Source organism: Lytechinus pictus, chromosome 3 (genome assembly GCF_037042905.1).
Source record: "Lytechinus pictus isolate F3 Inbred chromosome 3, Lp3.0, whole genome shotgun sequence".
Lineage (NCBI taxonomy): Eukaryota > Metazoa > Echinodermata > Echinoidea > Temnopleuroida > Toxopneustidae > Lytechinus > Lytechinus pictus.
In genome coordinates, this window is record NC_087247.1 from 33,686,483 (window position 1) to 33,943,219 (window position 256,737).

Sequence of the window (256,737 nt, forward strand, 5' to 3'; positions counted from 1 at the left end):
TGGTCGAATACCATGTCCTTTTATGATACAAGTGTTGATTTTTTTTTTGGATAATCGTACGTTCGTTATGAAAGCGGCCCCGGATGATAAATGAAAGTGGTACGCAAGTTGTAACCGAAAGCACAATTACATTTCAGTGTAGCCAAATTACACGTCCTTGTAGTAGAACATTCGTGTCAGAATACGTCACAAAAGTTTATTTCATTTTCTTCTGCATGTCAGCATTCAGAGTTTTCGTCTAATTAGTGTCTAGGGATTCGATTCTCACGGTCATTTAAGATATTTGACTGCCTTAGTAAGGGGGGTGGGTACATGTCGTTGGGAGAGAGATTTTGGCTTATAAACATGAATGACCTAAATCATATAAAACGCGGGAAAATTATAAAGATTATCTATATAGTAAGTCAATCTATATAGATTGACTTACGATGTACAATGCTCGTTTGCATCCCATTGACTCTGATTATTCTTCCACCTAAAAATGCATTTCATTTAGCAATAATAATTGAAAACACCCAAATATATCGTTTATGTTGTGAGCTTTTTCAGACTTTAGTAGAGGAATTTTAATTTTGAATAGCCAAGGTAGACTCCCCAATATTACCACCTTTTAAGTCTGGCCTTATGGTGTTCCATATAAGAACAATTCCTCTGTGTATTATTTTCTGAATCTTTAAATAAGCCATTAATCCTTTTGGAATTCTTTCTCACGTAGCAACGAGAGAAATATTTTGTCACGAATATAATCGTTTTCACATTATAATTCTTCGTCCTGAGATGGTTTGGGACTATTTTCATAATTATATCAATTGACCCATGGCAAGTTTGGCAGCATTACAAGTTTCCACGAAAATCAGCAACTGCTATACACACTAAAAAGATAAACAATTTGTTATCAACTCTTCAAATCTTCATATTTTTTTCTTACCCGTCATAACTTTGGCTTGGCTTATTTCCGCATGATGCAGGTAGGTGTTCCCGGTGAGCAAGCAGTGTACCTCGCCGGAAAGAATGGTCAACAAACAAGATGTCACTCCGACGAGTTACCCTGAACATGGGAGGGCTGCTTGAGGGCGGCGACGGTTGCTATGGCTACCAACTTTTGACCAATCACGGTAACAATAGTCATAAGCTGAGGATGCTCGGTGTTACCCGGGTCATGAAAGGTCGATACACCTCTCACCTAATGTGCAACTCACTCTTTCTGTCGAACGCTTACTCTGAAAATGAATTTAAGTTAAAATTAGGTGCAATGTAAAATAATGCAGCTATTCTCATTCATAATCGGAATAATGAATAATAATGTGCAGGTAACATAATGTAATGTACAATGTATTTCATATTCTAAAAAGGGCATGTTCTGATTTCTTTTCATTTCGTTATCAGAATAAGGTATGATTCACTCGTTGATGGAGAGATTTAGTGAGTGAATGAATTAACTCTAATTAGTCAAAATGACTGCTCTTTAGCAGGCTCGTGGAACATGCTTTAAAAAAAATCGCAACTGCAAATTTTAAAAGAAATGAATATGCAGACAATAACATGTATGTCATAACGATCACATTAGCTTCCGTCGCGACTACAATGTATGCATTTCTTAAAACAATGTGAAATCAATAATTCCAGCAGTAGCGCCCACGAAATCATCACGAATAATGCTTAAATGCCCCCAAAACAGACTTGTTCGCTGTAAAGAAAGAAAATAAAAACCTTTTGAGGATCACAGTTTAATCCGAAAACACTTAATTTAACTCATTTCAATGAAAATAATTGTTCTGAAAGTGACAGAAAGAGATATGGAGAGCTATGAATAGATCGAAATATTCGAATTTTATTAAGAACAAATAGTAGGCATATAAGACCTAGATGACTATTTACGGATATGTTATTTTAGTATCAATAGAAACGGTCTCCATACAATACTCTAACTTGGAGAAGCAAGGGACTACATATGACTTAGCGCCCCAAGTCATTCTAATACTGACGATAAATCTTTTATTGATATACATCTTAACCTGCTCCAATTTCAGTCGACTAGACTTACTGAGAATATCAAGGGGCTAAGAAAATGTGAGAAAGAAGGTAGTTTCTTAGACGTGCAGTTTGTTGGAAAGAGCGTCGTTGATACCATGGTAACAAAAGTTTACTTGTTTCTATAAATTCGAGTTTTTCAGAGTAATATTTACGATACGTGTATAGTTTTTATCATGAGAATTACTATGTTGATAATAATATGTTGTATATGAATGATATATAAAATAATGATGCATATTAATACTAATTGAGCGTTATGGCGTGCGTCTGTATTAAATACAAGCCACGCGAGGGATACGAAATTGGTGCTGAGGTTCGAGTCATGTATTTCGGATGGTGATGTTAAAGTTCGGTTCCATGCAGCAAGATGCGAGAGGTAAATTGTGTTTTACCGAATGTGCAGGATTATTTTTATGTAAATGAGTGACAATACTTCAAACATGGCAATGATTATGATCAGAGAAAAAAAATATCCTGTTAATCTCTTTATTACTAGCTGGCACAAGTTGGTTTGCCAACGCCCGTTAGGAGCATCATTGCTTTATTGGAGATTTTAAGATGACGTGATTGATGAATTTGGCCAATAACTCTGAATCAATTGCAAAGTAGTCAAGTAGAGTGATATTGATTTTATGTAAACATACTTTAGAACAAACACCTCATGGTCGATTACGATCCCCTGTCTATTTGGATATTTTTAAATGTATATGCACCATTATTTTCACGTGAGAATAGTAACAATATAGCTATTTGAGAGTATATTGTCATGGTAGACCCGAATTTAGGTGAATTTGGGCCTTTTAAAGAAAAGAAGCACCAATCTTTCCAACGTTATGTTTAAGGTTTACCTAAAACATGATAAGTTCAGTGGTAAATGCCATCAAATATAAATTCAGAATTCCAAACACTTTGTAATTTTCAATCCGATTTTGAGCAATTCTTCACAATTTTTGGTTCTTAATGAAATCATTGAAACCCGTAGAACTTTTTAAATTGTAGAAAACAGAACAATCAAAGAAACCGATCAATGAAATTTTGAGAAAAGTTGAACAAATATTATGAAAGAAACGGGTTGTTCAGGTGCGACATCATACATGTCACACATGTTGTTTGCATTGAGAAAGAGAAGATTTCTTGAATATTTGCGTTCATTCAAAAGATCAAAATTTTCTAATTATATGTCAAATTTCCCTCAATTTTTTTTTATTTATTGTTTTCACGCTAGCCAACTTGTTCAATGTTTTTCACTTCCTTAAATTTGAAATGATTTTGCTGCAGCCAAAATTAAAACACGCAAAAAATAGATTCGAATAGAAAGTGAAGATAAGATGTGTTTTGTGAATGTGTTAATACAGTCCCTATGCTTATCTTGATGTCTCTGAGGAGTTTAGAGATTTTCTTCTGTATAAATTTCATGAAAATCGTGAAAACATGTGGGAGTGCGTGTGTACAGCATTATCGAATGCCCACCCTAGCCACTACCATATCTAAGTCTTCAACGATGATCTTACATCGTACTAATGAGTTGGATGAACTTTTTTACCTACACATCGCTCACGTAAACTAATAAATAATAAAGGGTAACCTTTTTTTAGGTAAGAATGGACATTTAGAGACACCCAACGATGATACTCCAAACATTCCCCGACGTCACACTTTCAAACTTGAACATACTCAATTCTCAGGTCCCTTGCCAACTCTGTAGTTTCCCCCTTTTTATGGTACTCCTACTCAGCCTAAAGCGTCTGGTCGGTTACCATGGAAACTTACAAATCCCCCTTCTCGTGTTTTCTAGGAAAATTACCTGACGCACTCTGGGTGAGATATGAAATATCGCGCTCATTCTCTTTTAATTCCCTTTTGTTGATCATATTCATATCAACATTAAGTTCACATAAACTTTTTGTAAAAATGTTAGGAAACAAAATGATATCATGATTTGAAATGAACTGTGGGTATGATATATGTAGTCCGATGTCCATGTGAACGAAACGAGCTCTTTTTCGCACTGCAAGTACCAAATATAGACATGGTAGAGCACATTTTCTATAGCATTTACCATGGCATTCTTCATTTCAACAAACGTAAATTCAGATTTTTTTTTCAGATTTTCCTTCCACAGGATAGCACTGTTTCAAGAGCGATCGAATGTCGATGAAAAACAAGTATTTCACTACAAATGAATATCAGGGGCTCAAATCTTTAGACATGTCGTAGGCTCCCTTTCCTTTCCTTTCAAATAAAAAGTGAATTACTGACATTTCCAAACCTCATTATGATAGGACAGATTTGTCCTAATTTTACAAAGTTGACCGAGTTCTAAAAATATTTCCTTTAAACGTGAAGCAGACCGGTTCCAGGGGTAGATGTTACTAACGGCTCCACCCAGTATAATGTTTACTGCTTTCAAACTCGGGCATAGACGAGAAAGGTTCTTTTATCTTCTAATATGAAATTGAGTTTTGATATTTAATACTAAATATTATGTACAAGGAAACACACTAAAATAGTATCGAGTAGTACTGATACCTACTTAACATGTTTAAGTCAAAGTGTGGACAGGATAAATGACGATGCGAGCATGGGGACGCATCACAAAATAGGCAGCTCATCTCTATCACATATGCTTGTTTTCCTTGTATAACTTTTTAGACTAACAAAAACATAACTTTAGAATAATAGTCACTATTATCAATTCAAATAACCAGTATCTGAAAGCTATGTACTTCATATTAATTTAATTAACATTTGATGTTTATTTTATAGGGTGTCTGATAGTTCCGATTGCAATAACTGCATAAGAAAGCACACCATGTTCCAATACAAAATACCAGAGTGAAAATCGGCAGTAATTGTATGTATCATCTTATTCACAATCATGAATGCTTCTCTCAATGGGCTCATGCACGTATTCCACATGTTCTATTTTTTTTTCTCATACTAACAACCCCCCCCCCCCCCCCGATTTGAAATGTTCGATTTCGGTCTTACGGGCTGTGAGTTCCTCCATTTACCCCTCTCCCTTACCAAGCATGCACTCTCTCCTAAATCGCCTTTTTTAAGAATGACTGTTATAATCCCATACGGGTAACATATATTGTCATTATGTCATACAAGATAGCCCTATATAACTATTTAAAGAATATATTCACTTTTCTGGAAACAGTTTATCGTATTCATGAAAATTGTTAAGTGACTTAGGTCCCCCGGGATATGGTTGTTCGTATAACATAATTAAAGCATAAACATCGGGCGTGGCAGTATCATGCAAACTCTTATGCCTGACTTGATGAGAGTCAAAATTGTCAACATCCATTAACTGCTGACCTGATTTCTAAAGCAGAACTATCAAAATATGCACGCTCATATGAGCCATTCACACGTGTCAGATATTTCCAAATATTCGTCCCGACTCCATAAGGAACTTCTTGAATGAATGAAAACTGACGTTTGTAATGCTGTTCAGTTTATAGAAGTCTGAAATGATATTTTAAATGATGTCGATTTGACATTCACTGGATCACACAGAGGATATTTGGGGAATCGAAAGGGATATGTCCTACTGTATATTGGTAACATTTTGACAGTTTTTCTAAAAATATTCATCTTGACATTTTACAGATATTTAATGTTGACAATACATTTCAACTACATTAACATCAGGAACATGAAATTATTCATATAAACACATTTAAGTATTCTGTATGGTAAATTTCCACCATTTAATTGAAAATCTAAATTTCCGCTCAAGTTTGCTAAAAACCCATAGGAATACAACTTCATTGAGTCTGTATTCAATCGTTGCAGTAAAACATGTTATTTTACATCAGAGCAAAGAATACCACGTGATTATTCATGCCTAAAGTACATGCTAATGGTATCAAATTATTTTGGGGAAAGAATGGTTTTGGATTATAACAGTTACGTTTTCATGATAAGGAATCTCTTTAAATCGTCAATTTTGTAGTTATGATTTTCTTACCAAGTCAGTATAAAAGCTCTTTAAGATTTACTAATCATTTGCATAGACAAAAAGGAGGAGCCGTGTACAGAGGAAAGATGTATACCGGCTATGAACTGTTTAATTGAAAAACGAACATTGGTCTGACTTGAGCAGAAGTTGAGAACATGGTATCCTTTTCCTTACACAACTCCTTTTTCATCTTCCTTTCCTCTCAGGGAAACTTGTCAGGATCAAGTCAATGTTTATGAAAGAAGTGATCTTCGAAGACTGTTACTTCCCTCTTGTCAATTCATATCATAATCTTTGATTCTCTTAGGGCTATTTAGATGACGAGTATTGTCTGCGGTTTCTCCATCCTAACCTTCCGATCATACTGCAATAATAAACACCCGAATTATCTTATTTATAAACTGATTTATAATTCATACAAGCTCAATATTGTAATGACATAAATTAACCATGACTTACTTACTCTATATCATTGCTTTCTAAAGACACAATGAAGCATGTTAAAAATTTATTTTATTTGTAACATGTAAAAAAATTGTTTCAGTAAAAATTTAAGGCCCCAGAATCTGTATAGAAAGTCAATAATTAGGCTATGATAATTACTGCGATATTCCTATCTCCACTTTATCAATGTACATATTCCTTCCGTTTAAATACCTGACTGAATTTTAATAAGTAACATCGTGATAAGGTAAAGTCGCGTGTAACTTGCAGCCAGTGTACACAGACGTAAAGAAACACGTATAACATTTAGATCCCATCTACTGATATAAGTGACTTTATTCTTTTCAAATGATCATTTTGTGTTGTCAACAAATGGCAATTCCTAGTATCGAGAATTACATTCTTAAAATCAAGAAGTATGATGATATGAAGGCTTGTCACCAATACTTCGGTTCAATTATTGAGGAGTAACAGCCACTTTTCACAAATTTATTCTGCCTCATTGTTTTTAGGAGGAAAATTATGCGAACAAAATAACAAATTACAGTAAACGATTGATTTTAACTCTTATTCCTAGGTTTTTTAACACATATGTAGACCACGGTCGAAATTAAACGAGTCCATTAAGGTAAGGCAGTTAAGTTGTATAATTACTTGGAGCAATTCTATCAAGCGCTATATAAAATATTGATTTATCATCATTATCATTAGTATAATTCCGCTTGTCGTTATCCTTTAAAGTATCTACTGGAATTTGAATTGCCACTGGAATCATCTAGGCTGTAAACACATACTGTTTAAGTATCCATTTAATCGAGCAAAGTCTAGTTTTGACTATTAGAACGTCTGGTTAAATGAACCCTGGATATAAAAAGCTCCACGGGACCTTACTCTTTCGCATCGATAGTGAGGGTGAGGAAAGGGCACGATTCAAATCATTTCAGCTTTCTTGGTGACTTATTTTCACTGATCAGTTCAGCTAATAGCTCCGTGATCAGTTGAATAAATATCTAATGATGTACTGTACTGAGATGATCACACATCTTACCGTATTTTGTCTTTTTAAGTAACAATTCTTCGACGAGGCATCAAGAGCAACAAACCAGAATATGAATATCGTGCGAATATTAAATTTCATATAGGTATTTCAAACAAAAAGTAGTTAGTGTCAATGAATACACCGAAAAACCGAATCCTAAATTCAGATTCGTGAAACACCCTTTAGAAAGATATCATAAAGATTGTTGTATTTTTTTTTATTTTTTTTTTGCTGATGTCGGGTATTACGTCGAGTTGAATAAAACCAAAATTGATTGATGGAAGAGGTCATGTTGATTGTATAAGACATCGAAACACAGAAGAAAACTGCTGTTAACAAAAAAAAAGTTCGTTTTGGGTCATGTATTTTGAGGTAAACATCGGTTTGTTTGCAGAATGATTAAGATTTACTTAAAGGTTATCGAATTATTGTTGAATCAAAACCGACAAGGAAACCCATTTCTTCCATTAGTTCATGATTCCAATCGATTCCCAACGTCCAACTCCACCCCTCCCCACACACACACACACACCTTCAAGATTTACTCAGCACTATTTGGCAGAGTTACATTTTACATTTTGGAGGAGAGTACAATGTCTTGATAATGTGGAAATTGACCACCTTGTTTTTTCTGAAATCTAATTTAAATGTTATCATGTATTATATAGGGATAATGGTATTAAACAAGCAAAACAATGGACATTTTATCAATGTCGGTTGATAAATAACGAAGGGCGAATTTAAGTTTTGCATTAATTCGCCGGATGTTACAATTCTATGTATTGTATGTTTATTATAAGGAACATGTTGTAAGCGAGTTGATGATGCCATCTCTGTTGTCCTTTGTATTTTTTTCATATGAATTCACAATTATTTCAATTTCTTGCTCCCAGATTATGATATGGCAACCTTCTAAAATTGTGTGCAACATAATAGTATTGCTCCAATCTGCTTTGCTATAAAGGTAACAAATTTATACATAGAATCATAAAGTTATGTAACAAGATTTCATTATAAAAATAATAGTGAGTGCGTATACATCATCAACCGGCACATGTGACTAACAACTTTAAAACCGATTTGATGCAAAGGTTTATAATTTGATAACTTCATTATTTTTCATACGATTTTGATGAAATTTTCACTGTTTTTTTTTCTTTATTAATCGTTGTATATTGTTTGGAGTACCCCTTTAATTTTGACAGAGACTTCCTTTGATTGCAATGCTACCAGAGATTTGTATCAGAGCATATACTATGAATTAGCAATGGCGGTTTACCTCAAGGTAAACACTGGCCGATTCCGTCTTAAGCTGCAATGTGACCAGAAATTGTGAGTCAATGTCAACAGTCTACCTGGGATTCCTCGGTAAATAATGAGCTTTCTCATCATGTTTGACTTGGTTTTTAGTTTAAATTAGTGTGACCATGACCTATTGTCCAACAACACTCGGATATTAGAAAGAATGAAAGCAGTACAATGTTGTTCAGAAACTGACCCAGAAAGGGATTGACTTGCTGACTGTGGTTATCAATATCGTATGTTTTGTGTCAGAGGATGAGGTTTTTATACACATATGTCACTTGATATTTACTATGAAAATATACTTAAATCTTAAGCAAGTGTCTGACTCAGGGAAGCATGATCAGCTCAAGTTCTTGAAGGGTGCTTTGTGGCTCAATATGAAATAAGTGACGAAACATTGAATTGTTTTAGTGTTGTTATTCGGATGGGATTTAAACTTGGGGAAAATGTGATCGGTTACGGGGTGCTATCGGAGTTAAGAATATAATTTATGCCGTGGTCCATGACATCTAGCATGCGCGCGCACAGCTCACACCTACATGTATGCCTCACACACATTCGCATTCGCACGGGGGCGTATGTGGATGTGCGCCAGTAAGTGGGGGTACCAGTGCGTGTGATTTACGAGGGTATGTGCCTGGTGTGTGCGTAGGGTGTGTGTGTGTGTGTCAGAGAGAGAGAGAGAGCCAAGTGCGTGTGCATATTTGAGCGGCATGTGTGCTCACTCATTTGTTTTTCATAAATGCAGATTAAGGTGTCAAAATGTCAATTGTACGCATTTTCCCCTCCAGCATGCTTATACTTTAAATAAATAATCAGTACGATGACATGTTCTCAGCTTGAACATGATGTTGATTGACTTCATAAACATACATTTAGCTGTCCCTGATGTTCGCCTCAAACCACAAATAGACCCATTCGGTCTTTAATCATATCAATGTCCAGCATGCATGCAAAGTGTCAGGCGATAATTATCTAGACATATACACATTTTAACTTGAAGCGATCTTCCGGTGTGATTATTTACAAGTAATGAAATTATATTGAACGTCACAATGAGACGAGCCAAAGGACAACGCTCCTGTGTTTGAACATAACATTAATGCTGTTTGTATTCTGACTATCATTAGAAGTGGTCAATCAACTACAAAAGTTCAAAACCATGTCGACTTTTTTAAACCAAATAACTGTTTTGATTAGGGGCAGATGTATTCGTTACGGATAAGCCGCTTGTTCGGAAATTCGTTTAATGACCCAATCAATGTCATGATTGTACTACTCATTGGCATGCACCCTCTCCTAACAACCTCCATCTCCTTCCCCATCCATCCTACACCCCCTTCTTTACCTATTACTATTAAAGTTGGTTTAAATGTTCGATGGGTAAGAACACCTTGTCTGCTCTCGCTTCCCGTTTTCACTTCTCTCCCGTTTGTTATTTCTTTACCCCAGGGAGTATTGACAGGTTGCGATAAACCCTTCTACAAACCCACCTGTAATAAGGTGGGCATCCGCACATCGATAGGTTCGAGGACACACATTGTCTTAAAGATTACCCCCACATCTTAGTAAACATTCAGGGTCATTTCCAATTCCTTGATCATCCCATTATAAAGAATTATTATCCATGAACGAAACCAAAATGACAGATGGAATTTCCACTTCACCATTCTTTGACATTCCAGCACGACTTCTATACAGGAGACAAAATTCGATTTTCAATTTGATAAATATAATATTATGAAATAAAGATAAAAGACAAAACTGGAATAAACCAAGACCAAAGACCAGTTTTCTTTTCTTTAAAAAAAAAACGAGTAGGTAACCATTTTAGTTTTCACTCTCAGTGTCAATTTCTTATCATTTTGGATAATATGAAGGGTATTTGAATTTCGATTTCATTTGCAAGACACTGAAATAAAATTTTAAAAAATCTTGAATTTGTTCCTTGATCACAGAGCAGAGACTACTCAGAGGAGACATTCTTATCACACTACATACTCCTGTAACAAGTAAGTGATTTGATTTGTCCTGTATGAGCTTATTCATTATTGGTTAAGTGACATCTCCAAAACAAATTCAAGGTGTACGAGCATGATTTCAAGGACTTAGTTTGACAAGTTCCTTGATAGAATTTGTCTTTGACTCCCAGGCTCCAATACGTCCCGTTTCACAAAACCTGATATCAACGAGAGATGCTTGAATTATGTGATAGCTTTGTTCGCATCAAATAAAATGTCACCATTCCGGTATTGTGTACTGTCGTAGCCTCGAATTAATGATTAATTACAAGTTTCATGTAACCGACCACGTTTGCTATTTCCCCCAAAGCTGTTCTCAAGGTTATTGATGACTTTACGAACGACTGGAACATATTCTTGTGAAAGCTTTCCTTGGTGTTTTAACAAAATGAGAGTGAAATTTCTAAAAACCTTTACCAAGTTTTGACAAATGTTTCTTTTCAAGGAATATTGTTCGTGACAAAAAGAATTTTAATATACACAGACAAGTATTTCAAATCTATGTTAGGAGAATTGAAATTAGAAACACCATCATCCAAGAACACGTTCAAGTCGTTTATAAAGTCATGCGTAAACTCTCCTCTAATGTTCCATATCTTGCACCTCCCTTCTACCTGAAAGAAACAAATGTAACGAACGTCTCTTCCCGCACGTGGTTAGCTTTCTTTCGAACCACGTTTCAAAATTAGAAACATTTAACCAATATAGGCCTATGAATCTTTTTAAATAGCCATTAAGCCTTCCCCTCATCATCTTAGAGATCGCCAATTATTTTACGCTTCGCCATTTTCTTTGTTTGTAAAATGAAAGTATCTGGCATGTTAGGAGCGTCCTTTAAATGGCGCCTGGCCCGGACAATCACTATCAGGGCATCGATCAAATCAAGGCCATGCTGTGTCATCTTCCTCCGCCATTACCCAAATTGGTTCTCATTTCACCTTGGGAGATCTGCACCTACCCGATAACTTCAACCTCTAAGCACTCGCCAAAAAATACAATTTGTACTAGTCTCATCTAAAGGCTTGTTATTCATGCAGATATATTTATGTCTCTTTAATAGATCTGATGCGTTTAGTAGTAGAGCTGGCGACATTACATTAATATTCCATTAAGTCTGTGGATGTACCATTTTCCAAATACTTTACAATTTCTAATGTAGCTGATGAGCCCCAAAATTTGATGGGGCTCAACATGGCGTCTGCGAAAAAATTCTTAAAAGTCCCGAAAGAGCAAAAATTTTGACTTTTTAAAATGAATTTTGTGATGGATTTGTTTTTCCATAATATTCAGTAAATAATATTATATCTTAACTTCATTTTCATTTCCCTTTCTTTCCTTTCCTCCTTCTGCTTCTATTTTTTTTCATGATGATGGAACTTTGGGAGAGGGGACATGGCCCCCAGCCCCAAATTTGTATGCCAGTGGTCGAAAACACATTATTGTGAGAAAAGAGCGTACCATTATAGCCAGACAGCACAGATGGTTATTACATATAATGCAGTATAAATATAATCAGAGATATGTGTTTGTGCAATTAGCTTTTTCAAATTTAGATAAATGACGAAGAGAGCTTGGAAACAAATCACTAAACACCAAATGTACATGCAATTAAAAGCCATTGCAGTCACTCATGATCCTATTATGACCTGCACTGAAGTCAGACTAATTTGTTCATATTTTGTGAGGGCCCACACGTCTGCGGACAAGACGAAATGTCTAAGAAAGACGAAGCAACGAAGTGAGTAGGCAGTATTCCTCTAGGATTCACAGGGTTAACCAAACCTCTGTCAGAAAGGTAAATATTGGCAGCCAATTGCGATTCCTTTATCATCACTGAACTCCAACAGAGCGTTACTGATTATATTACTTTTTAGAAAATGGAGACAAGTAGTTTAAATTCTTGAAAACAAATAGGAAAAATAAAATTTGAGGAAATATAGCAACTAAATTCATCCCAACATGTAATATAATTCAACTTCATATTCTTATGGTCTATGCTTTTTACCAACCTGTATACACTATCCTGTTCAATGTATTGCTGAGTTGGATGAAATTGAAAGGGCATACGTGGTTCCAAGAAGGGATGGGGGGGCTCATATAACTCAAGTTGCAAACATAAACGTTTGAGTATGTTTGAAGAGAAAATCAGAATCATTTAAATTTCAGGGTAATCAGTTTTTCTTTTTTTATTGGAAATGGGAAGAATATAGGACAACTGCGGGGAAGAGCAAACGCTCTCCTCGAGCCATTTTCAATATTTACTCTCTCGTTGTGCTTTTGTGCTTTTCTTTGACAATTAACAATATAATTAATGTGATTTTATTTCTGACGTTTATCCTCAAAGTTAAGGTTGAAAGGTTAAAACAAAATGGTAACAGGAAACCTAGTATCATTAATTTTTTTGTATTTTAATATATCAATGCATATGGTTCTAACTAGCGGAAGTGGGTCTCTTTCAAAAGTGTATAACCGTCTTTTAAACAAACATAACCAAAACAGTGCCATGGAGGGAAATAACAAGATACTATTTTTGTCCATTAAAAAAGTGAAAATAAACACAAATTTGAATAGCGTGTAAGCTGTACTACTTTATTCAGAAACATATTCAGTAGTACGGATTAATGAATATTGACAAATATCATTCAAACCGCAATTACTAAAATACAAATTACTCTTTAATCGGATAGTGAGGTTGAATACGTGGGCTGTAATTCGATAATAACTGTAACCATTTTCTGGGAGCATATTGCGAAAGTGGGATGTGGTAAATCAGATTATCATATTTCAACCTCATCTCTTTCACCACCTTTTCATCGCTGTCGTGGGTTACCTCATTACCAAATATTGCGATTTGCTTCAATAATCAACGGGGTATTGAACCGGATTCTCCTCATGTTTCTGGGGAAAGACACTAAGCCACGTGACTACATGCACCTTTGCATATTACATAATCACACACAAAAAACAGAAACTTGCATGTGTTAGTAATCGTACTCAAATGTCAAAATAATTTTGACACTATAGCGACATACTTTGATGAGTACTTTCACTCAATGAAGGTACTTTGAAAACTCATCTTGTCGAGTATATTTCATTTGACACTATAGTGACACATCAAGTGAGTAACTTAACCCAGTGTAATGAGTATGTTTAAAGTATATTTACTGACTTTTTGAGTATGTGAGCATATTACACACTTGATTAGTTTTTATGAGGTGTTGGAAAACACCTCATGAAAACTAATCAGTTGAGTTACTGAAACTCACAAAGTCAGTTAACCAAACCGAGAGGCGTGAGCCTCGGATGGATGAGAATGTAGATCAATGCACCCTGTTGTCACCATAAATAGCATTTATGTTTGCCCCATACATGTAGGTCTAAGCTATTATTGTCAAGAAAAGTAATTATAGAAGAAAAGGGGGAAAATAAATAAAAAGACATGTAGAACTTACCAGAAAAGTCTTCATGCTCTGCACATTTGGCCGGTATCACGTGTGCGCGCAAGCAATTAACGCGAGATCCGAGTAAAATTACTTGGATGCATGATCTCAACACCCCAAAACTCACATACAAGAGTCATATACTACTCATTTTCTCAGCGCAGTTAATCGTCAGATTATCGCTTTACCTGGCTGTGAGTTTTTTCACCCGTTCTGCTATCATACCTTACAAACTTGAAGAAAAACTCATTTGTACGGATTGTTTTACATACTTTCACTGACAGGGATACTCAAGAAAAGTAGTTAATAAGTAATGTCCTTGAAAAAAAGATCAGGTGTAACAGAAACCCAGATTCTCGAGTAAAAACACATACGTTACGAATTTTTGCACTTAATTCTTTATGTAAAAAACAATTTTACTCATGGAAAATAGTTCTCGTTTTTTGTGTGCAGTATAGTGTAATAGCTAAAATAAAACTTGAGGGGCAGAGTCTTGGGTAAGTTAACTCTTTCTGTAAAAATCCCTCTGGAGCGAGGGATTCGAGAAAGAAGGATAATGACATTTTGAATAATTGTTATTTAGAATAAATGAATAATAAAGTATTTAGAATATCAAATCTGCAAGTTAATCAAGGAGTTTGACGAAAATTATCAAGTGAAAATAAAATGAGTCAGCATATTTCTTTTATGGGAGGCTTCCAACCCAAAGCATAGTTATACCAGTGTGAATATGTCATTGAAATCCCTTACGTAAAGAGAAACACGGCTTATTCATCCGTCTAATACCATATTCATAGAAAAGTCTGGATAAACTTCAATTTGTAAGCATTCTTTTCATAGATTGGAGCTTTACCTACCAAAGAAAGTGATAAAACTTCACGCAATATTATGAAGCTCTACATTACGATACGGTTGTGTACTTTAGTTTTGAATTCACTTGATTCAAGATTATTCGGAAGGCGATTTCTTTTCTTATATATGCAATGTCCTATATATATATATATATATATTGTATCAGAATAAACAATAAAAGAAAAAATAGCATATTTTTGTTGTAATACTCCCTCCCTCCCCCCCCCCCCCCACCCTCAATATAGCTTTGACGGGGATAATTTCTCTGGAAAACATTTAAACAAATTATCGTTTTCTATATCAGAAAGATACCGTCATTTGGTCCCAAAAATCGATATATCATTTCACTAAGTTCATTGGGTATATTCCATTTTTTGACTCATGCTTAAATCCTCAACTTCACTTTCCCCCTCAAACCTCATGTCGTACTTCTCGTCCAGAAATACGCTAAGAGCCTTAGGAAAGGCGAATTGGGATTAGATAAAACCGCGATAGGCATATGCATTAGCCCAGACTCTTCCGCTGGCTTAAGAGAAGACTTAAATATGCACCGCTCCACGCCCTCATCTTACCCGTAACTCGAGATATACAATCCGCAGACTGTCCGGTTTAAGCAAAATCACCACAGCTCCCTTCCCCCTTCCTCCGACATCCCCCTTTGAAAGGCATTAGAAGATTATCTGAAGTTGCACGAAATTCTTATTTTAAAAAATGAAAAACAAGTACAATAAAGCGACAGTCTTATTATTGAATGGAGTCATAGGAAGCGGGGGACGGGGGGACGCCCCCCCCCTAAGTTTTAGGTGGGGGGACAGTCCCCCCTAAAAAAAGACAAAGAGGAAGAAAAAAGAAAAGAGAGAAAGAAAGGAAGAAAGATAGAAAGAAAGAAAGAAAGAAAGAAAGAAAGAAAGAAAGAAAGAAAGAAAGAAAAAAAGGAGGAAAGGAAAAGGATAAACGATAACAAGTGTAGGCCTTTCGGAGCAGCTGAAACAATGAAAATTGAAACCTATACAGAAAAGCGAAAAATGACAATTTTTACTATGGAAAATAGTACACAAAGTTTATACTCGTTTCTTATACGATTTTGTTCAGAAAAAAATGACAAGCAAAAAGTTGTTTTCGCACCAAAATGAAGGATGGTTAGATCAAATCCCTCCACTGTATAATTCGGGAATTTATGTATTACCATTCATAATGCAATGTTATAAGAAATGTAACGGATAGTAGTAAAAAGACTGGAAACGCAAAAATATTGAAAGAAATAGATTTGCATCTGAAACTGCGCGCAACTTTCCAAGCTTACGCTCCGCGCTAGGCCAAGCTCGCATTTCCTCACCTTTCCTTAGAAACCTCTCGTTTCCCACATTCAAATTTAATTCGGTTTATTGCATACACATTTCTAAGAATATAGAAAAATACATGAAATGAATAGATAGGCCTACTTGCGAATTAATAACATATAATCGAATAAGAACTATCACAATTATTATAATGCACGATTAATAATTGCACTTTAGGTTTATAGAGTACATCATCAGTGATAAATATTTTTTTTCCATTTTTAAATATATCTAAAAGAAACAACAACAACAAATATAGTTATTGGTTGTTGCCTAGTCTTATATCTTTAAACAAAAAAAAATTAATGAGATTAACTTTACAATCTTAGAATATTGATTTCATATAAATATTTTTGTTTACAAAATACAAAATATATCAGAATTCTGAAGCTGCGAGGGGCTTTGCTCCCTGGACCCCACCCGACGCGGGCTTCGCGCTACACGAAGAATACAAAAATGGGGGGAAAACGAAAAAGAGAAAAATTAGAGCAAGATAAACAAAAAAAAAGAAATATGAATGAAATAAGAGGGGAATGATAGAAAAATTGAAAAAAAATCGGGTCCATAAAAATGAAAATTTTGCTCGCGCTTCGCGCTCGCATTCCCTGTACAAGAAAATAATCTGCTCACAATGATAACATGGAGCTTTGAATATCCTATTTTAAAGTCAATATGCATAAATCCTTTTGCTCAGGAATAGAGTTTTCATGCATTCTGTTCTTGTTTACAAAACAAGTGGAGCGCATCTGGCAGTCTCGCCTGCATCACGCGATTCAATATAGCAGCAGTGCTGACTTTGAAAACTACTGTAAAATAATTATTCACAAAAAACACCATTCATATAATGATACAGTACTGCGTTCATTGACAATAAATGACATTTGACCTTGATCATGCGACCTGAGACTTGTCAGTGATACTTGACTACTCCTATATCCACATTTTATAAACTATATCTATAAACTTTGAAAGTTATGACAGCAATCTAATAATTACCTCCAAAATGGCCAAAGTTCAATGACCTTAAATGACCTTTGACTTTGATCATGTGACCTGAAACTTGCATAAAATGTTCAGTGATACTTGATTACTCTTATGTCCAAGTCTTATGAACTGGATCCATACAATTTCAGTGTAATGATGGTTATTCAACAAATATCCCCAACATCGCCAAAGTTCATTGACCTTTGACCTTGGTTATGTGACCTGATGTTTGCACAGGACGTTCAGTGAAACTTGATTACTCTTATGTCCAGGTTTTATGAACTAGACCAATAAACTTTCAAAGTTATGATGGTAATTCAACAAATACCCCCAAATTGGCCAAAGTTCATTGACTTTAAATGACCTTTGACCTTGATCATGTGACCTGAAACTCGCACAGGATGTTCAGTGATACCTGATTACTCTTATGTCCTAGTTTCATGAATCAGATCCATAAACTTTCAAAGCGATAATGGTAATTCAACAGATACCCCCAACTTGGCCAAAGTTCATTGACCCTAAATGACCTTTGACCTCACTCTGCTATGCAGGTGAAACAAAAATTACTGAATATAAAAAATATGTATTCTCTTCATGAATTACAGCAAACAAAAAAATGAATTAAATTTTACCTTTTCAATTCAGTGTATCACTTATTTTCATCTCGCTCCTCAAACTCGCATAAAATGTGTAGTTGGATATCCATCCTTTTCATGATTACTAAAAGTGCTTAGAATCTCTGAATATTAGGTCAGAATATAAAAAAATATCTCGCGCTTCGCGCTCGTATAAAATGTTTAGTTAGATACCCATCCCTTTCATGATTACCAAAAGTCAGAATATGAAGATGTTAAGCTCGCGCTTCGCGCTCGCATAAAATGTTTTGTTAGATATCCATCCTTTTCATGATTACCAAAAGTGCTTAGAATGTCAAAATTTTAGGTCAGAATATAAAAAATTTAGCTCACGCTTCGCGCTCGCATAAAATGTTTAGTTAGATAACCATCATTATTCATGATAACCAATTTGCTTAGAATGTCCAATTTTTAGGTCATAAGATCAAGGTTTTTCATTGTTTTTCAATTGTTTTTCATTGTTTTTCAATTGTTTAGATAGATACCCATTCTAGCTGTTAAGGGTCACAAAAAGTGCTTAGAATCACAAGTTTTGGGTCGGAGCTTCGCGCTCTCGTAAAATGTTTTATAGTTAGATACCCATCTTGTTCATGATTATTAAAGTACTTAGAATGTCCAAATTTTAAGTCAAAATATCAACATTTTTCAGCTCGCGCTTTGCACTCGCATGAATTGTTTTTATACATGTAGATGCCCATCCTGTTCATGGTTACAAAATGTGCTTATAGAATGTCCAGTTTTTGGTATGGAATATCAAAAAAATATTCAGCTCGCGCTACGCGCTCGCATAAAATGTTTATTTAGATACCCGTCTTGCTCATGATCACCAAAAGTGTTCTGGAAATGCTCAAATTTTAGGTCAGAATATCAAAAATTTTCTGCTCGCGCTTCACGCTCGCATCAATATTATAGTTCAGGTAGATGATACCCATCATGTTCATGGTTTAAAAAGACAGCTAAAAATGTCCAGTTTCGTGTCGAGTCGGAATATCAAAAAAATTCAGCTCGCGCTACGCGCTCGCATAAATTGTTTATTTAGAAACCCGTCGTGTTCATGGTTTGTGTTCACGGGGGCGCCATTTTTCTAAAAGTACACAGGGGCACCAAAATCAGGTCGGGCCCCCGGGTGCAGAATCCTGGACACACGCCTGCCATATCAGATATCTGATCTTGTTTGTAAGAAAAAAAAACTAAGACTTAATGTGGGGGCTAACCCCTAAACAAAAATGAAAACAGTTAGGATTCAGCAGCTGACTGGGGAAAATGTGGGTGAAAATATTTTTTCCGTCCCCCCCCCCTAAATTTTGATGCCTCCGCCGCCAATGAATGGAATACGTTTCTTCTTTTGCTTTTAGAAATGAAATAGAAACATATGGGCCCCGTCTTACAAAGAGTTACGATTGATCCAATCAATCGTAACTCTATGGAAATCCATTAGTGTCAAAAAATTTTAACAGGAAATTTGCAAAATATCCTTTGCAAAAAAAGGAGAACACACCAAATTGTCAAGAAGTCGATGAATTTATGAATATACATCATATCTAGAATTTTTTTAACAAACACGCATTTTGTATGTTGACTTTGCTGGCTTTCCATAGTTGTGATTGATAAAATCAATCGCAACTCTTTGTAAGACGGGCCCCTGGTGATAGTACTGAGGACAAGTGTCACTCGATGTTTACAAGTTTAGTTATGAAAATCTAAAGGTTGCTAACTTTAGGAGGAGGAAAATAGATGTGGGATGGACCAGTGTTTATTTGAATTAATCTGCATACTCATCAATATTGAAAACAGTGGTTTCATTAACGCAGAAGTCATAATAACAAGCGTGAGATTTGCGCCTTGCTCAAAGTGCGTATTCGGGACGCGGTTTCGGATTCGGACTTGAAGGTTAATGACTCAGTCTTGAATTCGGGACCTGTTATCCCATGACTCTGCGAGGAATCCGACACCAGGCCGGAGAATTTTGGCGCCAATAATTCATAGGGGATAATCCAGCTTTCGCCAATAGCGGGGTGGTGGACAAATATTTTTATCATCATTTTCCCCGATCGGCCGCTAAAAAGCTGATTTTTGGGGGATTTTTTTTGGGGGGGTTGGCAGGGGGTACTCCCTATAGACCCAACAAGACTGAAGTTTGAAGTAATCTTAGCTTTTTATTTACAAACAAGATAAAGTATCTCATAAGGCCTAAATAAATATTTATCCCATAACTCTGCGACGAATCCGACACGAGATCTGGAATTTCGGGCCTGTAGTATGATGGTGGCCCCAAGTCTGCGGACTTAACAATTTGAGTTAAGATTTATCATAAATTTTTTTTTATTTCACAAAATCTTTCAGTTAATAATGTTCCTTATATTATTCTGAGTAAGTGTACCAATATCTCATAAAAATTTGAAAGAAATATAGGATTTTCTTGGAAAAAACCTCGGGCAGTCATTTTCAGATTGAAAAAAAAAATGGTACCCAATGTCTGCGCACCCATTCACTTTGCACACGATTCGGGGATTTTGATGAGAAAGGCTGCATTATGAGGCCATCACATGAAATGCCCAAAAACATTATTTTTCCAGCATTTTGTGTCGGATATTTTTTATGAATATCTGTCTATGTATTGCATGTGTAAAGTCCGGGTTCGTTGCGTATCTTCTTTTACTAGATTCGCGCAGATACGCGTGTGACAAGGGACAAGGGAAACTGGGCAGACTTGGGGGAACTTGCCATATAGTTCCTATTCTAACGCATCACCACTGCACATCGCCAAAATTTCACATATTTTCTAATATAAGGAAGAGCGCGATGAACTTCAGGGATGTGAAAAATTGGAACAGATTACCACTTCAAATTTGTTGGAATCCTTCAATGCCATTTTACTATCATTTCCATAACACTTGAATATTCATTTCGATAAAGTAAATGTTATGATATTTAAATACAGAACTATACTATCATAGCATTACTCCTGCCATTCGTACCATGAAGACTACTACTGTTACTTCGACTACTACAACAACTACTACTACTACTACTACTACTATTACTGCTGCTACTACTACTTCTACTACTACTACTACTACTACTACTACTACTACTACTACTACTACTACTACTACTACTACAACTACTACTATTACTACTACTACTGACTGCTACTGCTACTACTAAAAAAACCGGTAATTCCTTCTCCCGGTACTACTATCTCTAGTACTACTCCTGCTACTGCTACTGCTGCTGCTGATTGTTCTACGTGATTCTTCTTCAAGTTCTGCTGCGGCTATTCTGATACCACTCCCTTGCTCCTTCTCTTTTTCATTACTTATAACTTATTTGTAATTCGAATGAGTAGTATAAGATATATAAAGAAAGAGATTGATTTATCCAAACAAAACCATAACAAGATGTAAAGTATAGGTATTACTTGGCAATGAAACATTCGAATGTTCTTCATTTTCTAAACTACATATATGGGAAATGCAACACCAAGTGAATCGAGTCACTAATAGCTAATTTCCTGATGCAGACCACATTGAAATCTAGGATTATAATTGTTGTTAAAAGTAGACACAAAAAGTTAACCAGTGTTTCTGCTATCAAATGTAATCACAATATCACTCTAGTTTCATTCAAACCTCTAACATGCAGCGTACAGGTATTTCTTATTTAATATAATTATAGTCTCCTGAATAAAATGTTGGCAAATTTGTTTAGTATAGTATATATGAGATTTTAGTATAGAATCAAATCTTATTAAACTGCAAGCCTCTTTTATGGAACTCAAATGAAATATCTAAGTTTATTATACAGATATGATGATTGTTTGAGTAACCGAAGACGTCTATTATGTCTTAATGATAAATAAATAGAAGGATTGCTACATTCAAATCACGATATTTTGTTTAAAGTGAAAAAGGGATATTGTATGTCCCGTGTTTACTTGGGAAATAAACATAAATGTGAATTTATTCTTGATAAAATACAAATATAATATATTAGAAATGTTAAACAATAATTAGACTTCAGAGATCGTGTGATTAAAAATTAAACCTATTCATGTTATGCCATAAAACTCTCGGTATGTCCAAACAGTCAATTGAGTTTCAAGAAAGACACTTGAAAGTTTTATTTGTTCACGATCCGTAGTACCATCATGCATAACCATGATGACTATCAAATGAAAACAAATCGAATACATGTGCGTGAAGGGAAAAAATCTAAAAAGTCAGAAGAAATGTGAAAATCACTTTTATTACAACGAATTGTCACCTCCTATTCTTAGAAATTCGTCTTCTCCACATTTCAGCATGTCATCCAACAGCTATGGAAGCCTTTTCTGGTCAGTAAGTCTCGGATTGAAAACATCCGATAGCAGTGTAATAAAGAATCCGGATAGGACCCCTGATAAATTAAAATATCCATCATTCTAACGTCTGAAAGCTTGCTTTACGCTTCTGCCTTTCTAACTCCCTCCATTCCTTTCGTCTCATTTGAAAAGTCACTGACTTTAAGAACATCTTGAGGATAGATCTAACTCTTTTCAAATTAACTAAATCGCTTAGTGCTAGAAAGCAAGAACTCACATTAAACCAATGAGCCATTATCGTCTGTTTTATTTTCTTGTTCTAAGGTACTACTTAGGTCATAGAAGCAATCTTGCCATTCTGCTGGTTAACTTTCAACCGCGTCCGTCACATGAGCCAAAGACACTTTCTTTAAACATCGACACTTTCAGGCTATTGACGATTCTTTAAGAACATTCAAATTTATTTTCGAAGTTCCAACCTAATTCATTCTTGCACAAACCCCCATTTGATGTCTTGCAATAACGGGAGTTAAAGAGACAGGTAGTTTTCAGGCATAAGGGCGATGGTTTAATAACCTTCATCGTCTGATGGAGAGCGGATTCAGGGAGGTTTGAACTCTCGATAAATTCGTCTTTTCGTTAGGATAAGGTTTCCGATGGAAATGGCAAAATGATGAAAACTAGGAACGGATATGATAGAATTCATTGATTTGATTGAAAGCGTAGCCTACACTGTCTCTAATGCTTCGGTCATGACCCCAGTACCTCCTTCCATATAAAATCAACATTCATATTCTTATCATGTTTCATCACTACCAACCAATAGTTTTGTTCCAATCAAATATTTTCTATAATCATATACATAGGCAGGTCTTGAGATGATAAGTACAATATCAAAGACTTACAAAGTTACTTGTTCGTTGGTTTTTCATCATTTTATGTAATTGCTTCAAAAGCAATTGTATTATTTAATGTTTCCGTAAGAAAGTTTGTGTATTTGATGAGAAATTGTGGCATTGAAAACCTTGATTTTTTTATCCCCCAAAATTTTGTTATTTACGTTTGTGTATTTTTCGTTTCAATAATAAGTAAGCAAGAATATAACGCTTTTTTTTGCATGGTAGAAATATTATTTGTGATTGTCAAAACTCGTTTCTCGAAAATATTTACCATGTTGAGTTGACGAAGTATTATTCTTTTCCGATTCTCTGTATATGCCTTGTACATTTCATATTGCGTATGTCCATACCTGCTTACCGAATAAATCGCAAACCTTAAAAATGTAAAATGCATGTACATATATATGTGTTAGTTAAAATGACATAATACATGCCATGTAAACTGTACGTGATGTTGTGTGAAAGTCTACTGATGAAAAAACCTTTCCTTTTACCCAACACACAAGCATGCTTCGTCTTTATCGAGTAAGATTGTATTCAACCCTTTTAAAAATGTCCAATGGGTAGTTTAATCCCGGACTTTAATGCGCCTTTAATTTCTTTCATTAACTAAAACATGAACTTCAATATGATTAGCAAGATTCTGAAAGTACTGTGATTCAGGAATCCGTTTAATGTCGTCATTGAGTCGAGGATAAATCGTCACCAAGTCAGGTTTCATTCGATAAAAATCACTCTATAAATCTATCCATCACCATCGAGGCTAGATCCGCACTCTGGTTGGGGTATTGAAATGCGATATAGTAAACTTGTGAACTACATTTCAATTGGCAGAAGTAAATCACGTGGTTTGAAAGTTTGGGGAAAAGGGATACATCTACACTTGTGAGTTTTCAATAATCTACTTTTAAAAAGAGCATAAAAACAGGTATACATATCTATCATGTATGTACTGCCTAAGTTACAGGCTTATATACCACTTCATATTGGGGTTAGTTATAATAAATAATAATAAACTGAATGCGATGTAAATATGTTTACTATGTCATCCTATTTTCTTAATGAACGACTTTCTTATAACAAAATAACGCCTTCGCTGACAATAATATACTTTCATTTCATATGTTGAAAATCAAATACATATATATAAAACCATTACTAACAGTCCCCCCCCCCTCCCTCCACGATATAGGCCTCTGACGTCATTTTAATGCACTATTAACTTAAAACCTCAATGGGGTCAATCCCTGAAAAGGGGATCAACTAAAAGCCTTGTTCTCAGCCATCAGTTTCCCCTCTTTCTCGACTGAAAAAGACTACTCAACAAATTGACTTTCACAAAGTAAACTAGTTGGCACGAAATATCAAAGCAGAAAAAGGGTCACTATGTGAATGAAAATTGACATTTTGATCAAAAGTAAACATCATTAAAAATTGCATTTATATTCTAAATTATCAGAATTTTTACTGGAAAAAAATTACAGTAAAATAAGAAAAACTTTCATTTTAAGAAATAATAATACTATAGTCCTAAATTTCAAGATTAACTTATATAGTGAAGGCCATATACAGATTTTACTGTTTTAAAGGTAACCCCACCCCCCCCCCCAAAAAAAAAAAATAATAATAATAATAATAAGTAAATAAATGAATAATAAATAAACAAATAAGTAAATAAATAAATAAAAATAAACAGACACATAAAATAAATAAACATTCTTCTTCTTTTTCTCGGGTATAATATATAATAAGCGATAACAATAATCATGAAATATTAGAATGGGGGATTGAGACATGTTGGTTATATGTTTTTTGCTCATCATGATGAATAATCCCCAGAAAAGAGACGCAAATTAGTAAACGATCACCTTAGCGTATATACATCGACCCAGGTCAAAAGCAAGTTACATACACGAATTATACGCATTCAAAAGTGCGATGGAATCACATGGAATTTCAGATCTTAATATTCATACAATGCCTATAGGTCTGTATATACTGTAGATAGGAACATTTCTTAAACAGGTAATTTTTCAGTCTTTGGTGACACTGAATTTCTTACATATTGAATTATTTCACTGTTCAAATGACCCGTCTTTTGGGGGACGGAGGGTTGGATAGATTAAGGGCGATTCCATGCTAGAAAAATCAGCAATTTTCACAACATTTTCAACCTACTGTCTAAATAACGAGGAACTAAATTTTTTTGTGGTAATATTAAAGTTCTACTGGGTAGTCATGTAAAAAATGACAACCAACAAATAAAAAGTTGTCCATAGGTGAATCAGAGGTGAAAATGACGCGTGTCGTACGGGAAATTTTCGAGTCCCGTACGACACACAACATTTTCACCATTCATTAACTCATAATCAAACATGTTTTGTTGGTTATCAGTTTTTCACATGACTATCCACTATAACTTTATCATTGACATAAAAGAAAATTATATCGTTCAAGCATTCAGCTAAGAGACTAGAAATTGTCAAAATGTTCCGTACGTCAAGTATGGATCGCCCCAGGATCGCCCTTAATAGTTGTAAATTGGATGGCTTTATTTCATGCAATACCAAAAATATTCCACTCATTAGGGCCAATATTCCACTTATCTGCGATTCTGCGATTCGTGGAATATTTGCCCTTGACTCTTGAAATATTTCTGATATCCCACTCAGAGCCATCTAATATTATACAGATATTGCCTACCTAGAGTTTGAATATAACATTTCCTCTCCCCGACGGAGTTATATTTTTCCCAAGGGATTATATTTTGCCCGAAGCGCGCAGCGCTGAGGGAAAATATTATCCCGAGGGGAAAATATAGCTTCGGAGGGGAGTTGAAATGTTATTTATTAAAACGATAGACCAGGCAATATCTGTTATATTATATAGTCTATGTGGATTCGCCATCAGAAATTGCATTCATCATCTGGCTCAAACCCGAAATTCTTGCTACAGCTCTGATCCATCTACGTCATAATATATATTTTTTTAATACATCAAGCGCGTTCTTCATGCAATCTACGCGTAAACATTAGCGCGTACATTTAATAAACTACCTTTACCGTGTTTACACTTAATCGGCATTTGGTTCTGAACCAAATGCCGATGCAGAATCGGCATTTGGATTGCGTTTACACGTTGTTACAGCTCGCGGTTCAGAACCGCGAGCTGATGCAAAAACCTGAAATGATACGCATACCAACAATATACGTCATAATAAAGACAACGCTGGATCAGTGCGCTTACAATTACGTCACAATGGTAAAGTAATTGAAATGCGCACAAATTGCCGGTGCAGAATCGGCTTTCTGTTTACACGTAGTAAAAAAGCCGATTCTGCATCGGCTCGCGGTTCAGAACCTACTACTTTGGTGGTGCAAATTGCCGGTTCTGAACCGCGAGCCGATTCAAGTTGCTCGCGTTTACACGCTATGAAAAAGCCGATGCTGAATCGGCTCGCGGTTCAGAACCGCGAGCCGATTCAAATGCCGATTAAGTGTAAACACGGTACTTGTTACGCAACTTGTATGCAGCGAGTGACGTCACCTTAGTGAATATAACGCCGCAATTGAAAATACAACGCAGTATATTCCCTGAGGTGACGTCAAAACCTAGAATATAACAAATGCGATCCTCGCAGCTATGGTCACGTGATGGCGTATTGACCTATCACTGATTCGAATCTACATAACCTATGTAATATAATGTAATATAATTATTTTTACTGTTTTACGGGAAGAATGGTGTTTGTTCACCATGGTTTCGAAGGTAGAACTTAATTAGAAAAAGTACAGACCTACTGTTAAATTTTGTAGTCCCGTCGATGACGACAGATCAAACTCATAGTGATGATGGAACGACAAGGCGAAGTGTAATACATACGGGACCAAGGGGGGGGGGGGCTGCACCCCAAAATTGTCAAAAAGCTTTTCTTATTGCAAATTCATTTTAACAGAATGGAACGTAAAGTGAGATACCTTCAATATCAATTTTCTTACGTTTTAATCGGCTCTGTAGCTTTGACACCTCCTCTGATGTGTAAATATTTTTTTTTTTCTTCTTGTCGCCCACTTGGAAATAAAGTCATTTGTTAGCCCATAAATGTAAAATTGATAAATGTTTTTTTGAGAAGTAATTATCATCATTATCAATTATTCATTGAGTAATATGTATAATATGGATAATGTTTTCCATCATATTAAAATAAATTGTTTATCTCGTTGGATAACATGTGCATGATGTGCATTGACCTAAAGGATCATTGATGTGTACTGCATGCACTATATATCCAGGCCTATCAACCACAATCTAAATTGGGGTGGGTGTTTGTAGAGAAGTTGGGGAGGGGGTCAAACAAATCCGATGACAAGATTCTAACGCATTTATATTTTCGTAATTGTATTGTTATTATTATGATGAAAAGAATGATTCTCGTTTCCCCTTGTCGCTTTTACCAGCTATTTTCAACTCGCTCGATGATTTAATCTTCCGGCTCCCTGCGTGAGACCGTCTACATCATCCCCGTCAACGGCACATGTAAACATAATAATCAACAAAATAGTTACTTACAGGTAAGATGACAGAATATATTAGCTTAAAATACTATTCAGTGATGTTTTATTCATGATCTCGTGTTATCGCTTTCTTGTTTTTCGTTTGAGGTTAAATTTCTTAAATCATTTTCCCCCATTACTTACGTCTTATTATATCATTAATAACTTGTAAAATATTTCCATTTCTAAGGCAGACTCTATGAAGGTATGAATTCTGTGTTATTCTTTCTCATATGTTGTGTTCAACCAGTGTATTGTAGATTGTGATAAATATAAACAATATTTATTCATATAGACATATGTATACAAATAGCATGTGGCATAAAGTTCAAACAAGTACATATCTCGTCTGCAGGAGCGAACGAATCTGTTGCCTTAGGGCATACACAGAACGTTTATCCGGTTATTGGCGACTCTTTTCCCTTACGAGGGGAGCGACTAATTAACCGTGAAATTTATTTATTTTCATATTTCTGCCTGAAGTGTTTGCAGGGCGGGGTCATAAGTATCACAGACTTGAATTTTCTAATTTTCTTTTCCCCTTTGGAAGTTATTGAAAAAATATATAAGATATATTAGCTTTCTATATTCATAACATACAGATGCGTGATTATTTTATTTTTGGAGATTTAAATCGGAAATATTCTAGAGTTTATTTGGGTCGATCAATCAATAAGCGATGCATGATGTGATCTCAATAATATTAGGCCTATTCACAAATGAATATAAATATTATTGTTTACAAATAGCTTTGATAAACGCGAATCTGTTTCATCCAGGCTATCAATCATAGTGTTGTTTTTAGATCTGCGTGTTGTTTCATTAAACATGTGCACTTAAATAATGAAAGGACACTGTAATGTCTGCATCGGTCTTTTTCTCCTTCTCCTTCTTCAATGTTCTTCTTCTGTTCTTAATTACTACTTCTTCTGTTTATTTTTATGATCAGTGTTATCTTCATTATCACTTTATTGTATTAACTATTATTATTGTTATCATTATTATGCTTATTGTTGTTATTATTATTATTGTAATTACTATTATTATTATTGTTGTTGTTGTTGTTGTTTTTATTATTATCATCAACAAACAAAAGTAATTCTATCGGGAATGAATTGAAAATTGCATTGTCATCATCAGCAGCAGCAGGCAGCTGCATTATCATTGTAAGTCATTATACTTTTATGAATATTACAATTTATTATTTCTGTTATCACTATACCATTGCCATTGCAATCATAATAATTATTCTTAATACTGATTGCACTTTACTTGTGTACCTTTGACTTTGAGAAAAGGTATGCGACTCACACTCGATTGTCAACATATCAAAATCATTCATAATCATTACGGGCTCCTGAAAAAAGTGGAATGTATTACGTGGAAAAGGGATATCGTACTAAACCATGGTATTGGTGTTTTATTAAATATACTACTTCACTCTTCGTAGAAAAAAGATTATCGTTTGAAACATTATCCGCTTTGTTTAAAAAAACCTCAGAAATACGCAATTCAGAATTCGAACAGATTATGTATAGAAAAAAATACACGTTTCGATTCAAGTATTCCATCAGGTCCCAGCTAAAATTGATTATTGTCATGCTCGTCAACGAAATGAAAATAATCCCTTGTCCTAAATGTCAGCGATTTCCGGAGATATAAGATGCACACATTCCTTTCGAAACATTGAAAAATATCATGGGATTCGTTTTTGGCTCGCAATTATCATAACGAATTTGAGTGCGCTGTGATTGAATCGATTTTCTGTTACATGAATTCGTATTTAGTTACGACGTCGATACTACAGTAAAGGAAAATTTATTCGTAATGTTAAAGTTTTATCATTTTTTTCAGATATCACCTGCAAATTATACAAAATCCTAATAAAAATGAAAGTGGAAGAAAAATAAGTAAATCAAAACAGGAAAACGGTGAATTAATGAGATTAAAAGCTTTCTCGGCATAAACGCCCATATGGAAATGCATCGTCTGATCTAATTACATGAAAATGACTTTCTAAACATCTCCATCATAAATTCAATTAAGATGTACGTTTAACCCTTTCAGAACCGGTCTCAGGGTTTATCATTCTCATTCGTAAGTATCCATGGCAAGGGAAATACTACATGGGTTAATGACTAGTGATTTAGGTGAAGCACAGGGACTTATAAAATGATTTTGATCGCTTTCATTAAGCTATTGAATTCGAGCCATAAAAGTGACTGGCTCTGACGAGAACCCACTCATGACTTTCAAGTTTGATCCTATCTATATTACTTTTTATCCCCAAATTAATGGGAATTTGTCGTGGGTCCAATATTTAGATTGCATCCACCTCGGTAAGAAATCCCGAAGAAGTTTCAATAAAAGAAGAACAGCCTTGACATGCTCGAAGGTAATCATCATGATCATGGTAATGCGAAAAAATCGGCTGCAGTATACAATCTGTGAATGTTATCAATCTGAATGAAAGTTGGATGCGCGCTTCGTTCTTTAACACTAAAACCCCACCCTGGTATATTTGTTATTTTGTGTGGAACAAGATTTCTGAATGATATATATATATATATATTTCAAAATTCTTTTCTCCCGATTTCTCTAAAAACATGCACGTGTAACATTTCCTTAATTCACATCCAAGGATCTCTGTCATCTCTTAAAGAGAAATACATTTCACATTTCTTTCAAGAATTACATCTAGTCAAGCGGCATACAGCACTCTATCATTTTCTGATATATCATCCTCTCTTATCATTTTTCACTTGATCAAGAAATCATGGCATTGATAAATAGCATTAGAATTTGTCGTGCAAATAAGTTATTCACACCTTCGTCCACATAAGAAACAACACATTATGTCTCAGAAGAAAACCTTTTTTTCAATCTCTGAGAAGACACAATTACCATGATACAAAATATTGCTTTACAAATTGGTACCGTTTACACAAATGAAATTATGAACTGGAAATTGATTTGTTTGTCTCATTTCTGAAAGTTGTTATTACAATCCACTTATCCAATTTTTGTATTACCGGCGTTTTGACAAATGAGAGTGGGATTCCACTACAAGGACTGTTGGTTCGGGGTTCTTGAAAGCTATCGTACTAAAGGTTCTGGTAGATTCCCTCAATAACTTATTAGACCCCAGCTACATCTAGAAAATCGGTGGCATGTGTGTGTGGGTGTGTACGTAAAGTTTATATGTGTGTGTTTAATGGCTCTGTTCTTCCTAAAGGTACAGTAGTGAGATGCGTATGTTAATCATATTTACAATGACTAGAAGTGCTTCATGTGTTTAGATGTAATTCTAACAAACTCAGCAAGCGCTTGGCACTCGCATTAGATGACTATGGTGAGATATGTATATTCTTGATGGATTCCTAAAATATAGTCCTTAAAACATGTAAAATGTCCCTGTTTGGGGTCAATATATATAAATATTTCAGCTCGCGCTTCACGCTCACATTGTTTGTTTAGCGATACAGGTACATATCATGATTAAACAAATTTGCTTATAATGTCCCTTTTTAGGTCTGAATATCAAAAACTTTCAGCTCACGCTTCGCGTTCGCATTATTTGATCAGTGAGATACATATCCGTTTAATGGCACTGTCCTTAAAATGTCTCTATTAGGTCAATATACCTGGCAACGAAGCGCGCTCACTTTTTTGCTGGTGCCCCCCCCCCCCCCCTCCCCCCATGCCGTGACCCACGGTACGCCACTGAAGAGGCATGACATACTTATATGTTTGATATCAAATTTGTCATGATAGCACAAATATTTTATAAGATATAGTAATTTTATGATGTTTGGAAAGTGTCAACTTTTCTTTGAATTTCCTGGGTGTATGTAAACTTCTGGCCTCAACTGTATACTGCTTAATTTTTACTCAATGTAATTACGTTCCGTTGAAACTTTCGCATAAACGTACAGTTCACCTAATCTGGGGCAAATCTTGCCTTTTTCCCAAATGCTGGGTAAATTTGTACTCAATCTTTTTAAAGTGATTCGGAAGCGGGTACCTTTTGAGAGTGTGGGTGTTACTTATTCAGTTACACATCCCACATCCCCTTCAGCGGAACAATCATGGAGTACTCTTCAGCGAGGTATCTCGAAGAGGATGGAAGAAGGTAACATAAATCCACATGCCCTTCATAAAGCCATTAGCAATATTAGTGATTCATAAATAGCTCAAGAGGTGGGAAATTAAAGAGGATGCTTCGATGTATTTCATAACATTAAGTTTTCGTTTCTGTTCTTCTTATTAATTTGTTTTATCTTTCTTTTCTTTCGTCTGTTTTCTATAAAGAAAGCAAAGGAGAATTCCCCCTTCACCGAATGACATGTCATCATTCTTCCCGAAAAAAATAATGTGTTTTATTGTGTAAAAAAATTATCTGAATAAACTGTTAAAAAAGGCCGATGCATTTACCCTTGATTATCAATCAAGCCAGTCTTGTTAAAGACAACTAGAAACATGTCAATAATATTAAATTTGGAACCACGCTGCTTTACATTAGATAACCGTTAGCATGCAAGCGTCAAACCGATTATTTTCAATGACATATCCAAGTTTAAATGTGGAACTTTAGTCAAACAACTTTGAAACTCCATTAATTACTTTCTATTTTTTCCAAAATCAATGTCTTTACACTGTACACTTTACACTATTGGCGGAGCAAAAATAAGAGAAGGGGGAAGAAAGAAAAAAAAAGGGAAAGGAGGGGGAAAAGGAAGAGGAAGACGAGTAAATAAAATAAGGTGAGGGGAAAGCCTTGAAAAATAATTTAAAAATCTTTCATGTCACTATACAAAATTTTCTTTCGCGCTCGCATTGCATGTTCGATGAAATACATATCTTGCTCAATAAATAGGATGATTATGGATCTTCAAATATCAAGTTTTGAAGTCAATATACAAAACATATTTCAGCTGGACATCGAGCTTTCATTATTTTGTTTGATTTACAAATTGATTTTCAAAAAGTGCTCTGTGAAATATCCGTTTTATTGATATATCATTTATCAACGTTTACTTCTTGTATTATTTGATTTGTCAAGTACCTATTCTTCTCGTGTATTATAAAGTTCTCAAAATACCCCTTTTCAGGTTTGATTGTCAAAACCTATCAGCTAGCGCTGCGAACTCGCATTTTGATTGGTTAGTAATGTATACCTCTATAGTAATTTTATAAAAAACTACTTTAAATCTCCTTTACATGGCAGTTTATTAAACATTTTGGCTCGCACTAATTGTTGATAATGTATATTAACCCATGCATGCTATTCATGATTACAAAAGTGCAAAATGATTACAAAACGCATGGCTATTGAGATTCCCAGCTTGTTCTTTATTTAACATGTTTAAAACGTGCTTGAATTATCCAGTTTCAGATCAGAATCTAAAAAAAATCTGCTCGCGCTTCGCACTCGCATTATTAATGTAGCAAGATACCCAATAACCAATCCTTTTCATGATTTACAAACAGTCCTTAACAGGTCCCTTTCGAACGTATATCAATAATCTCTACTCGCGCTCGCAGTAAGTATACAATTACATAATACGCATCTTGTTCAGGATAACTCAAACATTGCCCAGAATGTTCAATTTTCAAGACAAAATACATGAAAAGTTTAGCTCGCGCTTGACACTCGCACTATTTAACTAGGGCATATGAGATTTATGCTGTTTTCTATAAAGATAAACTTTGAGCAGACTATCGAGGAAAATATTGGTGAAAAAAAATCGGCCCCCTATCGGCGAACGTTGGATACACTCCTGGGTAAGGTCCCCCCCCCCCCCCCCCAAGTCTGCGCAGTCCTCCTTGTCTGCGCACACGCGTATCTGCGCGATTCTATTAAAAGAAGATCCGCAACGACCACAAATTTTACACATACAATACATAATATGATATTCATTTAAAAAATCCTTCTCACAATACTGACAAAACAATATTGAATTTCAGGCATTTCATGTGACAGCCTCAAAATGCAGCCTTTCTCATCAAAATCCCTAAAACGTGTGTAAAATTAATGAGTGCGCAGATATGGGGCACCATTTTTTTGTTCAATCTGAAAATAATTGGCCGAGGTTTTTTCCAAGAAAATCGTATATTTCTTTCAAATCTTTATGAGATTTTCGGCACTTACTCATAAGAATATAGGGAACATTATAAACTTAATTTGTTGTGAAATGAAAAGAAATTTATGTTAAATCTCAACTTGAGTAAGGTGCACAGAGATGGGGCCCCATTCATACTTTCTGATAAATGAGCTGATCCTACCGCCAACAATAGTTGTAGTTGAAAATGACCTGTTATCCATTGAATATGATGTGTCTGTGCGATCTAGTGAACTGGTCACATGCCTTTAATCGGTTTTTACCAGCTAGATGGAGTTAGATTGCCAACTCCCTGCTTTTACCACTAAAATACATCAGAAAGTTTGCTAAAACAAAATTAGTTAGTGACTTATCAGATCTGTATATTAATGCCTATCATCCCTCGAAAATAAAAGCATGCACTCGCGCACACCTACCCACATACACACACTCATGTACCCTTTCAACCTCGATGCATCATTATTTTCAAATTATTAACTGTATAAAGCAAATTATTTTTTTTTACTTTGATGTTGATACTCTTTTGAAATGTCAACATTGATGTTAATAACATAATTGTACGCAGCATAAATGTCACACTTTCATGAGCCACCAGGTGGTGTCTGTAAATAGAAACGCTACTAAAGCATACAAACAGAAAAGTTATTTTAGGCGCCATTATATCATGTCTAATGAAACCATAAACTCAATGATTGCCTCACAAGGTAATATGAATTTTAAAATTTCAAGTAACAATCGGATGGGATTACGTTAGGACATGAACGTTCATAAATTGAACTGTGACAGGCAATATCATCTTTAGGGGATTTCGCAACACCAGAGAATATTTATTTCATTCATTCAATGGTTTATTCAATAGACATGTATCGCAGTAAAAAAAAATGAATTACACATGTTTTACAGGGTATGCAACATACATGGTTAAAAAAATACAGAGACAATAAAAATTATTCATATACATGCAGAATTTGCATTAAATTATTGATAAAGATGAAAAAATGACAGAAGAATGCATGTGATAAATTTATAAAATCATTCTTGATAAGTTAATGATTATTCAATTATGGTTATTAAATACACTTTATAGATTGTCGTGCTACTATCCCTTGGTCCAACAAAGTGGCACAGACATCTTGCAAACGATAAGTAGATATATGGGACATTTATGACATTCTAGTCCAATTTAGGACGACCTCTCTAATGTTTTAATATAACCATGCAGTTATAACTGAAAGGGCCCAGTTTGAATTACACATGTTTTATTCAAAGTAACCAGTCCATCGGATTGGTCAGTAAAGATTCATATAAGGAAGTCCGTTAATACAAAAAAATATAAAATATTACAATACAAAAGTCGTGGATAAACAAGCTTATCGGAATATTTTTAATTTTCAAAGTAATTCCAAATTTCTCCTTCATTTCGCATGCATTTGTTTCTCCCCTTTCGCTGCATCGCGACATACAAATAAACATGGGCCAAGTCAAAAGATTAATTTGATTGACAGTTAAAACAAAGGTAACAATAAGATAGATAATCATCACTCTTAATGAATCATCGATGTCTCCTTCAAGAGCCAAGTATTCTCAATCAAAGCTCCAATTAGAGTTCTTAGTCATTTGAACATAATTGATTATGACGTAGGAAAAGTGGTAATACATTAAATGAAAGACGTTATTTACAACATTGATATTATAATTCAGCATTAACTGTTTGATATTTTGTATTCGTTACCTTTTTTTATTGGTAGTTGTATTATTATCATTTATATTATTTGCATCTTGTACTTATTTCATTCTAATCTTGTAAATATGTAATTATGTTGATTTTTTTCAATAAAACATACAAAATATATTAATTCAATATGATCACGTTACCAATAGCCCCATCTGCATTATGTACACGTATTTCAGTCCTCACAACACCCGAAATAAATATGTTTCTTTTGAAACAATTAAATTTAAATTTTGTATGTATAGATACATGCACAATGTGATTCGAGTAGGTAACAGAAACTTATTTCAAACTGCATAGTGGAATGTGATTAAAATATTTTGTCTGAAATACCAAAGAACTTCAATTATAAGTGTATAGCTCCCTTTTCTCAAGGGCTAATTCTCAATCAATGAAGACGATTACCCTTCCATAAATATAAAGCCTATTTTAACATGAGCGGCGAGGACAGATGCATCGAGCAATCAAGTTAATCGACCGCGAAAACAAAGTAGAAAAAACAAATAGAAATTCAGTCAAATAAAACAAATCATACAGGACTCTGTAATATTCTGCTCTGTCAACATCTTGAATTATTAGTGCTCACATGACGTGATTTCAAATAGACTAATCTGATTAATGCCCAAGAAGAAAAATATGAGCGTAAATTTGCTTAAATTGGCAAGCATCTTTTCGGGTGTGAGAATAGTATGAAGCTATAGGAAGCAGTGATGATTAAAAGCAGTAAGGAGGGAAATACTAGTTGGTTAGAGTGCTTGTATGCAGGTAATAGGGCTAATGTCTGATATTTCCTCAAGATTTAATTCTTCACCGTTCCATTTCTTCATTCTTTGATGGATTGTGACTGGAGAGTTTTAACTCGATTATGATATACATAATTTAACCTCAGACCCGAGAATGATACTGAAATTAAAGGCTGCTTCATATAGTCATGTAAGACCAAAATATTAAGTTCTCATAAAGTTAATCCATGGAGCTATTAGCACAAGGAGATATGGCTCTCTCAAACGCTTTGCCCCATGCGCGGCACCGCTAATCTGTGTTAATAGCTTTATAGTTAATCAAAAAAATATATGTTTTAGTTTAATTTATTGCAAAGTATATAAACAGCAGATTGCAAGTCGACTTTCTCAATTCTATTTGATTGGTGTATAAAATTTTGTGGTCTATGTCTGAGGGGGGTTATGAAGTAACTCCACTTGGTGAACCTTAGGGTCAGTCTGCTGGCCTCATACCCTCTCGTCCAAAGACCTTTTATCAGAAAACCTGAATAATCATACCAAAATCGGTCTGGTTACAGAAGGATCAAGAAAGGGAACTGTTCTTAGGTGTAGGGCAAGAACTTCAAGCTGGTCTGAGAATGACCTGATCTCAATACATCTACATCTTGATGGGTGGGTTTCTTAGAATCTATGAGACGACCTAAGTCACCCTCAGCCTCCCAAACTGGCCAACCCCTCTGGATTTTGTAGAAAGGAGTGGTTCAGTATACGGTCAGTCATCAGTGGACAGATTCGATCGAAATATTCGGTTCTTGAGTTCTTTGGTGGACTTTACAGCAGAAATATCTTAATCTTAACGCGATCACAGAATCTGGGACAGTTTGTAAACAATACGCCTTTGGTAAGCTTTCAAATCACTCGTGAACCGAGTAACCTATATATTATTAACCATTACCATTACCCTGTCTGAATTGCCATTCATCTGGCTAAACTAACAAAAATATACATTATGATGGTGAAATGAAACATGAAAATACCCTCTATTTGCCACAACACTGGCACTAAAACTTTTTTTACAGAAAAACACATGCACGATAATATTTTTTTTTTAATTCACCCTAAATGGGGACCATCAAGAGTTACATATCTCATATTGGCCATCGATTTGTTTTCAAAAGCGTAACAAAACGGGTTCGTTTTTTCAATCTCTCTACGTGCCATGCTAGAACCCCCCCCCCCAAAAAAAAAAAAAAAAAAAAAAAAAAAAGATTTTATATTGAGGTTAGAAACGAAGTTCAGCGAGATGAGAGGCGAACCTCACCCAGTCTTTATCGGTGAGAGCCTCTTCAATGGATTTCTCCGTAATACAAATGTTTGTAATACATTGATAATTGCCAATGGCCAATCAATATTAATTGTAACATGCAAGAATCCAGCAGGGCGTTGCGTTGTGTCTGGGAGGAAGTTATGAATTGACGAATAGGTTCGAGGTTCGAGCCTCGGTCACGTCTTTCGGTCGGTGGAGGTAAAGGTCAATCCCGGACATAAACAATCATATCTGATTGATATACATCTGTACAAGAGAAATCAACACACACAACCACATACACACAAACATGATTGGAATTGTTCTGTAATATTTGCAGTCCATCGTAAACATTTGTATTCATATCCCCGCCTTGCCATCGGCCAGTGAAATTCCGCCTCCTTGGCTTGTCTCGCCAACATGTCCAAAGAAAGAAAGATTTTATCCAAGCCAAAACTAAACTTAGGTGCCATTGTGCACCCTCTCATTTCCAATGTTTGTCCATCTTCACGTAGGATCTTACAGGGATAATTGCGTCATGCAATACCAACAATGTAGTTATGGTATCGTTTCGGGGAAAAAAATGCAATTCATGACCCACCGCCTTTAAGTCCATATTTTAGTTAAGAACAAACAAACATTGGTACTATCTCTTAAGAATATGATCATGTCTATCTCCTGTACTTGTGTCTACTTCTTGCATTTTCATCTATTCTGTGGTAAGACATAAAGAAAATTAACTTGAATCTTTAACTTCAAAAACTTAGCCTAGTCTTTGTATCAGACACGTCAGATGTGGAACGTATATTAACGATAACCTTGGATTTGACTTAACCCCCTCCCCCCCCCCCCCCCAAAAAAAAGGGGGGAAACAAACGAAAATATATAGACAAAGAAATAGATAAACGAATACTTGAATAAATAAATGGGTAAATAAATTAATTAATAAATAAGCAAATGGATACAATTTTTAAAATATTTCAAAAACCCTCCATTTCCGCCCATGTCCTTATTTACACAAGTACGTGGTAACATTGTACTCTTTTCAAATTGTAAGTGCATATTTATTCCATTTCCCTGAATATACACACTGTTAGAAATGTATCCTTAAAATAAAAGAAGTTCCTGCAGCAGAGTCTCGAGAACACCTGTAATCTTACCATATTGCGTAATCTTACATTATATCATGTAAAATTACAGGAAATTGGTATTTGGTGTATGGAACCTTAAAAATTTCCTTAAATAAAACACCCTTTTCCCCTTTTTAAACAGACCTGTTCTGTTAAATTGCAGAAAAATTCCTGTTTTATGAATTCACAGAATGATTCTGTTATTGCTTTCTGCAAAATCTTCTCTTTTTTTCTGTGAAATCAGGGGTTTTTTAACAGTGCTTGTAAATCTCCACATTTTAGTTTCTTTTGAATGATACTTGCTCTCATTCTTTTTACTGGACCTACTAATCTTTTCAACGGTGGAGCGCTTTAATAATGCGAATAGCATATTGGGATAGCTATTTATTGGAAGAAAAAAATCCGAAATTTTGCTATGATGCTACGGAGTAAACTCTAAATGTAAATTATAATTTATCTCACAATGTGACTGCATTTTCCGAACGAATCCTACCGCTCGTTACACCCAACACGACGCCTGACAGCTTTCATTAAATCACTGGCCGTTTTCGGGTCTTCTTTTAATCAGGAGTGTGTAGGTTAAAACTCAATATTGAGTTTTCCTGTATTACCGTGATTACAGCTGTCAAAACGACAAAGGGTGATGAGGCAAAACCTGGGCGACAGGCTGACTAAATATGAACCATAGGCTTAATCCAAGTGTACCCGACGTTTGAGGAGTTGCTGCAGTTTGCACGCAATTATTTTCATGGAAATAATAGGCGTAATTATATACATGTAACATCAATACCCACTGGTCATGCCGGTTATATCGTTCATGGATATAAAAATAGCAGTATACACACTGCAATATTTTCAATCGAGTTAATATACTACATGTGTTATATTTCAGAAAATGTAAAAAAAAGAATCCATCATTTGGTATTCTTTTGTGTAACATTTCACAAACACAAAATTCATTAAAAATAAGTCGGATAATGCACACTTGAAATACGAGTAAAATAAAATAATAATGATAAAAATAACAATAAAAATTAATAAAATAAAAGACAACTAAGAAGTAAAGCTATCACAATACTAACAATTCTTTCTTTCTGATAGAAGGAATCAAGATAATTCACATTAGGCATTTGTCAGCTTAATCATTCAGTTCGTTTTATTTCATAGCTATATACAAACAACGCGGAAAACCATGAACAATAAACTATGAAGTTATTTCTAGAGTTCTGAAAGGTATATCATGACATCAAGTCATGAAAGTAATGTTGACATCAAAATCATGGCGACTTTTTATTTCACTAAACTTATTAATATGACGGGAACGTAGATCCACTATAGCGAACTATATTCGTAAACCATTTTACAATCTAGTTTAATTTTGAAAGTAAGATATTTACCCTGCACCATTATAAGGGTGATCGAGTAAAGTACGTACAGAAAACTCTTTCTGATGTCACCACACACAGATCTAGATAAAGATCATCTCTCTTCTCGCCTTCTTTTGATAGATAAATTAGGAGCTTTTTTAATATCTCTCACCATGAAACACATTTTGCATAACCACATCATCCACAGTCTCTCTCTCTCTCTTCCCTTCTCCAGTTATCCATCCCATTTCAAAGCATGCATGACGATTGCTCCAGAATTCCAAGAACTACCACCTACGATTGGACACCTTCATGAAGAAATAAATATAGACATTTATCTCTCAACTAAAAAAATGAACGAATTATTTTAAACGGGATTGGTAACGGAAGTCAGTTTTGTAGAATTTGGTAAAGAAAAATAGGCACGGTTCGTAGGCGAAAGTAAATTGAGGTCAAGAAAAAGCACCTCGATGCCATATATGGCGCCATTGCAATAAGATATTGGCATAGTTACTATTACACATTGATATCAACAGTATATTTGATGCATTATTTAAAACTCTCCCTGATTAACCTACTCAACGAGACAAAATACTTACTTTGATTTATCCCTATGTTATCAAAAACATGGAACTATAGGTGTTTGGAGCATTCATCAATTAATAATTCAAAACATTAAATCACAGTAATAATTATAAATTATCAAATCAAATATTGTGAAAATTAAATAACAATTTTGCCCTATGCTAGAAAAATAATGTAACTGCTTTTTAATCATTATTATTTAAGAACGTAAAATGGGTTCGTCTTGTGTTACTGAAGGTGTTTATCATGTTTCATCAGGATTGGTGTTCATAAAGTATCATATTCATGTGTACAAAATGCATATTATCAGAATAACATGTCAGATAAAGAAGAAAACTAGAATATCTCCCTGAGACTTGATACAGTTGACAAACACATGCGTAAAATTGGTTGATGAAGCGTGATGAGTTCCACGCGACAATGTCGTCATGTCACGCTGCTTTTCCCATCCGCGTGGGGTAATTAAGAATTGCGGTTACACGACGTCATAGTAAAAGGTGGAGGAACCTTTTTTTCCGTCAAATCTTTATAAAATCAAGTCTGAGCAATTGTTATTAGGTGCAACTGTGCGGTAATGTGTTAATTAGGACACAGAATTTGTAGAATTAAATATTTGTGTCTTTCGCAAACTTGTTAAAATCGGTTTGACCTGTATTAAGACTCTCCCACACACATACACACGCGCACACCCGCAATTGTGGCCCCCACACAGGCAGACGTGCATTTCTTAAATTCCCAATTGTGCATCTATCTCATACTTACCCTATATACACACAACCATCATTAATTTCTCTCGTATTTTCCTTGGCGTGTTTCATCAGACGCCACATAGATGCCGTCCTTACTTTGATGAGTTTTTAATCCATTCTTTTGTTATATGACTTTGAGACCCACCCAACACCCCACTATTTCCTGAGCTAATTAGGTCATGTAAAACCAACGCCACCGGTGGATTAATAATGCTAAAACATGAGAAGGGCGTGATGTACATGACGTATCAAAATGAACGACCTTTGTATGATTTCCGTGGAAATATTCCGCCAGTTGCCACAAAGATCCATGACTATATATTTTTAGATAGGAGGCGCTCCTAAGCCTATCATAATTAATATGTATTTGACGACACCCGAGGATGTACACACAATGACAATGTAATCATCAATTGGCCTGTATTGTCTCGACGTCAAACATTAAGAAATATGAACTTGAATTGGATCAAATTCAAACCAAGGCGGGTTTGATTAAAAAAACACCCAATGTTCACATGATCTCCTCTCCTTTTCCACTAAACCATCATCATGTATTATGATTATGACGTTTTTAACTGCTTACCCTCAATGGTAAGAGATCTCATAGGCCCTGTTTAAACTGTTAAAGGCAAACATTCAGTGACATACAACCGGAAGTCGTATCCGTGGGAATTTAATACCCGTTTCTTGTACCACAGAAGCCATTCCTCGAGTATATTTGAACCCAAAGGAATAGAAACGTAATGATTTAACGTCATCTTATTTGCCAACTCAATACATCGTATCTTACATTACTAATATTACGGGGGGGGGTGGAGGAATAATATCGCAATACTGAAGTAAATTCTGAAGGCTGAAAGAATGAATCTGTGTGGAGGACTCACGGTACGTATTTTGTGGGCATAAAAATAATGTTTGGTCCTAAAAACGACCACCGAGTATGGCGCGTTTTGTTTTCTGTAAAGGGATACTCCGGGCTGCAAATATTCATATCTAGAGTAAAATTCACAAAGCAAAATGCTGAAAATTTCATCAAAATCTGAGGTTTAGCAATATTTCGTAAAAATAGTTATATGCGCGTCATCATGAATATTCATTAGGTAGGCTGATGATGTCACATCCCCACTTTCCGTTTTCTTATGTTATTACATGAGATCTTTCAAACATGTGTGAGTGATAACGATAAATATGTAAGTTGCAGCACTGAATTTCTAATGCACTAAATCAGTTGTCAATCCATTTTGGGGGGAGGGTCTTGGAAGAAAAAATTTGAATAAACCTAATTTCATATAATAAAAAAGTTGGGACATGACATCTTCAATTCTCTCATTGAATATTCATGAAGACATGCCTACAACTGTTTCACCGGAATAATGCAAATCTTTGAAATGCCATATCTTTGTTATTTCTTGTCCGATTTTTATCAAATTTTTTGTGTTTTATTTGTCTGATTGTCTTTATCTGTTTAAATAATATTATTTCCATCACGAAGTACCCCTTTAATTCTGACGAATAATTAAGCACCTTTTTATCCGAAATCCCCAATGCTTTGTCTTTGTAGTGGTGTTATAAATATTTATCCGGGAAGCAATAATATTGCGGAGTCATATTTGGAGTGTTTACCATTAAAACTGTCATTCCCCTCTTATATGAAATCCTGTATCTGCCACTATGCCTATTGATCACAAGAAACACGCTCAATTGGTATTGGCCAGGTGATTGTAGGAGGAAAGTCATAAAATGTGATATCTAACATCCTGATCAGATTGTTTGGATGATACATAGCTCACCTATATTCCCAACATGTTTGACATGCCCGCGATAAAAAAGAGAATATTCAAAGTTTCTGCATTTTGACGGTTATACATTCGGATTTTTATTTTTCTTACTTTTCTTTCTTGTCAAACGGATAGGCCTACCTGAACTTACCTCTTATCATGCTTATGGAATGAAAACATGAATATGAGTGGCATTAATCGAGGAAAAATTACACTTTCACACGAGAAGATATTTGAAATCATTGACGTACAATATACTTGTTAACTTAAGGCATTAATGTAATCCATTCACAACAGACAGATGTAGGATTAAAATTAATAACTTTTACCTACGATTACAGTATTATTTGCGTCAGCATATTAGGGATGGGGTGTTCTCTCTCACTACACCATGGAATTTAAAGCCATGTATGAATTCAATCATTATAAGATTTGAGTTAATCCTCTGGAGTCTGTCTGTATAGTTAATGCCTGGAAATTGATTTCACATGTCTTTGTCAGCTAACAATCCCCATTTCTGTCTCAACTATACTTCATTTCCATCAATATATTATATGAAAAAATAGTACTCCATCTCCTCCCTCTGTTTCTGGATAGCATATTTATAAAACATAGCACCCCACATACACAGACCCGCACACACACCCCTCTCACACACTTTTTTTTGCAATATATCCATGGTTCATACAAAAGGAAGCATTGAGCATGATCAGGTACATTTATATATTTAGCGGAGGGTGTGGGAAGGGGGGTTGATCGTTAGAAATGAAATAAAGATAATATAGGCCTACTTTCACCAATATTATCATGTTTTGTTGTTATTTAATGGAGGTTTTTAGTTACCAATTCCCCCCTGCGCAAATGCTCCCTTTTATACATCGGGCATACGTATTTTGGGACACCGAAGACTTATTTATTGATTGATTGATGTATTTATTTATTTATTTATTTCAAATATTTAAAAGAAGGGTAGCCAAATCAGCAACAAGCTGGTTAAGGGGGCCCTTCGTAACAAACACCAATATCAAACATAGTGACATATTCAAATATAAACAAAGAATAGAGCATAAATACTAATATTAAAAAATCAAATAATAAAATAATCATAATTAACTATGGAAAATAAGAAAATGAATGAAATATGATACTGTACAAATGCTACCTAAAACTAACGAAAATTGCATATACACATGAAAAGAGATAATATATGTGCAAAATGGGGAAAAATAATAAAATAGATTCCACCATTAGTCCGTATTACATATCAATTTTTTCTTTCCAATTTGCCATTTCCCGTTTAAATTGTTTAATGTCTTCTATGAATCGGATGCGTTTGGGTAATTAATTCCAATGCAATGGGCCTGCGACAAAAAATGATTTCTGGTAGAAGGTTGTACGAGCATATGGCACCCTGATTATTATCTTATTTGTGCTCCTTGTTGTTTGAGCGAGAGGATACTTCTTCTATTATGAATAAACTTATCACAAAGCACCTGTGGAGCAGCTTCGTGCTGCTCTAAAAAATTGAGTATTTTTGCCGGGATAATATTTCAAAAATTTGTTCAGATGGAGTTTCCCAAGAGAAATTAGACATGTATGCTGCCCTCTTATGTAATCTCTCTAACTTACTGTAAATAATTTCAGATCTTCCCGACCAGACGGTGCAGCAATAGCCAATACATTATATGAGGCATTACAAAAGCCCAATACAGCTTATTCAATTGTGCTTTATCAAAATATTGTTTACAGCGACGAATAATTCCTAGTTTTTGTTTCACAATTAAAACTATACTCTCAACATGTTTTTTAAAGTCGAGATTGTTACCTATAATAACTCCTAAACATTTATATTTACTTGCACATTCCAATTGACATCCATTTAACACTTTCGATAGCTGTCTCGTGATCTTAACTTTTGTTTTGATCCTAGTAGCATCGTTTAGGTCTTGTCACTGTTCAAAATCAACTTGCTTTTGTTGATCCAACAGTCCAATTCCCTAAGAGCTTTTGACAGTTTGTGCTCAACCTCTTGCTTCGACCCCCCCCCCCCCCCCCCCGACAGAAATAGTAGTTTCATCAGCATGTGCCATTTGGTATAGCGCAAGGGAGATCATTACTTTCGATTAATTCAAAATTTGTAACGCTGGGGAAAGATGCAGCTTGGGTTTAAAATATTTTAATCCCATGTTGCCACGTATCTTACCTGTCAGGGTATCAATTATGTAACATCTAATCAATAATGATTAAATATTTTCTTGATATTAAGGGTTCACTCACCCTTCCAATATCTAACAGTAACAACTTACATACATGACATGAGAACATAAGTATGATTGAGCACCTAAGGTTAAGAATTTGTAACCAGATTGGAATTTACACGAGTTAGGCAAAGTGGTATGAGTATATAGGGGGATTTCCCCCCTCACGCCCAACATTTAACTACACAATTTAGTGAGGGCCTTGTACTATAAAGTATCAACGAAATTGGCGCTAAAATTGATTGTTCTATGAGTAGAAACGGGGAAGATATCAGAAAAAAGGTGGGGGTGTAGGTGTAATAATAAGGGTAAAAAGGGAAGGTAACAAAGTTTGACCATCACTGCATCACCCATAGTGGTCAAATAAAACAACTCAATGCCAAAATCCAAGCTATATTTAAAACTAGATTCCAGTGATACACTTTTAGCTGATCACATATTGTTTTTATTGTCAGAGAGAGAGAGAGAGAGAAAGAGAAATAGAGATAGCTTCAGGAGCACCGAGTAGACCTTTTTTTCCGAGGGGTGTACCTCCATGCTCTATATGTCAAATAAAAAGAAAAAAACATTCATGGGGCTTCTTACCACAAAGAAACAAACAATCACAAGATAAATCTAATCGATAGATAAGCTTACAAAAGGAGTAAACCGATTTCTTACATCCTTTTTGTAACCAAACCTTGTTAAAAGCAATTCATTATTTGTCCATAACATGATAGCATTACTAATCTCTTTAATATACTTACATGTACATGAAAACCACATGAGTGACAGGAATTGATCAAGCATTTAAAAGAGAATAATAAGTTAAAAAGCGTACTGCTGGAGATAAATGCCATGCCGGGATAATGCTTAAAGCCAATGATCGAGACAAGTTACGGTAATGATACACATACGTCGAAAATGGACCGAGGCCGGCGTCGGAGGCGGCTCGACATACGGTGTATATCACCTTAAGCCGAATCGAACTCTGGATGTGGTTTGAAGCCGGTGTCACGGCGGCTTCAGTCTTGCAATAGGTATGTGTAACACCTCCTCCCCGGTGGACGAATAGCGAACAAACGTTTTCGCTAAGGAACCTGCTATCAGTATGTGTCAACCCCCCCCCCCCCGGACTCAAGCCGGCTTGACCGCTGAACTAGAAATAGCGATTAACAGTTATAGCGAACGAACCGTATATAAGAAAAATACAAATGTTAACATGAAAGTCAGGTGATTCGTGCAAATAAACAACAAATATACATTTTGAGAGATCATTTCCGGCTTCCTTCACCCCCTCCCCCCCCCCCCCCCCATCTGGTATGCACTGGAGGAGGAAGAGAGAGACATAAATTGCATGTATATTCAAAGAGAGAAAGGAGGGATAATAGACATGGAGGATGTGAGGAAAGAAGAAACAATAAGAGGTGTACAAATCAAAGACAGTATGAGAGAAATGGTGTTAAATAAATGGAAATGAAAACATTGAAATAAATGTCAATATCTCTTCCAATATTCCATAAACATCGATCAACAGAGCATTAATGGTTACATAACAAGGTCAATATATTTGTAAAGTGACGTCACAACAACAACCGATTTGTCACGTATGTCTCGCTTGTTGTTGTTTACGATCGGCCTCTTACCATTTTTTTTTTGCGTTGATCTTCGATGCCAGTAAATAAAAGTCGGCCTTGTCGGGGCGACCCTGGTCAGGTTAAGTGCAGTGTTTGGGGAAAAGATTTGTGAAAGCTTATTGGTTTTATCCATTAAAAGTGGATTAAAACCCCAATCTCCCCCCCCCCCCATCCCCGACACACACACACGCACACACGTGTTCTCTTTCTATACTTCCCTAATTTATCTTCCTCTATCTGTCTGTCTGTCTCTCTCTCTCTCTCACACACACTCTCATTTTCTCTCTCTCCCCCTCTCACACTCTCATCCTCTCTCTCACAGATACCCATCGTCTCTCCCCTAAAGAGTTATTGTTTTAAACTCAAAGCGATCAGTAGTGTCTTGCTAAAACACATTCATCATTGTTCCATCCATTCTATATAAAGCTACAAAAAGAAAAACTAATAAATGATCAACACTGATTCTCTACAAAAAAAGCGACTGCATCTACTTCGCTTCATTCTTTTTTTTTCTGTAGCGGCAATGAACCAAAATGAATTCTATTCTAGATATAAAAAAACGTATTCCTCTTACGGTACATTTGCAGACAAAAATCAATTATTTTCTACAATTGAAAAATACAAAATAATGGACAACGGTATTTATGCTAACATGGCAACGGTATCTACTTATCCATTTCAGGCAATTCAGTTTCGGAGAACTTTTATATCCCTCAAGCTCATGAAGAATTAAAGAGAATTACCAAGTGTAGGTTGGTCTAGGGCTGTAAACATAAGACGGGAAAATAATAAACCCCGAAAGACTCACCTTTTTCGAACCCTGCACAAACTTCCGTAAATACATTTTTTGTGTTTTGATGCATTTCCTATTTATACCTTGGAAAGTGAAGGAACAAGACGATTTATTGTCTGGAGTATATAAGATTGTTTGATTCTTTTTCTATCAATTGCCAGTAGCAAATCAAACTGATATCGTCCAAACTTTATACACCTGAGAATTTACTTCAATGAAAGTGCTAGGATTCTTCTGAAATTTATTCCCTTAGCCTTTGCGTTTGGGAGAGAGAAAGGGAGAGGGAGTGTGTTTTAGCGAATATAACTGTGTTAACCCTTAAAAAGGTATATTTGGAGCGGGTTTAAATTGTAGCTGAAACCCTGGGGATAGGATAATAAATATATTAATATCTTTGTTAAAATATCGGCAGAATAACTGTCGAATATTGGGAATTATCTGACTTTGACGGGTGATACTCAACTGCAGAAAGATGTGTTTTTACGAAATAGTTTTCGATATCAGCTTTCTCAATCTTATTACAACATTCAACCAATATTTCTTAATGAACTTCATAGAAAACCCACGTCAGAAGGGAAAATGTACATGCATTAGAGCTTCATCGTCTCTGATTACCCTGCAATTATAATGGACGAGTCCACTGCGTGGTTTCGGCTGTGATCCTATCGACGTACGTTGTGAAGAGTTCGCTATATATTGGAGCTTCCATGTGAGGAGCTGTAGAAGAGGTGTCACCTACCGTCAATCACGCAACTGATCTGCGACAAGGAATCTTGTGATATCAAGCTATTTTCTCAAGGACTCCCGCACACGTTGAACTCAAACTTGTCATTGAGTCTGAGAAGCAGTCAAAGATTCGGCCTGTTATTAGGATTTCTATCATCCCGGTTTTGTTGTAAAAACTCAGTTTCCAGACAGCCGTCATCTTGGAGAGTAGAGCCACGGTCTCACTTGATCTTCCTCATTCCATTCACTTTGGATATTATCCTCGATCTTGGTGGGTGATCAGCGATTGAGCAAGATGCTGCCGGAGCACACCCCTCATCATCCAGCTGCTACTGGAGCAGATATGCTACCTGACGATCGACAAACTTTGCTACAACATATCAGTGATAATGTAATTGGTGGAGAATCGACGTTTACAGGACCGTTTGGAGAAAAACGAGGTAAGGCCTGGAGAGGTTGTGATCCTATGTAGTTATTCATGTGCCAAGAACCCAACTCAAGCTCAAGGTACTTGCTATTTTTGTTCGCTTGCTTCCCTTGGGGTATCACTTACGAAAGTGTTTGGGCAAAGACTCACGAAATTCAGTAGTATAAATGTAAGCCTATTTTTGTAATGTTTTCATCCAATTTTGAATCGTTCAAAAATATATTTGGAAAGAAAAATCATTAAGATTTATTGTCTTATTCAACATTGTTTGGTTCAAGATCCCACACAACCACGCGGATATTTCGAACGCATATAAACTGTCAACAGGTTTTTTCATTTGTGACATCCATCCAAACTTTATTTCAAGATTTTATAGATTGAATTCTTGGGGTGGCACGTTTTACATGGATTACCATGGTTGCAGTCGTCAGAAAAATTTCATACAAATGGTGGGTTAGTAAAGTCATAAGTATGTGGGTCTATATCACGTCTGTTACAATCGATGAGCATATAGTGAAATACTATTCTACACACATTTGCACTTTATTGTCTGAGAAGGTGTATTCTTCTTGTATTTGAAAGTATTTTCTTTCTAATATAAGAGTAAATTGGCAATATGATGTGCTCGTTTTGCATTAAGCGTTGGCTAATCTAACGCTTTGCACATTTCCTAATTAGATAGTGTTTCATTTTTTGTGCTACTGCCAAACGCCGTGAGGTGTCCACTTACTATACACGGCTGTATACAGCTACTGAGAATGACTTGACTTATTCTATCTTGTTTCATGCATTTGTAGTTGAAATTTGTCTTCGAGGTATTATAGGCCTGCTAATCAGATTATGATATTCAACCGAACTCTGTCACTTTGTCAGAGGTGTTGGTGAACGATAACCAATACCTCTGACAAAGTGACAAGAGGTCGGTTGAATTTGTTTCAAATTCATCAAATCCCCTGTTCTCTATTGCGTAATGATTAATATCAGGTTAGAATGATAGTTATTGCACGCTCCATAAAATTTTCCTTCGTTGCAGATGACATTTTGTATTACATATTCTTTTCGATCTCGAGATGACACTCACTTCGTCAGCTCCACCCCCCCCCCCCCTCTCTCTCTCTCTCTCTCTCTCTCTCTCTCCCTCCCGTCCATCCCCCTCTGTTTACTACTATCCCGGAAATCTCTGGGATTTTACCCCTTACAACGGGTATGTTTGATTTTGTTACTGATTTGCGGAGCATGATGATTGATATTAACCTCAACAACTGTTCTTTCATTGTTGCCCAACTTACCATTTTACTTACCACGAATTTAAATACCCCATTACAACATTAATTTCTATTTTCCCTTTTACAACAGATTATCCAATATCTATTTTAACAGACATAAAAATGGGGGGAAAAGATGACTGTATTCGACACAAAAGTGACTGAGAATCATTATTTCACAAAATGATATTCTACAGTTAGAAAAGTTCACTTGAATATTCTACGGTATACATTTTCCTTAGTATAGGCCTAAGTGGTTACATTGTTTGTGTGATAGTAAACCCCCAGAGAAAATTAATAATGTTTTGTCTTGTGTAATACCAATTTGATTATGAATATGTTATCGAATAGCCATCGTCCATATTCCTCAGTTTCAAGACGTAATTACAGTTTTATCAGAGAGAGGGGGTGCAAGCACAAGTGTTCAATTCGATCTGTATGATATTTTCGCTCTTTATTGTGGTAATCTCCTCACAAGAGGTCAAGAACATCACATCTAGTAAACATACCTTGCAAAATCGCATAAATCGCATACATATACCCAACTGAAAATGTGTATTTGCAGTGCGATGGCTTTATTACCAATTTATATAGCCTTATGTCAAAAATATACGTTTCCCCAAGCTTGTCTCGTTTTTAACTTTTAAAGCAAGTTGTCAAACAGAATTCGTCAGCCATGACAATCATAATGCGACACGACGAGTGATTTGATCTTAATACATTTCCAGCGTTTCCACCTACAAATCCAAAGCAACCCTTTTCATGTCATAAGTGAGGGTTATCCTACGTAAATTAACCCATACAACCTTACTTGGGGTGAATACGAAAGGTGCATTCTAAGTTATAAACAAACATATTTTTGCGGCAAAATAATAACATTCTGAATCGTTTTCCATTAGGTTAGGTGCATTTAACAAGCTCTATATAAAGTTAAGAAGATTTTGGTCCCTTGAAGTATCTGTAATCAGTGTATTTTTGGTTTAATACCATGATTTCCATTCATTTGTGAGATCAATGTCTGGTATTATAGCTCTTTTTCTTTGCATTCAGTCTCCATTTATTTCTTTTTAATCCTATGATTCACATCTCCAATTGATTCGGATTAATTTTTATGTTCCATAGTCGGATTTTTTTTAAGGGGCTTCCATTTAAACGGTTGCCAATCAATTTGACCAGAAGACCGACCCCCTCACCATAAAAGCAACCTGCTATCAATACAGTAGCACCTATAATTAGAGTCCCCTCGGGTCATCTATGAAGTTACACTATACACAACATATACTTCCAGACAGTCCTAATAGCTCGGATATTGTCCAACATCAGACAATCATTTTAAAGGAAGCATGAAGCGTATTATTCATTATTTTTTCTTCATCCCTCAACGCCTTAACTTCACTCACACGACATTGATAAGACCTTTGTTGCATGGACCTATAGGTCTACAGAAGAACAGAAACATGTATATAGGTCTTATGTCTTCTTCAAGTTCTAATTTCAATATCGGTTAGGTTGTTTTTCAATTCAATCTTTTTATTGCAACCGTATTGTTAATTGTACAAGGTTGGATAATGTACAGATTAAAAAATGGTTGACAGATATACATTTTTTTATTACAAAGATTGATAATTTATGAATTTAAAATGAATAAGCATCTTATAAAATGAATAAGTATCTTAAAAATATATAAAGTAAGGAATTATAATCATTACACATTTAATCTCTTTCTTTATGCAATAATAAATAATACTTTAGGCCTAAATTATGCAACAATAAACATCACAGTGGAAAGTTTTCAAACCTAGTTTCTACCAAAAGTATGAGACATATTTTGTATTGGATTTATTTCACTCTTAATTATAGCCTACTCACTCCACGAAAAACCTATTTGACGATTTCATGACTTAAATCATGACATGCGGTAATACAGAAGCTGTTGACTTCTCTACCTTTAACCATGGAGAATCCTCACCTTGCCGTCTGGGTGTTATGCAACGAGAAAAGATCATTACGTAATGCGCAGACCTGGTAATGTGTTCGCATCTCGGGTCACGACGATCTGGATTTTTTTTTTACTTATATCTCGGTCACATTTGCTCTACGCCGGTCGTACGGCGAGTCGAAAACAGACGTTTTGTTCATTTTTATTCAAACCACCTGCATGTAGCTGGTACAAACGGCTGTTTTCGACTTGCCTTACGGCCGCAGTAGAGTAAATGTGACCGAGGTATTACAAAAAGAGAGAACGTTTTATTTACTAAAAGGGAGCTATTTAACCTCAATTCAAACGATTCATAGCAAGGAGGAAAATAATGTTGAAGTCGACAATGCTCATTGAAAATAAATTAGGAAATGTAACTCGATGTACCCTAACCATCACTCACCCCCACACCCAATCTTTCTCTCTCTCTCTCTCCTTTTCTCTCTTTACCGATCTCCATTTACCTCCAACTGTCTCGACTGACCTGGGGAACTGTGTAGCTATTGTCACATCTTCTACAACATACATGTAATTCAGACAAATAACGCAAATTGATATTAATTTTGATGCTTTTGCTATTGTCAATGTAAATTGCAACTTTGTAGGTTATAATTGATCAATCTTGTCTTTGTTGGTCAATCAATTACATAAATATCACCCATAGGTCAGTGGTCACTGACTTGTTTAAGGGATTACGTTTGAATTAAAGCGTTACATGCGATGATCGATCCGTAATCGAGTTCTATAATCTGGGATTTGAGTGGTCATCATCATATCTCATCATCTGTGAAATTTTGATTGCCCAATCACTTTTTTGTCACTTAAATCGAAGAAAATACGAGAACAGGAATGTAAGCATGGGAGCTACAAACAGCACAATTTGTCTTCTTTAGACATTCGTGGCTGACCACAATCGGCTTTGGTCTGGTCACAGTATAGGCCTAAAGCCTTACTGATCTCTTAACATGATCAAACACTATGGATGAACAAGCGACATTAACCAATCAAACATGAGAGGACAAACACCCAGGACAAGGTCACTGTACTATACTCTCGATAAGATCCTTGTCTAGACGTTCCAAATGTACAATGGAGATTAGGATCTAGTCTAATATAATAGGATAGACGCGTAACAGAGCCAAGAGCCAGCGTAATTATCTCGTGGTTCATTTGGACTAGATATTTAATTTCATATTTAGGCTGCTCATACGGCATCTATTTACAAATCTACAGAGTCAAAGACCTCTGAATTCTGACATTATTGCAGTTTCAACCCCAATCATTATGACATGTCTGCCGGAACGAACACAGTGTCACACAATGTGTTCACAATGAGTTCACAGTGTATTCACATTGTGAACTATGTGGACTATGAAAAAATGTGTTCCTCACATTGTGTTCCACACTGTAGACACACTGTGGAACACTGATATTTCCAGAAGGGATTGCTTTAAGTGTGACTGGGAGAGGGAGGACATGGGGGAAGTAAAATGAAAATGAGAAAAACCATCCAAGCAGTGCAGAATACGGTTAAAAGCTCGGGTCTAGGACTATAGAGCATATGCTACTCTTTATGGTCATGAAAAATATGGGGGTAAAATCCATATTTCTGCCAATGTTCAGGAGTGAAATCTCTCAAATATATTCTTTTTTTTTTATAAAACCTTTTATCTTTCTCTCATTCTCTCTCCAGTGGTATACTGCGACTACACTGCATCTGGAAAGTAAGTTTATTTTCATTCCTGATTCATATAAATGATAACTGATAAAAGACCTAATAGTAATAAAAGATGATGCTGATTTTTATAATAGTATTACTACTATTTATTCTACTACTGCTGCTTAAAATTTATAATAAAAGTAATGATGTCAGATTTATGATAATACTAACGATAATGATGATAAAAAGTAGCATAAAGAAATCACTCTTGACACGCTCTTGTAGATGAGAAACAAAACGAAATCCTTCATAGAAGTTCTTTAAGGGAGTCTTTTACCTTGGAGGGGGACCGATGTTTTCCTTTCTGCATATGTTTGCATTGCCTATGAACATGGACCTATTATGAACTCCTAATTCACGTTGCTGTTTCAAATACAGACCACTGAGATTCATTGAGAACTTTCTTGCTGATAATGTCTATCCATTCTACGCAAATACCCACACCACTACTACCATCACATCTAAACAGACAACAAGATTCAGGCACGAATCAAGGTGAGTGCTTCGTTCAGAGTTACATCAGTTTTTTTTTAAGTTTTTACAATTCTATAGCCATTTTCATAAAAGCGGATATTGGTTATTGGATAGGCCTACGCCCTGTGAAAATCCATCGAAAATTCTATGGCCTATTTTTTCTGATCCAACCATGCTAGTAAGTCCATGGTCCAACCAAATGTTTCACCATTTTTTTTCACGGCTCGAGAGTGATTTGTTTGAACAAAGAGAGACAAGTATTCACATCCTTGAACCTCGTCATATTCGGCAATGATAAGTAGTAAATCCTTACAAGTGGATTCTTCTCGTCCTATCAATATAGCTATTTTCACTATTATATCTAAAGCAATTATACATTCATAAGTTCTTTTAATTGCCGGACTAGCTGCTTTAAAGGCCACCCAGCACGATATGATTTGTTTTATAATTTGTTTAGGGACTGGGAGTAGCAATATATATGATAGTAGGCGAACAAAATGTGCAAGATAGACCCGGTTGTCCATTTTGATGTTACTTAAACGATTAATACCTTTCCCAACCCAACTATTGCGAGCTGAGCGAGGAAAAAAAATATTGGCAATAATTAGTGTCACTAAGGATGACTACGAAAAAGGTTTTGAAAACATACCCTTGGAGACCTGTCGATGCTCATATGGCTCATGTAGTTGGGATGGGGTAGGGAGATTGATCGGGGGCCAAAACGCCTGGACCAGCCGGGTGGCAGGCAATACCGGGTGTGTTACGGTTTTATGCTGTTGACTCATCCGACAAGTTGAGCTCTTTGTAACCACTATCGACCTAAGGGGACTTACCAGTCAAAAACAGCTGCTTCATCATATCCAAAATTTTCAACGATTAACCAGGTAGTAGAGAAGAAAAGGACGTTTCATGATAACTTTCACTCCATGTCCCCTGCTCTTTATCTTATGAACAAACTATTTATAACACGTGAGGAAAGAGACAGACGAATCGGGTACCGCTTGTTGTTGTAGCAGGTTCAATCTTCAAGCGCGCGCTATTAACCTTGCGCGTCTCAAGGACCTTTGTGTTGTGTCTGTGGTCGAGAGAAAAACAACGTGGAGTTCGATCGAGAGAGAAAGAGGAAGAACGAAAGATTATTGTATTTTTAGACATGAATTTGACATGTGTGTGTGTGTTACAGTTCACCATCTAATGTTGTGTGATTCATATTGAATGGGTCGTTCAATACATCAATGCGAGTTTGCGAATGTATGCATTTTCAATATGTCAAAGCCCCGATGCGTCATTTATTTATTTATTCATTCATTCATGTATGTTCACAATGTTACAATATAAATGCAATGTATAAGAGAACATGGATAACATGTTAAGTATATAAACATGAAAAGTACATAATGAACATAAAAAGGTGGGACAACATAAGCCTATACACGTAGAGCTTGATTGGTTGAATTCGCATTGCGACGAAAAAAAAATCCAAACATGGTCGTTTCACTCCCCTAATTCTTTCTCTCCCCAGTTGATACATTTGAAATGAACAATAACATAAATTAAATGAATTTTAAAGTGCCTTTCTGTATCGTCTTCACAAGGAATTAAATAAGGAGTACCATTTCCTCACTTATTTTACCTGCAGAGAAATCATCAAGCAGTGTACGAATTGTGGTGAAGATGACGCTCTTATCTTCACAGGCAGCGGATCGACTGGTGCCATTCATAAACTCATCAATGTCATGGAAATGCATGGAGAACGAGCAAGAAATACAGTAAGTCCTGATTCCTAACATGTATATTTTGTTTTATTTTCCCATCTGTTAGCATGAACATATTGCAAATAAAATATATGTAATATTACATTGGGATTATCATTATTGGTAGTACAGGTCGTTATCTTATCTTAGCGGTTTACAGAAATGATATTGACCTTTCGATTATCGGATTCCTATAACTAAGTTGAATCTAAAGATCTCAATGAATCCATTTCCTAAGTGGGAAACTTTTCCTGGGTTGATGGTCCATTATCGTGATTTGATTATTATTATGATGACAAATGCAAGGACAAGTTGCTCCAATTCGACAAAAATGGTTCACCAATTCAGGTAGCAGTGACCAATAATAACCGTAGGAGCTGACCGTAATATAGGCCAGAAATATCTATAAAAATGTGTTTATAAGAATGAAATTATCTATTAGTAAATTGTGCATAGTACATTGCTTTGAATGTACATTTGCCAATCTCGGAATCGACTGGGTTAATATTGTTTCCAAGGTCCTCAGTATTGATGAATGTAAGACCTTGGGCTTGTAAAATATAAGTATATATACACGTTATGAACTGCATTTAATTATGTGATTTGATGGTACTCCTCAATATTTGGTACCCGACTCGAAATATCCGTCATGAATAGACATATTTGTTATGTACGTCATTATAAACGACGGAACATGTTCCAAGAAACTACAGAGGACGAGAATGCCTTAAGATGGATTGAAGGAAGGGATACGTTCGTTGTTGAAATGAGCTGTTGACTAACAGATGCTTTCAAACAAAGGTCACGTGTACTAACAGTCGTACTTGAACTTGTTAACGTATGACTACTAGAATCAATCTTTTCGATCACTATTTTCCACCGTCCTCTGTGATAAAGAAATTAATGTTGTATAACCCATCAAAGTCTTCACCGTTTACACTTCATATTATGGAATTGTCAAGTCTCTTTCGAAATGACAAAAAATTGACACAAAGGGCCATGATTCGACAACTGCTTATGCAATGTGAACTATTTGCCTTATTCCACTCATTGCCATTAATTCCATTTGTTTGAACAGGAAAGGAGGGCTTTCCGTCAAACGATTTCGTAGGATCAAGTCCAGATGTATTTTGATATTGAAGTTCAATTTTGTCCGCGCATTATGTGTCGTCCGATACATGGGTTCTTTACTTTCACCTCAGATCTGCTGACTGTCTGCAAACTTTTGACCCTTTCTCGCTATTCAGGCTTTCATGATAAATGAATTGACACAAAAATGTTGACGATTAATATGCATATAGGGGTAATATGAATAATTTTTTAACTTAAGATTAGAATCAAAGTTGATGATAATCTAACTCATGCTGATTTTTATCCCATTTCCATTTTGGAGTTTGAGCCTATTCCTTGTAAGTATATAGCCTAAATGTGTAATACCAAGGTACCTCATGCAATCTTATTTTACGTTCTATGAATACATTATTTTTTTTAATATTCCTTTCAACTTATTGTTTCAAACGAAGTAATGACTGCATTTATAATTCTCAATATTTATTTCATTTTCAGGTAGTACTTGTTGGACCTTTTGAACATCATTCCAATATCTTGCCGTGGAAAGAAATAGGAGCGCAGGTATGAGCATTTTATTATTAATTTATTATTATTATATACATCCTGAATACAGTCTGTTTTGATTTTCACTGGAAGTTTATCGTAATTTGATGGCACCAGACTTCATGTATAGCTGCATACTGGGGATTAGCAATGAAAGTCCCCTTTCCGAATCAACACACATTCCTTCTCTTGATTCTGGAAAAAGCTGGACCTGGAATGGTAAGATATTAACTGAACTGTTACAAGGCGAGAAAAATAATATACACCAAAAATATATAATTTTCAAGTTCAAACAGTCTTAAAAGTGGATTTTCCTCTGGATTGTTATTACCCTTATTGATGGACAAAAATCATTTGAATCACTCTAAAAATAAAATGTTAAATCAATAAATGAAAGGTTGAAGGAGTATCAACCTTTACTAATGTTGCATTTACCATTTTAAATGCTTCGACCAACACGTAGATTGTTGGATTTAGCTTTATGCAAGGTTGGATTATTTCACTCGGAAGGTTGTCACTCTTACAATCTTTCAATATTGTTTATTTAACATTTAATATGTTAGAGTGTATAGGTATCAAATTGACCGTGATAGCTTGCTCTCCACGGTCTTTTTCAATTGTAGAAGATGGGGAAGCGGTAAAAGGAGGTTCCAAAGTTCTTCAGTTCCTTGTAGATGTAGAGCGATGCCAGACAGAAACATTGCTGTTGATAATTAAAACATTGATTAGACTCGAACGTGGGAGGGGTACCAAAGGCAGATATGCGGAGCTGAGTGAAAGGTTGATCAATATCTGTTTTTAAACGGCGGATCCATTCATAATGGCAATGCCATATCATGCTTTAATCATTTTAATGCCTTTCATAATATTATTGCTTTTGATGGAAGCATAAATTCGCGATTTCCTTCTCTTGCCTCGGCTTGCCAAGGAATTTGAATATTTTCTGCCATACATGTGGATGATACATGTTGTATTTCGTATTGATCAGAAATGGAATGAGAGGAGGGAAATCTCGTATTGGATTATTAGGAAATGCCACGCACTAGCTGCTACGTTCAGTACGGAAATGGAAAATTGAAAGGGGGAATTAATTACGCCTCAATTGGCTGTCGGTGTTTAATTTGCTGCAAAATCTAATTAAGATATAAAGCCATCATCTTGTATGCTAGATGAATGGATTACTCTGATACCGTATTCTGTCCATCTAGCAAGCGTTTACTCTTGAGAATTATGTGCTAAAAAACTGCGAAAAAATATTAAACATGTGTATGCATTCTTTTAAAAATAAATCACAATTTCACGTTCGCAATACTGGTATCCTAGACCTATACAGGTTTATGCATTGTTATGAAAAAAAAGATAATGTTTTTTTTCCTCATACAAGGCCATGGGATGTTCGATATTGGTATCGCTTTGACTCTCAAATCTTTGACCTCTTGTTGTACATTTCTCCGCCACTGAGGAAAACGATTCCGAATTTTATTATCAGTTGGCAAACTCTTATCATAGGGCGCTTTATAGTGGTAGATGAAGCATAAGATGAAGGAAAAGGCATCGACACGGAAGTTTTTTTAATCGTTTCAAAATTACCACTGTGCTCTCTATAACATATCTATCTTTCTTTCTCTCTCTCTCTCTCTCTCTAACTCTCTGAAGCTATACATCACACGTGATGTTTTGAACTATGTCCATAGGTTATCTTTCTCACGGCAATCAGTTGACCTTAAAAGGAACAATTGAGTAATGAAGGGATGTGTAGCCATTTTGATTGGATTACACAATCTGTCATGATACATCTCTGAAGTCCAAGGTCTTCATGACCTATTTTCTTTTTAAGTTGGCCATCTTTTGGGTTGATTTGGCTTGTTCGTAATCCACATTCTACTGCATCTTTCATACCGTTAACCAAACACCGTGTTATTGAACAAAAATGCTTTTCTTCTAAAAATTCACAAAGGGTCAATGCAGTTTACTAAATGGCGCAATATAAATGTTGTGGATCATCATCATCAAGTTTTTGCAAGATATCGTAAGGACTGGAGCTACATTACATCTTTCATATACATTTCCCTTTCTGTAATTTTTATTTGGACATACTCTTTGAATGCAACTTCTCCCGTAACAAGAAAAGAGAAAAGGAAATAATACTTATGTAGCATACAATAGCAAATACGTACGCCATTTGCAGTAAATTGGAGTAAATGAATAGGAAATTAATTTGTAAGGATGTGAAGGAGCGCGATTGGCCTTGACAAAGGCAGGGAGCTCGCGTGGCGCCAAGGATAGCAATGTGTACTTGCTGCATCCATTTTCAAAGGCCTGATTTTTACATTCAAGTACAGAATATTTTCAAGTCAGTTAGGCATGCCCATGCAAAGAATGGTTCCCTACGTTAAGTATCAAATACTGTATCAAGTTTTTCGTCAATATCTTATTAATTTGAAGATATTTTCAGAGTTAAATCCTCCATGAAAATGAATGAAAGTTAACTGAAAACAGCGTTACAAATACAGATACCGTGTATCGTTACTCGCACCATTTTTTCACTGTATTGTTTATGCAGCGGTTTAGTATCCACGGCATTCTGTTCACATTTTGATGAATAATATCGTTCGCACAATACATATGACACTGTGTTCTGTAGCAGTTGTCAATAACAGATTCCCTTCTGTTATCTGCGGCTTTGATATTTGTGGTTTACATTTACTTTGAATATAAATTATGAAATAGAATTAGATGAGCGTGTATTAAGCGTCATTAGACTTTGTCTGTGGTTAGAAAGGGCATTTGTGAGGTATAAAGTTCCCAGCTCTCTTTGGCCTAATTTTCTACTTCACCCTCCACAGATCATGTGTGTCCACCCTTACAACAATGACACAAAGGGACTTCAAAATTAGATATCTTGTTGTTAAGAATATGATGACGAATTTAATTGTTCTACCGTATAAATGCGGTCAGATGCAAATAAAGTTGATTTACACACATTTATTTAATCGATTTTCAACATTTTACTAATCGATAAACCGCTCCTGAAAAGAGTTACGTTAAGGTGTCAGAAGTTTCAATCAACTTAAGGTGTACTTGGAATGCTTTTTTTTCACCAATAACAGGGGCATTCATTTTCATCAAAAATCAATTTCACATACAAAACTCACTACTTAGGATGTTAATTAATCAGGAGGAATATGATGTTAATTATATTTTCAGAATTTTTTTTTTTTTTTTGAAAATTCAAAATTCATGGCGTTATTAATTCATTTATTATGTTGTCCATAATGATAGCATGTTGGCTAACGAAATTTTAAACGTTTAATGTTTATCGGAATATATCATGGTCTTGGTTTTGATATATACTAACCCCTTTTAATGACCATGACTATATCAAATCGATTACTTTTATTTTTCTAATCCTCCAAATGCAGAAAAGTAAACCAGTATTCTAACGGGTATATAGCATTATTAATTTACAACACGCAACAAGTCATATTCATAGTTATGTCAGCTCGCTCAAAGTATATGTCCTACATGTTCTGTATACCCTTCCCGTCTTTTTAACATCGTATTTGTCATACTCAATTATCATCACATGCATCACAACTGTTGTTTCTGTTGTTTAAGACTGACAGCTCTATAAACCCTCGAGTTTCTAGGGCAACGGAATATTACGCATCTGCTTCTCCCAGTATGTTCGTTGCCTCAATGCACGAATTATGTTATCTCTTTGTGTCTCATTAACATTTTAACGGGTATTATAAGGGATGTTTCCAGGAGCATACATGATTGTTAAGAGATTAAATCAATCGTACTCGCATAGTATCAGTGTCAAACCACCTTAAGATCTAACAATGACTTAAGGACTATCTATATTGATTGATATACGTATTAAGTATGTTATTAATTCGATTTTTGGTAGGTCGTGAGAGTTCAGCAGACAAGCGAAGGACTAGTCGATCTGGAAGACATCGAGACTAAATTAAAAGTGAGTACCATTATCCAGATATTAACTATGTTACAGAATAATAATCCATGTTTTAGGATACATGAGACATGACGAAAGACGAAATGAGTAACTCTCATTCATATGCAACTTTTCGTGGTACAATGATGCTACTATTATTATCTTGAATGAGATAAATAAAAAAAGAAGATATTCTAAATACTCCTTTTTTTCTAATTTACTCCTTTTTTATGATAATCTGCAATGAAAAACACAATATCAACCAAAAAACTACTTATGATATTAATTGCAAAGTGTCACCATGATGACAGGGGTCGATCCGTGCATGACTTGCATTGGTTGAAGCAGACCAGGATCATGCCGTGTTTCCAGTGAGGTTTTCAAGATAAAACACTGTGCATGTGGATTGAGAGGTCTGGATTGAATTCTGAATGAATGGTGAGGTTGAGTTGAAGAGGAAGACGGGTGTCATCACAGACGGAAAGGGGAGGGAAAATAGAAAGCTAGCACGTGTTAAGAGTGGGATCTGTCAGGTATTATCAAAGCAGATAGGGCTTCAATTGATAAAGATAGGAATTGATTTACGATCTTACATCGCTTTAGGGTCGATGCTGACTCAACAAAATATAGAGGGAATGAGAAATAATCCACCTAACAGCTAGCTGAGTCAGGTTAAAATTTCTTAATCAAAATTATCATCCACAATAATCAAGATTCAAAGGCATTCCATACTTACAGTATGTCTCTGTTGAAATTCTATGGATATTGCTCAGTCTCCAGATTTATTTTTTCGTCATTTCAATTATATAGAATCATACAATTTGTGACGTTTAATCTGCAATTAACTGTGTCACTGAAAAAAATAATAATAGTAGTATGAATAATCGTGGGTTTTTTTTTTTTTTTTGTTCTTTCATAAAATCTGGGGGTGTATATTTACGTTCTTGGTGGTTGGTTCCAAAAGTAAGTGTTTAATTTGTTGTCGGTGATTAAAACGCTTGGCAAATAATGCCAAAATTTGTGCACGTCAAAGTTACATTGGGCATGAAATCACACCGTTTTGTATCCACAGAATGGAGATATTATCTTGGGAATTTTAATCACTTTCAACCCAAATGCGCATTTTCTCTTTCTTCGACAAATACCACATTCAGGATCCAACATAATTAGCATATGTCACCTGATTGTGAACAAAACATGATACAGCAATATTTATTGGTATTGATTACAGCTCGTGCACTTTAAGTGTATAATTTCAAGACATGATATAAAAAATTCCCGAGTTATTAACAATAATTTTGTTTGCGTTGTTCTATTTCTAAATGTGTGGTAATGATGGAAATGTTATTTGTAATTTAGCGAATTCAGATTTCGTTACCTGTAGCAGTATGTGTCATGATGGTTCCTCCAGAAATGTTTATGATGTCACAGAAATATGACGATAATGCAATAATAGATTCATTTTTCACTGTTTTTTTAATTAATTTGTATTATGACCTCAATAAAACTATTTTTGAGGTAATTCAGTTGGGTCACAAGTTGAATAAAAAATATATAAATCACAGATTAATGAAATATAACAGATCGCTTTTTAACCTTAAAATTTTCTTGTTACTTCATGTTTTTCTACAAATATTGCAATATTTGTATTTATACAAAAAAAAACTGAAACCTGCCCTATTCTACTCAACAAAAGTTATATATATATATCTGTATTATTGTATTACCAGATATTCACACAGACTCACCAGCTTGTATTAGGATGTTTTTCAGCTGCTTCCAATGTTACTGGCATCATCACCGATACCAATGCCGTATCTGCTTTACTTCATCGGTATAATGCCCTCTCATTCTGGGACTATGCCACAGCAGGTACGTACTATACCCTACTTTCATATTAAATAATAAATTGGTGAAGGAGCACAGAGTAGGTTGTCGAATTCTTCTGAAAAAAAAGGAGACGCAATTTGTCTCACCAGTAAACTTTGAAGTGAAAATATAAAGTTTCACCGCAAAATGGAGGTTCATGTACAAACATTATTTTGTTGAGTAACGCTCCAGAAGTCGTATATATACGAAACAGTTAAAATAGTTGGTTTGCAAGTCCTTCGGAAATAATCTGCTGGTACTATGTGAGAATGTTTTTGTACATGACTTACAATTTTCTACAAGATGATGTTTCTTTCTAACTTTTAGATTGTTGTGGGCCCCACCCTTCCACTGTTGTGAAACGTTCTTGTAATTATGATTAGGAGCTGTATTAATTTGCATATATGGATGAAAACACTTTAATTGAGGTTAGATTGGTTTATAATTGAATTTGAATACATACAGCTCACTTTAACTAGAAAAAAAAGACATTGTTTATATTTGGTTGGGGAATGAAAAGAGGGGTCATGGACAATATTTGCAATAAAATACAGTAGCTAATTCTTGTCATTTTTTTTTCTATCTTATTGATTTTCAGCACCTTATCTGGATATAGACATGAATCCGGTCGGTTATGAGTAAGTCGAATAACATTTCAATCATTGCACTGGAGACTAATTTTCATTTCTGTATTGTATGATGTAAGAGTGCCATACGCCCCTGCATGAAACAGCTGTATGGTATCGTTCATAAATCTTTATGATCTCACTGTTAGTCACATGTAACTTCTAGCCAAATGTTTTTCCCATAATCAGAGAAAAAATCTTAGTTTTTGATAATTGACTTGAAGGCGGAACACCTACAGTATAGTTCGAGAAATCGTCCCATGAAATCTCATACTTCCATGCAAAGATTATGTAAAGCAAAATTTGTACTGCCGTGTTGAACACATTTCATTTTAATTTGCTTTGATATTATATTTAAAGGTGATAGGTGTACAATAAAAAAAATAAACACCAACCTGATGCGAAATGCTATGGTATTGGTATAAGATGCGTATAGGTATAGATGATCTCGATTTTACTTATAAGTAATGTGCAAATCTTCAAGTGATATGATTTGTTTTGTTGTTGTTTTGGTGTTAACTATTCTATTCCTTATACCATCATGTACATATATCTATTTGTATTAATAGAAAAGGAGTTGATTGTTCCAAAGATGCTGTATTCGTTTCCACGCACAAGTTTGTTGGTGGAGTTGGCACCCCAGGTGAGGATATAAAGGCAGTTTGAAATCACTTTTATCTTCAGAATATATTATCTTTCTAAATATATTATATTTCCCTTTTAAGAAATTCGTACATTCTATGTGATATAATTTCAAATTTGAGGGCTGGCAAATCTGTACTTCACGTACTATTGTGTATTTCCTCACAAAACCATTGATGGATCAAGACTTAATACATTCAAGAAGTGGTCGAAGCAACTAGGTTATATGGATTAGGTGAGGAGCAAGGAAACGAAAAAAAAAAAACATAATCTGGAAAGCACAGAATGCATATTTGAAGAATTGCCAAAACCTCCCCTTTCTGATATTGCATGGTTCATTAATGTCAAATTTTATCATTGTAATGAAAATAATCAAACTGACATATTTAGTTTTAAATATGGTTCAATATCCAGAAGAACACCTTACAAGCAATCAAATCATGTTAATTTATTGAACCTCCAGCAGACATTACTTTTTTTTTATTGCAATCATTCCAATGAAAATTAATATAGTTTTATTACTGTCAGGATGTTTATTTTATGTATTCCATATTCATTCGCTTATCAAGGTATTCTGATCGCGAAGAAGAAGTTGTTTGTTAACACTGTACCTCATGCACTGGGAGGAGGCACTGTCCATTATGTAAGTACACATCTCCACATGTCCAATATTTGAATTTATTAACAGTTGATTATTACGACGTGTTTTAGTGGTCAACAAGACCATTAGTACATATCTTGTACTCGACTCTTATTTACAACGTATAATTAGTAATCTTATTAACTCTACGTCCAGTCAGCAATATTTTAATAATTCTACATTATTCCTCTTTATTTTACATCTTGCTTGATGAATAAAGATTTACATATTTTACTGTTTTGTTTGTATTGCTTCATCTCACGTCTTGAATTATATTTGAATATTTCTTCCTCACAGAGATAATGAAGTAAGGTAATGATATCAGAGTTAACTTTTGCTCCGATGTTTCATATTTTATTTGCTCTCTTAGAAGCAAACGATTTAATAAGAGAGACTGGTATCATTATTCTCAGGTGTCAAGGAAGATGCATCATTATCTTAAAGACATAGAAGCAAGAGAAGAGGGTGGTACACCAGCCATTGTTGAATCAATTCGGGCCGGTCTAGCTTTTCAAGTCAAACAGGTATATATCATCTCAATTATATATTTCATGCTATTCATCGCCATACAGTTATATGGAGTGTGTCTGAGAGTTTTATTTTTCATAAGAAATTAATAGTGCCTAACGAAAAAACGTATCCTCATTCCAAAGTCCTATGGAGGGAATGTAAAGTCATCAGTTCAGTCGTTGAACAAGCATAAACTTTTTTTTTAATTTCTAAAAGTTACAATCCAATTTTTATAATATTTGCAGAGTAATATGAACGAACTGTGTGTTGGGTTGAAATAACATTTTTTACAATATGTAGGAATGTGTGATTTAGATATTATTTTGGGGAGAGGGATGTAGGGTGGATTGGATTAATTGTCTCTAAGTTAGGATGGGGTGATGTGTCATCTGACAGCTGATATATCAGCTTCTTAACTGCCTGCTGTGTCGTTACATAGAAAATTTAGTAACAAACCTTTACAGATGCCAACCTCAAATTGAATCATTTTTTCCAACTCGGACCATTACACATTATTGTTATGACTAATGAACCCTGTAATATAAATCATAATTCTGCTTGCTCAAGGAAAGCGAATATTGTTATAAAACGATAAATACCACGAGAATGATGGATAAGCATGTCATAAATCTGCTATAGAATTATTAGTTTTGATCAATTTGCATGGGCAATGCTTGGGTAAAAAATTATTTTTATTTTAAGTTTATGAATTATTTTCAGGTGAAGATAATTTGTACATTTTTTATCCAGCTAGTAACAGAAAGGGAAATTCTTAATTTGATGATTGATGCAATCTCTTTTGATTTAGGTTTTGTAACATACTTTGCGATTGGTAATTTTGTAAGATCAATTTGCATTTTTGACACAAGATCAAAACAATAAATCTTTAATCTTGAGCATAATGATAGTTTTATTGATACTGTTACAGAGCAGGTCTGTAATGTGACTTATAAAAACTGCATATGTGTTTTCTGTGAATTTGAACATTTATTGACAAATGGATTAGATTGTTAATCCTATTGTTTCATTTCGCTTAATAGGCCGTCGGACCTGACTTTATTGAAGAGAGGGAAGAAGAGTTGGCACGGTGAGTAGCAATCTCGGTTATATTTTCCAGGTAGAAATAATCCTTTGTTTATGCTGTTACCAAAATGAAAGAAATATAACTTGGCAGCAGATCTATGATTGAACACTGAAGTTTTGCATGACATCCGATGGCTTAAGGTTTAAGGAAGGGTAGAAGGATAATTGATACATGCACTCATCGCTCTTAATCCCTAACCCATTTACGACACGGCAACTTTTGTGTTAGCCACGTAAAAATATATCAAGGTTAAAAGTGACTTTTGTAGGCCGATAGTTTTATTGTCTTTATTTCAGTTCTTTCGGTCATGATATTTGGCAATTGAACTCTTTTTTATCTGACGTATTCGTCAGCACTGCAATATGTATTCGGGCAGGTCATGAGTTGCAAACAGTCTGGGCTCATGACAATGCTTGTGACTGTGGTTAAATCTAAGCCATATTTAGAGGGATGGTTCGGGCTGAAAATATTTATATCTAAATAAATAGAGTAAAATTCACAAAGCAAATTGCTGAAAATTTCATCAAAATCGGATAACAAATAACGATGTTATTGAATTTTAAAGTTTATCAATATTTTGTGAAAACAGTTATTTGCACATGATCGTCATGAATATTCATTAGGTGGGCTGATGATGTCACATCCCCACTTTCCTTTTTATTATGTTATTACATGATATCATTTTAATGTTTCATTTTTAATTCTTGTATAAATGATGTGTCTCCATTATGATGAAATAAGTTGCGGCAATAAATAACTAATGTACTTAATCAGTTGCCAATCCAATTGTTTTAGTTCTTGGTAGAAAAAATTTGAATAAACCTAATTTCATATAATAAAATACAAAAGAACAAGTGGGGATATGACATCATCAGCCCACCTAATGAATATTCATAAAGACATGCCTAGAACTATTTCACCGGAATAATGCAAATCTTTAAAATCCAATAACTTCGTTATTTGTTATCCGATTTTGATCAAATTTTCAGCATTTTGCTTAGTGAATTTTACTTTATTTATTATTGAGATATAAATATCTCCAGCCTGGACCATCCTTTCAAAGCTTTTGGAGTTGTGAAAGAACAAAAATTAGAGAGGAGATATACTGCCAGATGATTTTCTTTTAATCGACCTGGTTAACTTTGAACAGATCCCTTGAAATATCCCCGTCCATTCGAAGTTCCGCTGTCGGCATAATTCAATATCCCAAACATATCCCCTTTTCCTTTTCACGCATAGATTAGTGATACATGAACTCGAGTAGCATATACAGCATCTAGTAATTCTGTCCTACCTCCCCTCTGCCCCCCTCCCCTTCTCACCGGCCCTCTTCTTTCTCACCTCCTTCTATCTCTCTCTTTCTCTCTCTCTCTCTCTATATATATATATCTATCTATCTTTCTCTCTCTTATACACTTTCCTTCCATTTCACACAAATTAATGCACACACCCCTTGAATCGTCTTTCTCTTGTTCTTTTCTCGTTCTTTTATTTCTCTTAGTGTTCTCTCTATGACGTTAGTTTATCATTTTCTTTGTTGTATTCCAGTAGAAAATCATGTATTTCATCAATAGTGGTAATCTTATTAGTAGGTTGATAATCCATCTTGCTATTTTACCCAATCTAATTCCCATACACAAACCCTGATCACACAATATTTGTTCCCCTGTCTACACGCTCCATGACTTTTTTTTTTTGTATTGCCACGAACCCGTCAAAATCTGACAGCGTTAATTTTCGTCCGCGTAACAGTGATGAGCGCAGACACATCGTTCTGTCGTGTCACTTATTTCTGGCCTTTAAAATGGAGAGAAAAAGCACGTAATCAGATGTAATGTGAGGTTCCGACCTGATTCGAGTCTGCTTCAGCCTGATAATTATGATGGACCAGAGCGCAGAGCTCTACGTTCGGTCACTCCCATAATTAGGTTTCCCTCTCAAAGGCAATGCAAGTCGTGTAAAGAAAATTTGTGAAATATCCACAGCATGTAGTTTTTCACTCATTTAAATTGCTTTCATTCATATATAAATGAATTAAACTGATGGATTTCAAGTTGTCTTTTAAAACTATTGCATGTAAAGCGTAAATAGATCTTAGTCTATAAATGAACACAGGATATGAATTTGTCTATGCGTTTTGTCGGTGTTTAACAGAGCATTATCAGTTTATCTGTTTTATTGGTATTTCAAATGAATATAATAAAGTGTAAGTATGGATATGCCCAGGATTTATTCATCAAGATATTGATGTTACAACGAATTGCTTCAAAAATCTGACGAGTTATGAATTATATTAATTTCATTACAGGCGAGCCTTCACAAGGTGGCAGCACAATGAGAACCTGATTGTCCTTGGCAGCCGAGAGGTGGCGCGCTTGCCAATCTTCTCATTTCTGATTCGGCATCCACAGACTGGCAAGCTCCTCCATCATAACTTCATCGCTGTACTCTTGAACGATCTATTTGGTATCCAGGCACGAGGGGGATGCGCTTGTGCTGGACCATACGCTCATGTAAGTGCCATTCTCCTAAATGTGGTAGATAGAGAGAGGTAATAAGTCGTGAATCTTTGCTGCCACCCACTGTGGCATGAAATAAAAATGGTCCCTGTTATTTACATTTTTGTTCGAAGAAGCCATTCCTTTTTTTTTTCTTTAGTAGGCTTATTATCAGTATAACAGTTTGTAAGACAGATATTTGCAACAAAATCAGAGTATAGTAGTGATTTCTCGAACATATTGGGATTCTATCGTCGTTTCATGTCTATATTATATTGTGCAATCAACAGTACATGTACTTGGAATAAGCAACATACAAATGTCGATGTCAATTTAAGTTCAAGGTCATCACTGTCATGAACGTTATTTGTTATTTACCCCCTTTAAACCGATGAGGTACAGTTTAATCCCGATTGGGGTGCAATGACTGTACTTTTGAGCCCATCTGTCATCACTGTGCCCCTCTTTGCTCGCATTAGTAGACTAACTTACACCCCATCTAGGGATCAATGTACGGAAAACTGGATCTATGGGGTCGATGAAAACCCTGATTAAGCAAGATATCCTAATCTGTTCGTATTAGGAAAGCGGGTGAAATAAGAATTTTATCACTCCCTAATTTTCTTGATGTCTTTTGATCATTGCACGCTTTAGAAACATCTCAATAAATGCCTCTAAATCTTTTTGGTGGTATTCTTGCGAACAGCTGTCAAACACATATCGGGGATTGAAATAATACCTCGTAAAAAGTATGTTTAAAGATAACATGTCGGTAGAGGGGAGAATACCAACACAGCATTAAAATGATTTCTTAGATCAACAAATATGAATATTCAGGTTTATTAAGGTACACAATCATTCATTTTGAAAAAAAAAAGAAATCATTGAATGACTAGAATATGGCGAGTTTGTCGACCACCAACTTCCAGCTGAATAAGATTAATCTTTTATTGAATAAATATATACATATAAATATTTGAAATGCTTTAAGTTCTGAAGTTGTCTTCTTTGTGTTTTATTAGGACTTGCTTGGAATCACAGAGGAAAATGCCTTGAAGTTTTTCGAGCTGATTCGCGAAGACAGAAAGAACAAATGCAATGAAGAGCCATTGGAAAGTGTCAGGTGCGACCATCTTGTCAGTTTGAATAGGTTTAATAAGTTATTGATAATGTATAATAGCTAGTTGATATCGTTTTACATTTTTTACATTTTATTTCAATGCTGAACAATCCATACTTATAAAGTTATTGTTCTTGGATTCGGTAAATGAGTCACTCTAAATAACCATTACTTTCAGAGAGTGCGCCCTTTTTAACCTAAACTCGAGTTAGGGGTTGTTCCTCCTACGTTTTACTTACCTCAAAATGATAGCTTGATAATGATGATAATACAATTAAACATTGCTTTGTGGATCCTAATCATAGACTTAAAAGAACATGATCTCCAAAAGAAGGGTATCAGCCAAGATCGATCTTGCAAGAACCATCTAGGTGCACTGTCATTAGAACACCTTGCAATATTGTTGCCTGCCCTTTTTTTATCAAGTATCATTATCGTTTGTTCTTCTTCATCATTAGACCCGGATTTGTGAGAATAAACTTGCCTTACTTTGCTCCTGATGACGTCATTGATTACGTGTTGACAGCCGTTGACCTCGTAGCGACACACGGATGGAAAATGCTTCCCCAAGTGAGTATTGGATTTAAACCACCGAGCTCCTATGCTAAAAACTATTTTTATTTGATGCATATAACCCTAATAAAACTGAGTAACTTAAATACACATTCATACAGAGGTCCAAAGATATTATCAAATAATCATGCTTGAAACAAATTAAAATTTAATTGAAAAGGAATTTTTTGGTAAGCATTTTAAGATCATGGAAAAAAAACAAGGCTTTGGAGGGTACCCGGGTGTTGACCTATGAGTATTTTTTTGAGGGGAAGCGTTCATTCTACTATAATCATTTTAACAGGTATAGACCTTGACTTAAACACAAGAGGCATAATTGCGTCGTTTTTGTGAAATGGATTCATCATCATGTACTTAATGTCGGCTTGTTAGCGTTTGTTGGTTGTGGTTTGTTTAACTCCCGGGTTTAATTTCAACTCTAATCAGTAAGACCTTGTTGTCCATGTAATAAATCACGAAGAAAAACTCAATTGATCCTGTAAAGGGTGGTATCTTACTCATCACCTCAAGGGTGATGTAAGGAAATGCCCACGTTCGATTCTGAAACTAAGAATAAACCTGAAGTAAAGGCATATAAATCTTACATTGTTCTTTTCAGTATCACCTTGATGTAAAAACGGGTTCGTGGACTCATCGCCAATGGAAAGACACGGAGAGTGGTCCTGGTTACCAGAGTCTCTTCAACATCAGTTATCAACAGGGATCTTTTAAGTTTCAGGGAGTCAAAGAAACCTCTCCAGTTTCCCATCAGAAAATGTCATTCATGGTACATACAACATGCTTTAATCCCATCTATTCTAATTATGTTATCTTGACAGTCACACGGTTACATTTTTACGTTTGATTCAGTATGATGGCTGAATGTACACATTAGTTCAAGATTCTAAGCTGTAATTTCACACTTAATTTTGATGGCAAGAGAACTAATATCAATGATATTAGCTGACAGCTTAATTGAAAAGAAGATGCATTTTGCAATATAATGTATCTAAATAAGTAGAAATGAATAGATGATATCGTAAATAGATAGTATAATAAAGGAATAGATGAGTTAATAATATCATGAATTATGAATCATAAATAGGTGAAGAAATACCTAAAGAAATAAAGAAAATAGCTAATAGAAATTAATAATTGAATTAATAACTGAGTAAATAAGCCATGAATAAACAGAATAAGCATAAGGAAGAAGCAGAATAATGAATAAACAGATAGTAATTTGTTACATTTTTTCTTTCTCGAAGGCCTATCTTGAGCATGCCATGGAAGAATTCGAAAAGGCAGAAAGTGGTCACTTGGTAAGTTTTCGTTCTAGTTAAGATGATTTCCTGCCCTTTCGAGGCAAAGAGACAAGATGTCAAAAATGAAAAACATCGTTTCATGCTTTTTTTAGATGAAAACCAATTCAACAATATTTAATTATTATAGTTATGAATATAATTCCATTATGAATCTCATTTTTCTTCTCACTGTATCCATTTAACTCTCTATATAAATTGTACTTTCGCTTGTTTTCAGTGAACCTTCTTTTACCTTTTACTGAATAGACATGACGTAATAAGAACAAAATGTATGAATGAGTACCACGAGGATATTCAAATCACCAATTTATTACTCGTGTAATTTGGTCACCAAATATAAGCCTATGTACATGTGGTGTATATTGGAGCTTTATCTATTTCCATTTTTTATTTCCTCGTTAACAGGCTTATGAATCCTTAAATGATGAAGAAGTCACCCTTGCTGATTACCAACAGTTTTTGTGGTTCTTACAACCCTGTGAGGCTGCCAGCTCTCTCATGGCTCTCTGCTGGACCGATCAGGAAACCATGGTAGAAGATCACCAAGTCACCAACCTTGACGTACCTTCAGATGACATCCTGGTAGACAGTATCGACGCCATATATTGGCGGGATAATGGTTCCAGCATTCATTCTTATTCTGATGAGGTAGCCACTGTACCCACATCTATGAAGCCATTGAGGTCACCACCACCCATCGCACCAGTGACGTATGGATGGGTTCCATCTTCGCCGTACTATGATGACACTGCTGTTGTACCCGATGACGATTCCCTGATGACACCCTCTTTCCAGGACAATTATCACCTCTATGGTAGTGACATCGCTTCCGGTGCTACCTACAACAACTGGCTGAAACCCCATAAAGCCTATGACATCGGCTATGTGAAGGGTATCGACGACCATGGGGTGACGGGGTCGTCAAAGGACTATGATTACCGTCGTGTCCATAGTCATGAAAGTGGGTACAGCACTGATGACGATGTTTATTGAGCGGCTTGGTGGCTCCGAGGCTCTGACTGTCCTGGCAATCGTATTTGTGGCAAGTTTCCAGGTACATGCTTAGACCTCAGCCGAAGCTTTGCTCATTTTTTCTCTTTTGCATTAGCTACATTTGCTGATATGCTTTGCAGATTTGCTTTACAAGCGCCTGACGAAAAAAAGCTCATTGGAGTTATAAAACCAATTACTTTGTTTACAAATAATTGGTTACATGTCCTTTCAGGATAGGGCATTTTGAAACCATCGCATTTTGTTACAAATTACTGTATTGCACAGTGTGTATCTTACGCATTTGCATGTTGCGTTGTGTTGTTTATTACTTTGCTTTAGAGGGAAAATAGAAAATAGAACGTGCTTGTAGTGTATGTTGATATGTGCTTATGAAGTTCTGGAGTTCAAATACGCTGTGACATTAGTAGCATTTTCTTCTTACATAAAATTGATATGAAAGAATGCCTCGTTTCTAAACACATACTATATTGTTACTATTTTCTGCAATTCCCTCTCTAGTGGCTAAAACTTCCATCAAGCCCTAGCTAGAGAAAAGCATTGTGAAATAAAAGGAATAAATGTCTTTATGACAGCCCTAATATCGGAGATTCAGGGTTACTACTGCCCTGATTGTTACGCTTTTATCGTAAATAATGGACCTGGATATTCTAAAATTTATCAGGGTTATATGAGGATGAAATAACAATATTCTTTGTGATAAACTCTATTAAATTCATTCAATGTTTATCTTAATCAAATTTGGAAATGTTTGTCATGAAAATACGTGTTACATGGGTCTTTGTTTGTGAAAAAAGCTAACCACTTAAGAGTGTCACAAATAATATTTATCTTCCGTACTCGGGAATATGCGGTCCGTCGTTTAACAAGCTTACGTGATTATTTATCTTTCAAATATTATTTTAATTTTTTAATTGGCATAATATTCGTGCTTGTGGAAACTAATATTATTTCATCACTTTTTATGTACAATTTCTGGTTTTCTTTCTTCGTTGCTGGGAACGTGATTTGTTTTATCTTTATTATAACGAGTAGTCTGAAATTACATGTAAGGCATGAGATGACTTGAAATGTATTGATTTATTTCCAAATATGGACAGTACTGTTATTCGTTAATGCTCAGTTATAATTCTATATAATTCTGGGTATGATATTGTATGCGATTGTACATGTATATGTTAAATAGTTGGTGAAATAATCGTATTTGTTAATATTTTTATGTATATTAGTACTTGTATTAAGATGGAATTCATTGATGTAAATAGCAAAAAGTAGAGAGATGAAAGTGAGGGTCAATGTAAATAAATTTGTACTTTATGTATACAATTCAACTGTAAAAATACTGTACTATGTGTATATAGATTTGGACTATCATAAACGTGATATAATATCAAGAAAAAACCTTAAACACACCCTATCTTAAATCGATATAAGGAAAGTGAGATACTTTATAGTAATATAATGTCTCGGTGAAGGTGTGTAATGATATATATTTTGCAAAATATAGCTGAAGTTGCCTTTATGCAGTGCCTTATCGTTTCAGCAAAATTTGATGGATGGAATTCATCCTTTTCGTGATAAATTATGTTGGAAAAATTACCCAATTTCTGCTATTGTTCTTCTGTTTCGACAACTAGTGATATTTATTCCATATATTAATGAGACTTTCACGAACTGTTCTTGTTCGAGTGATCGAGTTGTTATGGTTTTGCAACAAAAACATAAATCAGTATTCATCAGTGTATCATATTGTAAGAAATGTACTTCATATATTTGTAAGAAAATATGCGTTTAGTTTAATCTTGCGGTGTATAACTCGGGAAAGGATAGTCTTATAAACGGATCAGTAAAATAAAAATGATAATGTTCACTGGCATGTGACATAATTTGTATTGACACTTGTAACAAAACAAATCGTCTCATCTAATTCAGGTACGGCATTCCTATGTGATATACCTTTCTAGATTTTTCATATTGTTTCTTTATAGACGACCATGGTAATAAGAGGTAATTTCATTTATTATGTGACGTATAATAATGTAGTATATAAGAAGCTGTATATAGTTGTAGAATAATAATTTTATCACCTATTTATTACAAAACTATGAATAACCGAGTAAAAGTGTGATTTCTAAAGGAAAGTCTGACTAGAAAGTCGCCGTATACATTCTTAACCATTCGCTATTTGTCACGTGACAGAAGAATAACGGTACAATGGGAATATTGTAAATGATATCTGTAAAACAGGGATGATTATCCCACGGATATCGATTATGCTCTTTGAGAAAAAAAATATACACAAGCAAAGTAAGACACGTAATCCTTCTCCATCCCCTTTTAACTAATCCAAGTTAATGTCCTTTCGTTAACAAATTGATCCAACTAGATCAAAGAAAAAGACAGTTATTCTGTCTCTAGCAAAATATCAGACCAGCGAGGTGACAAATATGTACAGGATTTGCACAACTTTAGAAGAAATACAGAATTGGTCTCTTGTACTTTTTATGTATCGTGTGTATATAAAAGGAATTGTGATAGCTCTGTCCAAATAATGTTTTCTGTTGTGTTATTGAAAAAGAAAGTATTTTCCAACATGTTAGATCGTATAAAAGAAAGGTGTTATCTTTGTCTTTCTGTCTACGGTGTAACGATTCTTCCTGCATTCGTTTAACACGATGATCATTGTGACTTACAGTCTTCTTTTTAGGCTCAATTATACAATAAAAATGAAAAAGAGGTTGAAAAAATATATGGTTTGTCGTATTTTCATGAATTTTGTTTCTTGTTTAGAAGATTCGGTGATATCGTTAGCATTAGCCTTTACCATGCAGTTTGAATAATAAGTGCAATCATTACTCTACCGGATGCCCCAGTACTGAAATTCGAACGGTGAATGTTTCAATACCTTAATTGCCTTCAAAATGATTCCTCTTTTCTTTGTTACTGATCCAAATCAAATTATCTTGGTATCAAAAATGTTTTTCGTTAGAAGAAGCTTTTAACAACAATGCAAACTAAAAATTAACATTTTGAAGATTTTGAGGTAATATACAATCTACCGTTCCGCTTTTTAGGGGTAACTTAAAAAATGGGTACACAATGGGGGGGTGAGAGATGGATAATGGGAGAGAAGAGAGACTGTTGAAAGTGAGAGGGTGGGAAATTTTGAAAGAGAAATAAGAGTGTCTGGATATGAAAGTATTCTCAGGAGATATGGTCTGACTGACCACGGATTCTTCTCGTAGGATCCATGAACTGACATTGAAAAGGTGCATTAAATTGAACGAAATGGATATTGGTAACGTTTATGTCCCAATGGGTTACATTTTAGCTCATGAAACCTGATAGAATAAATAATTGATTAACTCGGTCATCATGGTTACTACAGGTTAATGCAGGTTTATCTTGTAAGGGAAAGTAGCTCAAAACTAGTTGTCGATTTGCCTGCAAGCCATGATAATCTTGTCCATCTCTGATTTGAAGAAACGGGATTGGCCCTGAAATGTAAATGTAATTTACTGAAGAGGTAACACAGTCACTAATCCTTTTAAAAATATCAATATTATCCTATACGTTTTTCTAGCTCGCATTTTTACAACAAAAATGTTGGTTTCGTGGCAATCGTGATGGATCCATGGTGAAGTGCTAAAACTTGATATATCAGGGCCCCAATGTCTTGAAAAAATTCCCTAGCTCTTGCTGGAATATCACCTTAATATTTTTAACAAACTTGCACTTCCACGTGGCTCTGAAAAGCGGGGGTGTTGCGTCTATATATCATCTATATAAGCAACCCGGAAGCAGCACCCCCTGGAATTCTGGTAGGTGTGACAAAAGGGGAAATGGACCAAAAATAAAGTACATTTTGTATAGAAACCCTTTTTGTTTGTTTTATTTTTTTTTAGTTTTTTTTTTGGTAAAAGTTGTCGGGACCAAAATTACCTTCATTTTGTAGGATAGTGAAACCTTTTTTCCCCTTTTCAAATTAACATCAGCATCCCATGCATGTGAAAAGATCGTTTTGCACTTCCTCAAAACAAAAGATTTGCTACTATAAAAGTAATAATTATTATAATGATCATTAGATCATTCGACTGTTTTCTGAAACTCTGAATGATCGCTCGGGATCGTTTCCTGGAGTCCGAATCCCCAAATCCTCCGGCTCCCCTTTTTGTGACAACGTACACTTCTATATCGCTCATCAATTAATTTATATGAAGAATTTACTTCAAAATAAAATAAACGAAGAAATCGTAGTGCTTTCTAATGTAATTGCGAATTCGATACCCATCATCTTTTCCAGATAATTTTACTATGGGATTAAGTCCAGCTCAGCGCTCTCTTAATTTCCGCAATATGGTCAACTAATAAGGTCATCTTAATTGCCAATGCAGTTCCTGCGATTTCATATCATATTGTAACACATTGATAACACGTCTTGAAACTGACCACCCTAACGTACCCTGCATGACCGTCCAGATCTGACTGACCACATAATAATCATAAAGCGATAGAATAATTGCTCGTGTTTATGAATTGTCTTCCAAACACACTCCCCGAGGCTTGAGATTCTTCTTCAGGTGACGACTTGGAGCCTCCGGGAAATCCGCATTACGTAAGATTATGCAACATTGTAGAAGCTCACTCAGCCTAATATGCAAATGAGAGTGACCAACGAACAGACGTTGCGTGGCTTTCCAAGGTCTTCATGTAAATGTGTGTCAACTGACCATTGTATGTGTCGCGTTAGGAATGCACATGTATGTTCGGTGTCTATACCGAGAGATGGGTTATACTTATAGGCCTTCCACAGGAAACGTTTGGCACGGTTGGTGATGGCATTGTTGCCTTACAATTGTTTAGCTGTAAAGAGAGGTATTCTGTGACCAACAAAGGGGATCTTTAGATATAACTCAAGTTCAGAGACTCAAGAATTTCCATAATGAGCGAAGAGGAACAAATGTACGAATTTAACCCAGAATATGAAGAGGAATCTTCGACAGATTCGAAGCCATCAATTCCACCAATAAGTTCATTTACAAAGGGATCTGGTAATGGTGCAGGTAAGAATCATGTTGATTATATTCTTCTTGAAAATGTATCACTCTAAATCGCAACTCACAAACTGTCATCTAAACAGTAAGTTAAAGATCACAAGAACTTGAGGAATACCCCGCTACAGCTACAGTGCCATGCCATGCAAATACACACACCGCGCTGCTCGCTGTTGAGCATTCGCAATGCTGTTTCCACAACTCATTGTAGCATGCAGTGCGCGTTATATTCTATGACTGGTATCAAATTCCCCCAAAAGATTTCCAGTGTCCAAAAACTTTCTCTAAATGTTCTGTCACCCCAAACACGATCCAAAACACATCTTATAACATTAGTTGATATTATTGTTTTGATCTGAGCACGTGTGATTGTTGTGACCCTGGCATGCGAGAGTGAATGTAATGCGGTGTTTTCTCAGTCAAAGTTACGTAAGTTGTCGTAATTTCTTCTGTACCGTTCTATAGCGGCATACCGCTGTAGAGGACAAGAAACAATTACGTATGCAAAGGCCGCGACGCCATATTGAGTCGTTGCGTAAGGTTGTATAACATTCATGTTGTATTTGGTCAATGAATAGACTTCTTGGTTCATCGAGTGGTTTTGTCTACTTGTAAACTGTAACGATTATTAAATAATCCAAAAGCAATGACTTTGGGAGTTACATGATATATGTTGTCGGGGTTGTTGTCGACTATTCTGGCTTTGGTTTATATGGGCGTTAACCATGTCCACTTATAATATTGTACAAAAAAAAATCGCCGTTCCACTGGTCAATAGAAAAAGCCACTGTGCATGATGAGTAACTTAATTTGCATGAAACAACCATTCGTCATCGGGGGTGCATACATTATTGTGGAAACTTCGTGACGAAGAACAGTATATGATATTTACTGGTTTAGGTGTTTACTGGCGACTCTCTTCGGAATAATAATGGTATTTATTTTGCTTTTCCGCGATGACCGGAGAGATTTCCACTCTACAAGTGTACATTTTCATTTAAAGTATTTTAGGCACTATTTTAACCCGCCAACGCAAAAACTGATTTCATTTTATTTTTTTTTTCCTTTGACGTATTTTCATATAAAATATATATATGATATATATATAATGATAATAGCAATTTGGGAAAGGGGAAGACTTCCTTTTGCAAGAAAATTGAAAAGAAAATACTTGACGTGTTTCTGGTATTGATAAACTATGATGAACTAAAGTAGAATGTCTTATCATAACTGGGGTTGTTTGGATTTCATTTGAACAAAATAATAATATATATTAGGTCCTTGGCCTATTTGTAAATTGGGTACGTGTTTTTTCCGCAAAACAGCATGTAGGAATATTCTTGGAATTTAAAGAATTAGATTTAGATATCCGAATCTTTAAAATCATAGTTCTCGAGATTTGTACTCAGCGAGGAGCGAGGCCGTTTCTAGCAAGTGGCTAACATTTTTTTTATCGAGTTGCAAAACTGTATCCAGCGAGTCAGCGGCACCCCTCTCGCCCAGGCGGCTTGGGTCGGCGTGGGAAAGGGCCGGGGTCCGCTCATCGGACTTATTGGCCACTCGCTACAAACAGTCTGGCAACTACAAATACATATGGTCAAAGAGCCCTTTCTTTATGTGCCCCTGTACTCTGGAATTCTCTACCGTTAAATATAAGGACTGCACCATCCTTCCCCATATTTAAATCAATGCTCAAAACTTATTTTCAAAATAATATAATGTTCAATATAAGTTTTCATTTCATTGGATATGTAACTTTTGTGTATTGATTTAATTTGTTGCTGAATTCGTTTTACGTACACCTTTGAGAAAACCTAAATCAAAAGAAAGTCTATATTATATTGGACACTTGGATGAGGTTATATATCCTTGTGAAGTGGTATTAAATGTCAATCATTACGTGATTTGATGGGTATCAACATTCAGTATTGATTGTATGGTCATACTTCCAATTATCGTGCTGGTACCCGTATGTAGGTCCAAGGAGTTTAACAAAATTTGAATGTAACATCAAGAAGTGGTTGATCTAATTGAATGGAGATCTTTCCGAAAGGATTTGATCACTAATTTTCTATGTTGGTCTTCTTTTAAATCAACTTTCGACCCAGGTGCAATAATTTGATAAATTATGTGGGCATGAGCACAATGCATTAGCACCTACATATGGACAGCGATGCGTAAATTTAGTTTAAAGCAAAAGGACAAGTCCACCCCAACAAAAAGTGGATTTTGAATAAAAAGAGAAAAATCCAACAAACATAACACTGAAAATTTCGTCAAAATCGGATGCAAAATAAGAAAGTTATGGCATTTTAAAGTTTCGCTTAATTTCACAAAACAGTTACATGCACATCCTGGTTGGTATGCAAATGAGGGGACTGATGACGTCACCCACTCACTATTTCTTTTGTATTCTACTATATGAAATATGAAATATTCTTATTTCTCCCCCTTGTCATGTGAAATCGAGTTTTATTCCTCCATGAACTTGTGGAATTAGCATTGTTTAACATTATGTGGTTCAGTCAAGTTCTACATTATTGTCTATTCTGTAAAATTTGAAATATTGTATAATTAAAACAATAAAAAACTAGTGATGGACATCATCGACACTCTCATTTGCATATCACTGAGTTGTGCATATAACTGTTTTGAGAAAAATAAGCGAAACTTTAAAATGTCACAACTTTCTTATTTCACAACCGATTTTGATGAAATTTTCATCGTGCTAGTTAGATTTTTCTCTATTGATTCAAATCAACATTTTTCTAGGGTGGACTTGACCTTTAAGAACTGTTGTGTAAATTACTGTCTAGCACTTGACAAAAGTCCAACGAATTTACATAGACCTATAAATTAGTTTGCATTCTGGTATTCAGTAAATTTATTTAATCATTTAGTTTGTCATATTACTTATTATAAGACCTGCAAAATTCATGCAGAAATTAGAAAACTGAAACATCAGAATGGTTTTCACCAAGATTCGCATGATATTGACGATGTGTTTCACCGAGTCGTGAAGCAAGTATTCTCGTTCACTTTGTTCAGTTTAGCACAAAGCGCATACTTCTACTTGATATTAGTGTTAAAGGGATGATCCGGGCTGGAAATATTTATATCTGAATGAATAGAGTAAAAATTTACAGAGCAAAACTCTGAAAATTTCATCAAAATCTTATAACAAATAAAGTTATTGAATCTTAAACTTTAGCAATATATTGTGAAAACAAGTATCACCGTCATGAATATTCATTAGGTGGGCTTATGATGTCACATTCCCACTTTCCCTATTCTTATGTTATTGCATGAAATCATAATTGTTTCATTTTCTATGCATGTGTGAATGATATGTTTCCCTTATAATGAAATAAGTTGCAGCAATAATTATTTAATGCTCTAAAGCAGTTGTCAGTCCAATTTCTTAAGTTCTTGGAGGAAAATTTTTGAATGAACCTAATTTTATATGATAAAATACAAAAGAGCAAGTGGGGAAATGACATCAGTTTGCTCTTGAATATTCATGAAGACATGCCTAGAACTGTTTCACCGGAAGTCGGGACAATGTAAATCCTTAAAATGCCATATCTTTGTTATTCCTTGTCCGATATTGATCAATTTTCTGTTTTTGTTTGTCTGATTTTTCTTTACCTGTTCAAATCATTTTCACAATTCATTTGCACAATTAACGCTAAGTCCAATTAGACCAAATGGTACATAATTGGCTATTGGACTAACTGGTTATTACACGAATTGGTGAGTGGACGAATTGGCAGTTAGACCATGTGGGTAGTGGATGAACTGATGGTAGATGAGTTGGCAATTGGACGAATTGGTATTAGGCGAATTGGCAATAAACCATTATTTTCAGCCTGGGGTACCCCTTTAACGTCATTAGAACTTGCGCAGGGTAAAAAGAAGAAGGAATATACATTTTAGTGCAATTAATTCACTATGAAAAGGAGCTTAGTAACTAGTAATTATACATTAATTCATGAAAATCACGCTTTCTCACCCTGAAATGATTCTTCACACTTTATGCTGACTGGTATTTTGCACCATAGAAAATGTATCAAATTTTCTGTTCAAATGTTCCGTAACAGCTAGGGCAGGTGGTGTTGATATTAATGTGCCAGAAAGAAATTAGGATTAAAGGGGTACTCCGGACTGAAAATAATGGTTTATTGCCAATTCGTCTAATGCCAATTTGTCCAATTGCCAACTCGTCTACCATCATTTGGTCTACCATCAGTTCATCCACTACTCACATGGTCTAACTGCCAATTCGTCTAGTAATAACCAGTTAGTCCAATAGCCATTTATATACCATTTGGTCTAATTGGACTAAGCGTTAATTGTGCAAATGAATAGTGAAAATGTAGCTTATAGACCAACTGGTTATGATACGAAATGGTCATAGAACAAACAGTAATTAGACGAAGTGATGATTGGACCAAATGGTTATTGGACCAAATGGTTGTAAGACGAAATATTGATTTACGGAATGGAATTAGACGAAATAAATGTAGACTATGTGGTGAGTGGACGAATTGGCAATTTAACAAAATGATTATAAGGCCTACATGAAAAAAATGAAATAAAGTTATCCAAGCAAAACGCTGAAAATTTAATCGAAATCTGATAACAAATAACGAAGTTATTAAACTTTGAAGTTTAGTAATATTTATGAAAACAGTTATGTGCACGTCATGATATTCATAAGGTGAGCTGATGATGTCATGTCCCCATTTTGCTTTTTCCTTTGTAACTTTGTGAAATCATGATTTCAATTTTCCATATATGTGCGTATGGTATAGTCCCCCTGTAAACAACATGAACATACGTTGTAGCAATGGTTATACGAGACATTAAATCATTAGTAACCTAGTTCTCATATTTGGTATACAAAATTTGAATAAAGATGATTTCACATAATAAAGTACAAAAGATGAGTGGGGATATGACATCAGTTTGCTTATTGCATATTCATGAAGACACGCATGATTACTGTTTCACCAAAATTTATTCCTTGTCTAATTTGAAGGAATTTTCAGTGTTTTGTTTGTCTGATTATTAAATAATAATCAAATTGTATTATTTTCGGCTTGGATGATCCCTTTAACGTATTATGATCAAAGTGTAAAGGAACCATGTGCATTTATAAGTCGTTGGAAGTATTGGAATTCATAATGGCATCTGTTCTCTTGTGATACAATGAATACAAATTTTGCAATAAAACCATTGGCTCGTTCATCACATATGTTAAAATTGGTCTGGGCCGAATATAATTTTATGCTCAAATTATTGATATAAAATGACATGTTGCTGATGTAAGCATGCCATGGTTTGTACAAGTTCGTTCTAGCAAGTCGCTTTGCGTTTTAGAAGGCAAAATGGCCGATTTATTTAAGAAATTTGGCGGTAATCAATAACAATTTAATATCACTCCAGTAACGTATATTTTGGACCATGGACCTATTTCGTAATAGGTCCATGTTTGGACCAACTCCTTTACATGTACAATCACTATTACTACTTATTACGAATAGCGTCTTAATGGAGGTACTCCGGGCTGAAAATGATTATATCTGAATAAACAGAGTAAAATCATCCAAGCACAATGATGCAGATTTCATCAAAATCTGATAACAACGAAGTTATTGAATTTTAAAGTTTAGCAATATATTGTGAAAACAGATATATGCACCTAATGCACGTCGTCATAAATATTCATCAGGTGGGCTGATGATGTGATGTGCCCACTTTTCCTTGATTGATGTTTTTATATATGAAAGTGAAACCATAATTATTCCATATTTTCATACATACATGTAAGTGTATAATTATGATATTCCCTTATAATAAAAGAAACTGCCGCATTAAATATCTTATGTATTTAATCCATTGTCAATCCAATTCTTATTATTCTTGGATGACAAAATTTGAATTAACATAATTTCATACAATAAAATACGTAAGAACACGTGGGGTGTGACATCATCAATTTGCTCATTGAATACTCATGAAAATATCCATAGGACTGTTTCACCTTCCGAAATGTTAACTTATGTAGGATCATTAAGCGTTGGAGTTTAAAAATGTGAACATTTTCAGATTATTTGTCAATGTGTTTCCGGTAATTGTCAATGCTTCTATGAGAGCAAAGACCTTTGTGCCTATGGTATTATTATTTTTTACTTTCATTGTTTTTATACAGAAGCATTCCCCACCGGACTCTACAACTCAAAAGACAACACTCATTCGATGGCCAATCTCGAAAGCAATAACAATGACAGCAGCAACACTGATAGTTCTTCAGAATCAATGTCTGTCGCCTCCCCATCACAACAAACACTTTCCCAGCAACCTCAAGAGACACAACAACAGCCAGCACAACACCAGCAGTTGCTGCCACAACCGCAAGCTTACAACCCCGCTGCTACTGATTTTCCATATGCCAACCAGGTATTAGTCACATCAAGCTCGCAACAAGAGACAAATGGAGTTCTACCATCTCATGTTATTCACAGCGGACCTCTCCCAACTGCAATGGCACCGGCAGGGATGCCTTTGCAGGGCCATACTGTCATTCCATTCATGGCATCAAGCAGTTCTACGTCAGGACCAACTCAAAGTTAGTTAAGTTTAATTTATTAGTAACAAAGTTTATCATTTCAAATGTTCAAAAGTATGTCCTTGTCTGCCTTATCTAAATAAATAAGAAGTGAAAACCTATTGTACCACACGTTCGGGTAGTTCCCCCTAAAATCCATCACCATTCCAACTTATAACGAGATTATATGAATGTAAATGCCTTAAGAGACGTATGGTATGAAGGGAATACAATAAAGGAGTTATGATGTGGAGGGAAATATAATTTATTGAAAACCTTGGGGGGGGGGTTAAGACGTTTGAGTACATAGTCCGGTTTTATAAAGAAATATTCATTTGATTTAATCAGGTGCGGGATCAACCTAAAATTTCTGAATGTTTTGCATATTAAAACCTGTTTCCAATTCCATGTATGGAATGGACTGCAAATATCAAGATACAATCTTTGTAGCCTACTTATATATTTGTAAGATAAGTACCGAAAGGGCTTTTTCTTTAATGTAAAACATCACCGTAAGAGTTCGTTCGATAACATTTTTTTTAAATAAAGAATCGACCTTTGAAAAAGATTCACAGGCCTCTGCCCTTCGGTGAGAATTACTTGCTAGATGACACTCAATTATAATTCGCACTATAGTCTCTTTACCAAAGTTTTTGACGGGCTTAGTGGAGGATAACTAGAATTTCGATTCTTGTTTCGTTATTTGACTGCCAAAATCTGAAAACAATTATTATGGGCCAAGATCTTAGTAAGTTTGTCTCGCACCCAGAGTTTTGCACGCTTATGATTTTTTTTCTTGAAAACAGCCCTATGAAAAGACAAAATTATTAGACGATTACGTTTTTGTTATGAATCACTTTAAACTCTTCAATCTCTTTCTATTACTAGCAGGTATAATATCATCGGGTGGCCCTGAACAAATGATACAATATTCTACATCAGCCATGCATCTACTGACCTCTACAGCGCAGCCCGTTTACAGCATGCCAGCACCAGGCCAAACAAGCGCCAGTATTATTCATGTCAACGATGCCGTACCAGTACAACCAACCGTCTTACCTCATAACATTGATTTGCAGCACCACTTACAACATCAACAACAACTTCAGCAGCAGCATCATCCACCAAAAAATGGTAAGGTACTTTAGAAACACAATGGAGGGACCAGTATGGAAGAGCTATTCATAATTTTTTTTTACAAAGTTAAGCATGATTTCTGGGTAATTCTATAATAGTAAAACAAACATGTCCATTTGGATTCATGGGGTGTCCCGATTGCTAAATCATTTGATTACTAGGGAAGTATAGGCCTCTCTTTTTTTACATCCAGTTTAATGAAACTGATTAATGGTGATATTGAAACAGCTTTTTTTTATCTGTTGATTTCAATTAATCTTTTTGTAGGCAGGATATTGTAATTGTGTATAATGGGAAGAATGAAAAGTAATTAGCATTAACTTACTTTTATGGATTTCATGATTCCCTGGCTATCTCAATCTCCATTACAGGATCTGCAGAGAAGGAAGACCAAAATGATGATTCTCGAAAAATATCTCTTGCCACTCTGGTTTCACATGCCCAAATGCAACCACCGGTCCAAGCTGGTTCAAATCCAAGACCAGGTCTTCCCCCCCATCTGATGCAACTCAACCCCCCAGCACAGACCATGTCCCCACTCGGTGGTCCTGTCCCACAACATTTCGTTCCTGGTCCTGGACCAATTCCTATTCAAGGTTCCATAGCCACCGGAAACTACGGAAATGCACAGGTTTTACCTCCCCAGCCACAGCAGCAACAACAGCAAGTCCCAACGTCTGTAGTGTGCATGCCGCCTCACATGGGGCCACCTCCACATGGCATGGTTGAACAGCCAAATCCAATGATTGGTGCTGGACCAGGACCGGGTGGAATAGGGATGCCTGATGGTGTGGAAGACAGTCAGCAAAGTCCTGGTGAGTTCCAGTTCCATTTAATACTTAATGTTTATTTAAGTAGTTTAATTGTATATTCCTGATTTAAGTTTGCGCCCGAAATGTTCCTGTTTGATTAATACCTGGAAAAGGGTCTTGTAAAACGCCGCTGTTATTTCAATATTATTATTTTCCTATCTCATCCAGGATCTTCTGGAGCCAGGAGGAACAATAAGCGACGGGGTAACAAGAGAGATGTCCCTAACGATGAGAAAGATTCTCGTTATTATGAACGAAGAGACCGAAATAACAAGGCGGCGAAAAGATCGAGAGACGCACGGAAAATCAGGGAGGAACAGGTTGGCATGCGGGCGCACTATTTGGAGAAAGAGAATGATTTCTTGCGCGCACAATTAAATACTCTTCGTGAAGAAGCGAATTCTTTGAGACTTCTCCTTGCGCAACGTCCTCCTGTAAATCAAATGCAACCGACAGGACAGCCTCCTATGCAGTGATTGTGCATCTGTGAAATCGGAAATATCTTGGAAAGTATTGGATTTTCTTCAAAAGGATTGCGAGTAATACCAAATCTTTTTTTTTTCATGGTAGGCATTCGACTTCGACCGGAGTAAATGTTTACCCGACATTGACTAATAAAGTAAGATGTTTATGATGACATTACTTCTTATGCTTATATAGAGACTTGAAAACAAGGGAAATAAGTATATGCAATTTCTGACAAAAAAATAGTTCATCCATCTAAAAAAAAGAACTCCAATTCAATTAAGGCTGGCTTGGTATAGGAACGCATATACATGTATTGAAGTCCGTAAATAACTCCAGTAAATTGAAAAGCAGTTGCAAATTCAAGTTATGTTATGCAGCAGTATAAATTATTTGATTTTCTTTCCTTTTTCTGGAGAATAGGGTTAAGAAAAAATGTGATCTTCAATAATCACCAAAAACTTTAGATCATTTGTATATCACTTGCATATACTGTGATTTTATACCTCTGTTTCGATGAGATCAAATACTAACTGGTATGATTCTCATTCCTTGATATGATTCTTATTTTAGAGAGAGGTCTAAGATTGTCATTTTTTATGAAAAAAAAATCATTTCATGGGTAATGTACTTGGAATGTTGCTTTCCGATGGATGGAGATGAGTCATATATATATTTTCCCTGTCAAACACGTGTTAACCCTAACTTACCTGGGGGCCTTTTAAAGCCCCCCCCCCCCCCCTCGACATTTTTCGCGACATTTCCGCTGCGCGAAATTTTTTGACCGCGCCGCTCGCTGACTTTTTACCTTCAAGTCTCGTCCAACTTCAAAGACCAAATTTGTGACGCCCGGGCACCAGTTACGAAATAACAAAACATTTTATAACTGCATGTCAGACCAAACTTGCTCAATAACGTTTATATCATGTGCAAAGTCAGTTCAAAATCTGTTTCACTTGCAATTCATAAATAAGTGATTATTCTCACTTTTATTGACAACAGTCATTTGATTTTATGGTGTTATGACTGAAATAATGTCCCTGATGAGTTTTGTCAAAAGACGATAACAATAAAAAGATGAAAAACAAAGAAATACATATGAAATTAAAAAAACATTAAAATACATAAACAAATGACTTCGGAAGCTTTTTTTTTCATTTATAGTTGTGAAGAATTCCACAAAAAATATTTTCACCAAAAATTAGCTTTCTAGGAGCTTTATTTAGTGAATTAGAGCAAAAAAAATATGATTTTATTAATAAATAAGCATTATTAATCTATATTAAAAATATATAGATATGTGCGATTTACCTATGCAGTAGCGTAGATTATGTCATTTTTTGCCTTTGTGCTTATTTTCGTCTCGATCGCTTAATCCGTGGCCCAGATCTTAAAGGGAGGGGCCTGAAAGCCCCCCCCCCCCCCCCGGACTTTAAGCTCACAAAGTAGCCCAGGTAAGTTAGGGTTAAAATTATGCGTATGCCTAAATTTAGCTAATGATAAACGATTTCAGTTTAAATTTGAACGTTTCCACTCAGGAATATAAAAGAAATAATCACCATTTGGTTTAATTTGATGAGACAACTATTTTTGTCTGGTGATGATCCAAACGGTGATCCCGACAAATTTAACTGAAAAGAAACAAAATTTCTAACAACCAAGAAACAAATTTAAAAATTAAATCACTGAAATACTGAGGAATAAACTTTGATACCATTGTTTTTTTAACCCATCCCTATACTTGTTCTGTTAATAATACATTAAAGTATTTACAATTAGAAAAATAATTTTTGGTGTTATATAATTATGTAATGATTTATATCAAAAGGTCTCATTTACGAATAATTTGGTAGTAATTAATTCAAATATATTTAATGATAGAATTCACCAGATAACAACAGTGTGACGCAGGGGCCTGTGAACTAGTTTTGAAGAGGGGGTGCTGGTTTGGGAAAAAGATGGCTCCAAAATGAAGGTGATTTTGGTCAAATTTTCACATTTTTTCATATCAACCTGATTTTCAGGGGATGCTGCCTATGGTGCTTAACATACGCAGTACCCCAGATAAATTTTGGGGAGTGCTTCAGAACCCCCAGCACCCCGCTTCCAAAATATGGTGCGACTATTTGTCGATTTTGGGGACGGTCTAGAACTAGATAATCTTCAGAAGGTGGAATTTCTCCCCCCCCCCCCCCCCTTTGCATGGTTGTGATTAGGATAAAAATCATGAAGTTAGTAATATATCGTTTGAATGGATGAGTTCAGGTATATATATAGGCATAATTTCATATTCTTCCATGGTGTAAAAGATTACAAGTTCCAAGAACAGGTACACAAACTCTCAAAAATATTAGTACATGTATAACAAAATTATATCGGTACCTGACAATTAGTATACACGGTCAGCATTTGAATATTATGGGTAACCGCTAATCAAGGCACAAACCTTTTGAGTGAATTAACTTGAGAAATATAAGCGTGTATTATATGAAATAATTTTTTTTATTTGTATATATATTTCCTTATGAAGGTCATTACCAATGATCATTCTTGTAACAATTACCCTTTGTTCTTGTTCATTCAGGACTGACTAATTATTTTATTACAACTACTAGGCCTCTTTGTTTACCAAGAGTATAAAGTGAGAACAACCCATGCAAAAGTTGGACCTCTTCACAAATTGTTTTTCAGTCGCAAACTCTTCTGTCTTTCATTATGTGAAAATGGTGTGCTCAAAGTGTGTTAGAAAACATCTCTCCCGTCAACTTATCAGAGAAACTTATGCCTGAACGGACAGGATTTTCTCCTATGCCACTGCCTTGTAAAATGTTCAAATTTTAATTGTAAAATGTGCAATTACTCCTGGTTTAATCGCATTTCAGTTGAGATATAACATTCATATGGAACTATCATTTTATTCACAATATGTCAAAAATTTATTTGTTAATTATTTTGAGCTCTACTCGTATCAAACGATTCTTGTTTCAGAATGCTGCATTGTTTGTGATGTAACTTGGAAGTTAACATTGAAATATACATGTATCATTATTTGCAATTGGGTGGGGTCAATTTTGTTGCATGCTGTCTTTACACACACACACTTTATCATTCAATCCCCATGCTATTACTGTTAATTGTACATTTGGGGTTGTAGATATATTTGAAAATAACAATAGCTATTGTTCCTCATGATATCACCTAACGTCATAATGCATTATCATTACCCCGACTTTGCCATGTTTAGCAGAGCAGCTATTACCTCAGGAAGGCTGTGCTCTTCTGTCTCAAATTATTTATGTTATTCTACGTAATTTACTATATAAAAAAAAAGTAACTAGAAAATATTATAAATTGGTTAATTTTGTTTTCTTCTTGATGTGTGCTATATTGTTGACTTTATTTTGCCTATTTCTGTAAAATGTTTAGTGTGCCACCATATTGGATTGAATCCGTCTGTGTAGTATTGTCAGTCCTCTTTATTTCTATCATGAATATCCAATACAGTATTATCTATGTCATTATATGTTGTAATTTTTTATGCGGGTTTATTTTGAAAATGAAATAAGTTGTAAATCAGTTGAATGTCATTCGATTTTTTTTCCACAGATATACCGTGTGCCGAATGTCAAAGCCATGAATTCCCGTAAAGTGTTTTTGTATGTGCTCGTATTTCCGACAAGCTATTTTTCTTCATCTAAACAAAATGATGAAATACCGGTTTGAAGGTGAAATAAACGATATTGTCTCAACGCTAAAACGGCTGGGAGTTAATCCTCTCCCTCCCCGCAACATTTTCCGCGACGATTCCGCCACGCAAAGAAATTTAATCGTGCCGCTCGCTATACCTTTTACTGTTATGTCGCAGTCGTTCGAAACGTGATTTTGTGAGTGCCGACAATCCAAAGGGAGCCCTTTCATTGTTTTCATAACGATATGAATATTTTTACTTTCTTTGGCCAAGAATTTATTGAGTTTAGCCTAATGATCATGCTTCAAAAGCTTCTGCATGATTTCGGTGGAAAAACAAAGTAAGTATAATAGTCTATAGAGAAAGAAATACATAGGAAATGCATCAGAAAGAAGCAATGAAATATAGAAGACATTGATTTTCAAACCAAGTTTTTCCCTGACACATTCGAGGAGCTTAATAATACCTCACGTTTGTATTTACACAAAAAATGTTAAAACGGCTGTATTCAACTCACCGTACGGCCGCCATAAAGCAAGTATGACCGAGGTATTGGTGAATTAGCGCAGTAGAATTCATGTATAAATTGTAATAACTAAAATAAAATAAAATGACGTCATCTCGGAAATTTAACAATACAGTCATGTAGGTTACACCTCGCACTACCAACACCATTGTACAATTTTATTTTTTGGTCCTCGTGAGATCGGCAGCCGAGACACCAGAGGGTTGTTGCAACCCTCCCCTCCCACCAGCCAAAAAAAGGCCCGGCATATGGATTACAGTTCACATACTATGCATGCTTTCATACCTCTCGACTCTTTCTTTATGATGAATCATACTTGACAAATTAATTTTGTAGATCTTCTGTATAAATATCTCTTCTTTGTTAATTGGTTTACAAGACCAGTCATGTACGCAGCTGAATCTCATTTTGTATTTTTCTCGTCATTTTTATGATTCTGTTGTGTGGATTCATTCTTTTAATCCTTGTGGCATTTTAAACTTGTATCATGAATGGGGGAAATTGAAATGTTCACATGTGTGGAGTAAGTTAGCATATTATTGTGATTTTATGTTATATATTTTTAATATTAAGCATGATGTATATATTATGCAATCGTGAAGAAACACGAAACTTCGATTAAGTGCATCCTCTCAATGTTTTGTTCCGTGGAGAAGATAATTTCTCTAGAAAAATGAAAAGAATGAAAATAAGTGTGCATTTCATGAAGTTATAGAGAATAATGAGAATTTGGTCTATGAAAGGAATTGAAAGAGATGGAGACAGGCAGCGATGAGTACTGGTATAAGTGAAGGAAATCCCCAAAGCTTCTCATCTTTCTTATTCAGTATTTTTCGTCCCTTTCTCTTCCGAGGATGGTGTTGCAAAACGAAACAAAATGATTGCACAAGTAAAATATTGACAGTGCTGAAGCGGATGAGAATTTTTAACCAACGATGGTGGTGATTTTGATAATGATCACAACAAAGAGTGATGAATGACGTATTAATTTGTGGCAATGATGACTCGGAGCTAGGGGAAATGAGGAATACGATGGTGATCATAATGAATCAATTCAATTAATCATCATCCCTATCATCTCGCACCCCATTGATTGAGCTACGTTGCTGATTGTAATGGTAGCGATGGTTTCGCTTGTTTTAAGGATGGTATGGATGAAGGTGCTAATGATTGTCGATAAATAAACTTATGGTTATATACTGATAACTAGAATCAATTCTAAGAGCGATAAAAAAATATACAACGCGTACAACAATGAAAGCAATGCGCAGCATAGATCACAATGAACTACATGTAAGTCGTCATATGTAAGGATCAATGAGTCTTACTGAATAGGGAAGAAAGAATGGTGACAAGAGAAGTCAGAAAGTGACTGATATTGAAAGCTAAACCAGAGAACATACCAAACTGAAGTAAAAAGAATATATAACTGAACTTAATAGAAATTAAAGGAGATTCCCAAGGTACAAATAACCTGCCTGCAATAGGATATTACGCATTCCATTGGTATTGTAATGGGTTGGATGATTAGGAAATGTTGTTAGTTATGGCACAATTCTCCAACAATAAACATGGAATTGGTGTATCATTCACCTGATGCAAAAAAAAGTATCAAACTCTTGAGAATGCAATCATAATTCATTTCATACATATTTTATTTCATTAGGCCAATATTCATTCAAATTAAAGCATCATTCTCCCAGCAGAAAATAATATTTTTGAAACATTTAGCTTCATTCTATTTCCACTAATTCACATGTTTTCCTTTTAATGAAGTTACTGACTCGAGTCTTTTACATTAGCACTAGAACTCCTTATTAACAGTACTCTGTCAGCCATATGAAAATATATACATTATCTTTTATTTACACTTCAATTATACAGAATATAAGCTCATCTTGCATGACAGCAACATGTATATGCTTGCATTAACAAAAAAGTAAATAGACTCATAAAAAAAATGTATGGATAAGAAATAAGATTATAAATACTTTCAGAGACAAACCCCATTCTTTCTTCAATGTGGAATCAAATGCAACACAATGAGGCTTGTATTCTTGATAATCTTCTTGAAAATAATTGTACACAGTCACTCCTATAGCTATTGTAATCCTGTTGAGGGATTGTTAAATTAAAAGGTATCACCAGCTAGGGATACGCCTGCAAAATTAAGGTGCATGACTGTATAACCACTACTTTGAACATAACTTAGGGGTGGAGGAACAGTACAAAACAATATTCAACATTTGAAAGCCGAGGGTAATAATTATCCTCTCCCCCAAAAAGCTTTTTTTTCATTATCCTTTTAACACAAAAATGCAGCAACTGGTTCATGAGCTCAAGAGTTAATGACTTTCATCTATACCTTGCATGTCTTTGGACACCATAAATCAGAACTGTTCCAAAGCTACATATTTACACTTCAGACAAAATGAAAATTGGCTTAAGTCGTATACCGTATCAAATACAAACAGTGTGTCTAACCACAGTTAAATAAAACGTGTGAATATGTTGCTTTCATGGTGCGTAAGATCAGAACAATGTTACCAGCAAATTACAGAGAAAAACAATAAAAATGCCTAAATAAACAAAATGAAGAAAGCAAGAAAATGAACATTTTAAAATTACGTTTTGTTATATTTCATATAACATCTCCTCAATTAAGACTACATTTTCAAAGAGTTTTTTTAATAATAATTAAGAACTAATGCAATATAATCCATGTAATCATAAACTTCCTAAATTAGCATAATCATTCAATTTTTTTAAAATATGCAATAAGAAGGTTGTGGACACTACATTCCTTAGGACTGTCTAAGCCTAAAAATTTCAGTTTTGGACTTTTTTACTTTATGGATTTACAGCCAAACAGATATGGAGAATTCAAGGACATTTAACTGTCCAACTGTTTGTAGATGTTCTGGGTGATTTGCTAGCTAAGTTTTGTCATGATCTGGCTCATCTACGATCAAACCCTTACGATCAAGACCTGAATAATCATGAAAAATGGGTACTTGATGGGAAAGAAAAACTTTTTAAAAATTGTACCACTGAAATCACAATTGTAAAATAAGTCAAAATACATTTCCAAACATGAAAACAGTACTAGCGAATCCTGCAAAAGCATGACATACATTTACTTCCTGTGGAATAAATAGTTGTTCAAATCATCATCTATCCGATTCCTTAATTTCACCGATTAGACGTTATACAGTAATGCAAAATCTGTAAATTGCATGGAATTCTTTTGTGGCATTAAAAGCATCACTTTTGCAATGAACATTTAGGAAAATGGTTTTATTTCACGAAACCAATAGTTGGTCAAACATGGTACATATGGTTGATATAAAAAATGGGAAAGCCATGATTATGCAATAATATATCAACTGATTTTTTTCAAGAGATCAGCTATTAGATAAAGCATATACTACCTCCTTCAAAATAAAGATTAACATAACTTATATTCTCCGACAGATTAAAATAACTGTACTTTTCTTTTTTCACAAATTACAGATATATCCTCCCTAACTTACTCAAGCTTTCTTCAATTTCCATACTTTTTGGATTTTTCTCTTTTTTTTTCTTGTCCAATGTCGTCTCTCATTTACATCGATATAATCTACTCCTCTTCCAATCTTTGAAGAAGGAATACGGCTTTTAACAAGATAACAAAAAAAAATAGCAAAATTCCCCCCCCCAAAAAAAAAAACATACTTAATAACAAAGAAAATAACCGAGGAGGTGACATATGGGTCTTTAAAAAAATGTCCAAATGAATTTACTTTTTAGAACATCTTGGATGCTGGCATGGATGCTGGCAGACATTCATGTGACTTTCAAATTCAATAGCAAAAACTTCTATCAAAATATAAACAGCTCCTAGGAAATCAATTTCACCTTGAAATCCTTAACAAGCACTTATATCTTCTAAAATGTAAGTTATAGCAAATCTTAGAAAAATGTAAATATTTCTTTATTTATCCAATGAAATTATTGAATAGTTCTTGTGTATAGCTTTTTTTACAATAATTTCTTGACAAAACCAGATTTGAGTTCTCCACTTAAATACTTTCCATTTGTATCTTTTGATTAAAAAATACAGACTTTTCATTGGGGAACAATGTTTTACAGTTCAAGAACCACAATCATTCATGAATATATGTCATCAAATCACTTTTTATTAAGTAATTTTTGTGGAGTGTTGTGGCCCAGTCTTCTGACTTTGAAACAGAGGGTCGTGGCTTCGAATCCCAGCCATGGCGTAATTTCCTTCAGCAAGAAATTTATCCACATTGTCCTGCACTCAACCCAGGTGAGGTGAATGGGTACCTGGCAGGATTAATTCCTTGAATGCACGAGTGCTGAAAGGCAGCTCAAGCTAAAGCCGGGGTAATCATAATAATAATAACATTGCACCTCGAAATAGAATGTTTCTAGATAGATGGCGCTATATAGATGCCTATTATTATCATCATCCTTGGCTTGCAAATATAAAAACAGATTCAAAACATATTCAAAGCACACCAATAATTCATCTAATAAAGTCTGACAGATATAACAAACATGTCTTCAGCAAGAGATTTTGATTAGAATACAGAACTTACAATTTATCCAGACAAAAATAATTGCATCAGAAATACAGTATACCATTTCATTCAAGAGATATCTAGAGGATACAATGAGGTACAATGAAAGAAGAATTTCACAATAAAATAAATTCATCTACAGCCTTCTTTTATTCACTTACTACTTTTGATTTCTTATAATCATTCACGTAATTTAAAACTAACAACTTTTTCCAATACAAGCCTCATTGTTCTAGGAGTCTTGCTTTAAAAAAAATAATAAAATGGGCAGCACATGACAAAATATAGTAGGTCGGTGGATTTCAATACATATTCTGACCTTTTGACCTCTGAATTACGCAAAGTTTATCTCTGCATTTGTGATTCTACCATGGAGCCACAACCATTTCTTTGTTTTTATTTTAATTATGCACAACGCATTGTCCATTTTCAATATAGAACTTGGTCAGATCCAACTCATGTTCTAACTCTAACCAATGGCTTCAAAGATGTTTGGGTATGAATTTGATAATCCTACCCGAGAGCCATAGAAAATCAATATGATTTCAATAAGTATTTCTTGAACAAAGTTCACTCAGCTTCTGACCTTTAAACTTGATCAGATCCAACCAATGTTGAAACTTGACCTTTGACTTCAAGAGATAAAGATTAGCATGAACTGGATGAATCTCATTTGAACCAGTATGAATTATCCAGTTCACAAAATTAAATTCAGACCAAACTGATTTTCATAGTCCTACAACAAACAGCTGTACAGCAATAACTGATAAATGCAGCAAATGCTGTCGACACAAATAACAAAATGGCTCTGCCTAGCATTGCTACAATATGCAAGTGAGACACAAATTTTTCAAATTATAGTGATTTATTTTTCAATACTGGAACACCTCTGGCAGTCTCATCTGTATCATGCATTTAAATGTAGAAGCAATGCTGAGTTTGAAAACTAAGATGAATTAATTAAAAAAAAAAACACGATTCATTTGATAATAAAATTCTAAGTTCATTGACCCCAAATAAACCTTTGGAATTGATCATGTGACCTGACACTCGTGCAAAACGAATAGTCATATTTGATTACCCTCATGCCAAAGTTTCAAGAAATAGAACCATATATATTTATTAAAGTTATGACATTTAAAAAACTTAACATTGGTTAAGATTTCAATGTTGACGATGATAGCTCTGCCATAGCTGGATAGCTACGCCTATAGTCTTGGTTTACCAAGACGAGGCAAAAATTGCAAATAATGTACTTGCGTATAAAGACTAAAAATAACTAAATCTCATCTTTAATAAATGTTAGTTTTCTAAATAATATTAAGGTAATTACAATTTCATCTCTCAACAGAAAGAAATAAGCTTCTTAATGAAAATAATTTTCATTTAAATCATATCTAGCTATTTACTTCTGATATGATTACATTCAACTTCATATAATCAAGAGCAGCAAATTCATGCATATTATCATTTTTAGTACATACATATATTTCATATTTAGTTACATGAAGCTTTGGCCATTTTATTCTTAAGAATATCGAGTATAGCAATAGCACCAATTATAAAATCATATAAAGCATAACCTGAAACATAACTATTTCTAATTTCTCACCCATTACAATCATAAAATTAATATCACACATCACATACAGTACTTACAATCCATTTATACTTGTGGCACAATATAAACTGGGTTCCAAAAGAAACTTTACAAAGGCACTGCACAAATTCCACTCAATCAAAACAATATTTTACAAAGCACTCGTCAATATTTAATAGGTTGGTTCAATCACAGAGAGGCTAGAGCGCTCACATCAATTGGTTTCAGAATCCAAAGTCACTAATGGCAAAAGAAAGACCAATGAAAAGAAGATGGGATTTCACAAACTTCCCATTTTATCACAATGTCCTAAAAAGTGATTGGCTTGATCGCAAAGAAGCTACAGAAAGTTAAGATCAAAGTTTTAAATGACTGGAACAATTACACAGACACAGTCACACACAGATCCCCGGGGAATATCCCGGTAAGAGGGGGATAATCTGAACATGACATCATTTGTATGTGGCTGAGTGAGATACACACAGACATACTTCGTGTTCAGATTATCCCCCACTTATAGAGACATCCCGCGGGGGGGTGGCTGTGTGATTGGTCTAGTCATTTAAAATTTTCAAGTTAATTTCCTGTAGCTTCTTTGTGATTGAGCCAATCACATGCCCATGAAGGACATGTGTAACAAACTGGGAAGCTTGTTTAATCCCATCTCATTTTCATTGGTCTTTCTATTGCCATTTTGTGACTTTGGATTCTGAAACCAATCGATGTGAGGGGCTATAACCTCTCTGCGATTGAACCAATCTCTTAATTATTGACATGTGCTTAGTAAAGATTATACAGTGCGTATCAACAAAAAGTTTACACTTTGAAAAAGCCCTGGGAATTAAAAAATATACAACGTGTGGGTATTTTTTTCACATATAATCTTGGGTTTAGGTCTCATCTATCCAATGAAAGTAAAAGTTTTGACAGAATGTTACACTTGAGTGAGCACTGAACATTTTTGTAAAGCTCGCAGAAATCTGTTTGCACAGAAATGCTAGTTTTCACGCTGTGTCAAGGGGAAAGGGCGAAGTCAAACTTACCCTGCGAAACATTTCCCTTGCACTTTTAGTCAATTGAAATAAATCGGATACATTCAAGCATTTTGTAACAATTTTGCCACCCAAAGTGGAATTTCAACACTTAGTAAGCACAACCTTTACCCTTTTTGTGCCAGCTGGATCTGAGGACATAACTGAATCTGAACAAAAGTTTATATCAGACATCTCCAGCATTTAAAGTGGGTTTAAATTTCATTTTTCATTTAATACTTGTTTCTCCACACTTTTCCCAAGCTTGACAATGATTACCAAAATAAAAATCAAGCCTAAGCCATTTCATGTAAATCACAGCTCAGTGTAAAGCAAATATCGTCACGATGGCCTCGGTGTGGGGGGGGGGAGTGTGGTGAGGCGCAATGCACTCTTCGAAGTGTTTTGGGCAAGGAAACAAGTTAAAAAGGTGAAAGATATCTTCAAATCAATTTTACTAGCTAAATTCCACATGTTCTTCATGATTAAGGTCTACTTTTATTCGCATAACTATTTCAAAGTTCTGCGCAAATCATTTTTCACTAACATTTTTAAAGTAAGTGGTGCTCACTCAAGCGGAAATATTTTTTGACAGATATATCGTCATTTGCTTAAATGGATCTGTACCAATGTTAAAGTGTGGAAAAATCTTCAGGATATTACAATAGTATAATTTTACAGGATTTTTTTCGAAGTGTAAACTTTTTTTTTATACGCACTGTATATTATTGAAACTAGCCTGTGTAAAAATATTGTTCATTTTGACTGAGTGGAATTTGTGCAGTGCCCTTGTAAAGGTTGATCAGTTTCTTTTGGAACCCAGTTTACATTTCCCAAACATAGGGTAAAAGAATACTCTCAAGAATTTTTGTGGTTTCTACTGCAGCTAATGTTTCTCACACATTTTGATGCAGAAAGACGGTGGCAAAGGTGAGTTTAAAATTTCAAACCAATTCAAGACAAGAGTACTTGCATATTTTGGCTAAAGACTATCTTTCATTTCATCATCATTCAGTAATACAATGCAAGTTAATTTTCGTCAGAAAAGTAATATACATGCATAAAGTAAAGCTCTAATATCTCAATTTGGAAAATGAGTATTAAGCAAATTGAATCACTGTGATCTTTGATTTTTTACAAGCTCCTCTGAGAACTGATGGAATAGACAACCATTTTGATAAAAATAATATCCTGCTTTCACCGATACACTTTGACTATAAAGTCTCTTAGTGCTTTACAAATCAAATGTAAAGCACAAAGAAAAACTATTATAACTGAGAAATGACCGAAATGAGAGAACCAATATCCTCCAAACGCAAGTTGGTTGAATGCTAAACCAGACTTTTCCCTTTAATGTACAAGTTTTGTAAATGAGCAGATTGAATTGATGAGAGCCTGCAAAAGGTGACTACACTGAGCACTACAAATGACACCCTTCTCCTATACAAATAGTACATTAGCTCTACAATTGCAAGAGTGATTCCTGTGGCCTCTACAATAAGTTACACAATGGGATATTGGCATTTGTATCATGATAACATGTTCAAAACTTCTTCAAACAGCAAGTAAACTATACACATCGGTTTTACATATAGAGTAGTTTGAATCTTTTAAGTACCATCATTCAAGAATTAGGACCCCCTGCAAATTTGAAAGTTGCATGAAGGTAAAAATCAATACATTTCGGCCTGCATTACCCTCACCAATTGTAGCTTGTTGAAATCCTGGGTTTGTGAAACATTTTGAAGAGTTCTATACTTCAAAATTGCTTCAGTCACCTCTTACAGTGTCCATTTGTTCTACTGACCACCCAAAGCCAGTAAAGACCTAATACTCCTTCTAGAAACTGGCTATACAATGATGGTACATAGTTAACTCGTAGAATATCATTTTTTTTTTTTATATGATAGATGTTATGACATATACTGCTCATAGAATGCCATCTAACCTCTCCTATTTCCCAATAATCCCTGATTATTGGTTTCCTACTTTGGGCAAGATTCATTGGTGAATACTTTCACAGATTACCTGAATGAACCTTCTCTTTTCCTAAAACAGTTCATGGGGTTTGTTGATTTGCTTTTCAATTTGATATATTTGTGATGTCATGATGCATACTGCTCGTAGAATGCTATCTTAACCCGTTCAATGTGATGGCAAAGCTTGATGGCAGGTCCTAATTTCAGTTCCATACATTCTTGTACTGTAGGCAGTGTGAGGAGGAGAAGGGCCTGACCGTCAATCTCCTGTGAAAAGAAAAGGAGTAATCAATCAGATATTTTCATTACTAACCTGTAAAAAAAAATTACTGTAAATCACCAACTTCCACTACTTAAATATTTCATGCCAAAGAAATCTAACAAACCAACATCGTTTAGTTCTGGTGTCCGTTTCATAAAACTAGTTATAATAACGAATTTGCAATAACAATTAAAAAGCTACTGAAATCCTTTATTCTGATTGGCTGAAAGTAATTTTTTTATAAACATGGTGCATTTGTTATTATAACAAGTCTTTATGAAACAGGACCCTGATCATAAGTAGACATTGAATTGCTATGGATGCCCTTTCTACGCAAAATACCAACAAAACATAAAAAATACCATTTCAAAGGAAAAATTGATTTTTTTTTTTTAATCTATCATAGAGCCACCAGTTTGTGTTTTCTGAAAAGCAAAATGTCTTTTATTTGGTGTACAGAATACATTACTAATGGCAAAATAGCAAAATGAAATATAAGGCTCAATTTACTAGTTACTCCCTTACCACGATAAATACCACAATAAGAAATTAGATTGTTGAACTGAAAGAGTTTACGTGGTAGAACAGAAATATGTCCTTGCATTAACTGGTGAACAAGGCCAAATACAAATGTGTATTATCCATATTCACTTTAACAAACAAAATATCACAAAGAAATAGTATTATTTATACATTGCAATATTGGAGAATACATGTACTTTATGACTTGGAAAAAATGAATTTACTTGTACAGAATTACATGGACAGATGATCAATGAGACTTAAATATATAGACCATGTGGGATTATTGCTGTAGTGTAAAATTTTACACGAGGGAATTCAGGTAATGTTTGGAATTATCTGCTTGGATATTACCCCTTAAAGGGATGGTCCGGGCTGAAAATATTTACATCTTAATACATAGAGTAGAATTCACTGAGCAAAATGCCGAAAGTTTCATCAAAATCGGATAACAAATAATAAAGTTATTGAAGTTTAAAGTTTAGCAATATTTTGTGAAAACAGTCGTCATGAATATTCATTAGGTGGGCTGATGATGTCACATCTCCACTTTCCGTTTTCTTATGTTATTACATAAAATCATATTTTTTTCATTATTTCACACTTGTGTGAATAATATGTCTCCCTTATAATGAAATAAGTTGCAACAATAAATATCTAATGCACTAAATCAGATGTCAATCCAATTTTTCTAGTTCTTGGAGGAAAAAAATTGAATAAACCTATTTTCATATAATGAAATACAAAAGAACAAGTGGAGATGTGACATCATCAGCCCACCTAATGAATAGTCATGACAACTGTTTTCACAAAATATTGCTCAACTTTAAAATTCAATAACTTTGTTATTTGTTATCCGATTTTGATGAAATTTTTGGCATTTTGCTCAGTGAATTCTACTCTATCTATTAAACTATAAATTCTTTCAGCCCGGACCATCCCTTTAAGTACAGTGGTGTTCAAAGTTAGTGAACCCCAGCGGAAAATTAACATATTTAACAGTGATCAGGTTCTGCCATGTTTCAGATATTTGATTGTGAAGTCGGGTGATAAAATATTACATTCAATAAATTTTTGTTTTCTCTGGGCTTGCTGAACATTCTAGTGTTGTTGTCTACATTCAACACTCGGCATGAAGGAGTGCATTTTGCGGTGTGGTTCACTAACTTTTTAGCAACAACTGTTTGTGGTGTAAAGCTCTTTCTCACCTGCTCTTTGAACGTTTTGGCAAGATTGGCACAATCTGTCTTCTTGATAAATTTCACGACTTTATCAACACTCCAATGAAGAGGATTACTCTCCAACTTCAAAGTATTTTCACTCTTCACTGGGCTGGGTGTCTGAAGAAAAAACACAGAAATATGATTTTTCTTATTAATAAATATACATTATATATAAAAGAATCAATTACAATTAAAAACCAATTATATGGGTGAACTATAAACCATAGGTAGCCCCAAGAGTTGTGAAAAAATATTTTATCAATGCAAAAGATCTATGGGAAATCAAATACATATTTTTGATTTCTTGTAGATAACAGGAAGACAATTTTGTGAGGGGAGGGGATTAATAATGTTCAATTGAATCAATGGCATGTAATGGATAGATATCTCATTGAACCATCGAAGCTCACTAAACCACTTGTGAGTTACCAACTAGCTAGACTTGATATTTAATCTACCAGAGAATAGTGCAGTAAGGTCTGGTTTCATAAATAATAATAATAATAATAATATAGAGTATTTATAAAGCGCCAAATCCACATTGATTATGTGCTCAAGGCGCTGACTTATACTTGGTATATTATTTTTACCCCGGCTGTAGCTAAGCGGCCATATAAGCGCTAAAGCGTTCAAGGAATAAATCCTACCGGGTACCCATTCACCTCACCTGGGTCGAGCTTTAGCATTCACCCCCCCCCCCTTGAATAATAAATCAAAAACAAGGCCCACATACAATCTCCCCATCTGATTTTATTAATCTTATTCTGAATCTCAGAATCTCTTAATAAATTCCATGCTGTTAAACATGTCTATCGTCAATCAAAACAAAAATTCAATTATTATGTTACAGTGACAAATTTTCCACCTCAAATATAAGAATAAATGTGTGAGATCATTTTATAGTCCAAAAAGGATTTCCGAAGAAGTCAGTGTATTTCTAAAATACACATGATAAAGCATTCACTTCTGACCTACACTTTAGCAAAATGATTGGCATCTTTCCATGCATTTGTGCAGTTTGTGCAATGGGAACTATTAAAAAAAGTACAGATAAATTTCAAGGGCCAACTTACTTGCTTCTTATCTTTGGCATGTTTCTGTTTTTGGTCTTCTGCACGTAGTTGCTGCTCCAGTTGCTTCTGCTGTTGCTGCAACTTCTTCTGGTGTTGTTGCATGAGTTGTTTCTCTTGTTGCTCCATCCTCTCCCTCTCTTCCTCCCTCCTCTGAGCTCTAGATGATGTAAGTCTAGCAGCAAAGGTCTTCATCTTAGTTCCCCTCTCTCGATGAGGTAGAACCAACTTAGGAGTACTGTGCTGAAGCTGCATCAACGAATGGAAGGGACATGATATCAAAGCTGGGCTTGCATTTGTGGCTGAAGTCTCAAACATTCTTATTACTATAATGCAATTGTTGTGTTTATCTTGTCCTGTTAACTTACAAAAAAATTTCTGAGGAATATACGATGATTGTGTAACCATAGTTTGTGCTATTGATTACTTTTTTTTTTCTGATTTTTTGAAAGCATTAGCAATAAACTTTATTCAATAGTAAACCATGTTCAATGAATGAAATACCTTTGTTCTTTTTGCAGAGTCAAGCAGTGCTTTAGCTCTACTGACTAGTGGTTTCTTTGCTGAGTGTAGTACTTCCCTCCTCCTGGCATCTGCCTCAGCATTGCCTAATGCTGTAGAAGCATCCCCTCCACCTCCGCCTTGAACCCCTCCTTCAGCTCTAGTTTTCTCTGGTGACTCTGGCTTCAGATTGTTGTGTTTCTTCCGATGGATGAAAAGTTGCCGCCTCTTCTTACGTCTGCGCCCATTCCCCTTCTTCTCACTTGTCTTGGCCGGAGGCTTAGGGGCAGGTGGTCTTCCAAGACGGGCCGGCTTGTGTTTCCTGCCATATGCTTGTACTGTCATACATAAGATCAAGGAAGATGAAGTGAAGTGTCCATTATTTTGCCATTGGGAAAAAAAGTATGAAAAATAAATATTAAGAACTAAAAGGATACAGTAATTTTTGGAACAAGCTTTTCATAGTTGCGATCTTTTTAAGCTTCATTACACCCCCCCCCCCCAAAAAAAAAAAAAAAAAAAAAAAAAATAGGGCAAGGAAGGAATCCAGAGTATAAAGAATCACATATAAGTGAGTGGATTCAACTTACTGTATTTACTCTTGTTGAGGTTGAAGCACTGTTCTGGGCAATTATCTTGTACCTGATGCAGTGAGATCAGATTAGGACAACATTCTAAACTCAGACAGGTGTTTCTCAGGAAACTTGGTACCTCGCTGGCTGTCTTGCATAACTCAATCATGGCACGGTAACTCTTACCCTTGTATCTGTGGGTTATATATAAAAGCAAACTGGTTTATTATCAAGAAATTATAAGTTCTGATAAATGCATACATTTTAGACCCCATAATGAGATATAGTAGTAATTACTTTAAATATATCATAATATCATATATAAATAATGAATGATAGCTAGCTTGTACCTGATATGGAAGATTAAGGCCTGACTAAGCATTGGTAAAAGGTCAGTAGTGTGCATTAGACTTGAGTATCATCTAACATTCCAATGATAGAATAGTGTAGGAGTCATAGAATGTGTTTTCAGCCATATTAGAAAGCTTCTGACATAGATCATGTCCTGAAATTTTCAGCTTATTCTATTTGTAAGAAGAGGTTTCATATACTAGTAACAAGACATAAATATGCAGATATTATAATTGCTCGGGCACCCGATCGGATTTGAGTTTGATGTCAGAACAGAAAATTAATCCAATAAATTTTTTGGTTCACATCCTTCACACCATAACCCTTTTGTGACAGATGCATAAATATAATCAAGTAGTGAATTAGAATAGAAATAGTGACATGTACTTCCTTTTGCACTTCATTAATTTGGGAATTACTTCAAATGTGCAAATTCCTAAGTAATTCCAAGGCCAGTGTATATGTTGACAGAGTAAATTATGCTGCCTAACCTGGCTCGACTGAACATGGGTTGGCAATAATTATACCAATTAGATTATTGATACCTCAACATCTGTAGGACATTTCATGAAACAAATGTTTAGTGATTTTCACTGATAACTGTCATGTAAGCTATTGAAATTCTTGCATTTGATTGGCTCATTATGAATTGGTTATTGAAAATTACTGCCAAGATGTTCCATGAAACACACCCTAACCTGGTGAGGTTAGACACAGCAGCATATTTATTTCACATTTGTTGCCATGGCTGATGTTAAAAATATCAACCCAACACAAGCCCAAACATGAAACTTAAAACCACTGATTTTTCAAATACCTCACTATGTAAATAGTGAAGTAAGACAAAATTTGCAAACAACTACCCTTCCACTAGAACCAGTCTACATTACTCACAACAAAGTGGAAGGTCACTTACTTAGCCTTCATGACATGAAGGGAGCCATTCATTCCTGCCGTCTCTTCATTCTCAACCTGGATCTCCCGGAGCACACGAGGAGGCTTGTAAGCAGCATTGATTAGCATGTGGAGCACCTCTCTTAGCACCAAGGGTACCATGCCTGGTCCCACAGACTTGGGAAGCTCAGCGATACGTCCCTTGTTCAGGTAAGGACCCGAGAAACACTTGTGATTGTAGTACACCTTGTTGATCCAATCTGTGATGTGAGGAGATGAAGTAACATGTGAAAGATAGTTATTTAACAAGTAGAGAGGCTCTGGCAGTCTTGCCTGCATTCCACGATTCAATATAGCAGCAATGCTGACTTTGATAACATCTATTGAATAATCATTCTAATAAACACCATTCATATAAGAAAATACTTCATTCATTGGCCCTGTATATAAGATGGGTTGTATGAGAGGCGTCTTCTGATTGGTAATTGCCCTCGTCTTGCAATTACATAATCCAGTATATGGCCACGATCGTGGCATGTACAAGTAATTTCTGCATGGTAGCTTGTGTACAAAACCTCATAGGGTGATGTATCGATCAATACCTTGAAGAAAACAATCTTGCAATATTTTTTCATTACAATCAACATTATGATATCGCTCTACAATACACACATGATGATAATGGATTAATATTTAGCAGATGAAGTGCACGATATTGACAGTGCACCGATATCGTTACTGCTTTGTTATCAACATGGCTGGCTTCGCAAGTACATCAATTGGCCAGAAAAAAAGGCGTTTTTCGACAGTGTCTGAGAAAGAAATAGATATGCTAGTAGAAGAAATTGACACAAAAGAACACAAAAGAAGTCATTTCGTTTTCACAAAGGATTCTTAGGAGTGAGAGCAAAGAGAAAGACATTAAATTTGGTTCTCTCGACAGTTACTCTGAAGTGGAGCTCTGCAGTTTTCTACGAACATTCTAAGCGGAGGTACGCCAGAGTAACGGCAACTACTACGCCAAGCAATTGCTAGTAACTCTCCGATACAGGCTTCACAGGCATTTTCAGAAGGTATGTTCTATCGACATTAATAACAACACTTCATTAAAGTTGTAAAATTATGTATTCAGAGGAATGCTTCACAAGCCCAAGGAAGTTGGGAAGGATGCTGTACAGCACGAGGAGCCAATTAGACAGGATGATATGAAGAGAATTAGGAATTCAACTGTGTTGGACACCTTCACTCCACTAGGTTTGCAAAATAAAGTCTTTACACCTATTGGCATAAACACCATTGCAAAGAAAATGTCGAAAATTTCAACTGCAGCCAAGACTTCAAAAATCTACACGAATCACTGCTTTCGATAAACACCCTTGGCAGTGCAGGATTTGAAGTCAGGTATATCATGGCGATCTCTGGGCATAGATCAGAAACTAGCATTAAACACTATTTATTATGCACTATGAGCTTAGCCATCAGTTCTGAGAACTAGCCTTCTACAAACACTGGTCTATCCGGCGTACCCGCAAGCAGGAGGAGAGTTCCAAATCTAAATACAACCGCTGCTACATGTAGCCGTGTACATGTACCTACTCTGGCCCCTCCAGCACTTCCCCTTAGCCCTCAGAATGCTCAATTAAATGTGGCACACCCATCTTCTGATGAAAACATCCTTCCTGCCTCACCCATTAACATATCATCTACTCGAAAGTTCAGTTCACATACACAACAGTTGCATTTTCATGGATGCGAAGTAAAAATCTACTACCAAAAGTAGATTTTTCCTTAAACTTTGACTTTGGAATTATCAGTAAAATTTTTGCTGTTTAAACTTTTTGGAACTGCATTCTAGACGTTTCATTCAACTTTCAAGGTTATGGACGTTACATGGATTTTCAAGTCTTAAAGAGAGGATTCATCTTGTAAATAGTTCAGGTAAGTTCAGATATACTTTGAAACAATCTCAAGTCAAAAGTGTTCCCATCTTATATAACACATCGCACATGATAATTGTAATTCAATATACAATATCCTTTGAATACATAAATTTCGAATTCTCTTGTGCGTTTATATTTCAACTCGGCCTGCGGCCTCGTTGAAATATAAATGCACGCAAAAAATTTGAAATCTATGGACACTCATATTATGGTATATAGGCCTGACTTGAAACGGATATTTCAATATTCGGATACCCGACACTGAAAACCGGACGGCGGACGGGTATCCAAAATTTTATCCTGAAATATAAAAAATAATATCCATTTGCACTTATTTGAGTTATATTTAAGATTTTCAGTTATATTTGAGTTTTGAACCTATCCGATGATGGCGAGAGTCAGCGTGCGCTAATTAAAATATTTCTGAAAGCCACGAAATTACGAGAAGCTGAATATTTTGGGTTGAATCTGTTTTGCAATCGGATTTGACTAATGTGAGTTAGCGTGAGGCTACGGCTACAAATGTAGATCGTATGACTGTGTAAGCTATTAGTAAATGACTATTATTTGAGTTATACAAGGCCTAGTTACGATCCCATTCATTTTGCATTTGCTTTTGCTTTTGCATTTGATGCATAAATTACAAGAAACAACATGACACACCCGAGTAACCCGATCAACATTTATTTGACGCGTAAATGGTTTCAAATCATCTTCATTCTTCACTCGCATTGAAAGTCGAGGTAAGAAAATATACCATGAGTTACGCATTTCAAATCATCAAAACATAAGACGGGAAAGAAAAACGATCTTAAGCTACACCATAGTAAAATCGCCATCGTTGTCAGAACGGAACTTTACTCCATTGACGGACGGTCATGCTCCAAAACTGATATAAGGTCATGTTTCAAAACTGATATAAAAACGATGGTTTTCGGCGGGAATATATTACCGAAGAAGATTAATTGATATTGGTGATTATATTGGCGACTAAAACTTACAAATTTTGTTGGTGAGCCTTACTAAATTTAATGAGTTTTTGTGACAGGAAAGTGGTGAATCAGTGTCCACGGATACCCGAACCCGAAAAATGAAAACCGTTATCCGTCCACGCGGGCGGAAACCGTTCGGATATCCGTTTGGTGGCAGCACTACTCCTTAGCATGCACTATATGTATAATAGCCCGGGCTATTTTTTTAATTACATAGCCCGGGGGGGGGGCAAAAACAACCCCCCCCCCCTCAGATCTCTGCCGTTGATCATGCGATCGCGACAAAACTTGGCATGCTCGTCACCCAGGATGTAATCTCCACAATTCAATTGTCAACTGTACTGAAATTACTCAAATTTAGTTTCAATTGATTAATGCATAAAATCATAATTTAGCTGTAAATCTTAAACACAGCCCCAAAACTGCTGGATTTTGGTTTGGACACTCTTCTTAGGATAATTATCAAATGTTTATAAAAAAAAAAACAGTATCAAATATTTTTCTCACGCATTTTATTGTTTTTAAAATGTCTTATGTACTTTCTTGTTTTTTTCATAACTATGGAAAGCGTCAGCAACACTATTTCAGTCATAAATAACATGAAATCTATTGCTTTTAATCAGAAAAAAAAACCAATGATACATTTATGAATTTTGGCTACATACAGAATTTTCATCAGATTTGTACATGAAATGAATGAATTCAACAAAATAATACCCCCAACATGGCCAAAGTTCATTGACCATAAATGACCTTTGATCTTGGTCATGTGACCTGAAACTCTGGCAGGAGGTTTAGTGATACACCATAAACATTATGTCCACACAGGGCCACTCAACTTTATTGCTGTACCACAATCTTTATAATCACACCTAATACCACTGCCATCATATCCCCAACATCATTCCAAATGAGTGCTTTCTATATATATCTAGATGTAAATCTACTATAGTCAAATATTTTTGGACCACGGAATTCCATTTGACTTATGCAAAAAGTTTTCTTAGAAGATGTGAATAAACTTCTTGAAATATTCTTGGCACCATTGCATTAAAAGTTACAATTATGGTATCTTTGCGATCCAATGGTAACTACCATGGCAACAATTCTCAACAGCCAATCAAAATCAAAGATTCCATGAAAGATACCATGGGGTGGCAAAGTTACCATAATAGTAACTATTATGCAACGGGGCCAAGGTCTGAAAAAATGCTTTGACTGTTAGTAATTATATGACTCTTCAATGGTCTCCTTGAGCAGTCTGCTATAAATCACTGTCATTAAAAATGTCATAAAAAATATTGGGCTGGATGACACTGAAGTAAATGTCTTAATATTATGTAAAATCAAAAATATCTTATTCTCCACAAAAAAAATATAATGTTTACATGATTGATTAGAAGCCTCTCCAGACTACTAGATTCCCTATACACTGAAGGGTAGATATCTAATTATTCTCTGATCATACCTTCTTCTGCTCCTTCTTCATCCTTAGCTGCCTCTCTCACTTCCCTTACTCTATGATAGAGATCTCGTCCAGGGCTCATTGGCGCAAACCTGTTCCAAATATAAACATGAATATCAGAGTTCTAATAATGACAAAGTTGAGAGATACACAATCTTCGAGTACTTGTAATTTCAAATCAAAGCCGATATTGGTGTTGGTGTGGGAGTGATTCAGGTTCCCTAACCAGTCAGTCCCATCACTATCCTCATCCCAAGTTTGGTGAGGCAGCTGGTGTAAAAACTAGCCAAACATCAACATTGAACTTGAATTGATTTCTAGATAATCAAATTGCATCAAACTAAAATAACTTGCTTAACTTGGCATATCGATGTAAACCAATGCTGCAAATATCCAACTTGATGTGGACGTAATTTCACTATTGATAAATGTGTTTTCCTAACTTTCTCATTACCAGAAACATTATTGAAGGTTCCAAACAACACAAAGGCAACAACTTCCATAAGCATTTGTTGTCTGTGCTTCCACTAACCAATACCACTGTAATGTGATTAAGCATGTTACACATATCATGATTAAATATGATATTTATTTATAGAAGGCTTTGTGAAAGCACTGTGATAAATTAATTCCACAAAAATGTACATGTTATCATACCACAAAACTTCAGTTATAAAACTTTTAACTTCTTACCTCTGCTTCTCAGGCCAAACAATGGCAACCCGCTTTGCTTTCCTTGCTGCATAGAGTAAAAAGGAAGAAATATGATGTTTTATTTGCCCTCTCCTGCTTTTACCTATTTTTTACATACAAGAGTCTGTTCACTTCAAATTATTCCATGCATACATACTTGCAAAAATATGACGGTCTAATAAAAGCAAAGCAGAACTGTTGTTGCATGCCTTGCTTTAATTTCAAGGATGAAATTCCTGCCAGGTCCCCACTTCCCTAAGCTAAGTCTTTAACAACCAGTCACCTGCTTCATCCTTGTGTAATATGGAGCCCAGACATTCAAATGAAGATAAAAAGGGAAAGGGTATAAAGAAGAAACAATACATAATAACCTTACCTAGTAGTTTCTTGGGTGTTCTCAAAGGGTAACCATTACTCTCACACCATCCAACCGGATAGATGTCCATTGAATCCACATCAACAATGTGGTTGGGAAGTTTGCTACCATCAAAGTGCAACCACATGTGGCGGCCAGCTATCTTGGTCACTGTGGCAGGGCAAATCTGGTTGGCATTGAAGGGGTTGACGGCCTCTAGCTTCATGCCATGCTGGAATTCATGCTCAGATGTCTGAAAGAGAATAACAAGCTGGGTTACTGATCTAGGTCATACCAAGCAGGGGCGCATCCAGCATTTTCCAAAAGGGGGAGCACATTTTCAATTTGACAAGCTAAAAAAAAAAGAAGGGATTTTCACCTAAAATTGAAGGTCATTTCGTCTGCGGAAAAATTGACAAGCAAACACAAAAAAGAAAAGGTTTTCACCTAAAATTGAAGGTCATTTCATCCGCGGATAATTTGACAAGCAAAAAAAAAATAAAAATCCTCACTTTCAAAAGGAGGGGCACACTTGAGTAACAAGTGGAATGCCTCTGGCCGTCTCACCTGCATCACGCGATTCAATATAGCAGCAGTGCTGATTTTGAAAACTACTATAACTCGCACAAGATGTTCAGTGATACTTGGTTACTATTTCCATGTTTTATGAACTAGACCAATACACTTATAGAGATATGATGGCAATTCAACAAATACCCCCAACGTGGCCAAAGTTCTTTGACCTTACATGACCTTTGACCTTGATCATGTGACCTGAAACTCGCACAGGATGTTCACTGATACTTGATTACTATTATGTCCAAGTTTTATGAACTAGACCAACACACTTTCAAATTTATGGCTCTAATTCAACAAATACCCCAATTTGGCCAAAGTTCATTGACCCTGATCATGTGACCTGAAACTTGCACAGGATGTTCAGTAATACTTGATTACTATTATGTCCAAGTTTCATGAATCAGATCCATAAACTTTCAAAGTTATGATGGTAATTCAACAGATACCCCCAATTCGGCCAAAGTTCATTGACCCTAAATGACCTTTGACCTTGGTCATGTGACGTGAAACTCATGCAGGATGTTCAGTGATACTTGATTAACCTTATGTATAAGTTTCATGAACTAGGTCCATATATTTTCTAAGTTATGATGACATTTCAAAAACTTAACCTTAGGTTAAGATTTTGATGTTGATTCCCCCAACATGGTCTAAGTTCATTGACCCTAAATGACCTTTGACCTTGGTCATGTGACATGAAACTCAGGCAGGATGTTCAGTAATACTTGATTAACCTTATGGCCAAGTTTCATGAACTAGGTCCATATACTTTCTAAGTTATGCTGTCATTTCAAAAACTTAACCTCAGGTTAAGATTTGGTGTTGACGCCGCCGCCGCCGCCGTCGGAAAAGCGGCGCCTATAGTCTCACTCTGCTATGCAGGTGAGACAAAAACGGTATATTTACATTCCAAATTTTGATTATGGCTCTTAAAAAGGGGGGCACAGGCCTGCCCGTGCCCCCTGGATCTGTCACTGATACCAAGTGTTGGCAGCAATAAGAATAATCTTTAAACCACCTCTATCAATGAGTCAAATTGTCTATTTCTCAGATCAGAGCAATTCAAACTACCAACAAGTGGAACGCCTCTGGCAGTCTCGCCTGCATTACGCAATTTAATATAGCAGCAGTGCTAACTTTGAAAACTACTATAAAATAATCTTTCACAAAAACACCATTCATATAATGACATAATACCACATTCATTGACCATAAATGACATTTGAACGGAGACTTAAGACTGTCAACTACACCCATGTCCACATTTCATTCACTCTATCCATAAGCTTTCAAAGTTATGATGGCAATTCAACAAATACCCCAACATGGCCTAAGTTTATTGACCTTAACTGACCTTTGACTTGGTTTTGTGACCTGAAACTCACAGGGAATGTTCAGTGATGCTTGATTACTCTTATATCCCAAGTTTTACGAACTAGATTCATAAACTTTCAGAGTTAGGATGGTAATTCAACAAATACCCCCAACACGGCCAAAGTTCATTGACCTTAAATGACAATTGACCATGGTCATGTGACCTGAAACTTGCACAGGATATTCAGTGGTAGTTGATTAACCTAATGTCCAAGTTTCATGGACTAGATCCATAAATTTTCAAAGTTATGATAGTAATTCAACAAATACCCCCAACTTGACCAAAGTTCATTGACCCTAAATGACCTTTGACCTTGGTCACGTGACCTGAAACTCAAGCAGGATGTTCACTAATACTTGATTAACCTTATGCCCAAGTTTCATGAAATAGGTCCATATACATTCTAAGTTATGATGTCATTTCAAAAACTTAACCTTCGGTTAAGATTTTGAAAATAATTTTCCCAACATGGTCTAAGTTCATTGACCCTAAATGACCTTTGACCTTGGTCATGTGACCTGAAACTCAGGCAGGATGTTCACTAATACTTGATTAACCTTATGTCCAAGTTTCATGGACTAGATCCATAAATTTTCAAAGTTATGATGTCATTTCAAAAACTTAACCTTAGGTTAAGATTTGATGTTGACGCCGCCGCCGCCGCCGTTGGAAAAGCGGCGCCTATAGTCTCGCTCTGCTATGCAGGCGAGCCAAAAATGAAACTGACACCTGCTATGCTGTCATGCAATATCATTGTGATTCTCTGGTGTTATCAAGTGAAATGATCTCTCATTGGCCATAAAACATAATTCATTAATGGTACTTCCTTGTAAATGGGAGTAAGTAAAGCCCACGTATAGAAGCATATGGGGGGAGGATTCAAAAACAGTTAACCCTACAAAGACTGGGCTATTTCAAAACTTGAAGGCCCCATCCCTTGATCTCATTCGTTAACTGTACAATCGCAATCAAATTTGGGTCAAGTTTAACTAAAAGTCATGCTCAAGTGCCACCACTCGCAGGATAATTTTAAGCGTTATCCAAATGATAAATATGTGGTACAGCATGTCCAATAATGCAACAATGCACTGCATACCATACAAAACAGAGAATTTAAATGTAATCTTCAGTCAGATAGAACTCTTTTTGACACACCCCTGAACATTATCCTTTTCAATCATGTTTGTTTATCAGTCATCTTGACAAGGCAAAAAAAATCAAAGGATTTCACTTAAACTTTTGTATTTTAGCCAGGTAGCTAAAAACACGAATCTCTAACAAATCATTTGTGATGTCCTCCTAAAACCGGACATGACATTTACATGTACACTCATTTTCAACAACATGCCAAATCAAAGAAACAATTTTACTCATAGAAAATTCAAAATGAATGATAACAAAGATTTTTAGTCCCCCCCCCCAAAAAAAAAAAAAAAAATCTACATGACTGAGTAACTTTCCCAACATCTTCATTACTTCTTTAAGAAAGCTCTGCAGAAGGTACAGCCTTGAATGAGAATCAATTACAGCACTTACCAGCTTAAATATATTTTTATTTGCAAGCTTTCCTTTAACATGTCTCAGGTACGTATTCCAATCGAAGTGGCCATCTGGCTGAACAGTGACATAGCCTTTTATAAAAGAAAGTAAAATGACAAACATGGTTCCAGTCATTCTATGGACAAAACATTTATATTCACTCGCCCCCTCCCCACTTAATAAATTTAAAATATGGACAATACTAGTCACATTTCTTTGAAGTTTTGTGTAAATTTTTACTCTAAAACTGTGAGCATCATGAAACTTGTAGTGAGACAATGTCATTCTTCAGAATATGGTTCATTTCTGTAATTTGGGGAAAAATAAAGTATCCCCCCCATCTCTCTTGTACTCAGTTAATCATGTCTCTCGTGTTGCAGTTATTAGCTCAACTTCTATGCCCCTATAATGCTGATCATCGTTAAAATTTATTGTTAAAAAGGTGAGCATCTATAGTGGCAACCGTCAAAGGATCTGGAAACAATCTGTAACAATCGTGTTGTTCTTTTAACATTCCTCAACCAATCTCTATGTCTCTTTAACTCATTATCTCTTTGTATTTGTCTCCATACTGCCTCCAATACACATTAAATGAGACACTCCACTCAGAAAATCCGCTAATAATCACCTTTTGGTGGGGTGACAGTGACACCTGTCTGTTGAGCCCAACCAACAGGAAAGATCCCTCCGGACATGCCATGGCAAGTCATATGGATCTCCTCCCTCTCACCCTCAGGTCGAAGGTCATCGATTGTGACCCGGAAGAAGTAAATATTGAAGACCTCGGTGATGGTGGCGGGACATATCTGGGATGGAGCCTTGGGGTTGACAGCTTCCAATCGCATTCCAGCCAAGAACTTGTGGACAGTGATTTTGTTATGCTCCTGAGAAAAACAAAAGGAGAATGTAAAATACAAAACGCAACTTTATGTACATGATCTTGTTACATTTCGTATGGGGGTTAATTGTTTTTGGGGTATGTAAGTCTTCTATATAGATAAAAGGCAACAAAGGTGATCAAGCAAAGCAAGGGAATCACAAAAAACTTTCTATTAAAAGAGTCAATCACAAATTGGTAACTAATATATATCTATATATTAAATTGCAAGTAAGTTTTTTGTGACATCCTCTTAAATCACATGTGAAAAATACAATATGAGTTTTCTGAAGGATATTTATCAAGAACAAATAATTTCTTGTTTATGGACACTTCATAGCTTAGTTGTTAGGATATTCCAGTAATATGTGTTCAAAAAGTCAAAGTGATAATTTTCTGTAATTAATTAATCTTCTAAAATACATCAATAAGGAAATATATAAAGAAATCACTCCAACAATAGAGCATGAGCTAACCAATATAATAATAAATTAGGCACCTTCGCAAAAATCCAAGTTATGTCTTTCGGTAGGAATTCCCCTCAGAATCTTTTTGCTTATAATCCTCCCATTTCAGTATATGTACCGAACACAATTGATCGCTGGAAAGCAGTGTGAAAGACGGTGAGTGGAAGTCATTACTTATAGATATAAGTCACAGACTTTTGGTATGGTGCCACATCCATATAATTATGAATTTAAGAACAAATTTGAGTCATACTTAAATCACAGTGACACCCCCCCCCCCCTCCAAAGGGGTTATTAGCTCACCCGTCCTAACTGTCATTCCTCCACACACAAACAAACATTTTTTTTCATAGGGTAGACCACTGAAATCTTTCTTTATTTTTGAGCAAACATATTGTATATCTATAAGTGAAGAGTTTTATATACCTTGAACAGCTCAGCTGGTAGATTGAGTGATTCTACTGCCTTGTTTAGAGAGTTCCTGTACATGGCAGCATAATGACCAGAATGACAATGGGCATTGTAATCTTTCACAGCTGTCAGTAAAAAAAGCATAAATGAATAGATTGAATCAGATTTAATCTAATTTCTTCATCGTCATGCACATACAAAACTTAAAATATAAAATCATCTTGTGACTTCAAATTTGTACCTCAGTGTCAAGTGAATTCTTTGTAAATAATTCCACAAGCAGAAACCTTAAGTTCAAAAGACAAATATATGAGATATGCTCACATAGCCTTACAGGATTGAAGCTCTTTCCCCTCATGGCACACTTACATTTTGGGGGACCAACAGCCACTTTTCTTTCCTTGGCCCAGCCTACAGGGTGAACCCGCCATGACTGGTAGAAGAGCCAGAAGTCATGATCACCGTCAGGATACCCCATATTACGCAGCTTCAGACGACCTCCATAGTTTTCAATGATTGTACAGATCCAGGCCTGTAGAGGGCACTTCTCATCTATAACGTCCACCTGGATGTCTTTCTTGAGCCTCAACACTGGGTAAAGGCTGTTTGGAGCCTAGATGAAAGACAATCCAACATAAAGTTGTAAATGTTGTAATATGATCAAAGGACAACAGGCCATCGTCTCATAAAGCTTATCAGCATTGAAAAATTGTCATTATCTGACAGTAACAGTTAGTGCTTTTGAGCTAATCAAAACTAAAGATTAAATCAGAGCTGACAATGAAGTCAGTACTGATAATTTTCCTAAAATAGTGCCCTAACAACAATGACGTAATATTAACGTATGAAATACAAACCGGAGACCCTGGCATCAAAAATATATACTTTCCCTCACATGTCATTTTTCTGCTTCTCTACATTACATTCATCTCTCAGATTTTAGTATTTTGTAGTAGTCTTTATTATCAGGTATTTCACTATTGATCCCTACCACATGCTACACTTACCCCTTTCAAAATCTGCTCTGGAATGGTCTTTGTGCCTGTAAGAGTCTGGATCAGGAAGTCTTGCCAGTTGATTGGTTTATGGATAAGAGCTTTGATCAAAATGACAAGACAGACAAAGGTAGCAGATCAACTTAAAATTTAATTAAGGGGTAGGGTGGAATTATCTACATGGCTTTGAAAATAAGGATCTATATGCATCTATATCAGTGTTCTAGCTAGACCCATTTTAGTGGTGATTGCTATTTCACCCCGGGGGTGCCACTTCCATTGACGAGTGGATACCATGCGCGACCATGGGGTCTCGAAAAGCACCCTAAACACGTATTTTCCATATTCTGAAAATGCACCCCTTAACAAGTATTGATGTGTGATGAAACCCTACCCTTAACAAGTATTGGAAACAAAACAATACTCTTGGCAAGTATTCCCTGAATTAAACCCCTAAACAAGTACAGCAATATTTTAATTGTTATGTCACGGACGTCAGTCGTCGGTTTTACCTTTACCTACATCATTGGGTTTAGTACAGCCCCATCTCCCACACCTCACGCAAATCGTACTCTAAACACGTAGTGTTGACTCTTTGGGATAAAAGTACATCCTTTATAAAACAATTTAGTCATAATTTTTTAATATCATCGCAAATATGACCCTAAACAAGTAGCCTCCTAGCGAAAATAGATTCTCTTTTTTCATCATTTTAGTGTTTTTGACACCCTTATCACGTTATGTACGTAACGTGCCCTATTTTGAAAAAGACATTCTTTTTATGTGTTTTTTGGGTCATGCATGGTATCCACTCGTCAATGTAAATGCCCCCCCCCCCCCCCCGGGTATTTCATAACATTACAAAGTTTATTATGGCCGAGTTAGGAGTCTTACAGCCAAAAGTGAACGATTGAATAACAATCTGACATAACCTAATCTCTAAAAATAAACTAATATTTATCAAAGATAAGAGTTTTAATGTAAATTATGCAAATAAAACAAGATTAAAGATGGAAATGATCATTAATGCAATTCCTATTTACAAGGAGTTAGTTTTGAAACACTTTTCATTTGAAATTAGTGGTGGACGAAAGGCAGTGTCTTTCATGATAAGTGATGGTCAGAAATCAACTGCCGTCCACTGGTAATAGAACAATTTGTCATTTGCCAAAATTTCAAGGCCAGATTTGGTCTAGGAAAAAAAAAGTTTTTCATAGATACTCCCAGAATATTAGTATTATTCTGTTTAGCTTACAAATCAACCAAAATGTAATGTCAGATATTCAAACTGAAATGTGCTCTATGGCACATAGGATTATCTTTTGTTCCTAGGGGGTCTTTTGTTCCTATTGTTGCATCCCCCCAAATACAATAGATAATCCTCTGCGCTGAAAGCCATGAACTGAAGAGAGAGAGTGTTTTATGAATACTGGTAAACTGGTTGAGCCAAGTTTCACCTTTATCTAATAATCCTTTCATAATGACTAATGAGGATGTATGAGTCACCCTTTTTGTGCTGTGGACAATAAGCCTAGTTCAGCATGTTTACATGATCTCACTCTTTAAAACCTATTTTATCCCCAATCTTTAAAAATAAATTGCCTGACTTTTTCGAATTTATAAAGGGCACTCTTCTACGATCACTTTAAAGCATTAATCCCCCCTTTTCAGCCAAGCAAATTTTAAATTTGTGACTTATTGGTCATTTTGTGGTGGAGGATTACATATACTCAAGAATTTATAGTTATAGCAGCAATATTCACTCACTATTTGGTGGTGTTAGGACATATCCATTCCTGGCACACCATCCAATTGGATGGACTTCCATGGAGACAAGGTCCCACCAGAAGTCCCCTGAGCGGTCCCCTTCCTCCCATCCATCGTACCTCAACAGCATGAGGGAGCCAGAGAGAGCTATGATGGTTGCTACCCAGTAACTTTTGACATGGATAGGATAAGTCATTATAGGATTGGGTACCTCCACCTTCATTCCGACCTTTACATAGCATATCAGACTAGATTCCACCTGTGGAAAAACAAATCAACTTGTTGGAAGGAGATATTAGGGATTCTCAGTTATGTTACCTCAAAACCATTTCAATGAGACCCTTTGCTCCAACTGGCCCGCATCTGAACTTCATTTCATTCATGCCATGGTATAAATCTAAATCAAGGGCTTGCGTTAGCTCTAGGTAACAATTCCATTGCCTTAAATACCCACCTCAAATTCTTGCTGCACACAATATACCCCTATTACCGACAACGGTTTAGAGAAAACGGTTTGTCCTCCAGAAGGCTGACTCAAGGGATAGTCCAAAATGTCAATGCTTTGTTCACAGATTAAATTTCTTGCGCTTGCACTCGAGCTCTACTCTTATGTTTCATTGCTGAAGAGAACTATTGTAATTATGACTTCCAGAAAATATTAAATAGTTATTGACAAAGCTGCTGAGGAATGTTAAATAATCTAAACAGGATTTGTATCATAATTGGCTATTTAAACTAAGACACAGTTTAAGTAGAACTAGAGTTCAGAATAAATTTAAAAGGGCTTGAGGTAATTCTTTCATCATATACCTCCTACACTCCTACACAAGATTTTCATAATTATGAAAATAGCTGGAACCATTAGCAGGAAAGGTCAAGAGCAGCCACATTTACTGACACCTATACCCAGAGTTGAGGTGCTGTGTTCTGCCAAAAGTGCAAAGTATGGATATCCCATCAGCACTACACCAGAAATTTCAGGAAGGCATGACATGCACGGTCAGGCTTGGATAAGTGACAAAAATGTTGGTGATGAATCTTTCTTTTGCATAATCATAAGTGGAGAAAATTGTTCATTCATAATTTTTATATCATCATGAGCAAGGATGATTTTAATTAAAATTGCCCGCTTACAAGAAATAGAATCATTTTGATTAAATTTTGAGAGCAATATTAATAGGACAAGTGACTTACATGAGAGAAGGTTGAGGATGGTGCAGCTGCAGCTCCAGTAATATCCAGATAGTCCTCCCATGAGAACTCAACATTCTCTTCCTCTGGCCTGTTAACTACAAATTTAACAAATGATACAAGTTTTTAAAAAACATCATCAAACACATATTCTCACAGTATTCTTCGGATTTTATCTACTGATATATATTATTAAGTACAAGCACATTACGGCTTCATGATTTATCATTAATAGTATTCTGTACATCCACCAATGTATATGATTTTGAATACATGTACATTATGGCTTCATGATTTATCATTATGGTAATTAGTGTTCTATACATCTAGAAATGGGTATTGATATTCTTCCCTGTCAAAAAAATACAGATACAACAATGTTCATATACAACATATGATTAGAATACTTCAGTATTCTGATTCAATCCAATAATTGAGACCTTGACCAGATACAAATTGATCACAATAATTTGTCACCACTTGTCAGAGCCTATGACATATCAGAGGAAATCCTGTAACACAATATCAATACTATAAAATCAGCTCATAATAAAGATGATCTCAAATAGCAACAGATCACATTTAGCAACTGGAAATGCTACATGGTTCTTTTTTTTTAATATCTCAAACAATAAAGTTGCTCCATGAATAGCTTTTCTCTTCATCTAATAGATAATATAGATACAGCCACACATTTGTCACCCAGGAGAAAATCTTAATTGAATAGGGGGGTTCTACACAGACAGTACAAATTTGTGAGACCTACCTTCAACTTTGAGTGCTTTGTGAATACTTTTCTCTTCAGATTCATCCATCATTTCAGAAGCCTTACGTTTATTCATTGGAATTGGAGCCTGAGGAAATGTTCCATACCTGTATATATCGGGGTAATACAAAAAACAACAGAGGGTCATTTTGCTATTAACAGCTGAATCTTGTTCATCTTCTTCTATACAGAGGTCTATATTCTATCACAAGTAATGAAATTATTCAAATGTATATTTGCAGTTGATACAATAACACCAATGTTATATATGAATACTGGATATAAACTGACTTGAGTGCTATATCGATGCTAGATAGTGGTTCTTCACACCCATCTTTGTCTTTTTCTGGCTCTTCTGTTTCACTTGGCTTGAAAGGTTTCACAGGGGCTTTCACAGCAGGTGCAATATGAATGGGTGTAGAAGCATGTTTGACCTCAATCTAGATGGACAAAAAGGAGAAGCAAAGACATCTTAGTAACATAATAAACACAGATTTAGGATTTATTTCTTCCAAATTTCCATACTTAGATTTGTGATGGTAAAACCAATCTAGCCTAAATAGACAATTTTTCAAAAGTGTCTAATTTTCATCTCAAACACAAACATTCAGTCGCATCAATCTACCTTTTTATATCATCATCTCTAGCTCTTCACAATACATGGCAATCCCCAAAGAACTAAAATAAGAAATATTAAATCTTTTACTGGAAATTTGTGAAAATTGTAAAGTTGAAACGCATAATTCTCTGTAGTAGCGATGTTTCACAAACCACTGTTGGCTTCATCAGGCAAATGAAACACCAGCTTCAACTTTACAATTTTCACAAATTTCCATTAAAAGATTTATAACTGATTAATATTTCAAGTTTACTGGATGAATCATAATATTCATGGATCTAATAAAAGAAACTATGATTTATTCAAAAAGTTTGAGCATGAATAATCTAAATTTTGGTCATTTGGTATTTTGGTAATTTGAATATAGCTGAAGAATGAAAATGTAAATGAGAATCCATATTTCATTTTTCTAAACAGAAATCCTCTAACAATCAATTTTGCCCATTGATGGTGGGCCTGGCAGCCACAGAGCAGCATCAGATCGACATCTCTCAATTCCTTAAATCGTTGAGCGCTTAACAGGGTAGCAGCAACTCCCATCTTTTGGTCTGACGCAGCCGAGGCTTAAACTTATTATTATTATTATTACTCTTAATATCGTTATCATTATCTCATGATTATTTTGGTCTGCATCAGGCCCGCACTATAATAGTCCACACCACAAACGTTCGGTAACTACATGGCAGAGCGGCGAAACTTTTATGATCACCTATTCAAACACTTGGGCACATAAGCCACTGGTCAGGTGAGGCTAATAGCAGCATCAAAATAGCACCGGTCTTGCATGGGCTATTTTTGCATGCAGCATTCACAAACTCAATTTTTTTTATGACTTAGCCCGGAGCTGGCCTGGACCAGCGAGTTACTGAAAGCGGTATATGATGAAGAGATAGAGTCAAATAACCAATATTACTTCTATATTTTTAGGCCTGGCTTAGAGATTCCAGAGCATAGGAAACAGTCCAATGCGATCAGAGTCTTGGTCCGGTGCGATTTGAGTCTTGTTCCATTTATCACCTTCTGGTATAAAAGTAGTAGAAGCACAATTCATGCTAATAAATGACCCTAAAACATAAAATATAACTTATACTTCACGCAGGTAATCTCAGTAATGGGTTACTCACTTCTTTGATCGCTGGCGACAGTACAGGTACTTTTCCTGGACCCTGCACCAGCTGGAATATTTGACCAGGAGAAATGGCATTACTTGGTACCAATTGTGGGGTGGTGTTTCCACTCTTAGCCAAGATAGTACCAGACTGATTAGGGGTCATACTGGTTGAACTGGCAGTCGATTGTAGCTGGAGAGGATGACCAATGTTTACCTGAATATCAAACATCACATTGAGATACATATTTTTATGCAAGCATCTTTTATAACAGATTTCAATTAAAAGGTTTATTGAAGGGGATAAATAGCCTTGCCTTATCATGCCTTATGCCAGAATGTACATGAATGTAAATTAGCACATCACATGATGTGGAGCTTATCCGGAATCTTGCAACAAAATTTAACACAATTTTTAATTTCAGCCCAGTCGACACTGTAGTGAATTATATTGGTGACATAAATTAAGAAAAAGAATTGAAATTGATGAAGAAATGACAGAGAAGAAGCATTTTTTGTGATTTATGAATAAATTTTGTATAAATTAGCAAAAATAATTTTCTAGTCAAAATTACTAAATTCTGTGTAGAACCATGGTGAACCACATGTAACTCTCAGATGGAACCAAAAAATCAAAATCAGTCAACAAATGAATAAGTATTTTTTGTGAATTTTGAATTTTGATAAATTAGCATATTTAACAAGTTTCAAAATTCTGTGTAGAAATTTTGTATCCTCACCTAGAGCTATCATATAAAGCAAACAAAATTAAAATCGGTCAACATAGAAGAGGCATTTTCTGTGATTTTATAAATAAATTTTGCATAAATTAGCATAAATAATTTTCTACTCAGAATTCTGTGTAGAATATTATGAACTCTTGAAAATATGCATAAACTAATTTCGCATAAATTAGCATAACAATTTTCTAGTCAAAATTTTAAAATTCTGTGAAGAAGTACATGTATGGTGAACCTCATGAAGCTCTACCAGATGGAAGAAGAAAAATCAAAATCGGTCAACAAATAAAGAAGCATTTTATGTAAATTTTTTAAAATACACATTAGTTAATTTCGCATAAATCAGCATAAAAATGTTTCTAGTCAAAATTTCAAGATTCTGTGTACAAGTTTGGTGAACCTCATGAAATTCTACCGGATAGAAGCAAAAAATCAAAATTGGTTAACAAGTAAAGAAGAAGCATTTTTGGTGAATTTTGAAAAAAGCACATAAATAAGCATATTTAATGAGTTTCAAAATTCTGTGTAGAAGTTTTCACTTCCCCACCTAGTGCTATCATATAGAGCAAACAGAATTAAATCGGACTTGAAATGACAAAGAAGAAGCATTTTGAAATTGTGGCAGACAACGGATGAGACGAAGGACGACGGATGATGGTTGACGGACGCCACGCCACGGCATATAAAGCATAAAAAATTCTGAAGCTCACTCATTTAAAATGTTCTAATGCTAAAGTCTTAGCTGGTGAGCAGTGATAATGCAAAAAACTTGCATTGTCGTATTTTGTAGCTTGTAAGCTCATGATTGGCACACTTTGTCAATTTCATGTCTCATTTCAGTCTGGGTCTCTTGTAAAGATTAAGAGGACTTACCATTGGTACCTGGATGAGTCCAATAGTAGCCTGGGCACCACATGTCTGTAGAAGCTGAGGCTGCATCAGGGCTGGATTTGCAGTTGAAGTACTACCTGATTGGCTAACACTGCTTGGTGTTGCATTCGGAGCAGATGGAGGAGGTGGTGGTTGCATTGTTTGTTGCATGTCTGGTTGCTTTGCTTGTGGTTTGCTACCATTTGAAAATGATGGAGCACTAGAAATCTGTTTGTTTTTTGTAAAGAAAACAAAGAGGTTTTGAGGTGAAATAATGGTCAAGAACTTTATGAAGCAATACATGTTCAAAGAGATAGATAAATGGGAAATATTTCTGCTATTCATTCAAAAACTGTTACTATAATATGATGTTTAGAAGAATACCTAAAATGCACATTTCAATGACAGCACTTTTCTCTTATAGGGAAAAAATATCAAACTAAGGCCTACAAGACTGTAGTATAGTTTTCCACATGCCTTAGTAATCAACAAATAAAAGAGGAGATTACTTTGGAAAAAAAAAATGTCTTTGGATTGTTCTCATGCAAACAATTGACTTTAAACTGTATAATATACCTGTATTGGTGCTTGGACAAGTTTAGTCCTAATTGGTTGTGATGGCATAGTAGTTGACTGGAGCAGAATCTGATTGTTGCCTCCAGCTATGATATGATGAGGGATGAGCTGTTGCAAAGTGCCACTAGGTTTCTTTGGTTGTTGGTTGCCACTTCCTGAAGGCTTGGCCACCATAATGGTATTCTTAGCACCCTGGATGGGTTGTTGGTACACAAGGTTCATAGATGATGTGGGAGCAGAGGTTGGTGGGGGTGGACCAATGGTTCCGGTAGGGAGCTGACCTTGTGTTTGTTGCTGAGGATTGCCACCCTGCTGAGAGTTTGTAAGAGCACCAACTTGCCCAAGGGTGGTGATCTTTGCCTGTGGTGATTTGATCCCTGGTGATATCATGGTGGGACTACCACTGGCCAGGGTCAACCCAGGAATTAACTTCCCAGAGGGAAGTATTTGAATTCTCTGACCTCCAGAAACCTGGGCAGAGGCAGCAATCTTAGCAAGAGCCTGCTGAACAGGCACTGGTTTACCCTTCACAATTGACCCTGATACCTGTTGTAAACTTGTTTTGCCCGATTGGACCTGAGAGCTCCGATTACGGATTATCTGTGCACCAGAACTGAGCTGGACAGTAATTGGTTGGTTGCCTGCAGCTACCGGGCCAGCAGCATTTGCATTACTGGCACTGGTCTGTACAGGAGTAAGTGTGGCCTGAGAGGTTGTGGTTAAAGTGGGAAACAGTGAAGAAGTAAGTACATATTTCTGTCCATTAGCAGCTACAAACTGGAATTGACCGCCTTGAAGTTTTGCAGATGAGACTGTTACTTGCTGTGGTTGGTTAGTAGTATTGGGCTGTGCATTAGGGATTGACTGCTGAATTGTTTGAATTCCAGATACTTTCACATGTTGTGGTGCCCCAACTGGACCTGTCTGTGTTGGTTTAACAGGTGCACCTACAACAATTTTAGGGGATATCGAAGCAGGTACAAGTCTAGATTTTGGTAGGCCATGTATAACCTTACCGAGTTGAACTTTTCCAGAACTGTCCATATGAGCTGTTTTAATGTGTGCCTTGCCATCTCCTCCACTAAGGGCTTGATGGTTGGCTACAAATACTTTCAGTGGTCTAAGCTGCTGTTGCAGCTGTTGCTGTGTTTGTTGTTGCTGTTGAAGTTGATGCTGCTGCTGCTCAGACTGTGAATCTCGTCTTATTACAGGTACCTGGCAAAGTGGCTTTATGTTAACTTGTTGCACGTTCTCATTCTTTCCATGAGGAGCAGCAGCCAAAAAAGCAAGTTTCTTCAGTGGAGGTTGCTGTGGAACACTAGTTTTTGGAGGTGCAGGAGTCGGAACAGGAGACTGACCCTTAGGAACAACCTGATTCAGTATGTATCCTGCACCCTCAGTTTTAATTGTTTGTATGACATTTTTAGGTGCAGCAGGTGTTGGAACCAAGGTAGTTCCACCTGAGCCAGAGGTTTGAGTAAGAGGTTTGGGGGCAAGGTTTGATCCCAGAGGGTTGAAGGGAGGTGGAGTCTTCCTGGCTCTCGCAGCTGCTGCAGCAGCGGCAGCAGCAGCAGCAGCAGAAGCAGTTGCCTTTGCAGAGGCTACTGCCTCTGCCTCTTTTTCTGGTGGTGCAGTCTTTGGTGGTGGAGTCTGCACTCCTTGAAGTGGAGACCCCGGTGATGGTAAGCGTTTCTTGACAATCACAGGTCTCTCCTTGAGGATGTTCTTCTTTGGCATAATGCCTGTAGGTTTCATCTTAATTTGTGGGAGCACTTGGGCTTGCTTGAAAGACCTTACAAACCCCGGTCTTGGTTGTTGAAGAATAACGATACCTTGAGGACCAACACTTCCACCATTCTTCTCACTTGCCCCTGAAGTTTGAACAACAGACGGTCCAGCTGCCATACCAGAAGATGATGGCTGTGGTGAAGGTTCAAGACCAGCAGTATTTGTGTCGTCATTGGCAGTTTCCATATGGGGCTTGTTGGCTGCTTCACTTCCATCCATCTTTATGCAAATAATTGAAATTTCTCATCAACCCTATATACAAAAGATACACGAAACATATATTTTAAATACTGGATACATTTTCCTGATGAAGCATGAGAGTGGTGGGAAGGAGTCAACTATACCTGATGAAACATGAGAGTGGGGGGAGAGGTCAACTATCCTTACAACATAAATTACAATTTAATAACTGCCATCACAAAAACTTATCATTGTCTTGATTATTCAACTTATTGAGGAAATAAGCCACATTAACTGATGCTAAAGTACATGTAACAGTACTGCTCAAGCACATATCTTTATTAATATTCTTTGTATCTTTATTCACCATTATCCCATGTGCTATAATACTATTATCTGTATGTACAAGTAGATTTGCATAGATGTACAGGGGCACCTCTCAACCTACAGAGTTATAATGAAAAAAAAAAGATAAGTGGCTAAATTTACCGGCTACAGATATATGTTGAGTACGGTAGGTAAAGTACAAATATATGAATGGTTACTGCACTTCTACCACTATCACACATTCCCCTCCCTATATAAAAACAAATTAAATATGTACCAACACCATTAGTAATAATTGTGATTATATAAAAAGGTACTCTCATCAATGAAATCAAATTAAAGAACAAAATAGATTGAATATATTGTATTCTTATTACATTAATCTTGTAGGCCTACCTTTCTAATGACTGATCAGTTAATTTGTTAGAATTCACATTATCAACCAAAGCCTTAGACGGCTTTATAGGACAAGTCCATCCCAACACAAATTTCATTTGAATAAAAAGAGAAAAATCCAACAAGCATAACACTGAAAATTTCATCAAAATCAGATGTAAAATAAGAATGTAAGGACATTTTTAAGTTTTGCTTAATTAAAAAAAACAGCACAGCACATCATGGTCGATATGTAAATGAGGAGACTGATGACGTCATCCACTCACTTTCTTTTGTATTTATTCTCCACGTTGTCAAGTGAAACAGTGATTAATTCCTCCCTGAACATGTGGACTTTGCATTGTTTAATACTATATGGTTAAGTCAAGTTGGTCCTTATTGTCCAATATGTAAAAAAGGAAATATTGTATAATTCAAACAATAAAAAACAAAAGAAATAGAGAGTGAAGGACATCATCGACTGTATCATTTGCAGGTCACTTAATTTTCCATATAGATCTCTGTTTTGTGAAAAATAAGCTAAACTTTAAAATATCATAACTTTCTTATTTATCCGATTTTGATGAAATTGTTTCTTTATTTATTGATATCAACATTTATCTGGGGTGGATTTTAAACGTAATACATGTACATGTATTTCTAAAAACTGGTAAGACATGCATATGTGCACCACATGTACATGTATGGTTCAATGAATGGTCAAGTAGTGTTGTTTTACTCACCATGAAGTTTTGGAAACAAAACAAGAATCACAGTGGTCAGTACACTATTCGACTTTGCCTCACATTTCTGTTGTCATGTCACCTGAAACACTATTGGCTCTGCAAAACGAAACAAATGAAAACAAAATGAAAGTGTGTACTGTATGTTTAAAAACATCAATAACAAGGAGAAACCTACAATATTGGCCAATGAGTTACAAAGGAAAGGCTCTGGCAGGCTCGCCTGCATAACGTGATTCAATATAGCAGCAGTGCTGACTTTAAATACTTTTTATTCACACAAAAAAGCATTTTATATGAAAGCAAAATACTATATTTGTTGACCCTAAATGACCTTTGACCTCAATCATGTGACCTATTGCAGGGCTCGACACTAGCGGCGGTCCGACGGTCCCAGACCGGTAAAAATCGCTGTCGGGCCAGTAGATTTTCAGAAATAGGAAGATTTACTGGCCCGACATGACCAGTAAAAAATATCATTGTCGGGCCAGTAATTTTTCCAAAAATAGCAAGATTTAAGGGTCCGACATGACCAGTAATAAAATCCATTGTTGGGCCAATAACTTTTCCAGAAATGGTCTAAGTCACTGCAAACCATTCCCCCCCCCCCCCCCCCCCCCCCCGTGAAATTCTGTCATTCACACACAGAATACACACACTAGAGGAGCATACAGTGTACATGTAGCCAGCCACACAACCCACGTGGTAAATTCTCTACTGGCTGCGCGAACGAAGCTTGGCTAAACTCTGGCAGAAATCTCTCACAGAACTGTCAAAATTCACAGTTCATACTCATGAAAGGCTCTTATAATGTCCATATTTCCTAAAAATTGGAGTAACTCTGTCATTTGTAAGCAGTAAAAGGAGAACTTTTCACTTCTGTTTTGGTTCAAACAGATCGGGTTTCGGGTGATATCGTCTGAATACATAATAGCCCCACATATGCATTTATGTGTGTGTTGATATACTTGGTTTCTGACTTTCTTTCGTAGCTATTTTAATTGAGCCAAAAAGAAACTGATAAATTATTTGATGATAGTTTTAGCTTTCTCTGTTTTCTTCCTATCTTTCTTTCCTTTTTTCTTTTCAATCTTTCTTTGTTTCTTCCCTCTCTTCTTTCATTTTTTTTTGTTACTGTCTTTCTTTTTTAATTTCCCTTTTTTCTTTAATTTGTTCTTTCATTCTTTCCTTTAAAAAAATATTTTCTCTATTTCTTTTTTCTCTTTCTTTCTTTCGTTCTTTCTTTCTTTCTTTCTGTCTTTCTTTCTTCCTTTCTTTCTCTTTGATATTTTTCTTTCTTTAATTCTTGAGTCCATCCGTCCTATATTCATCTCTTCTCTCATTCCTTTCTTTCCTTCCTTCTTTTTACCCTTTTCTTTCCTTCATTTTTTGTTACTTTGTTTCTTTCTTCCTTCCATCCATCATTTATTTACCTTTCTTGTTGTTTTTTATTTCTTCCTTCTTCCAGCCCTTTCTCTCTTTCTTACATTCATTCCTTCCTTTCTTCTGTCTTGTTCTTTCCTTTTTCCCTTTGTTAAATCTATCCTTTTACCTTTCCTTTTTTTTTACTGCTTGCTTCCTTTCTCTCCTTTATTCTTTCATTCCTTCCTTTCTTTGTCTCTCAGTCTTTCTTTTTTATTTCCTTTCATCTATTCTTTTACCTTTTCTTTTTTATATTGCTTGCTTCTTTCCTTCCCTTCCTTCCTTTATTTATTTCTTTTCTTCTATCTATCATTTTACCTTTCCTTTATTTCACCTTAATTCCTTTCTTCCTTCTTTCAATCCTTCCTTCCTCTCTTTCTTTCTTTTGTCCTTCTTTCTATCTCTCCTTTTACCCTTTCTTTTTTATTGCTTCTTTCTTTCCTTTACTACTTACTGGATTTGTTCTTTCTTTCTGTATTACTTGCTTCATTTCTTTCCTTCATTTCTTTTTTCTTTTCTTTCTTTCTTTCTTTCTTTATTTTTGTTCCTTCTTTATTCCTTCCTTCCTTTCCTTCTTTAGTTCTTTCTTTTTTTCCTTCCTTAACATCTATCCTTTCTTTACATTTTCCTTTTTTCTTCCTTCCTTCCTTTCTTTTATTCTTTCTTTTCTTTCTTTCTTTCTTTCTTTCTTTCTTTCTTTCTTTCTTTCTTCGTTTCTGTCTTGCTTTCTTTTTGTCCTTCATTCCTTCATTTTATTTGGGGGAGGGGGAACGAAAGGCTATAAAAATAAACTTGCGCCTTTTTAAAAATGTTTTCTTTATTTTTTGGGACCAGTAGATTTTAGGTTCGGACCAGTAAAAATTTGAAAAACTGGGTATCTACTGGTCCGACATGAATAGGTTGGACCAGTAGAAAAAATGGGTTAGTGTGGAGCCCTGCCTATTGACTCGTGAAAAATTATCAGTGCAACTTGATTAACCATACTTTGTCCATGTTTCATGAACTTGATCTATAAACTATCAAAGTTATGATGGCAATTCAACAAATACCCCCAACATAGCCAAAGTTCATTGACCCTATATGACTGTGACCTTGGTAAGGTGACCTGGCACTCAGGCAGAATATTCAATTTTACACCAATACCCTTATGTCCAAGTTTCATGAACTACATCCATAAACAAAGTTATCACATTTCAAAAACTTAACCATGGTTAAGATTTGGTTAAAATCTGTGAAATTACTATCAAACACAGGGCTACATACATGTGCTACATACAGATGTACATGTATACTCTGATGGCATTTCATTTTCTTTTTACCCATTTTTGTCATCTAGAGTTACCAATTTTTATCAAGAATTATTCTTCTTTTGTGATATCTTTATTTCAATATACAGAGTCAGTTAAAACAAGTGGAGCGCCTCTGGCAGTCTCACCTGCATCACACGATTCAATATAGCAGCAGTGCTGACTTTGAAAACTACTATAACATAATTTTTCACAAAAAAACACCATTCATATAATGATACAATACTATGTTCATTGACAATAAATGACATTTGACCTAGATCATGCGACCTATAAAGACTTGTCAGTGATACTTGATTACCCCTATATCCACATTTTATAATTTATAATCTATAATCCGGGCGACCATTTCAAGAAAGGTATTAGTCGTTATCACAACAGCGACCATCATTAACAGTCCTAACACAACCCAGGAAAGTTGTCATACCTGACAACTAGTCAAACAATTTTGATGAAATGCTTTGAACAATGAAGTCATAATCATACACACATAATTATGCTTCTTACACAATTGATAAATCAGGGAATAATTTTGCTTTACAAATTTGAATAGCATTTTTGGTCATAAGAGAAAAGCTCTCAATTATTAATGTACAGTCCTATGTAAAAATATGCTATGCAGAAGACTTTATGCACAGCAGTCTTTCAAAAATGTGGAGAAAATTGCGATGTGATACCAGGAAAATTATTCCCTGTAAATTCATTGTAAAATAAGTTTTTCAATTTTAAACAAGTGGAACGCCTCTGGCAGTCTCGCCTGCATTACGTAATTCGATATAGCAGCAGTGCTTCCTTTGAAAACAGCTAATGAATAATTATTCACAGACGAAATCACTAATATGATAATAAAATATTACATCCATCTTTGACTATGATCATGTGACCTAAGACATGTGCAAAACAACCATTTATACTTGATTACCCTTACATGTATGTCGATGTTTCATGAGCTAGATTCATAAACTTACCAAGTTATGATGCCAATTCAACACGTACTCCCAACACGGCCAGAGTTCATTAACCTTTAAATGACCTTTGATTTTGGCCATGTTCCTGAAACGCACACAGGGTATTCAGGGATACATTGCTGCTCTATGTCCAAGTTCATGAACTAGATCCATAGACTTTTAAAGTTATGATGACAATTCCACAAACACCCCTTACATTACCAAAGTTTGTTGACCCTAAATAACCTTTGACCATGGTCAAGTGACCTAAACTAAGACAGGATGTTCAAGGATACTTAATTGCTCTTACATGTATGTCCAAGTTTCATGAACTAGATCCATAAAATTTCAAATTTATGATAATTCCTAAAATACCCCCAATATGGCCAAAGTTTGTTGACCCTAAGTGACCTTTGACCTTGGTCATGTGACCTGCAACTCGCACATGATATTCAGAGATACATGGTTGCTCTTATGTCCAAGTTTCATGAACTAGATCCATATAACAATTCCTCAAATAACCCCAACATGGCCAAAGTTCATTGACCCTAAGTGACCTTTGACCTTAATCATGTGACCTGAAACTCAGGCAGGATCTTCAGTGATACACTATTACCCTTATGTCTAAGTTTAATGAACTAGGTCCACATACTTTCGAAGTTATGACAACATTTCAAAAACTTAACCTTGGTTAAGATTTCGATATTGATTCCCCCAACATGGTCTAAGTTCATTGACCCTAAATGACCTTTGACCTTGGTCATGTGACCTGAAACTCAGGCAGGATGTTTAGTAATACTTGATTACCCTTATGTCCAAGTTTCATGAACTAGGTCCATATACTTTCTAAGTTATGATGACATTACAAAAACTTAACCTTGGTTAAGATTTCAATGTCGACGATGCCGCCGCCATCGGAAAATAATTAAAAAAAGAGTTTCTAAAATGTTCATGTTCAAGTATCAACTAAAATTGGATTTTACACTGCAAAACTTGTAGGATATCAATGTCAAGGATATCTGGATTCATTCATTGCAGTCATACATTAGTTTGGCATGAATCAAATTCATTAGTTTACAAATTAGCAAAATAGGCACAAGTGCGATGGTACTATATTTTGCATAAAGAAAGGAAGATGCTCTTCAAAAAGGCATCACAGAATGGAATTATAGAATTTCTTGACTCTTATTTATCAAATGTGAAATTTCATACCTCTGCAAGAAGAAGAATATTCGCTACTTGTGCAATATAAAATTCCTCAAAGTTAATAGCAAAAGTATGAATACTGCGATGATTAAGTTTTTCCTATGTACATCCATGAAAATGAGAAAAGCAAAATGATCCCTGAGCAGCATGCCTGAGCGTTTACCCTGGAGGCTGTACGTGTATTGTTCCTGCTTTCATTTACCAAGCACAATAAATTGAAAAGTATCAAGGAGCTTTCATCAGAAAGCTCCTTGATAGTACTGTGACAACTCCAAATCGTACAACACTACGTTCTAGTAAGTACGTTCTGGACTGTATGTGTGTGTGATGACCAGTACGAAATTTGCATTTTCAGCCCACATTTCCATGCATACAACAATCGTAAAACAAATAATAAAATCTATTTATTTCGGTATACAAAAAACATTGCACATAGTAGCCTTACGGCTGAGTTGCATACAATTTACAATTAATTATGATCGACACAATAGTCAATAACATTTTGAAATAGGATATAATTACTATTAATGTCAGATCTAGATTCGATGAATATTGGTAATAGAATAAACAAGGCATATTAAAGCGATGTTGTGTCTCGCCCACTTGTAAAAATAACCAGAAATATCGCGATTTGTGACGGCATGCACAACAGAATTGTATCAAAAGTTCATTGTGAAATAACTGGGATGGAGTAGGTCTTGCACGTAAACTTTAACGTTTACCTCAAAATGATCATTGACCTTACCATGTGACCTCCGACTGCAGCATAACATGCAGATCTCCTACATGTAATTACATCTACATGTACAACCCAAGTTTGGTTTAATCTTTAAAAGTGTAAAACAAAACAAGTAAAACATAGAATGTGATATATACTGTACGTAGAATCAATTTGTCATTGCATATGATTTTTTTTTAAATGTAGAGTGAATATAATGAGAGGTACATGTATTACCATGGGACAATGATGTTCATCTACTCATCTAGTAACCCCCCCTCCACTTTCCGTTTTCTTATGTTATTACATAAAATCATAATTTTTTCATTATTTCATACTTGTGTGAATAATATGTCTCCCTTATAATGAAATAAGTTGCAGCAATAAATATCTAATGCGCTAAATCAGTTGTCAATCCAATTTTTCTTGTTCTTGGAGGAAAAAATTTGAATAAACCCAATTTCATATAATAAAATACAAAAGAACAAGTGGGGATGTGACATCATCAGCCCACCTTATGAATATTCATGACGACTGTTTTCACAAAATATTGCTTAATTTTAAAATTCAATAACTTTGTTATTTGTTATCCGATTTTTATGAAATTTTCAGCATTTTGCTCAGTGAATTCTCCTCTATTTATTAAGCTATAAATACTTTCAGCCCGGACCATCCCTTTAATATAAAGGAGATGTTTTTTCCCTTTCCCTTTTTTTTTTTTTTTTTGCTTCTGGTTGGATTTGAACCAGGGAAAATAATAAACCCCCCCGTTTAATATTTTCCCTGGTTCCAATCCAACCAGAAGCAAAAAAAAAAAAGGGAAAGGGAAAAAAGAAGTACAGAAAATATATAGAGGGTTTTCGATGTAGAGAATGTTCTCTTTCTCTGACTTTAAGGACGTTCCACAGTTAAAATGAAGTCCATGTCATTTTCACCAAATTTTGCAGTTACTTTGGTATATGTGCATCATGAAAATGCAAAAAATATTATAGGTTCATGTGCTTTCTACGGGACTTCAAAGTCGCCGTATTTTAATGGTATAAAATGTGGTGCAATCAAGAGAATTATGCCACTCTTAGACCTCACAAATTCACCAAATGAGTTTAAATCATCTTTACTCTGTCGATAGCGAATCAAATTTCATCAAAATTTCAGGATATGTAACTAAGTACATGTAGATACCAAAGTAGGAGAATATCTTTTAATTGGCAAAACTATATCTATTTCGAGTCAGCAGCGCCCTCATTTGACAAGAATGGTGCATAATTTTCCAAAATACAATACAAATCTTCAAAAGACGTGAATCTACTCGAAAAGTAAGAAAGTATAGTTTAAGCTGCACTTTATTCAAAATCCATGTCATTTTCATCAAATTCGGCAAAATTGTAGAGGAACGCATTGCAAAGGTGTAGGGAATTTAAAAATATGGGGTCCATGTGCTTGTTTTTACGCTATCAGTTGGCTTGAAAATCGCCTAAATTGTGCCGAAAACGTGCAAAAGTCAAATAATACCGTCTAAAATATAAATGGTTCCATAGTTCTGCCCCAAACATTCAAAATCCATGTCATTTTCCTCATACTCTCTAGATTTGTAGAGGAATATGTTCTTAAGACGTTAAAACATTAACAAGTGGAACGCCTCTGGCAGTCTCGCCTGCATTACGCGATTTAATATATAGCAGCAGTGCTAACTTTGAAAACTACTATAAAATAATCATTCACAAAAACACCATTCATATAATGACATAATTAATACCACGTTCATTGACCATAAATGACATTTGAACGGTGACTTAAGACTTGTCAACTACACCCATGTCCACATTTCATTCACTCTATCTATAAACTTTCAAAGTTATGATGGCAATTCAACAATTGACCCAACATGGCCTAAGTTTATTGACCTTAACTGGTCTTTGACCTTGGTTTTGTGACCTGAAACTCAGAGGGGATGTTCAGTGATACTTGATTACTCTTATATCCCACGTTTTATGAACTTTCAGAGTTACGATGGTAATTCAACAAATACCCCCAACACGGCCGAAGTTCATTGACCTTCAATGACCTTTGACCATGGTCATGTGACCTGAAACTCGTACAGGATGTTTAGTGATAATTGATTACTCTTATGTCCAAGTTTTATGAACTAGATCCGCAAACATTCAGAGTTATGATGGTAATTCAACAAATACCCCCAACTTGGCCAAAGTTCATTGACCCTAAATGACCTTTGACCTTCGTCATGTGACCTGAAACTCGCACAGGATGTTCACTAATACTTGATTAACCTTATGTCCAAGTTTCATGAACTAGATCCATAAATTTTCAAAGTTATGATAGTAATTCAACAAATACCCCCAACTTGACCAAAGTTCATTGACCCTAAATGACCTTTGACCTTGGTCACGTGACGTGAAACTCAAGCAGGATGTTCACTTATACTTGATTAACCTTATGCCCAAGTTTCATGAACCTGGTCCATATACTTTCTAAGTTATGACGTCATTTCTAAAACTTAACCTTCGGTTAAGATTTTGAAAATAATTCTCCCAACATGGTCAAAGTTCATTGACCCTAAATGACCTTTGACCTTGGTCATGTGACCTGAAACTCAGGCAGGATGTTCAGTAATACTTGATTAACCTTATGTCTAAGTTTCATGAACTAGGTCCATAGACTTTCTAAGTTATGATGTCATTTCAAAAACTTAACCTTAGGTTAAGATTTGATGTTGACGCCGCCGCCGCCGTCGGAAAAGCGGCGCCTATAGTCTCGCTCTGCTATGCAGGCGAGACAAAAATATGGGGTCTAACTGCTCGTTTTCAAATTATTAGTGTCTAAAGTGTTGCGAGTTGGCTTGGAACAGCCCAAAATGCGCCTAAAACGGACAAGTCTATTACCGTCCAACATGTCTAAAATACGAATGATTCCTTTGTTCTGCCCCCCAACATTCAAAATCCATGTCGTTTTCATCATCCTCTCTAGATTTGTAGAGGAATATATTCTGAAGACGTTAAAACATTAAAAATATGGGGTCCATGTTCTCGTTCTTAAACTATCAGTGTCTAAAGTGTTGCGAGTTGGCTTGGAACAGTCCAAAATGAGCCGAAAACGTGCAAAAGTCTGATAATACTGTCTAAAATGTCTAAAATACGGATGGTTCCATAGTTCTGCTCCCAAACATTTAAAATCCATGTCATTTTCCTCATACTCTCTAGATTTGTCGAGGTATATATTCTGAAGACATTAAAACATTCAAAATATGGGGTCCAGGTGCTCATTTTCAAATTATTAGTGTCCAAAATATTGCGAGTTGGCTTGAAACAGCCCAAAATGCGCCAAGAACAAGCAAAAGTCTGATAATACAGTCTAGAATGCGAATGGTTCCGTAGTCTTGCTCCCAAACATTGAAAATCCATGTCATTTTCATCATACTTTGCACATACATGTAGATACTTAAGCACCTGAATATTCCAAATACCCGGTATGCAAAAAATTAACATGGGTCCATGTGCTTGATTTTTTGCTATAGAGCTTCAAACTTCACCCAAAAGGATGTTCTTAAGAATTGAGCATTCAAAAGAATTTGGCATTTTTTAGACCTCACGAGGTCACAACAATGAGTTTAAAGCTCTATTACTCAGTCAAAATCCATAAAAATTTCATCAGATTTTGCAATATAATTAATAATTGTATCCTTAAGATGGATAATCTATTTATATTGCTATTAATTGTTTGCTTTTTTAAGTCTAACAGCACTCTCAGTTCTTAGAAATTGCGCGAAAGATAACAAAAATGTGAAATTTCAATAACAAACTTGAGAAGTACAAGAAATGATGCACTTTATTCAAAACCCATGTCATTTTCACCAAACTTTGCAAAGTTGTAGAGGAAGGTACATGTATATCTAAGAGGTGCAAGCATAAAAAGATATGGGTTCGTGTGCTTGTTTTCAAACTATCAGCACTTTATTAGAGCAAATGTGCTTTCTAAACCACCCCAAAACGCACCAAAATCTTTGTATCTATGTGAGGAAAAATTCCAAACCACTCTACCATTCATTCAAACTCGGGGTCATATTCGTCATACTTTGCAGCACTACAGAGTAAAGTATATTGAAATTGTAGAGGAATTTTTAAAAAATGGTCCATGGAATAATTTCAGTTTATTAGCTTCATAAAATAAAACATCGGATCTGCAGTTATAATAGTGCAGATAAGGAGAAAAATCAGCTCATACCTACGGCTGATTAATCACCTGTTCATCCATTGTGACGTCAGCGCGCAGAGTGTAAAATATGCGCAGATCATGATGCGCACAAACATATATAACTGTGGACTGTCCTTAATAGGAAACTTTTCTGCACAGGAAAAAAATATTTTTCCCCCTTGTACTTTGCCAACCCCCAACATCAAAGTATCTTGATGACGTAAAGCAGGTGACATCATTTTTTTTCTTAACTGGATAAAAAAGAGGTCAATTCTAAAATCAATAGACAATATCAAATTAGTTACACAAATCAGGCCTTTCTCTCTCTCATAGCTTACATTGATATTTTTCTAGAGTCTAACACTCAGATCTACATGTATGATGGTGGGCCCCAAGTCTGCGCACCTAACAATTTAAGTTAGGTTTAACATGAATTTCTTCTTATTTCACAAAATCTTTTGGTTAATAGTGTTCCTTATATTATTAAGAGTAAGTGTACCAAATTTCTCATAAAAAAATTAAAGAAAATATAAAATTTTCTTGAAAAAACCTTTGGGCAGTCATTTTCAGATTGAAAAAAAAATGGTACCCCATGTCTGCGCACTCATTCACTTTGCACACGATTCAGGGATTTTGATGACAAAGGCTGCATTTTGAGGCCATCACATGAAATGCCCTGAATTCATTATTTTTCCACCATTTTGAGTCGGATTTTTTATGAATACTTGTCTATGTATTGCATGTGTAAAGTTCGTGCTCGTTGCGTATCTTCTTTTACTCGAATCGTGGAGATACGCGGGTGCGCAGACTTGGGAGACCGCGCAGACATGGGGAAACTGACCATACTCATTTTCATGACGTGTTTCTCCTTTTTATTTCAGTGAAGTTATGCCCAGTGACTATCTTACATCAGAATATATGTTTCTAGGAATGCTGGAAAGAAAAATTATATATCTTCGAAAAAAAATAACAAAAATATTTTTATAGACACCATATGACAGTCAGTCATGTCTGTGGCCATGGCACAACACCCTGTCCCCTGCCCCTTTCCTTTCCAAACTAATCTGGGCAAGGAAAAAAGTGCGCATGCGCGATGATTAGCATAATATTCAATAGAACGCTGCTCGCATTCGCACCCACACGAATCCTCGTGCATCGACTAGTGAAAAATCGACAAGTAACCTTGATAATTAGATGAAGTTTGAAGACATATAATGTTAAGTACAACCACATGAGTATTTGTAAACATTAGTTTGTTTCTCGTAAAGTGTTTTCCTGTGGTACAAATATCGAGGCAAAGGATGAAAACAGTAAAAAACGTAATATAATTCACCCCTTTCCGTTTGTTGATAGCACGATATTCAAGAAGACCACCGCACAGCAGTGGAACGAATACGCTTGTTACTTTATTGCAAAATAACACACGCCCACAAACAATTTTGTATGCAGGAATAAGGACATGAAAACACTGTTTACTGTCTAGAAAATTATATGTATTGGTGTGATATTACTTATTTTGTGTATTGCCAGTAACCTCTACTTACCAAATGCATCTTTTAAGTTCGAAAAACAAAATTTCTTCCGTACAAATTCCACGTAAATTTGCGGTGACTTCGCCAAGATGGCAGCTCAAAAGTGCACTGCGCATGTCCGGAATAGTCAATATTTTTACGGGTGTCATCATTGTTCTTCGAGTGGAGTTTTCTGTAAGAAAATTACAACTGGGGATCATTTGAATTAAAATTTGCCATTCTTTTTTTATATAATATTATTTTGACAAATATATTTCTGTATTATCAATCATCCCGGAGTAAAATATCATACACGTCGAATAAAACTAAATTATGTAAATTACTCCTTCCCATTGACAACGTGTTGGACGAATCCAGTAACAGTTTAACCTGCTTGCTTGTTGGAGCGCCAGTCGTACAGACGATGTGATGTGAATACCCCTATTGTAGTTTTTCCATAGTGAAGAGGGTTATGTGCTACGTGTTGTACATTTTGACTCTTTCTTTTTCCTTTTTTTTATAACAAATACAATTCATTGCTTAGATCATGGAGGTAGGTGCGTAGATGCTGCCATCTTACGCATACACATACAGGCTCCATGGTGATTGAATCATGCCCTCAAACCAAGTCGATGATAGTGGTCAACATCCTATATAAATCCCGTATAAAATCAGTATCTAGTAATTGGTACAAAGCTTGTGATACAAGAATTTAAACATGATTATATTGTGTCAACTTCGAGTTGATCCCACAGGTGAATGTATACACAGACCTACGCAAGAAAAACTATTAATTTATTTTTAAAATCGGATTTATTTGATTTAAATCAGATTTTTTTTTTTTATTCAAATCGGATTTTTTTTTTCTAACAAAATTCGTAAAACAAAGTACAACCACCAGAAATGTAACCCTTACACTGACATCATTTTTAAAAATCAGACATTTCACTAGTACTAAAATTATTCTTAACTATATCTGTTTCATTATCAAATCCAGTCAAAATAGAATATGTAAGTCAGTACTTTAACAAATCACAACGATTTTAAAATGTAAAGTAGAGAATTCCTCTCTGTCGAATTCCTGAAAACCCCCATTTGTGGAATTACATTCATTTTCAGGAGATATGACAGTTTGAAATCCGTACCGCCGACGGTGATGAGAGAACCATGCAATTATAGTTGCGGAAGAAACAAAAAAAGGTCCTAAAGGTTGGTCTTTGGAGAGAAAGTCCGACGAGTTGAAACGGTAAATTGCCAATTCGTCCACTAGCTGCCAACTCGTCCACTCACCACATGGTATACAACCATTTGGTCTAATAACCATTTGGTCCAATCATCACTTCGTCTAATCACCAGTTCGTCTATATTTCGTCTCATAACCAGTTGGAATAATACCCATTTCTTTTCACTCAATTCGCACAATTTACACTGTAGTTTAATCGACCAAATGGTATAGGCCTAGGGACTAAATGGCCATTGGACCAACTGGTTATTAGACGAAATGACATTAGACTAAATGAAAGTGAATGGTGAATGGACGAACTGATGGTAGACGAAAATGAGACAAGTTGGCAATTGGACGAATTGGAAATAAACCAGTTCAGTTGAAATGGGCATCCGTTGTTCCTATTTGGCTGACTTATTCCAAGTAGAGAATCGATTTCCAGGCAACCCGAGTAGGCTTAAAATCTAATCTTTGCAAAGTTTGGAATAATTTCCTTAATTATACCTCGATCTGCTTTAAAAAAAAAAAGTACATCTCTACTCCATTGGCTTTGTACAGTGCGCGCGCGCACCATGCCCAGTGAGTCTCAAATTGGTTGAACTTTCCTTATAATTCTCAGTTTTTGATGATTCAGGCCTATAATTTCAGGGTTTCTTTTTTTAAATTCCCTTTTTTGTTCTGAAGTGCCATTGCCATGTGGATAGAACTGAACAAATTTTGTGTTGGAGAGCAATGTACAAAAGGCATGATTTAGGGTGTACATACTGAGTTTGATTTTAATTCAATCAAAGAATTTAAAAAATGTAGCCAAGCGTCGTGTATTACAAAAGGGGTATTTGTTCAACCTGACATAGCGTAACTGATACTGATTGCTACTCAATTACCTATTAATAATGTAGTGTTAAAAAGCTAATTTTGTTTTCAGTTTGCAAAATTATGATAAAACATTCATCTTCCATTTGTAGTTCATGTGATGATCAAAATAGAAGAACTGCCGACAATCATTTACTCAATTTTACATTTTCTTAAAAACTGTTCTCTGAAAACACTTTTGGATTGTGATAAAGATAAAAAAGTTTTCAACAGAGAAAAATGTCACAGGGATTAAAAAAAGTTCACTTGGGTCTAAGTGTTAACCGCTTATATAGGCAACATGTACATCTTTGGGTTTGCAAGATTAACCTGATTCTATTGACTTGATTTCAATTGTTTTGAGTAGATAATTTATGAAGGATTTATTCATGTTTTGATGATACAAAGTTGATAAAAAAATTATATTTTGAGTATAAAAACATAGAACTGCCATTCATTGTACATGTTTCAATGGTAGTGATTGAAATCAATTTTTTTTTAATCATAGTGATTTAAAACGCTATCACGATTTAAATCAACGTGATTTAATTCAGCCAACCCTGGCCTTATTAGGCCAATATAGTGCGATCTATGTCGATGATTTATCAAACAATATATACGTTAAAGAATATAGGCGGTACAAAAACTAGACAACTTATAAAGACCTATATATAGGCCTATCAGCTTGCCGTCTAAGGGATATCATCAGGTCTGTCATTAATTTTTCTCGTGTTTTTCTCAATCTCATTAGAAAAAAAAAACGTAATTCATCATGACAGTATCGTTTCCGAGCATTATGGTCATCTGAGAGAATATTTATGCAGTGATAAATCGTGATGATATGGGGCCTGGGGAGCAAACGACGTTTTTACATTGAAATATCTGAATGCCATTTATACAGTGCGTATAAAAAAAAACGGGACAGTTTTGAAGTCTATAAAAAAAAATCAAATTATTATATCTATATTTTGATGTTAATAGATACTCTTAGATCTTATATTTGAAATGCCATTTGAAAGAATAAATTTTGTTCATGCTTGAGCGAACACGGGGCGTATTTGTCGGGGGTTCAAGAAGAGGCTTGCGCCAAAATGGCAGAAATTAGAAATTTGATGATTAGACTTTTGGCTAATCAGCAGACTTCCTCTTAATCTTTTCATTATCTTTGCCAGGATTTTCGAATTATGCTGTCAAATTTCATTCACAAATTTATTTATTTACCTGAATTATTTTGTTTTTCATTTAAACTTCTTTTATCTTTGAATTTTCCGTCAAAAGTAAGAAAAGAAGACTTTTTGTCAACCCAAGAAAGAAGATTTGCATTATTAATTGGGAGAATTTGTAATTATTCAAATCCTTTTATTATATGTGAAACAAATTATGTTATGGTACCTATAAAAGACATGAATCCTATTTTCAAAGGGTTATTGAATCCTTCACCAAGTTTAATTATGTGCTTGACAGGACAAACAGGAAAGGATTCATGTCTTTCAATGGCAATGGTGTATTGAGTTAATTTTGGAGGGGCGAGATATGGCAGATCGGGTAAAATGTATTAAAAGTTGTGAAGCGAGCAAGCAAAAATATCCACTTTTTTATTAAAATATCAAATTTTGTGATTTTGACATAATATTCTGAAAATGATATCATATTTCACTTTCTATATTTTCTGTTATTTTCCTTTCCACTTCTTTTTCTTGGTCATGATTTTTTTATTTATTTATCTTTTTTGGGGGGAGCACCCCGAGCCCCCACCCCTCAGTATGCCACTGTTCAAAGGCACCATAACCTTTGTAGCACTCAATGAAAGGATTTGAAAAAACAAACATGCTCTCCCATACTTCGGTTTAAAAAAAATTGTTCTTGCCTAAAGAAGGAAAATTCAAAGCTAAAAGAGAACATATTAAAAAGGAACAACTACAGAAATATTCAAGCAAATAAGTAGATTTGGAAATGAATTTGACCGCATAATTCGAAAATTATGGCAAAGATAATGAAAAGGTTAAGAGGAAGTCTGCTGATTAGCAAGAAGTCCGACCATCATATTTATCATTTTATGCCATTTTGGCGCAAGCCTCCTTTTTAATTCCAGACAAAAACATTCCGTGTTCGCTCAAGCATGAACGAAATTAAATTATTTTAATGGCATTTGAAGGATAAGACTTCAGAGCACCTATTGACATCAAAATATAGAGACCATAATTTGAAACAAAAATTTTATAGACTTTTCAAATCTGTCCCGTTTTTTTTTATACGCACTGTATAGGACCTATATTCAGCCTAGCAATATGTCATGTGATTAAACCGACTGTCGTACAAATGTTTGTTGTTGTTTTTTTCATCATTATAGACCTTTAAGACTGATTTACTGTTCAGGCCGGGTGGAAGGGCACCGCCCCTTAAAAAAATATCCCCAAATCGAAGGAAAGAGGATGTAACGGCATATAGAGAGAGGAAAAACGTATATAGGCGTAAAATTTGTAAGCGTTGTAACTTTACTTTTCTTTTCTTTCAATGAAATACCCATCCGAGCATTCTCAAAAAAATTATTGTCCGACAACTCATAATCACACCGGAGAACAAAATCTTCCTTTTCTTTGTGTTTCACGCACCTGTTGTTTGATGTGTTTACTTTCAGTAATTTTAAAATTTACAAAATACAATTTTGCTTTAATTTGTCAATTTTATCATCGGCGCCACACCAAAGCTTAAAAATAAAACGCTCCTTTTTTGGGTCAGAATGAGAAATCTCTGCTCGCACTTCGCGCTTGCATTATTTACATATTGAAAAATGTGAAACTTGGGTGTACAAAAAGTGGTAAGTTCCTCTTTCATATCATTAATTTTAAATCGTTAGACATGTATCATCTTGGATTAAACCCTTAAGGTGTTCCTTATTCAGTTTGATGAAGTAAAAGTTTTAGCTCGTGCTTCGCGCTCGCATTATTGACCGCTGCATTAAATGGTTATCTCAAAACTTATTTTAAGAGCATTCTAATCAGTTTTCATAGGCCTAATAACAAGATGCACATCTAATCTTAACGAAAATTAATGGGAGCGCGAAGTGCGAGCTAACATTCTAAATATTCTGACCTGGAAAGAGGCTTAACAAGGACTATTTGCAGTGAATATAGGCGGAGGCTGCAGCCTTTTTCTTTATACCTTATCGAGTCTGACGCTGATGCGCGAAACGTCGGCATTTTTTTTAACGGCTTTTCAGTCAAATTTGACTATTTAAGCCGTAGAAGGCAGTAGGTCTGAAGCGGAAGACTATGCACATAGTACTATAGTAGCTGCCGCAGCCACTGGAATTAGTCTTCCGCATTAGAAGTATTGCCGACGTTTCAGGCAAAAGTCCACCTAGATTATAGGCTTTGAATCATGAAGATCATGAAGATCATGAAGAAAATACCTATTTCACGAATCAAATACTACGATATTCCGACCCAAAACCAAAGTTATAACACAGCGCAAAGAGCGAGATGGTTATTAATAAGATATCTTTTTTAGATTCAGACCTGAAAGCGGGACATTCTTCATTTTCTATATAGTCATGAATAATTATGTTGGGTATCTTATGATTCCTGGGATTGCCTGCGCGGAGTGCAAGCTGGAAATTTTGATATCCCGACCAGAAAAACTGGACAATGCTTATTTATGCACGTTTTAATAAAGAATGAGACCGTATAGGCCTACCTCAAACAATTTATTATAAGCTCGAAGCGCAAGCTGAAATTTGTTTAGATTTAGACCTAAGAACGGTAGAAGCACTTTTTGAAAATATGAAAGAATGGGTATCTATTTGAATAATGATGCGGCGAGCACGAACGAGCTGAAAATTTTCGATATTCCAATTTGAAAGTTCATGGACATTTCAAGCATATTTTGTGTATATCACTAAATAGTTGAAGTGAGCGCGAAGCGCGAGCTGAAATTTTTAAATACTGAACCGAAACGAAACATTTTCAGCACTTTATATCAAACCCGTCGAACCATATTCTGAAGAGCATACTGAACTACTGCGCGAACTGAAATGTTTGGGCGATTTAGACTCCCGCTGAAACGGAGTAGGGAAAACTCGTATCGCAAGCAGAATATTTTATATAATTACCTGATTTTTTCTTTTTTTTCAATTAGGCTATATATTACCCTTCCACTTAAATCACTTATCTTCCTGCTTTACGTGCTCGATAACCAGGGCCTTGGGAATATTTTTTATCACATTGGGTGCTGGTTTTCACCATAAGGTCATTTTGGTCAAGAGAAATTTGACAAGCCAAAAAACAAGGGGGGCGCTACAAAATGAAAGTGATTTTGATTCAGGAAAATTTAACAAGCAAAAAAAAGGTTCGATGCAAAATGCATGTGATTTTAAATAAATTTCTGCTAGTAAGCATACCTGAAATACCAGATTTCCAGGGGATGCTGCCTATGGTGAATAACACACGCAGCAACCTCAACAGCTAAACCTCGCTTTCATGATTTTCCCCGGGGGGCCACTTCCATTGACGAGTGGATACCATGCGCGACCATGGGGTCTCGAAAAGCACCCTACGTAATTTCCATATTCTGAAAATGCACCCCTTAACAGGTATTGGCGTGTGAAACCCTATCCTTAACAAGTATTGGGAACAAAACGATACTCTTGGCAAGTATTCCCTGAAATGAACCCCTAAACAAGTAGGAATATTTTATTGTTATGTCACGGGTCCCAATTCGTCGGCTGATTAGTACTGCCCAATATTCACTGGATCAGAGAATGAACAACATTCTAACCCCAAGAAGTCACCAGAATCGCACCTGTGGCCACTGGCGGATCCAAGGGGGGGCACAGCCGGCCCATGCCCCCCCCCCCCCCCTTGAGAGGCACAATTACAATTTGTAATGTAAAAATGCCGTTAAAACACAAGTGTGCCCCCTTTTGAAAGTGATGACCTTTTTTTTTGCTTGTCAAATTTTTCCTCGGAAAAATGTGCCCCCACCCCCTTTAAAAAATCCTGGATCCGCCCCTGCATGTAGCATTTATCGTTCAGAATTCCGATTTGCTCTAATTAAACTTCGATTTTCACAATAAGAGAATAATGTCATGTGACGTGGATAAAATACAGTCATCAATGAAGGAAATGAGGTCAGGAATAAATTTTAATGGTGTGGTTTGGGGATCTTTGTACTCGTAATGTTTTGATTGTGGTTTTGCAACGTATTCATGGTATTGATTTGTCAATCAAACCATATTACAATGCACATTTAAAATCAATCCATTGACATTTCCTGCAGTGTCTATAAATATTATTTTGTATGATTGAAAACAATACATTGCACGAACAACCTCTCTACAGTACGTATAAAAAAAGAACGGGACAGTTTTGAAAAGCCTATATCAAAATTTTGTTTCAAATTGTGATGTCTATATTTTTAGTTTAATAGATGCCCTGAAGTCTTATCTTTCAAATGCCATTAAAAAAAAGAAGTTTCGTTCATGCACGAGCGAACGAAGAACGTTTTTTGTCGGGGGTTCAAATAGAGGCTTGCGCCAAAATTTCAGAACATGAGAAATATGATGATCAGCAGACTTCCTCTTAACGTTTTCATTATCTTTGCCATAATCTTCGAATTATTCTTTCCAAATTCGTTTTCAAATCATTATTTACGGGAGTTGCTTTGTTTTATTTTTTATATGTTATCTTTTAGCATTGAATAATTCTTCATAAGTAAAAAAAAAAAAAAAAAAAAAAAAAAAAAAAGATGTCAACCCAAGGGGATCTCCATCAAATGGAGAGCGTGTAATTTATTCAAATCCTTTCATTGTGTGCATACAGATGGAGGGGGGTTGAGGGTTCTCGCCCTCCCCCAAAAAAGAAATAATAATAAATAAATAAATAAGTGGAGCGCATCTGGCAGTCTCCCTGCATTACGCGATTCAATATAGCAGCAGTGCTGACTTTGTAAATAACTATAAAATAATTATTCACAAAAAACACCATTCATAGATTATTCTACTACGTTGACCCAAAATGACATTCGACCACGATCAAGTGACCTACGACTTGTGCAAGATAAGCAAGGATACTGGATTACCCATGTACACATTTCATTAACTATATCCATAAACAAAGTTATGATGGCAATTTAACAATTGCCTACAACATGGCCCAAGTTCATCAACCCGCTTAAAATTCCTTCGACTTAGGTCATGTGACCTGAAACTCGCACAGGATGTTCAGTAATACTTAATTACTCTTATGTCCAAGTTTCATGAACTAGATCCATAAACTTTAATAGTTATGATGGTAATTTGAACAACAATTACCCCCCAATATGACCAAAGTTCTTTGCCCCTAAATGACCTTTGACCTTGGTCATGTGACCTGAAATTTGCACAGGATGTTCAGTGATACTTGATTACTTTAATGTCCAAGTTTTATGAACTAGCTCCATAAACATTAAAGTTATGATAGAAATTCAACAAATACCCCCAACATGCCCAAAGTTAATTGACCCTAAATGACAATTGACCTTGGTCATGTGACCTGAAACTCGGGTAGGATGTTTAGTCATTACCATTATGTGCAAGTTTCATGAACTAGGCCCATATACTTTCTAAGTTATGATGACATTTCAAAAACTTAACCTTAGGTTAAGATTTCGATATTGATTCCCCCAGATGGTCTAAGTTCATTGACCCTAAATGACCTTTGACCTTGGTCATGTGACCTGAAACCGTGGCAGGATGTTCAGTAATACTCGATTACCCTTATGTCCAAGTTTCATGAACTAGGTCCTTTCTAAGTTATGTAATTTCAAAAACTTCAGTTAAGATTTGATGCCGACGACGCCGCCTACGCCAGAAAAGCGGTGCCTATTTAGTCTCGCTCTGCTATATACAGGCGAGACAAAAATCACGACCAAGAAAAATAGAAAAGGAAAGAGAGAAGGGTGAAAGAGGATATTAGTTTGTGAACATTATGTCAAAATCTATCACAAAATTTGATATTTTTAATGAAAAATCAAATTTTTTGCTTGCTCGCTTCGCTTGCTCAAAACTTTTTCTTATGTATTTCACCCTATATGCCATATTTAGCTCTCTCAATTTGTTGGTTTATTACGGCTTATTATGCCACTACCTTTGAAAAACATGACTCGTTTCCTGTTAGAATTAATATTTACATGTCGAGCACATAATTTAACTTGTTCAAGAAATCAATGTCCCCTTGACAATAGGATTCGTGTCTCTTTCAAAGGCACCATAACCTTTGTTGTACATGATAAAAGGATTTGAGTAAATTACAAGTTCTCCCCATTAATATAATGCAAATTTCCTTGCTTGGGTTGACAAAAAAAAGTTTCTTTTCTTATTTGTGAAGGAAAATTCAATGCCAAAAGATAACATATTGAAATGATAAAAACACAAAACAATTTAAGTAAATAAATTTGTAAATGATTTTTTGCAGCATGAATGAAGAAATCATGACAGAGATAATGAAAAGGTTAAAGGGATGGTCCGGGCTGAAAGTATTTATAGCTTAATGAATAGAGTAGAATTCACTGAGCAAAATGTCGAAAATTTCATCAAAATCGGATAACAAATAACAAAGTTATTGAATTTTAAAGTTTAGCAATATTTTGTGAAAACAGTCGTCATGAATATTCATTAGGTGGGCTGATGATGTCACATCCCCACTTGTTCTTTTGTATTTTATTACATGAAATTAGGTTTATTCAATTTTTTTCCTCCAAGAACTAGGAAAATTGGATTGACAACTGATTGAGTGCATTAGATATTTATTGCTGCAACTTATTTCATTATAAGGGGGACATATTATTCACACAAGTATGAAATAATGATAAAATTATGATTTTATGTAATAACATAAGAAAACGGAAAGTGGGGATGTGACATCATCAGCCCACCTAATGAATATTCATGACGACTGTTTTCACAAAATATTGCTAAACTTTAAACTTCAATAACTTTATTATGTGTTATCCGATTTTGATGAAATTTTCGGCATTTTGCTCAGTGAATTCTACTCTATGTATTAAAATATCAATATTTTCAGCCCGGACCATCCCTTCAAGAAGTCTGATCATCATATTTCTCATTTTCTGCCATTCTGGCGCAAGCCTGTTCTTGAACCCCGACTAAAACGTTCTGTGTTCGTTCAAGCATGAACAAAACTTATTTTTAATGGTATTTTAAAGATAAGACTTCAGAGCATCTAGTAACATCAAAATATAGACATCATAATTTGAAACAAAAAGTTGATAAACTTTTAAAAACTGTCCCTCTTTTGATACGCATTGTATACATACATATCTCTCATTTAAAATATACAAGTTAAGATTTAATAAAGCGAAAATGGCAATGGAAAATTTGAGTGATAAATCAAAATGATCCATTGTTTACAATCAGAGAATGATACCTATTTTCGCATGACCCGTAGCTATTTCACACAGAAGGAAATGAGTCGGGGAAGGGTGATCCGTTTGTTAAAAAAATACCCATTATCCGTATGTGTCCTCTACTTCTCATATCGTTTGTAATCCGATAATATATAATTTTAAGAAGGTAGAGACCACCCCCCCCAAAAAAAAAAAAATAATAATAATAGTAAATAAATAAATGAATAAATATATAAATAAATAAATCAATCAATAGATTTAAAAAAATGAATAAATAATACATAAAATAAAAAAAAATAACAAAAGTAAATAAATAATAACAGCAATAATATCAATACGATGGTAATCTAATGATGAAAATATTCATCATCTTTTAACGTCACTCCTTCCATTCCTTTTTCCCCCTTTTTTGCTTTTTCCTTTAATATTTTGCCATGTATTTCCCTTTTGTTTTCCTGCTCTCCCCCCCCCTCCCCTTCATTTCCCATTAAGCATTAAAGAGGAACGGCAGCAAACAGGTTTTCTGAAGGATGATTAGGACGAGGAGCAGAGGAGAAATGGAGGAAGAGGAGTAGGGGAGGAGGAGAAGAAGAAGGTGGAGAAGAAGAAGGTGAAGAAGAAGAAGAAATGGAAGAGGAAGATGAAAGGGGAACAGGAAGAGGAAGAGGAAGAAGAAGAAGAAGAAGAAGAGGAAGAGGAAGAAGAGGAAGGGGAAGGGGAAGAGGAATAAGAGGAAGAGGAAGAAGAAGAAAAAGATGAAAAAGAAGAAGAGGAAGAAGAGGAAGAGGAAGAAGAAGAAGAGGAAGAGGAAGAGGAAGAAGATTTACTTCCCTCACTCTTCCCATGATCTTATTCTCATTTTCTGTCTTTTGTGTGCTTTGTTTCCTTCAATTATCTGGCTGAAAGATGAGGCATTTCAAAAGGCATTCTGCAGAGCCTCAGATGGAAAAGTCTGATTAAGCACAATGGACATCCCAATCATGATTCTACAATAGGCCTTCTCGCTGTTCAGACAGGTATACATTCCAAGATTGACCTTCACTTCCTGGTTAAACTTACTTTCTGATACATGGTGGGTGGTCTTAAAAAAAGTGAAAACAGTGTGATCCATCTATTACTCTCTCTGTAATTTCATTAATTGAAATGCACGATTGTTCAGTCCAAAACACAATTGTTCTCAAAAAGTAGTGCAAGGTAACAGATGTCTCACTTTCCCTAATTATAATAGCCAAACAGCGAGTGTAGGCTTATGAACCATCCAACGTTGTGTTGTTTTTCTTTCAATCCCTGCAAGAAGCATAATTTGTTTATATATATGTATATATATATATATATGTATATATATATATATATATATATATAGGCCTATATATAAATAAATTTCTCAAGTCTTTGCTGAAATTGTTAATCTTATTTCTTTCATGTTTAAAATGTCAATTGTGTCAAATATATTAACCATGCAAGTGAACCAACTACTTTTTGCATATTTCTTTCAGAATGGTTTGAGAGATACATAGTCCTATTAACACAATCAGGAATTCCATCAAATATTCATAACTAAGTTGTATTTTCAAGTCATATAATATTTAGTTGATTAATTAATATCTTTTTGTCATTAAAAATGCAAGTTGGGTTTCCCTTTTCTTTCTAATAAATCCTGTATTACATGTAGATAGCACTGAGGAAACTATTTTTATTTCAAATTCAAATAAACAGAAAAGGAATGATAAAAATTATAATAACAGTTGAAACCACCTACAAGGTGACTTCATTTAGTAGAACAATGTCATGAGTCATATTCCTTGTTTAATATCTCTTGGAAGGCTGGTCTTCATAACAATTTATAGCGTTTTCTTTAAATCCATATATTCAACCTGTAACAAAAATATTGTTCCAACTGGATTTATACATAATATACACATACATAAAAAAATTACTATTTGAAAGTAAAATGTCTGCAAGGACTTCAAAGGTCACACAATTGCACATATTACATGTATATCTAGAATTCTTTACAGACAAAATCAGCATCTTTTCCTTCTTCCTCACAATGTAAAATGAACCAAGTACTGATTTGCCCTCCATTGTGGTTAATGCCAAATACTTTCTCACAGTAAATTATATCAAGTGGTCTACATGTACATGTTTTCCCTGGAAAATAACAAGAAAACAATACTTCAAAACATTATTCATATTGCATAATGTCTGTCACAATTTACTCCCAGGACATAAAACTGCTATTCATTTAACACGCAACAATCTACACATATGCATGCATTTTACAATATTTTCTTGTTATAATTGAATTATTATCCACCAAGAGCAATGGATGCATTTCATTTACCACATCACAACAGCAATGTTCAATGTAGCTTCCATGAAGTACATGACATGTTACCTATTATTATTGTTCAATTTTCTACTGAACTCTGATGACCAAATATCTTAGTGATTATTATACAAATAATGCACAGGTGTGAGTATGTTAGTCAGGATGCAGCACACTCAATGGTATTTACAATGGTGCAAGAAGCCCCCATGCTTGCCTAGTGGCAGATCCAGGTAGGGGCGTAAGGGGTGTCCACCCCCTTTTGAAAACTGCCCATTGAATATAGATACATGTATTACTATGATAGCTGTATCTAAGATTGTCATCTGCACCCCCACCTTTTCAAAATCCTGGATCTGCCATTGCTTACCTATTGCTCTTGCAAATATAGTAAATGCAGGGCGAAAGAAAAGATTGGTTACAAATTCAAGTAATTTTCAAGAGCTACAAAGTCAATTAACGCTGGCTGCCAACTTTCTTACACGTATGACATCCCTACTATGTAAACATGCTCCATTGGCAGCTATTGCTCAAGCCTTGGTAGTAATTGTGGACATAAGCAATATGAACCAACTATTGGGGGTTTTCATCATCATTGTGTACAAAGTCAATGAGATAAGAGGCATCAGCGAAAGTACACTTCTACCTGTGCAACTAAACTGTGCAGTCCAATCAGATTCGTAGTAAAAGTTAGGGTAAATAAATTTTGTTGAATATCGCACAGGTTTTGTAGACAGATTCATGACACCATTCAATATACAGAAATTACGTGGAGATGTATGTCATCATGAGATCATTGTGATGTCATGAGCTACAGTTTGCACAATATTAGACAATTTAGGGACTTGAAGCTTTTAATGTGCACTAATTTACAGCCTTAAGTGAGTCAATACTCATCATGAAAACTAATGCTTAGCTTTGCCTCATCTGAAAGAGGCTTAACAGTTATGCTGAATCAAAATATTGATCATATTTTCTATGTTACGATTCCCTGGAGGATGTTTTACAGAGAGTAAGTGTTCATAAAAGACTCAAGTACCAATGAATTCACAATATCTAATACAAAAACTTTTGAAATAATAGGCAGTAGAGAGTGTCCTAGTCGTATAAAAAGAATGGGAATCTAAGAGCAATTATCGGTCACGTAAAAATCTTTGTAAAACACCTCTCCTGGTAACTGAAGTACCTTAACACAGTCAGTCAATAAGAGTCAATATATTTCTTTCTTTTTATTGCATATTCAGTGTTAAATATATTTGTGCTAAAAAACCAAGTCAGCTTGCCAAAAAGACCACCATCTTGATGATGATGATCATCATCCAATGTCAGGTAGTAAGGAAGGAGGCACACCCAGAGCATGGAGGGTGTGTTTCTCTATACGGGTGGGGTCTCTAAGAAGAGAGAGGACCCTGTTCCATGCCATGCGGAGGAGGGACGGTACCCAAACCCATACTCTGACCAAGGCATCACTCCGATCAGTTCCATGGGCATCCACCACCCCTCCATGTATGAAAAGGCAGCCATTCTGGACATGGGAAAAACAAAGAGTAATATATGGAGAGGTTAAGAAGGTTAAGGAAACACTACATATACATGAATAAATATTTTTCAGAGGGCTGAGGTTTCATCCTATTAACTCCTGCTGCTACAGCTTTTACTATTACTACTACTTATACTGCTGCTGCTGCTGCTGCTGCTGCTACTACTACTACTACTGCTACTACTACTCCTCCAACTACTGCTAATGATGATATTCATGTACTCATATTGAACATAATGAATTGAACAAAATGCCCGGTTTTCATTAACAAATAAAAATATGGCATAAATCTTTCAAATAAATTACCGATACAAGCAATAGTTATTTTGTAATAATCACATCAATACAAATACTAGGTACTTACTATGTTCTAAAACTGTCAAGATTCGAATTGACCCAATTGCCCACAGGCAGGCTTACATCTTACTTTAAAAAGAATTCATTCTGCTATATGTAAGAGTATTATAATTTCTTACCAAAGAAAATTTTAGATTAATATTCAACAAATAAGTCTAATTTATCAACAAGACTGTGTGCAAACACTAGTTTGTAATAAACTTTAGTTCAAAACTAGCTAAGTAAAAATTATTCACAAGAAATTTAGACAAATCTAGATAAACTGTATGTTTTGTTGAGATTAAAGTTTGGAATTGAAACAGTGATTTTGAAATGACTCTGCCAATTAAACACTAATAAACATTAAAAAAAAGAATGACCAATCAACTTCATGTACTTAGAAACAGATTTTGAGCAATGTGACTTACCGGTGTGATAGCTGATGAATGAAAGTAAACCGGTCTAGGAAGTTTTGTTTGCAGTTTGGTCCACTGGAGAGTTGTCAAGTCTAGCATCCAAATGTCATCATAGATTTCCCTTCCATCAAAACCACCACTGATATAACCCACTGTGAAGAGAGAAGTATTGGGAAATTACCAGAAGTGAAAAGGATGCTAGACAGGGATTTAATGTATCCAGGGAAAGTTGACGGCAAAGACTAAGGATTGCATCAAGTATAGAAGTGCATTTACATGAAAGCTTTTTTTTAACCCGTGGGATCTATACCTGTCTACAGCTTGCTGGACAGCGAGGCCACCACTGACCAGGCTTATATTGGGCCAAGGCACAGTCGCAATGAATTAGAAATAAATACTTCAGCTTTACTGATTCTTTTTTCTGACTTGTTATTATTCAGTAGTTTGTCATGGATGATAGAGGGGAATATTCAAAGCTTCCTGGAGAAAATAGATTATCTGACTTAATTGCCAAATATCTCATTTAATGGGTGCAAGCAATTAATGATCAAACCCCCCCCCCTCTCTCTCTCTCTCATTGTCACAATGATTGCTTTTGGATATCATTTTGTTCCACAAGCTTCAGCTCTGAACACTGTACTACCCCCCCCCCCATCTCCTCCACACCTCTCTCTTCTTACAATTCAACAAACTGTCAATCCATTGTATCATCCCCCCCCCACTCCTCTTTCATGTCACAGCAATATTCTATAACCCCTCTTCTCTTGTAATATGATCTAAGAACATTAATTGCCAACTTGTAATCTCACACATCATTTTCCTCCAAACTCATGATTTGAAACATTCACAACTCATGATATTTAATATAATCCAACTATAACTCACTACTTCCAAAGTAATGAAAACATGGCATTTTGAAGCAAGTTTATCAGTCCTGGCTCACCTTTTCCTAGTTGTGCACAACCATGACAGCGTCTTGGTCCTGGGAAGCCATACCTCTCATCAGGTTTGGTAAATAATAGCTCCCACTGCCTGGACTCGGTGTCGAATGCATTCACCTATAGAAGAAATACAGAATGATACTCAAACAAAGTGGGCAATCTGCTACATGTATACAAAGTGTGATTGATATCAGTTGATATCAATATTATCGCTACATTTTCATGCGTCAAGTGTGAAAACCTGATCAACATCATTTCCTATGTGCGGGTTGTATATAGGCACATGTACATGTAACTGCAGTGTATTGTAACTACACTGGCTGTGTGATCTGGGAGTTCATCTTGCCTTTGCTCATCGTCTTTCCTGCTTTTGATTTTCACAAAAGACGAAATACAGGTTGTACTCAATGCTGCCCTTTCAAATAGGATTTCTTGTGCTTGTAGGAATTAAAGATATCTGCACAAATGTTAACTAGTGAAGCCGGATGGGAATCAGAGATAGTTCTCATACTTGCTGAGAAAATGTCATTGCATAAAGCTTGACAGGAAATGGGTTTGACAATAATCATGATGAATGACAGATAAGTAACCTTGCTGGTGGTAAAATGGTTGTGCAAATTGAACTAATAAAGCACAGGAAATTACTAAAACAATATACATGGATCAATATTATCTGAAATCTTTTATAATTAAGAAATGGCTTACATCCCACACTATATGTCCATGCATTTGTACTGGTATTATCGACACTTGAAATGAGAGTGACCCTTTATTTCAGAGGCGAAGGGGGGGCTTTTTTTCATAACCGATTGCCCTAATCCGCAACATTGGTAAAGCTGTAACACTGCAGTTAATGGGGAATTTGGAGGGCTCTTTTTTTAATTTTCCAGGGCTCTTTGGATCATTTCGGGGGTGAAACTGCGCCAAAGTCTCATGTAATTTTTCCCTGATTTCAGAGCTTACTGCAGCATCACATAAAGTATTCATCACAGGCTGGGATTTTAAGAGCTATTCTGGCCAAAACAAATGATCCAAAATAGACTTGGTACAACTCTTTTGTAAATCAAGTCCTAAAAGAAGGAAAACTCACCTTGTCTAGTGGGAAGGCAGAAGAAGAAGTGCCACCTCCAATGACGTACAACCTCCTGTCATCATTCAGCATCTCATGTCTGTAACGGGGATCAGGAATCGCTATGTTTTCAGTCTTTCCAGCCCTCATCATGGCTGTTGCAGCTGCCTCATAGTTAAAAACCCTCTCCCAGACCCCGGTCTGAACGTGGCACCTATGAATGTCTGAACAGTACACCCAACCAGTTGTGCCACCATACACATAGAGGTAAGGATTGATGGCCGCTATTGCCTGAAAATACAAGCACAGAAAAGTGAATGTATAAGATGGCTATATGCCTCCCAATCACTTGGTCTTATTTTCAGATGAGTTACTTTCATTTTGGTGAACCCATTCGTACATGTACAAGTTTCAGTTTATCTATCTGGGACATGGTCTAAATGTTTAAGATGACCACCTGGGCCCACTATGATAATCTAATTGTTATTTGGTCTCGATACCTTTCCACCTTGGTTGAAGTGAAGAGAAGTGCAAGTGCATTAAAAGTGCAAGAACCTTAGAAAACAAAGCTAGCACATCAATGTGGAGCTCATCCGGTATCTCGCAAAGAAATTGAACACAATTTTTAATTACAGCCCAGTTGACAGTGTTGTGCATTATATTGGTGACATAAATTGAGGAAACAGAATTGAAATTGATGAATAAATGACAGAGAAGAAGCATTTTTTTTTAATAAATAAATTTTGTATAAATAAGCATTTAATTTTCTAGTCAAAATTTCTAAATTTTGTGTAGAACCTTGGTGAACGTCATGTAGCTCTCAGATGGAATAAAAAAAATCAAAATCGGTCAACAAATAAATTAAGAAGCATTTTTTGGCAAGTTTTAAAAAATATGCATGAATTAGCATATTCAATGAGTGTCAAAATTATGTGACGAAATTTTGTATCCCCACCTAGAGCTATCATATAAAGCAAACAAAATTGAAATTGATCAACAAATGAAGGAGAAAAAGAATTTTTTTGATTTATGAATAAATTTTGCATAAATTAGCTTAATTTTCTAGACAAAATTCTGTGTGAAAGTTTGGTGACTCTCATGTAGCTCTACCAGATGGAAAAAAATAAATCAATATTGGCCAACAAATACAGAAGCATATATTTGTGATTATGAATAAATTTTGTATAAATTAGCATAAGTAATTTTCTAGTCAAAATTTCAAATTTCTGTGAACAAGCTTGGTTAACCTCATGCAGCTCTATCAGGTGGAAGAAAAAAAATCAAAATCGGTCAACAAATAGAGAAGAAGAAACATTTTATGTGAATTTTGACAAATAGGCATAAATTAATTTCACATAAATAAGCATAAAGATTTTTCTAGTCATAATTTCAAAATTCTGTGTAGAAGTCTGGTGAACCTCATGAATCTCTACCAGATGGAAGCAAAAAAATCAAAATCAGTTAACAAATAAAGAAGCATTTTTGTGAATTTTGAAAAATGTGTATAAATCAGCATATTTAATGAGTTTCAAAATTCTGTGGAGAAGTTTTGAATCCCCAACCTGGTGCTATCATATAAAGCAAACAGAATTGAAATCAGACTTAAATGATGAAGAAGCATTTTGAAATTGTGGACGGACAACAGACGAGAGATGACGGACGCCACACTACAGCATAAGCTCATCTGGCCCTTCGAGCCGGATGAGCTAACACGGGCTAGCCAAATTGGATATAAGATAAACTGATTGTTGTGGTCAAGTTGAAATTAGAAAGCACAGGAGAATATGAGTACAATTAAGCTTGCATAGGGTGACTTTCCATAAGTCGAATAATCACTGCTTATAGAAAAAAAAAGCAATTTTCAGACCAAATTGTGAGCATGCATCGTTTATATTTGCATTTGTACATGCAAATAGATTTCAGCAATACCACGATTAGGAATTAATACCAATGTCGGGTCAGAAATCAATTCTGCACTAAGCTTTGTATCTAAATAATTGTAATTGAGACTGTTTCTTTTGGAATTCATGAACACATAATGACAATGTATGCTATACCTAAGCAGCCATGCCTGAGGATTTACCATGGCCTTTCACCTCAAGTCAGGAATAAAAACTTCCTTACTTTTACAATGTTACAGGAAAGTAGCACTGATGTTATGGTAGTTACTCTGAGGCATGCAGCACCCCACACTAAATGTTCAAAATAACTAGGACTATTTCAATAATGAAAGGTTGAATAGTTAAACATAATGAATAATGTTTTAACGAGCAAAACATGAACAGCAGATTTTCAGTAATAATCACACACCAATTTCATTCCTTCTTTTCCCAGAAAATCCTTAATGGTTCAGAAACTTACTTGACCGTAACTCCTGATGGGCCTGTGCTCACCCTTCTCTGGTTTATTAAGCCAATCGATTCTCCTAACGTCTAGCCAACTTATCTTGTTTGTGCTACGGTAACCAAAGGGGTAGCTAGTGCCTCCAAAGATCAATATTGTCTTTCCTTTTAAGATAGCTGACATAGAAGCAAGTCGGAAGTAAGATTCGCCTTCATTTGTCAGTAAATGCCACCTGTTGGATGGGATATGATACCTCCAAACCTAGCATGATGAAAGGATAAAATATACATTGCAAGGATGAAATACAATATATTTCAACAAATTACTTCAACATACATCTATACAGCAATCGATCTGTAGCCTGTTTCATGAAGAATTATCATTGTGGTACATTTTGCCATTATATTAACTATTATCTATTAGCTGTTGGAATAAAAGAAGATAAAAGGGGAATCCAACCCAAATAAAAATTTATTTTAACAGGAAAAAGAAAAATCAGACAAGTTGATAGGTGAAAGTTTGAATAATATTGGACAAGCAATAAGAAAGTTATGAATTTTTAAAAGTTGTAAATATTGGTAATTACTATACCCATGGAGACTTCAAATTGACCGTATATGTGATGTCATGGTGATGTAAGGCAAGGACTACTCTTCCATGTACTCTAATTTATTTATTTTTCTCCTCTCCAACCAAACATTTCATGATCAAGGCTGGATTCAACCTAATGGTTTCCAACTACTGTTGATCAAATTGCACTTCAAATAATTACTTTTCCAATACAAAGAGTATATAAAAGTGGAACTTTACTCACCTCACCAAATAGTGGGACATGCTGGTCACTCCCAAAGTAATCTGTGATGACATCATCATCAGGATTGTATCCTCCCAGTAAGTATATATTATGCTCATCAGCAACAGCACAGTGTCCACTCCGAGCACATGGTTTAAAAGGAAGCCCTGGTACTTTAATGCATAAACAGAAAGTCATTTTGATATAAACAAGATATTCAATCCTTCAGACATCAACTTGATACTAATCAAGTCTTCATATTAACCTAACCTATCTAGTAGCCTAATACTATTTTTTTTTTTAAGGGCGATTTTGCAGATATAATTTTGTTAAATTCTTATTCTTGAGAAGGTGAAGTCAAGATTAATAGGGGGGGGGGAGTCTGGTTACACGCACAAATTATCTACCAAACATTTCAATTTATGTCTATGCATGACTTTGAGATGAGGAAGTGGTCATCTCAACACCAAAACCATTATCCCAAAGACACTTAAGATGTTACATAAAGCACTGTCTTGCGCATGTGCACTATCTAAACAATATCAGAAACCTCCCCCATTTTCATTCTAAATTTTGTGTTTTCTTTCATATTTTTCGTAAGAAAGTCAACTGGGTGCTAATTTTTTATCTTTTTCATGGAAAAGAACTTGGAATCACTGGACTGATGTATGGGTATTTCAAGCTGATCTAGAGTAAAGAATCAATGTATTTTCATTTTATATGTAATTTTCTTTGAAATAATATTAAAGTGACTTTATACTGAAGGTTACCCTTAAAACTTCTAACTGCAGCAACGCACCTAGGTCCTGTTTCTCACAAGTTATAACTTCTTGACTAAATTTGACGTACATGTAGCAAGCTTGTCCGCTAACCCTTTCATGAAGCCCTATCTGTCAAGATTAGGGACAACAACATCAACATCATCAGCGCTACCATGTGGGTACATGTAAATATAGATTATAGCATGAAAAGGGGCCTTGAAATTGTGAAAGTTATGTAATCCATCATATTCCATTGTATGTTCCTTTTTATTACTAAATTGCATAGAGACATGCAATTTGCTATATGAGATGCGCTATTAAAGAACCAAGGATTACAATTATTGAATTTTATTCCAAAGAGCCGGTGTCAAGTTCATTGAATATTCATTGTCATGTTTCTATAGCAGCTTGAGCATACGAATGCACCAGCCAGTCACGTTCACGTTAGGCTACCATTTTCAGTTCATGAATATTCATTTATAATTACATTTCGGCAAAGTCAAAGAGCTCGTATTGGCAATGGCATCTGCTGCTGTGCTAATTCAATTTCGCACCAGCCAAATTCGAGCAAATTTCCCAACCAGTAACTGTTTGCATGTCATAGCAGACATGGGGTACCATTTTTTTTTCAATCTGAAAATGACAGCCCGAGGTTTTTTCCATGAAAATCCTATATTTCTTTCAAATTTTTAAGAGATATTTGGTACACTTACTCATAATAATATAAAGGTCAACTTTGCCATAATAATCAACACTTTGATTGTGGGCATCAATGGAAAGACAAGACAAGACAGGCCAAGTCCACCCCACAAAAATGTTGATTTGAATAAATAGAGAAAAATCAAAAGTAGCAAAATGCTGAAAATTTCATCAAAAACGGATGTAAAATAAGAAAGTTATGAGTTGACATTTTAAAATTTTGCTTATTTTTCTCAAAACAGTGATATGCACAACTGAAATGAGACAGTCGATGATGTCCTTCACTCACTACCGGTATTGCTTTTGTTTTCTATTGTTTGAATTATACAATATTTCATTTTTTTTAGATTTGAGAATAAGGACCAACTTGACTGAATCATATAGTATTTAACAATGCTCATTCCACATATTCAGGGAGAATTTAATTGTTGTTTCATCCGACAATGAGGAGGAAAATAGGATATTCCCTATTTTATATAATAAAATACAAAAGAAATAGTGAGAGGATGACATCATCAGTCTCCTCATTTGCATATCCACCAGGATGTGCATATAGCTGTTTTGTGAAATTAAGCAAAATTTTAAAATGTCATAACTTTCTTATTTTACGTCCGATTTTGATGAAATTTTCAGTGTTATGCTTGTTGGATTTTTCTCTTTTTATTCAAATCAACTTTTTGTTGGGGTGGACTTGTCCTGTAAGGAAAATTATTACCTGAAAGATTTTGTGAAAGAAAAAGTAATTCATGTTAAATCTTAACTCAAAATGTAAGGTGCGCAGACTTGGGGACCACCATCAAACATAGACAGGTGGCAGCCGTCTGTTTTGAGGAGTTTTTAAACATTTTAAATTTGTTTTCAATTTCTCCTCGTACACAGACGGATCGCTATCGTGCAGCCACCATTAGGGGGTTAACAATGCAAAATCCCCCCGACGGGGCTCATCGATTTTTGTCTTTAGGCCTATGTCATAAAATTAAATTATAAAAAGAACTGTACGGTGCACTCATGGGATCAATGCATCTCGGGTGCGAAGGATTCATATGCACATGGTGCACGCGAATTTTTCACACCCTTTTTACTAAAATAACTATGCCATTCCTTTTAAAATAATGTTTCTAATTGTGCTATGAAACTTACCGAACCATATGGATCGTTTCTTGACTTCTCTTTGGTGTGTTTTTAAGAAAAAAAAAGCATTTTCTCGTGATCTTCACGTAGATACCGCAGGGTCATCGTGGTTGTAAACTTTTGCTTAAAGAGGGCGCGCGATATTATTCACAAAATGTTTGTTTACGGTTCTGCAGCTTGTACTGCTAGCTGCATTTTAGACGCTCAGCATTATTTTCCTCTTTCTGTTTTTTTTTTTGCTGTCAAGCGGTATTTTCTATTGTAGCGCCATCAGCGATGATGAAATGTAAAGAGTCGCCTTGAAATGAAGAAAAATTATGTCACATTAATTCGTTAGTTTGTTTCCTATTTTTTGGAACTTTTTTCTTCTTCCTCATCTATGATCAAAGGTGAATACCTTTTTTTGATATCTGTTCTAAAAGCTGGACATTTTAAATATTTTGTTCAAGTAAATAAATCAACAGGATAGTAATCAAAATGCGATAGAGCTGCCCGAGCTGAAAATTCTGATACAAGGACTTGAAAATAAAACATTCTGAGCACTTTTTATAACCATGATGAGGAGACCTATATATATATATATATATATATATATATATATATATATATATAAAATGCTTGATTTATTTATGCCTATATATATATATATATATATATATATATATTTATATATATATATGTGTAAAGTTATACATGTACAACATGTACAACATTTATATATATATATATGTATATGAAATAAGCTAACACGAAAAAAATACGTTTTGGGGACTGTTAAATAAGAATTCATGAGTGGGATCAACACTAATAGGTAACTATCTATTCTATTCTTGTTCGTTTTCTATTATTATCTGTGTGTTGTGTTTATTTTTCTTGAAGCACCAAAAGGTGGACATGTCCGCTAAGATATATTAACGAAGTCACCATTATTATCACAAGCTAACGGATCAATTAAAATGCGAGCGTGAAACGTGAGCTTCTTTTTTTCTTAATTCAGTCTTAACGATACTTTTTCATCATATTTTAAAGGTGAATCTCATGATTCAAAATGATAAATGCTCGTCGCACGGGCAGAAATAGCGGGACCAATAGTTATTTTCAATATTCCGAACTGCATTCTGGACGTTGTATAAGCGCCTTTGTATAACAATTATTAAAAGGGTAGGTCTATTTACCTTACATATTATGCGAGCGCTGAACTTTTGGACATTTAAACCTCAACAAATGGACATTTTTAAAATATGAACAACTTCATAAATGTCACTTACAAAAATGATGCCAGCGCGAAGCTCGCGCTTAGAGTTTTTGATATTGATGACAGGACTGTATCTAAATGAAAAATAATGCGAGGGCATTTGCGCTTAAGATTTAAATTTGAGATTTGAAAAGTCCGACAGATTACCTATACTTTTAAAAGAGGAATGACCTCCAGAATTCAAGCGCGAAGCGCCAGTAGATTTATGTTGAAGTTTAGACCTAGAACAGGGACGTTGAACCTTTATAATCATGAAAAAGATGGTATTTTTATAAATAAAACATGGGAGTCTAATTTTGTTTTAGTGTTAATATTCAGATCTTCAAACTTGACATTTTCCTATCCCCTTCATTATCCCCTCTCCTTCTCCCTTTCCCCATTTTCGTTCTCCCTTCTTTTCTTCTCTCCCTTTCCCTTCCCTTTTTCGCTTTTCCTTTCCCTTCTTTTCTTTCCTTTCTCCCTCCCCTACTCTTTTCTCGCTCTTTCCATTTTTCTTTCCCTCTCCCTTCCCCTCTTCCTTTCTTTTGTTTTCTTTCTATTTTATGGTCTCCTTTTCCCTCTCTCCTCTACCTTTCCCCCTCCCCTGATCTGTCTTTTATTGTCTCTCCTTTCCTTTCCCGCCCCTTCCATTCCCTTTCTCGCTTTTTCCTTTCCCTTCTTTTCTTTCCTTTCTCCCTCCCCTATATACTCTTTTCTCGCTCTTTCCATTTTTCTTTCCCTCTCCCTTCCCCTCTTCCTTTCCTTTGTTTTCTTTCTATTTCATGGTCTCCTTTTCCCTCTCTCTCCTCTACCTTTCCCCCTCCCTTTTCCTTTCCCTTTCCCTCTCCTTTTTTGTGCAAACATTAACGAGAACATCTTGCTTCCTACACACACACACAAACGCCCGCAATCTAACACACGTAATGCGAAACAATCGGGACATTATCATTTTGTTCATACATATATATGTATATTTTCTCAATGAACATTTTCATCTATTAAAAGCTTTGAAAATTATCAAACAATGATTCCATAGGCGAAATCTCAATGATCATTAGAAAGGTACTTTACCCATTTTCATTTTATGTCATTGTGATTATTCCATACTAAGGCAACATATTTTGGATATAAAAATACGTGAAGGATATGTTCCTCTTCTGTTTTATACTTTAACAGAAAACATTTTGTTCAACCAAATTATGATTTGTATTTCCAAGTTCCATGTAATATTTTCATTGGAAAATCTCTTAAAGGTCAAGTGCACCCCAGAAAAAATTGTTTGAATAAATAGAGAACTATGTTGATTTTTGGTACAATTTCCTATTATGCGCCGACGACTTGAATCGAGAATGTTCGATAGGAAAATTTCGCATTTCGATTGTTGTTTGCGTAATTTCCACCGCAGTTCGAAGGATGACTAAGGACGTACCGAGCGAAGTATCCTGGTTGAGATTTGGAGGTAAGCGATAAAAACACTTTAATAAATAATTTATAATTGCTTTTTCAAATAAACTTGATCATACGATCAAGATTAACATAGTGGACAAATATTGAAAGGTTTGGCGTAGTTTAGTCCCTCACATTCGTGTGATGAATGAAAACGTCAAAATGCACTATGAAATCACATGTGTTGTGCGAGGTTAGTATACTAACCTCGCATGTTGTGTGAGTGTGTACGGTGTAGGTACCAAAATAAAGATTATTATTCCGTTTTGGCCTGAAATGCACCAAAACGGGGAAAAGTACACTTAAAAAGAGGAAAAAACAGTGACTTAGTACTTAGAACAACATAACAGAGTCAGAGACCGAAGGCGAAGCTTTTGGTCTACATCATTATTTATTTAAATAATAATATCTGCCAGGCACCGGACCGCCGCTACACCGGCCGTGTGGCCCTTGTGGTCGGGTAACTCTCCCGTACTACGGCCGTACATACGGCCGTACAGTACCGGTACCGTAATATGCAGCAGGTGCAGTGCGACGAAGGCCAAAGCCAGGCTGAATTCAGACAAAGTCACAGCCCATATGTAAAGCAAAATATTCAAAGTAATATCTATTATAACATAGGAAGATATCACTTACCTCTCTCACTTTCTAAGTCTACAGATGGCTTGGTGTTGAGAACAACCGCAGACCCAATTTTCAAGGGGTAAAGATGATCCATTTTCTTGCGTGACAAGTCTATTTCTTATTTCTTTGTGGCCTGCGCTATGGTGTCTTCAAAATGCAACAATGTCGTGAGAATTGTCCTTAGTAGACTTGTTAAGAGGTTGAACGCTGCATTTTTTAGTACAAATGTCCCACTTGGCACAAATGTTCCTTGAGTCAAAAGAAAAAGATTCATCCAAAGAGACACGCTGTATCTATGCAAATAAGCAAGTAATTTGCATAAATTTGCATATTATGTCGATATAGTAAAAACAAGTATTTCAGAATATATATTTAACCAGAACTGCCCTAAAATTGGAAATAAAGACTTAGGGTAAGAAAGGGAAGAAAAATGTCATAAAATAATTGGGATATCCTTGTTTATTATTAGCTAATTTACATAAATTATGCAAATTATAATTTAAAACAGAGTATTTTTTTCATGAATCCTGAACTGTTTTTAAAAAACAGCAACTAATACACAATGTCAACATTCTACATGAAAGAGAATATATTAGCGAAAACATCGATATGCTTCATGACAGTATTAGTGTCTTAATTTGCTTAGAAAGAGGGCAATATGTCAAAAATGTATGACGTGATATTGCGCTAAAACGAGACCAAAACAACCTCTATGTCACAGTCACACTCACGAATCGGACAATAAAGCGATCAATGGTATGTCATTCGAGATAACACAATCTCAACACAATAGCTTCCATCGGCTTCTCGTATCGCTTTTGTTGGTGTGTCTGCCACACCGTAATCTATGATACATACGGACAAAATGCATTTCGGTATCGGTAAAACACTATTAATTTTGTGTTATTTGTTTCTAATTTGTTTCTCTTGGTATATTTACAGGAGACATTGCTTTGCAGGTTGCTTTAATGAAACTCTGGCACATGAATCATGACGAATGTATCCTACCTCAACCCATATTCTAACTTTATTAAAATATATATCTTTTTGGAGACCCCGAGGTGGCAAAACTGCATTCCCGCCACTTTACAAAACCAGTTTGACTTTTATAATCGACTTGGAAAAGACAGATGTATGAGACATCAGTCAACATGTTTCCTGAAGAAAGTTTTTTATTTTATTTAAGCCTACGCCCACGGGAGCCCTCCGAATTTACCCCATCCCCTCTCCGTATTTCGACTTTAAATAAAAAAATATCGTGTTTTAAAACCATTGGCAAGGCAAATTGCATTTTTGGTATAATAAAGCAACTTTTATATCTATATTTTTATATTTACATTCTTCATTATTGATATTATTATAATTATTATTAATATTATTACTATTATTATTATTATTATTATTATTATTATTATTATTATTATTGTTATTATTATTATTATTATTATTATTATTGTTCTGCCATTTGTAATAGTGCTCTAGCACAATAAAGGCTATAACCCAACAGGAGCATGCCTAGGATACCCTTTCCCTTTTTGGTTTTATGTATTCAAAAATAGTTTATTGTCTTTAGAACTCTTAAAAGATTACTTTTGTTTGTATTGATATCTTGGAATAGATTGAGGAGAAAATACTTTACAACTGACATGTAGAGGAGCTGTGGTACATTGAAGAACAGCCACACAGCCCTTTATTGATTCCACTCTATGTTAAATCTAAATATTTTTAGAGCCCAATCGGAAGAAAGATGCATTTCTACTACACAAAGTAAAGCCTCTTTGCATTCTCCTCTTGAAAAAAACACCCAAACATAGAAGGCATTGTTGTATATCTCATAAAATAAGTTCGTGTCGAAGTTGCCCAACCGTTTATTTTGTTTCGACAATATATATTTAGAATATCGTCTAAATGAAACCCTCATCTGGAAAAGGGCACTTATTAAAGGCAGCATCTACATTATACAGAGGAGGCCCTGGCACTGGGAAGAGGGGGCTGAAGCTTGTTAAATTTCTTGGGACCAAAATTTTACATTGAAACTTTTTTGCTTTTCAAAAGCAAACGTTTCTTTTTTTCGTTTTGTCACATCTGCTGGAATTCCAGGGGGTGCTGTCTATGGAGAATAACACACGCAGCACAGCCCCCCCCCCCCCTTCAGAAAAATCTTGCGGGTGCTTCAGCCCCCGCTTCCAAGTACCAGGGCCTCCTCTATATAATGTAGATGCTGCCTTTAATAAGTGTCCTTTTCCAGATGAGGGCATCATTTAGACGATATTATAAATATATATTGTCAAAACAAAATAAAGGGTTGGGCATCTTCGACAGGCCACCGTCATGTACACGAACTTATTTTATGCGATATAAAACAATGCCTTCTATGTTTTTTTTTTTCAAGAGGAGAAAGTAAAGAGGCTTTACTGTGTGTAGTAGAAATGTATCTTTCTTCCGAATGGACTCTAAAAATATTCAAATTTAACATAGAGTGGAATCAATAAAGGGGTATTTTAGAGCTTTTCTTCAATGTACCACAGCTCTTCTACATGTCAATTGTAGAGTATTTTCTCCTCAATCTATTCCAAGATATGAGTTCTAAAGACAATAAACTATTTTTGAATACATAAAACCAAAAGGGGAAAGGGTATCCTAGGCATGATCCTGTTAGGTTATAGCCTTTACTGTGCTAGAACATTATTACAAACTGCAAAACAATAATGATAATAATAATAATAACAATAATAATAATAATAATAATATTAATGATAATAATAATATTAATATAGATAAATATGAAATATAGATATAAAAGTTGCTTTATTATACCAAAAACGCAATTTGCCTTGCCGGTGGCTTTAAAACACTATATTTTTTTTTATTTAGTGTCGAAATACAGAGAGGGGATGGGGTAAATTCGGAGGGCTCCCATGGACGTAGGCTTAAATAAACAAAAAAAAAGCTATCTTCAGGAAACATGATAACTGATGTCTCATACATCTGTCTTTTCCAAGTCGATAATACAAGTCAAACTGGTTTTGTAAAGTAGCGGGAATGCCGCGGGGAATGCAGTTTTGCCACTTCGGGGTCTCCACAAGATATATATTTTAACAAAGTTAAAATATGGATTGAGGTGGGGTACATTCGTCATGATTCATGTGCCAGAGCTTCATTAAAGCAGTAACCTGCAAAGCAATGTCTCCTGTAAATTTTCCAAGAGAAACAAATTAGAAACAAATAAAACAAAATTGATAGTGTTTTACCGATACCGAAATGCATTTTGCCCGTATATACCGTAGATAACGATGTGGCAGACACACCAACAAAAGCGATACGAGAAGCCGATGGAAGCTATTGTGTTGAGATTGTGTTATCTCGAATGACATACCACTGATCGCTTTCTTGTCCGATTCGTGAGTGTGACTGTGACATAGAGGTTGTTTTGGTCTCGTTTTAGCGCAATATCACGTCATACATTTTTGACATATTGCCCTCTTTCTAAGCAAATTAAGACACTAATACTGTCATGAAGCATATCGATGTTTTCGCTAATATATTCTCTTTCATGTAGAATGTTGACATTGTGTATTAATTGCTGTTATTTATAAAACAGTTCAGGATTCATGAAAAAATACTCTGTTTTAAATTATAATTTGCATAATTTATGTAAATTAGGTAATAATAAACAAGGATATCCCAATTATTTTATGACATTTTTCTTCCCTTTCTTACCCTAAGTCTTTATTTCCAATTTTAGGGCAGTTCTGGTTAAATATATATTCTGAAATACTTGTTTTTACTATATCGACATAATATGCAAATTTATGCAAATTACTTGCTTATTTGCATAGATACAGCGTGTCTCTTTGGATGAATCTTTTTCTTTTGACTCAAGGAACATTTGTGCCAAGTGGGACATTTGTACTAAAAAATGCAGCGTTCACCCCTTTTTTTGCAGTTAACAAGTCTACTACCTTGCAAATATATGAATGGTTAATTTTTAGTTGATAAAAGTTATTATTAAACAATTCTTCTGTTATTGTTAATCATTTTGCAATATATTTCACTTCAACTCTACTTGTAGAATTATCCTGTTCATTTATTTCTGAAATCAAATATATTCCTCGTAACAATGAATGTATCATATTCACAATTACCAAAAATAAAGTGTTCTGTTTTCAGGTCATAAATCTTATCAATCAAATTGCAGCTTTCGTTTTTCACTTATTTAGTGAGATACGCGCAGTGGCATAACTACGGGGGGTGGGCACAGGGGGGAATGTGCCCCCCCCCCCCATCGGCTGGCAAAAAAAACATGGGGAAGGAGAAAAAGAGGGAAGAAGCAAGAGAAACGTAGTGGGGCAGGGGCGGCGGAACAGGGGGGCAATAGTGCCCACCCCCCCCCCCCAAAAAAAAAAAAAAAAAGTTCCCCCGTACGAAAAAATGCTTCGCGCTCGCATTATTCGATTGGTGAGATATGTAGCCCATATCCTATTCATGAGTCACTAAATGCAGTCTTTTAAGGGTTCCTTTTCTGGTCAGTATATCAGAAATTTCAACTCACGCGCTTTGCGCTTGCGTTACTTCTTTAGTTAGCTTCACATCCTTATTTCATGATTACAAAAACTGCTCGGAATGTTTACTTTTCATGTCTTATTACATGAAATTTCTCAAAGTTTGAGCTCGTGATTCGCGCTCGCAACATCTCGGAAGGATGCCCTTTTAACAGTAATTAGGTCCATAATTGACAAAAAAGCGAGTTTTACAACTTAAAGGTAAATTGTGACATTGGTTTATTTCAAAACTTTCTTTTAGATTTCACTCTTCGCTTTTCAAAATACTCATAAACAAGTTCTGAGTCCATAAAATATATTGCATTGGCCAAAAGAACTGTTTTTATTCTCAAAAAAATATATAAAGAAGATAAATTTTGCCAAGTGAGCTTTCTTTTGATGCAGATTTTGAAATGGACATAAAAAATGAAGAGCGCCACCTTGAGACCAAATGACATCAATACCTGCTCATGAATATTCATATCCATCGCCTCTGCGCTTGTCTCACGTGCCGATCTGTATACCGGCTATACAGTACAGTATCGGATTGAACGGCGGAGTCTATTTGCGACTTTTTCATTCATTTCCTGTAGGAGCGTGTGCATTCGCGCAGTCCCTCGACGGCAAATTAAATAACTTGGAAACAACCAAGGAACTTTTTGAAATGACCATCATAATAATTGTGATGTTATGCACGTTGTTTTTCAAATCGCGGAGAATAGGTCTTGATATCTTGATATCTGGGCATCTTGATATCTGGGCAGGGTACCAGGTACCGAGAGACGGCTTTCCTTCCCTTTCCTTGCTTTTCATCTTTGCTTCGTTTCTCTAGCTGTATTTTTTTTCTTTACTTGTCCAGGGTATGAAGGGAGGGAGAATTATGGTTGCTTGTGAAAGGGCTATTCTTATTTTTTTTCCCGTTTTTTATTTCTATTTTATAATTATATTTACATACGCATTTTTGTTTCGATTCCGATTCACTGAATTGTTATCAATTTCTTCAAGTTCTGTATTTTGATTTGTTCATTATTATAATGTGTTGTAACATTTTTTTTAAAGGAAAAGGAAATCATTTTGTATTGAACTAGCTTGGCCGCCATTTTTCATTATTTTGCTTTGTGCGTTATATAGGGCGAAAGATGCTCTTTCTCTTCCAGTGATTATTTGTCAATATACTGCCTCAATGTATTTATCACTAAAAAATGACAAATACCGCGTGGCCTATGCCTTTTTTTTAAACAATATATTCTGGGGCGGATCCAGCGTTCACTAATAACGGGGCCGGGGTGAACAATATTTTCATCCACATTTTTCCCGATCGATTGGCAGCTCAAAGCTAGTTTTTATTGGAATCTATAGTCGTAACAGTACTAAGCCCTATAAAAAATGCGAGCGTGAGGTATTATTTTCGGACTGTGTATTGTGTCCTGAAAATTGATCTGAGCAATATGATCATTAAACAAGATGCACACTGACGGATAAGGTGCCCAAAAATTTGAATAAGTAAAGGCCTATTTAGTTCCCTTGTTCGTTTTACTATAAGCCCTTCAACAATGTTTCCGTGTTTTGTATTACATTGATCAGTTAATATTTCTTTATGTCTCATACTATTTTGATATGAATTATACCTTGTTATTGTACTTGTTACTATGATTTTATATACTAATAACTCTGAACTTGTGAACCTGTTTAACCATGACTGAATGAATAAATCAATAAATGAATTGGTATAGATGAATAGATGTTCCATCGAACAGGCAATGCGAACACAAAGCGCGGGCTAAATTGTTTTTATACATGTGTAGTGACATGATTGGCTCCCACCCCTCCCCAAGTCTGAATTCCCCTCACCTTTTTTTATTCATTCTTCCTCTTATATTTTGTCCCCCCCCCCCCTCTGCTTTCGTTCATATTACTTTGCGCCGCCGATATCGGGGGGGGGGGGGGGGCGTAACGTCGGCCTCCTGGATCCGCCTATGATACCGGTGCGTAGGTCTGTATGTTATAACAATGTATCATCGATCCCCCTCCAAGTTTCTCTTTGTATTTTTATTTTCAACTTGTTATGGTAGTATATACTGAACAAGAACAAGTATGACGTCTCCTATAGGTGCCTCTCCCTCCACCCACTCCTCCTCGGTCCGCTGCATGGGCTCGGATAATAAAATTACGTATTTATCATGGTGATATATATATATAATAAAATTGCAAATTTTATTGCAAAAACTGCATTACTCTTGAATTTGTGTTTCGCATTTCTGATGTCTTATTAAATATATATATATATATATATATATATATATATATATATATTCGAGGACATACAGCTAGGCGGAACTATTTGGGGGAAGGGGTCTTCCATCTCTGTGTGATTCCGAAGTTCCGATGATGGTTCAGAGAATGTACTTCATGCAAAATCACGTTTTGGCATGACCTCTCAGCGCTGGGCATATCGACGGACAAAAAAATGCAAACATGTGATGGATCGAAATGGTAAAAAATATATATTTTAAAGAAAACCATCGTTATAAAATGCAGTCATACCAACATTTTTTGTTAATACCAGTTTGAACTTAGATAAAAATTATAACCCGAGGCTATATTAGCAGCAGGGGCGGCGGAACCGGGGGGCGGCAGGGGCACTTAACCCCCTACATAAAAAATCCCAGTAGGGAAAAAATGCCTTTTTTAAATGGAGAGTGCACTTATTTCAAAATGATGTACATGTATGTCCCTTTTCAAAATAAAATACCTTTTTTGAAGTCAAACGATACATTTTAGGTTGGAAATCACAAATTTTTTGGCTCGCGCTTCGCGCCCACATCATTTATTTTTTAGGAAGGCACTCACTTTGTTTTGGTTACAACTTGTGCTTATAATGTTCAATTTTCAGGTTTAAATGTCACAAATCTTCAGCTCGCGCTTTCCGCTCGCATCAAAGGTACACATTATGTTCTCGGTTTCAAACTGCTTAGAATATCCAGTTTTCAGGTTGAAATATTGCAAATTTTCGGCTCGCGCTTCGCATCAATTATTATTTATTAAGACACACAATTAAGTTCTTGGGTTAAAAAAAGGGCTTAGAATGTCCAGTTTTCTGGTTGGAATATCGCGCTCGCGTCCATTCTTCAATTAGATGCACATCTTTTTCATAACAAAATTGCTCGGAATGTTTGATTTTCATGTCTTATTAGTCATGTTAGTACAAGCAATGTCTAGAATTTATAGCTCGCGATTTGCGCTCTTAACACCTCGCAAGAATGCTCTTTTAACAATAATTTGCGCGATTTGACCAAAAAGCGGCGAGTTTCACAACTTCAGATTTGAAAATGTTCAAACTGCTTGCTTGCTACGCTCTCTCCCGGAAAAATAAAGCCTAAATAGATATTTTATCAATAAGAAAAGACTTTAAAAAGGTTTTGCTCAATTCAATTACTACAAAACGCACAACTACTTAACACGGATGATAATCTCATGGTGAAAATATCAGTTTGCATAAAAAATGCAAATCTTTGCATATAAGTGCCTTTTTTGGCTTTGCCCCCCCCCCCCCCAAAAAAAAAAAAATGAAAATACGTTCCGTCACCTATGATTAGCACCTATGGCACTCGCTGGTATTTTAATATATCATCATTTACACCCTCTCAAAGAAAGCAGACTTACTTTTTCCCTTTATTTTGCCCACAATGGAACTTACAGGAAAGCATATCAAACAGGATGCAAATGGAGGTCTATTCAGCCGGACGTTATTTATACGCTTTGGAGTTTGGATTCTTGTTTGCCTAGAAAACGTAAAGTATTTCAAGAGTTTTTATATTTTCATTACATCTTTGTCCTTATTTCTCTATATCCGTAGCTCTACCATGCGCGTATTCGGGGTCGCCAAAATAGGGAGAAAAGGGAAGGAAAGAAAAGGGGAGGAAAAGGGAGGGGAGAGAAGAGAAAGGGGGCAAGAAAGAGAGGAGGGAAAAAAGAAGCGCCGCATTGGTGTTCGACCTAGGGGGGGGGGGGGCCGAATCGATAATCGACCTAGGGGCGCCGAATTTAAGTCCAACATAGATAGGGGAGCCGAATTGTGGTTCGAAATAAGGGGCGTCGAGTTGATATCCGACCTAGGGGGCGCCGAATTGATGTTCGACCTAGGGGCCGCCAAATCGATGTTCGACCTAGGGGCTGCCAAATTGATGTTCAACCTAGGAAGGGGGGGGGGAGGAAATTGATGTTTTACCTCGGGGAGCCGTATAGATGTTCGACATAGGAGGGTGCCGAATCGAAGTTCGACATAGGGGCACCAAGGGGGCGCCGAATCGATATTTTTTTCGTAGGGTTGACGAATTGCTGTTTGACATGGGGGGGGGGGGGTGGATGCACCGAATTGATGTTCAACCTAGAGCATGTATATAGCGGGTGCCGAATTTATGTTTTGCTTAGGGGCGCCGAATTGATGTTCGACCTAGGGTGTGCCAAATTGATCTTCATCCTAGGGGGGGGGCGAATTAATGTTTTACCTCGGGGCGCCGTATAGATGTTCGACATAGGGGCACCGAAATGATGTTTAACCTTGGGGATGGGGCGCCGAATAATTATTTTTCCTATATACGGTTGTCGAGTTGCTGTTTGACATATAGGGGCGCCGAATTGATGTTCAACCTAGGTGGTGCCGAATGGATATTCACCACACGCCAATTTGATATTTGTCTCGGTGCATCAAATTCAGGTTCAATTTACCTAGGGAGGGGAGGGGGTGCCAAACTCATGTTTGCTCCCATCAATTACCAATCCTGTTCATGATTACCAAAAGTGCCTAGAAAGTCCTAATTTTAGATCAGAATATAAAAACAAATTCATCCTACTCTTCGCATTAATTGTTTAGTAAGGTGGCGATCCTGTTCATGGTAAGATAAGTGCTTAGAATGTCTGACTTTGTATCAAAATATATAGATTTTTATTCAGCTCGCGCTTCGCGCTCGCATAAACTGTTTTGTTACTGATCATCCTTTTCATGATAACCGAAAATGCTTACTCAAATGTCCAAATTTTAGGTAAGAATATGAAAAAAATCTCATCTCGCTCTTTGCGGACGCATCAATGTTTAGTTAGATGACAATCCTGTTCATGATTACCAAAAGTGCTTAGAATGTCCAAATTTTAGGTCAAAATATCAATCACTTTTTAAGCTCGCGCTTCGCACTCGCACAAATTTACGAGGTCAGAATATCAAAAAATTTGAACTCGCGCTTAGCGCTCGCATTAATTATTTATCTATATACCCATCCTGTTCATGGTTATAAAAAGTGCTTATGATGTCCAGTGTTGGATTGGGAATTCAAAAATTGTCAGTTCGCACTTCGTGATCGCATAAAATGTTGATAGATACCCATCCTGTTCTTGATTGCCAAAAGTGCTCATAGATTTGTCCCCCCCCCAAAAAAAAAATTTTAGGTCAGAATACAAAAAAAATTTAGCTCACGTTTCGCGCTCGTATCAATAATAATTGTTTAAATAATTCATATACATATCATGTTCACGGTTGCAAAAAGCGTAGAATGTTTGATCGGAAAACAGATGAAAATATCCCCCTCCCCTATTGGCGAAAGCTGGATCTAGCCCCGGTTAAGAAATTACAGCTCCCGCACATAATTTTAGTATGGTCTACCACTCTGATGAAAAGTTGAACTAAATTGAAACCCCAAAACGCTTAAAAATTCTATGCTTTCTGGTCGCATTTATTCTTTTCAAGAAGTGGATACAACTTTGATCTTTTTTACATGGACACGTTACAAAAAATGGTTTTCGATTGCATTTTTCACGTGGTTGTGGAATAAGACAATTCAAAATGCATTTAGGCACTTTGATTGCTGAGTGGTCGGGTCGGGGTGCAATTTTCCGAAAAGTTCACAGGGGCGCAAAAATAGTGACCCCCTCGTGGTGCAAAATCCTGGATATGCGCATGTCCGTCGGGCATCGTTTCCACTTTTGTACCTCTTTATCTATACCGGTGTGATACTATATAAGTCCATGGATCAGATCAGTTTACTTCCATTTCGTCTGATGCCAAATCGTCAAATTGCCAACTCGCCTACTATCATTAAAGTCTACCATAATTATGTTCATCCACTATCGTCTAGTAACCAGTTGGTCCAATAGCCATTTAGTCCATATACCATTTGGTCTAATTGGACAACGTGCTATTGTGCAAAATGAATGAAAATGAATTGGATACTGGACCAAATAGTTGTTCGACGAAATATTGATGGACGGAATGGATATGGACTAAATTAAATCAGACCATGTGGTGAGTGCAAGTTGGCACTTGGCAGTCGACGACTTGGCAATTTACCAATGGACCTACTAGGCCACTAAATTGAACTTGTCCGAGTGTGCCATAACACCTAAACTGCATGCTTTCTCATATCCGATACCCCCCCCCCCCCATCCCCCGCCGCCCCAAGAAAGGGAAGGGGGGCATGGAGGAGAGAGAAGAAAGAAAGAAAGAAGTAGATTGTTGAAAGGGAATCAAAAGAATATGAATCAGAGGGAATGTAAACGCAATATAATACTCTGTTTGAATCGCTTCTCTTTCATGGAATTTATATTTTGAATAGATCGTTTCATTTCAGTCTTTCTCATTATTTTACTTTCAACCCTGTATTTCATCAGCTTTACTATCAAAAGCCTGCGTAGCGAATTACAAAACGTCCCATCCTTGTTTCACCACCCATGACATTACGTAATTATCATTTTATTATTATCATGTAATGAAATTCATACTGTGTTTACACGCTGCATCTGCTGTCAGTTTGACTACCTTGTAAATATTTATTTACAAGGTAAAGCTTATTTCCAAGGTAATATTTATTTACAAGGTAAAGCCTATTTCCCCACTGGAAAATAGCTTTAGAGCTTTCGTGGGTCATCCTGTGTAAGCCTGTTGTTTTTAATGCTACTGTATATATATTATGGTGACTTGCGAAATAAAATCAATCAATCAATATTTTTTGACGATATCCAGTTGAAATCAGTGGCGTTCAAAATAATGGGGAAGGATTGGGGCTATATGGATTCCCAAATTTGTCACGGCCAATACAAAAAGAAAGCGAGAAGGGGAACTAATATCTGAATATTATGTCAAAATATATCACCGATAAAAAATGATTTGTGCCCGACACATATATCTGGCCCCTTAATTCATATTTTTTACGCCAATGGTTGTATTCATGAATAGTTCAAGCATGGTTCCTAACATCTTTCTGTATTTTTCACGTGATTATGAAATACGATAATTCAAACTGCATTTACGGCACCTATGATTCCCTGGCTGGGCGGGTCGGGGTGCCATTTTACGAAAAGTTCAGAGGGGCGCCAAAATAGTCGGGCTCAATCCTGGATACGCACATGTCCGTTGGGCATCGTTTCCAACATTGTACCTCCTTATCTATACCGGCGTGATAATAGGCGCTAAGTCCATGGATCGGATCGGTTTACTTTTATTTCGTCCGATGCCAAATCGTCCAATTGCCAACTCGTCTAATATCATTTGGTCTACCATCAGTTCGTTCACTATCCACATGGCCTATGTACATACATGCCATTCCGTCTAATAACCAGTTGATCCAGTTGAATATATATCGTTTCAGCCTTTCTCATAAATTTTACTGCATAGCGAATTACAAAACGTCCTATCCTCGTTTCTGCTAACTGCACAAGACATTATTTATAATTTTATTATTATCATGCAATGAAATTTATACTGTTTTACACGCTGCGTCGGCTGCCCACTTGACTACCTTGTATTCAGTTGAAATCGGTGGCGTTCAAAATAAGGCTTAGGGCTATATGGATTCCCAAATTTGTCACGCCCCCCCCAAAAAAAAAGGAAAGAGAGAAGGAAAACTATTATCTGAATACCGGGTCTGAATATCATGTCAAAATCTATCGTAGATTTAAAAAAAAATCAAGATTTGTGCCCTATATGCCCTTCATATTTATTTATGTTCATTATTTACGCCACTGGTTGAAATTAAATACAACTGAAAACATTTTCCCTTTTTATCATTGCATTATACATCATGAATAGTGAAAGCATGGAGCTATATGGTGAAAGCATGTTCATAACATCTTTCTGTATTTTTCGCTGTTTATACAATTCCTAAACTCAGGTTTTGTGTATTCCTTATGTTCGCATTCTCAATGTTATTTTTCTCTTTAGTTCAATATTATTCTCTCCAATTAACTTTATTATGGTATGCCTTTTCAGGAAAGTATTACTTGTTTGCTTGCCCCATGACCGCTTTACCTTTTGCAGATCGGCGTGTCTCTCAGTGAGTACTCTGAAATATCTCCTTGACCCCCCCCCCCTGGAGTTGTAAAACACCCATAAAGGCAAAATATTATATTTTTTATCGTCAACATATTTGCATCACATCACCATAAAGTATATACATCAGAATAAGCGTATACCCATTGAACCTCGCCAGAAGGGGCTTGCAAAAAATTTCATTTTTTTCGAAAGTCATCACCACCACTATGCACGATTGGCCTTTCATACCAACTGATAGCCAAAATAGTTGAACCATATTCCAACACTTTCTATATACGATCAATACGATCGCCTTGACTGATTTGATACTTTCTGATACGACTAATTATTCCGCGATTGTATGCCCCTTGGAAGCGGGGGTGCTGGGGATGCGGCGTGTATTATTTTCTACAGGCATGCAGCACCCCCTGGAATTATGGTAGGTGTCAAATTGGAGAAATGTATGGAATATGACCAACATTTCGTGTCAGAACCTTTCTTATGTTTTTATTTTGCTTTGTTAAATTTTCTTCAGCACGTAACCCCAGCAAAAATAAATCCTGAGTGTGAACTGAGCACATTTCTTTTCTCAACCATCAAAATGATTATCATATTATTTTCCCAATCAGTTGTAAAATGTCGAAACGCCGGAATCTCCTTGGTCCCAATCCCACGGGCAATCCCAATATGAAACAAGTGGAATGCCTCTGGCCGTCTCACCTGCATCACGCGATTCAATATAGCAGCAGTGCTGATTTTGAAAACTACTATAACTCGCACAAGATGTTCAGTGATACTTGGTTACTCTTATTTCCACGTTTTATGAACTAGACCAATACACTTATAGAGATATGATGGCAATTCAACAAATACCCCCAACGTGGCCAAAGTTCTTTGACCTTACATGACCTTTGACCTTGATCATGTGACCTGAAACTCGCACAGGATGTTCAGTGATACTTGATTACTATTATGTCCAAGTTTTATGAACTAGACCAACACACTTTCAAATTTATGGCTGTAATTCAACAAATACCCCAATTTGGCCAAAGTTCATTGACCCTAAATGACCTTTGACCTTGATCATGTGACCTGAAACTTGCACAGGATGTTCAGTAATACTTGATTACTATTATGTCCAAGTTTCATGAATCAGATACATAAACTTTCAAAGTTATGATGGTAATTCAACAGATACCCCCAATTCGGCCAAAGTTCATTGACCCTAAATGACCTTTGACCTTGGTCATGTGATGTGAAACTCATGCAGGATGTTCAGTGATACTTGATTAACCTTATGTATAAGTTTCATGAACTAGGTCCATATATTTTCTAAGTTATGATGACATTTCAAAAACTTAACCTTAGGTTAAGATTTTGATGTTGATTCCCCCAACATGGTCTAAGTTCATTGACCCTAAATGACCTTTGACCTTGGTCATGTGACATGAAACTCAGGCAGGATGTTCAGTAATACTTGATTAACCTTATGGCCAAGTTTCATGAACTAGGTCCATATACTTTCTAAGTTATGCTGTCATTTCAAAAACTTAACCTCAGGTTAAGATTTGGTGTTGACGCCGCCGCCGCCGTCGCCGCCGCCGTCGCCGCCGCCGTCGGAAAAGCGGCGCCTATAGTCTCACTCTGCTATGCAGGTGAGACAAAAATACACTTCCTCTGCTATAAAACAACAGTTATCATTCCCTTTTTCCTTTATATATAACAGGGAAATGGGAGTTCCACTTCCCGGTTAATTCCACTTTCATTGCTAAATAAGTCAATCAAGATGCGAGTGATGGTTTTGTCCTGATCGTGTCGCCACGCTCCACAGTCATTCAGATTTTTTCAACAGTTGAACTGCTCGTGCACACACTGTATGCGTAGGCCTATCTGCCTCTCATTTGTTGCAATAAAAGTTCATCTTTCCATCTGTATTTTTTTGTTTATTGTTTATTTAATAAGGGTTAGCTAATTCAACAAAAGCTCCCATGGGGCGCCCCTATCTATTACTTTGTCATTGGTATCCATGTCTATCCATTCTTGGGCCATCGGATGATCCATTCATATATGCCTATTCCTCCATCTTTTCATTCTTTCAGTCATCCATCCATCCACCGATGAATGTCCCCCACTGGAGAAATGCTTTGCGACCAAATCTCTGGAAATCCTATTGATACACGTTGAAAGCCGACGTAAATTACTAGTACACGTGCAATCCCCTCGGACGTTGCTTCTCCAAGTTTGCTTAGTCTTCTTTTACGTACTTCGTTGCCCTGTTTCCCACTGCGTGACTTGTAAAGTTCTGTTGTAAAACATGCAAGTCGCCCCCTTGATCGGCTCTGCACTGAAATTCATCCCTCTGCATACGTATATAGAGTGGTTCTACCGTAGATCATAGCGCCGTGCAATATTGAATATACTCAACTTCTCCTTATTCCATATCTAGGTATCTTAAGTGGCTGCAAGAATAAGAGTTTTCCGAGAAATCTTGCCCATTACGTCTGCCCCCCGGTTTTTTTTTATTTTTTAATTTTATTTTTTTTCTCATGACGCCTGTAAAGATTGACCAAATAACACTTTATTCGAAATTTGCAACTGCATTGGTCGCATACACACACTACAAAGGTATACATGATGTAGACTACGCTACGTACATACTTTGCATCAACGGGTTTCTCCGCTCACCTTTTGACCTCGCAAGTTCAGTCTAAACAAACGAATAATAATCAAGTTGTGTTGCATTGCACCTACTTTCATGTCAATAATGTGTGTCCTCATTGTCCTATCAACTTGATTTATCTTCCTTTTATGTTTTATTATTCTGTTTCCCGCCCTGAAAATTGTTTTTCTCTTCGCCCTTCCCTTTCTTCATACTCGGCCCTAGACAGAATGGGGGTGGTCGTCTATTTAGAGTTTTAAACCACTTTTGTTTTAGCTTTTTATCAAACTTTTCCTCTGTAATTGGTGTGTGGAGCCAAATAATCTGAAACTGACTGAAACGCTATAGAATATATGATATCATGATTTTAGGAAAGATCAACGATTTAAAAATATACAAAAAATTAGGGTATGTTGTGTTCACATTCTCTTTTTTATCGTTCTCCCTATTCTCCTTCACCGATCCACTTCTTTCTTTCTTCTCTCTCATCCCTCCCTCTTCCCTTTGGGGAGGGCCATGGAGTCAGTATAGTAAGCTATCGCCTCGCTCTGAGACCGATTTCCCGTACCTAGTACGCCAAGCTATGTGGAGGGAACTGAAAGGGTGCATAAAGAGCTACGATCCGACATTTAAAAAAAAATCAAACTCGGCCCTTGCCTTCTCCGGGATTCTTCGTATCTCTTTTAGTCTTTGGAGTACATTCAGATTCATGACATACAATCCCTACAGTAAGCCGTATTGCGTAGTCATTCACGTCCGCTCATCAACGTGTCTGAAGTTCCATGTAGGGCATGCATGCTCGTATGTCTTTGGTATATATACAGTGTGTATGTGCTGCAGGACGATTTTTATTGATTGGACAAACCAAAGGGGCAAACCCTATCGGACCGTACCCCCGCCCGCACACACAACGAATACACACACGCCCTCCACTGATTCACTTACCCCCAGTGATTCAACTAACACAGTGATTCACTTTACCCATTGATTTACTTCCCCCGGCTATTCAGGGGTGTGTGTATGCATGTTATGGGGATGTAGTGTGTTGTGTGTTCGGCAGTCCAGGAGGTGGACTTCAGTATCAGCAGCCAGTGGCCGCCTAACCATCGGCGCATTGTGCATGCAGCGTCCGGTGCATGACTTCCACCCTGCTCTCGCTACGCGTTTAGCATTCGTCGATAATGCGCATGCGCCATGACGTATTTATGAATATCCACGATGTTATAATGAATATGCATGAATCAAACGGCGTTCTAATATCAATTTATTTTCTAACTCGAGAGGGCGGAAACAAATTGAATAGGTTAACCGATCCATATAATATATATTTCACCCCTCAATATCACCAAAACAGAAGAGTTATACCAATTTCTGTTGAGTGCTAAAGTAGAGCATTGATATAGATATTTAATGAAAAAAATATATTCACAATTGATTCACTGCCCTTGTCTGAGATGAACCAATCATACACTATACCTTTAAGATTTGAAAATTTTTCCAAACCGCTCGCTCGCGAAAAGATAAAACCTAAATATGTATCTTATCAATAAAAAATCACTTCAAAAAAAAATTATCGACTTAATTACTACAAAACACACAACTTCTTCACACAGATGATAACCTCATGGTGAAATTATCCGTTTGCACCAAAATGCCCTTTTGGCACATAAGTGCCCATTTTTGGCTTTGCCCATACCAAACCAAAATACGTTCCGCCGCCCCTATATAGTGGGAGAAGTAGAAATTATTGTATAATAGGGCCAATTTTATATTATATTATATTATATTATATTATATTACCTAAGAAATATATTTTTTCTCAAAACTTTATGAAACATCATTTGCTTAGGGCCTATAGGTGTTCATCATTCCTGGTGCTCGCATTGTCTGATATATAAGATTCCGTTTTCAAGTCAATAAACACCAAATATATTTCCCCGCGCTTCTAGTTATTATTGTTCTATGTAGTGACATATGCTTCTTTTTCATGACTATATACTTAAAGGACAAGTCCACCCCAACAAGAAGTTCATTTGAATAAAAAAATCCAACAAGCATAACACTGAAAATTTCATCAAAATCGGATGTAAAATAAAAAAGTTATGACATTTTAAAGTTTCGCTTAATTTCACAAAAGAGTTATATGCTCATCCTGGTCACTAGCGTACCTAAGAGGGGGCAGTCTGCCCCCCTGTCGAGCCACAACCCATGCAAAGGACATATTCCTGCCCCCCCCCCCCTGACGAGCTTGAAAGACCTTTTTTGCCCCCCCCCCCCTGACGAGCTTGAAGACCTTTATTGCTCCCCCTGACGAGCTTGAAGACCTTTTTTTTTTTTTTTTTTTTGCTTGTCAAATTTTTTTCTGGTACGAAATCCTTCATTTGTGATTGAAGACCTTTTTTTTTTTTTTTTTTTTGTTGCTTGTCAAATTTTTTGGCGGACGGTTTTGCCCCCCCCCCTGTGAAAAATCCTAGGTACGCCACTGATCCTGGTCTGTATGCAAATGAGGTGGCTGATGACGTCCTCCACTCACTATTTCTTTTGTATTTTATTATATGAAATATGAAATAAGCTAATTTTCTCCTCTTTGTCAAGTGAAACAACGATTGATTCCTCCATGAACATGTGGAAGTAGCATTGTTTAATCAAGTTGGTCCTTATTGTCAAATCTGTAAAAAATGAAATATTGTACATTTCAAACAATAGAAAACAAAAGAAATAGTGAGTGAGTAACATCATCGACTGTCTCATTCTTTTTAATCTCCAGCTACCGATTACCACTTCTGAAGATGATGTACCTAATTTGAATAAAAACACAAGGGAAATAATAGACATAACCTCCTCACTTGGCATGTCTCAGTTGATATCCTTTCCCACTCGTTCTGATTCCCTATATACTACTAGATCTTGTTTTCTGCAACGACCCCGATCTGATATCCAATATGAACCCTGGTCCACACATTGGCAACAGTGACCACGAAGCCGTTTGTTTCTCTATCAACTTTCAGCGTTCTCAGCAAACGCTTCCTCGTCTGTTTCATCAGTTCTACAAGGCTGACAAGGATGACTTTCAGAGAACAATATAATTTATCACATGGGATCTTTTTTTTGACAAAGATAATATTTACGATACGTACGATAACTTTAAGTTACTGATCCACGCAGCTGTTAAAGATGTTGTTCCCATAGCAGTATCAAAAGGGAAACGCCGAACTCCCTGGATTACCCTAGACATTTTTGACCTCTCAAGAAAGAAGAAACGTGCGTACTAGTCCAGGATAGAAGAGACACAACCTTGTTTTTTTATATATACAATATTTTTTTATGGTTTCTTGTCAACTCGAGGGTGCTGATTACGAATCTGAATGATGCCACTCGTGTAACCTTGAGCATTTTCCGCAAATTGGCAAAATCCAATACGGCCGTCAAAATATGCAAATTACCCATGAAAATCATAAAATTGTCCGCACATTGGCTATGAAATGCATGAAATTGTGTGGCAGGAGTGAAATACTATCTGAAAAAATAATTTTTGACAAAATATTTATTTTCCTGATATTAAAAATGGCCGCCATAGGCCCTTGTATACTTTATCATGTACAATATGAATAGGGAAAACTAATTTTCACAAAAATGAGCACTAAACTGCAAAAAATCACGATGTATGAACGAAGTAATATATGAAAATCATCATCAGTAACAAGATATATCATTTATTATGTCATATATTTGATTTGATTTGATTTATTGTTTTCTTCTGCATCCATAACATTCGTATAATACATTTTTCATAACATAATAAACATAATATGCTAGCATTTTTGGCATGAATCATAAATAAAGAGTATTAAAAAGATAATTTCAGACAAAAATGATTAACTATATGATATTCACAATTTGCAGGAGAAGGATTGTCATCATAAGCAGATTGCTTGAAAAAAATGACAATCCCAAACTTATACTAATTGAATTAATTAATACATTTATAAAGCAGAATGGGCATACATTTTCAAATACGAAACATGAATTCATGCAATATTATAGAATGAAGATGAAGAATATGGGAACATTGCTGTATTTTGATATCTAAAATAGCCGCCACTGGCCCAAACAGTATTGCATACAATGGCAATGGGGGCCAGCAAATTCACTAGAGTGATCACTAAAATGCTTATTATGAAGATTAAACGAGTGGAATACTGACTAAAAACATAAAAGTTAACTAAATATATTATTGATATGCCATGTATGTAATGAATGTTGTATTTTTATATTCAAAATGGCTGCCAAGGGCCCTAAAAGTTTTATGCACAATGAGAAAGAAGAGAAAAGAAATCACAAGAGTGAGCACTAAAATGCATATATATGTGATCAATTAATTGGATACTGTCTAAAAACGTAATTTCTAACGAAATATATCATTCAGGTTTCAAGTTTGTGTTAAATACTGTACTTTGACTTTCAAAATGGCCGCCATAGACATTAACTGTATTATGTACAATGCAAAGTGGGAAACCAATATTCACAGGAGTGAGCACCATAAATGCGCGTAATAGTGATCTATGAGTAAAATATTGTCTGAAAGCATAATTTCTATTGAGATATATCATTTATTCTGCCAGTTAGGTGATAAATACTGTTATGTTAAAGTCAAAATGGCCGCTACAGGCCCTTACGGTATTATGCACAATGTGAATGGAAACAAATCATTTCAACAGAATTTGGCTTTGCTTGGCCAAATGGTGATGTATGAGTAAAATATTGTCTGAAAACATGATTTATAACAAAATATATCATATCTTATGCAATTTAGGGGATAAATACTGTATTTCAACATTCAAAATGGCTGCCATATGCCCTTTTTGTGAAAATTATTTTGTCTCCACTCAAATTGCATAGTATACGATAAGTGCCTATGGTGGCCATTTTAAATTTAAAAATGCAACATTTATCACCTTAATTACACAACATTATGATATATCTCGTTAGAAACCATGGTTTTAGAGAATAATTCACCCTTACATCACAATTCACAATTGTATGCAATATTTAGAGTCAAGCAAAGCCAAATTCTGTCAAAATTATATGTCCCATGTTACAATGTACACAGTACTTTTAGGACCTATGGCAGCCATTTTGGATTTCAAAGTACAGCATTTATTACCTCCAAGACCAATATGTGATGTATTTAGTTAGAAATAATGTTTAAGACAATATTTTTACTCGTACATCACAGTTATATGCATTTTATGATTCTCACTCTTGTGAAAATTAGTTTCCCTGTTCGCATGTTACATAATTTAGTTATGGCTTGTAGAGATTATTTTGAATGTCCAAATACAGTATTTATCACCTATATGGCAGAAGAAAGGCTATAAAAAAAAATGTTTTCAAATAACGTTTTACTCATACAACAGGATTATATGGATGTCATAGTGAAGCAAATCCAAATTCTTACAAAATTATATGTCCCCATTCACATTGTAGATAATACTGTTAGGGCTTATAGGGGCCATTTTGAATTTCATAATACGGCATTTATCTCATGCATGACAAAAGAAATTATATGTCTTGCTATAAAACATGTTGTCAGACAATATTTTACTCGTAGATCACAATTACATGTATTTTATGTTTCTTACTCGTGTGAAAATTAGTTTCTCCATTCGCATTGTACATAATAAATATAGGGGCTATGGCGGCCATTTTGAATTGCAAAATACAGCATTTATCACATAAATTGCATATTAACAATTATGTTTTTAGTCAGTATTCCACTCGTTTATCTTAATAATATGCATTTTAGTGCTCATTCTTGTCATTTTTCTGGCCCCGGCCATTGCCATTGTACATAATACTCTTATGGGCCAGTGGCGGCTATTTTAGACATCAAAATACAGCAATGTTCCCATATATGGCATAATAAATGATATATCTCGTTACTAATGATGATTTGCATATATTACTTCGTTCATACATCGCGATTTTTTGCAGTTTAGTGCTCATTTTTTTTAATGAAAATTAGTTTTCCCTATTCATATTGTTCATAATAGTGTATACAATGGCGTATGGCGGCCATTTTGAATATCAGGAAAATAAATGTTTTGTCAAATTATTTTTTAAGATTGTATTTCACTCCTGCCACACAATTTCATGCATTTCATAGCCAATGTGCGGACAATTTTATGATTTTCATGGGTAATTTGCATATTTTGGCGGCCATATTGGATTTTGCCAATTTGCGGAAAATGCTCAAGGTTACACGAGTGGCATCATCCAGATTCGTAATCAGCACCCTCGAGTTGACAAGAAACCATCAAAAAATATTGTATATATAAAAAAACAAGGTTTGGTCAATTTTCTATGGGGCCTATCCTGGACTATACAGAAAAGTGAAGAGATGTAAATCTGCAAATGGAAATCCTACTGTAATCGAAAAAAACAAGAAACTCTGGACTAACTATCAAGAGATTTCTCGAGAAGTGAACCGCATATGCAAATATTCCTACAATGACTATGTACACAACCTTGCCATCAATGCCAACAATGATCCGAAACGGTTTTATGTTAACAACTTTGTTTATAATGGTAACTCGTATGATTCTGCTGATATGATCGCAAAGGCATTTAATGAGTTTTTCTGTAGCAATTTTTCTGATTGTACTGGACCTGTTGCCGATATTCATGACTTGACAAATAATTGTAATGCCCAACATGTTGGTATAACCCCTTTCTTACAAATTAAGATTGAAAATGCAGATGTTCAAAAATCAATTGAGAATCTGAAATCCTCCAAACCTCCTGGCCCAGACCCCGGGGGGGGGGGCACTCAGTATATAATGCATAGTGGGTATGTGCCGCGGAGGGGACCCCCATTTTTACACTAAAATTTCCGTTCCAAGGCATAGCATTTTTGTCTTATTGAGAAAAAGAACAAAGAAAGCCGCTCCAAGGCATAGCATTTCCTTCTTATCGAGAAAAATGAAGAAAGAAATCCGCTCCAAAGCTTCGCATATTTTTCGTTACGCCGTTCCGGTCGCATTGATGTGCTACAATTTTGGTGAAAAGCGGCCGTAGAGCGCTTTTCGACCATCGCCTAAAGCGCGAGCGCACCCGGCGGAGGCCGCGCTAGCTGCGTCATGCACGATTGCCCGTTCCATAGGGATGCATACGCACTCACAGAGATACGGAGATCCGCTCCGAGGACCCCCGTTTTCACAAACATTTGTAGTTCCGAAGCCCGTTCCGAGGACCCTCCTTTTTACAATAAGCCCGCTCCAAGGCCCCCGTTTTTTGCCTCACCCGCGGCACACCCCTACCACTTTTTTGGTCGAGTGCCCCCCCCCCCGGGGCCCAGACGGTGTTTCCCCGGCATTTCTCAAACTTGCCGGTAAATCAGTTGTCCCCATTCTAACTCGCATTTTTAATCTCAGTTTGAATCTAGGCACTGTACCGAATGATTGGAAAGCTGCTCATGTTATCCCTCTGCATAAGAGTGGCAAACGGTCTTCAATTAAAAATTACCGACCTATTTCACTCACTTTTGTACCATGTGAATTCACGAAATCCTTTCATTTTGAAACGTTTGTTCTGTTCACTTTGTCGGCCTATAATTACGGTATACCAGTCTGGCTATACCCCCATCAAAAAACCACATATCCTCTCTTGAAGCAGTTCAACGTCAATTCACACGCTTCTGTTTTCCTTATGATCGGGCAAATTCACTATCTTATGATCCCGGGGGGGGGGGGGCACTCAGTATATAATGCATAGTGGGTATGTGCCGCGGAGGGGACCCCCATTTTTACACTCAAATTTCCGTTCCAAGGCATAGCATTTCTGTCTTTTTGAGAAAAAGAACAAAGAAAGCCGCTCCAAGGCATAGCATTTCCTTCTTATCGAGAAAAAAGAAGAAAGAAATCCGCTCCAAAGCTTTGCATATTTTTCGTTACGCCGTTCCGGTCGCATTGATAAGCGGCCGTAGAGCAGCTTTTCGACCATCGCCTAAGCGCGAGCGCACCCGGCAGAGGCCGCGCTAGCTGCGTCATGCACGATTGCCCGTTCCATAGGGATGCATACGCACTCACAGAGATACGGAGATCCGTTCCGAGGACCCCCGTTTTCACAAACATTTGTAGTTCCGAAGCCCGTTCCGAGGACCCTCCTTTTTACAATAAGCCCGCTCCAAGGCCCCCGTTTTTTGCCTCGCCCGCGGCACACCCCTACCACTTTTTTGGTCGAGTGCCCCCCCCCCCCCCGGGCTTATGATGAAAAGATTACACAGCTTAGAACTCCCACCATTGTATAACAGACTGGTCTGCCTATCTACCGCCTTTGTTGTAATATCGTTGTTTAGAACTTACGACATACCAACTCATATCTTTACCCAGGCCAAGAACTCTGAACTCTCACAAGTTACTTTTCATCCATGACTTTGCACGATGTAATGCCCTGAAATTTTCTTGTTTCTTTTCTTTCCCCAGATTCTGGGAATCTATCCCTTCAGAGATCAGAGATCTTTGCCTTGGTGTATCTGTCACTCCTTTCCTTAATGCTCTACGTGAACACTTATTCTCCATGCCTCCAATTGAACATGCGTTTTAGTGAGACATGCAGAGTATTGTTTTCGTCTTGTCTCCGTTTAGACCACTAATTTCCCTTCTTCCTTCGTCTTATTTTTCTGTTTTTTTGTTCATTCTGTGCAGGCTAAAGGGCCATGTATTTAGCCTTTTATATTCTTAGCTTAAATATTGTGCCCTTTGTTATGCATTTTGTTAATTACCGTACTGTTATGCAGTTATTTGCTCTTGTACTGTTCATAATGTTTATTCCTGTATGCTAGTTTATCAACTGTATTCATGGTAGTAGAATTTGCATTTTTGTATGTCATTCTTCGTCTCTTTTATTGCCTCTCTCTCTTTCTTTTTATTCTACCCCAGTTCTCTAAACTCTTCAGGTGGTTTCAAACCGCCTCGATCACGTACAAGAATCCCCGTTAAATTACGAGAACATTTTTAGGCTAAAAAATACCATTAATTATTCCTGCATTCACATCGCCCCGAAACATACCCTTCGGGATAAATTCCTGAAGTTAGGTGCATGCGCAGTATGGTCTAATAAGCAGGCAAGGCGCGAGATTCAAAACCACTAGCCCAGCAGCCACCCACGGCGCCCGCGCCCAACGACACGCTGGGCTAAAAGTTCCCGTAAATTGCTTTCACATTGCCAAAATACCTGCGACCTTGGAAAAATCCCCGCGAAAGTTCTCGTAATTTCGCCAAGTACCTACTATTTAGCGGGTATTTTCTCTCGGGGAAATTACGCGTAGTTTGCTTTCACATTACCAAAATACCTGGTATTTTCTGTATTATGCACGATGAGAAATAGGAGCAAAGAAATCACAAGAGAGAGCACTAAAATGCATATATATGTGATGAATTAATGGGATACTGTCTAAAAACACATTTTCTAACAAAATATATCATTCAGGTTTCAAGTTTGTGTTAAATATTGTATTTTGACTTTCAAAATGGCCGCCATAGACATTAACAGTATCATGTACAATGCAAAGTGGGAAACCAATATTCACAGGAGTGAGCACCATAAATGCACGTAATAGTGATCAATGAGTAAAATATTGTCTGAAAGCATAATTTCTATTAAGATATATCATTTATTCTGCCAGTTAGGTGATTAATACTGTTATTGGAAAGTCAAAATGGCCGCTACAGGCCCTTATGGTATAATGCACAATGTGAATGGGAACAAATTATTTCAACATAATTTGGCTTTGCTTGGCCAAATGGTGATGTATGAGTGAAATATTGTCTGAAAACATGATTCATAACAAAATATATCATATCTTATGTAATTTAGGTGATAAAAACTGTATTTCAACATTCAAAATGGCTGCCATATGCCCATTTTGTGAACATTGTTTATCTCCACTCAAATTGTATATTATACGATAAGGGCCTATGGTGGCCATTTTCAATTAAAAAATGCAGCATTTATCAACTTAATTACACATGATATGATATATCTCGGTAGAAACCATGGTTTTAGACAATATTTCACCCTTTCACAATTATATGCAATATTTAGAGTCAAGCAAAGCCAAATTCTGTCAAAATTATATGTCCCATGTTACAATATACACAATACTTTTAGGACCTATGGCAGCCACTTTGGATTTCAAAGTACAGCATTTATTACCTCCACGACCAATATGTGATGTATTTAGTTAGAAATCATGTTTAAGACAATATTTTTACTCGTATATCACAGTTATATGCATTTTATGATTCTCACTCTTGTAAAAATTAGTTCAATTCGCATTGTACATGATAAATATAGGGCCTATAGCTGGCGGCCATTTTGAATGTCAAAATACAGTATTTATCACATAAATGCATATTAATGGCAATGGTGGCAATGATGTTTTTGGTCAGCATTCCACTTGTTTATCTTAATAGTTTGAATTTTAGTGCTCACTCTTGTCATTTTTTGGGCCTCGGCCATTGCCATTGTACATACTCTTTGGGCCAGTGGCGGCTATTTTAGATATAAAAATACAGCAATATCCCCATATATGACATAATATATGATATATCTCGTTAGTAATGATGATTTGCATGTATTACTTCGTTCATACATCGCGATTTTTGTGCACTTTAGTGCTAATTTTTGTAAAAATTAGTTTTCCCTATTCATATTGTACATAATCGAGTAAACAATGGCCTATGGCGGCCATTTTGAATTCAATTCAATTCAATTCAATTCAATTCAAGGTTTATTAAAAACATGAGTCGCAGCCAAATGGCTGAATTGGTCATGCATACAAAGTAAAAACAATTAAAAGACTCATTACATATTTCAAACATTAAAAAGCAGTACACCTTTGTAAAAAGTGACATGAGAAATATGTGTATAGGCAAGAATACTTAGGCAATTAAAATTTACATACATGTACATAAGATAATGAGGAAAAGGTAAATTAAGAATAATAAAAACAAAATAAGTAAGCTGTAAAAGATCAATAAAAATATATGGATATTAAATAAAAGAGTTGATTTCCTCATTCATGAAAAAACTTGATATTGCAAGTAGGCTGGTATTTCTTTCAAATGAGCAATGGGTTTATCGATTGGGCATGTCTTTATTCAGGAGATCTATGAAATATGGTATGGGGCTATTGCGAAATCGATTTGTCTTACATTTGTATTGCTGATATCTAGGAGTATGTCGGAGATTGATGGTTAAGTTTTTTGGAGGAGGTAACCAGGTACTGAATGTTGGATGTTTGGTTAAAGACATTGCGAAATCCAGGCTGAGTTTCTCCCTTCTGTATTCCAGAGTAGGAATTTCACATGATAGGCAAGCACTGGCATAATCTGTGTAGTTTGGGCCCAACATGATTCTACAAGCTCTTTTTTTAATTTGCTCTAAACTTCTTACATGTTTCTTTGTAAGCCCACCATTAAAAACTGGGGTGCAATATTCCATAACAGGACGAATGTAGCCCATGTATACCAATTTCAGATCCGATAGAGACAGCCCATATCGCTTCAAAAGCCTAAACATGTACAACTTCCTGTTACATTTTTTGATGATTTCCATGATATGTAGGTCCCATTTTAGATTGGATTGGACGATTACACCGAGAATTTTAACAGATTGAAGTTTTTGTAGAGGTAAGTTATCAATATAAAATCTTGGCTCAGCAGGAGGATATTTGGAGAATGTCACAACTAGTGAAGAACATTTTGAAGGATTCAACTTCATGTGGTTTAGGGAGGACCACTGATCCAGATTATACAATGTAGATTGTATGTCAGAAGGATAATTTTCTTTACGACATTCCAACAAAGTAAGATCGTCTACATATTTATAGCAATCGACTGATGTGTTTTCACAAGCATCATTAATCATAATCAGGAAGAGGATAGGACCTAATTTAGTCCCTTGGGGCACGCCAGCGTGATTGGGTAAGTTATTAGACAAAGTGCCTTGATATTTTACACATTGTTGACGATTTTCCAAAAAACTTATAATCCATTTAATGATACAAGGTCGTACATTGAGTTTGATCAACTTCCTAACGAGGATGTTATGATCCAGCCTATCAAAAGCCTTTGTGAAATCAGTACACACAACTGTGGATAGACTCTTGCTCTTTTCGCCATTCTCATACATTTTGTGGAGCAAACTCACAAGATAATGAGTGGTCGAAAAACCAGAGCGGTTTCCGAATTGTCGTGAGTCAATTTTGTCAGTGATATCTTGAAGAAGCCATTTGGCTATAAAAGATTCTGCAATTTTAGCAAATTGACTTGTTAATGCGATTGGTCTGAGATTGTTAATGGTTGCCGGTAATGATTTCAGAATTGGGGTTATTTGAGCTTCTTTCCATTGTTGTGGTACTATTCCCGTTTGGAATGATAGGTTGATCAAATCAGTTAAAGGTACACACAATTCATATGCAAATTCTTTCAAGATCCTGAGAGGTAGGTCATGAGTTAATCCAGCTTTACCAGTCCGCAATTTCCTGAGCTTTAAGTACACATCATAAATTTGGACATGAGGACATGAGCATGGACATGGTAAGAAAGCAGGTAAAGACGCTTTGTCAAAAGGGGGAATGTCAGCTGCGATTGAAACAAAATACTTGTTAATCGCATCCGCTACCAAATTCAGTTGATTGGGATCAGTACCAGGGATTTCGATATTTACCGGGTCAGTATTCCTATTGGTAAGCACTTTTATTTGCTTGTACCATGCTGATGGATTGTCGGTTTTTAGATTACTAACACGGGTGCTGTAATAATGACGTTTAGCATCAGATAAGGAGCGAATTACTTTATTTCTGAGCTTGCGCCATAATGTTTCGTTGCCTTTCTTGAAGGCCTTTTGCCTACTCCGGATCAATGATTTGACATATGAAGTTATCCATGGTTTATCAACATTGTAGGAACGTACTTCTTTCGTTGGTAAGTACCGGTCTAAGTTTGCCATTGTTTCGCTTAGTAATAACTCACATTTTTTGGATGGATCTTTCGTTTGGTAGACTTCTTCCCACGTATGTCCTGTGATCCATTGTCCGAAATCCCTCAATCCACTATTTCTTAATGGACGAACTATCCTACCCTTGACAATTGTCTTAGGTCTGTTATATGATTTCATGGGTTGCCACAGCACACAGTTGTGGTCACTTAAACCAAGAGGTGAGAGTATTGAAACAGGTGAGTAAAACTGATCAAAATTTGTGATTATTTTATCTAAAATGTTGTTGCCTCTAGTAGCTTGTTTAACAACCTGAGTAAATCGATCATTTCTTAGCACAGGTTGAATGTTTAAATCATTGGTGTCACCAATAATGGCTATTCCTGCATCAGGATATTGCATTAATAAATCATCAATGACTGTGGTGTAATGATTCAAATATTCATCCTCATTAGGATTCTTGGGAGGAAAATATGTGACACACATTATGATACATGACATTTGTCTAGGTAGACGTGTTGGTCTCATCATTACCCACATAGCTTCAACATTGTCAGGTGAGTCGATTTGTAGGGCACGAGGCTTTAATGATTGTTTACATATAATGCAACGCCTCCGCCTTTCTTTCCTACTCTAGGTTTGGAAAACATTACATAATTTGGGAGGGAAACCAATTCTAATGGTGTATCTGGGTTCAGCCACGTCTCTGCTAATAATAGAACGTCAGCGTTTTGGTTTCTTGATACCATTTCTAATTCATCTACCTTATTGTTAATAGATCGAAGGTTTGTTAATAACACAACAGGTATATCATACATAACATTTCTTTTCAGTTCTTTAGTGTCTGTTAAGCATCTAGTTCTTTCGTCCCTTGGTTTGGCACATTGAATCCGCTCACGCGCAATAACAGGAAAATAAATATTTTGTCAAAAACATTTTTTTCAGAGAGTATTTCACTCCTGCCACACGATTTCATAGCCAATGTGCGGACAATTTTAGGGTTTTCATGGGTAATTTGCATATTTTGGCGGCCATATTGGATTTTGCCAATTTGCAGAAAATGCTCAAGGTTACACGAGTGGCATCATTCAGATTCGTAATCAGCACCCTCGAATTGACAAGAAACCATAAAAAAATATTGTATATATAAAAAAACAAGGTTTGGTCAGGTTTCTATGGGGCCTATCCTGGACTAAATCTGATAATAAGATAACGTTGTTTATTTGAATACATTAACACTTCATATTGACTGGATATTATAATTGCACATGGAAACAAACACTCTTTATTATTAAGTTCCTTGCTTTAATAAGTAATGCATCTAAACATATATTGCCATTTTATCTGATTTTATTTTGTATATTATTTTGTAAACCCCGACTAGTGAGGAGAGCTTCATAACAAAAACTCGTTTTTCTTTTAGTCATCCTTAGGCACTAGTCGGTGGTAATTTATTCCTCTTGTATATATTCTTATTGTCTTTTGCCTGGAAATAAAATAAATAAATAAAAAAAAAATTTGCATGTCACTGAGATGTGCATATCACTGTTTTGTGAAAAATAAGGGAAACTTTAAAATGTCATAACTTTCTTATTTTACGTCTGATTTTGATGAAATTTTCAGCGTTATGCTAGTTTGATTTTTCTCTATTTATTCAAATTAACATTTTTCTGAGGTGGACTTGACCTTTAAAGTGATTGCCTACTTTTCAGGCCAGAATATAAAACATTTCCAGTCCGTGCTTACGTTCGCATTAGTGGATTGGTGAGATATGCTGTTCATGAATTCCTGAAAACAGTCACTAAAATGTCCCTTTTCTGTCTGAATATCAAAAACTTTCAGCTGGCGCTTCGCGCTCGCATCATTTGGTTGGTGAGATACGTATGGTCTTAGTGAATTTCTACAAACAAGCCTTAGAATGCCCCTCTTCAAGTTTGAATTTTCAAAAGATTTCAGCTCGCGCTCGCAATATTTGATTAGTGAGATCAGTGGCGTAACTACGGGGGGCATGGAGGCACGTGCCCCCAATCGGCTAGCAAAAAAAAACGGGAAAAGGGGTAAAAGAGGGAGAAAGGATATCATAATTATGTTATGTTACTGTATATTACATAAGAAACCTTTTTTCATAACTTTAGGAAACATAAATTGCTCAGGGCCTATGTCTTCATTGTTCCTGGTGCTCGCATTGTCTGTTTAACTAAATATAATAGATCAAATATTTTTTTGGAACAAAATAGTTTTCAAGTATATTTGAGAGACCTGACGTTGTCAAATCAAGTCAATATACACCAAATATATTTCCTCGCACTTCGATTTTTTATTGTTTTATATAGTGACATATGCTTCTTTTTCATGACTACTTAAAGTGATTGCCCCATTTTAAGGTCTTAATATAAAACATTTCCTGTCCGTGCTTACGTTCGCATTAGCGGACTGGTGAGATACGTCTGCTCTTCATCAATTCCTAAAATCAGTCCTTAAAATGTCCCTTTTTCTGATCTGAATATCAAAAAATTTCAGCTCGAGCTTCGCGCTCTCATCATTTGTTTGGTGAAATACGTATGGTCTTAGTGAATTCCTACAAACAAGCCTTATAGAATGCCCCTCTTCAGGTCTGAATTTCCAAAATTTTCAGCTCTCGCAATATTTGATAAGTGAGATGCGTATGATTATCATGATTACAATATTGACTACAAAAAGTGCTTCGTTTGTTTAGATGCAATTCTAACAAAACCAGCAAGCGCTTGGCACTCGCATTAGATGACTATGGTGAGATATGTATACTATTAATTGATTCCTAAGATATAGTCCTTAAAATGTCCATGTTTGGGGTCAATGCAAAAATTTCAGCTCGCGCTTCGCGCTCGTATTGTTTGTTTAGCGAGACAGGTGGGTATCATGATAACAAAAATTTGCTTATAATGTTCCTTTTCGGTCTGAATATAAAAACATTTCAGCTCGCGCTTCGCGCTCACATTATTTGATCAGTGAGATACATTTCCGTTTAATGGCACTGCATCCTTAAAATGTCGTCTCTATTAGGTCAGTATACGTGGCAACTTCGCACGCTCACTAAGTGACTCAAACTTTTTGCTGGTGCCCCCCCATCCCGTGACCCACGGTACGCCACTGAGTGAGATACATCATGTTCGTGATTATAATGACAACAAAAAGTGCTTCATGTGTTTAGGTGTGATTCCCCAAAAATCAGCAAGCACTTGGCGCTTACTTTAGATAACTATGGTAAATTATGCATGCTTTTCATGAATTCCTTTTAAAAAAATAGTCCTTAAATTGTCCCTGTTCGGGGTAAATATGTTTTTAAAAAATGTCAGCTTGGGCTTTGCGCTCGCATTGCTTGTTTTGTGAGACAGGTACGTATCCTGATTACAAAAATTTGCTTATAATTTCCCTTTTTAAATTCTGAAAATCAAAAATTTTCAGCTCGCGCTTCGCGCTCGCATTATTTGGATAGTGAAATTCGTATGGTCTTAGTGAATCGCTACTAACAAGCCTTACAATGGTCCTCCTTAAAATGTCGTCTCTATTAGGTCAGTATAACTGGCAACTGAGCGTGCTTCGCTCACTCACTAAGTGACTCAAACTTTTTGCTGGTGCTCCCCCACCCCAATGCCGTGACCTACGCCATTGGAGGTACGCATCATAATCATGCTCAATAAAATTGCTTTATGGTTAAAATATGATAATAAAATTTAGCTAACGTTTCAAGCTCACTTTATTTTGTTAATGAGATATATGTCCTGGATATATATCCTATTCATGATTATAAAATCATACCGTATCACTTTTAAATTCTTTCCAACTGGCCTGATTTGTTTTGCAAATGACTTTATAACAAAATAGTATAATTAGAGCTCTAAACATTAATTACTTATATAATTCATCTTTTTAGTTAGGCCCAGCTAATGGCCGTTAAATACGTTAGATTTTCGTGTTTGCATTATTGATAAGTAAACTCTTCTTCGGTATATCATAGGGCTTATACACGCATTTTGTTTTATAATTACAAAAGAGGGCTAAAGTATGCCTACGTGTTCTGTTTTTATAGGTCGAAATACCCCCAGATACTATTGGGGAGGAACACAGTCCACGTAGTACACCCCTCCCCCCCCCCCCGTAAATGCAATTAGGGTCCATAAATGCAGAAGACCCGTAGCCTATAGCCCTTGCAGGTTGCAAATGTAGATCCCCTACGGGGCCTGGATTCATTTGTTACTTTATGCATGAAAAAAATGTTTGTTGTTTAATTCAATACATCTTTCATTCTTGAATTATTAACGTTATTTCTGATTTTTTTTTTTAGACATAAATTCAAATTAAAGTGAGTGCATGGTGGTGTGTGAAAGTGAAATGAACGAATTGAGGGTCGAGAGAATTAGGCCAGAACGTGAGCTAAAAAATAAAAAAAAATAAGGCATCCATTTGACGATGGACCTATGATTTGACTTTAAAATAGCTCATTAATAAATAGCATATGAAATGACAAAATGGTAAGAAAAAGAGAGGACGAGAGTTCGAAATAGTTTTCATCGCTCGAATATGCACATTACACAAGCGGGCCAACAAATCCCCCAATTTCCGGATTTTATACATTTTCTGATTTTTTGTTGAGTGAGGAGTGGGTGGGTATTGTTTCATTTGCCCCCCCCCCCCCCACACAACATGATCCGTGATCATCCGTCTATAATTTGAGTATCTTTATTCTGTTGCCAGTAGAGTGCCTTAATGTGCATGTGGAAAACTAATTATTGAACTGCAAATAATTGGAGTTGCGCTTTACGTTTTGCGGACGTCTTCATGCACCTCAAATTAACGTAAAACGCATTCATTTTTTTACCCTAATCCTAACCTTTGCCAGACCCTTGTTTTATGAAATCTGCGTCTTTTTCCGTAATTTTTTTTTACGACATGTGTATTTTTTTTAAACTTCTTCCGTTGATTTTTACGATTTGCGTTGTTTTTAACGAAATGCGGCCCTACACACCATGGACCTGGCCACGGAGGATTATCTATTGTAACTGGGGGTGCTGTAACAATGCTCAGCACCCCCAGTAACAATAGACTAATCCTCCGTGGATAGGTCCCTGCTACACACCGCCCCCTTGAGTGATTGAATAGAAAGAGGCCCGGGGGCGAGTGCGGCCCTGGATCGCAGGAAAATAATCATTGCCGGAGATGTGTCGGACGAAGTCTGTTTTTCATGATATTATTCTACTCTGATATATTCATGTAGTTATATATAGACGGTCGTTTTCTGCAACCAACATTTTCTATTCCATACCAGGCTATATACAGCTCTGTGCACAGTAAGGTAAGTACACTGTATCTTAGTACATGAAGTATGTATGCACGTTCGCTGTGTCAACAAACATTTTAATCTGTTGATGCTTGTCTGAATTCATTATTTGGCATAATACATACTCAGCAATGCGTGACTATATCCGCCCTCTCACACGGTAAAAAAATCATAATTTGAATGATGATTCGGTGAAAAATAAGGTTAATGACAAATATTTAGCACGTGTGAAACCAAACTAGAACATGATTAGAATCACGAACGCTAATCACAATGATCACGATAACAATAGCAATCATTATTACAATGATGATTCAAGATTCACGTGTGAAAAGGCCCATTTTTAATCAGGCTTCGCTAACAGGGGCAGAGGATGATGGCCGTACTATATGATTTTTTCAACACTGCAACAACTGTTGATTTACCACGAGCCTGGAATATATGTCCACACCAGAGAAGTATTGAAACAACACCAGTTTGGAATCAAACCGGTGCTGTTTTAATAATTGGTGTTGTATAAACACCTATCTGGTGTTAAACCAAAACCAAACTGGTGTTGTTTAACACTTCTCTGCATGCTGTGGACTATAGATTCCGGGTTGGTGGTAAATCACAACCGCAGTTTTTGCAGTGAAGAAGTAAATAAATAAGAAGAGGGAAAAAGCGACGATTTATTTATATTTTAGAGAGGGGATCTGTGTCGTGTAAATAGAAAACATAATTATTAAATGATTAGACAAAATGACGTCACTTTGTGCTCGCCTCCCCATATATATGCCACCACACATGATCTAGGTAAGTTTTTGCTCATAGTGTGATCCCTTTGTGATAAATATATCGTTTTAGAAGGAGAGATATAATTTATAGTAAAACATTATCGGAGTATGAGCTCGACTTTGAACATAATAAACAATCGTTACATAACGCTGTCAGCTATCGTAAGATTTCATTTGTTCCTATTTTCAACAGAATCTCGCACCAGGGCTATCTTTGTCTACACTATAAAACCAGTTTACTATCAGATGTGCATAGAATTTCTTTAAAACTGAGGGGAAAATATTAAGTATCTTGAAATTCCAACGAATAGAATCATTTGATTTTTAGAAGAGTCTTGTAATTTCAAATAAGATGTTGTATTAACTGCCCCTCTGTACAGGTAAATTTGATAGTTTTTGTTTGTGTTTAGAATGGAGCATCTTATCTTTTGCGTAGACTTAAACCAATTGACTTTTTAAGGGTTAAGAAAACAAATTTGCGTGTTATAAATAACTTTTTTTTTAAGCCAGATATTGGAAATTAAGTGTTGAGAGGATTATACAATGATTGTGAAAAATGAATTTCAAATGCAATTATCTCAAATAGTATGTCAATGCTTTTTTTTAATCAAATATCAACATCTAGAGGGAGTTATTGGCTCCCATTATATCCCTTATGAAAAAAATACATGCGTACCATGCATGCAGGGCCCCCTTAACATTAATCGAACACGGTTTCAAAACCCCACATTTTAACCTTTCATTTTCGTTTGTAGTCGTAGATACTTTTACTTGAACTTGAAATAAAGGGAGAGAGAGAAAAATAAAAACAAGTAGGCCTACATTAGTACATTAGAAAATAATATCATATTTTACTATTTTGTTTTGCTCTTCTTCTTTACTTGGTTTATGATACTTTGGGGGTGCCCTCCAAACCCATATACCTTATTACGTCAGTGTGTATGTTCCTGTGTGTATACAAAATGTAAATGTATTTACATTATTATGTGAGTGTGCCATTGTATATACCCACCTATTTTTTAATTATATTAAGAGCGAGCGAAGCGAGCAAGATTTAAAAAAATTGACCACTCTTACTAAATTTTATCGTATAATGCATAAATATGATCATGATGACATGGATGATGTTCATGATAATAATACTTCTTAATGAGAAACTATAGGTTTTGATCTCAATTATATAACGAACATCATTACATTATATTTTTCCAGCTTGAAACCGGGGTGATGATTGTATCAAAGTTGGGGGTATACATTCCCTCTCTAAATTCATCCTGTAAGCAAATTATTTTTTCCACACCCTTCTTTCATCAAATATGCACGAATTGATCTTGGTCAATAAGATATGGACAATTATTGATAGTCGTTCAATAATAATGAACGCAAAATGGTCACAAGCAGAATTGTCGCTTTTTGAAATATAAGATCTCTTTATTATTTGAAATATAAGATCTCTTTATTATTTGAAATATAAGATCTCTTTATTATTTGAAATATAAGATCTCTTTATTATTTGAAATATAAGATCTCTTTATTATTTGAAATATAAGATCTCTTTATTATTTGAAATATAAGATCTCTTTATTATTTGAAATATAAGATCTCTTTATTATTTGAAATATAAGATCTCTTTATCATTTGAAATATAAGATCTCTTTATTATTTGAAATATAAGATCTCTTTATTATTTGAAATATAAGATCTCTTTATCATTTGAAATATAAGATCTCTTTATTATTTGAAATATAAGATCTCTTTATTATTTGAAATATAATATCTCTTTATTATTTGAAATATAAGATCTCTTTATCATTTGAAATATAAGATCTCTTTATTATTTGAAATATAAGATCTCTTTATTATTTGAAATATAAGATCTCTTTATTATTTGAAATATAAGATCTCTTTATTATTTGAAATATAAGATCTCTTTATTATTTGAAATATAAGATCTCTTTATTATTTGAAATATAAGATCTCTTTATTATTTGAAATATAAGATCTCTTTATTATTTGAAATATAAGATCTCTTTATTATTTGAAATATAAGATCTCTTTATTATTTGAAATATAAGATCTCTTTATTATTTGAAATATAAGATCTCTTTATTATTTGAAATATAAGATCTCTTTATTATTTGAAATATAAGATCTCTTTATTATTTGAAATATAAGATCTCTTTATTATTTGAAATATAAGATCTCTTTATTATTTGAAATATAAGATCTCTTTATTATTTGAAATATAAGATCTCTTTATTATTTGAAATATAAGATCTCTTTATTATTTGAAATATAAGATCTCTTTATTATTTGAAATATAAGATCTCTTTATTATTTGAAATATAAGATCTCTTTATTATTTGAAATATAAGATCTCTTTATTATTTGAAATATAAGATCTCTTTATTATTTGAAATATAAGATCTCTTTATTATTTGAAATATAAGATCTCTTTATTATTAGAAATATAAGATCTCTTTATTATTTGAAATATAAGATCTCTTTATTATTTGAAATATAAGATCTCTTTATTATTAGAAATATAAGATCTCTTTATTATTTGAAATATAAGATCTCTTTATTATTAGAAATATAAGATCTCTTTATTATTTGAAATATAAGATCTCTTTATTATTTGAAATATAAGATCTCTTTATTATCACATGGATTGTAGGGGATAATGAATGTAACTCTTTGATGAGAAGGGAATTTGAAACCTTTGGAACAAATAGGCTTGTGTCGAAACAGAAAAATAAAAAAATAAGAAAGTTTGAGAAAAATCGGACAAATAATGAGAAAGTTATGAGCATTTGAATATTGCAATCACTAATGCTATGGAGATCCTCACATTGGCAATGCGACAAGGATGTGTGCTGTCACATGTGAATAACTTTCCATTTGATGGACTATAAAATACCCCCAAAATGTCTCTTTTTGCTTTTTCTTATGGTGATACAAACTCTTTATCCATGATGTATTTTTTATTCTGTATTACAAGCCCTCCTATATAGAAATAACACATTATCTACTGATAGATGTGGTAAAAGAGGCAGTTTAAGTGTAATATAATTATAGTAAAGTAATGGGGAGAGTTGTTCACAAGTGACATCACACATCTTTGTCGCATTGCCAATGTGAGGATATACATAGCATTAGTGATCGCAATATTCAAATGCTCATAACTGTCTCATTATTTGTCTGATTTTTCTCAAACTTTCGTTGATCTGTTTCTTTCATTTTTCTGTTTTCACACAAGCTACATGTATCTTGTTCCAAAGGTTTCATTCTCCTTTAAGATACAGGATAATATCCACTCTTTTTGTTTCTTTTCGACAGCTCATATTATAGGTGGATTAGAAAGATGCCAGAGATTGTTTTTATCAGCGGATGTTCATCGGGCATTGGGTTATCCACGGCCCAACTCTTAGCCCATGATCCACAGAAACGCTTTTTGGTGTATGCCACTATCTTGAAGCCATTGGAACAAGAAGAGCAGTTCAGGTTGCAGGTAGGAGACGCCCTCAACGATACACTGTTTCCGCTACAAATGGATATCACGAAGGAAGCTATGATAGTTGACGCGATTGGCACGGTGATGAAGGATCATGGACGAATAGATATAATAAGTACGTGAAAGAATATTTGTGAGCTATTAAAATAGTAGATTTATCTAAATATCTTTAACATCGTGGAGATGTCGGCGATATGTATGAGAGACTTGGCGACAACTTCAGTGGCGACAAATATTAATCAATTCGCTAATAAAACTTAGTGTGGAGACGTCACACAGAAATCAACAAGTTGGGAATTGTGAAAGTCCATATTATTCAACAACTCACTTATAAAAACGAAATGTCAGAGGGTCTATACGACCTAATAAATAGATGTCCACAAGTTAGAATTTGAATTAAATACTACTTTTCTAAATATTGATGATTAACTACTAATCGTCATGAAAATAGTAATTCGTGTCATTTTGTCAGTTGATTTTTTTTTTTTTTTTTTTTTTGGGGGGGTGCTAACAAGAACCTACTCTCGACATTGGTTTACTAGCCCGGGGGGGGGGGGGACTTCCATTGACGAGTGGATACCATGCGTGACCATGGGGTTTCGAAAAGCACCCTAAACAAATATTTTCCAGGTTCTGAATATGCACCCCTTAACAATTATTGGCGAGTGAAACCCTATACCCTTAACAAGTATTGGAAACAAAACGGTACCCTTGACAATATTCCCTGAATTTACCCCCTAAACAAGTACGATATCTTAACATGATTAACATCACCTTAATTAATCACATCGTTCCCCGTGGCAGGGTGACCAGACGTGCCGTATTTCCCGGGATCGTAGTAGTAGTAGTAGTAGTAGTAGTAGTAGTAGCAGTAGTAATAGCAGTAGTAGTATAGTATAGTAGTATAGTAGTAGTAGTAGTAGTAGTAGTAGTAGTAGTAGTAGTAGTAGTAGTAGTAGTAGTAGTAGTAGTAGTATTTTTGTTGTTGCTGTTGTTGCTGTTGTTTTTGTTGTTGTTGTCATTAGTAGATAGTTTTACTTGTTGTCCCCAGTCAATATTGCAGGAGTCAATCTATACAACGTTACGGAGGCGATCAGTTTTGACGTCATGAAGAAAGTTTTTGATATCAACTTCTTCGGGATGGTACGAGTGGCACAGGAAGTAATTCCTGTAATGAAGCGCCAAAGGTCAGGTCGAATCATCATCATGGGAAGCATCCATGGATTGGGAGGTAAGACGTCAGAGGTCAAAATATGCAAAACATGTAAACAAAAAATTATTCGTTGATATTCCGTATTGAACAGATGAAACAAACCACTTCAATATTTTTCAGGATTAGGAATATGATCTTTCGAAACAGAGCTTCATTTTTTCATCATCCAGCATCAGTATTTGGGGCGGCGAAATGATAAATTGACCGATGGAACGAAAATATATGGATATTATAGGTCTTCACAAAATTCCTTGATGATAATCTCAATTTCCTACCAAAGGAAACAGAATACAGTCTTGTTTTTCTTTTCGTTTTTAACCAGACACAACTTCGTATAATGCTGTCTAATATTAAAAAAAACATAAGAGGACGATTTGATGATTCTCTTTGTGGTTTATCATTAAATGAATATTATTTTCAGATTTTAATATATTTTTCCCCAACTGGAAGGACTCATACCGTATCGAAATTTATTAATCAGATATATAACTTCTTTTTTGTGTCATTGACAGCTTTTCCTTACTTTGGTCTTTATGGTGCAACTAAACAAGCCATTGTGGGATTTAGTCAGGAGATAGCTATAATTGGAAGGTTCTTCAATATTAGGTAAAAACATAAAAAATAATTCATGCACCTTTTCATAAAACACCAAAATTTTGATTTATAAACATCATGAACAGTGTTACCAGGTCCAAGCTGAACAAAATTAATCGAAAGGGGTGCAAAATTAATAAATATTTTTCTTTGAAATGCCATCTGGGCCACCTAATTTTGTGACTTTTTTCTTATCTGGCCATGGGTCTTCAGTATGTTCAAGTTGTATAATGATATAAAAAATTTGTGGAGGCAAAACATGGCTATCTGAAATTACAAATTTCCACATTTGGTGACGAAGATTACCACATGGCAACACTTTTTATCAAGACTATTACCACCGTCACTTTAATATACTTTTTCAGCGCCAGATAAGATACGTTGTAAAAAAAAGAAAGGGAAGCCTAGGGACATATACCCCTTAGACGTGTTTTTAGATGGCCCGGGGGCACTTCAATTGACGAGTGGATACCATGCGCGACCATGGGGTCTCGAAATTTAAAGCACCCTAAACACGTATTTTCCATACTCTGAAAATGCACCCCTTAACAAGTATTGGCGTGTGAAACCCTACCCTTAACAATATTGGAAACAAAACGATACTCTTGGCAAGTATTCCCTAAATTGACCCCCTATACAAGTACAGCGTTAGTTTTATTATGTCACGGACGTCGGTCGTCGGTTTTACCTTTACTTACATAATTGGGTTTCATGGTTTAGTACAGCCCCACCTCCCACATCTCGCGCAAATTGTACTCTAAACACGTAGTGTTGACTCTTCTTTGGGCATAAAGTACATCCTTTATAAAACATTTTAGTCTTAATTTTTTACACCATCGCAAATTTGACCCTAAACACGTAGCTTTCCTAGCAAAAATAGATACCCTTTTTTCATTATTGTAGTGTTTTTGACACCCTTATTACGTTACGTACGTAACGTGCCCTATCTTGAAAAAGAGATCCTTTTTACGTGTTTTTTTTGGGGGGTCGCGCATTGTATCCACTCGTCAATGTAAGTGCCCCCCCCCCCCCAGGGTTAGGAGGCAAGAATATATGAATTGTTTGGAGAAAAAAAATAAGTGAGCGATTGCCCAATTGCCCAAATCAAAATCACATGTTCTTCATTTTGAAACAATATTTCCACCTTTTTGGCATATACAGGGTGGGGTCTAGAGGCCCCAAAACAAAAAAATTGACGAAAAATGTATTTTTACGAAATAATTTTGTTATATTTTTATCATCATGATTCGATTTAAAGGGTTTACTTGAGTATCTGACTGATCAATCAGAGTTATTTTTCTGTCATTTCACTTTTAAACTTACTTTCTTCGGAGAGACCAATGTATATCAAATCTCGTTAAAGTTATTGAACAGCTTCATCTCAGGTTCATACAGTTCCTGCCTCGTTAGTTAGAATCTGATCATACAGTCTTATAACAACGCACGTGAATGGTAAAGAAATTCCCACTGAATAGAGATTAAAGAAGGCACCCTGTCATTCCTGTCTTGGAACAAAAAACAAATAGCCATTATAACTCACACTTTATTCATTATTTCAGTTTTCAAAATGTATACTGCAGGGGCCACGGAAAGGTTTTGAAAGTGGGGGGGGGGGCTGAGCCGAAAGTGGAGGGCTGACCATGCAAAAAATCACAATCAGATGGTAATTTTTACGTTTTTGTACACGGTTTTGGAAAAAAGTGGGGGGCTTCAGCCCCCATCGCCCCAGTTCCCCCGCTTCCGCGGCCCCTGTATTGTGTACGTCTTCATTGAGTCGGAACAGGCCCCCAATATGCGATCGGTCACCTCGGACGACAGACCACTTTCGTCTGTAAGCCTATAAGACTCAAGTTTTTATTTAGCAATTTGTATCTCTTCGGGATCGCTCACTTCGTAAGTCATAAAACATATATTTATTTCTGTTCAGTATAAACTATATTCCCTCGTCATGATGGTCAAAATGAGTAATTTTCAGTCTTATTCTGTTTACAGTGTAAGCGTTATTGAACCTGGTGGGGTTGACACGGCTATTATGGAGAACATGATCGCCCAGGAGCTAGGAGGACATGGTGAAATACAAAGAAACAAGAATACAACTGATATCGACCTCACACTGTCAAAGTGCTTCGAAAACGTTGACATCTACCACCCCGATCTTCTCAGTTTACCTAAATGCCAAAAACCTTCAGATATTGCACAACTAATCCTCAAAGTTGCAACGGCAGACAAACCTCACTTCCGTTACCAAACGTCGGAGGTAAGACTTTAATAGTTTGAAAACAACAACAACAAATTCAAGATCGTGCAACACTGATTGTTGAAAAAGAAGGGGAAATGTGTACACTTGCTGATAATCGTACAGACATTGACTAACTTAGAACTAACTGTTCAAAAAATATGTCGTCCTTTGGGGTGTATTCACAGAATATGAATATTATTAAAAATATCTTAACTTATTTGCACTATTTAGGTTCCAGCTTCAATGCATATTAATTTCCATATAATTTTTCAAAATGCCATTATTATTTTAAAGGGATGGTCCGGGCTGAAAATATTTATATCTGAATAAATATAGTAAAATTCATAGAGCAAAGTGCTTAAAAATTTCATCAAAAAACGGATAACAAATAACGAAGTTATTGAATTTTAAAGTTTATCAATATTTTGTGAGAACAGTTATATGCGCATCATCATGAATATTCATTAGGTGGGCTGATGATGTCACATCCCCACTTTCCTTTTTCTTATGTTATTACATGAAAACATTAATGTTTAATTTTTTCATACATGTGTCAATGATGTGTCTCCATTATGATGAAATAGGTTGCGGCAATAAATAACTAATGCACTTAATCAGTTGTCAATCCAATTGTTTTAGTTCTTGGTAGAAAATTTTTGAATGAACCTAATTTCATATAACAAAATACAAAAGAACAAGTGCGGATATGACATCATCAGCCCACCCAATGAATATTCATAAAGACATGCCTAGAGCTGTTTCACCGGAATAATGCAAATCTTTGAAATTCAATAACGTCGTTATTTGTTATCTGATTTTGATCAAAATTTTCAGCATTTTGCTTTGTGAATTTTACTCTATTTATTGAGATATTAACATTTCCAGCCTGGACCATACCTTTAAATATCGAATCCTTTTTTTTCTTTCTACTACCAGGCCTGTCAAGCTTACGCAGCGAGGTTCTATAAGGATGTGACGGGCGATTCGCATATCGATTACCAGGTCGCCGAACTTGAGTCATTTAGGACGAAACTAGCAGAAAAGGAAGCAAAATGATAGGTCAATTTTCAAGGTCAATCGATGAGTAATAATCCTGGGCAATCTCCTTAATTTTTCTTCGTATTTTCTTTTTAAATATTATGTCGTCAAACCGTCCGTGAAATAACGACTCGGGAGATTAGCAATAATTATGTTGTTCTTTTTAACTTTTACAAAATGGTTGTTTGATGGCTTGCTATTATTATGGAGAAAAGAAATAAGTAAGATCTGCTGAAAAACTGTGTGGAAGCAAGAAAATTTTATACACGTATTCTTCCTACATGCAAACGCATGTAGGAACATCTCCGTTCACATATTAAGATGACGTCATAGAAATCTTGCCGGTGAATAGCAAAATGAATATATAGGCCTACACATTTTCGATGTTTTCCAATTGGAAAGTTTCTCAAAGAAATAATCAGATGGTAAGTTGTACAAATGCATGAAAATGGTGGGTGTTTCATAAAGCTGTTCGTTAGTTAAGAACGATTTTAAGAACGACTGGTGAACCTTTCTTGCGCGCTAGATAATCACAAATTAACTATGGTGAATATCATTCACGGATTTTACCACAAGAAAGGATCACCAGTCGATCTTAAAGTCACCCTTATATAACCATGTTAACTTACGAACAGCTTTATGAAAAGGCCCCCTGATTTGCTTTGTAGCTTAATATCTTTCCATTATTGGTGTATAATTTATCAATTCATTTTTTGTTTCCAGTAGGGTCTTTAATGCCGGTCTCGTGAAGAAGATTGATTTACCTTCCAAGATGACCTTACGTATATAACATATCCCAATTTTAGCAAAGAAATTTCTGGTATATAATTGTATGCCATGTTATCTACATCGAAAAAAGCGCTTAAAATATGCATAATTATTTTCTCATTACTATCATCATTGTCAATAGAAGTAGAAGTGGTAGTAGTAGTAGTAGTAGTAGTAGTAGTAGTAGTAGTAGTAGTAGTAGTAGTAGTAGTAGTAGTAGTAGTATAGTATAGTAGTAGTAGTAGGAAATTAGTAGAAGAAGTAGTAGTAGTAGTGGTAGTAGTAGTAGTAGCAGTAGTAGTAGAAGCAGTAGCAGTAGTAGTAGTAGTAGTAGTAGTAGTAGTAGTATAGTAGTAGTAGTAGTAGTAGTAGTAGTAGTAGTAGTAGTAGTAGTAGTAGTAGTAATAGTAGTAGTTGTAGTAGTAGTATAGTAGTAGTAGTAGTAGTAGTAGTAGTAGTAGTAGTAGTAGTAGTAGTAGTAGTAGTAGTAGTAGCAGTAGTAGTAGTAGTAGTTTAATTATTGAAGTGGGCCTATATATGAAGTGACAACATTATGGAGAGCACTATAGCATAGTTGCCAACTCTACAGCTTGTTTTACATGAAATTATTGACCACCCACCGGCTTTCAATTTTCATTTCAATATAAAAATTACACCTTTTTCAAATAGAAGTCTTTCGATGTTCCCGAAAATGGGCGCTATGTAACGGAGACACTTTCTTATCGGGCATGTAAGGCCTGTAAATTTTAATTCCCAGTCTTATTTTAAAAAATATATCTTTAAGGCCCATATCTTTTTATCGATTGACGTATACTATTTACAGAGGCTTACAAAAATTTCATAAAATGTTCCTTTCCCATAGCAGGTCGGTTCTCGGCTGGATTATTTGTTTAGTGAGACTAGTATCATGTTCATAATATCGAGTCAATGTAAAAAAATAATCTCGCGAATCGCACTGATATGGTTTATTTAGGCCCAATAAAATGTCTAATCTTGTTTGTAGTCTGGAAATGTGGATGGTTTTATTTGTTGCCCCCGCCACTCCCCATTCCCTATATTATTTTGGTAATGCTGGATCTGCACCTATATATCCTCTTTCCTCCTAAGTTTGGTAATCGTACTGTTATGAGCAATTTGCTCGCTTATTTGCAGTATTCAAACTTTTATATAAACTTCACAGGCCTGTTTCTTGTTTTCCATTTCATTCAAAGAATTATCTTTTAATCTCATGTTCTAATGATTGGTATATACAATAATTACGTGACGGAGGAAAGTCGTAGAAATGGCGACAACCGGTTGCGTGGCCGTCATGTGATCCATGCACCGTATTTCAGATACACTTCATCATTTTATTGTCAGCCATTGTCGATATTAGACGATGACTCTCTGGCCCAACACTATTCATTAATTTGTACAACCTAATATTAAAGTTCTACAGTGCGTCCCAAAAAACACTATACACTTTTGAAATGGCTGCCAAATAAAAAATATATCACTTTGGGGGGAAAGACTTATATATGTAGAAAGCAAATAAAGTCAACTTTCAAATGACACCAACAAGTTTAAAAAACTTGTCATGCTTGAGCGAGCACTGCCCACTGAAACAAAGGGTATGAAAATTAGGCTGGGCTGGAATTACCCTTCCAATTTCTTTCAGGTCTTCTTGTTTGGAACTTGCAAAATTGAGGGTTTGTGATGAATTAATTATCAATTGTGATCAGTTTGTTGTTTGATAAAATTTCATGCGTTATTAAATTGAACTTTAATGCATGAGTGAACACAAATTACACTTTTTGGGCAGCATTTCAACATTATCAAGTGGATCTCAGCAATATGTTCATGAGAGTCAGGAGAATAGGGGGTAAGATAGGACTTAAGTAGGTAAAGTACGTTGATGGGATAAAGGTCAACAGAACATTTAGCAACCCCTCCCTCAATCTCTACCCTCCCCCCCCCCCACTTCTCTCCTCCTAAACTCGGCTAGGCTGGGCAGGAATTGGCCTCACAGTTTTTTGAGTGGTTAGTCATTTGGAACTTGCAAAGCTAAGGGTGTTATGCTAAATTAATGAATGAGATAAGTTTTGGTTTCTTAGACATATTGAACTGAAAATTTAAATTTAAATTTAATGCATGAGTGAACAGGAATTGTAATTAGCATAATCAGCAGTGTGTTCGTGAGAGTCAGAGTAATGTGATGGTACCTGTTACAAGCAAGAGGGCGAGATATGGTAAGACTTGGTTAAAAGGGCATTCCTCTTCTTTTTGTCCTTTTACAAATTAAAATTCATATGTATCTTCCCTCCACCTCCATTTCCCAGCCCCCCCCCCCCCCCCGTCTCTCTCTCTCCCTCTCTCTGTCTCACTTCCTGGATTGTAGCCTATTCAAAACTTAATTGCCACTGAAGTGACCGGTGGCTGATAGTCATTTTTTTCATTGAATGATTACCAAGAAATTAACTGATTATGATGATTTATGAAATAATTTATTGAAAAACTGAATGTTTGATTGATCACATTGCACATTGAAATAGTTGATTTATTGATAAATTGCGGATTTTTGATTGATAGGAAAAAGTTGATGCCCCAATTCAGAATTTATCATTAAATCAAATTTTGCTCTGGACTTCATGCGTACATAACAATAGCAATCAGTCACTCAACAGGAGGGGGCGGGAGAGAGGGAGGGGGGCTAAATGTTCTGTTGACCCTTATTCCATCAACCTACTTCTCCCATTTAAGTCCTATCTCACCCCCTATTCTCCGGACTCCCATAAACACATTGCTGAGATCCACTTGATAATGTTGAAATGCTGCCCAAAAAAGTGTAATTTGTGTTCACTCATGCATTAAATTTCAATTCAATAATTTATGAAACTTGCTTAAACAACCAAAACTGGTCACGGTTGATCATTAATTTATCACAACGCCCTTAACTTTGCAAGTTCCAAATGATTGCCTCTCAAAAACTGACAGAAATTGGAATGCTAATTCCAGCCCAGCCTAATTTTCATACCCTTTGTTTCAGTGGGCAGTGCTCGCTCAAGCATGAATACTTTTCAAACTTTTTGGTGTCATTTGAAAGTTGACTTTATTGGCTTCCATAATATGTAAGCGTTTACCCCCAAAGTGATATATTTTTTTATTTGGCAGCCATTTCAAAAGTGTATAGTTTTTTGGGGGACGCACTGTATAAGCCGCATCTGGGTTATTTCAACAAGGTACAAAGTACAGAGTACAAAATATATGCCTCAAAGACTTAGGAACTGATATCAATGTCAGAATTCATTTTATTCAAGCTGTATAGGAGGCGAAAAGGTGAACATCTTTTTTTTTTTATATATTTATGAAATCATTTCAAGGAGATTCATTTCTTTCACGTAACTGCACAAGTGAACATTTTTTAATATTAATCAAATCATTTCAAGGAGATTCATTTCTTTCACGTACAACTGCACAGCACTCACTTCCTCTCAAAGGAGATACAAATATCGAGAAAACCCAGAAGAAACAAATGAAGGATTTTTAAATTATAATATGAATTAATGAAAAGCAGATAGGACTAGTCTGAGTAATCAAAACTAATATATTGTCATCGGGGGCTGCGGAACCAGGGGTTGCAGGGGTTCAGATTCCACTAAAAAATTTATTTCCGTAACGATGCACAAAAATGTTAAAATAACCATCAAATTGTGTGTTTATGCATGTTCAGTCCCCCCCCCCCCCCCCTCCATTTTCAAATCCGTTCCGCAGCTCCTGATCATTAATTCCAATAAATTCAAACCCCATCAATATTGGGGGCAAAATGAATATCTGCTTCACGATCTTTTTTATTGTTGAAAAAGACTATATATAGAGAGTATTCTCAACTTTTTTTTATCGATTTTTTAATTTTTATATAACAAATAATTTTTGACGTTAGTGCCCAACTCGGCAATATTGACGTCGCACCAATGTCAGTATTCGTCGTTTTAATACCATGGTTGGAAAACTTTGGCCCGAACATTGTACCACAGAGGTATATACATCCACGATGTATAGGTATAGGCCTACTAATGTTATAAATATGATTCAAGAAAAACAAATTGACGATTAAAGAATAAAAAAGTATCCGAATATAAATATTGTACCTGATGTGACCAACAAGGAAATTTAAAACGTCACGTCATCATATGCAGAGACTGATTTGGTAGAAGATCGAACGCGACGTCTGATGCCAGCTATCAGCATCACTTCGTGCCAATAGGGAGTTAAATCGCACCCCGACGCAAAACGCTTTCAAGAACAAAGTTATTGGCTAATGCCCTCCATGACAAAAAGCAACCAAGAAGTCTTTGTCGAATATCGATGGATCATTACGACAGTTTCGTCATGGACTCTGGACAACCGACATATTTTAAATTTTTCGTCAGCTCCGAAACGAAGGACGAAACTGCTATTCTGTTTACCATTTTTTTTACAAAGATCTCCCAGCTGTTAATTGTGATTTGACTTGAATTTTCAATAAATCTACTGTGTTCTTGGATTCGTTCTGCGTCGCAGTGCCAAAACTCTCAATTGATGGCAGAGCGTGACGCACGAATTGAACTTGAACAGCCCGACTAAAATGTGACAGACTAAAATTAATGGCCCGAATTCACAAAGGTAGACTTAAGTTATACCCCGGTATAACTTTAGTCCACCTTTGTGAATCGCAAAGGTTAGCCCCTAGGGGCTAATTTTAGTCCATGGATCAAAATGACGTCAAATGACGCGTTTTATACCCCGGGTATAACTTTAGTCTACCTTTGTGAATTTGGACCAATATATATATAAACGGCAGCATGCATGGCTGATTTCAAATGCGATCAAATTATTGATAGTCGGACAAAGAGACATTTGACTGACGCCAATATACTGTCCATCGCAAAATTTTAAAGTCTTAAATGTTTTCAAAAGTGAGCTTTGGAGAAATTTGTCAATGGATTAAATTGTATGACGTCATCCCACCCTCGTCAGCGGATTGGCGACTTTGACGAACATTCATCAACCGCCTGTAATGAAACCCGGTGTAGCTGGAAACTACCTGTTGTAATCTGACAAGTCCGAGTTGGAAGGTGTTTTACGACCACCAACGGTTCCTCTTCCAATGAAATATGTCTGCACGTATGGAGACTGGTAGACGCGCATCACCATGACTAGTATTAAAACAGCGGAGAATACACCTGCAAAGGGATTATAATTATAATTATATGAAACTCTTCAATTGCGACTCAATTATTCTTGTCGATCACTCATTGGCGGAGGAAGGCAAAAAAATTTAGGGGGGTCCAGGTAAACAAGGCAAAAAAAAAAGGTTATCAACAAAAATTTTAGGGGGGTCCACCTCAAATTTAGGGGGGACAGGTCCCGCTTCCTCCGCCTATGCGATCACTATCTTGATATGACCAATAAAATGTGCAACATCAACAGTCATTTATCCACATTTCGACTGGTTTTGATAGCTCCAAGTACAATGTAATTCTATAATTACTACTTACTCATCAACTCTGGTGGAAACGTTTTATAGAAGACATACCTACACAGTTGCAATCGCAAGAGAGTATTATTACTCTCATTTTCAAAGACAAACTCCTTTCTTTACTCCAGAGTCATTCAGTGTTTTTATTCTCGTCCACCAGTTACCACTAGCATCATCATGGAGGGGAGGCCAAATCCTACAATTATAATAGTGCTTGGCTGCTTGCCTATAATGTCCATGCGTATTTCTAGTAATAAATAACAATTCAATATAGTTCTACTCCACTGACCCATTTTTTGTCTGATCATAGGCCAATATATTGCTCATAGGCGTCGATCCTGGGGAGGGGGATCAAACCCCGCCCCGTGAAATTGGTGGCAAACATAAGTTTTTGCACACACCCCCAAAGAAAAAAAGACAAAAAATCAGTAATGTTGGCAACTTGAACATTTTACAATATACAATGGAATTACATGTATATTTTTAAAAGCATTTTAAAAGAGCGTACAAAACCATCAAACTTGGCATTACAAAATACCATTAAGCTTACAAAATTGTTATTTTTTTCAGCGCGCTACTGGTCCCATTTTTTGTATTATAATTTGATGCGTAAAGCACGCCAAAAAAATTGGACATTTTTTCACTCTGCCCCCCCCCCCCCCCATTCCAAACCTGGATCGACGCCCCTAATACCGCCCTTTCCCTACCAATAATCACTAATGACATGCTTGACACTAATACACAGGGGCCGCGGAACGGTTTTCAAAGTGGGGGGGGGCTGAGCCAAAAGTGGGGGGGGGGCTGACCATGCTAAAAATCACAATCATATAGTCATTTTTACGTTTTTGTACACGGTTTGGAAAAAAGTGGGGGGCTGAAGCCCCCCCCCCCCCCCCGGTTCTGCGGCCCCTGATACATATATATATTTATTTAATTATTTATACCAACCCGATAAGATTGTTAATCCGTAGTTATAACCAAGAATATATCCTACGATCCACCTGGTGTTACTGTCCAAGATGACCAAGGTTTCTTTTCCCAGCAAGATCAAGGTTCTAATAACCCGCAGTCCGATGAGGCTTACAAAGATAGTCACCAAAACAATAACGTTCTTTTTCATTTTGCTTCCACACAAGCCAGCTTGCATATCGTAGAACCAAACTGAAAGCAAACATTCAAGCAGAATACTAGTCCAACAGCAAAATAATTATAATGTTCTGATTCCTTTCATACATCAAATAATATGGTCTTTTTCAGTTTTTTTATCATTCACTGGGACGATCAGAAGAGACGAAGTGAATCAGTATCATGATAATTGAAGAAAAAAAATGCCGTGACGAGTTTAGAGCATAGATTAATAAAAAATCATTACAGTGCTGACTTCACAATACAACGTCGTTTCATGTTATCAAGACCAGCTTTATCAAGGTTATCTGGGGTGTTTATCATATTTGTGCACTCATAATTATTATGCCGTATAAATATAAATCCGTGCTTGGTCGATTGCATATGTAGCTTTCTAGGTTACCCTTTATGATAATGTTTGGGTAATCTGCTGACATCAATAGAAATATTACAATAGCTTTGCCACATGCAAGATTTTCCTGGAGCTGAAAATGGAGCAATCCAAAAATGTAAAATTAAATTCACTAGGATGATAATGAATTCATTATGTTTTCTGTACAAAAGGGAGGAAACACTAAAGGCCCCTGGATATTTTTCTTTTTCGTGTTAAAAAAAATAGGCTGGAGAGATCACGTGTCTGGAAGAGGTTTCAGAATTACCATGCTGCGTGAAATGTCCGATTGTTCTTTTTATGATCTTTATATGTTGGCACGTGTGGGCATGTGAGGGCGAGTGAGCGTGTGTGTTGTGTGTGTGTGTGGATGGGGGTGCGCCCGCGCGTGTGCCTGTTAAATACATGTATGTATATTATGAAGAGCTCAATTACAAAAGGGGTAAAACCCATTTTTCATGAAATTTGATATTTTTGTCTCAATGTATACATTTTATAGAGCTCTTTTAGATGATACCAAAGAAATGGAAGAAGAGGTGGTGGTGTTGCCTTTTATATTTCACAAGATTAATTTTTATGTTAATACCACATGTAAAGTCTTTGTTAATAGAAATTGAAAATTCCAACTCTAAAAATATTATCATAGGATTAAAATTTATAGACCCCGATACAAATATCGACCCTTTTCTTGATGAACTATAATATTTTCTTTATAAAACAGGGAAGGAAAACAAACGTATTTTTATGCTCGGTGATTTTAATATTAACTTCTTGCCCACGTCCGACAATAGTCATTCAACCAATTTCATGAAATTAATGTTCTCATTTGGCTTTGTTTCTATCATTAATAAACCCACCAGAGTTAACTGAAATTCATCAACTCAGATTGATAACATTTTTTCGAACTTTCATAACGACAAAGCCATTGGAGGGATTCTATGGTCTAAAGTTTCGGACCACCTATAAGAATCTAAACAGAATATAGAACTATTAAAGCAAGATTTATTTTTAGAAGAATGGGAAGACGTTTACAACGAAGTAGATCCCAATATTGCCTATAATCACTTTAATAATAAAGTAAAACATTATGAAAAGTAGGTAAAGTAAAACACAAACGTAATAAACCCCAAAATCCTTGGATAACAAAAGGTTTACTGAAATCGATACAAACACACAATCGCCTCTATAAATTCCATATACGCAATCCAACTGACAATTCCATAAAAACTTATGAAATATATTGTAATAAACTAACAAAATTGACTCGAATATCCCGTAAATTGCACTATGCTAATAGAATAAAAGATGCCAATGGAAATATAAATATAACTTGGAAAGAAGTTTTGGGTACAAAAACACCCCACCCCACTTAATGATATCATATACTCTTAATGGATCAAAAATACTTCATCCTACTCTTTATGCAAACTCATTTAAATCGTTCTTTACTAGTATTGGGCCCGACATATCAAACGAGATCAATACATCTAATGCACATTTCACAGATTATCTCTCCGATCCAAGTAAAGAATCTCCTTTTTTTACCCCAACTAACACTCTCCTGAAATAATCAATATTGTCCGTTCCATTAATAACTCTAGATCCTCTGTTGCGATGGCATAAGTATGTTTTTACTCAAGAAAATAATTCACCCTCTTGCTAGCCCTCTCACCCACATATTTAATAACTCCCTAGATTTATTTAAGATAGCAAAAGTCAATCCAATATTTTAGAAAGACGATCCTCGCGAAATAACTAATTATCGTCCCATTTCCCTACTCCCAACCATATCTAAAATTCTAGAAAAAATAGTCTACCCAAGACTTTACTAATTTATTGAAAAACACAATATCTTAATTATAATCAATGTGGTTTTAGGAAAAATTATTCAACATATTTCGCATTACTTCAAATCAATGGTAAAATAACAAATGCAATTGCAAATAAAAAACACGTAATTTGTATTTTTTGTAACCTTGGTAAAGCATTTTACACCCTTAACAATTACATTTTACTTTCTAAACTCAACCATTATGAGCGAAGGGGTTTACTAGGTCAATCTCTTTCATGGTTTAAAGATTACTTATATAAAAGAAGGCAATATGTAACTTTTAACAATAATGATTCCGATTCTCTTCTAGTTCATTGCAGTGTTCCTCAAGGTTCCATTTTAGGCCTACTTTTATTTTACTTTATGTTAATGACATTATCAGAACCTCCATTTTGTCATTCGTTTTATTTGCTGACGACACAAACATATTTTATTCAACCAAAGACATTTATTCATTAAACTATATCGCAAAACGTGAAATCAACAGCGTATCAAAGTGGTTTAAAGCCAATAAAATTTCCCTGAATACAAAATGGACACATTTACATCATCCCCATAACAATAACGCATCGATTTACATTAATATTGAGGGTACACCATCATGGGTGTCGATCACGGGGGGATGGGGGGATATATCCCCCCCAATATTTCAAGTGGGGGGGGTGGCCTGTATTATCACCCCCCCCCCCCAATAATTTAGGGTAGAAAATTATAATAATGATGATGAAAAAATGAAAAGTTTGATCATGATGATTATAGTGATGATTATAGTATGCCATCAATCAGTTTGTTTCCCTCGCAATTTGTGTATATTGTTATTAAATGAAAACATTCTTTTTCAGGACTATTAAACAGATGGGTGGAAGTTCAAGATGAAAAAAGAATGAAATGTTTATGTATATGATATTTTTTAACACATGACATAAAAGGACCCCAACGAAAAACAACTTTTGTTGATAGGGTGTTCCATCCCACCAGTGGTGAATGAATTGATTTTAATAAATCAATTAATTCAAAAGGGTGGAAAAACAAACGGGAGTAAAAGGGTGGCAAGATAAATCGTCTAAGGAATGACCATATAGCTATTAGAGTAATAGCCCCACCAATGAAAATATTTGGGGGGAACATATCGTTTTGCCCCCCTCCCAATAATTCCGCATGTGCAACTAAAAATAAAATAAGATTGTAATGCTACACTGAAACCAGCAAGCGAGATTAAGATACCAACTAGATTTGGATCTAAAATCGTGCTCAAAGTGTCTGCTTTTCAGATCGGAATATAAAATTTTTCAGCTCGCGCTTCGCGCTCGCATCATTTCTGTACCAAAACCCCATACTTTTCATGATTAAATAGGTGAATAGAATGTCCCGTTTTCAGTTCTATACCTCAAAAGAACTCCCGCTTCTGTTTGCAATAATCTTTTGTTGGATATATATCTTGTTCTTTATTAAAAGCGTCCATTAAATTGTCTTTTTGTCCAGATCGAAATATTAAAATTTTCAGCTGACGCTTTGCGCTCGCATATATTGTTCTTCTAGATACCCATCTTAATCATTGGTACCAAAAGTGCTTAGAATATAAAGCTTTCACGTCAGAATATAAAGAAATTTTAGCTCGCTCTCTAGTGAGATACATGTATCTATATATGCTCCTCATGTGTTACTACAAGCAAACCTAAACAGGTACATTTTTCATGTTTTCATGTCATACTAAAAATTGTCAGCTCGAGCTTCGCGCTCGCATTGTTGGTGAGGTTGAGATATGTGTCTCTTTCTCATGATTCATATATATATATATATATAAAATATAGGCCTATGTGTGGGGGTGCAGGGGTGTGTGGGTGAGTTTGTTCGTTTTATATGATCGAGCGTCTTTGGAACGTTGATTCATGATTTTGCCCCCCCCCCCAATCTGAAAAATTGATCGATGCCCCTGTGTATACATCATGCTCAATCAACAGATCACTATGTACATGTTCCAGATAATTTTTGTCATTTTCCTTTCGTATGAGTTTAGAATAGGCTTACTTGTAACACAAATTGAATTTTAAAAAAATTATATAAGTACAGTACACTACAACAATGAAGGAATTTCCAAGAACACCATGCATATCAATCACTCCCAAATGTCCTAACTTGTGATTTTAGTGGGGGTATTGTTGAAAGATCCCCATCCACAAGAACTTTTGTGTCATCATCCCCCCCAACCAAGAATACTGATCGACACCCATGTACACCATTAGAAAAGAAAAATAACTTAAAATTTTTAGGTGTTTTCATGGATGAATTTTTGACCTGGAACAAACACATACATCATGTTACAATGTGCATTTCAAAAAGTATTAGGGTAATTTCCAAGTTAAAATGTCTTCTTCCTCATAAAACTTTATTCTTTTCATACAATTCTTTAGTCCTCCCTTATATTACATACTGTAATGCCGTCTTCAGGGGCCGCGGAACGGTTTTCACTGAAAGTGGGGGGCTGAGCCAAAAGTGGGGGGGGGGCTGACCATGCAAAAAATCACAATCATATGGTCATTTTTACGTTTTTGTACATGGCTTTGGAAAAAAATGGGAGGTTGAACTTAAAAAAGTTGCTTCGGTCGTTTAAAATAATATGCATTAATTACAGTGGGTGATAAGTGTATATTGATAATTATAATAATAATTATACATTTATATTACGCAATTTTTTATGTATATACTCAACTGCAGCGCATTACACTAAATGTTGTTATTATTATTGTTATGTTGGGATCGGTAATTATAAGAAGGGAAGCAAAATGAGGAAACTTTGGAGAAAGTTATACAGTTCAAAATCACAAAGTATTTAATCATCAATATTCAGCTACAGTTCGAAGTACATTAAGATTCAGATATCATAGGAGACGATGAATATAAAATAAATTTGAAGTATCAGATTGAGATTGTGAAGTTAAATTAATATTCGATGGCCGTCTAAGTCTTGAAGTCAGTCAGTCTCTATATGGATGAGTGTGGGTCTAGTATTCTATCGTTGTATCCTATCTCTTCTAATAATCAAGAAGTCTTATTTATATCATTCGTTTTGGGGGTGTAACAATTTGAGGTGGGAGTGATCTAAACTTGTCCTGATTGGTCTAAAGGTAACTGTCTATCAAACTTTCTCTGGTATAAGGGGTGTGGTGATGCTCTATGCAAGTCACTGGGGCTGAAGTGTGAGTCCTCGAAGTTAGCTGACGTCACTGAGGGTTGGTCTTTTTATGGTCAAGGTTTAGGAGTTAAATGGTATTGGAGTTTTGGGGATTCTTAGATGACATTGGGGGAGTTTGTAAAAAAGTGAAGGTGAATGACTGAAAGGATAACAGGAAGTTAAATACATACTACATAACATTATTACCCCGGCTATAGCCGTGTTGCCTATACTTACAGGCGCTCTGGCATTCGAGGAATTTCTTCCTGCCGGGTACCCATCACCACCCCTAGGTTGAGTGCAGCACAATGTGGGTAAATTTTTGCTTAAGGAAAACACGCCATGGCTGGGAATCGAACCAAGTCCCTCGGATTGAAAGACGAGAGTCATAACCACTTGACCACGACGCCCCCATTATCAATATTATGAATAACGTAAACTTTCGAATTATCACAACAATGTAATGAATATTTCATAAATGAGGTTTGCTCAAAATTTGGAATGTTGCATCATTTCCCAACAAAATCTTAAAGATTATTCGAAATTTTTCATTTTCATATTCATCATTGTGATATTACCATGTTTTTGGAAGTTTATATTGTGGCCTGTGATAGCCTATGGTCATTTCATATGACACCGCGTTTCTAATAATCATGATCCTATTTTTGTTCTCATTCTCATCTCACCTTTGCAGTGAGCAAATGAGTTATCGTTGAACAAAACTCGACTATTTAAATTCCTTTTTGATCTTTTTATAAATTTCTTGTTCATATCCTTCTAAAGTTTACGTTATTGATAATATGGATATAGGCCTATATCCTTATCATCCTTTGTATTTAATGCATATTATTTCAAACGAATGAAGCAACTTTTTTTAAGGCTCGCTGACTACGCCAACCGCCTCAATTTCTCCCATAATTACACTCCCTTGAAAGACGATTTGATAATCATTAGGTGGTCTGTCATTAAGATGACAGATCACCTATTATATTCGTCAGAATTTTCTTTATTTTTATTGCCAAATCTTTGTCCACCTCTATCTCAAAATCGGGCATGTCAATTTCCTTGATTTTCATGTCATGTATGGGCATCATTATGGACATGGGAATGGAAACTTTTCAAGGTTATCAAATCATGATGACGTCATCTAGGCGCCATTTTGTAAAATTAAATGATTGATCATATCATCGCAACTAATCATCAAAAATCATCCATATTTGCATCATATCAAGTTCAGGTGACAGGTCATCAGGACATATCATCAGAGGTCATGCAAAGGTCACGACGCGCACGTACGCGCGCGTCAAAATTTTAAATTTCCCCAAATCGACCGTGGTCAAGTTTGGGTACGTTTCTGGGGTGGTATTCTGAGATCCATTTTATCTCAGATAAAATAAAATATTTTATCTCCGTTAAAATCAGTGAGATAAAATACCCTTAAAATCTCTCCGAATTGGTATTCTGAGAACAATTTTATCTTCATTTTATCTCTGTAAGACACACCTATTTTTTAATCAATATCCAATTAGAAATGCGCTTTTATAGCTCTCCCATACCACTCAACCAATGAAAATCCATTCCGCCAGGAGGTGTGGCAAAGGAGTGAGATTGCGTCAATTTATTGACTTCAAATACGCTTGCAAAATACGCTTGCGCGTCTTTACAGAGATTTCTTTTTAAAAAATGACAATACTCTCATCTTTTTTTCGAAGTCTATATCACATCTTTTCAAGCATCATTTCAAAGACAATATTAGTCAAGAAAATTCTTATGAAATACTTCCTGATTGTACAGGAATAACGTTTAGGTATTATCCTCAATAAATATATAATTTTTCTTAATTTTTATGTCAACATTTGTAGTAAATTCACCAAGAAATAATGATGAAAGCAACGTCGCAGAGATAAAATAGCCCCTACCCTCTTTTAAGTTTATTTTATTTTTTCTTCAAAGTAACATGGGCGCAAGCACATCATCCGCGTTGCATGGCCAGATACGCGATGGGTATGTCTACGCAGGCACTCCTCTGTTGCGTATCATCTGTAGATACGCAAGATAAAATTTACATGCAAGATAAAATTCAAAATTTTATCTGAGAGATAAAATGTCATCTCAGAATACCAATTTCATTTTAAGAGATAAAATAAAATATTTTAAAGATAAAATGACCTCAGAATACCGCCCCTGGTCATTTTGAGCATGTCAAGAATTTGCGCGCGCACAGGTATGCGTGCGCGTTCTTGCACCTACCATCGTTATGCATCTTCGAGTCATCATTTCTTTCATGTCTTTCCATTGTTCATTATCTTCTGATTAATTTGATACCTCATTCAGCCTCTTACGACCAATAATACGGGAATGCGCGTCCATTCAAATTTGCATTACGCGCGCGTAAATGGGCTAAAATATGCCTATATAAAATTCACTGTAGCTCTTCAGGGAGTCCGTTGACCCCAATTTTTCTTTTCATATTCGAATAGAGTATGAATAGGAGATATGATTTCATGCCACATTTGACTCTTAATTACATCGTGACGTCATCAAAATGGCGTCGGAACTAAGAACAAGTGTTTTCTGTTTCATGATGTCACCACAGTCATTTAAATTGATTTTAATTCCGTAAATCTTGGTCTGTTCTCGCCAAATTTTCAATATGTTTTAGCTTAGAATGTATCCTTTAGACAATATCTCCACTGTTTCATTTTAAAGCTTGTACTATTCTCAAAACTAGAATTTGTAGAGTTTTGTCATCATGCCAATTTGGAATTGCAAGAATGTACATTCAATGTCAAGTTGACAATATGTTTCCTATTTTGCTCTCTGTGCTTGTCGAACACACTGTGGCCGACTGGATAACACATCTGACTGGTATACCAGGGTTCGGTGGTTCAAACCTCGCTGGACCCCCTTTTTTTTTTTTTTTTTTTTTTTTGGTCCTTTTTAGGTGGTCTGTCATTAAGATGACAGATCACCTATTATATTCGTCAGAATTTTCTTTATTTTTATTGCCAAATCTTTGTCCACCTCTATCTCAAAATCGGGCATGTCAATTTCCTTGATTTTCATGTCATGTATGGGCATCATTATGGACATGGGAATGGAAACTTTTCAAGGTTATCAAATCATGATGACGTCATCTAGGCGCCATTTTGTAAAATTAAATGATTGATCATATCATCGCAACTAATCATCAAAAATCATCCATATTTGCATCATATCAAGTTCAGGTGACAGGTCATCAGGACATATCATCAGAGGTCATGCAAAGGTCACGACGCCCACGTACGCGCGCGTCAAAATTTTAAATTTCCCCAAATCGACCGTGGTCAAGTTTGGGTACGTTTCTGGTCATTTTGAGCATGTCAAGAATTTGCGCGCGCACAGGTATGCGTGCGCGTTCTTGCACCTACCATCGTTATGCATCTTCGAGTCATCATTTCTTTCATGTCTTTCCATTGTTCATTATCTTCTGATTAATTTGATACCTCATTCAGCCTCTTACGACCAATAATACGGGAATGCGCGTCCATTCAAATTTGCATTACGCGCGCGTAAATGGGCTAAAATATGCCTATATAAAATTCACTGTAGCTCTTCAGGGAGTCCGTTGACCCCAATTTTTCTTTTCATATTCGAATAGAGTATGAATAGGAGATATGATTTCATGCCACATTTGACTCTTAATTACATCGTGACGTCATCAAAATGGCGTCGGAACTAAGAACAAGTGTTTTCTGTTTCATGATGTCACCACAGTCATTTAAATTGATTTTAATTCCGTAAATCTTGGTCTGTTCTCGCCAAATTTTCAATATGTTTTAGCTTAGAATGTATCCTTTAGACAATATCTCCACTGTTTCATTTTAAAGCTTGTACTATTCTCAAAACTAGAATTTGTAGAGTTTTGTCATCATGCCAATTTGGAATTGCAAGAATGTACATTCAATGTCAAGTTGACAATATGTTTCCTATTTTACTCTCTGTGCTTGTCGAACACACTGTGGCCGACTGGATAACACATCTGACTGGTATACCAGGGTTCGGTGGTTCAAACCTCGCTGGACCCCCTTTTTTTTTTTTTTTTTTTTTTTGGTCCTTTTTAGGTGGTCTGTCATTAAGATGACAGATCACCTATTATATTCGTCAGAATTTTCTTTATTTTTATTGCCAAATCTTTGTCCACCTCTATCTCAAAATCGGGCATGTCAATTTCCTTGATTTTCATGTCATGTATGGGCATCATTATGGACATGGGAATGGAAACTTTTCAAGGTTATCAAATCATGATGACGTCATCTAGGCGCCATTTTGTAAAATTAAATGATTGATCATATCATCGCAACTAATCATCAAAAATCATCCATATTTGCATCATATCAAGTTCAGGTGACAGGTCATCAGGACATATCATCAGAGGTCATGCAAAGGTCACGACGCCCACGTACGCGCGCGTCAAAATTTTAAATTTCCCCAAATCGACCGTGGTCAAGTTTGGGTACGTTTCTGGTCATTTTGAGCATGTCAAGAATTTGCGCGCGCACAGGTATGCGTGCGCGTTCTTGCACCTACCATCGTTATGCATCTTCGAGTCATCATTTCTTTCATGTCTTTCCATTGTTCATTATCTTCTGATTAATTTGATACCTCATTCAGCCTCTTACGACCAATAATACGGGAATGCGCGTCCATTCAAATTTGCATTACGCGCGCGTAAATGGGCTAAAATATGCCTATATAAAATTCACTGTAGCTCTTCAGGGAGTCCGTTGACCCCAATTTTTCTTTTCATATTCGAATAGAGTATGAATAGGAGATATGATTTCATGCCACATTTGACTCTTAATTACATCGTGACGTCATCAAAATGGCGTCGGAACTAAGAACAAGTGTTTTCTGTTTCATGATGTCACCACAGTCATTTAAATTGATTTTAATTCCGTAAATCTTGGTCTGTTTTCGCCAAATTTTCAATATGTTTTAGCTTAGAATGTATCCTTTAGACAATATCTCCACTGTTTCATTTTAAAGCTTGTACTATTCTCAAAACTAGAATTTGTAGAGTTTTGTCATCATGCCAATTTGGAATTGCAAGAATGTACATTCAATGTCAAGTTGACAATATGTTTCCTATTTTGCTCTCTGTGCTTGTCGAACACACTGTGGCCGACTGGATAACACATCTGACTGGTATACCAGGGTTCGGTGGTTCAAACCTCGCTGGACCCCCTTTTTTTTTTTTTTTTTTTTTTTGGTCCTTTTTAGGTGGTCTGTCATTAAGATGACAGATCACCTATTATATTCGTCAGAATTTTCTTTATTTTTATTGCCAAATCTTTGTCCACCTCTATCTCAAAATCGGGCATGTCAATTTCCTTGATTTTCATGTCATGTATGGGCATCATTATGGACATGGGAATGGAAACTTTTCAAGGTTATCAAATCATGATGACGTCATCTAGGCGCCATTTTGTAAAATTAAATGATTGATCATATCATCGCAACTAATCATCAAAAATCATCCATATTTGCATCATATCAAGTTCAGGTGACAGGTCATCAGGACATATCATCAGAGGTCATGCAAAGGTCACGACGCGCACGTACGCGCGCGTCAAAATTTTAAATTTCCCCAAATCGACCGTGGTCAAGTTTGGGTACGTTTCTGGTCATTTTGAGCATGTCAAGAATTTGCGCGCGCACAGGTATGCGTGCGCGTTCTTGCACCTACCATCGTTATGCATCTTCGAGTCATCATTTCTTTCATGTCTTTCCATTGTTCATTATCTTCTGATTAATTTGATACCTCATTCAGCCTCTTACGACCAATAATACGGGAATGCGCGTCCATTCAAATTTGCATTACGCGCGCGTAAATGGGCTAAAATATGCCTATATAAAATTCACTGTAGCTCTTCAGGGAGTCCGTTGACCCCAATTTTTCTTTTCATATTCGAATAGAGTATGAATAGGAGATATGATTTCATGCCACATTTGACTCTTAATTACATCGTGACGTCATCAAAATGGCGTCGGAACTAAGAACAAGTGTTTTCTGTTTCATGATGTCACCACAGTCATTTAAATTGATTTTAATTCCGTAAATCTTGGTCTGTTCTCGCCAAATTTTCAATATGTTTTAGCTTAGAATGTATCCTTTAGACAATATCTCCACTGTTTCATTTTAAAGCTTGTACTATTCTCAAAACTAGAATTTGTAGAGTTTTGTCATCATGCCAATTTGGAATTGCAAGAATGTACATTCAATGTCAAGTTGACAATATGTTTCCTATTTTGCTCTCTGTGCTTGTCGAACACACTGTGGCCGACTGGATAACACATCTGACTGGTATACCAGGGTTCGGTGGTTCAAACCTCGCTGGACCCCCTTTTTTTTTTTTTTTTTTTTTTTTGGTCCTTTTTAGGTGGTCTGTCATTAAGATGACAGATCACCTATTATATTCGTCAGAATTTTCTTTATTTTTATTGCCAAATCTTTGTCCACCTCTATCTCAAAATCGGGCATGTCAATTTCCTTGATTTTCATGTCATGTATGGGCATCATTATGGACATGGGAATGGAAACTTTTCAAGGTTATCAAATCATGATGACGTCATCTAGGCGCCATTTTGTAAAATTAAATGATTGATCATATCATCGCAACTAATCATCAAAAATCATCCATATTTGCATCATATCAAGTTCAGGTGACAGGTCATCAGGACATATCATCAGAGGTCATGCAAAGGTCACGACGCCCACGTACGCGCGCGTCAAAATTTTAAATTTCCCCAAATCGACCGTGGTCAAGTTTGGGTACGTTTCTGGTCATTTTGAGCATGTCAAGAATTTGCGCGCGCACAGGTATGCGTGCGCGTTCTTGCACCTACCATCGTTATGCATCTTCGAGTCATCATTTCTTTCATGTCTTTCCATTGTTCATTATCTTCTGATTAATTTGATACCTCATTCAGCCTCTTACGACCAATAATACGGGAATGCGCGTCCATTCAAATTTGCATTACGCGCGCGTAAATGGGCTAAAATATGCCTATATAAAATTCACTGTAGCTCTTCAGGGAGTCCGTTGACCCCAATTTTTCTTTTCATATTCGAATAGAGTATGAATAGGAGATATGATTTCATGCCACATTTGACTCTTAATTACATCGTGACGTCATCAAAATGGCGTCGGAACTAAGAACAAGTGTTTTCTGTTTCATGATGTCACCACAGTCATTTAAATTGATTTTAATTCCGTAAATCTTGGTCTGTTTTCGCCAAATTTTCAATATGTTTTAGCTTAGAATGTATCCTTTAGACAATATCTCCACTGTTTCATTTTAAAGCTTGTACTATTCTCAAAACTAGAATTTGTAGAGTTTTGTCATCATGCCAATTTGGAATTGCAAGAATGTACATTCAATGTCAAGTTGACAATATGTTTCCTATTTTGCTCTCTGTGCTTGTCGAACACACTGTGGCCGACTGGATAACACATCTGACTGGTATACCAGGGTTCGGTGGTTCAAACCTCGCTGGACCCCCTTTTTTTTTTTTTTTTTTTTTTTGGTCCTTTTTAGGTGGTCTGTCATTAAGATGACAGATCACCTATTATATTCGTCAGAATTTTCTTTATTTTTATTGCCAAATCTTTGTCCACCTCTATCTCAAAATCGGGCATGTCAATTTCCTTGATTTTCATGTCATGTATGGGCATCATTATGGACATGGGAATGGAAACTTTTCAAGGTTATCAAATCATGATGACGTCATCTAGGCGCCATTTTGTAAAATTAAATGATTGATCATATCATCGCAACTAATCATCAAAAATCATCCATATTTGCATCATATCAAGTTCAGGTGACAGGTCATCAGGACATATCATCAGAGGTCATGCAAAGGTCACGACGCGCACGTACGCGCGCGTCAAAATTTTAAATTTCCCCAAATCGACCGTGGTCAAGTTTGGGTACGTTTCTGGTCATTTTGAGCATGTCAAGAATTTGCGCGCGCACAGGTATGCGTGCGCGTTCTTGCACCTACCATCGTTATGCATCTTCGAGTCATCATTTCTTTCATGTCTTTCCATTGTTCATTATCTTCTGATTAATTTGATACCTCATTCAGCCTCTTACGACCAATAATACGGGAATGCGCGTCCATTCAAATTTGCATTACGCGCGCGTAAATGGGCTAAAATATGCCTATATAAAATTCACTGTAGCTCTTCAGGGAGTCCGTTGACCCCAATTTTTCTTTTCATATTCGAATAGAGTATGAATAGGAGATATGATTTCATGCCACATTTGACTCTTAATTACATCGTGACGTCATCAAAATGGCGTCGGAACTAAGAACAAGTGTTTTCTGTTTCATGATGTCACCACAGTCATTTAAATTGATTTTAATTCCGTAAATCTTGGTCTGTTCTCGCCAAATTTTCAATATGTTTTAGCTTAGAATGTATCCTTTAGACAATATCTCCACTGTTTCATTTTAAAGCTTGTACTATTCTCAAAACTAGAATTTGTAGAGTTTTGTCATCATGCCAATTTGGAATTGCAAGAATGTACATTCAATGTCAAGTTGACAATATGTTTCCTATTTTGCTCTCTGTGCTTGTCGAACACACTGTGGCCGACTGGATAACACATCTGACTGGTATACCAGGGTTCGGTGGTTCAAACCTCGCTGGACCCCCTTTTTTTTTTTTTTTTTTTTTTTTGGTCCTTTTTAGGTGGTCTGTCATTAAGATGACAGATCACCTATTATATTCGTCAGAATTTTCTTTATTTTTATTGCCAAATCTTTGTCCACCTCTATCTCAAAATCGGGCATGTCAATTTCCTTGATTTTCATGTCATGTATGGGCATCATTATGGACATGGGAATGGAAACTTTTCAAGGTTATCAAATCATGATGACGTCATCTAGGCGCCATTTTGTAAAATTAAATGATTGATCATATCATCGCAACTAATCATCAAAAATCATCCATATTTGCATCATATCAAGTTCAGGTGACAGGTCATCAGGACATATCATCAGAGGTCATGCAAAGGTCACGACGCCCACGTACGCGCGCGTCAAAATTTTAAATTTCCCCAAATCGACCGTGGTCAAGTTTGGGTACGTTTCTGGTCATTTTGAGCATGTCAAGAATTTGCGCGCGCACAGGTATGCGTGCGCGTTCTTGCACCTACCATCGTTATGCATCTTCGAGTCATCATTTCTTTCATGTCTTTCCATTGTTCATTATCTTCTGATTAATTTGATACCTCATTCAGCCTCTTACGACCAATAATACGGGAATGCGCGTCCATTCAAATTTGCATTACGCGCGCGTAAATGGGCTAAAATATGCCTATATAAAATTCACTGTAGCTCTTCAGGGAGTCCGTTGACCCCAATTTTTCTTTTCATATTCGAATAGAGTATGAATAGGAGATATGATTTCATGCCACATTTGACTCTTAATTACATCGTGACGTCATCAAAATGGCGTCGGAACTAAGAACAAGTGTTTTCTGTTTCATGATGTCACCACAGTCATTTAAATTGATTTTAATTCCGTAAATCTTGGTCTGTTCTCGCCAAATTTTCAATATGTTTTAGCTTAGAATGTATCCTTTAGACAATATCTCCACTGTTTCATTTTAAAGCTTGTACTATTCTCAAAACTAGAATTTGTAGAGTTTTGTCATCATGCCAATTTGGAATTGCAAGAATGTACATTCAATGTCAAGTTGACAATATGTTTCCTATTTTACTCTCTGTGCTTGTCGAACACACTGTGGCCGACTGGATAACACATCTGACTGGTATACCAGGGTTCGGTGGTTCAAACCTCGCTGGACCCCCTTTTTTTTTTTTTTTTTTTTTTGGTCCTTTTTAGGTGGTCTGTCATTAAGATGACAGATCACCTATTATATTCGTCAGAATTTTCTTTATTTTTATTGCCGAATCTTTGTCCACCTCTATCTCAAAATCGGGCATGTCAATTTCCTTGATTTTCATGTCATGTATGGGCATCATTATGGACATGGGAATGGAAACTTTTCAAGGTTATCAAATCATGATGACGTCATCTAGGCGCCATTTTGTAAAATTAAATGATTGATCATATCATCGCAACTAATCATCAAAAATCATCCATATTTGCATCATATCAAGTTCAGGTGACAGGTCATCAGGACATATCATCAGAGGTCATGCAAAGGTCACGACGCCCACGTACGCGCGCGTCAAAATTTTAAATTTCCCCAAATCGACCGTGGTCAAGTTTGGGTACGTTTCTGGTCATTTTGAGCATGTCAAGAATTTGCGCGCGCACAGGTATGCGTGCGCGTTCTTGCACCTACCATCGTTATGCATCTTCGAGTCATCATTTCTTTCATGTCTTTCCATTGTTCATTATCTTCTGATTAATTTGATACCTCATTCAGCCTCTTACGACCAATAATACGGGAATGCGCGTCCATTCAAATTTGCATTACGCGCGCGTAAATGGGCTAAAATATGCCTATATAAAATTCACTGTAGCTCTTCAGGGAGTCCGTTGACCCCAATTTTTCTTTTCATATTCGAATAGAGTATGAATAGGAGATATGATTTCATGCCACATTTGACTCTTAATTACATCGTGACGTCATCAAAATGGCGTCGGAACTAAGAACAAGTGTTTTCTGTTTCATGATGTCACCACAGTCATTTAAATTGATTTTAATTCCGTAAATCTTGGTCTGTTTTCGCCAAATTTTCAATATGTTTTAGCTTAGAATGTATCCTTTAGACAATATCTCCACTGTTTCATTTTAAAGCTTGTACTATTCTCAAAACTAGAATTTGTAGAGTTTTGTCATCATGCCAATTTGGAATTGCAAGAATGTACATTCAATGTCAAGTTGACAATATGTTTCCTATTTTGCTCTCTGTGCTTGTCGAACACACTGTGGCCGACTGGATAACACATCTGACTGGTATACCAGGGTTCGGTGGTTCAAACCTCGCTGGACCCCCTTTTTTTTTTTTTTTTTTTTTTTGGTCCTTTTTAGGTGGTCTGTCATTAAGATGACAGATCACCTATTATATTCGTCAGAATTTTCTTTATTTTTATTGCCAAATCTTTGTCCACCTCTATCTCAAAATCGGGCATGTCAATTTCCTTGATTTTCATGTCATGTATGGGCATCATTATGGACATGGGAATGGAAACTTTTCAAGGTTATCAAATCATGATGACGTCATCTAGGCGCCATTTTGTAAAATTAAATGATTGATCATATCATCGCAACTAATCATCAAAAATCATCCATATTTGCATCATATCAAGTTCAGGTGACAGGTCATCAGGACATATCATCAGAGGTCATGCAAAGGTCACGACGCGCACGTACGCGCGCGTCAAAATTTTAAATTTCCCCAAATCGACCGTGGTCAAGTTTGGGTACGTTTCTGGTCATTTTGAGCATGTCAAGAATTTGCGCGCGCACAGGTATGCGTGCGCGTTCTTGCACCTACCATCGTTATGCATCTTCGAGTCATCATTTCTTTCATGTCTTTCCATTGTTCATTATCTTCTGATTAATTTGATACCTCATTCAGCCTCTTACGACCAATAATACGGGAATGCGCGTCCATTCAAATTTGCATTACGCGCGCGTAAATGGGCTAAAATATGCCTATATAAAATTCACTGTAGCTCTTCAGGGAGTCCGTTGACCCCAATTTTTCTTTTCATATTCGAATAGAGTATGAATAGGAGATATGATTTCATGCCACATTTGACTCTTAATTACATCGTGACGTCATCAAAATGGCGTCGGAACTAAGAACAAGTGTTTTCTGTTTCATGATGTCACCACAGTCATTTAAATTGATTTTAATTCCGTAAATCTTGGTCTGTTCTCGCCAAATTTTCAATATGTTTTAGCTTAGAATGTATCCTTTAGACAATATCTCCACTGTTTCATTTTAAAGCTTGTACTATTCTCAAAACTAGAATTTGTAGAGTTTTGTCATCATGCCAATTTGGAATTGCAAGAATGTACATTCAATGTCAAGTTGACAATATGTTTCCTATTTTGCTCTCTGTGCTTGTCGAACACACTGTGGCCGACTGGATAACACATCTGACTGGTATACCAGGGTTCGGTGGTTCAAACCTCGCTGGACCCCCTTTTTTTTTTTTTTTTTTTTTTTTGGTCCTTTTTAGGTGGTCTGTCATTAAGATGACAGATCACCTATTATATTCGTCAGAATTTTCTTTATTTTTATTGCCAAATCTTTGTCCACCTCTATCTCAAAATCGGGCATGTCAATTTCCTTGATTTTCATGTCATGTATGGGCATCATTATGGACATGGGAATGGAAACTTTTCAAGGTTATCAAATCATGATGACGTCATCTAGGCGCCATTTTGTAAAATTAAATGATTGATCATATCATCGCAACTAATCATCAAAAATCATCCATATTTGCATCATATCAAGTTCAGGTGACAGGTCATCAGGACATATCATCAGAGGTCATGCAAAGGTCACGACGCCCACGTACGCGCGCGTCAAAATTTTAAATTTCCCCAAATCGACCGTGGTCAAGTTTGGGTACGTTTCTGGTCATTTTGAGCATGTCAAGAATTTGCGCGCGCACAGGTATGCGTGCGCGTTCTTGCACCTACCATCGTTATGCATCTTCGAGTCATCATTTCTTTCATGTCTTTCCATTGTTCATTATCTTCTGATTAATTTGATACCTCATTCAGCCTCTTACGACCAATAATACGGGAATGCGCGTCCATTCAAATTTGCATTACGCGCGCGTAAATGGGCTAAAATATGCCTATATAAAATTCACTGTAGCTCTTCAGGGAGTCCGTTGACCCCAATTTTTCTTTTCATATTCGAATAGAGTATGAATAGGAGATATGATTTCATGCCACATTTGACTCTTAATTACATCGTGACGTCATCAAAATGGCGTCGGAACTAAGAACAAGTGTTTTCTGTTTCATGATGTCACCACAGTCATTTAAATTGATTTTAATTCCGTAAATCTTGGTCTGTTCTCGCCAAATTTTCAATATGTTTTAGCTTAGAATGTATCCTTTAGACAATATCTCCACTGTTTCATTTTAAAGCTTGTACTATTCTCAAAACTAGAATTTGTAGAGTTTTGTCATCATGCCAATTTGGAATTGCAAGAATGTACATTCAATGTCAAGTTGACAATATGTTTCCTATTTTGCTCTCTGTGCTTGTCGAACACACTGTGGCCGACTGGATAACACATCTGACTGGTATACCAGGGTTCGGTGGTTCAAACCTCGCTGGACCCCCTTTTTTTTTTTTTTTTTTTTTTTTGGTCCTTTTTAGGTGGTCTGTCATTAAGATGACAGATCACCTATTATATTCGTCAGAATTTTCTTTATTTTTATTGCCAAATCTTTGTCCACCTCTATCTCAAAATCGGGCATGTCAATTTCCTTGATTTTCATGTCATGTATGGGCATCATTATGGACATGGGAATGGAAACTTTTCAAGGTTATCAAATCATGATGACGTCATCTAGGCGCCATTTTGTAAAATTAAATGATTGATCATATCATCGCAACTAATCATCAAAAATCATCCATATTTGCATCATATCAAGTTCAGGTGACAGGTCATCAGGACATATCATCAGAGGTCATGCAAAGGTCACGACGCCCACGTACGCGCGCGTCAAAATTTTAAATTTCCCCAAATCGACCGTGGTCAAGTTTGGGTACGTTTCTGGTCATTTTGAGCATGTCAAGAATTTGCGCGCGCACAGGTATGCGTGCGCGTTCTTGCACCTACCATCGTTATGCATCTTCGAGTCATCATTTCTTTCATGTCTTTCCATTGTTCATTATCTTCTGATTAATTTGATACCTCATTCAGCCTCTTACGACCAATAATACGGGAATGCGCGTCCATTCAAATTTGCATTACGCGCGCGTAAATGGGCTAAAATATGCCTATATAAAATTCACTGTAGCTCTTCAGGGAGTCCGTTGACCCCAATTTTTCTTTTCATATTCGAATAGAGTATGAATAGGAGATATGATTTCATGCCACATTTGACTCTTAATTACATCGTGACGTCATCAAAATGGCGTCGGAACTAAGAACAAGTGTTTTCTGTTTCATGATGTCACCACAGTCATTTAAATTGATTTTAATTCCGTAAATCTTGGTCTGTTTTCGCCAAATTTTCAATATGTTTTAGCTTAGAATGTATCCTTTAGACAATATCTCCACTGTTTCATTTTAAAGCTTGTACTATTCTCAAAACTAGAATTTGTAGAGTTTTGTCATCATGCCAATTTGGAATTGCAAGAATGTACATTCAATGTCAAGTTGACAATATGTTTCCTATTTTGCTCTCTGTGCTTGTCGAACACACTGTGGCCGACTGGATAACACATCTGACTGGTATACCAGGGTTCGGTGGTTCAAACCTCGCTGGACCCCCTTTTTTTTTTTTTTTTTTTTTTTGGTCCTTTTTAGGTGGTCTGTCATTAAGATGACAGATCACCTATTATATTCGTCAGAATTTTCTTTATTTTTATTGCCAAATCTTTGTCCACCTCTATCTCAAAATCGGGCATGTCAATTTCCTTGATTTTCATGTCATGTATGGGCATCATTATGGACATGGGAATGGAAACTTTTCAAGGTTATCAAATCATGATGACGTCATCTAGGCGCCATTTTGTAAAATTAAATGATTGATCATATCATCGCAACTAATCATCAAAAATCATCCATATTTGCATCATATCAAGTTCAGGTGACAGGTCATCAGGACATATCATCAGAGGTCATGCAAAGGTCACGACGCCCACGTACGCGCGCGTCAAAATTTTAAATTTCCCCAAATCGACCGTGGTCAAGTTTGGGTACGTTTCTGGTCATTTTGAGCATGTCAAGAATTTGCGCGCGCACAGGTATGCGTGCGCGTTCTTGCACCTACCATCGTTATGCATCTTCGAGTCATCATTTCTTTCATGTCTTTCCATTGTTCATTATCTTCTGATTAATTTGATACCTCATTCAGCCTCTTACGACCAATAATACGGGAATGCGCGTCCATTCAAATTTGCATTACGCGCGCGTAAATGGGCTAAAATATGCCTATATAAAATTCACTGTAGCTCTTCAGGGAGTCCGTTGACCCCAATTTTTCTTTTCATATTCGAATAGAGTATGAATAGGAGATATGATTTCATGCCACATTTGACTCTTAATTACATCGTGACGTCATCAAAATGGCGTCGGAACTAAGAACAAGTGTTTTCTGTTTCATGATGTCACCACAGTCATTTAAATTGATTTTAATTCCGTAAATCTTGGTCTGTTCTCGCCAAATTTTCAATATGTTTTAGCTTAGAATGTATCCTTTAGACAATATCTCCACTGTTTCATTTTAAAGCTTGTACTATTCTCAAAACTAGAATTTGTAGAGTTTTGTCATCATGCCAATTTGGAATTGCAAGAATGTACATTCAATGTCAAGTTGACAATATGTTTCCTATTTTACTCTCTGTGCTTGTCGAACACACTGTGGCCGACTGGATAACACATCTGACTGGTATACCAGGGTTCGGTGGTTCAAACCTCGCTGGACCCCCTTTTTTTTTTTTTTTTTTTTTTGGTCCTTTTTAGGTGGTCTGTCATTAAGATGACAGATCACCTATTATATTCGTCAGAATTTTCTTTATTTTTATTGCCAAATCTTTGTCCACCTCTATCTCAAAATCGGGCATGTCAATTTCCTTGATTTTCATGTCATGTATGGGCATCATTATGGACATGGGAATGGAAACTTTTCAAGGTTATCAAATGATGACGTCATCTAGGCGCCATTTTGTAAAATTAAATGATTGATCATATCATCGCAACTAATCATCAAAAATCATCCATATTTGCATCATATCAAGTTCAGGTGACAGGTCATCAGGACATATCATCAGAGGTCATGCAAAGGTCACGACGCCCACGTACGCGCGCGTCAAAATTTTAAATTTCCCCAAATCGACCGTGGTCAAGTTTGGGTACGTTTCTGGTCATTTTGAGCATGTCAAGAATTTGCGCGCGCACAGGTATGCGTGCGCGTTCTTGCACCTACCATCGTTATGCATCTTCGAGTCATCATTTCTTTCATGTCTTTCCATTGTTCATTATCTTCTGATTAATTTGATACCTCATTCAGCCTCTTACGACCAATAATACGGGAATGCGCGTCCATTCAAATTTGCATTACGCGCGCGTAAATGGGCTAAAATATGCCTATATAAAATTCACTGTAGCTCTTCAGGGAGTCCGTTGACCCCAATTTTTCTTTTCATATTCGAATAGAGTATGAATAGGAGATATGATTTCATGCCACATTTGACTCTTAATTACATCGTGACGTCATCAAAATGGCGTCGGAACTAAGAACAAGTGTTTTCTGTTTCATGATGTCACCACAGTCATTTAAATTGATTTTAATTCCGTAAATCTTGGTCTGTTTTCGCCAAATTTTCAATATGTTTTAGCTTAGAATGTATCCTTTAGACAATATCTCCACTGTTTCATTTTAAAGCTTGTACTATTCTCAAAACTAGAATTTGTAGAGTTTTGTCATCATGCCAATTTGGAATTGCAAGAATGTACATTCAATGTCAAGTTGACAATATGTTTCCTATTTTGCTCTCTGTGCTTGTCGAACACACTGTGGCCGACTGGATAACACATCTGACTGGTATACCAGGGTTCGGTGGTTCAAACCTCGCTGGACCCCCTTTTTTTTTTTTTTTTTTTTTTTGGTCCTTTTTAGGTGGTCTGTCATTAAGATGACAGATCACCTATTATATTCGTCAGAATTTTCTTTATTTTTATTGCCAAATCTTTGTCCACCTCTATCTCAAAATCGGGCATGTCAATTTCCTTGATTTTCATGTCATGTATGGGCATCATTATGGACATGGGAATGGAAACTTTTCAAGGTTATCAAATCATGATGACGTCATCTAGGCGCCATTTTGTAAAATTAAATGATTGATCATATCATCGCAACTAATCATCAAAAATCATCCATATTTGCATCATATCAAGTTCAGGTGACAGGTCATCAGGACATATCATCAGAGGTCATGCAAAGGTCACGACGCGCACGTACGCGCGCGTCAAAATTTTAAATTTCCCCAAATCGACCGTGGTCAAGTTTGGGTACGTTTCTGGTCATTTTGAGCATGTCAAGAATTTGCGCGCGCACAGGTATGCGTGCGCGTTCTTGCACCTACCATCGTTATGCATCTTCGAGTCATCATTTCTTTCATGTCTTTCCATTGTTCATTATCTTCTGATTAATTTGATACCTCATTCAGCCTCTTACGACCAATAATACGGGAATGCGCGTCCATTCAAATTTGCATTACGCGCGCGTAAATGGGCTAAAATATGCCTATATAAAATTCACTGTAGCTCTTCAGGGAGTCCGTTGACCCCAATTTTTCTTTTCATATTCGAATAGAGTATGAATAGGAGATATGATTTCATGCCACATTTGACTCTTAATTACATCGTGACGTCATCAAAATGGCGTCGGAACTAAGAACAAGTGTTTTCTGTTTCATGATGTCACCACAGTCATTTAAATTGATTTTAATTCCGTAAATCTTGGTCTGTTCTCGCCAAATTTTCAATATGTTTTAGCTTAGAATGTATCCTTTAGACAATATCTCCACTGTTTCATTTTAAAGCTTGTACTATTCTCAAAACTAGAATTTGTAGAGTTTTGTCATCATGCCAATTTGGAATTGCAAGAATGTACATTCAATGTCAAGTTGACAATATGTTTCCTATTTTGCTCTCTGTGCTTGTCGAACACACTGTGGCCGACTGGATAACACATCTGACTGGTATACCAGGGTTCGGTGGTTCAAACCTCGCTGGACCCCCTTTTTTTTTTTTTTTTTTTTTTTGGTCCTTTTTAGGTGGTCTGTCATTAAGATGACAGATCACCTATTATATTCGTCAGAATTTTCTTTATTTTTATTGCCAAATCTTTGTCCACCTCTATCTCAAAATCGGGCATGTCAATTTCCTTGATTTTCATGTCATGTATGGGCATCATTATGGACATGGGAATGGAAACTTTTCAAGGTTATCAAATCATGATGACGTCATCTAGGCGCCATTTTGTAAAATTAAATGATTGATCATATCATCGCAACTAATCATCAAAAATCATCCATATTTGCATCATATCAAGTTCAGGTGACAGGTCATCAGGACATATCATCAGAGGTCATGCAAAGGTCACGACGCCCACGTACGCGCGCGTCAAAATTTTAAATTTCCCCAAATCGACCGTGGTCAAGTTTGGGTACGTTTCTGGTCATTTTGAGCATGTCAAGAATTTGCGCGCGCACAGGTATGCGTGCGCGTTCTTGCACCTACCATCGTTATGCATCTTCGAGTCATCATTTCTTTCATGTCTTTCCATTGTTCATTATCTTCTGATTAATTTGATACCTCATTCAGCCTCTTACGACCAATAATACGGGAATGCGCGTCCATTCAAATTTGCATTACGCGCGCGTAAATGGGCTAAAATATGCCTATATAAAATTCACTGTAGCTCTTCAGGGAGTCCGTTGACCCCAATTTTTCTTTTCATATTCGAATAGAGTATGAATAGGAGATATGATTTCATGCCACATTTGACTCTTAATTACATCGTGACGTCATCAAAATGGCGTCGGAACTAAGAACAAGTGTTTTCTGTTTCATGATGTCACCACAGTCATTTAAATTGATTTTAATTCCGTAAATCTTGGTCTGTTCTCGCCAAATTTTCAATATGTTTTAGCTTAGAATGTATCCTTTAGACAATATCTCCACTGTTTCATTTTAAAGCTTGTACTATTCTCAAAACTAGAATTTGTAGAGTTTTGTCATCATGCCAATTTGGAATTGCAAGAATGTACATTCAATGTCAAGTTGACAATATGTTTCCTATTTTACTCTCTGTGCTTGTCGAACACACTGTGGCCGACTGGATAACACATCTGACTGGTATACCAGGGTTCGGTGGTTCAAACCTCGCTGGACCCCCTTTTTTTTTTTTTTTTTTTTTTTGGTCCTTTTTAGGTGGTCTGTCATTAAGATGACAGATCACCTATTATATTCGTCAGAATTTTCTTTATTTTTATTGCCAAATCTTTGTCCACCTCTATCTCAAAATCGGGCATGTCAATTTCCTTGATTTTCATGTCATGTATGGGCATCATTATGGACATGGGAATGGAAACTTTTCAAGGTTATCAAATCATGATGACGTCATCTAGGCGCCATTTTGTAAAATTAAATGATTGATCATATCATCGCAACTAATCATCAAAAATCATCCATATTTGCATCATATCAAGTTCAGGTGACAGGTCATCAGGACATATCATCAGAGGTCATGCAAAGGTCACGACGCCCACGTACGCGCGCGTCAAAATTTTAAATTTCCCCAAATCGACCGTGGTCAAGTTTGGGTACGTTTCTGGTCATTTTGAGCATGTCAAGAATTTGCGCGCGCACAGGTATGCGTGCGCGTTCTTGCACCTACCATCGTTATGCATCTTCGAGTCATCATTTCTTTCATGTCTTTCCATTGTTCATTATCTTCTGATTAATTTGATACCTCATTCAGCCTCTTACGACCAATAATACGGGAATGCGCGTCCATTCAAATTTGCATTACGCGCGCGTAAATGGGCTAAAATATGCCTATATAAAATTCACTGTAGCTCTTCAGGGAGTCCGTTGACCCCAATTTTTCTTTTCATATTCGAATAGAGTATGAATAGGAGATATGATTTCATGCCACATTTGACTCTTAATTACATCGTGACGTCATCAAAATGGCGTCGGAACTAAGAACAAGTGTTTTCTGTTTCATGATGTCACCACAGTCATTTAAATTGATTTTAATTCCGTAAATCTTGGTCTGTTTTCGCCAAATTTTCAATATGTTTTAGCTTAGAATGTATCCTTTAGACAATATCTCCACTGTTTCATTTTAAAGCTTGTACTATTCTCAAAACTAGAATTTGTAGAGTTTTGTCATCATGCCAATTTGGAATTGCAAGAATGTACATTCAATGTCAAGTTGACAATATGTTTCCTATTTTGCTCTCTGTGCTTGTCGAACACACTGTGGCCGACTGGATAACACATCTGACTGGTATACCAGGGTTCGGTGGTTCAAACCTCGCTGGACCCCCTTTTTTTTTTTTTTTTTTTTTTGGTCCTTTTTAGGTGGTCTGTCATTAAGATGACAGATCACCTATTATATTCGTCAGAATTTTCTTTATTTTTATTGCCAAATCTTTGTCCACCTCTATCTCAAAATCGGGCATGTCAATTTCCTTGATTTTCATGTCATGTATGGGCATCATTATGGACATGGGAATGGAAACTTTTCAAGGTTATCAAATCATGATGACGTCATCTAGGCGCCATTTTGTAAAATTAAATGATTGATCATATCATCGCAACTAATCATCAAAAATCATCCATATTTGCATCATATCAAGTTCAGGTGACAGGTCATCAGGACATATCATCAGAGGTCATGCAAAGGTCACGACGCGCACGTACGCGCGCGTCAAAATTTTAAATTTCCCCAAATCGACCGTGGTCAAGTTTGGGTACGTTTCTGGTCATTTTGAGCATGTCAAGAATTTGCGCGCGCACAGGTATGCGTGCGCGTTCTTGCACCTACCATCGTTATGCATCTTCGAGTCATCATTTCTTTCATGTCTTTCCATTGTTCATTATCTTCTGATTAATTTGATACCTCATTCAGCCTCTTACGACCAATAATACGGGAATGCGCGTCCATTCAAATTTGCATTACGCGCGCGTAAATGGGCTAAAATATGCCTATATAAAATTCACTGTAGCTCTTCAGGGAGTCCGTTGACCCCAATTTTTCTTTTCATATTCGAATAGAGTATGAATAGGAGATATGATTTCATGCCACATTTGACTCTTAATTACATCGTGACGTCATCAAAATGGCGTCGGAACTAAGAACAAGTGTTTTCTGTTTCATGATGTCACCACAGTCATTTAAATTGATTTTAATTCCGTAAATCTTGGTCTGTTTTCGCCAAATTTTCAATATGTTTTAGCTTAGAATGTATCCTTTAGACAATATCTCCACTGTTTCATTTTAAAGCTTGTACTATTCTCAAAACTAGAATTTGTAGAGTTTTGTCATCATGCCAATTTGGAATTGCAAGAATGTACATTCAATGTCAAGTTGACAATATGTTTCCTATTTTGCTCTCTGTGCTTGTCGAACACACTGTGGCCGACTGGATAACACATCTGACTGGTATACCAGGGTTCGGTGGTTCAAACCTCGCTGGACCCCCTTTTTTTTTTTTTTTTTTTTTTTGGTCCTTTTTAGGTGGTCTGTCATTAAGATGACAGATCACCTATTATATTCGTCAGAATTTTCTTTATTTTTATTGCCAAATCTTTGTCCACCTCTATCTCAAAATCGGGCATGTCAATTTCCTTGATTTTCATGTCATGTATGGGCATCATTATGGACATGGGAATGGAAACTTTTCAAGGTTATCAAATCATGATGACGTCATCTAGGCGCCATTTTGTAAAATTAAATGATTGATCATATCATCGCAACTAATCATCAAAAATCATCCATATTTGCATCATATCAAGTTCAGGTGACAGGTCATCAGGACATATCATCAGAGGTCATGCAAAGGTCACGACGCCCACGTACGCGCGCGTCAAAATTTTAAATTTCCCCAAATCGACCGTGGTCAAGTTTGGGTACGTTTCTGGTCATTTTGAGCATGTCAAGAATTTGCGCGCGCACAGGTATGCGTGCGCGTTCTTGCACCTACCATCGTTATGCATCTTCGAGTCATCATTTCTTTCATGTCTTTCCATTGTTCATTATCTTCTGATTAATTTGATACCTCATTCAGCCTCTTACGACCAATAATACGGGAATGCGCGTCCATTCAAATTTGCATTACGCGCGCGTAAATGGGCTAAAATATGCCTATATAAAATTCACTGTAGCTCTTCAGGGAGTCCGTTGACCCCAATTTTTCTTTTCATATTCGAATAGAGTATGAATAGGAGATATGATTTCATGCCACATTTGACTCTTAATTACATCGTGACGTCATCAAAATGGCGTCGGAACTAAGAACAAGTGTTTTCTGTTTCATGATGTCACCACAGTCATTTAAATTGATTTTAATTCCGTAAATCTTGGTCTGTTTTCGCCAAATTTTCAATATGTTTTAGCTTAGAATGTATCCTTTAGACAATATCTCCACTGTTTCATTTTAAAGCTTGTACTATTCTCAAAACTAGAATTTGTAGAGTTTTGTCATCATGCCAATTTGGAATTGCAAGAATGTACATTCAATGTCAAGTTGACAATATGTTTCCTATTTTGCTCTCTGTGCTTGTCGAACACACTGTGGCCGACTGGATAACACATCTGACTGGTATACCAGGGTTCGGTGGTTCAAACCTCGCTGGACCCCCTTTTTTTTTTTTTTTTTTTTTTTGGTCCTTTTTAGGTGGTCTGTCATTAAGATGACAGATCACCTATTATATTCGTCAGAATTTTCTTTATTTTTATTGCCAAATCTTTGTCCACCTCTATCTCAAAATCGGGCATGTCAATTTCCTTGATTTTCATGTCATGTATGGGCATCATTATGGACATGGGAATGGAAACTTTTCAAGGTTATCAAATCATGATGACGTCATCTAGGCGCCATTTTGTAAAATTAAATGATTGATCATATCATCGCAACTAATCATCAAAAATCATCCATATTTGCATCATATCAAGTTCAGGTGACAGGTCATCAGGACATATCATCAGAGGTCATGCAAAGGTCACGACGCCCACGTACGCGCGCGTCAAAATTTTAAATTTCCCCAAATCGACCGTGGTCAAGTTTGGGTACGTTTCTGGTCATTTTGAGCATGTCAAGAATTTGCGCGCGCACAGGTATGCGTGCGCGTTCTTGCACCTACCATCGTTATGCATCTTCGAGTCATCATTTCTTTCATGTCTTTCCATTGTTCATTATCTTCTGATTAATTTGATACCTCATTCAGCCTCTTACGACCAATAATACGGGAATGCGCGTCCATTCAAATTTGCATTACGCGCGCGTAAATGGGCTAAAATATGCCTATATAAAATTCACTGTAGCTCTTCAGGGAGTCCGTTGACCCCAATTTTTCTTTTCATATTCGAATAGAGTATGAATAGGAGATATGATTTCATGCCACATTTGACTCTTAATTACATCGTGACGTCATCAAAATGGCGTCGGAACTAAGAACAAGTGTTTTCTGTTTCATGATGTCACCACAGTCATTTAAATTGATTTTAATTCCGTAAATCTTGGTCTGTTTTCGCCAAATTTTCAATATGTTTTAGCTTAGAATGTATCCTTTAGACAATATCTCCACTGTTTCATTTTAAAGCTTGTACTATTCTCAAAACTAGAATTTGTAGAGTTTTGTCATCATGCCAATTTGGAATTGCAAGAATGTACATTCAATGTCAAGTTGACAATATGTTTCCTATTTTGCTCTCTGTGCTTGTCGAACACACTGTGGCCGACTGGATAACACATCTGACTGGTATACCAGGGTTCGGTGGTTCAAACCTCGCTGGACCCCCTTTTTTTTTTTTTTTTTTTTTTTGGTCCTTTTTAGGTGGTCTGTCATTAAGATGACAGATCACCTATTATATTCGTCAGAATTTTCTTTATTTTTATTGCCAAATCTTTGTCCACCTCTATCTCAAAATCGGGCATGTCAATTTCCTTGATTTTCATGTCATGTATGGGCATCATTATGGACATGGGAATGGAAACTTTTCAAGGTTATCAAATCATGATGACGTCATCTAGGCGCCATTTTGTAAAATTAAATGATTGATCATATCATCGCAACTAATCATCAAAAATCATCCATATTTGCATCATATCAAGTTCAGGTGACAGGTCATCAGGACATATCATCAGAGGTCATGCAAAGGTCACGACGCGCACGTACGCGCGCGTCAAAATTTTAAATTTCCCCAAATCGACCGTGGTCAAGTTTGGGTACGTTTCTGGTCATTTTGAGCATGTCAAGAATTTGCGCGCGCACAGGTATGCGTGCGCGTTCTTGCACCTACCATCGTTATGCATCTTCGAGTCATCATTTCTTTCATGTCTTTCCATTGTTCATTATCTTCTGATTAATTTGATACCTCATTCAGCCTCTTACGACCAATAATACGGGAATGCGCGTCCATTCAAATTTGCATTACGCGCGCGTAAATGGGCTAAAATATGCCTATATAAAATTCACTGTAGCTCTTCAGGGAGTCCGTTGACCCCAATTTTTCTTTTCATATTCGAATAGAGTATGAATAGGAGATATGATTTCATGCCACATTTGACTCTTAATTACATCGTGACGTCATCAAAATGGCGTCGGAACTAAGAACAAGTGTTTTCTGTTTCATGATGTCACCACAGTCATTTAAATTGATTTTAATTCCGTAAATCTTGGTCTGTTTTCGCCAAATTTTCAATATGTTTTAGCTTAGAATGTATCCTTTAGACAATATCTCCACTGTTTCATTTTAAAGCTTGTACTATTCTCAAAACTAGAATTTGTAGAGTTTTGTCATCATGCCAATTTGGAATTGCAAGAATGTACATTCAATGTCAAGTTGACAATATGTTTCCTATTTTGCTCTCTGTGCTTGTCGAACACACTGTGGCCGACTGGATAACACATCTGACTGGTATACCAGGGTTCGGTGGTTCAAACCTCGCTGGACCCCCTTTTTTTTTTTTTTTTTTTTTTTGGTCCTTTTTAGGTGGTCTGTCATTAAGATGACAGATCACCTATTATATTCGTCAGAATTTTCTTTATTTTTATTGCCAAATCTTTGTCCACCTCTATCTCAAAATCGGGCATGTCAATTTCCTTGATTTTCATGTCATGTATGGGCATCATTATGGACATGGGAATGGAAACTTTTCAAGGTTATCAAATCATGATGACGTCATCTAGGCGCCATTTTGTAAAATTAAATGATTGATCATATCATCGCAACTAATCATCAAAAATCATCCATATTTGCATCATATCAAGTTCAGGTGACAGGTCATCAGGACATATCATCAGAGGTCATGCAAAGGTCACGACGCCCACGTACGCGCGCGTCAAAATTTTAAATTTCCCCAAATCGACCGTGGTCAAGTTTGGGTACGTTTCTGGTCATTTTGAGCATGTCAAGAATTTGCGCGCGCACAGGTATGCGTGCGCGTTCTTGCACCTACCATCGTTATGCATCTTCGAGTCATCATTTCTTTCATGTCTTTCCATTGTTCATTATCTTCTGATTAATTTGATACCTCATTCAGCCTCTTACGACCAATAATACGGGAATGCGCGTCCATTCAAATTTGCATTACGCGCGCGTAAATGGGCTAAAATATGCCTATATAAAATTCACTGTAGCTCTTCAGGGAGTCCGTTGACCCCAATTTTTCTTTTCATATTCGAATAGAGTATGAATAGGAGATATGATTTCATGCCACATTTGACTCTTAATTACATCGTGACGTCATCAAAATGGCGTCGGAACTAAGAACAAGTGTTTTCTGTTTCATGATGTCACCACAGTCATTTAAATTGATTTTAATTCCGTAAATCTTGGTCTGTTTTCGCCAAATTTTCAATATGTTTTAGCTTAGAATGTATCCTTTAGACAATATCTCCACTGTTTCATTTTAAAGCTTGTACTATTCTCAAAACTAGAATTTGTAGAGTTTTGTCATCATGCCAATTTGGAATTGCAAGAATGTACATTCAATGTCAAGTTGACAATATGTTTCCTATTTTGCTCTCTGTGCTTGTCGAACACACTGTGGCCGACTGGATAACACATCTGACTGGTATACCAGGGTTCGGTGGTTCAAACCTCGCTGGACCCCCTTTTTTTTTTTTTTTTTTTTTTTGGTCCTTTTTAGGTGGTCTGTCATTAAGATGACAGATCACCTATTATATTCGTCAGAATTTTCTTTATTTTTATTGCCAAATCTTTGTCCACCTCTATCTCAAAATCGGGCATGTCAATTTCCTTGATTTTCATGTCATGTATGGGCATCATTATGGACATGGGAATGGAAACTTTTCAAGGTTATCAAATCATGATGACGTCATCTAGGCGCCATTTTGTAAAATTAAATGATTGATCATATCATCGCAACTAATCATCAAAAATCATCCATATTTGCATCATATCAAGTTCAGGTGACAGGTCATCAGGACATATCATCAGAGGTCATGCAAAGGTCACGACGCGCACGTACGCGCGCGTCAAAATTTTAAATTTCCCCAAATCGACCGTGGTCAAGTTTGGGTACGTTTCTGGTCATTTTGAGCATGTCAAGAATTTGCGCGCGCACAGGTATGCGTGCGCGTTCTTGCACCTACCATCGTTATGCATCTTCGAGTCATCATTTCTTTCATGTCTTTCCATTGTTCATTATCTTCTGATTAATTTGATACCTCATTCAGCCTCTTACGACCAATAATACGGGAATGCGCGTCCATTCAAATTTGCATTACGCGCGCGTAAATGGGCTAAAATATGCCTATATAAAATTCACTGTAGCTCTTCAGGGAGTCCGTTGACCCCAATTTTTCTTTTCATATTCGAATAGAGTATGAATAGGAGATATGATTTCATGCCACATTTGACTCTTAATTACATCGTGACGTCATCAAAATGGCGTCGGAACTAAGAACAAGTGTTTTCTGTTTCATGATGTCACCACAGTCATTTAAATTGATTTTAATTCCGTAAATCTTGGTCTGTTTTCGCAAAATTTTCAATATGTTTTAGCTTAGAATGTATCCTTTAGACAATATCTCCACTGTTTCATTTTAAAGCTTGTACTATTCTCAAAACTAGAATTTGTAGAGTTTTGTCATCATGCCAATTTGGAATTGCAAGAATGTACATTCAATGTCAAGTTGACAATATGTTTCCTATTTTGCTCTCTGTGCTTGTCGAACACACTGTGGCCGACTGGATAACACATCTGACTGGTATACCAGGGTTCGGTGGTTCAAACCTCGCTGGACCCCCTTTTTTTTTTTTTTTTTTTTTTTGGTCCTTTTTAGGTGGTCTGTCATTAAGATGACAGATCACCTATTATATTCGTCAGAATTTTCTTTATTTTTATTGCCAAATCTTTGTCCACCTCTATCTCAAAATCGGGCATGTCAATTTCCTTGATTTTCATGTCATGTATGGGCATCATTATGGACATGGGAATGGAAACTTTTCAAGGTTATCAAATCATGATGACGTCATCTAGGCGCCATTTTGTAAAATTAAATGATTGATCATATCATCGCAACTAATCATCAAAAATCATCCATATTTGCATCATATCAAGTTCAGGTGACAGGTCATCAGGACATATCATCAGAGGTCATGCAAAGGTCACGACGCCCACGTACGCGCGCGTCAAAATTTTAAATTTCCCCAAATCGACCGTGGTCAAGTTTGGGTACGTTTCTGGTCATTTTGAGCATGTCAAGAATTTGCGCGCGCACAGGTATGCGTGCGCGTTCTTGCACCTACCATCGTTATGCATCTTCGAGTCATCATTTCTTTCATGTCTTTCCATTGTTCATTATCTTCTGATTAATTTGATACCTCATTCAGCCTCTTACGACCAATAATACGGGAATGCGCGTCCATTCAAATTTGCATTACGCGCGCGTAAATGGGCTAAAATATGCCTATATAAAATTCACTGTAGCTCTTCAGGGAGTCCGTTGACCCCAATTTTTCTTTTCATATTCGAATAGAGTATGAATAGGAGATATGATTTCATGCCACATTTGACTCTTAATTACATCGTGACGTCATCAAAATGGCGTCGGAACTAAGAACAAGTGTTTTCTGTTTCATGATGTCACCACAGTCATTTAAATTGATTTTAATTCCGTAAATCTTGGTCTGTTTTCGCCAAATTTTCAATATGTTTTAGCTTAGAATGTATCCTTTAGACAATATCTCCACTGTTTCATTTTAAAGCTTGTACTATTCTCAAAACTAGAATTTGTAGAGTTTTGTCATCATGCCAATTTGGAATTGCAAGAATGTACATTCAATGTCAAGTTGACAATATGTTTCCTATTTTGCTCTCTGTGCTTGTCGAACACACTGTGGCCGACTGGATAACACATCTGACTGGTATACCAGGGTTCGGTGGTTCAAACCTCGCTGGACCCCCTTTTTTTTTTTTTTTTTTTTTTTGGTCCTTTTTAGGTGGTCTGTCATTAAGATGACAGATCACCTATTATATTCGTCAGAATTTTCTTTATTTTTATTGCCAAATCTTTGTCCACCTCTATCTCAAAATCGGGCATGTCAATTTCCTTGATTTTCATGTCATGTATGGGCATCATTATGGACATGGGAATGGAAACTTTTCAAGGTTATCAAATCATGATGACGTCATCTAGGCGCCATTTTGTAAAATTAAATGATTGATCATATCATCGCAACTAATCATCAAAAATCATCCATATTTGCATCATATCAAGTTCAGGTGACAGGTCATCAGGACATATCATCAGAGGTCATGCAAAGGTCACGACGCGCACGTACGCGCGCGTCAAAATTTTAAATTTCCCCAAATCGACCGTGGTCAAGTTTGGGTACGTTTCTGGTCATTTTGAGCATGTCAAGAATTTGCGCGCGCACAGGTATGCGTGCGCGTTCTTGCACCTACCATCGTTATGCATCTTCGAGTCATCATTTCTTTCATGTCTTTCCATTGTTCATTATCTTCTGATTAATTTGATACCTCATTCAGCCTCTTACGACCAATAATACGGGAATGCGCGTCCATTCAAATTTGCATTACGCGCGCGTAAATGGGCTAAAATATGCCTATATAAAATTCACTGTAGCTCTTCAGGGAGTCCGTTGACCCCAATTTTTCTTTTCATATTCGAATAGAGTATGAATAGGAGATATGATTTCATGCCACATTTGACTCTTAATTACATCGTGACGTCATCAAAATGGCGTCGGAACTAAGAACAAGTGTTTTCTGTTTCATGATGTCACCACAGTCATTTAAATTGATTTTAATTCCGTAAATCTTGGTCTGTTTTCGCCAAATTTTCAATATGTTTTAGCTTAGAATGTATCCTTTAGACAATATCTCCACTGTTTCATTTTAAAGCTTGTACTATTCTCAAAACTAGAATTTGTAGAGTTTTGTCATCATGCCAATTTGGAATTGCAAGAATGTACATTCAATGTCAAGTTGACAATATGTTTCCTATTTTGCTCTCTGTGCTTGTCGAACACACTGTGGCCGACTGGATAACACATCTGACTGGTATACCAGGGTTCGGTGGTTCAAACCTCGCTGGACCCCCTTTTTTTTTTTTTTTTTTTTTTTGGTCCTTTTTAGGTGGTCTGTCATTAAGATGACAGATCACCTATTATATTCGTCAGAATTTTCTTTATTTTTATTGCCAAATCTTTGTCCACCTCTATCTCAAAATCGGGCATGTCAATTTCCTTGATTTTCATGTCATGTATGGGCATCATTATGGACATGGGAATGGAAACTTTTCAAGGTTATCAAATCATGATGACGTCATCTAGGCGCCATTTTGTAAAATTAAATGATTGATCATATCATCGCAACTAATCATCAAAAATCATCCATATTTGCATCATATCAAGTTCAGGTGACAGGTCATCAGGACATATCATCAGAGGTCATGCAAAGGTCACGACGCCCACGTACGCGCGCGTCAAAATTTTAAATTTCCCCAAATCGACCGTGGTCAAGTTTGGGTACGTTTCTGGTCATTTTGAGCATGTCAAGAATTTGCGCGCGCACAGGTATGCGTGCGCGTTCTTGCACCTACCATCGTTATGCATCTTCGAGTCATCATTTCTTTCATGTCTTTCCATTGTTCATTATCTTCTGATTAATTTGATACCTCATTCAGCCTCTTACGACCAATAATACGGGAATGCGCGTCCATTCAAATTTGCATTACGCGCGCGTAAATGGGCTAAAATATGCCTATATAAAATTCACTGTAGCTCTTCAGGGAGTCCGTTGACCCCAATTTTTCTTTTCATATTCGAATAGAGTATGAATAGGAGATATGATTTCATGCCACATTTGACTCTTAATTACATCGTGACGTCATCAAAATGGCGTCGGAACTAAGAACAAGTGTTTTCTGTTTCATGATGTCACCACAGTCATTTAAATTGATTTTAATTCCGTAAATCTTGGTCTGTTTTCGCCAAATTTTCAATATGTTTTAGCTTAGAATGTATCCTTTAGACAATATCTCCACTGTTTCATTTTAAAGCTTGTACTATTCTCAAAACTAGAATTTGTAGAGTTTTGTCATCATGCCAATTTGGAATTGCAAGAATGTACATTCAATGTCAAGTTGACAATATGTTTCCTATTTTGCTCTCTGTGCTTGTCGAACACACTGTGGCCGACTGGATAACACATCTGACTGGTATACCAGGGTTCGGTGGTTCAAACCTCGCTGGACCCCCTTTTTTTTTTTTTTTTTTTTTTTGGTCCTTTTTAGGTGGTCTGTCATTAAGATGACAGATCACCTATTATATTCGTCAGAATTTTCTTTATTTTTATTGCCAAATCTTTGTCCACCTCTATCTCAAAATCGGGCATGTCAATTTCCTTGATTTTCATGTCATGTATGGGCATCATTATGGACATGGGAATGGAAACTTTTCAAGGTTATCAAATCATGATGACGTCATCTAGGCGCCATTTTGTAAAATTAAATGATTGATCATATCATCGCAACTAATCATCAAAAATCATCCATATTTGCATCATATCAAGTTCAGGTGACAGGTCATCAGGACATATCATCAGAGGTCATGCAAAGGTCACGACGCGCACGTACGCGCGCGTCAAAATTTTAAATTTCCCCAAATCGACCGTGGTCAAGTTTGGGTACGTTTCTGGTCATTTTGAGCATGTCAAGAATTTGCGCGCGCACAGGTATGCGTGCGCGTTCTTGCACCTACCATCGTTATGCATCTTCGAGTCATCATTTCTTTCATGTCTTTCCATTGTTCATTATCTTCTGATTAATTTGATACCTCATTCAGCCTCTTACGACCAATAATACGGGAATGCGCGTCCATTCAAATTTGCATTACGCGCGCGTAAATGGGCTAAAATATGCCTATATAAAATTCACTGTAGCTCTTCAGGGAGTCCGTTGACCCCAATTTTTCTTTTCATATTCGAATAGAGTATGAATAGGAGATATGATTTCATGCCACATTTGACTCTTAATTACATCGTGACGTCATCAAAATGGCGTCGGAACTAAGAACAAGTGTTTTCTGTTTCATGATGTCACCACAGTCATTTAAATTGATTTTAATTCCGTAAATCTTGGTCTGTTTTCGCCAAATTTTCAATATGTTTTAGCTTAGAATGTATCCTTTAGACAATATCTCCACTGTTTCATTTTAAAGCTTGTACTATTCTCAAAACTAGAATTTGTAGAGTTTTGTCATCATGCCAATTTGGAATTGCAAGAATGTACATTCAATGTCAAGTTGACAATATGTTTCCTATTTTGCTCTCTGTGCTTGTCGAACACACTGTGGCCGACTGGATAACACATCTGACTGGTATACCAGGGTTCGGTGGTTCAAACCTCGCTGGACCCCCTTTTTTTTTTTTTTTTTTTTTTTGGTCCTTTTTAGGTGGTCTGTCATTAAGATGACAGATCACCTATTATATTCGTCAGAATTTTCTTTATTTTTATTGCCAAATCTTTGTCCACCTCTATCTCAAAATCGGGCATGTCAATTTCCTTGATTTTCATGTCATGTATGGGCATCATTATGGACATGGGAATGGAAACTTTTCAAGGTTATCAAATCATGATGACGTCATCTAGGCGCCATTTTGTAAAATTAAATGATTGATCATATCATCGCAACTAATCATCAAAAATCATCCATATTTGCATCATATCAAGTTCAGGTGACAGGTCATCAGGACATATCATCAGAGGTCATGCAAAGGTCACGACGCCCACGTACGCGCGCGTCAAAATTTTAAATTTCCCCAAATCGACCGTGGTCAAGTTTGGGTACGTTTCTGGTCATTTTGAGCATGTCAAGAATTTGCGCGCGCACAGGTATGCGTGCGCGTTCTTGCACCTACCATCGTTATGCATCTTCGAGTCATCATTTCTTTCATGTCTTTCCATTGTTCATTATCTTCTGATTAATTTGATACCTCATTCAGCCTCTTACGACCAATAATACGGGAATGCGCGTCCATTCAAATTTGCATTACGCGCGCGTAAATGGGCTAAAATATGCCTATATAAAATTCACTGTAGCTCTTCAGGGAGTCCGTTGACCCCAATTTTTCTTTTCATATTCGAATAGAGTATGAATAGGAGATATGATTTCATGCCACATTTGACTCTTAATTACATCGTGACGTCATCAAAATGGCGTCGGAACTAAGAACAAGTGTTTTCTGTTTCATGATGTCACCACAGTCATTTAAATTGATTTTAATTCCGTAAATCTTGGTCTGTTTTCGCCAAATTTTCAATATGTTTTAGCTTAGAATGTATCCTTTAGACAATATCTCCACTGTTTCATTTTAAAGCTTGTACTATTCTCAAAACTAGAATTTGTAGAGTTTTGTCATCATGCCAATTTGGAATTGCAAGAATGTACATTCAATGTCAAGTTGACAATATGTTTCCTATTTTGCTCTCTGTGCTTGTCGAACACACTGTGGCCGACTGGATAACACATCTGACTGGTATACCAGGGTTCGGTGGTTCAAACCTCGCTGGACCCCCTTTTTTTTTTTTTTTTTTTTTTTGGTCCTTTTTAGGTGGTCTGTCATTAAGATGACAGATCACCTATTATATTCGTCAGAATTTTCTTTATTTTTATTGCCAAATCTTTGTCCACCTCTATCTCAAAATCGGGCATGTCAATTTCCTTGATTTTCATGTCATGTATGGGCATCATTATGGACATGGGAATGGAAACTTTTCAAGGTTATCAAATCATGATGACGTCATCTAGGCGCCATTTTGTAAAATTAAATGATTGATCATATCATCGCAACTAATCATCAAAAATCATCCATATTTGCATCATATCAAGTTCAGGTGACAGGTCATCAGGACATATCATCAGAGGTCATGCAAAGGTCACGACGCGCACGTACGCGCGCGTCAAAATTTTAAATTTCCCCAAATCGACCGTGGTCAAGTTTGGGTACGTTTCTGGTCATTTTGAGCATGTCAAGAATTTGCGCGCGCACAGGTATGCGTGCGCGTTCTTGCACCTACCATCGTTATGCATCTTCGAGTCATCATTTCTTTCATGTCTTTCCATTGTTCATTATCTTCTGATTAATTTGATACCTCATTCAGCCTCTTACGACCAATAATACGGGAATGCGCGTCCATTCAAATTTGCATTACGCGCGCGTAAATGGGCTAAAATATGCCTATATAAAATTCACTGTAGCTCTTCAGGGAGTCCGTTGACCCCAATTTTTCTTTTCATATTCGAATAGAGTATGAATAGGAGATATGATTTCATGCCACATTTGACTCTTAATTACATCGTGACGTCATCAAAATGGCGTCGGAACTAAGAACAAGTGTTTTCTGTTTCATGATGTCACCACAGTCATTTAAATTGATTTTAAT

The 256,737-nt window shown here is 35.9% G+C and overlaps 5 protein-coding genes and 1 long non-coding RNA gene across 11 annotated transcripts; 3 read left to right on the forward strand and 3 right to left on the reverse strand.

Moving 5' to 3' along the window:
* The first annotated feature begins 48,664 nt into the window (after positions 1-48,664).
* LOC129257406 (uncharacterized) lies at positions 48,665-76,519 on the forward strand. The gene is made up of 18 exons (XM_054895720.2): positions 48,665-49,146; positions 54,070-54,100; positions 54,475-54,591; positions 56,210-56,339; positions 57,891-57,956; positions 61,852-61,917; positions 63,627-63,768; positions 64,364-64,403; positions 64,961-65,034; positions 65,603-65,676; positions 66,087-66,197; positions 67,224-67,270; positions 69,576-69,780; positions 70,788-70,888; positions 71,344-71,455; positions 72,057-72,224; positions 72,703-72,756; positions 73,165-76,519. The coding sequence occupies exons 1-18, from the start codon at positions 49,002-49,004 to the stop codon at positions 73,750-73,752; spliced, it is 2,271 nt and encodes a 756-aa protein (XP_054751695.2). The 5' UTR covers positions 48,665-49,001; the 3' UTR covers positions 73,753-76,519.
* A 1,584-nt stretch (positions 76,520-78,103) lies between these two features.
* LOC129257405 (trithorax group protein osa-like) lies at positions 78,104-88,924 on the forward strand. 3 transcript variants are annotated; one of them, XM_054895719.2, is made up of 5 exons: positions 78,104-78,833; positions 85,039-85,455; positions 86,326-86,568; positions 86,943-87,386; positions 87,552-88,924. In XM_054895719.2, the coding sequence occupies exons 1-5, from the start codon at positions 78,713-78,715 to the stop codon at positions 87,857-87,859; spliced, it is 1,533 nt and encodes a 510-aa protein (XP_054751694.2). In that variant the 5' UTR covers positions 78,104-78,712; the 3' UTR covers positions 87,860-88,924. The 3 variants fall into 3 exon arrangements, with proteins under 3 accessions (XP_054751694.2, XP_054751693.2, XP_063952935.1); XM_054895718.2 differs by having other exon boundaries at positions 78,451-78,833; positions 86,323-86,568; XM_064096865.1 differs by having other exon boundaries at positions 78,611-78,833; positions 85,042-85,455; positions 86,323-86,568.
* An 8,579-nt stretch (positions 88,925-97,503) lies between these two features.
* Positions 97,504-129,491, reverse strand: LOC129257404 (scm-like with four MBT domains protein 2). Its single transcript, XM_054895716.2, has 22 exons — positions 129,392-129,491; positions 125,979-128,018; positions 125,406-125,630; positions 123,809-124,009; positions 122,357-122,505; positions 122,066-122,172; positions 121,303-121,397; positions 120,109-120,367; positions 118,354-118,442; positions 117,716-117,959; positions 117,362-117,471; positions 116,220-116,475; positions 115,589-115,683; positions 112,120-112,351; positions 111,744-111,789; positions 111,054-111,142; positions 106,676-106,913; positions 105,427-105,602; positions 104,840-105,174; positions 104,339-104,584; positions 103,251-103,382; positions 97,504-101,525 (listed from the first exon to the last, which is right to left on the reverse strand). The coding sequence occupies exons 2-22, from the start codon at positions 127,983-127,985 to the stop codon at positions 101,385-101,387; spliced, it is 5,472 nt and encodes a 1,823-aa protein (XP_054751691.2). The 5' UTR covers positions 127,986-128,018; positions 129,392-129,491; the 3' UTR covers positions 97,504-101,384.
* A 23,248-nt stretch (positions 129,492-152,739) lies between these two features.
* On the reverse strand, positions 152,740-167,105 carry LOC129257403 (kelch domain-containing protein 10-like). The gene is made up of 7 exons (XM_054895714.2): positions 166,866-167,105; positions 160,980-161,131; positions 160,184-160,426; positions 157,844-158,113; positions 156,756-156,870; positions 155,825-155,964; positions 152,740-155,045 (listed from the first exon to the last, which is right to left on the reverse strand). Exons 1-7 carry the CDS (start codon positions 166,945-166,947, stop codon positions 154,836-154,838), a joined length of 1,212 nt encoding a protein of 403 aa, XP_054751689.2. The 5' UTR covers positions 166,948-167,105; the 3' UTR covers positions 152,740-154,835.
* Positions 167,106-194,829: 27,724 nt separating this feature from the next.
* LOC129256359 (retinol dehydrogenase 8-like) lies at positions 194,830-211,815 on the forward strand. Of its 4 annotated transcripts, none has more exons than XM_064096868.1 (6): positions 194,830-194,954; positions 204,787-205,076; positions 206,013-206,192; positions 206,687-206,780; positions 208,761-209,025; positions 209,944-211,815. In XM_064096868.1, the coding sequence occupies exons 2-6, from the start codon at positions 204,812-204,814 to the stop codon at positions 210,061-210,063; spliced, it is 924 nt and encodes a 307-aa protein (XP_063952938.1). In that variant the 5' UTR covers positions 194,830-194,954; positions 204,787-204,811; the 3' UTR covers positions 210,064-211,815. The 4 variants fall into 4 exon arrangements, with proteins under 4 accessions (XP_063952938.1, XP_063952937.1, XP_063952936.1 ...); XM_064096867.1 differs by lacking the exon at positions 194,830-194,954 and adding an exon at positions 195,110-195,341; XM_064096866.1 differs by lacking the exon at positions 194,830-194,954 and adding an exon at positions 200,375-200,686.
* Positions 211,816-214,069: 2,254 nt separating this feature from the next.
* On the reverse strand, positions 214,070-217,720 carry LOC135153583 (uncharacterized). The gene is made up of 2 exons (XR_010293053.1): positions 217,259-217,720; positions 214,070-216,014 (listed from the first exon to the last, which is right to left on the reverse strand). It is a non-coding gene; the product is annotated as an uncharacterized LOC135153583 (long non-coding RNA).
* Between the last annotated feature and the right edge of the window lie 39,017 nt (positions 217,721-256,737).

Excerpts from the sequence above, each read along its gene's own strand:
- LOC129257406 (XM_054895720.2), top strand. The coding sequence starts at position 49,002 with ATGCTGCCGGAGCACACCCCTCATCATCCAGCTGCTACTGGAGCAGAT. Across the intron at positions 56,340-57,890 it reads GAGAACGAGCAAGAAATACA|GTAGTACTTGTTGGACCTTT; the intron begins GTAAGTCCTGAT and ends TTTCATTTTCAG. Across the intron at positions 61,918-63,626 it reads ACATCGAGACTAAATTAAAA|ATATTCACACAGACTCACCA; the intron begins GTGAGTACCATT and ends TTGTATTACCAG.
- LOC129257405 (XM_054895718.2), top strand. The coding sequence starts at position 78,713 with ATGAGCGAAGAGGAACAAATGTACGAATTTAACCCAGAATATGAAGAG. Across the intron at positions 85,456-86,322 it reads TACGTCAGGACCAACTCAAA|CAGGTATAATATCATCGGGT; the intron begins GTTAGTTAAGTT and ends TTCTATTACTAG. Across the intron at positions 87,387-87,551 it reads AGACAGTCAGCAAAGTCCTG|GATCTTCTGGAGCCAGGAGG; the intron begins GTGAGTTCCAGT and ends TATCTCATCCAG.
- LOC129257404 (XM_054895716.2), bottom strand. The coding sequence starts at position 127,985 with ATGGATGGAAGTGAAGCAGCCAACAAGCCCCATATGGAAACTGCCAAT. Across the intron at positions 122,173-122,356 it reads AGCATCGATATAGCACTCAA|GTATGGAACATTTCCTCAGG; the intron begins GTCAGTTTATAT and ends CGATATATACAG. Across the intron at positions 118,443-120,108 it reads TGTCCTAACACCACCAAATA|CTCTTATCCATAAACCAATC; the intron begins GTGAGTGAATAT and ends TTTTGATCAAAG.
- LOC129257403 (XM_054895714.2), bottom strand. The coding sequence starts at position 166,947 with ATGGATCATCTTTACCCCTTGAAAATTGGGTCTGCGGTTGTTCTCAAC. Across the intron at positions 161,132-166,865 it reads AGACTTAGAAAGTGAGAGAG|TACCAGGGCTTCCTTTTAAA; the intron begins GTAAGTGATATC and ends TATGCATTAAAG. Across the intron at positions 160,427-160,979 it reads ATGTCCCACTATTTGGTGAG|GTTTGGAGGTATCATATCCC; the intron begins GTGAGTAAAGTT and ends TCATCATGCTAG.
- LOC129256359 (XM_064096868.1), top strand. The coding sequence starts at position 204,812 with ATGCCAGAGATTGTTTTTATCAGCGGATGTTCATCGGGCATTGGGTTA. Across the intron at positions 206,193-206,686 it reads AAGCATCCATGGATTGGGAG|CTTTTCCTTACTTTGGTCTT; the intron begins GTAAGACGTCAG and ends TGTCATTGACAG. Across the intron at positions 209,026-209,943 it reads TCCGTTACCAAACGTCGGAG|GCCTGTCAAGCTTACGCAGC; the intron begins GTAAGACTTTAA and ends TTCTACTACCAG.